Consider the following 288358-nt stretch of genomic DNA (forward strand, 5'->3'; position numbering starts at 1 on the left):
TATTTCGAGTGATGTCATTTGTCTTCCCAAGTAACCGTTACACTTGATGGAGCCCTGCTTTCCTGGAGGTGGCTGAGCACCTCCCTGCTGATGGGAAGGAGTGAATTAATTCCTTGTTTTGCTTTGCTTGTGTGTGTGCCTTTTGCTTTACCTATTGAACTGTCTGTTTCTCAACCCATGAGTTTTCTCACTTTTACCCTTCTAATTCTCTCCTCCGTCCCACTAGGGTCAGGGTGGGGGATGAGCAAGAGGCTGTGTGGGACTTAGCTGCCGGCTGGAGCTAAACTACAACACAGGCATTAGAAATTTGGCCATTATCTCCTAGAGAACACTTTGTCAGGCTCATGTGTGATTTATGACAATGTGTTTTATGGGTTCAGGGGAATAGTTAGAAGGGATATTTTTTGTCATGCCTAAGACTCTACGAAGCTTATGGAAAATGTATTTACATATTAACTACTTAATTTAAATGTTGGATCTGTACTTCAGGGGAGGAAGATAGGCAGAGTTCAGTGAGATAAAGGTATGTAAAACCTATAAAGTCCTTATTTTAAACACAACAGATTTAGCTTTCAGTCTGCACAGTACTTTCTGAAAAGACCTGGAAGACAAATGAGCTTTGATCTGTGCTTCAATATAGAACTCTGGCCTAGGGTGCAATCTAATATGCTTGCAATGCAACCAGCTTTGATGTCCTGGCCAGCATTGCCCACTCTTCCTTTCTGGTGCAATTTGGGCTACTCAGCCACAAGCGAACTAAGTTGGTAGGCTAGTCTGGAGGAAGCTGCACTATTGCTCATGCTGTACTTACCTGGGATTAAAAAATGGCTCCAGCCTTCCTCTCTTCTAGCTTGGTATTTTTCATGGGCACTAGACTAATTTACAAGATAGTTAGATATATAAGCAAGCTTGTTGAAAATATATTCTTTTCCTGGAATAAATCTATATTCCATTGACACTGCAACCTGAGGTAATATAGTATATATCAGCATTTTTAATGTATCCTAGTCTGCTCATAACACCATTGCTGCCTGAGCGTACATACTATCACTTTTTAATGCCCTAGTGACTGAAACCAAAGAAAATGCCATATAAGCCTTTTCCAAAATTATATTTGGGAAAAAACCAATGCCATTTACAATTTAATAGAAATGTAACTATTTAATATATCGGTACATTCTGCTCTGCTCCAGTCCTTCTGCCTGAATATAATATCCCAAGCATATATCAGTTCTTTTCTTATGCTAAGCACATACAACTAAATCAGATTCCTGACTTTTCTTCTCCACTTTACGGCTTGAAATGAGATCCAGATATTATTAAACTCTTCCATTTTGTTGTCTATCCTATAAAAATGTAACCTTTTCATACGATGCCATGGATTCAAGACCCATTCGAAATTCTGATCATTCCTATCAGTCCAATACCATGACAGATTTGTTTTCAGAATCCTCAGCCTTCTAGGTGTCACCTTTAACACTTATTTAAACACAGCTATAATTCCTGAAATATAGATGAGTGAAAAGGAGAATCTGACCTTGTTTTCTTCTGCTCCTGGCTCCTCTTCATATTAGTGGTTCAGTTCTTCGTGGACACTTTCCATGTATTCCCTTATTTGCTTATAGTGCTAAGGTGTTTAAAATGCTTCCTACCTATGTATTAAACTCTATTCATATCAAATGGCACCTTTTGTTCATGGTGTTAGAATCCTTATGCAATCTCTCTCTTTGAGAAATATTTGGAGAAACAATTTCTCCCCAAATTTTGAACCAGTTCACTAAATGGAAAAGAATCTCTGCAAAATGTAGATTTTGGTCTGAATATAACCAAGCAGACACTAGAGACCAGATTGTAAAAACCATTTTCAGATTGCCTAAAAAGTAGAAGCAAACTTTCAAATACACCCTCGGAATGGGATTCAGGATAATCACAGAATTGATGGAAGGATGCTTAAATCCACTTCTAGGAAATGATAGAGAAATGGAAATCCTGCTCCTTTCTTGGACTGTGGTGTCTAACCAAAGGCAGTAGTGAGGGATATGGACGAAACTGGGATTCAGTCAGAAATCTCTACTGCTTTGAGTGATGGGATAGGACAATACAAGCATGATGGCTGCAGCTTTTTAGGAGGGTCAGGACTTCAATCCTTGTGTGTCTGAGCCGTTCCCTGCCTCAGCAGCCAGGAATACAGGTACCTACAGAAACCCTGATGGTAAGGATGAGGGCACTCTGTTGCGATGGGGTAGTCCTGGATTCTGCTCCCTGATTTAAGTTTCTTAAGGCTTCTGTCTTTTAACAGTTTAGTGCAAACCATATCAATATGTGGGTAGTTGTGCCTTCTTCAAAGATCAGCTCTGTGCATGTTATTGCAGCAAATGGTAAGCATTTAGTAGAGTGGCAGAGAATAGGTCATGAAAGAGTGATTATTTTCCTGTGAGATAGAAACAGTTGTGTAGATAATGATTGGATACAGTGAAGATTTTCTTCACAACAGCAATTTATTTTGTCCCAAGAGGGGAATATGATTGATTAAGCACAATTAGTTCCATCTTAGCAATGTGCTTAGTTACCTGCTTAAATTTTAAACACAAGTTATATGTTATATCTTTTAGGAGTGGTTGAGATTAAGTGTACTCTATACTTATGAATTGGGTTTTTTTAAATCCTTACAAATTGGGTGTAACACAAAAACTACTGAGATCAGTAGAAATGTAGAAAAATAGGTCCAGGGAGTGAGGGCATGGAAATCATTCAAACAACCTGCAGGGCATTTGCAATAGCCCCCTTGCTGTTCCTATATTACTCCTTCATGAAGTGACCCATTTAAAAAGCAATTTTCCAATTTATAATCTAAATATGTTCAGAACCACTTTATACCCAATTCTTGTGTCAGCACTTGTCCTTTAGCTTGATTCCCCCTCCTTTGTTTTCTTCTTGATTTATTTATAGACAACCATCCTCCATAGCCTGCATTTGCTTGACTAAAACAAACCATGCTATTTTAGCTTTCCCTATTAAAAGATATGCTCCATTTATTACTCAGCCCAGAAGCAAATATTGCTCAATATTGACTCTTTGTGACCCCCACCAGAAAAATTCACAAACCATAGAGTAGATTTCAGATTCAGTGTAGCAGAGCACTACACTTTTCAGAATAGGTGGTATCTCAGAAATAAAGCGGTGCTGCAATAACAATGCACAACTGTTGGCTTTATTTAATAGCCAAGGACACCTTTCATGGATCTTTATTGCTGCAATCAGAAATTACATTCTTGTTTCCAAAATTAATTGTCATCCTCCTCCCCCTCCCCCTTTAATACATATTTCATTCTAGTTTTGAATTGCTTCTGGTTTCTAGCCAAGAGAATGGATTTTACAGTTCATGACTGAAAAAAGAATGACATTGAATTTAACCTTCTAAATGTAATCCTTTTAAGTCTTGGTGTCTTAAAATACAGCCATCTTGGTTTTAATGACACCTGTTTCCTCAGATTTATGGCTCAGATTTCACAAATACATGAAATACTTATTGTAGGTCTCAAATGACATGTGTTGAGGAACATTACAATAATGAATAAAGGCATTTTTGTAGTGTCACTAAACATATAATCAAGCTCTCAAGAGTCTACAGTTTTGTGCTGAAGTGCTACATTATGTTTTTTTCCTTTTGGCATTAACTCTATTAGATGGTCTGTACAACCTGATTATTTGTCCTTTGTGGAACATTCACTTTTACCAACTGTCAGAAGACATATCTTGCAAAGAGTGTTTATAGAGAGCGCCACATCTGCAGTATTAACTATACATTGAGAACAGCTATCTATCTGTTATAGATTTAGGGAAAGGGTAAGTTTCAGAAGACATTAGCAGGTTTAAGGCTAAAAATTAATGAGAGTTTTCATGCTTGATTCCCACAGTGTAAACTGTTTTCCAGAGATTACTGTGACCTTAATTGCTTTGAATCTTGTGAGAGATTCTTAAATATTCTTAAATAATAGCCAGCATACCATGCAAAATCTTGAAACAAAGATATAGCAAGTTTATGTGAGAGGATAGGAAGAAGACACATATAGGACTAACTCCCAACAGCTGTTGTGATCTTGGATGAGGAATTGCATGTCAACGGTAAAGAGGAGAGAAGTGAATATAGGAAAAGCTGGACAAGGCATAAAGATAAGAACGTGGCATGTGCCAGGATCCAAAAATGTCTTCCTTCAGCTCTGCTTTTATCAGTTACAGGTCTAACTCTCTACCTAGTTTTGACTATTGTCTCTGGAGCTGTGATTTGGTTCTGGGTTTAAATGATGCAGATTGGATGCCATACAATGACCACCATATGAAGAATGTTTCTTGTCTGCCAAAGAACTGATTTTCCAGGTTTTTGATTCTTTCTTTTTATTGTTAAAATCCAGTTGCATTCCCTTCTTTTAGTTTAAATTGTTTGTATTGAATATCATATGTCTAGTCTATTGTAATTTAATTGTTCCATTTAACTGTTACTGTTGTTACTGTTTGTGTTTCTATGATTTTATAAGTTTTAGCTGTGTTAGTTCTCCAGTCTTGACTCTTTGATTTTATTAGTCATGTTAAACTGTTTTTTAAGTCACATAAGGGTTTATAATAAATATTTAAAATCATGTAATACAGCTAAGTGAAAAAAGTGTGTAACATAATTGTACACACAGACAACTGTGTACATATATTTCTGATATAATATAAGCCCTTGGCAAAGTTGTTTCTCCTTAGTGTATAGTATTTTTTGCTATACCAAGAAGCAGCGTTCTTCTAAGAAGCACTAAATAAATAGGCTTGTACTTGTGTATCAAACTTAGGTTTGCTTTTAAAGCTCTGGAAATGGCCAGTAAATTACAGTAGTTTCTGAAATAAGTCTACTTTTGTTATTTTGAGTTTAATATTCCTCAAAAATCTACATGGAGTATGTTGTAACATAAAAAAAATAGCATTATGTGTGTAGAGACCTCAGTAAGTAATAATTAGTTAAACTGAAAATGCTGCGATGAACTACATCTTCAGAAGAAAATGTTCTGGTCACATCACTGCGTTTTGTTTCACCTGATTCATTCACTCAGTGTAACAGTAAGAACTATGACATTGTGTATGAAACACAGAATCTATTTTTTCTGAAAATAGATTATTTATATCAATGCCAGATAATATCTTAAATTGCTATAGTAAAGACATAATACATTTTGTTTATGCCAGTGCCAATTATGTGGCAACAGTCCAATGTGTTACATGAAAATCACAACTGCAAAAACCCCCAACATATAGACAAGCCAGCAACAAAAATTCATAAAAATTTTAAGTCAACTGAAAGTAAAAAGATTCTAAAAATTTAAAGGAAATAGAGAATTCTGGTGTAATCTGCTCCCTCCTTACTAACATTAGATCCTCTGATGCTAGAATTTCCTTCCTGTGGCCAAAACTGGACGAGTTGTTAGTGTGATATACCACAGTATTTCTTTCCAAGAATATTGAAAACCTAACTGCAGCATTTTTATTTCATTAAGGTACATATTTAATAATACAGCCATTGTGGTGGCAGGTATTACCATTAGTGACCTGCAAAAATATTCCTCTTCGAACAGGTAGGTTTCTCAATGCTTCTCATCAGTTTGATGTTCAAATAGAAGCTCTTGGGAAGTTTCAAGCTGTTATTCCTTCATGAATAGGAAACTGGAATGAAGGGGCTAAAAAAATCATCCAAACAGACCACAGTTTTTCCTCCATGTCAGCTTTAAGGCACTCACACAACTGCCACATTCGCATCCCATTGCCTTACCTTTGAGATAAGCCACAACCCCTGCTTCTAGTAGGAAAGTCTTTAAGAAGTGATGCAGTTTCAGTCTAGGTTTTTCTCCAGATTTTAGTACCAAACCGGAAGCAACAATTTTCACACTTCTGAACTAGGCACTGAAGTTTCACTAAGTTCCTTTCTGTGTTCCTTGTCTTAAAAGACTCTATTTAGAGCTGAAATACTTCTGGGACCCCTATAAGTCTCTGTGAATACCGTGAGCAACCCTTCATCTAGGGAAGCAAGGGCAAAACTGTAATGACTTTCTAGAAGAATAGTTCCATCAAATTAACAGCTGGCTGAGAGTCAAACTTCTATGGCTTGACCACAAGCTTTTTATGAACCTTAAAAATAAATGTCCCTTCTTTAAAAAAGGTTGCCAAGATACATGTCTATACCTTATCCAACACAGTGTAAAAGGCTGATCCAATAAAAAATAAAACATTAGTTGTCCTTCATTTGTAATCAGGTTATAATAATATTTCTAGTAGTTTATTTATATTTAAATATATTCAAGTATATTTAGTCATAGACATCTAGATGATAGCTGTATTTGAAATCCATAGATGTACTGGATTAGTCAAAATTGATTCATCTCAGTTCTTGAGTTTTGTAATATTGCTTAGAGTAACGAGGCCTGTTCATCCCTCACATTACAGCAGAAACCATCATATACCTGGAGCACATACAATATGCTAGAAATGCAGGATTTGTGTAAAGAACTTGTACAAAAGAGACCGTGAGAACAGAACCAGATATTTGTGTTATTTTAGCCACTGAAGTTTCTCAGAAGTCCTTATACATTTTCTCCCATTAGGGAACATTCTGCTACAAATGATGTCTTAATGTTTACGTGTTTCAGAATCATCATTCATTTTTAAAGTCTCATATACAGCTGATATCCAATAGCACAGGTCTTTCCCATTTTTACAGTTTGTAACATTAATTACTACTATTGTATAAACAACAGTGTGAACCATGACTCCCTGAGTGTAGCTTCAAAACACAACACATCAGTCTCTGTGGAAACAGGAAAAACTACGGTACCTGCTCTGTATCAATTAACTTAAATGAAAATAATTTATATACAATTTCTGATTTCTTCATTGCTTGAAAAGAATAAAGCTAGACTTATTTGGCACCTTTTCTTAATTTTCAGGCTGAGAGGACTATCAAAACTAACTTGAAATTCTGAAAGTTCTGTATTTAGGTGTCAGAAACATTTCCACAGAACTATAGGTTCAGCAACTCATGAAACTCAGTATAGCTAGTCACAATTAGCCTTTTCTAAATTTTTTAAATCAGAAGCAGTTGAAAGCTTTTTATTAAGGAGACAAGTTGGACCTTAATGAAATTGTACACTACTAATAGTTTTAAAGGAAAGTCTAAATGTAATGTAAGAAGAGATATAATCCATGGTCAGTTTTTAAAGTAATAGAAGCAATTGGCTTCTCTAACTTGAAAGAAATAGCATGTTCTGGGCTCAGTAATGCTAATCCTGGCAGTTGCTCCTGGCCATGTATCTCATATAATTTTGAAAAGTACAAAGACATGAAAAACTTCTTACATGAAACAGAACTCATGGATATTAAGATGACAGAGGGTGAAATGAAGAGTGTGGGCTTTGAAGAAAGCAAGGCAGTTTTCAAAGCAACTAACTTTTTATTCTTTTTCTAGAGTTACTCTGTCAAAGATACTTAGCTCAGCTGTCATTTCTTCTTTACTAAAGCCATATGTTTCACAACTTAAATCGGCAGATCCATCTGTGTTATTGGTGGTGAATAGCAGTGGTTAACTGCATACTCTGCATACAGATCATTCTGTTATACGCAGGCCCAATTTTGATTAAAAAAAAACAAAACAAAACCAAACTGCCAGCTCTAAGTCATAGACATTTTCAGGTTTCTGATCCAGGAACTGAGAAGAAGGAAATATATTTTTTTAACCTGCATAATTTGTTCAAAGCAATTATGTAAAAAGATATTTTTCATGCAATTTCTTTAACATTTCCAAACTCAGAATAAGTCTTTTCCAATATTTACAGTGGCTTTAGAAGAGCACACAGCTAGGATAGAAGATATTACTCTGTTCCCTCATGTAAAATAAACTTTTATCTATTGGACCAATTTAGTTTTAAATACTGCTAGGTAATAAAGTTTCAGTAACATCCACTGCCTCATATCACCATTGAATAAGTTATTTCAGCTGATAAAATACTTTATTTGATAAGATGTGGTACGTGGATTACATTTTGCAGAAGCCGAGCCTTTCTGCCTTGGGAAGTAGGGGGACAGAAATTGAAACCATATTGATACTAGTATGGTTCCAGTGAGGTATCATTTTCCAGAAAAAAAAAATGCTTCCTCTCCCTTTCAAACAGGCCTGGCAGTGCCATGAAATAGCCTCAGAGTTGCATGCTCCTTTTAAAAAAGTCATCCTTGCATAACTAGCAGCCCCACCAGTATCAGCATGTTTCTGTTTCTGGCATGATCCATAATATCACACTAGGCAGGGATTCTCATTCCAGCACTCCAACTAGCACATTGCTGATTTATTTTGAACAAAATAAATCCCACCTGTCTCTCATAACATTCTTCTGAAATGACAGCATTTGAAGAGCCAGAAGAGATTATATTTGAAAGCTGTCTGCTCAGCACTCCTTTAGAGGATGACTGATTTCACCTTCAGAGAGCAAGTGTAACCAGACCTTGCCTAGATAACAGGTAAGAGGAGGTGGGTTCAGAAAGGCAAAAATCTCTCTGCAGATCCATGATAAGGGTGGCTCAGGTCCCTGTGGCTGCTCTTCAAACTTCTGAGCTAAAACACCGTCTGTCAGTGACCTGTGGGATAAGTGGCAGGAATTAAAAGCTTTGAATCGATGCCTTCCTGGATTACGTGGCTGCTTCTTTTCTTTCCCACATCCTCCCAAGTCCAACCTAGGGCCAGTGCAGAAGATGGTTTTGTTTTCATGCAGACACAGAACTGCTGTACTGAGAGAGAAAAACTTTTCAGAGTTCTGACCCAGCTCAAGAGCATAAACCATACTCAGAGCTACCTATCTGTAACCATACTGAAAACCTACCTTCATTTTTAGGACGCTATATCTCACCTTCACCCTGAACTGAGAATAACATGTATCTTCTCCATACAAATAAAATTCAATGGAAGAGTTGCTTTTAGTCTCATAAAATTAGTCCCAGAAAACTAATCCTTGATTAGGACAACAGATTAAGGATGAAGGTAGACTGCAACACTTACACCTCAAAAAGTAGGCGTCAGTGAATAAACGCAAGAATTTCAGCTTTCTAGCAGCTTGTCAGCCATGCCCAAAGTTATTTTGAATGGAGACATTTCCACAGCAGCTGGCATAGGGATGAATCTTAGTATTGGAAGAATTGAGTGCTTTATCATAAAGTTGAATAGTAGTGCTGATGCGCACCAAAATAAAAAAAAAATAAATAACAAGCTTCTGCATAGAGTGCAGTTTTTCATCTGCTTCTGTATCAGTTATGTGGAGAGCTGACTTTTTCACAGTAATGCTGCAGATGTGGTTTTATCATCTTTCTTTAAGCAGAATTTAGGTGCAGCTTTTGGCTCTTTATGTTTGAAAAGGAAGATGCTTTAAGAAGAGTAATTTTTAATTTTGTTTTACACTATTAGCTTTTTTCTGATGAATAAAAGCATGGGTACTTTCATGTAGGATATATATTCCCTGTGCCTACCACCACCAGATTTACTATAATCAGCTTAGCCATGCGAAAGAGATAATGAGGAAGAGATGCAAGAAACCCTCTCTATGGTCTCCATGTCTAGGCTTGGGAGCTGTGTGTAGCCTCGTGCCCTGTCCTGGTGCCTGGTCCCAGCCCAGCTGTCCTGGCTCCACATCCTTGCCTGATGCCCAGTGATGGCCATGGATGACCCCACTTCCTGTCATCAGTTCACCCTGGCTGGATGCTGATGGCCAGGTCCTGCTGGGGGATATTGCCTGCACCTCAGCCTCACCCTTTGCCCCCATCTCACTGCCCTTGTGGGGGAGCCCACTCCTGTTCACCCTTGGCAGTCATCTCTCACCTCTTATTAATTATTTTAGCAAGGGTTGTTGGTAGAACTTAGAGACCATGAGTGTTCCCAACAGAGTGTTTCCCTGAAAGGAAGATTGGTCCGCCACCTTCTTAACCAGCACAGGTTTCAAGCCCACAACTCTCAAAGACAGTAGACAGGTGATAGGTACTTGGTTGGACACTAGGATGGAAGGACCTCTGCAGATTTCAAAAATGGGGTAGGAAGAAATAAAATGATAAATATTAAATATATTGTGGAAATCTTGGAAAAATGAAAGCAACCACTGCAACCAAAAGTAGTAGCTGCATAATGGACTTAAGTAAGAGAGTCCAGAAAATACTATCAGCAATATCTCTGAAATGTCCAATTTTAGACAATCAGCTCTGTTGGGCTAGAAGAAACTGATGGAAAGCTAAAACCAAGTGTTGGAAGAGATAATACACAAAAATAAGCCAGTGCCTTAAAAACAAACATTTTCCATGTTTGATTTCTTTTCAACTTTATATTATGTGAAATTCTGATTATATAAACTGATTCTTATCTTACTAGTATGGAGAATGACATGTGCCTGTGCACCAAAACAAAAAGTCGGTCTCACTACAAATAGCATAACTTACAGAAAAGGAAAATATTGGTTCATTTTAGTAATTTATAGATAAGCTGTGTTCCACATTTGTATATATACATATGTAAACTGTTTAAATATTCACTTGCTCTGCTCCTCAAGTGCATTGCAAACAGTCCACCACTCTGCTAGAAGATTAAAATACCTTGTCTCCTGAAATCATGACCAGAAAGATCCTGAAATTAAGAGTAGAACTAGATGGTCATCTCTGGCTCTTTACACATATGTAGGTCCAATACTCTCAGTCTGGAAATCCTACTCCAATTCTTTTCTTTTTTTCCCCAAAGAATTGGAGTAGGATTTCCAGACTGAGAGTATTGGTCATTAATAGTAGAGGATGGGGTTATAAAAAACATTGCAGACCTTTTTTTTTTCAATAACACTGTAAGAGTTGTGTCAAATGAAGCCTATTTGTTTTTCAAGCTGCATATGCATTCACTTTGTCCTAGTGGTAATTTTAGTTATGATTGAGGTGCTATAAAGAAGCTGATAACTTTTAAAATTTATAGCTGAAGAACTGGACCAAAGGTAAGTGTTCTCTCCCAACACAGGATTTGATAATAAGCTTGATCGTCAATTTTATTTTTCTTAAATGTGCTTAATTTTTCTCCTTTGCCAAGGGTTTTGAGCTATCTCTCTCTAACGATGAATGGGAATCCTTTCAAAAAGCAGTTAGGGTCAGACTGCATACTGACTGCATGTGTAGGAAAGTTTGAGAAGGATTCCTTCTTTCAAGTGTCTATTCCCACTACTACAGCACTATTGCTTGCATTGCCAAGGTTGCTAGCTATAGGGACTGTTCCTACGGTATGAGCTGAGAAAACCCTGACTCTCAAAGAACGCCCTTCTGAGAGATCAAAAACAATTGTGCTAGTGATGACTTTTTCTTCTGACATATCCAATTCACTGAGTTGCTGTCATGGTTTTAGCTGGGATAGACTTAATTTTTTTCACTGCAGCTGGCACAGTGCTGTGCTTTGGACTTAGTATGAAACAATGTTGATAACGCACCGAAGTTTTGGTTGTTGCTGGGTAGTGCTTGTACTAGTCAACGACTTTTCCAGCTCCCCGTGCTCTGCCGGGTGCACAAGAAGCTGGGAGGGGAGGGGGCACAGCCAAGAGAGCGGATTCAAACTGGCCAAAGGGATATTCCATATCATGCAACGTCATGCCCAGTATGTGAACTGGGAGGGCTGGCCGGGGGAGGGAGGCGGCAATCACGGCTCGGGGACGGGCAGCGTCGGTCAGCAGGTGGTGAGCTGTTGTATCGTTTGTGTTTCGGTTTTTTTCTTTTCCTTTTATTATATTATCATTATTGTCATTATTATAATAATCATAATTATTATAATTATTATTTTTATTGTAATTATTGAACAGTGCTTATCTCAACCCACAAGTTCTTTTGCTCTTCCAGTTCTCTGCCCCATCCCACAGGGGTGGGGGGAGTGAGCGAGCGGCTGTGTGGTGTTTAGTTGCCGACTGAGGCTGAACCACGACAGTTGCTTATAAAGTATTCCCAGTCATATCAAATTATAGTGTAAAAAAAATCCCTTAGATTAGTTTTCTTGACATTAATACAGGTTGCTTTAAAATAGTTTTTCTGCTGTTTCCATGAGCTCTTTGTTTATTAGAAACATTTCCTAAATCCTAACTAGGTAAATTTAGTTAATTCTAAGTATGACCAGCAAGCCCTACCAGCAGATGCAGAAACTCTCTACACTTAGATAGACCAAATGAAAAGTTACTTTTGTAATGTCAGGTTTTGTCTGTCAAGATGACTATATTCCTTCTTCTTCTGCTGTGTTATGTATGTCAAGGTTAATTTTTCTTTTCCAGCAAAGACCAAATGTTAATCCCATCAAAGAAATTAATGGACACATTTTTCAGAAGTCCTAATTAATTTGGCCTGATCAGTTTCTGGCAGTTGATACTTCTCAGTCTTGATTTTCCAAGGGGCTGGACACCTGTTTCAACTCTAGGTAATAACTGAAGTAGCAAAACCACAGAATATCTATAAACCAGCCCAAGACCTCAGCCTGGGCATTCACACAAATGAAGGCATTTAGTATTGGTAAGTAATCTGTTACAGGGCAGTTTTAATTCTACTGTAAGGTTGAATCTGGAACTCCAAATTTCCCTTTTCAACTCAGTAACCCTGCTCTGAGGCCATACCGAATACTGAGGAATGCCTTCTGTATTCAGGAGTGAAAGGAAGCTGAGTCAAGATTTCAGCCTTTCAGTTCAATATTTAGAGTATATCTCTATTCACTAAGCCAGGCAGCAGCATGACTTTCTAACAATTATGAAAGATAGTATGCCTACTGCAGTAATACACCTGCTCCAGATATGTCATGAATGATCTATCTCCACCATCTGAAATATCACTCCAGAGGCTCTCATGTCTTTAAAGTCATGTTCCTAAACCAAACTTTTCAGCATTGCATTGACTCCTTTTCTTGTTTTATTTCCTTTCCTTTCAACTTCTCATTTCCTTTCAGCTTGAATTAAGAAACTTACCCATAGCTTATCAAGGAACAAAACCAGGCATGCTGGAGATAACACTTTTTACAGTAACTTTTGAATTTGCTAGAAATTAGTTCTAGACAGGCCAGCTCATTTCTATCTTATCACATAGCATGATGAAGAAAAGTTTTAAAATGTGGCTGAGTGTGGACAACATTAAAATGTTTGACCAATGTGGAACAGGAAAAACTGATGTGAAAAGGCTATAACGAAGCACTAGATAATCTGTCCAAAATTAATTCAGTCCATTTTACTGACTAATATCTATGGTACAATAGACAAAAAACACAAAATGTCACTGTAGAGGTTTCTCACCAACCCATCTCTAAAGTGTTACCAGGTGTACTCAACACACTGTTCATCTGAAGGCACTTCTTCCTATGCATTGCACAGTGTGCAGCCAACCCCAGCCAAAGATATTTGCTTCCAGTATGTGACAAGCATACTCAGTGGGATGGATAAGCTATCTGAATGCTAATACAAAGTCACATATTTGGATTCTCACTGATGACTGCATGAACCAGTTTCCAAAGGAGGGTCTTCTGAAGCAAGTAACATGTTCAATGCATTGGTTAGTGTTATTCACTTAACACACAGTACCTTGTATTTGCATCCTAGGTGTTTTAAATCCATGGGAGTTTTGGTTAGGTTTTTTTAAGTAGTACAGTAGAGAACTTCCTGACACAGCTGGTGAGTGAGCCAACTAGAGAAGGTACCCCGCTGGACCTGTTGTTTGCAAACAGAGAAGGTCTTGTGGGTGAGGTGATGGCTGGAAGCCATCCTGGGCATAGTAGTCATGAAATGATAGAGTTTTCAATTCTCAGAGAAGTAAGGAAGGGGGGGTCAGCAAAACGGCTGCTTTGGACTTCTGGAGGGCAGACCTGTTTAGGAGGCCTGTTTAGGAGACTGATTGACAGAGTCCCCTGGGAGGAAGTCCTGAAGGGCAATGGGGCCCACGAAGGCTGGACATTCTTCAAGGAGGAAGTCTTAAAGGCGCAGGAGCAGGCTGCTCCCATGTGCTGAAAGACAAGCCAGCAGGGAAGACCAGCCTGGGTGAACAGAGAGCTTTGGCTGGAACTCAGAAGAAAAAGGAGTGTTTATGACCTTTGGAAGAAGGGGCACCAACTCAGGAAGACTACAAAGGTGTAGCGAGGTTATGCAGGGAGAAAATTAGGAGGGCCAAAGCCCAGCTAGATCTTAATCTCGCTACTGCCATAAAAGGCAATAAAAAATGCTTTGCTGAATAAATTAGCGGCAAAAGGAGGGCTAAGGACAATCTCCAGCCTTTATTGGATGTGGGAGGAAACATAGTGACAAAGGATGAGGAAAAGGCTGAGGTACTTAATGCTTTCTTTGCCTCAGCCTTTAACAGTAAAGACCAGTTGTTCTCTGGGTACCCAGCCCCCTGAGCTGGAAGTCAGGGATGGGGAGCAGAATGGAACGCCCATAATCCAAGGGGAAGTGGTTAGCGACCTGCTACACCACCTAGGCATGCACAAGTCTATGGGGCCAGATGAGATCCACCCGAGACTACTGAAGGAACTAGCAGAAGTGCTCACCCACCCATTTTCAATCCTTTATCACCAGTCCTGGCTAATCGGGGAGGTCCCAGTTGACTGGAGATCAGCAAATGTGATGTCCATGTAGAAGAAGGGCCGGAAGGAGGATCTGAGTAACTACAGAGCTGTCAGTCTGACCTCATTTCCAGGGAAGGTTATGGAACAGATCATCTTGAGTGCCACCATGAGGCACATACAGGACAACCAGGTGATCAGGTCAGGTCAGCATGGGTTTAGGGAAGGAAGGTCCTTCTTAACTAACCTGATCTCCTTCTATGACAAGGTGACCCACTTAGTAGGTGAGGGAAAGCCTGTGGATGTTGTCTACCTGGACTTTAGCAAAACCTTTGACACTGTTTCCCACAGCATCCTCCTAGAGAAGCTGGCTGCTTCTGGCTTGGACAGGCGTACTTTTTGGTGGCTAAAAAACTGGCTGGATGGCCAAGCCCAGAGACTTGTGGTGAACGGAGTTTAATCTAGTTGGTGGCTGGTCACAAGTGGTGTTCCCCAGGGCTCAGTGCTGGGGCTGGTTCTGTTTAATATCTTTATCCATGATCTGGATGAAAGGATCGAGTGCGCCTTCAGTAAATTTGCAGATGACACCACATTGTGTGGGAGTGTTGATTTGCTTGAGGGAAGGAAGGCTCTACAAAGGAATCTGGAGAGGCTGGATCAATGAGCCAAGGCCAACGGTATGAGATACAACAAGACAAAGTGTCGGGTCCTGCACTTGGGTCAAAACAACCCCATGCAATGCTGCAGCCTTGGGGATGAATGGTTGAAAAGCTGACTGGCAGAAAAGGACTCTGGGGGTCCGAGTGATTGGTTGAGAGGAAATGACCTCAAGCTGCATGAGGGGAGGTTTAGAAATATTTAAGAAATATTACTTCACTGAAAGGGTTGTCAGGGATTGGAGCAGGCTGCCCAGGGAAGTGGTTGAGTCACCATCCCTGGAGGTAAAAGATATTTGGATATGATGCTTAGGGTCATGGTTTAGTGGCGAACTGGCAGTACTACGTTTATGGTTGGACTCAATGGACTTAAAGGTCTTTTCCAAGCTATACAATTCTGTGTGTATTCTGCATGAACTTATAGGTAATGGCATTCCAAATATACATGTGCGTTACAGTTTGCTGTGTCAAACCAAATTTCACTGCCACTGAAAAGTCTGATGAGAGAATCTTTCAGTGATCCCCACTCTGAGAATCAGCTTGTTTGAAAACTTGTCATTTCTGACTTACTGTGTTAGTCTAGTTTAGCTGCTGTCAAATCAGCATTTCAGTATTTAAGCAATGTAGCTTTGTAAATTATCATGCTAAGTTTCTCATCTGTGCCTCATTCTATAATTTGAAAATCTCTTCTCCTGCCAAGTTTTTCTTAAGCACCAGGAATGTACTGTAATAACAAACATCAGAAATAATTATATAGATAGAGTTTGTCCTTTTGGGGGATTTATTTCCTTTACACCAGGTAAGTACTAAGTATAAAGTTATATTTGCTGGAAGAGCTGATGTGGAAATTTTGCCCAACTGGGAAAATCAATGGATTGTTTGGGCAATAAAGCAAAAGATATTGTATAAGAGGCTGATATCTAACACTGTAGGTGCTATACAATTGAATAATGCTTAGATGTGCTAGTACCCATCTAGAGATAGAGTTTTCACACATTTAAAATTATTTAATAGTATATATTATCATTTCTGATCCTATCAACCTCCATGTAGAACTAATGGAATTTTCAATTTGCAGTACTATAATTTTAGCATCTTAAAATACTAAAGTGGTAAAGCTTCAGCCCTGCTTCATATGTTATTGCTATTATATAAGCTAGATATATGGGAGTTTGGGAGAGGGAAGGTTGTCTTTGAAGCAGGAATAGCTACTTGCACAATTGCATCAGACAGCCCTGCCTCTGTAGGGAGAATTTACCTCTAGATTGCAATTACAGATAAGAAATTGTATGGAAAACTCACTCTAGCTTTACATTCAGCATGTTGCCTAGTTTCAATCCTTAAGTCTTCCTTGGTGTGACTAGTACATTTTGCATTTTTTTTTTTTGTCTTTTTGGCATACTCCCATGCCATGGTTATTTATAACTTTCTTTAAAATTGGACTGTACCACCTTGCTGTCCTATCCTCAAACCCAGTTCTTATTCCTCAGTTTAAAATGTCACAGTCTGGGTTTTTTAAAGAGTATTAGATAAATCTTCATGCTCATGAGGTATTTCAGGTGCTCTAAAATTTTGATTGTAAATCCCAATATCCTACAAAGGAACTGCAGGAAGATAGTTTGACATGGCATCCTTCAGCCATCCCAGCCTCTCTAGATGTTTTTGTTTGAAAGGATGGTGACCCTCTATTGATAGATTTATAGATATACTGATAGCTTTTATAGGGAGATTCCACATCATCCCAACTTTATGTCTTATGTTGTGATACTTTAGAAAAAAGCTTTAAGAATGAGTATAAAAGTCACCATGCTCTGATGAACTACAAGTTGATACCCATCCTCATCCAGCCCCCAGGCTCCAAACACACTTTGTGCTACAGCATAACAAAGTATGAATCTCCTGGATAAGAGCATGTATGCAGAGGGGTACTGGAGAAAAATGTGAACTCAGGATAGCTATACTACTAATAATGATCTAGATTAATCTTTGGATTAAAGGCAGAGTTAACTGAAGAATAAACATATCTGTAGTCTTAAACTGCTACTATTAACACTGCTAAAACATTTGTTTAATTTCTTCCATAGGTGAACATGCTTTGTCCAGTTAATCTCATCTCTGCTTGGTGTGTCAGAAATCTAATTTTTGAAATAAAATACTTAGAAATTGTTGTTCTGAATATTTTACAAAGCTGTTTATCCAAAATTCATGAATATGAAATTCTGCTGGCATTGGTTTGTGTTTAACAACAGTAGTTTAATATTATTTACAGAAACTGCATGGTGTCTTTTTCTCAAACGGAGAGCAGTTTAAATGTTTTTAAATATTGCCACAGTGTAATATATGTAGCAAAGTTTTATTTTTTAATCCAAAATAAGTAGAAACCCATATACAGGATTGCTATTTACCAGTAACTTTGAAGACATTGTATCGGTAAAAATAACAGATTATACTCTCCTTAATAAAACTACAGGAATTAATTTGGATTTAGACTTGAACTGACACAGACCAAAATAAAATTGCACTTCTTTCCATGGCAATTTTAATTCTACTCCACTTTTTTAAGGAAGCAGTCCATGACTTAAACAAATAAATTCCTAAATTAAGTGACCATTTGTGGTTTTAAAAAATATATTAATATAGCTATTTAAATCCTTAGACAAAAGGAACACTACAGGGTTGTATTTTCATGAACTCCCATTCCCGCATATGCATGCATGCCTGGCTGGTGAAATAGTCTCCAAAGTCTCTCTTAATACAAAGAAACAAGAAAGGAAAAAACCCCAAAATCCAACACACACACCCCTCCCAAAAAAAAACCCCTAACGTGACACAGAAAGATAAAGCAGAGAATCAATAATCAAAGAACCTTAGAAGCTGTTTGAAGTATCTACATTTCATAAAAAATATTTTTAAATTCCATATTATTTTAAACTTCCATAATGGAAGTGTCAATAACTCAACCTCTCCTGAAAAACTCACTGTGATGGCATTCAGCTCGGACCTTCCCATTTCAAATCTGAAGCCCAAACTGGGCAATGGAGAGAGGTTCCTTATACGGCAATTCAAATGTCAATAGAAGCTCCTTGGCACTGAGTATGTTTAAATACTGCTGATAATTCACATGCCATGTACTGCATTACTGGTCTTTAGGAAATGGAAGTGTCTTGAACTGGAGGGCAGTTTGTAATTTTTTTAGTTTCAGTTCATTGTATCAATTTCTGTATTGTAAATATAGGAAAAACATATGTTACCTCAAAATAATGAATTAGGTAATAATAGCAATATACTGCTTGAGAATGTTTTTCCAATAATATCGCTATCTTTGTCCCACCACTGAGTTAGATGGCTGTTTTTATAGATCTAGAACCTAATTAGGCTATTTTAGTAATGTTCCAGATTAGACAGGATCCAGTTCTAGAGCTCTAGCTGTATAGCTCATGACTGACAACTGAAGGCACTCGTGTTATTAAAGATTTGATTCAGATCACCATTTTTTCCATAAGCAAACTCAGAAGATGTTTTTCTTTATGTAGCTAAAACTTATTTTAGACCTCCTGATCTCAGGATAATTACTGTTTGTTTTACTTGTTTAAGTAAGGGGATTTTGGAGCTTATGAATTACTGTTGTTACAGTCTGAATGGTAAAAAACAATAGATCACCCTTGACAGTATTGCTTTGCAATGGTGTTCAAAATAGTGCAATAAATTAAAATGAAAGAAAAAGAAAATATAGTTGTTTGGCACTCGTTTACTTCATTATTCCTCAAAGGTGCTGTATTGATTCTTATTTGATTGCACGTAATCAAAGCTGAATTTCTGATGTTCTGGCACTTCTACAGATCAGATAAATAAAAAGAAAATCTGAAAAATGTCAGCAAAATTATAAGGTATTGGAAGGGGTAAAATATTGCAGATATGATCTTTTTAGCAGACATGAAAACAATGCCTAGACCTTTTTTCCTAACTCTATTTCCTTTAAGAAAGACTTCATGTTTGAAAACTAATTGTTTCCAGTATAGATTTACCTTTTCAAGGGATTTAGAAAACAAATGTAGACTTGTGTGACTTTTTCCATGAGTTTTGAAAATAGCCGTGTGTCAATGAAATTATTCAATATTACTGAATGTGATTGCTGCCAACCAAGAAGATGTATTAACAAAATCCTGTTCATTTGGAATACCAGAAAAATAAATGAAAAACTTATTGATCCATTTTGAATGAATCCAACGGAATTTATATTAAAACAGGGTAATTTTGTTGATGTATCTGTGTCACTAATAACTTTTCCGTGTTTTAAAAACTTATGCTACACAACTCTACAAGAGACCTTACTATCTCAAACATCATTTAAGCACCCACCCTCGACTATGAAGGGAGGAGGAGAAGCATTCTAATTATATATTTTAAAAATGCACACTCAGTCTCATTTTTCATTTTGTTCTCTGAGTAGACTTGCTCTTATTAACAATAACTTTTCTTTGATTTACATTCATATCAGGTGTGTTTCTTTAAAAAGTACAAATTCTGTGGGATTCCATCTGTTCTGTGATTTTCCTTGAGACTGTTCTTTCGAAGACTGGTTTCAGTTCCCAAGACTTTTGCTCGCCCCAAGAGAGTACATGTTTTAGCATATATGCAAATGGTTAGGCCAGGTGTTCTTATGACTAACTTCAGCAATAAAATCAGCAAAACCAATGTCATCAATCAACTATGTATATTTTATATTAGCCTTATTATAACATACAATTAACTTCTGAACAAAAGAACTGGGGGAAATTACCTCATAGCTGAAAACAATAATGTGACTATCCAGTATGACCAGAATGTGGCAAAACCATACCAAGCATGTGCTTGTAGGCAGGGGTCTGAAAGGTTCGAGCTGCCTTTTTCAGCTGGCTGCATTGTTATCACTGAGTTCACAACTGAGAAAACAGCCTCTGCTACCCAGCCTGACACTGAGAACTAGAGAAACCTGGATCTCAGGAAGGGTCTATTCTGCTCATAATAGGCTCAGGCTGCATAGTATGAACACAAAGCTTTTAGGTGACCTCTTTTTTCTCTTTTCATGTTAACTAAGTCTATTTCTTAATATTATGCCAGCCTGTCAGACCCCATGTTACTAATGATACACTGACTTTGGAGGAATTGTTGTACGGGAGCACATCCGGGATGAGTCCAGGCTACCCAGGCAGGAAAGGTTATGGACTCCATCAGCTCAGCAGCTCAGGATGAGCTGCCTGAACAATCTTTGCAACAAGTGGGCAGAGTCTGAGATGGGAGCGGGGTGATTATACAGTAGTGGATTGCTTTAAGACCTTACTAAATTCAGAAGTGACTGTTCTATTCCAGCACTTGGTTTTTATTTGCTGTTATAATGGAAGTTCAACAATAATGACACAATCTCAACTGTTTGTATAATACTGTCTGGGTGTTTATAAGAAGTATGTGTTAGACAGCTGGCATGAAACTAAGTATATATCAAACAAACCAACAGTTCATGCTGCAGTCCAAACCAGCGTCTGGGAACTGAAATGGGGCTAAACACATAAATGATTTTCATTGCTGTTGTATGAACACAAATGTTGGTAGATATTTTTCTGAGATGACCTGAAGTTAATTCCTTTATAAATGTTATTAAATTGAATAGCACACTGAAAATCCCCCCGCAATTTCTCATTGAGAAAATACACTATTTGACCAAATATGAAACTTTCCACTCTGCTTTCTGTCCCTGTGTTTTAATTAAATCAGAAGAAATCGTGGAATGGAATTCTTCTTGAAAGAAGGAATTAAAATATTTTTATTTGAAAGCAGCAGAGTCAAGCATTTTGAGATTTTCATTACCCCCATCCATTTTTTTCAGCCAAAATCTGCTCTCAAGTTTTATAAATGGTTTAAGCTGTTCTAAAGGGGCTTATTTGGGCAAGCTTTGGCTAGTTATGTCAGTAAGCTGTATATTGCACACATATTACATGAAGAAGAATGTCTGTAGTCCTCCTGCTGAATGAGAGAAAAGGAAGCTCAGACTTACCCTAATGTAGCCACTTTCAGACCTGAAAGTCAAGTGGCTATGTGTCCTTCAACTCCACCTGGCAATCGCACTGCAGGCACCTGTGGTCACAGAAATAACTGTGCCAACTCACAATATTTTCTTAGAACACTAATTCCTGCAGTCACTGGGCTCTCAGTTGAACCTTCAGCAAGAAGATAAATTTCCAGACATAATAATTGTAAGTAAGAGCTTGGAAATGTGACTCAAATGCAGCATAAAATTTCAGACACTAAAAGTGATTCCACAGTCCCAGGAGTATTATTCAGAAACACTTTGCTTTTGAGGGGAAACAATCCAGAATTTTCAATGTGTGAGTCCTGCAGTATTGCAGAAGGCAGTGCAGGCAAGGGTGGTTGAATGTTGCAAGAAATGTGGACCAGGAGGTGAAGGCAAAAAATCTGGAATGTTGTAGTGTCTTTTAGAAACAGGAGTGAAGGAGTCTTTATAGGCATTAGTATGATGTGCTCTGAGTTATTTGGATATTTTGAAGAGCTCCAGAGAAAGGTTTTCAGAAAAGCAGAAGAGTTTCTTTGTCATGGTGTTAGCAGGCATTGTAGACATAAACTCCATGAGAAACAATATACACCAAAAGTCAGATTTTAAGTGCAAATGTTGAGAAGTCATTGTTTGGGTATGTAGGTATGAGAGACCCATGTTTTTATATATGGGAGGTAAGCCAATGTATCTCCAGCCAAGCAGTGCATGTCTGTGTTGGCAAATGGAAGCTTACTGCTTTGGGATTTCTGGTTTTGTTATTTGTAGATTTTAATCTTTTTAACTGAGCCATAGCAACAGCTAAATGCAAAGTATTCTTCTGCATCTGATGGGAAGGGATGAAATGTGAAAGGAATGCTGCAGACAGTGGTTTTCAGCACGTTTTCTCTTACTTTTGTAATTAATCCCAAAATTATGCTAGCAGAAAATTCAAGTCCTCTGCTGTGTTCTGACAGAACTGAGGTCACCAGATACCATTCACCAAATACTAATGCATAATACAACATACGCAAAGACAAATTTGCCCTTTTCAATGAAAAGCTTTGATCTAAAATGTTTTAAGGACTTGTAAGATCCAGCCTGTAACACTTTTATTATTCTTCCACCTTATCTACACAAAACTTCCCATAGGCTTCAGGCAGAAAACTTGTCCTAGTGGAAAAGTTTATGTGAATTGCACCTGGGTTTGATTTTTAGCTTTTGTATAATATAATGATTCTCATTTGATACTTTTCATTAAAGTTCATAGCTGAAATCAATAAATGATATCAAACAAATTGTTTGTTTCTTTAAAACGTGTGCATGTTGAACAAATAAAAATGAAGTCTGGCAATTGAAAGCATTACCATTTTAATTAAAATAACTCTGTTAAGAGATTGAAAGGCTGAACCTCAAAATGTTAGCTGCTGTTTGCAAACTACCAATCTCCAAGCCAGTAAAGTAAGAATGGTAAGAATAAGAAATGAGAATAAAGTCATAATAGAAATCTACTCATACTACTATATAGTAATATCATGACATTTTTCAAATAGAAAGCTATTCCTAGCTCCTAAATGACTTTAAGTTCAGGGAGTTTCAAGCCACTTTAGAGGAGTTTGTTTTTATGTTTGGTTTTTTTTTTTTTTCCCTCCCTCTTTTTTTTCTTTTTAATAAACTGCTAGTGTGCAGTGACAACTTCTATATAAAAACAGCTTTTATGCTTACTGGAAACCTGAGACTGTGTTGAAGTCTTACACATTCCTCATCCCTATTATTCTGGCTTCAGAATATCCTGAGCTGAAACAGTCAAGGTCATGATCACGCATTTGATGACATGGAGCACTATAAGTTTCTTTCATCAGATGATGGTTTTGGGGCTTTGTTTTATTTCATAGGGTAGCTGTTGGGAAAAAGTATCTGAGCTTTACAGTTCACTTTACCAGTAATTCATAAGCTGTGTGACTTCTGTTCACTAAAAGTTTGCCCTCCATGTTGTGAGACCATAATTTCTGGATGCTTATTAGTTTTGATTGGGTCCTAGAACATAGCCTACATATAAAAGAATTCTTTCTTCTTTCACCCTTCAGCAGAATTAGGCAAAGGAGTTAGCAACAGAATTCAAACACCTGGGAGTTTTTCCATAACCTCTATTCCTCCTACTGTACAGTGTTTTGGTTCTACTGCAGTGGTGTCAAAACGTACAGTTTTTCATTTCAGGATTGCTGCATGAATGTGCTGTACATCATATGGATGGTGTCCCTTATAGGTCGAACTGTTTGATAGTGCAAAATTTTTGAAAGCTTCACAATTGTTTAGGAAAATGATTTCTATTAACTTTTGGTACAAAAACTGTGGAGCTTTAAATTGGTAAAGCATGGAAAAAATTACTTTATAATATTACTTTATAACAATAAAATAACTAGCAGTGATGGCAAGAGTGAAATCCAATTAGAGCCGCTTATCTTCCCTTACAGCTTCAACTGGGAACAGCTTTACATATCTTGAAATTAAAGAAAAAAGTACCAGACAGGAACTGTGTACCTAAGTCAGCCTGTTCTGCCTGGGGGTGGGGCGGTGCGGGAGGTGGGGGGTGGGTTGTGAACGAACTCATAGCTCTTATAACTGACTTATTGCAGTTATTGCAATTTGTTATTATTGCCGTTTTCTCTGACTGTAGTCAGATCTCAGTGGTTTTCTTGTATGGGTTGGCTTGTTTCTAAACATACAATGTTTTTTTGGTTTTGGTGTTGGTTTGGGGTTTTTAAAAAGAGTTTTTTTTCCTTCAGGATATAGAGTGCAGTACTGAAAGGACAATGTTGTGGGAAAGAGTTACTTCTGATCTAATGAATACAAAAGAGACATTTCTACCTCAGGAGGTGAATGTGTGGTCATTATCAATCACATAAAATATTTTAACTGCCCTCTGGAGTTGTGACTTCTGGGCTCTCATAAATCAGAGAGATACTGGTGGTCAAACAGACTTATTTATATTCCCCGAGTCAAAAGAACTGTTTTTCCACAATCATTTTCACCCTGCACTCATCATCTAGTTCTATTTTAAAATAACCCTAAAAGTTATTTTTCACTGCTGGCTGATTTCCAGCAAAGGAAAACTAGTACCTGACTTCTATGCAGTGAAAAATGAGAGCTTCCTAGTTTATCACTAACCTGATCTCCTATGAAATTCTACCATTTACCAATCAGCAGGACTTAGAAACCTAAATGCCTTTGAGTGTGGGTAAGCGTACACCTCTTGCATATGTGCACAAGTGCTAACACCGAGTGCACTCCAGGAGATCCAGAAATTTAAGGCTGCCCTGCTAGGAATAACCTCTTCTCCCACTCTTCAAAGGGCTCTTACATCTGAAAAATAGCTGAGCCCCTACTAGTGTTTTCTTTCTGTAATAACTTCTTGCTGAGCCTTAGCTTTTTTTGTTGTTGCTTTCTTCACATTTCAGTGAGATGCCAGGCTCTTGGGGAACTTGGAGATCAAATGAGTTTTATGTGCATAGTGCTAGGGCAAACAGAGAGTCAAACTACAGATGGCACAGGAATGAAAGTAAAAGAAAAAATCAATCCCAGTGCCACAAAGAGCCCAGTCCAGACAAATAATAAAAAAAGGAAATATCAGTCCACAAGGAAATAGTTTACCATGCCAGGGAAACTGAATGTGGTAAAACCATCTGATTCCGACTTGAACAGAACTGTCTTCAGCTCTGATCTCTTTACAGCTCCTAAAAATAAGGGTTAAGATAGTTCTTTCTCAGGTATCAAGAAAGACCTCAAAGAATGTTCATTTTGGTCTTTTTTTTTTACCCTTAAGGAGTAGCAGTATTGGCCAGAATTATGTCTTTTTCCTTTCTTGGGTATGATTTGTGGTGGTATGATAGTGAAAAGTACAAAATCCCAAACCAAATGTGTGCTAGGTTGGGAACGCAGGATTCTATTTTGTTTAAATTCTGCTAAAAAGCTGGCTAGTTTGTTTCATTACAAGTATTCATCAGGTTATAGAGTTGGTTAGGAAACCCAACAAACATGGTATCAGAAATTAAATTCTAGTATTCAGTTCAACAGATGGCTTCATCATTTACTGTGAAAGAAGACAGCTATTTAAAATGCACCGTGAATAAAGCCAGCTTCTAGGAGATGTAACAGAAGTTATGTATGCAAAAGAGAACAAAGCACATTAAAAAAACAAGCTGCTTTGTAACTGGGCTGAGCCAGCCATAATCTGCCTTTTCATCCAGTAACCCAGCCAATATTGCTGTTCAAAGAGGTGTGGTGGCTGACCTCTCCTCTTCAAGTGCAAATTGGTTTCTCCTGATTCATGAGGTGGAGACAACATAAAAAGCACAAACAGGATTGTAAGGACCGATGACACATAGCCCCTTGCATAACACTGATACCAGGTTATCACCAGGTGTGCAGGGTTTCTGAAAGGCAAAGAAACCAAGTGTTGGTGTGTACCTTGTAGTGACATAGACATACCGTAGCCTCACAAAAAGAACCGCTGCACATCAGACATCTATTGAGTCTCAGACCCTGGGGGTGCTACAGGCTGCTTGGTTGCTTGGTCACTCAATTACCATGTAGTCTGGAGCTTCTGCAAGAGTATTAGACATGTCTTCATCACAGTTAACAATAAGATAAGTAAAACCTAAGGCTATTTACCTGTGTGTGTATGTCCTGCACTAGACAGAAGTAAAATTCTAGGAAGGGAAGAACTGAAGGTGTTCCTTGAATGGTAGTAAAAAATCTGGAGTTTTTAATCTGGCCAGAAACTTTAGCCACCAGCTAACCATTTCTCTTGAGGTGTAAAATTTACCACTTTTAAGCATCCCAAGAAAAATACTTCACAAAATCTAAAGAGGAGGCTAGACAGGCAAACTGCATTTTGAACTGCAGCTAGTTACGCAACACCAAGTCACTTCTAACAATCAAGTAGATGCATTAGGTATTGACAAATTTATGTTTAGGTAGTGGATGGAACTCAGTGTTTAACCAATGGAGCTTAACCAATATGATCTCAGCAGAATCCTTCTTGTACTAAAATAAGCAGTTTTACAATTGGCTTCAGTAGTTGTACAAACCAACCCTTTCCCAGTGTACATAACAGCAGAACTGATAGTAAGAACCTGGATTATCTGAACTAGAGGAGAAATAATTTTTAGTTACTGCAGGATGTAATATTTTACGCTCAAGTTTAATGTGTTTTTTGAAGAAATCGTGACTTCTAACCCTGTCTACTTGCACAACAATTGTTGTCCCTTTTAACACATTGAATTTGTCAACTTTACAATTTAAAGAGATAGTGTTGCATAGTATATAACTATTTGCATCTATATAGATGCACATATTTTTATATTGTAATTATCTATATATATGCAACACAGCTGAAAAAACCCTCTACATCTTTTGAACCTTGCTTGTATGTTTTGAATCTTCATTCCTCAGCTGACAAGTGAAAAGACTATTATTATATGCAATCTTATGAAAAATATTCTCCTAAAACTTAAATGGAGACTCTCTGAGGAGCCAGACTAAATTTTATGAAGAATTTAGCTACAGGGCAAATGTTTCCTATTTTCAATTTTTACAAGTCATCTCTCTCCCAGGGTGCTCCCTAATACACTCATTTATAATCCAAATGATCTGTCCTACTGGATGGTTTTACCTAAACTGTGTTTCTCATACCTGTGTGGTCAGAGAGGCCAATCCCGTCAGCATTAAAGCTTGCCTAGAATTTTGAGTGACTCTTCTTAAGATCACTGCAGCATGTCAAAGGCTTAAAAGACTCTCCAGCTTCCCTGGGAGTTGGTGGTTATACAGGTAACTTCCCACCCTTCCCCCACCTCTCCAAAAATTGTACACTTGTAATGCTCTTTGGCTTCATATTTGGCCTTAGAATAATATAACTCTAGAATTATCTCAAAATTTATTGTTATTACACAATCTATATATCTTAAATAATTTCATAAATAGACAACATATCACAGGGTAAAAGAAATATGATATATTGAAGTGCATGGTCAGTTGTGTGAAGGCCTTCAAATCCATATCCAGAGACCATTATACATCTGCTAAAATTAAGTCAGATGAACCCGTTATCCCTCTCTGCTGTGCACTATTTCACCATTCCAAACATTGCATTCATTAAAAAAAAAAAATCTCTATGTTGACAAAACTTTCATTAAAGGGTGGGTTCTCTGCAAAACAGGTTCTTGGTTTGTGCTAAAAAGACGGCCACATCAGGAAACTGCTGTGTTTTATACTAATATATTAATAGAAATATAGTTTTCTGAGAAACATTAGAATTGCTGAGACAGTTTGTGGAGGTGGTAAGATTACCAGAAAGGACATCAGGAAATCAAAGCAACACTCTAATTTCACTAAATAATCCCTCTGTGACCTTTAGCAAGTTATTTAGGATACATTTTGCAAAAGCTTATGAGGAATTCACATGCCAAAATCCCACTAGTTTTAAGTGACAATTAGTGTGCTAAGTGTGCCGAAGTTGCTCACAGATGTGGGACATGGCCTCTGAAATTGCTTGGGGAAATGAGTCACCAGGGAATTAGGAAGCCACATTTTTTAAAGAACCTATTTGTAGCATAGCGTTGAATGATACTAACCTGTTTCACAAAGGTACAGGAAGAGCTTGACTGTTATAGTGATTAACAGATTAGAAAGACATACGAATATACATGCACAAAAGGCATGTTTTCTATGTGACCTAGACACATACTCTGCTTGGCTTCTCTAGATCAGGGTTAGAAAGCTCACCCTGCACAGCTGGAAATTCAGGAAAGTAATAGATCCCATCACTTCTGAGAATTATGGCAGGCCATTTAAGTTACTTGACAGAGTGCTGACTTCTTAGAAAATTAGGACTCTTAATGCTTTGTTTCAGGTGACCCAGAGGTATCATTGTGTTACCGAAAAAGGTGGTAAAATCAGAAACAACTCTTTAACACCAGTTTAGTATTAAAGAGCAGGCATTCTTTATTCACGGCGCCGGATGCATGGGGGATCGTTCCTCCTAACGTGCATGCCTTACACGCCTTTCCCATACAATTTATAGATCAAAAATTTACCTATTCATACATATTCATTATTGTCCTTTCTACTGATTGGTACAAACTCGCTCGTTCCATATGTAAATTACTGCGCAGGCTCAATTGTCCTCTTCCATTGTTCTCTTTTGAAGAGGTGGTGTTACTTGGGTCGGTGGTCCATGTGTCTGTGGTCGCGATCCCCCCCTGCCGGAATTACCTTTTACCTACTTGGCTCTTAATCTTGGCAGTTCTGGCCAGTTTCCTCAGTCCATTACACGAAACCACATTTTGTCATACTTTTCTGACAGAAACACATTGTCTGTTGTTTCGTTCACATTAATGATTACCTAGGGACTAAAATACAGATCAACGAACACACCGATTTGTATACACCATGTCCCCAGACTTAATGTCCAGCTGGACAGGGCTGTACAAGGAGTATAGCAACATCCATGGTTGGTTAATTCCATCGCTCTGGTTACAACTGAGGAAAGTGAACAGCCTTTGCTTAGTTTTGTTTTCTTCAGAGAGCTCATTGTCTGGAAAAAAGCTGATTCTATAATTCAGTTGATTATGCTGCTGATAATGAGGACAGGAAAGTGCTGAAGATTTCTGATGTAGGACTGTTCCTTGTGATTAGCTTTTAATACTCCAAACCCAAAAGCAGCTTTCTCAGAGTCTAAGAGAAATCATAGTGTTTAATCATCTGGGACTAGGAAGGAGAACACAGCCCTTGCTGGGTGACAGGAAAGGGTAGCACAGAAACATTCAGAGGCTGGTGATAAAGTAGGAGTTATTTCATCTTGTTTTTTGCTCCTCTGAAGGAGCACAGATAAGTTCACTGCTACAAGAAATAAGAAATGCCCTCAGGCACTGAAGATCTCAAGAGTGCATGTGTGTCTCTCTCTGCCTCTCTCTCACACTGCTGAACAGAGTAGTTCTTTAAAAATGGTGTTCCAGACAAATAACTGTACTCATCCCATAGAGCCAGGAGAGAAACGAAACTGCACTAATTTCCAGGATTAACTGCTGAGGAGGACTTTCACACACACTGGTCCAGCAGGTAGGTATCGGAAGACTGTATCTTGTGTTCCTAAAGGTAACAGCTGGCATTTCTGATTCACAGTCTGGACAAAAAAACCAGACAGAATACATAATTTTCCTTTCCCTCTTCTTCCTCTCCTCTCCAAAACCTCCACAAGTATATGCACAAATATAAGAGGCCAGCAATTTTTGGTATAAGCCAATAACCCAGAAAAGTAAGTCACCCTTTGGAAACATGTTTATTAGAGAAAACTTCTTTATTCTTTTGATGGTGACCCAGCAAATAGGACTAAACAGAGGCTAACGAGGAAATCAGAGGTAAGCTGAGGCTGTGCTCTTGGTGTTTATATTTTTGCTTTGACAATCTGTTCCTCTGTACGTTTGCCCTCCTTTCATGCTTCCTTCACCTTCCGCAGTCTGGATGGTGCTCCTGGCCATAGACCTTTGTGCCAGAGCTAAGGGCACTGTCTCCACATGGACCTGAGTGGGCTTACCAAGGCATGACCTCTGAGAAAGAGAAATACCTTTACTGAGGGCATCTGGCAAAGTTTGGGTGTGAGCCACACATCCAGCTGTTCAGCATTATTCCTCTGGCAGGGCTTTAGGGCTTCTCCTGAAGCTGATTTTTAGGTACCTAGGGAAAATTAGTCTCAGCACCTGATGTGCCTGGAATTTTCAAGCATCTCCAGGGTTAAAGAGAGGCTGATTTTGAGAAGTTTGACTGTGTTGTTGTATACAATCCTTTTGGATCTGATTTTGTATATGTAATTTATGTTTTGATAGGAACAAAGGTGCTATTTGAGGCTTTGAATTCACAAATTAACGTGCACCTCAAAAGACATACATCCATGTAAATTGAAACTAATGAAGAGGTTTCTTCAAAGCCTAGCAAAGCCAAGCTATGCGGCTTCAGAGATCTCTGCAATAAAGGCATTCTATAAAATTGAGTTAAATATATTAATGCAGTAGTGTGCTACTGTATTAAGTTAATGTACTGCAGCATGAAATGAACTTTATCCCTTTAGAAAAACAATTATTATTTAATGTAATACAATTTCCTATGTGTTAGTACTGCAGAAACAAGGAACCATAGTCAAAATAAAATTATCATCTCAGCAAGATAGCTTTACAGATTCCTCTTATTTACTTGCCTTGCCTTTTTTTTTTCAGCCTTGGACTTGCTGAATGTAAACAAACCGATATGAATTTCAGACATTTTCCTAAAATCATCTAAAAGCATAATGCACTGCCCAAAAAATACATAGATATGTGATTGTATTGAATGACATTTCTAATTGTTGCTTACTAAGAAAACTGAAAATCAGCTGCTTTATAGTGTTTCTAATTTGCATTAGAATTAATTTTAAGCCAATTTCCATTATTTCAAAGGTAACAGAACATGAGGGGTACTCCACCATTTATTTGGGGGTTAATTTATGAACCTCTGTGTCTCTAAAATAAATATTCACTTTACCTCATTTGCAAGCTGATTTGGTTTAATACAGAAACGTTACTGAGATCTACAGTTTCATTCATATACTGGTCTATAAATACATTTCTTTCTTGTACTCAGATAAATCTGATGCATAAAAGGAACGTGACTAGAAAGGAACAAATCATTATCTGTTGCTAGTGCTCTAACAGAAAAAAAAGTTTTCCATTTGTATGTTGTGGTTTAGTTTGTATCCAAGGTAATAAGCTATGTGATCTGTTATGACCATTGGCCAGACAAAATAAAAGATTTGTTTCCTCTGAGCTGGTACCAGCAGTTAGTTGCAAATGTCACAGAGAGATGAAATATTGAATAGTTTTCCCTCTTTGATTATTACCTTTTCTATTCGGCATATATCACCCATTAGAAGCAAGCTTAGCAGGCTGTAGTGCCTAACCAGGTTATTCTTGTGACTTTTTAAAACACTAACTGATGTAACAGATTTTGCAGTTTACTACACCATGCCACAAAATTTACTTTACAGATGCATGAATGTATATGATTAAAGGTTATGTTTTAGAAGACTAAAAAGCAACCAAACAATTAAAACTTTGCCTTCAAATGATGAAGTAAATGCAGTTAGAGGCCAAGATGAGCTAAGAGACAATAGTAGATTATTATCTTCACTGAATTTTAACTATCTGCCTTAACAATATTCTCTATTACCATCTCTCAGCCAACCTCTTTTCTACAGTAGCACAGTAAAACAGGAAAGTATTATGTCCTTTTTAGAGATGCAGAACTACAGGACATGCTTCTTAAGCACAGGCAGTTAGCAGAGGCATCTAAGTCAGGAGCCTAGATAAGTCAGGACAGTCAGGAGCCCAAGCAGTTTCTAAAGTCAGTGTATACCTTACTCACATAAAATCCAAGTTACTCCCTGACCATGTTTCTCTCACATCTCACTGCACTGCGTGTTTCCAAAGACAGAATCTTTGGGTTCTTTATTTTTGAAAGTGTTGATTAAATTATCTTCAGCACATGTTTCTGTGGTGGTTTTTTGTTTTGTTTTGTTTTTCTCATGTTCTTCTGTGATATAGATGATCAAGGAAAAGACAGTGACATAAAAGATATTTGTCTGCTGCTGTTACGAATGCTAAGCCTGATGGGTGGATATGTGTGATGTGGCTATCAGCCTGAGCGGCACAGAATTAAGCAAAAGGGGTCATCTAGAGAAAATTGCAGGAATTTTATGGAAGAAATGGGGCAGTCCATAAGAGGGCTGTGGGAGGGGACTCTTTCACTATGACAAGGGTAGTCTACTGAAAGGACACTGGTTCCTTTAACAGGGAAGCCTGGCCATTTAGAGCCCACTTAGCCTGCAGTCAACTGCACACATTCAATTATAAGACCTACTGCGAAAGAAACCGGTGATTATAAAAATCAGCAAGTGGCTCAGCTCTGACTGAGAGCTGCAGGGGGGAAGATAGGATCCTGCAACAGGCCTGAAGCAAGGGGATTAAAGAGAAGACAGTGGGGAGTATATGTTTCTTCAATTTCCTTACCTGTGGTAGGCAGGGGAGCTGTTTTGTTTTGATATTTGCCTAAGTTTCATGCTGGAGAATAAATTGTATCCTGAACAAGAACAGAGTTCCTCCTGCTCTAGGGAAGGCTAAGCAGGTCATCTTTAATGAAATCCTCCACTGACACTATGATTTAGCTGATAATATTACTTTAATGCTTCAAGTACTTCCAAGAATGGTAAGAAATGCTTTTTTGTGGTTGTTTTCCTCTTCTCTTTCTTTTTTTTTTTTTTTTTTACATATATCTTTTAGTCCTTGTAATATCTCTCTGGGTCACAACCCGCCCTGAAAACTATCATTTCATGCCACTTGTAGCATAATGGACCTGTCAGACTCTCCATATTACAAGTGCCATGGGTTCTAGAGTAGCATGAGGTTGCTTATTTGTGTATTGACATGTCCATTGTCCCCACAGGAGAGTGAGATTTTAACTTTCTCAGAGAGAGCCCTGGGAATCTTGAGCATTTGTATCATATAAAAAGCTTACCTTTTTGCCCCTTCCCTGCTCACTTTGAGTTGTACAGAAAGCATCTACTTCCTACAGGCTTTCAAGTATGTTGCTGCTCAATGATTTTAACATGTGCTTTTTCCAACAGGAAGAAACTGTCAAGGTCATTTCCCAAACTATTTTTATTTCCAAGGTATTACTCATCTTTATTTTATTGTTTTAATAAATTTATAAATTAGTTTAATTCTAGAGAACAACAAAACCTGCTGCTCAGGAAGCAATTAGCTCTTATTAGCATGAAGAACTGGGTGTTATTTTGCTTAGTGTACTGTGTTTTAGAATAAACAATAACAATGTGACATTCAAATTCCTTCAGCGTGTTGACAAAAACATATTTAGTCAACGGGGCTGCCAGTAAACAGCATTTTCTGAGAAGCAGGCTATCCTGCTTATCACTTCATATTTGCAAACCTGACAAATTAGCAGATATTTTGAAATACAGAACCAGATAGCAGATTAAAAAATATGATTTAGGAGTTTCCGGCCCTAGTCATCAGCTTTGGTCTTCAGAACACATCATCTTCTCTAGGAGTCCACATGTCCTCTTCCTTTCAGATAACCAAGTCACTGCATGTAAACTAGGTCCATCTGGTTTACCAAGCATTATCTGGGCAATATCAATTACTTTCTGCATTTGTCACTAATAGGATAGTAACTGAGGTACTACACTAATTTTGGAAAGAAAGACACTTCCATCATCTTAGTTAAGTCTTGAACAACTATGCTTTTAGCTAAGTCAAAAAAGTAAGGAATACTACTTTCTGGACAGAGAGAAACAATGGCAACATACAAATATACAAAATGATATTTTGAAGACAAAAAGCTGTCGCTCTTGTGACACAGTTTATTAAACATGAAAACTATAACATCAAAACATTAATCCTTCATTTTGCCAAGTAAAGAGGGGGAATCACTATATCATCTTCTAGCCAAACCTTTATAAACTTAGTTTTCACGCTTTACTTTTCTCATTCTCTCTAAATTTTGGGCATGATTCCTACAAACATCTATGCCTGTAAATACATTGTCTTCATGTTAAGAAGGACATGAATAGACTGAAAGGACTTGAGAAACTAGGATGATCAAGACATCTAATCTCCTATGTAAGAACAGTCATGAAACTTCCCTAAATTAACCCCTGTTTGTATTTTTAGGAGAAAAATAGTGCTTTATTTTATAATTGCTACTGATGGGTGATTGTTGGTTTTGTGCCTATGTTTTGTTCTGTGTCATTTAGTGGAGACTAACAATAGTTAGCAACTATTGAGAAAATCTGGAACTTTGAGGTATTCCAAGAGATGGCTCAACATTTGAAGGATTACTTTTAGGGACTATTTATTAATCTTCATATTAAAATACAGGAAACAGTATGGTGGGAAAAGGCAGGATAAAACCTTTAAAAATAAAGCCAGTGGAATTTTAGTGCTTGAAAATATGCTTTAGTTTTCAGTAGCAAAATTCACTCAAATTTCCCCACTGTGAAGATGCACTGAGTTTTATTTGGGATGCCTTTAGTCTGTTATCTATGTAATGGAAAAGCAATATTGGTTTCACTCTCACATAACCTAAAAGTGTTTTCTTTACTTTTACAAAATTCTCCTTCCTCTTAAATCAAGATCAGACCAATCATGTAAAGTCCAAACCCACTAGTTTCTCATAAAAGACCTAATGAAATGTTAACTACAGAGAAGGTCTGTTAAACAAATACTTAATTATCTTCTCTACATATGGGTACCTACCATTTGTCCTATCAGCTGGAATTTCCTTAGCTATCCATCCACAGGAAAAGCTTCTTTAAGATTTTTCAAGGTCATGGGTAAGCATTAAGTGCTGTTACAATTTATGTTTCGTCAGAGACCACTGAACAAGTGATGCTCAAACCAAAATTTTCTTATTTCTGCACAAATACTGATTTTTCTTCCACCTCTACTCTCAAATATGTAAAGAAAATGACAACCTGAAGTCACTAGGCATCAGATTTAGCATCAAGCCACAGCCATATGAAAGCGTAGCAGCTACCTAGCCCAGCGCTGGGCCAAAACTAAACGACATGGTATCTGGGATGGAAAATCTGCAAGGAAGTGAAGAAAGCCCCATATTGCTGACAGAGTTGTCAGTAGAGCAAGAAAATGCTCTACTGAGCCATAAAGAAAGAAGACTTCTGGCAACTCTGTATGTCAAAGTGTACTGAGGAGAACAGATGCAGATGTGGAGACCTGCTGGCAATGCTGACACACGGTGCCAGAGGCTTTCTTCCCTGTAAGAGGGAGTGCAGAAAGAGGTCAAATATTGTACTGTAACCATCAAAACCTTGCAGTGGGTGGTTTGAATCTGCTTCACAAAATAAGAATAAAAGAGGGTTCTGTGCCATTGTTGCACTGTCTTTTGAACACAGAACACTTGGTGGAAACAGTGAAATACTCTTCCCTGCAAAGCCCTGTGCAAAATCTCAACCTAATTTTGGAAGAGCCTGTGCAACTTCAGTAGCTGTAGGTTCCCTCAGATAAATATTTGCAGTATGTTTGCAGTCCTGTAATAATCCTGTTTGTATTAAAAGGTGAAACAGAAGATTTAGGAAGTGAAAATCATCTGGGAAATATAAGGAAATGTTTTGGAGAATCTGAATGACTGAGTAATGCAGATTTTGACCCATTTTGCTCATTTAACTAAATGTAACTCAATGTAATTTTAAGTTTATAGCAAACACGAAAAGGGGGAATTAAAAATACTAAAAGTAAACTATAAATAACTTCAAACCAGTTAATGATTAAATAACATAATTAGAAAAACAAAATAATAATGTCTTGTGAACCAGTTAGCAGCAACATTGCTGGCTTATTATTCTTAGCAAACCATAGCCAGTCACCACTTCATAATCCTGAACAGAAACTTGAAAGAAGTGAGTTTCAACGTAATTTCAAATTATATTAATTTTTTTAACAGTCTTCAGATTGTATAAATTAATCCATTTTATCTTACATTTTCAATGGACTAATTGTATGCAATTACTGCATCTCAGCAGTAAATCTGAGTAAAATACTCAGAACGGATATTTCACTAAGTGATGGTACCTCGGTCATTTGCAGTCCTGTAAATATGCTCTTAGGCATCTCAGTAATAGCTGGCTTTCATATGTTCTACAAATGCCCAGTATGCATTCATTTCAGAAAGGAGTTTAAATAAAAGCTGTTTCCTCCACAATGCTTCAAGGAAAGAAACCAGCCTTCTGTAGTTTTCATTGTGCTCAGACCCATCCATGATGAATGAAAATAGAGTGAAATGGGGTGATGAGGACCAACAATGGCTTCTGAAGTTTATAATTTTGCACTAATGGATGTTTTGGGGTAAAAGAAATGAAGTTTATGATTATATAGCATCTCCCCCTTTCCTTCAAGTGCGTTCCAATCCATGGCCTTAAAAGCCAATTCTGTGATGACTTTTAAACTAAAGAAAAATAGTTACTTCCCTTTCTAAGGGTTAATATTCTATTTTATTAACCTTTCTACATATCTTTTTGTAGTTTTAATATACAGGGAGAAAGAAATCAAATAGATAAGGCACAGCAATTGATAAAAGGTTATCAGTGGTCAGGAGAATGGATAGAAAGCAGAAGGTATTCCTACACATGAGAGCTGTAGCCAGTTAGCTGAAACTGATAGTGAAAGATTAATCTAGTAAGGAAATTAGTTTCTGGTCAGTAAAAAGTAGTTGAAATGCTATACATTAATGCCAGCAGTCTCAGTGGCAAAACTGAGGAATAAGAATTGTTGGTGCAGGACCTGAGAAATAATAATCTCCAGGTAACAAAAGCATATTAGAACGGTAGCTGTGACAGGAACACAGGTATGAAGAGATATGCATTGTTCAGGACAGACAGAAATAAAGACATAAGGTGATTGTATCTTAAGGATATGAAAAACTTCAGGAAATAAGAAGATATGAGATGCATAAAGCACAATCTTTTGGAGTCAAAATCATGTGGGGAAGCATGATAAAAGATTAATTACAGGAAGGATACTAAGGGGTTTTGGGTCAGATACAGATAAGGATAGAGATCTTAATGGTGTTTCTACAGGGGGAGATAATACCAACAGTTATACAGCTATGAGAATCTTCAGAGCAACTGGAGGTAGACAGACAAATAAATGAAGCAAATATTCATAAAATCAGTTAATCCTGATTAACTCCTTATTAGCTCCTGATTAAATCCTGATTACCATCTCGGTTAATCCTGACATGCTAGTTGAAAGATTTCTTCATCAAAAAATTAGAGAACAAAAGAGGAAATACTATTTTAAACTTAGTTTTGGAAAGTACTTTATATACAGCTGGTGTTAAAACTAACCAAAGTTGGAAAACTATAAATTAAATGCTAAATAAGTAAGAATAACTAAAGTACTTGATTTTGAAATGGCAGACTTAGAGAAAAAAAAAGTTGGAGAAGATCAAGCAAACTGCTGAGGGATAGAAGTGTGACAGAAATCAAGAATTTATGAAGGTACTATAAATACTCAGGATCTACATCTCAGAAAAAGACAGAGAAATCCTTGGAGAAAAAAGACTACACTTACCAACATGAACACCTTGAGATAGATATTCTAACTGTATATAGCATCTGAAAGGAGTGGGGGGAAAAGGAGGGATGATCAGCATAGAAAAGTATGTCAAACTAGAAGTCAAGTCATCTAGAGAAGTATTAAAACAAAGGAAGCTTGCTCTTGGGGACAGAAGATGAAGGTCACTAAACAATGACGATATGTGAGAGAAGAGCTAGTGCGTGGCTCCCAAACTGAATTAATACTTAGCTTCAGTGGTCAAGTTACAAAGACGCTATTGGCCATGAAAGCAAAACCAAAATAGGCATATGAATGAATATGGAGATGGAGTTTACTCTGTCTGAGTTGAGAAGACTGGATAATCCTAGCCCAGAAAAGTGAGTAGAAGATACTGTGGGTCTCTTAGCATATTCTGTTTTCTTTTTCTTCTTTTTTTTTCAATCTATTGTCTGATTCATGATTACACTAGACTATTTATTTGAGGGTAGTCACAGCCATAGAGAAGAGCAAAGGTAGGGAGGACCCATATTAACAAAGAGGGTAAAATGTTCTGGGGTTCTTCCATTGTGGATCCCTTCAGAAGGATTACAAAAGGCTTTAAAAAGGTTTGAAGAAGAGTAAAATGGAACCTGGACACAAATGAAAAACTGAATACAATGCAGCACAGTTCTAACAAATGAAGATCATGTCACACTAATTTAATAACTTACTTTGATTTTTCCATAAGTAAACTCATTTGACTTATAAGAAATAATTTATGATGGTGAAGAAAGAACAGAGAAATTGGAAGATGGATGAAGAACTCACAAAACCTATTAAACACAACAATGTAAGTTTATTGTCTAAAAGATTATTAGTGTAGTTTTCTATGAGATAAATTTGGGACTTAATGTTTTTAAGTATTTTCATTAAGAATCTTAGCAGAAAAATGACAGACTACGGATAAAATCAACTGATATTACAAAATCAGTAAATGCACTCAGCGTGAAGAAGGAAAGACCAATCTCAGGAAAAAAAAAAAGGCACCCTTGGGTGGACTAAAGAAAAGAAATAGGATATATTCACCTTTACAAAAGGCAAGTTCTGCACTTGGAGACAAAACATACTTCAACTTATATAAGAATTCACTCTTTGAAAGCAACTGAAGACTGAATTGATAGAGATATGTCCAGTAGACTTAGACAAAAATTCTATGAGTATATAGAACCTGAAAAGATTTCATGTCAAATAGTATGGTCACTTCCAGTCGCCTAAACTGTCAGAGATGCAAAGATTGGCTACTAGGGGAACAGAAAGCATACTAAAAAGAAGACAAGAAAAGCTGGGGCTTAGCCCAAATGTTGCAAGTAGACATAATTCTCTGTGAAAGGCATAAAATGCATTAGCTGGTGAACACTTGTCTTAACAAGAATGCCAAAAATTCATAGAAATTCTCAGATTGTGTCTTGAGGCTGAATCATAGTGCCTATCTCAATTCAAGCAAGACACTTGAGTCCTTTCCATGTTATTAATGGCTACTTTGCAGCTTTTTGCTGACTTCATTACAAAGCGATTATTTCCATGCTTAGTCTGGAGGAGATGGCCCAACTATTCATTTGGCATTGTTATCCGGAGATGAGCAGACCCTTACATACCTTTGAGAAAATGGCCCTAGCTGTATAGGTGAAGATTCATTCACAAGGTGTGTACTCTACCTTGTTCAAAACTTTGTTGGTATTTTCTACAAGCACAACATTGGCTTAAAACCTATGCATACACCAAATTTAAAATATGAATAATTAATGTTCATTATTATAAAGGCAGCTCATCTTGCTGATACACAGGAGATAAGGAAATGCATTCATATTTGAAGCTACACATGTCAGTCCTCACATAACCCTGAGGAAACATTTCTTCTGGGAGCACAAAGTATACATGGCTGTTGCATTCTTGCTGTCAAACCCACTGCTGCTTCCATTTAAGTGGAAAAGTTTTAGCAGTTACTTTGTGCTATGAAATTTACATTGGTTTTGCTACATAACCTTTTCCTAGCTGGCAACTGTCTGATTGCTGTATTTGAGGAGATAGTGGGACAGACTGACCTAATCAAATCATGTGTACAGCCAGAGTTCAAGATGGTTTGGGGTTTATTCATCAGAAGAAAGTTCAGCAAAACTTATTTCTACTCCCGTCAGTCGGATCTGCTCCCTTCCCAAATCAAAACGAAGTGTCTGGAAGGGGCTGCAAATGTGGAAGAATCATACTGGCAGAGAAGACACCCTTCATGTGAAGATTTCAAGCATTAACTATAACAGCCAGGATTTTACTTGTTTAATTTGGTAATATTTAGTATATGTTTTTGTGTTCTGTGTAAAAACAATAAATTAATTTGGAGAGTTTTTCTGCATTAATAGGTTAACAGAATGGGGAGCATTAGAAAGAGAGCCATAAACTATAAGTTGAGTAAGAAGTTATTTTATCCCAGCGTAATTGGAACTGCACAAGAAAGTGAGGTGGTAAAAATGCCATACTGGTTTTGGTCTCTGGTGTCCTGAACCTGTAAGTAGAGCTTTTGACAAATCAAACAAACTTTCCTCAATCAATCAAAAAAACATGGAATTAGATCTTCATGCAAACTACCACGACCTTTAATTCTCCTGAAACAGCAGGCATTATTCCCAAAGGTCAAGCAGATTAATGAAAGTGGAGACCTGGTTTCCAGGGCACCTCTGAAACTGCATGCTCTAAAATGTGTTTATGTAATGCTATCTAATTGAAAAATAATAGTAAGAAGCAGAGGATTAGTAGAAAATTCAAGTGAACCAGGGATGTTGCATCATGCTGTATGTTTCCACTTGAGCTTGTAATACCCAATACAGTGGTCCTCTATCCTGGTCTCTCATCTTCATTTCTAACCTGGGCCCTATTTATATCAGAGTTCAGGGAAAATACATTAATGAAAGAGTTAATAATGAGCATTTTGTTTTTCTTCACCACCTTCCAATGGTAATGTAAGAGATGCAGAGAATGGATTAAAAAAAAAAAAACCCAAGACACTGTTCCCAAGCTGTTGAGCTGATATAGTGAAACAACCCAGTAGGTGAATAGTCTCACTGTTTGCAGAAGGTAACTATAAACAGCAATTCAGTGTTTTTAAATACAGCAACAAATAAAGCAAGCTTCAAAACTTGACTGTATCTTCCATTTCTCATCATATGAGATAATATGAAACTACTATTAATTGCATCATTGTGAAAAGTATTCAACAGAAATTAAAGAATTTCCTGATCCCGTACATGAAGAGACGTTAACATGGAACCTATCACAGAATTATTGAGGCAAGGTGGTAGTAGCCAGGATTTCCATGTTATCACCCTGCCTGAAAGGCAGAAGTAATTGGGATGAAGCTGGAAATTGTCTGGCTCTTTCAAGTGCCTTGGGTTTTTTGTTTGAAATATTTTGTTTTAGAAATAAGTAACAGAAAGCCATGAGGACAGGGACTAAAATTCTTGCACTGGTGAGAACATTATTCATCTTCCTTGGCTGTTTGTTCAGCCCACTGGCATACAATCTTACATGGAAAGTGATAGCCATGCCTTACAGGAATGGATGATTACTAAAGGCTATATCTATTGGGTCTGTATTATTATATTGGAGGTAAAGGGAGTTTTGCAATTGACTCAGAATGAAGATTTGGCTCTGAGTGAGATTACTTACGAGTGGGATAAAGTAACTTTAGGTTTTAAAGCTATGTCAGAGATATAGTAAATACATCTTTTGTTATTAGAGGCTGAAACTCATCCATGTGTATCAAACCAGCACAAAGCTTTTATACTACTGTCTATAGTTTAGAGATGCCACTGTCAGAAAATATTATCTTATAATAATTTTAAAAGGTAGATACGTTGTTATAACCTTAATATCTTTGCTTCAGAGAGGGAAGAATCTTCCCGCCCAAAAGGAGTCTTACCAGGTTTAAAAAACAAGAAGCTAGTGGGGAGCTCTTACTCCTATCTGTTAGTATGTGAAAGAAAATGTGATTTATTTTTCTGAATATGCACTCTTATACACATAACCAACATGTATGTATATCTAGTTCAGTCACTGTTCATTTAATTGTGTTCCTTTTCATTACCCTTATTTAATCTATTGCATGTAGAAAGAAGGGTTAGGAGAGAGAAGACTTTCAGAAGCACAGACACTCCCCACAACATACAGTAGAAGAAAGCCTATAGGTGCTGGTGACTCATTCTTGCCCACGCTTCTGAAAACGTCCACCTTAGATTTCAAGCTCTTCAGAACAGAAACTTTTCTTTCCTCGTGTGTTCAGAAAACACTTGACATTATAAAAACGTCCATCGTATACAGTTATTCTGTGAATGTTGATTATTTCCTCCTGACTGGCCTGAAAAGTTCTTCAACTCCTTCCATTTGCACTTTGAGTATCTGTCATCTTACATCTATTCATCTATATCTGACGAAGTAAATGTGCTCTGCTCTTTTCACCTTTCCTTTAGCATCTTCTTGTAGTCTTTTATGTTCCTCTCTGTGCTCTCTTAGATATGTCAACATTAGTGATCACAGAAAAAAGGAAGGCTTCAGGATGATAGCTCCAAATCAGGAACTGGTTTGACAAAAAGTAACACAAGTTAACCTGCTCAGCCTGATACACTTGCCAGTGAGGCAAATGGCAGAAATTATCTTAAGAGACAGCTAGACACTTTTAGGGTGAGAAAAAATTGAAGGAGACAGTGACATATCGGAGGGTAAGGGGTAAGATAAGCTTGAGAAGGATAGACTCTTTGGGATAAGCTAGCTTTCCTTGTATAAATAATTCTTATGTTTCTATGATACCTCTTACTTCTGCAGCTGATATTTTTTACTGAGGTAAAATGTTTGTTAATAAAATCAAATTTCTTTTTTTTTAAAGCAGCACAGAATTGCTACAGGAGGTCAGGGCAGGTTAAATGTGACACATCTGAGATTTAATATTTGAAAAACTAGCTTTTCTAGCCAGAGATACTGCAGATTTAATGTGCTTGATAAATCACTGTCATTGTTACAATGGGACTGACAGAGCAGGTATAGCAATAGAAGCCCAAAAGAAACACAACATGTTGAAGACGAATGATATCAAATAATATCTTTAATAGAAAACAACTTGGACAGAAATGCCCTGAGCTGCTATGGTTCTATATCACAACATCTTTTAAAATGTTGCATTGTTTCAACAGTAATTTTGAAATTGATGTGCAGGTGTATTAATATACTCTAAGAATACAGAAATGTAAGTGTATCTGACATAACATATGTGGCATACATTATTGATTGTAACTTTGGGGTTTTTTTGCTCAAACCTACCCCAAAGTAAAGTATATGAAAATAAAATGGTAAAAGTTGGTTCAGTTCTAAGCCCCGTACACGTTGGGATATTTCCATTGTATCCTTCAAGTGTTAGGCAAAAGGTAGAACACAAACAAAATATAGCAAGAATATTATTATACAGACTACAGAATGAATTTTCTGAAGCAGTTTCTCAGTTAAGAAATGTGACAATATTTGTACATGGACAAAGTTTAGCTACTAAAAAAAAAAAAAAAAAAAGAGGCAGAATTTAGGGGAGGTATTTGCACCACTTTGAACAACTAACTGAAGTGTTTCTCATTTGAAAAATTAGATTCTAAAAATAAAACCCTATAAACTTTGTCCAGACATTGTCAATGATGTTTATAGTACAATATGAGAAGCCATTTTGAATCTTCAATTAACAGTTGTCTCTGTTTAGTTGGCGTTATACAGCACCTTAACACGCCATACACAAAAAAGCAAAGATGTATTCTCTGAAAAAGAAGTAAAAGTGTGTAGTTACAAGTTCTTCTTGGGAAGCATGGTCTGCATTTCATTGTTTTTTCTAATATACTCATTACATTTGTTTTGGAAAAAAGTTCATCAGTTTCATGCTCAGCAAATTTGCCTTGGGGTGTGGCTGGATGTATTATATAAGCCTGTCCACAATTATTTGGTTAGCTTTAGGAGCTAGAAATGGTTTAGGCGAGTGCATCACTGCTAATTCTGCCCCTGGACTACATTGACTTTATGCCAAATATAAATATTAGCAATAAATTTGATGGCAGAATTAATCATATTCATCTGCATTTACTAAAATATTTTTAAGTTAAATACAGTGTAACTTAGTGACTTTGTGAAAAATAGGGCTCTAAGTGAGTGTGGTGGGTTGACTCTGTCCATCAGTTAAGCACCCACCCAGCCACTCACTCGCTGCCCCAGCAGGATAGGGGAAAGAATTGGAAGAACAAAAGCAAGTAAAACCCATGGGTCAAGATAAAGACATTTTAATAAGTGAAGAAAAGACACAAATAAGGCAATCACTCACTCCTCCCACAAGCAGACTGATGCCCAGTCAGTCTCTGGGCAATGGCCACCTTGGGAAGACTGCCTCACCAGTTTTTATTACGAGCATGATGTTACGCGGCATGGAATAGCCCTTTGGTCAATTCAGGTCAGCTGTCCTGGCTGTGTTTCCTCCCAGACGCTTGTTCCCCCCCAGACTCATTGTGGGGGGCAGAGTGAAAACAGAGGAAGCCTTGATGCTGTGCAAGCACTGTTTAGCAATAGCTAAAACATTGGTGTGTTAACAACACCATTTTAGTCACAAATTGAAAAAACAGCACCATACAGTGCTATAATGAAAGTTAATTCCATTTCAGCCACACCAAGTCCAATATGGACTAAAACATAATTTTAATTTTCCCCTGCCAGGGAATTATCTGTTACGGGGTACGATCCTGCTGTCATCTGAATAACTGCAAGTAGACCCCAGACCACAGTAGAAGTAGAACTAGATATTCTGTTGTCTCTTGGAAGACCTAGGTAAAATATTCAGGTTGCACCTGATTAAATGCCTTGAAGTAAATTAAAATATCAAATTTAATTAAACTAGAATAGCAAAATTTACAGAAAGTGGCTGGTGCAGTCCTTATGCATCTCTGAAATCTAGGCTCAAGTCCAGGGGTTTGGGACTTGGAAAAAAATCCTTGCTGTACAGTTTTACAATTTTGTGAAGTTTCTGTAACAGCAAGAAAATGAAAGTTGTGGTCTTTTTCTTTCTTTAAATGATTCAGAGTGAAGTGAAAATTGCAGATCAACTTCCTCATTGGTGTAACTTCACTGGAGATAATTTGTTTTGCAAAATTATGTCCTTCCGTGGCATTCACCACCATGCCCCCATTTGCCCTAGATATATTAAATAGCGATATATCCTTTCACAGCCTAGATACCATTTCTAAACTTAAGGCAACACTGAAAAAAGTAAGTTAATAAAGAATATATATTCCATTCACAATGTCAGTCATAAACTCTGGAGGCAGAAAGAGTCGGGGTTTGTATCTAGTTGTCAATAATATGTAGCAGCTTAAAAAATTGATCATGTAATTTTGCTAAGAAACAGCTTTCTGAAAATGTTAGATTTATGACCAATGATAAACATATGAGCAATAAATCCTGCATCAGCTGCATAACTGCAGTAAGTAATGCCAAACTGGGAAACAATTTTACCTAATAGAAATGTGAACAAAAAATTTAACTGGGCCAAGGGATTCCTTATATCATTAAATATGCAGCAGAGCTTGTATGCAACAAACTTCTTCCCAAACTGATAATAAAATTGGATCCACAACAGAATTGCCTGCTCCAGTGCTAGGTACATATGTAATCAATCTGCTTGCATTGTCACAACGGATGCATTGGATTACTCACTTTCAATATTCATCACCAAAAATAAATCAGATTTAACCGAAGTTCATAGTTGGTTGTATTGACACTCATATATTGACATCAACACTGTCTGTCTCAAAATTCACAAAGCTGATATGCACAGGCAAATAGAAGTAATCATTTTCACACAGTCGTCTACCATATTTTATATTATTAAAATTTATATTAGAATTTGAACATCACACTCTTTGCAAGATGTTGTTATATTTTATGTATGCAGCTAGAATAATTGGCACTTTCAGTTGGCACTTGTCAGAAAGGCCATGCTCTTAGTAATAGCATTCTTCTCTTTTGGGAAAGGTTCAGATTTTTTTTCTTAGTTCAAGAAATATTTGTAGAATAGAAGATTAAAAGGAGCGTAAAGATCCTGAACCATCAGTATCATATAGCTTATAAAATTCATAGTACTATCATATTTTCCTTTTCTAGGATAACTTCCAGTTAGCAGGAACAGTGATCCCCTGCGAAACTTACTGGTCATCTTCATTATGTTATTCTTTGAACAGGTAAAGATCTTTTTTTAAGATTAGGACCTGCATTTACTCATATAGGTTGTAACCATTGGTAGAAACAGCCATACAACAGAAACACTGACAGCATTCTTTATAGCACGATAAGTAAAGAAATCAGACATTACTTGTGCATCAGAACATACTAGCTTTTTTAGTTTAAATGGGTATTGCATATTAGCAGTCACTATAAATACTGATGTGATCTGGATAAACATAAAATGAATCATACAATGCTACACATGGTTGCATATTTGCTCCAGACTTTATCTCAGAAAGTTTTCTCACTAGCACCTATATGCTGTACTCATGACCAAGATGAATTTCTCGAAAACAAAAAAAAGTAAATAAAGGCAGGGCTATAAATATGTGGCTTACTGGAAAATGAAGTGAGACAGATTGGTGATATATAGTGGAAAATAATATTTCTGGTGATGCATTCTTCTTTTTTGTACTCCTAGGTTCATCCTGGAGAAAGGGCCTTTCTGGTGTGCTTGCAGGACCAGTACTAACTCTGATCCCTGGTGTGACTCCAGGTGCTAACATAACTCTCAGAGCTAACGTAGAGAATAGTCATGAACATTTCCATCTAGCGCATAGGCATTAATGTGAGGGTCTCTACTCACCTTCTTTTGACTCTCAACTACATTGCTTCTTCCTGATGCCATCTACCTATTCAGAAACTGGTATGTTATTTACTTTAAAGGCATTTTCCTACCCTCTCTTTTTTTCCTATGACAGAAAGCTGAGCTTTCCAAATCAGTTTGGTGATTTGACTGTCCCTGAAGGTGAAAGTCCTTCCTACTGCACATCTCCACCTCGTTTACTTCTCTCCAGCTGTCTCCCTCCACCTTGCCCCCTGTATAGAATCCAAATTACTAATTTAGAATGCAAATCATCAGAGCATTAGTATTTTTTACTTTTGCCACACAAAACCAACATTTTGTCATGACAGCTGTCTTTGGGCTGGAACGACATTAGAAATGAGGTTCGGAAGCTTTGACCTATAGACTATAGAACTGCCCAAACATTGGCACTGGTTTGGTTTGCTCTCCACTGGAAGCCCTTTTGATTCCTGAGATGCTGTTAAAATGATAGTCCATCATCTCCTGACTCTCTTCTGTCTTATGCCAGCACATATATGTTTCATATAAAAAAATTATGTTTCATCTTTGGTTTAACTTTGGAATGGTGTATACATCATAGTTTATAGCAAAGCATAAAATATTTCTGTTATATTTGACATTTTCTGTGTCTGTCTATACCCACACTCCAGCTATTCCTATTTACTCTTACGTAGCAGAAGCTACCTCAGACATTGAGAAGCAGAAGTCTAGATTGCTGAAATTCAAATGGAAGTCTTTATCAGAACTGTTGCCAACATTTTTACTAGACACAATTTCAAACTAAAAAAGCATTGAGCAGATTTTAAATGGTTGGATTACAGTTATTTTTAAACTCATAGTTTTTAACAAAGGAGGCAAATAAGCAAGCTGTTGCTTTCTTTAATTCCTTCTTCTGTGTCACCACTACAAAGCACCTTATATTGGTGAGAAAGGTATGTTTTTAAGGGACCCGAGCAAGTCAACCATCAGTAACCATGAAAATATTCAATGCTGAATAATATTTCTTAAACCATCCCTCCCCTCTTTTATTTTATCTACTTTTTGTTTATGTTCTTGTACTAATATGAAAGTTTATATAAACGTATTTCTGAGGAGGTAAAAATATATTAAAAAATTCTTACCTCTCCTACTCTTAGTAACTTAAATGTGAACTGTATTTCAGTGTGTGAGAGAAAACAAAGATCGACTGACCCCTGAAGGCATTTGGTAAGATAAGAAATAACCTTAAGGCAATATTGTGACTTCTGCAGCTATTGCTGTTTTGGAGATGTAGGGTAATGAAGTCTACTTCTTAAATTCTAACTGCCGGAGGCATTCTGCCCACAGAGGACAGAGCTTATGTTTCACATTTCTTGCCTTTCATGGATAATGTTGGAACTAAGAAATCTTTGACACATTAAAGGAAATTTCATACAAATCCCTGTAGCCTCACAATTCTAAACATTTTTAAATAGGAAAGAAATATTATCTTAATCACTTAAATGTTGAGCCATAAGGCTATTTCCAGACTTGTTACAGGAAGGAGGATTCACTGTCCTGAAATTCCACCATATAGACTGGGTAATGGGGGAAAGGGGGTGGACCCAGTAGTACCATGAGCTCTGCAGATATAAAACTGCCATTAAAAAAAAAGAAAGCCTGACCACATAGCAAATCTTTGAGAAAAATATTAAAAATTACTCTCTTAGTAGAGAAGTATTTCAAGGTTAGATCCCGAAGCACTTTCATACTGCTGCTGTGAGGCAGTTATGATCCTGGAACATGACCAAATCTAGCACTGAATACAGTGCACATGGAAATTAAAATAGCTGAGATAAAAATTTGGGTTATTCTTGTTGCATTTATCTCAAAGACAAAGAGTTAAATCATTTGCACTACAGAAGAAAATTGGGAATGAAATAAAAATTTGTAAATTTATAAAGTATAAAAGTTTGTTCTTATTCTGCTAGCAAAAGCATTTGAATACTTCAGCATTTTCAGATGAGCCCACAATCATGGGGGAATTAATGGATGAGAATTATTCCCAGGTTTAAAAACATGGAATAAAATCATGTCTGGAACACAACATTAACCATTACAAGCTCCCTAGACAAACTGCTTATGAATTTCTGAGACTATGCCATGTGTTGTTGAAAGTGAGGAGGCATTGCATGCCTTCTCTGCATCACCGTGAGCACAGTGGAGCTGCCACGTGTTTTCACAGAACGCGTAAAAGAGCATAGCTCTATCTACAGCGCTTATTAGTCACTTGCCGCTGGTTTCCTGCTTGAGAGTCACAACACTGTAGTTCCGGTGTAGCCTGCTAACTACATTTCTCTTTTACTCATTTTTCCAAGACTTAAAATAATCCCAAATGAGCTGAAGTGGGTCATTTCATTCCTAAATATTCACTGAAGCAGCAAATGTAATCTCATGGAATCCTGATTATCTGCTCAAGAGACTCCTAAAAAAAGTAGATGCTGTGCGTACTTGTTTAGGCTCAGACACAGAGACAAATGACATTTGCTTGCATCTCACTCATCAGGTTTTGATCTTTGGTTTTTATTGCCAGTGTATAGCTGTGACAATAAGAGGAATTATTTCTGCAGACATGGATAACCACTAGAACTAATATTGCAGTAGCATTAGATTCATATAACATCATAACTAAGGCATGAAGTTCTAATATTAGTTAGTTAAAACACAGTCTAATGAGTTTAATGTACAGCAAACATCCTTCCAGGGAAACCAAACAAATTTAAAGTCTTCAAAGAATACTGATGCCTGGTTCTTCTAGATGAGAATACCAACTATGCTGCACTCTAAATTACGAGGAATATTTGATTAGGCAATGATGATTTCAAATACTGAGTATTTGCCAGACAAGAGCAGTAGTCCAAATTTCATTCAAACTGTTGTCTGCTACCTAAGCTGAACAGCGAAAAGCCTAGGAAACTTAATAAGCTTAGTTTAAACTGAAATAGAATTGCAGCCTAATGAGCGAGAAGGGATGTTGTTCAATTAGTGTCCCATGAGAGACATAATCTAGAAATATGAGTTCTCTGTACTCTTTCCAAAGCTGCCTAAATTTGCATCATAGCTGTGTGCATATTTCTCCATATCTGTACATGGTGCTTGTGTGATGAGTTGCCAAACTGAAGCAAATTGACTCACATAACCCCAATATAGTTATTTCTCAACCCAGGAACACCACTAGGGATTAAAGGAGAGAAGCGTGTGCATGTGAAACTCCTGCATACCTTCAAGTGATGAGAGGCTGTTCAGCTACAGCAGTCTCCATTTCCCCAGTGTCTATCTGCCTCCCTGTCTAATGGGTCCCCTGGATTTAAACAGAGATTCCTGGTTGAGCATCCCTCAAACAAGTGGCAAGAGCAAGCCAAACTGATCGTATTCTAGTTTTGCTACCTCATCTATATTTTAGTTATGTTTTCCACCTGGAATTATTTTTTACAAGTATCTCAAGAGTTCCTTCCCTTCCCCATCCCCATCGTCATCTCTTCCCTTCCCTCCCCGTTGGTTTTCTGAATTTTGCACAGCATTAAAACATCTTTAAATCTCCAAAGGACACACCAAAAAAAATAATGCAATGCATTCTGTTGAAACCAGGACACATCATACTCATGTCTTAGTTCCTGCTATCAAAAAGAAAATCAAATCCATAATTGGATAAAGATTCTGACACTGTCAAAAATTTGACAGTTGGGGCACTGTTTTTTCTCTGTTTGGTAATGTGAAGTGCTGCTTTCTCTGCACAGTGGTAAATTTAAAATTATCTCATTTGCTGCAGTCTGTTTGAACTTTCATTTCACACCTTTCCTGTCAGTCAGAGAATGCAGACAGGGAAATAACTTCTTGGTGATTGGACACATGGAGCTTTAATCATCTGTCAGCTGCTGTAAATCAGCAGAAAGAACAGCCAAAGACTTAGTTCAAAAACTATAACCAAAGTGTCTGAAACCATTCAGGTTTCTCTGATGACTGGATTAAATAAAAAAAAAAAAAAAGAAAAAAGAAATATTAAAATTGAAATAAAAGTACAGTGGGCATCCAAAGATGTTAAATACCTAAGGGAGAAGTTATAATGAGCCTACACTTAAAAGAATATGTATAACCTAATGGTTAATTAGACTTTGGAGAACATAATGTGCTAGGAAATTTGGTTAAATGGAAAACATAATAAATTAATTTGTCTGCCTAGGGTTTTTGAATGTAGATACCATCAGCCTCATAAGCTGGTATTCTTGCACTGGATCACTGGATATCTTCTCTGAGGCCACCTGAGGCCGGCCATCTCCTTCTTCCTACCACCAGTCTAGCACCAGAATTAAGAAAAACAAGGTGACAGAGATTAAACTGAAATAGAGTTTGACTTAGGTGAAGCTTACTGTGTACTTGCTGCTGTTAACTCTGTAAATCTCTCTCTCTCTAATTTAAGAAGTGGTCAGAAGACTAGGTGAAGGAGTGGTGGCTCACCATGTCTCGCTGCTGACAGTTCCTGGCTCTCCCTGGGTTTTCTCATCTTGCTCATTCTGTCCTGGCTGCAATGCTCAGCCTGTGCTAATGAGAACACGGCAAGTCAGGGAGAGGTTTTTCTCTATGGCCCAGGTATAGACAGAAGTAGGTTATTTCATTTTGGCAGTTCTTTCCCCACTTCTCAAGGCCTTTTTTCTTCTCTTGCTTATGCAACATTTAGTTTTCTTTCAGGTTCTATAAATGTTTGCTCATATTATTGTTTACATCAGTTTTTGTGCTAAGTGTTTACTAAGTGAGATTTGTTGCCTCTTTTCAGCCTGTAAAACACCAGTTCTCATGGTTAAAGGAATTCAAATAGTCTTCCTAAAGGAGCTATAATTTCTAAAGTTTTCCATTCATGACAGAAAATTATTTTCAAGACAAAATGCAGTTTAATGAATACTGACAATGCAATTAAAACTTCTCCTATGATGGGTAAATCCCAAGGAATTTGATGAGAAACAAATAAAGGTAGTTATGAATCACAGCTCCTTTTTCTTTGCAGAACAGAAAGAATGAAAATTAAGAGGCAGAGATAGTAATGAGCAAAACATCCCACTACATCATCATCAGAGAAACTTATCTTCATTCTTCAAGTACATTCATATCTTTTTCCCCGTTGCTTTAATGGTCCTCCATGGATCAGTGGAATATTAGAATGGATTTCTGCTCTTGAGGCTCTGAAAGAAGTAGTAATAAGAAATAAGTCTGATAATATCAGTGATCGACAAACCTCAAAAAAATATGGAAGTATAGTTAAGATAAGGCTCAGTGCTCTCCTGTGTTGAAGATCCCAAGGCCCCTTACAAGTGATGCGTGCAGGCATTACTCTGTTTGTCAAACAAGCGCAAAGACCTTCGGGATACAGCAGTTGTTTAACAAGACAATGGGACGATGCTATGGGACGCAAAGTAAGGCAGACACAGTTAGATCAGTGGGAATATTTACGTGCTTAGAAAATAAACATCTGCAAAGTTGATTTTTACTTCTGGAAGTTCAAAATACTTCACTGTATTACCCTTTCCCTTCTCAAAAAGTGATTTGTAGTCTAACCAGTTTGTTATTTTTAAATGTCTAGAAAAGTGGAAGGGTGAGATATGTGGCAGAATGTAGATGAGGCTCATCATATCTGTGCTATTTCAGAGCAATCGAGGTAGCAAATTCAAAAAACCTGGAACTTCATTGCGAACACCTAGTCAGATATATTTTCAAATATTTCAAAATGGGCTCACACACCTCATGCACAGATTTCTGTGGTGCTCTCATGAAAACGGAGGGACATTATAGCAGTTTCCCCAGTAGCAGCATGCATTTTCACATTGCATGTCACCATGCCTGACTGTGTGAGACCACAATAGCAACAGGCAAAAATAAATGTGAAACAAAACGTGAAGGTCATGCTGGGGAGGGGGAGGGGGGAATTAATCAGTGATCTATGATGTTTCATTATGTTACATGGTAAACAACACTGATCGGGGCAAAGTAGAGAGGTTGCCGTGCAGTGATCAGATGCAGAAAAGACCAGAAAGCAAAGACTCCTGGTAATGGATCTCCAACACATCCATCTCTACCAAACATTGGTGCAGCTTTGTATTTTAGGGACATACTGGTAAGATAACAAATGCAGACACTATTGAACATACTATCAGCATAAACAGAGATTTTTAGAATCAGATTTTATGAACCTTTTAACTCTTCAGGTTTCCCTGTGAATTGATCAATATTTTTGTTCAAAAGCAATATACAGAACGGGAGAAGGAAGAATGTTCCCTACAGTAATATGCATTTTGCAGATGTATAGCTTAACTAACCAAAAAAGTTATCAACAAGCATTAAAGGAAACATTTTAAAACACATATAACCAAAATTTGTTTACAACTTACAGCAAATTGGCCTTGAAATATTTACACAATTGATAATCCTATTTCACAGTCAAATTTTGCAACTAGGAAAAATTCCCCAAAAGATTTATGTGTAATCGCAAATGGTGGATAATTTTATCAATTGCAGTACTCTTTTACAGCTTGTTAGACACAGCTTAGAAACAGCGCCACTGAATTCAGTAGAAGATTTGGTACCATTCTAACAGATATTCATTAGACTGTGGCAGTTAGTTATATTTAATATGAAGGTTTTTCAGTGTATTTTATTTTATTTTTGATTTCACTTCATTTCACTTCATTACATTTAGTTACATTTAATTTCCTTTCATTTTGCTTTATTATTCTATTCTATTCTATTCTATTCTATTCTATTCTATTCTATTCTATTCTATTCTATTCTATTCTTTCGGTTTTACTTTATTTTATTTTATTTTATTGATTCAACTGATTAATAGTTCCTGGCAGGCTCAGATTTTGGCATCTAAAAGTTCTCATTTTTCATGGTCATATCACATCTTACCAATTACATGGGCAAACCACAACTACGACTTGCATATTTCTCTAGGATAGACGTTTTGCTAATTTTCATTTGTTTTCTCAAAGTTCATAGAAAGAACTACATTTTTTAAATTCCTTTAGACAACTTCAGGGCCCACCCTCCTCCAGCCTACAGAATCAATGCAGTTTGTAGGATGCAATATGAGAAACATTGCAAGTTTTTCAGTATTATTTAATTAAGGTGAAATGCTTGGAGTTTAGTAAATAAGCACTTAAAGTAACTATATAGAAATTACTGTTCTTTCTTATTCACAGAAGAGCAAGGTCCCCTGTTCTGGGCAGTGGCACCTGGAGCTGCCTCCAGAGGCAGGAAAGCCTGCAGGGAGCTTGGGGAACACACGGACACTCCTCCAGCAGACCTCCAGGCAGAGGACGTGTAGGAGCTGTGTGCACAGCAGTGGTACGCCACATACCCTGAGAGGTGCTGTGCTCTCTCTTTCCCTTCACCCCTCCACATCTCAGCTGGGCCAAGAGCGGTGCCTGCTCTTTGATCACTGAGATGGGTCCCGATAATGGTGTCTACACCTGGGGGAGGACAGGAAGCATTGGTGGGAAAGGGGAGAGGGTACCAAACGGAATGGCTATCCAGATTTGTGCTAGATCCCTGCAGGGAAGCAGCAAGGGCTTTTGCAGGAGACAGGTGATGCCCACCTGGGTGGCCCTGCAGAGAGCAACGTAACAGCAGGATGTCACCTACTGATTCAGCCCCCTCAGCAACTGAGCTTCCATTATTTTTATTTGTATTTATCTTTTTTTAATGTTTATTCCCACAAACTTTTCTTTGTCCTTCTTTGCAATTAGAAGAGGATGCAAGCGCTTAACGTTTGGAGTTGTGAGGACAGTAGCATTCCTTAACATTGTTAGTATTTTTTCTTATTCTTTTTCTCTGTTACTGTAAAGGGAGAAGAAGGAAATGGATTCAGCCACAGTGTTGTTCAATAGTGTAACTACATCCCTCACCCTGGCAGCTAGCACCAGTAGAACATACTTCACGAACAGTTACTTTGATGGACTGTACCCCTGTGACATTGGACAAGAGCAGTAATGGCAGGCAGTAAGTCCATCAAATGGATTCACATTGAAAAAGCTGCGGACCTTGTCAGAGGGTGAGCTACGTGTGATGGTATGACCATTAATTCTGTCTTTTGTATTTTTTTTCCTTTTCATTAGCAAAGATTAGTCTTAATTAAACACTAGCTGTTAGATCAAAGGAAATTAGATCAAAGAAGGGAAAACCCCAATACATTAATGTAAAGTATTTGGCATAGTACTCTCCCAATAAGCCCATGAAAAGTGCTTTCAAACATTGTTAGCCAGAGCCTGAAAAATAGGAGCCTCCTGTTTATTTATAGCTAGAGTCCTGCAGATTACCTTTTTTTTTTTTTCTTTAAAGTCATATAAACATCACTTTCTGGACTGTCTCAGATAAAGGTGTGCATTTATTGACAATCAACCTGGAAATGGTGCCCAGCTTCAATAATAAACACGAAATAGTCTTGCCTTTGCTACAAATAAGCATCTCCAGTTTAGGAGGCAAGTGAATTTGAAGATGATTAAGTGGAAATCTGCTCAAAGTTTTAAGAAGGATTTGACAAAAGAAGCAATTTTCCTTTGAGCTTGTATTCAGCTTTGAATCTCACTAGAACAGAGCTTTCATTTCGCAGGCAGTCACTCACTGCACACCCGAGCTTTAAAATTTAATGAATGCACCCTTTGCAGGAGACTCTGGCAATAGCTGAGATATATGAGTAAGTGCAATGATGTCAATCAAAAAAAAGAAAAAGGAAATGCAAGTGATGTCTTTCATTGTTATAATCATATTGACAGTTTCAAAGCTTCTGTGTTTTGAGTTCCAGAACCGTCCCCTATTTTGAACAAAACAGAACCCTAAAAAAACACATATGAGCCAATAATACGTACCTATTCTGTTCCTAATTACGCTAATTATATTCTATTAGTTAATAAACATACTTTAGAGAAAGTGTTTCCAATTTAAAATAGTCAACACTATTTTTCACTTGGCTACTCTAAGAGGTAGCCACAACTCACATACGTAAAAATTTCACCTAGTGTTAAGGTAGCGATTAATATTTATGCATTGCACCAATCGGATTTACAAATGTGCCTTGGCAAGACTGGGGTTAACCTTATGAATAAGGCAGGGCTGAAGGAAACGGGCTCAGCTGCTGGGAATAAAAGAGCAGGAGGAGGCAGCTAAAACTTTTGCAGAGAGTAGGGAAGCTTCAGGGATGTGGAGGGTATTGATTTAACGAGCAACAGTGGTATGTGACTGGTGTCAGAGAGAGCTGTGTTAGGAGGCTGCCCTCTGTGCTGGAGAGGCTCTTCTGGAGGACAGAGGGTGTCCCAGGTACAGCCATGGGATTTCAGCCCATTGCTGGGGCTGTGCTGTCATGTTGCCTTGTGAAAATTATTCCTATGTGAGCATGCAGGTAAACCTTACCTGTAATTTAACTTTATCAAAGCACTCATTTAATGTCCTGTGGACTGTACTTTTTGTGTTGTGCCAGGAACAGATAGGAGGAAATATATGTTTCCTTTGCGAGAATTGCCATGTGTGACATGTGAAGCCATTTCAAGCGCTGTGCCTATCTGAGATGGGATTTTCTTGAATTGATCAGATAGCTGAAATTGAGCTCTTTCTGTCTTCTCCTTGAAGTTAGGGTGCCAGAGGCCTTGCAGTCTTTAAAGGTTGAGTTTTATTAAGGTACTCCAAAGAAGAATGCAGACCTGCTATGAAAAATGGAACAAAAATTATTTAACCTCAAGTTACCTTGCCCCTTGTAGAATGGGTGATTTTCTTTGTCCCAGGTCGCAGTAAACTATGCGGTCTCTCCTCTGCTCCTTGAACAAGATGGTCTCTACCACGCCTGAGTTTTAGGTGTGGAGCTGCTTCTTAAGAGTGCCTTAAACATAAGTCTGTGCTGTAGACACCCCTCTTTCTTAGTCTCTCCCCAGCCTGCTCCCTGACCTGTGCCAGCAGAAGAGGTGCAGCACCCTCGGGCGGCATGCCATGTCCTTCTCTCCTGGGGTTGTGTCCGAGTGGGAGCGAAGTTGCCTTTTCGTCTGTGCTCACCTTGAACAAAACTGTAGCGGTATTTAGTAAGGTGAGTGAACAACCTATACCTTCCATCACAATATCCATGACAACTATGTGCAGGTAACACAGGGGGAAAACAGTATATGGGTGCATTTGTGCTTTTTTCTTTGCATTTTGACCAATTGAATTTATTTATCCACATTCCAGTTAACTTTATCATCTCCTTGAGCTCACATCTGGTTGGAAATAATGGAAACTGATAACTTGCATTTATAACTGGAAATGTTCCATGTTTTTCTGTTCATGTTGCCTGTTCGCTTTTGCATTTTTAGTCCGGGCTTACTGTGTTGAAAGTAATAACTGAAATAACAGGTATAGAAGCCATAACTTGTAAATACAAAGTTGCTTTTTAGTATGAGATTTTTTTAAGCTTGATTTAATCTCTTTATCAGAAATACTATGAACTCTTGTTATTGCCATGCCATTTTTTATTAAGGTGATTCTGATAGTTAGTGCAAATGTGTGCCCACTGGAAGCAGGAGTTAAGAACTCAGCCCAGCAGTCTACTAAACTGAGCAAATTGGTAACCAATCAATTATTCCTAAGTAGGAAGACAACTAATTTACATGAGAAAAGATTAATCTAAAATGTAATTGTTGCTTTTATAAGCCAGGATTATTCATTATTAGGTATCTCATAAAGGTGTAATCCTAATTACAAAGAAGGCTACATGTCAGAGCCACAAGCCAAATTAATCCTATATCCTCTCGTTCTAAAATATGCATTCTGAGGATGTGACTAATGGTGTAGCGTTGTCTTTTTTGTGAACAATAATCAGATTTACTTTTAAATTAGTGTTTTCTTGAAGCTAAATAGGATAAATATAATACATGTTTTGGATAACTTAGAGCAATAAGCTGCCAAAGGGATGAGATATTATAGGATCTGAATAATATTTTCTGGATAATTCTTGCTGAATCCTGTTATGTTGGATGGGACCAAAAGAAGCTAACTCTGTACTAAGAAAAGTATAGTAATTCAAGAAAAAAAAATTAGTAACATTAAGAGATAGTTACTCTTCTTTAATGTTTAACTCTACTTAAAGAAGAAACACAATAAATGTCAATAAATTTCCAGTGCTTTGGGTTGTACTGGATTTAACAGGGGAATCCTGTGGCTCCTATTTATGTACAAATTATGGATATGAGGTGAAGAGATTTATCCTGAAGATTTAGTATTGCTTTTTTAAAAATAAAACTAATCAGAAAACAGTAATACTGTATGCGTGAACATTACCTTTCTTTTCAAGGTGCTTAAGAAGCATTATTTCTACATAGAAGCTGACAAATTGCTCTCCAATTCCCGAAGTTACTCAGCAACTGATAAGTGATTAATGTTTCCTGATTTGTGCCTTATGTACACACATCTAAATACCTTCTTTGATGGTTCTGAGTATGCATCTACTCCTCTTAAGCCCACAAAATGGTTGTACTTAAACGTGCTTTAATGTGTACCTTTACAGGATTATGGCTTAGAACGTCTCTACCTCTTTGCATACTTTTTGGCATCTAGCTCTATAGTAGATGTGTTATTTGATGCTGAACTGAAAGGCCACAACAACCAACAAGCTATTACCTGATGAAAAATACTATCTATAAAAAGAATGATGCATGTTTATTGTTGGGTTTTGATATGATTGCAATAAAATTCCCATCAAAGCTGAAAAATAAGACTCTGTACTGCTGTTCCTTAGGTGTTTTCTAGGATTTTATTGATGAGAGCAACCACTTACACAGTTTGTGTAAGAAGTATGACCCAGTATCCGGTATCAGCTGTTGTAACCCATGTGATAAAATACCTCATTTTTAATATTTACATTTAATCCAGATGAGACGTGATGGTGGCATACGTAGCAAACAATATGCTGGTAGCAATATAGAAAGGTAACTACATTTTCTGCTTTGGTGAGCTGAATTAATTGTCTTAGAAAGTTTGTTGTCTTTTCCACTAGAGACCACTGGATACTCTTTGTTTTATGGCTATCTGGAAATAGAGATACCTTCCCCTGGTGGAGGTAATAACACTGAAGAGAGTTGTTTTGTTAACATCAAATCACCTGCAGCATCCTCTCTGCACAGAGTATGGGCTGAATGAACTCTTTTTCAGCCGTTTTCTATAATCAGCATTACGCAAAAACTTTATTTTGTGGTCTGTCTTCTAAAAATACTGCAGTTGAGTTCATTGTGCAGGCTGTAGCACTAAGCACTCAATACCAGCAGTTCCTTACAACGAATGTGGCCTTCTGCTTTCAGTTACGTTATTTAGGAGCAGAATTTGCAGTTACTTACCTGAATACCATATACTGTTGACTGCAGCTAATACATAGGTTTAAATAAAGGATTGTTAGTGCAGAACATATCTGAATGCAATTAATATTTATGGGGAGAATGAGGCCTAATTCCATTATTTCTTCACAATACAAGCATTGGTTTAGGAAGTATGGAAAGTGTGAAAACCAGGAAAGCTTGCGTGAATATACTTGTTAGCAAACTGCAGCTAGCACATAATAACTGAGAGCCTGGGATGCATCAAGAGTATATTTTGTAGCTGTAATTTATCTGTAAATCCACTCACATAATACTATGAATCTGTATATTGAGCAGTACTTTTAGGCTTCTGACGTTCATGGGAGTACTGCTGCTTGCTTTACCCCATCTGCAAATAGTGCTGAAAGCTGGTCTGTATCAAGGCACTCTATTATACATCTTCATTTATCTCTATTATCTTGCCCAGTTTTTTGTCTTTATTAATGCATGACACACTAGAGCACCCTTCAGTGCTGATTTATATGAGTGTCACAAAAATTGCAACCTGCAAAAAGGAAATTCCCTCCCTCAACAGGATGATAAATATCTACTTAAGCCTGTAATGACATTAAATGTTAATGTTTTCCTGAAATGAATCAGACAGAAGAGGTGTTTGAAGGAAGAGTAACCCAGAAAGCATGACCAATTGAAACCAGAGTCTCTTAATGCATTTCTTCAGGTATCCCTCAGTGTGAATGACACTTGAAAGTACTAAGCCACTTCAGAAAGAAAAGTGATGATACTTGCGCATTAATAGCAGTAGAGAGCCTCTTAAAGGAACAGTAAATTTTGAGGGTTTTTAAATATGCCTAAGATGGGGCAAGAAAGGAAACTGAAAGAAAGACCACGAAATGAGGGTTTTAAGCAGAAGACAGTTATAATATGGGATACTGGACACCTTGGCTTATTGTGTACTGGTTGTATATTATGGCCTTCCTATATTATGCTCTGGTGCTGAAGAGTTTCTAGTGATCAAAATGTTCTTCCAGTATTTCATGCAAATTAATTTCATAATAGAGATCCCAGAGGCATTCAAATGTCCTTGAATATGTAGGGGAAGAGGTGTAGGTTATTTGGGATTGCTTTGTAGAAGCAATTTCTGGTGAGGATTTACAAGAAAAATAAATCTCAGTGTTACAACCCAGGAGCTACTGAAATAAAGTATCAGCTGGTTGGCTTGTTGATGGCAATGAATATATCCCTGAAGAGCAGGAGTTGTAGTATCACTGGGGTGGTTTTTTATGAACACTAGGATGTGAACAACCATGTCTTGTCTGTTAGAGGACACTGATTTCAGATTTCTCCTAGCAGGAGTCTGTGTGGGGACAGAGGTCTTGGGACCTTATGACACTTGGATAATTAAGCGCGTAGCCACTCAAGAGTAATTTTCCTGAACCCTTAAGAATTGCCTCACTTGGCAACAGTTTAAAATATGAAAAATCCTGTATCTAAAGCTGCTGTGGCTAGATTTTTTCAGTGCTGTCTGTCTGCCTTAATTATAAATGATAGTGGCTTTGTTTACTCCTGTGACGCCCTGGCATGAATGCTTTCACTGTTTTTATTGTGAACTAAAAAGTAGTCTTAGGATTTGCTGTGATGTGTGTGCCTGTGGCCCACACACTACTTTTGTGGAACCAGTCTGGGGAAGAAGCTATACGCCCAGCAGGAAATCTTGTCTTCCTGTGAGGAAATTCCCCTGAGACAGCTCTTACGTGAGAACTGGGCACTGCTGGGCTAAGGCTTTTGACAGATGTGATTACCATAAGGGATGTAGGATGAAGTTGTACCATTATTGTCATCAATTTTGTAACTTGTGGCATTTTAAATGCTCATTACAACTCTCAGAACTTATAAAAATTCCTAAATAACTGAGCTGCGAGGCTAAGTTTGACATCAACCTTCAATAGCTTCAGGATAGGGGCAGCATTATAAAGCCAATGAACTGTGACTATATCCAGCTCTCACTGAACAAGAAGTGCTGGAGAAATGCTTACATTGCTCTTTCTACATGTTCTCTGTATTCAAGTATTCGTTGCATGATAATGTTAATTGAAGTTCTTAGATTCAAGTAACTGCAGTGTTTAATGAAAAATACTGTTTGCAAACAATTAATTTTTGCAAAGCTGTATCCATTGTTCTGTTGTGCTTTCAGCCTGTTCTCCAGAAACAAATGGGCTGATAACCACGGGAAGACCTCCCTGGACTGATGTGATGCCATACAGCAGAGGCTGATTGTTCCCTCTTACGGTTTTATCATATGTAATCTGTGAAAAGGAAAAGACTATTCTGCTTCAAAGGGCAGGGGCATTGGGCCAGCCAAGCTTTCTTCTGAGAGACGATCACCTTAGGAGGAGACCAGCAGGGAAGCTGGCAAAGGTGAGAGGCTGCTTGGGTCAGGCAGCCATGGGAAATGCCATGTGTGAGGGCAGGGAGCTTTGGCCTAGGGCTGGATGCCTCTGGGGTTAACAAAATTCTCTGAGAAAAGTCACAGCCCAATCCATTCGAGTCTGTGGCTCTGGCTTAAAAGTGATGAGTCAGAGATGCAAGAGGAGAGACTGGAGAAAACAGGGCATCTGAACAGCAATTAGCTGTTGAGGATTTTAAGTGCCATTGTAGTAGGGCCATCAACCTGCCATGACCATATCCAAGAGGGAGGTAGGGGAAAGAATTGGTTAAGCACAGCTGAGGAGAGTGAGTAATTATAGAAAAGGAGGGGTTAAAGGCTGTTCTGCACTGGTACAATTATTCCTAGCTCCAAACACCTTGACTGGGGAGGACTTCATATTGACACAGATGGATGGCCAAATCCAACCTCAGTACCGAGGTGATTTATTACTTGCCATCAGATGCGCTGGTGGTAGATAGCCCTCTCGAGGGCAAAAAGTGGCTACAGGCTTCCTCTGGTACTGACAAGACCTTCCACTAGCTTTGACCAACAAAAATATTTTCAGGTAAGAAGTAAGCAGTTCTGTTTACCTTCTTTCTGCAAAATGACTCCATTACTAGTGAAAATATTACTATTACAAAACAAACTAAACCTGAATAGGACTCTAACAGCTCTTCTTTAAACACAGTGTAAAGCTTGCTGTTCTCTATTCTTAAACTCAGAGGATGAAACTCCTGCACCAAGTGCTACCAGAGGGGAAACAAATACTTATGGAAGTGTGTGTGCTACAGCCTAGATAAACTCATATTTTCCACTGTTTTTGCCTGAAGTGCTCCTCAGTAATGACTTACCTTGAGGCTTTTTTTGCCTCTCTAGAGTAAGACTCCTAAAGCAAAAATCCAACTATTCGAAGATAAAACAAAGCTTTCCAACTTGGAAACTTCTGAGGCTTCTTCACTACTGTTTATACTTGTGAAGCGATTTTACAATGCAAGGCAGAAAGGCTAAATACCAACCCAACGAATATTCCCTATTTAATTCAAGTAGTTTTAGAGGGACAAACACACAGCCTAGTGTTATGGAAGTTACTAATCTCAAATAAATGTACAGACCTGTGTTAATGCACAATACAAACCTGCCTTGAAAACATGGAAAGATGCTTTTTTTTCAGCATCATACACTTACTGTGATACACAAAGAAGTTTGGATTTGCTGATTCATGTTAGTTATATCTTGCATAATAGTATAGCAAACTGGGGTTGAATGGAGGACATGTAGTTTAAATTTTTAGTATAGGTACGTCAAATTAAAAACCATTCTGTGAAGGTTTGTTTCCCTGCAAATACTGGTTTTATATGACAATGTCGGAGAAAGCAAAAGGCTTGAGTTGTTTGACCTAACCTTTCCTTATGAATGGCGTTGGGTTTGATTTGCCACGTGGCAAACAACAAGCTCTGAACTTGCGTAGCTCTTAGTGTAGCGTGTATCCATACTTCAGAGGAGAACATACAATGTTCCTGTTCATACATGGACTCTGCACAGGTGAATGTCTACTCTTGGGTTTGAGAGGTTCTAACAAGAAGTCGTCAGAGCTCCAAAGTTTTTTCATTAAGAACTCTTAATGAGGCATTCTTGTGTATGTGTGCATGTGTCTGGGATAGACAGATATCGGGGTGAAATTCCCTTAGGATAGAAAATACAGGGAGGTAAAAAAAACCCCTGAAGCCTCAACAACTGTATAAAATCTTCAACTCATATTAGAGCATGCAAGAATACCTCTATATTACATTTTCATCGCAGGCAAAAACTATAGACTATTTTTCTCTTGAATATAGTTATTCAGCACTACCAATCATAAAGAGCAAAATCATACTCAGTTGTTCATGTATTACAATGGATTGGAAGAATAACTACCAGAGTTTCTAACTTGGTCTGAAAACATCTTAAATCTTTTACAGATGAGGTCCTGAGTTTGTGTATGACTCTGCCAGACCAGACACCTGTGTCCATGTGGAGGTTTGTTCTAGGTTCTTAACAAGACACTGAGCCTTGTTAATATTTCTTACACAACTGTGGAGAGAGTTTTTATTTGGCTGTTCTGAAGAGTATCTGGAGTTGAATTTGATTGGAAAGAGAGTGGTGGTGGTGTTCTCTTTGCAACTTCAGTTGCTGCTATAAATCTTTATGTTTCGATTCTCTAATGTGGATTTCTTTTTTTACAAGTTTGTAGGTGTCTACTGCTGCAAACACGAACTAGTAAAAAATGCTATCAAGCTTTAGTTCCAAAATCCTGCTCATTTAGAATCTGGGTACTTTTAAGAGCTACTGCTTGCTTATTTCCACCTTCAGATTTATACATAATTTAATTTTGATCTAAATGGTCCCTTTAATGACAACACATATGTTATTCCAGTTACATCAACATCTAGTTAAATTAACTAACAAAGTGCAATAAAACAAATGTGGAATGAAGTTTCCCCAAACATCAGTTGGGTCTGTGTAAGAAATTTTAAGGCCTGTGATACAGAAAAAAGACACAGGAAGAAGCTGCTGGTACACGAGAATGGAAGAAAATGGAGCTAATGCTTTTGAAAATGCTTGCTAAGGTCTATAGAAAAAATATCTAAATGTGGGGGTGGGGAGGAAGCATATGTGCCAGGTAGCATGCAGCAGAGCAAGCATAAGAAATGGAGGACTCTGCTGTGTATAGACTTGCAGTTCTTACTGCCTGTGCTACAGCTGTGTTGTTTCTTACTCCTTCAGTTTGTTCTTTAAATCAGATTCCAACCTGTCCCTATACTGCCGTGAATGCTACAGTTAGGGTGATAAATTCATAGTACTGGAAGTGATCACCTACGAAATATGACAGGAACTGAGTTATCAGCTCCTTATGAATGCAATGGGAAGTAAAGGCTCGAGCACTTCATAAAATGTTGTGCATTAGCATCAGAAGAGGATCCCAAGATTCTTGATGCATCACACATGATGAAAATGTCTTGAAGTTGCTAATGACACATTTCTGGATATATTTAAAAACATGGCTGTATGTGTTCTTGTCGCTCAGCCCTTGGGGTCTAAATACATTACTCTGTATGTTCCGCTGAACTTTGTACTTTTTTTTCCTATGGGGTTTGCCTGACCACATACCCTGGAATTAGGGTCTTTTGAGATGCTTCTTATGCAGGATGCAGACAAGGCAGAGTTACTGAATGCCTTCTTTCCTTCGGTCTTTGCTGCTAAGGCTGGCCCTCAGGCATCCCAGGCCCCAGAGGAGAGAGAGTAAGTAGTAAGTATATACTTCCTTTTACTTTGGTTTAAATCAGCTGCACATTGGTTCTAGTATTGTAGGGTTTGGTGAATGTTTTGTATTCAGCTTACGTAATATGTTTATAAACTTGCAAGCCACAACCATAGTCACTTGTCAGTTTTTTCTTTTCCAGGTGAAGAGTTCCATTCGTCTTCATAAGGAGGGATTCTATCTCCCTGATCCATTCTCAGTGGCTCTTCTGCACCTTGAACTGCCCTGTTGTTACAGAGAATTTGGCTTCTAATACAGAATTTAACATGCCCCAGACTGGTTGTAGGCATCTTGTTATTTAGACTTTTCCTTTTTTTGTTGTTTGTTGGGGGTTTTTTGTTTGTTTTATTAACTACCTTTATTTCTACATCACTCCAACTTATTAGTTCAGACTTCACTGTCCTCTCTTGCAAAAAGTATTAACCCTACTGTATTGTGGTTGCTGTTATAGAGTAGCTTTCCCATGAATACCTCTTATGCTAGTACCCATGAACTACTCAAGCTGCTACTTTCGATTTGGTTATTGTTTGAGATCTAGTTGTTCCAGGAGGCAGTCATGTATCACTGGAGTACTTTATACCTCATCACAAGCTGAAATACTTATTAGGATGTAGTCTTGAGATCTCTCACTATTACTACATGTCTGAAACTTGTAGTTTCTCTAGTCTCACTTCCTGATTGCTATTGTCATCTTGATCAGGGATCACTTGCACAGTTCCAATTCTTTTTTGGAATTATTTTTTTATTAGGTTAGTACAAACTCTCATGGAGACCTACTGCAATGCTGCTTCTTTTCCTGTAAGATGTCCATGCTCTTGCAGTTTATGTAATCTTTCACTTTGAATGTGATGTAACCTTTGTCACTTTGTCACACGCATAATCTGCTGTGTCTTTCTCAAGTCAGTAGCCTGGCAACAGTGTCCTTCCAATTACTTTTTTTTTCCCCATCGGGCCCCTGGATGCCTGCTGCATGAGGGCTATTGTTCAAAACCACACATCCTAATTCCTCCATCCATTTCTCAAGCTTCTAGCACTGACACAATGCTCTTGCACGTTCTGTCCCAGCTTTACCACACTGGCATACGCCAGTCAACTGCCATCGGGGCAGTCTGATTTACCTTCCCTGCACAATGTGATGGGCCTTCCTAGCTAACAGCTGATGCACCTCTGAAAAGGGTGCATCCCCCTTCACAGCCCATATCAGTCTGAACCTGGTGGTTTGAGTTTGTTTTCCCCCAGCTTCTAGTTTAAATGCTGACCTACAACCTTGAAGCATTTCCACACCGGCAGTCTTGCTCTGGTTTTGTGTAAGGTATAACCTGTCCTTCTTGTTTTTTCTTGTCCTAAAACATTTCCCAGTTCTTAGCACTCTGGTATTTTCTGGAGAAACAACAGCTAGAGCATTAAACGAAGTGAGTTTTGTAAAGTCTAGTCAATCTTATCCTCATAATTAGAGGCAATACTATATCATGAATGAAGAAATTCCAACTTGATTTCATTCCTCAAGTGCCAGTGACAGTGAACTTGTACTTGGAAAAGTACCAGTAGAGAGGAAAAGCAGCAGCAGGACTGAGGTAGAGTATCATGTGATTCTTCTTGTTTAACCTTGAGCCACAGAGAATACACTACATAGGCATATGCAAAGGTTTATGAGCAATTCATATAATATGAGATATGAGCAGCTACAAAAACGGCAGTTTTAAATGGCATTACCAATTCCTACATAAGCTTTTCACACAGCTGGCTGAACACAGAAAGCTGGCAACTGCTGCAACTCCTGTTTCAACAGACTCATCTGTATTGCTTTATAAACATCATTCAGGATAATACATTCTTTCTGCTGCTACTTAAGAACAAAAGCATGTTGTGGATTACAAAATATTGTTGCATCCCATCCTCCCATTTTCCTGCCACAGAGTCAGCTTAAAATGATCTGAGTTCTGACTGATCTAAGCCTCCTTGCTTTCAAGATTCCACAAACCTTTGAATTGCATCCTTTGACACAAACGAGAGATAAACTGGCAACATATGTACTCCGAATACTGCTGAGCCAGGAAAAGAAGAAATCCAGGATGAAAATATGTAGAATACAACTTTATATTAATGGCTCAACATGTCTGAGGTGATCAGAGACTCTCTCTCTCTCTATATATATATATCTCTCTATATTTACTGTTTCAAAGCAAAGTTATGGCAAAGTGCATGTAGTAATGAAATTATAGTTTCCACTACGGTAAGAGTAGTTGAAGAACCAAAGATATTTTGTTCAGCACATCTCAAATCCTTATAAAAAACTTCAGGAAAAAAATCTTGACAATACCCATTGGATTAATGTACTAATGTTAATGAGGAAGCCTTAAACAAAAGCCCATTATAATGAAATTTATTTAAATTCTTGAGCACGCTATATTCATAACTTTTTAGCACTTCCCAATGTGGTGGTAACTGTATGTTTCTATAAATTACACATTGCATAAAACTGCATTCATTTCTCTAGCAGCATACTATATAAATTATCACAAAAACAGATGAACCAACAAAAGATTCTTGAATACGTGTAACATTGGTGGGCAGATATCAGTAATAGCTTATCTTCATGGTAAGCAGCTCTAAATGAATCCCTCTTGAATTCATTTAATTAAGAAGCTGAAAGGAAAGAAAACATGATTAAATGCTGAAAAATGCATAAAAAACAGAGCACCATAATTATTTGAAAAGAATAAACAGACTTCAAACATTCATTTGAAAAGTCATTTGACATTTGTGTAATAATCTCTTAAGTTTTTATATCCCATTTAGTAATTACTAAGCAAGCATGAAAGTTATCAAATACAACTTGAGTGACGGAAACTTAAATTTGCCTATTTAAAAAAAACTAAAAAGCAAAATGCACTTCAAACATCTGTTCTCTTTAATCAAGTTCTGCATCTGCTCTTACTACTTAAAGAGAGAACTACCTCTCCCAGGATGTTTCAGATTTATTTAAAACATTCTTCTTTTACTGTTGAAGTGGTCTCAGCGTGGGGAGGGTATAGAGGACTTGGCAAGGCTCTGTAGGGATGCAGACTCTTAAACTCTTAATATTTTAATAAATGAAGAAGTTTCAGATGGCATTGCTGTTTCTTTGCCCCTGGAACAAAACTTTGGTTTTTTTTAAAAAAGTAGATATATATTGTGTATCATACCTTCCTAAGTACTTTATCAAAGAACAGTTATCTTGTAAATTGGGAAATGCGAACACAGGGACAAAGACTTGTGCATGACTATAGACTGATCTAACTGTACCAACACAAAAGCAATAAACTACTGAATGGAAGGGTTTCTTCACTGCCCCTAGCTTTGCATGGAAGATCTTTCATCTCCTTATAGATATGTAGTGTGCTCTAGCATACACATGTTGTAGTAATTTCATCAGTTTTCCATTCATGGCATAATTAATTAATCATTACAAAACATAAATATAAGCGCCACAAGCTTAAAAGACTGCACCAGCATAAAGATGTTCCCTGCTGCAAAAAGCTGACAAGCTCATTAGGCAAGACATACAAACCCAGGCAAAACAGATGACAACTGGCTGGGTGCTGGAGGGTGAAATGGTTATGGAAAAGGAAAAGCTAGCAAAAACCACTGCGCGAAGAGGTGAATTGTAGGGTGACGAGTGGAAAAGAGAATGCTGAGCACATGAGACTAAAAAGATAACCCAGGTCTAGGATAGCTGTGTAAGGTGATGTATAGGAAAGAAGAAACTAAGGGGAAGAGAGAGGAGGAATACTGGTAGTGAAAAAGTTTTGGGGGAAAAGTGGGAAGGGTTGACGATTACAATAATCAGGCAGGTAGTGTTGATAGGCTCAGGAGGAGTAAAAGACTCAGAGATATAACTAGGAAATACAAATATGGCAGTGTTGTTTTGGTTAAGTGTGTCACTACCATATATACAGTTCCTTACTTTCTGTCTGCAAGCAAACCGCATTTTTAGCAGCTAAGAGACATGATACAGAATATGGATAAGGTAAACAATGGAAGTTATATGGAATTTATAAAACAAGTTTAAGAGGCTAGATACATAGAGAAGGAATAAGCCTAAGGTGGAAAACAACAAGAAGCCAAAACACTATAAAAAATCATGAAGTAGAGAGTAGCCAAAAATAAGGGGGTGGGCAGGCTTTCTGAAAAATCTACAATAACAAATTGGATAACATCTGTGGGGATAGATCTGCAAAAAAGAAAAAAGAAACCATGTCCCCTTATGCAGAGCAGGGGAAAGCAGAACGGGGAAGGATGGCCAAACTGTGCCCTTCCAGACAATAACTGGCTGGAAATGAATAGAATAGGTAGGAGTAAATGGTAAACTACAAGACTCACAGGAAAGCCATAAAAGCAAAAAGAGGCATGCTTAAGGGTGGCAATCATAGAAGGAAGGTCCTACTCATAGAAGAGAATGCAAACTATTTGACACAGGAAGAAGCAAACCCTTCTTAAGAGATCTGCTATGGGGCCAGACACCTGGCATTTAGAGCTCCCATTCTTTAAAGGACTTGAAACCAGCACTAAACACAGACACGTCGCACAGAGGGGAATGTGGAGGTCTGTGGACCTTATGAATTCAATGGGCTGTTGGAGGAACAGAGACTGAGCTGGTTTGCCTTCTATTTCAATGGGCAGCTTCCTTCCGAAGAACACGGTGTCTAGCCATATTAAGAGAAGTAGTATAGAAAATGTTAAATGTAAGATGTTTTGTTTTGACAACTGTGTATTTTTTTTTCCTGTCTTTTAAAATAATCCTGACTTTTGCTGTTTTGAAGAAAGTAACCCATTTTGCTGAGCACTACAGACCTGAATGTGAATCTTGGTGTTTATCAGAAGTAGATTTACCAGTTCATAAACTTCAGGTGAATCAATTTAATTATGTATGAAATCAACATGGAACATCTGAACAGTTTTAGTAGTGCTCACGTTTATTAATAAATTTAATTTTATATGTCTGCAAATACTTTTTGTTGTACTTACTAATATTTTACCAGCATATTTCCAAGAAATAACTATTCCATTTTATTCACTTGCTCAATATTATACAGGATTACTTTACTGAAACTTATTTAATTACGAGGGTAGACATTTCTTATATGATGTATATAATGAATGCAAGGAGTTTTCAAGCTCTGGGGCCTCTTGCAATTTGTCTGTTCTTGTTGCATTGACTGTTTTTCTCTAAGCAATGAATGAATACTTCATGTCTGACTTAACATTTATGGTTCTTTGATGAAAATAAGGCATCTTTTATTTACCATGCTTTCTTGCAACTTAGTTCATTTTCTCTGCTAGTCAGTACAGAATATGTATTTTTCCATTCCGCCAACACATAGTTCTGAAGGCTGATTATTTTTTATGGTTTAACTCAGAACTCTTCACGTTAATCTTTTCAATAATAGCCAAATACAATGGCTATAAAGGGTAATTTGATAATGAAACACTCAACTGCAAGTACCAAAAAATTCTTTAAAAAGCTACTTAATGCAAGTTAATGAAAACTTATACGAAAACTTTGAATTTTCAGGTGTTCATATAATTTAAATTCAGATTAAAACAACAGCAAATGATAAAATGTAGGCTTGAAAGACAACTGGAAGTGTCAACAATAATGAAACTGTGCTAAAAGTTTCATCCAGAAAACAAAGCAGAAAAGACAACACAGGGCAGTTAATAAGTTTCAGCCAAAGCCAAAAAAAAAAAATTTGAGAAACTTTTTCTAGCATCAGTAAACTGTGGATAAGACTTTTGTCTGTCTGTCGTCTTGAAGAAACCAGTGTTACAAATATTTACATTCCTAATATTCCCAGTAATACACTACTGTACTAGTGTACTGATGTATTCTGTTTTGTTCTTATTGTCATTCCTCATTCTTTTTAATATTCTGTGTGCTTTTTGGACTGAAACTGCCTAAAATGAGGTTTCCAGAGAACCCTCCAAGCTCTTTTCCTGACTAGCGAAGCTAACCCAGAATTCATACTTTTGGCTTCTATTTAAGAACATTCTCTCTGTCATTCCCATGTGTATTAGCCAAGAGATAAAATTCTGTGTTGGTAAAATGAAATTTTATTGCTCAATCACTGAGTTTCTGATACTTAATATATCACTTATTCAATTTAAATATTAGGGTGAGAAGGCTTCCAAAAAGATTCTCTTGGATATATCAACACTCTTACCTTACCCAGAAATCATTATATAAAGGGGTAAATGTTCAACAGTGTAAAATAAAATTATTACACTATCTTTCAACAGTTAATGACAGCAATTAAAGTAAAAGTTTTAGCAAAATTAAAAATTTCATCTAGCTCCCATAAAAAAGGTGGATTAGTACAGGTATGAAAATGCCCTGCCATGGTAAAAATGGCTCTTGCGGAGAGATTTGTTACATGCTAGCTCATCCATCATGATTGTGTTCACTTGGTAAGTAACCTTCATGACGACCTCCACTTTGCATCACCTCTCCCATTCCAACGCTTTCTTGTATAAGGGTATTTTACCAGCATATTAATTAAACCATTTTTTCTCGCCTAGCCTTCAAGAAGAAAATTATGTGGAAGGAAGAATTAAAAACTTGGAAAATGTCTAAAGTGGATGAAAAAAAAGGTAAACAAAATGTTACTCTCCTTTCCTACATACGTGCCTTCTAAAGAGCACACTTATAGACCTGTAGTCTTATCTAGCACTCCTCTGGACACTTTTCTGTTTGTCACAGAAATTAACAATGACAATGGCAATATCAGGGTCAAAGAAATAACAGCATTCCCAGCACTTTTATTTATGCACATTAGAAAAGGAAATAACAGTCTTTCTCCAGTTTTTGACTCCTGCTTTGTGTTTTTCCACCTGTTTTAATTTATCTTCACTACATGGAGGTCACCAGAGAAAAGAGGATGCACAGCAGATTGTGTTACTGTTTCAGTTTTTATCAATGCAGATGCATGCTGCTTCACAGAGGACTTATTTGGTTGTTCAGTGTCAGAGAACAGAAATAATTTTGTATATTTGACTTTTTTTTTTAAAGTAGGACAGTGAAGTTGATGATTGAGATTGTACATGTAGCACTAAAATAATTTCAGTTTTCTTTAACTGTAGCTTTAGGCGTGCCAGCATAAACATTCTTTCTTTTTTCTGACAGATCATTAGTATGCATTGTTGTTAGTATTGTTAAAGGCAAAGCTTTACTAGCCTAAGGACAATTTATCACATAAAGACTGGTAGTTTCAAGGTGAAAACTACAACCAGTGAAACTAAAAAGACACACATATTTCACATCTTAAGATATATCTACACTGGGATCAAGTGACGGGACATGGAACACCCTGGAAGACCCTAAGTAATTCAGACAAAAAAATTAATATATATCAGCATATATGATTGACGTTAAAATGCAGGATATTAAATTAAAGGGGGAAACAACATATAACAGAGTTCATATACTTGGTCCTCCTTAAGTGTTTTGCATGTTCAATTCATTACAATTCATAAGAACTATGCACATAAATCAAGAGGCTTCTCTTAATAAACACTATGGCATTGTCATGATGACGACATGGTTTTGATCACTGAAGCGTCAAAGAATAAACAGTATGTTTATTTAAAATAATGCCACAGAAAATGGGGTCAGAGCTACCCACAAGACCAACAGAAAGCTGAAAGATTTAACACCTGGGATGGACCAGATAAGTAAATTACATCTGGGAAACTAGCAAATGAAATTTGATAACAGCAAAGCAAAAGGATCAGTTCTAATGATGGTTTCCAGTAATTCTGCATTGAGTCAAGATTTAAGATTGAATGATTAATTTATTCCCATGAAAACATGAAGAATCTAGGACAGCCCAAGTAAGCCTGTAAGATCTTGCTTAATTCTGCAGGACCAGTAACTTTATTAAAAAAACCCAAAGAGAACTGCATAACACTTAGCCAGCTATTAACGTACTTATGCATCCACAGGGTTCATTCTTTTATGAATTTACTTGATGGGTGTTACTGATTAGTAAGTTGTGATACTGAATCTACTTAGCTCCTTAAGACAGAATTTGGTCTATGGATCTAATAATTCCTTCACAGTAACAACATGATGCAGCACTACCTCATTTTAACAGGATTGTGTTGAATCATTCTTTTCAGCACTATCCTGGATTTCTTTTATTTCCTCCTTCACCAGCTTCAACATACTAACAGATGCAATTTTTTTCCACATGCATTGCATTATCAACTTCAATTTCTTGGACTTAAACTTTCAATAGAATTCAGAAGCTCTCCCTTCTTCCTTCCCCCTCTGTGGAATAATTGCTGCAGGTGACTTAGAAATTAAACCTATATTTTTAGAAAAGGTACAGCACGGAAGAAGCTGTCAGGGTGAAGTGCAGCTGCTCTGTGAGGAATCCATTCCACGGAAGTTCCCTAGTAATCACAGATGTCGGCAACGCCAGGAGAACTTGGGGTACTGACTCTAAGAGGAGTTGTCCAGGGGGTGGAGCGGCGTGGAAGCATCGCGGCCAGGCTCTGTGGCAAATGGGAACTCGAGGTACCATGGAGCTAGTACGCTGCGTATTTGCCACCCTGGGCCAACAGTCCGTCATGCTTTTGACAAAATGCTGTCCTTTTTGGTGAACTTTGCTCATTATAATATCATTATAATACCAAAACACACCTCCATCCCAAAAGTCACCCACCTCTAAGGTGTGACCACCCCTCACTGGGCACGCGCTTTGAATTTCTTCTAGCCTACACCTTTAAAAGCAGAGCAAGGAAATTCTACACCAGTCATAATAAAGGTATGTATGACTAGAGTCACTCAAGCTCCACCTGAAAGGTAAAAAATAGTATAAAATGTGTGAAGAGAAAGAGGGTGTTGGGGAAGATACCATCCCGTACCACTCTGACTTCTGGGACCAGTCAATGGGCTGAGCCTCTCTCCCCTCCCCATGGGACGTTTTTGGGTAAGATCAGAACATCTGGTTATACCAAGTGTTTCCCCAGGAAAACTTAGAAACCTCTCTATAGCTTCACTTTAAATCTCCAGTGCATTAGAGTTGCTTCACATTTGCTTAAAGCACTTGTAGCCTAGCAGTGTTACTAATTTTCTTAGTATTTGTGTCTTGTAACAAGCAATCTTATCACCGGTAATCCAAAGAATTTGTGTATCTGTTGCTTTAATAAATCATACTGTACATTAATCTGGCCGTGATCGTTCCCTTTGAATGCGACCAGCCGGGACAGCCGCCAAATTAGCTACTAACAACAAATACTCTGATGCGCGGTTACTTCTACAACCCTTAGAAAATAAACCGTTGACCAAGTCTTAGACTAAGACTGGACTTAGTCGCACCTAGACTCCTCTCGGAGAAGGAGTTTAGAAAGCATGGGGGTCCTGCCTGAACCTCATGACTCAATGGTAGGGTCTCCCCCTAGCCGCCACTCAGACTCCTACTATTAACGCAACACCCTCCTGCCGCTCCCCTGGCCCTTGGTTCTTGATGTCCTTTATTCTTTGCTTGTATACTAACAGAGGAGTATGAGGTCTACATAGGGCTCCAACTTCTGCTAAATATTCCAAAGAAAATATGTCTGTTATTTCATTAAACACAGGTTCAATTGGTGGAGGGCGGTGGGGGGTGGAATTCATCCCACCCCAAGTTTACAGCAAACAAATTAGCAGGAAAAGAGGGAAAACCCCTACATTAATTAGATTAAGATTCTTAAAACTTACAATACATTCGGATATGTAGTAGACACGAGCAATTTGTTCTGCAATAACATCAAGGGTATTATATGCCAAATGACAGAGCATAGTCATGTTCAGAAGGTACTGTTCAACCTCAGACATCCTAGGTATCATACAGCAGTCAAAAAACCCTAGTGCAAACTTCCACAAAAGCCATGCAAGGTCTGGAAATTGGCAGAGTCATATAAGCATGTTGTTAATAGGTGATAAGAACATTCCTAAGAGGAAAGGACTAAAAATGAAACTAGTACAACTGTCAGGTTTTCTTTAGTAGCTGCTAAATTGCATGGAAAGAAACACAACAACTGCTTTTTTTCATTTTAGTAAAGTTATGAGAAGATGCAAGTGAGCTCAGACCATGGGTTGACATTCTTTGTCAGTGCCTCTCAAGTGAGTTTACCAGCTGCAGAGCAAGCTTATAATACCCTTTTCTTTTAAGTTTAAGTCTTAATCACTTAATGGGAAGTAAGAATACCTCACACTCAGGAAAACTGGATCCTGTCTTCAACCCAGGTCAGTCAAGCTAGATGCTGAAAGGCTGTACAGACTATCAGAGATGGCAAACTACTAACTCCATACTGATGAAATCTTCCAATATTATACTGCTGGGCCCTTTTACAGACCTCCTCCCTTAGTAGGAAAGAATGAATAAAAAGCAGGAGCAGACCTCCTGTGCATACTGCAATGGGAAGAGTTTCCTTGTCTGGAGTATGATGTTATTGAATGCTAAAACTAGTATCAGGTGACTAATCAGGTGATAAATGTTAACAGAACTGTTAACATTAATAGATACAGTTCTTTTGTTCTCTACTTTCTTCAAAATACAACCTTCTGAATCTGTTGTACTAATGTTTCCCTTACATGTATATTTGCAGATGTTTTAGTTGGCATTTCATCGTGCCAGATCTTTCAGCAAAATGTTACTATATCTACATTGCAACACACATGTCATCCACTTACTCTTCCATCCATGGTAATAGTAATGTAGACTAATATTCTGTGAAGGATTAGTCTACTAGTTTATAGAAACCAATTTCTCTGGAAATAAGGAAAATCTTATCTTTTTAACCACATTGTGACCAACTAGAGGGGGGAAAACAGCACTCATGCGTACTATCTCTATTGTAAAGCTGAGCATAGCATGTTAAGGCTATGTCAGCTGTGTGTATATATATATTTTTTAATACATCTACAGGAAAAAAAGTTAAAAAGGAGCAAAGACTGAAGCAAAAGGAAGAACAGCATAGTTTCAAAGAAGATCAAAAGTCAGTGGAACAAAATTTCTGATCTTGGAGAATAAGAACAACAGGAAAAGGACTGTCCTTCATTAAAAATATTTAGCCATCCTAAAAAACAAATCTTTGGGAGAGAAAAATCAACAAGTCTCTGTTTTGTTCCACACACCTGATGACTTGGGCAATGTCACTGTATTGCTTTTACCTCAGTAGCCTGGTACATCTTTAGTATAGCACTGGAGACTTTGCTTAATTGCACCTTTCCCTTTCCTCTAGCTAGGCTTTTTAATGTATATCTGAAAATGGTATCAAGATCAAAAGGAAATGATATGGGCCATCTGTTCCTGGCAGGCTACTAAAAAAATATATAACAGATCAGTAAGATGTGAATCAGATGCCTAGACTATGTCTGTAGGTGACCTCCCAGCTGAAAGCATCTACCTACAAAAGGCAAGAACTGTATTTTCTTTACTATTTTTCCAATTTTTCTGCTTGTCAGACAAAATATAACTGATATTGATAGCTGTACATATAATTATGAGACACCATAACCCTTTTGTTCCTCTCTGGTGTGGCTGACAGAAGAAGAGGGTACCTTTAGTGATAAAACATAGCTTAGCATGTATATTGGTTTGGTTTTTTGTGCCTTGTCTTATGTACATCCTAGTTGTAAAGATACACAAAGAAATATATAGTAAAGGTTTATAAACTCAAGCACGTTTTCTTTTGCATTTTTCATTAGACATTGCGTATGCCCCATGTCTGTGCTCAAACCCATTTAAATGGTCTGCATTAATGGTCACGTTAACATTAGGTTTCCAGCTCTTTTTTGTTTGCTTCAATTAATTACCATTCTTCTTGCTTGTCCCAGCTCCCATAGACTTCAGTGGTAAAAATTAAAGACTGTTTACCTGAAAGCTATTCTTAAACTTATACAAAGCTATTAACATCTATAAGACAAGAATTTAATGAGACATTACCTGTATGGGTAGCCATGGTATTTGGAGCGGAATATCGACAACAGGAAGCTGAAGAAAAAGACCACTAGACCCAGGCCTACCAGGCATATGACTGGACAGAAAATAACTTTATTAGCACATAAAAGATTTAAAACTGGAATCTCTACAAAGGATATTATTTATGTCAATCATTTACACAGAATTTTGACACAGTTAAATACAAAAATGTTACTGCCTTGACTATTGATACCCACTATCTCCTGACAGGATTTCAAATACATATGGAAATAATATTTATGGTTATTAACAAAAAATAACTTGTCAGTGTGAATGTATTTTCAAGAAAAAAGTAGCAATTTGGAACTCAAATGTATGTGGATGCAAACACCTTCTGATAATGGATTTAATAACCCTGTAAATTATACATATCAAGCAATATAATTTCAGGTATTTGCTTGTTCTTTTTGGAAAACAAATTACATTTAGAAAAATATCCCTTGACTAATGGAATCATGTTCTCTCTAGTCAACCATCTAAGGCTGAAGTAACAGCAAAGGCAGTTTAGTAACTACCTTACCTAGTTCTTAGTGACTAAAACATTTCATTGTAATAAGTTTTAAGGCTGGTTGCTAAATAAATTTTTAATCTTAACTTGACAGCAATATAAGTCTTTGGGTTTTGAAGGTACCTAATGACATAGACCTTCTGAAAGCATCCAGACGCAAGTACTTTGAGCCTTTCCAGGCAAAGAATGAATTAGCAAAGTAAACGCTTAAATTAATCAATAAAATTTGGGCACCAGTTGGCACCTGTGTAGTAATAGCATAAACCCTTTTTGATCATGATAGCTTTCTCAATTGTATGTAAATGAAAAAAAACCCAACATGTTACAAGCTGGTGCACATAACTGAGATGAAGCTCATCTACATTAGATAATGTTTTGGTTCTAGTGAGCTACTTTGATTTTAAAAGCTTCTCTTCTTATACTATTCCTGCTTTAGCCAAACGTTTGCTATTTAATTGCAATATTCATGCCTCAGAAGTGTGCTGGCTTTGAGCGAAGGATGAGTAACCATGAAGCTGGGGAAACTGACAATGACACGTTTTTTCATTAAAACTTACCATGTGGAAACTGACACACGTCAATTGAAATACAAAATTTCTGCAGTTATTTTGAGAAAACCAGCCATGTACAATTTTTATAAACACACTTCATTATAAAGAAATCACCACTCACAAATATGATTTCAAAGCATGCATGAATAAACCATGAAGCATGAATGATGCAAGGCAGGTACATGGAAAGCATTCACATAATGGCCACAAGCAGAAGAGAGTCTGAATTCGTACCACAGCCCACTGTTATTTAGCTGTGGCCAGACCCAGATCTCAGTCATGATCTAAGGTCTTATTCTAATCAAACTCATGTCACTGTCTGTTCTGACATCAGTATTAAAGCTAGATACTGCAAAAGATTTTCAGAATTAAATGATGCATCTACAGCTAGTTGAAGGAGACCCTCAAATCACTATAGAGATCCCTAGCCAACATTCAACCAGCTATTATGAAGAATTATAGAATGCTTTTACAGAAAACAGTTGGCCAGCCCTATCCGCAGTCCTGTGTATTACACAGAAGAAGCTAAAAAACTGATCTAGAAAGAAGGGGGAAGCAGCGTAGGGAGTCTGGTATCTTTCAAAGGTCTTCAATGCCGTGTATGAGAAAAAGAATAAGTGGCAGTGGATATGAGAAACATATTATAAAAGGTACAAAGGCAGATGGGCATATTTGTTTCAACCTATGCTGTGCTCAGTAAAAGTTTGTTCAAAAAAACAGTTAGGAAGTTTAAATCTAGACAAAATATTTTCATATTGCAAGTTTATGTAATTCATTGCCAAAAAATCCTCCAAATATTCTGAATGTCAACATTCAGAAAAACATAAAACTTACACTTCAGGCTAAGAATCTTTAGACATTACAGATTAGGATATGTTCTGTACTACATCTACTGCTGGGCTTTCACCTTTCTCTGGAGAAATTATACTGGCAAAGCATACCAAGTAAAACAATTTTCATACTCCTTTGGACATTGCCATCTTAAGCACCTTAAATGTCTAAGTTCATTTTGAAAATAATATTTTGAAACTCCTGTTCTTTATTGTCCTGACCTTCAATATAGATCAAGAGCCAAAAAGCGTCCACATGATGCAGCACTATGTAGTGGAGATACTGTGTCAAGCTGTAGCTTGGCTGAGTATGCTTGAAACAGTTTTTACTGTTACAGGTTCCAGTGAATGCAGTTTTATGAATAGAATTTTTACACTCTTCTCCACCCCACAAAAGGTAGAAATTGGCTTAAAGTAGGGACCTTCAGAAAACTTAATCAGATATTCATTTGTAATTTATCAATGTCTTCTAATTGTCTAAAAATTGCCTTAGTTATACTAAATAACTTACTTCTCCGTTTTCCAACATCCCCTTTGGAAGTAGCAGCTTCATTCAGGAGTACCATTCCCATGGTGATAGCAGCATCTGTATAGCCATTGTCAAGGAAAACAGCAGATGTGTGGATACCTCTGAAAGCCACCAAGGTACATCTATGAACTAAAGCTTTCAAGATCATAAAATGAAAGAAAGTATTTATATATAAAACTGCACATCACAATCTGTACTGTACCAATACACTCACCTGTGGCAAAAGTGTGTAGTAAGATTTCCCTTCGTGCATTCCACATAAAAAAGGAGAGAAGGTTCAAAAAGCTTTGAAGGACAAGTCGTCAAGTAGGACACACAAATTTTGGACAGTTATGGAAATAGCTATTCCCCAATACCTTACAATATTCTGTATATTGGAAGTAAAGGATTTTTAAAAATGAAAACTAAAAGAACCAGAAATCATTCAGTGTCATTACAATAATTCACTGGTTATTTGATGCAAACTGAAGCAGTTGGACTGCTTTATCTTCCTCTGCTTTTAGACAAGATGTTAGCTCCCTCTTTAGTGTCATATTGTTTAATAGTTCAGCAGAGAAACATCTCAGAGGCAAAGTCCTCAGCCACTTTCAGTGTTTTATTGTCTCTTTATAACTGTTACAAATGTGAACAAGTACATAATGATAAAACAATTTAACTAATTTAGCTAGATCTTCAACCATTCACTTAATTGTTTATTGGAAACTGTCTAAACAAAAAGGAATGGTTACTACTGTGCATAACATCTGTTCTGAAGAGGCGGCATGCCTGAATGCCATACTGAAGCACGAGTGCATCATGGGAGCTATATCTCATAATTTCAGGAAATAAGAACTTTACCAGAGCTAACCAATTCTTGAGTAAGGTTGGATTTATAAACATTACTTACCCCAGGGCTAGGTAGCACGATGACTACAAACTTTAAGAATGATATGATGCTTCTATATATGCATGTGATATACATTACAGATAATGCACAGGAAATACTTCAAACATGCTACATCCATAAACAATACCTGCATCCTACAACATTATACTTACACTAATCCTATCAAGTCATATTAATATTTTTCATGTTAGAAATGTTATTAGACCAAAATGCTCAAAGACATCTGAAATTTCAGTTATACAATTTCAGTTAAGCTGAGCCTGAGTGAAAGGATTTAGAAGTGTCAATGCTAACACCATCACACTTCATTAGAGATTAGCAGCCTGGGTCAGGTTTAAGACTTCCAAATTCCATATACATAGGATGAGAACAGTCTACTGAAGAATAACAGAATTAACAAAAGCAAACACTGATGGTGAAAGGAGGCAGATGCCCGTCTCACCCAATAGGCAACATCAAGGAAATTTAAGTTTAACACTCCCTGTTCGATACAGACATCTATCTATAGTCCTAAATTAGACACTAGTCTAACGTCTAAGGTCTAGACTGGACTTCTAATAAAGAAACACACTAGTAGCCCAATTTACTTTCTCACAGATGTGCATAGTGTCACTTTTATGAATAAATGGTTATAGTCAAGTTTTCCAGAAGCTTATTACTAGATTTGACTAAACAATACAAAAAATTTTCACAAAATGATGGGGGAAAAACCCAACCACAAAATCCACAAGACTATGCAAATTGGAAGGGAAGGCAAAAATTACTTTCTAAAAATTTTGCCTGTTAAGATTTAGATTCATGAGCATAAGAGACTGGAAATCTCCAGAGCTACAAAGAATTGAAAAAACTGTCACGAGAATCATTCACTTCTCTGCTTTCTAAAGTTACAAAAGCATAAAAATGAATTAATTGAGGGAGTGCAATAAGGGCTGAGAAGAAAAGAATTCCACATATATTTCTAGCCTATTAAGAAAAGCCCCTAATGTAGCATTATCTACAACAACTTTATTTTACCAATCCCTCGCTTAGATTCATAGTAGTGTTTTTGTTCTTAGTTTAACTGAGTGATGGGAAAAAAACAGCCCCAAGATGTGAAAGTAAGTCACCAGAGCCTCTCAGCGCAGTGCTGCTTTTTGCAGCGTTTTTGGACTGCTTTTTAATCGGATTTTATTTGGTTGATTATCTCATGCGATATTGCGCATAATGTGGTCCTTTGCCATTTCCCTTACCTGGTTGCTTCTGAGAAAAAAAAACAACCAACCAACCACACACTACAAAGCCATTTGTCAGACAACCATTCTGTAAACGAGTTCTTATTTTCTTACCAGACCATAAGTTTTAATTAACTTTTCTTACCATCAGGAAGAACAGTCTCACAAAAGTAACTCTTTGCTCTGCAACTAAGAACTTTAGATCCATAACCAGCTGAACTGTGCCGATTCTTTTTCCTCTCTTTTGGAGTCTCACACCATTACTCCTAAAGCTTCCCTCACATTGTCACTATTTGTTCTTCAGTTGTTGCTTTCTTACTTTGGTCATCATTGTTGAGGTTACAGCCTCACTGGTTGCCTTTTAGCTTCAACGACATCAGCTTTGTAACGTCACACTCCAACACTGAGCATGTCACTTGCCTCAGCCCTGTGATGCTGAAGTCAAAATTCAGTCTTACTGAGTTGCAATTTCAATGCTATCATTAGCTTTTTACCACAAATACTTAGCTTATTTTTCGCTCATTTCTAACATTGTATGTTATGTCTTTACATTATTTTGATATTCTACAAAAGAAAGCAACAGTCCTAGCTCTGAAAATAATCACAGATAAATTCAGGTTGGAAAAGACCTCTAGGATCATTATCCATCTAGGATCGTTAGCCCAACACCACCATGTCTCCTAAACCATGCCCTGAAGTGCCATGTCTATACGTTTTTTGAACACCTTCAGGTATGGTGGCTCCACCACTTCTCTGAGGAGCCCATTCCAATGCCAATTCCAATCTTTTACAGTATCGTATTTCTCTAGCAGTTCGGAATGTAAAATTTTGGCAAGTGGTTACTTGGACAGTTTTTCACCTGCAAAAAATGAGATGGCATCAAAAGATGTACTTATTTTCTAATTTCTCTTTATCTCCCTCACTGTGTATTACAAAACCATTCTGAAACGATGAGGGGAACGTGGCACTCAGACAAACCATGTTTAGCAAATGTTTTACATTCAGATGCTCATGTTTTCTGATAAGTGCATCCCTCTGTAGCATTTTTTTTCTCATGCTGTTCCTTTTCCCAGCTGATACATGCTTTTAGCAGAAACTGACAACATATAATATTTAGTTAGTGCTTTTGAAAAGGTTCTGAATGTTTTGATACCTGAAGAAGAGTTTTAAAGTAGGACAAAAACCACAATGATCATCAAAATTCTTAAGATTATTCAAAAAATTATCAGCAGTAACAAAGCATAATTTCTAGCTCTGCAAAAATCAAGATGCCTGATCGGAAGTATTTAAAAAACCCACAACACCAAACCCAAACCAAAAGAAAAAAGATTGGATCAATAAACTCCAGAATGATAGATACGCTACAAAGTGAAAGTGATTACTAGTAAATTCCGGGGACTTTTTATTAGCATAACTTAACAGAAAATTTAATCACTGCTAATTCCAGCCAGAACACCCAAAAGGAAGAAAACCCTATAGTTCATAAGTTTATCAATGTGATATGTAATTTATATCTTTACTTCAAAAATTTAGTCCTAATTAGTAGTGAGTGGGGAATAAAAGAAGAGAAAATAGGTTGACTAACGCTTGGTTACTTTTGTGAAAAAAGTTTGGTGGTGTCATTCATATTCTGCTGGATTTCTGCCAAGAGTACAAAATCTGGCATAGCTTTATGAACATAAAGAAACAACAAGCTTTAGTCGCAGATCATGCAATTGCTTTACATGAGCAAGAAAAACTGGGGAACAGAATATTCATCCACTCAAGCCTGTGCTCAGTATACTGTTAAGTAAAATGGGACATATTATCACAAAAACTTAAAAAACTTCTGTTTCACTTTATCATACATGGAACAAAAAAAAGCACATACATTTTTTCTGAAGGACTAGTATGATCAACAGGAAAATCTATGGTGTTTTGTTTTCTCTTTTTTCTTTTTTTTAAATTTTGTTTGGCTGGGGGGTGATGATTAGAACATGAGAAATTCTTTGCTGTTCCCTTATGAGAGGTGCATACTTTGCTGACAGACATATTTTTCTTAACTTTTTCCTACTAATACTTAAACCTCTAAAATACCTGCTATAATTTCAGAAATACTGGTCACATTACAGGTTCTTTACCTGAACCATTTCAGGTTGGATTTAACTTTCAAGTTATATTTGAAAAATCTGAGCATAACATGCATTCCAGTCATCCTAGTTAGAAAATACTCTTCAGTTACGTGCAGTTCTTGAAAACAAGGTATTAACCACTTTTCCTAACTTGAGGATCTGATTTTTTTTATCATAGGTTGAAGAAACTAACCAAGACAAAAAATATGGTTCTGCAACAAAACAGGTCTCATGGTTTCTTTCAAGACATTGTTGCATCAGTTTAGGGAACAATGACCAATGACTCTAATGTTCCACTTATGTTATTCAATGTGCAATCAATTCTCAATTAGACCATAACTATACCAGTGGATGATTGAAAAGGCCTCAAGGGCTGAGGAAGGAGGCACATTTAAGACACCAATCACTGTATTTCTCATATCATTAAAGAAGGATGACTCCTAATTCAGAAGTTGAACAAGTGGAGCACAATCTGAAAATTATTTATTTGAATAGGAATTTAATTTAAGCATGAATTGTACACAATCAAGATGTACTTCAGTATTTTTTAATGGCCTGAAATCCAGTTGTAGTGATACTCACAATAACCCTGAACATTCTTTCAGCTTAAAACCTTATGGCTTCAGGTACGCCAAATGGCCTTTCAATAATTTTAGGAATTATTACATGAGTCTTGGCACTGGAGTTCCTCTCAACTCCTTGAAATATGCAAGTCACAAGAGCGAAGTAGCTGGAAGTTTGCACTTCAACCATTTACATGCCAAGCAAACTACACCACTTTCCTTTTTTATGCTTTTTCATCATTTTAACGGAGCAGAGAACCAATTTGATACTAATACAGAATCTCCTACAGTGAAAAAGTTTATTAGTCATTTGATTAGTTTCAGGTTCAATTTATGAGACTGTCTTTCTAATCCACAGAGAATCTGATGGAACTGTCCCTCTTGTGATGCTCTTAGACACTTGAGAATGGAAAAACCTTAAAAAAGCTTCAGAGGAGAAAGATTCTGGAACGCATTTTAATTGAACTGCAACAACACAGCTTAAAGATACCTAAGTTTGTGCTAAATCACTAACCAAACATTCAGGGTTTTTCGGCCTGATATACATCCTAGTTATTCATATTGGTGTCAACTTTTCGTATCACCTAAAACTAACTCTGGGGAGATGATCTTTACATTCATTATTTATACCTTTTTAGTTATGTAAATTACATCTGATGGAGTTTCAGGGTTAGTCCTGTCCATCTTGCAAATTCTTATAGTGTGGTTTGCCACTGCACAAAATAAATATTTTTTTCTAACCTGATTTACATTTTATAATTTGTCTCTATAAATTTTCTTGCCTAGAGACATACAAATCAACAGGTTGAGTAGCAGGTCAAGGGAGGTGATTCTCACCCTCTGCTCTGCCCTCATGAGACCCCACCCTGGAGTGCTGTGTTCAGTCTGGAGCCCCCAACATAAGGAGGACATGGACCTGCTGGAGCGAGTCGAAAGGAGGGCCACAAAAATGCCCAGATGAGATGGAGCAACTCTCCTGTGAAGACAGGCTGATGGAGGTGGGGTTTTTCAACTTGGGGAAGAGAAGACTGCGGGGAGACCTTATGGCAGCCTTCCAGTAGCTGAAGGGGGCCTACAAGAAAGCTGGAGAGGGACTTTAGTGTAGTGGTATGACAAGGGCTAATGGCTTTAAAATGAAAGATGGTAGATTTAGATTAGATATAGAGACGAAATTCTTCACCGCGAGGGTGGTGAGGCACTGGAGCAGGTTGCCCAGAGAAGTTTCGGATGCCCCATCCCTGGAAGTGTTCAAGGCCAGGTTGGATGGGGCTTTGAGCAACCTTGTCTAATGGAAGGTGTCCCTGCTCGTGGCCGGGGTGCTGGAATTAGATGATCTTTAAGGTGCCTTCCAACCCAAACCATTCTGTGATTCTGTGATTCTATGATTGTAAACCACAGAAGTATACGCATCTCCAAGAACATGTAGATGGAGAAGAGTAGTTTAGTTTCCTTACTGTTAAGCATACCAGTGATTGAATTTTTCTTAAAAACTTCATTTCTTAAATTTTAAACACACATACATTGCCTAAAACAAACTATATTTGAGCTATTTAGAAGTATTTATGACATTGTATACTTTTCTGTTATTGTTCTAACACTTATTCCAAACATCCACCTTAGTTTCAAGCACTTCATTTTGAACGCTAGACTTGTTTTAATATATTTAAACTAGACTTGTTTTAATATATTGTCTCATCTCTTTGTTAGTACACACTTGATCCTTCAGCACGCACACACAGCATCTGTCATACTTTCTCTAAGCACCTATAAAACTTTTTAAGAATATCACACTGTGGTGGGTTCAACCTGGCTGGACACCAGGTGCCCACCAAAGCTGCTCTATCACTCCCCTCCTCAGCCGAACTGGAGAGAAGTAGTACAACAAAAGCCTTGTGGGTTGAGATAAGGGCAGGGAGATCACTCACCAGTTACCATCACAGCCAAAACAGACTCGACTTGGGGAAATTAAATTACTCCCAATCAAATCAGAGTCAGATAATGAGAAATAAAATCAAACCTTAAAATGCCTTCCCCCCACCCCTCCTTTCTTCCCAGGCTTAACTTTACTCCCCATTTTCTCTGCCTCCTGTTCCCAAGTGGTGCAAGGGGACAGGGAATGGGGGTTGCAGTCAGTTCATCACACATTGTTTCTGCTGCTCCTTCCTCCTCAGGGGGAGGGCTCCTCACACTCCTCCCCTGCTCCAGCGTGGGGTCCCTCCCACAGGAGACAGTCCTCCAAGAACTTCTCCAACATGAGTATTTCACATGGGCTGCAGTTCTCCACAAACTGCTCCACCGTGGGTCCCTTCCACTGGGTGCAGTCCTTCAGGAACAGACTGCTCCACCATGGGTCTCACAGGCCCACAGGTCCTGCCAGGAGCCTGCTCCAGTGCGGCTTCCCGCAGGGTCACAGCCTCCTTCAGGCACATCCACCTGCTCTGGTGTGGGGTTCTCCACGGGCTGCAGGTGGATGGACGGATATCTGCTGCACCATGGACCTCCATGGGCTGCAGGGGGACAGCCTGCCTCACCATGGTCTTCACCACGGGCTGCAGGGGAATCTCTGCTCCAGTGCCTGGAGCACCTCCTCCCCCTCCTTCTTCACTGACCTTGGTGTCTGCACAGTTTTCTCACATTCTCTCTCTCTTCTCTCTCCTGGCTGTGATTGCACCATTGCCCCCCTGCTGATGCCTAAAGTAACTCTTAAAAATGCTGTTGTCTTCAGCTTGCAGTCAGTGATCGCCTCTTGGTCTGTGGACTAGTAGTAAGATATTTGCAAAAGACAAATAAAAATGGGGCAATTGCCAGAGCAGCCGACAGCTAAATTTGCTTTGCAGGGGTCAGCACTGCCACTGGAAAATTTTACAAGCCAGCAATGGAAAATGGTTGAAAATCATTGAACCACAGAGTTGGTATTTTCATACAAAGGAAACACGTCATATTTGACGTTAATTCACCAAATGCAGTATCATTCAATTAGCTGATGAAAGAGAATTATGTTGTATGCTGCATTGACAAATGCTAAGCTGTAAATTTAAGGTATCTGTGTTTCTTTCTAACATGTAGGAGACTTTAGTATGTTTCTTAAAAGGTCATATTATGATTTATTTTAAGGTCAAGCAGTAGAAGAATGAGGTAATGTAAGGAAATGTCTTGATTTTTCTAGCTATCATCTCCTTATGCTTCATTACCGTTAGGAGGAGTCAGGCAGCCTCTGGAAGAGCCAGAAGAGCCTACAAGGTTTACAGACAGTATTAGTGGATAACGCAAGTAAAGAATAGAAAAGACACAGTAAGTTTTGCTACTTTGGATGTTGACTTCCATAGTTAAGATACATGCTTAAATATGCTATAATTTTGTGCCTTTAGTTCTCTTTTTCCACTGTGGTGTTCTTCCTTTTTTCTTATCCTTAAGATCAAGCATACAAAAACCTTATCTCACTGCTTTAGTTGTCATCATCATTCACTTTTACATAATCTCTGGGGAACACAATTTGATTCCATTATGTACGGCTGATAGTCTTACTACTGAGAGCTAAATGACTATTGTTCTACTGACTTTGACTCAAAATTTCAGGTTCTTATGCTCAATGACTTTGCACAAGCCCTACTGACACACTGAAAGACATCTTCCATTTAAATTCATTCTGTGGTTAAGTCTCCTTACACCAGAGACACTTAATACACTTCATTTAAATTCACTCTGTAGGACAGGAAATGTCTTTCATAATAGGTGTAATTTTAATGCTACAGAAAAGATTTGTCTTTTTCTTTGTAACCAATCAAATTTCTTTTTCCTTCTCAATCAACATCTCATATCCACCTACACAGCTGTCACATTAAACTCTGCCTTGGGAATTTAAATTAACAAACCTCAAAGACATTTCCATTTTTACTTAGGTGCATGCGTTTTATCAGCATCAAGGTTAACTAAGTTTAATAGTAATAACAAGAAAATTATCTGGTTAATAGTAACTGTTATTTCCTATAATAGATTTATCCTATATAGATGTATTTCCTGTACAACAAATAATTTGCTTAATAACTGAAACTTTTAAGAATGACAATATTTACTGTAACTTTTAAATTTACTCTGTATAATAAAGATTCACTGTTACTGCAAACGGAAAAAAATATGACACGTCACATTCAAATCAGTTTTATTTCTCCAGGGAATGAAATAAAAACTTGATGACAATGGACGTTCATCAGAAGTACTGATTAGTGTCTACCAAAGGGCGAAATGAAAGAACTGAAGAAAGCTTTCAATTTTAACGCAGCCTATCCAACCTTACTATTCTTTATCCTTCTCGCTGTATCTTCACATCCAGAGCCATATTTACAGCTCAACACTTCATACTCCGATGGCTGTTTGGTTTACAACAGTCAACATACTCTATTCAACTACAGTTACGTACAACAGTAATACTGATTGTGCAGTCTACTTCACGTTGATCCTCTTAGAAGATAACAGCTCTTAATTCCAGTTATATCTCTTCTGCCTCTATGTCTTCTTAATAACTCTATCCTCCCTAACTCTAGCAACAGTCCTTCAATATCCTTGTCTTTAGTGCCTCTTCCTTGTCTCTCCAAGGATGTCAAACTCTCCTGCACTTTTTTTTTTCTTTTGAAAATAATACCTGATTAATTCTGCTGACTCTTATTAACTATGACCCCATTTCTGTCAGGAAAGGGTTGCAAGAATAGACACCAGCAGCCTGGAACATCTTCTACATGAGGAAAGACAAGAATTTTTCAACTTGGAAGGGACAAAAAAGAAATCTATATGGCAAATTCTATGAAGGCCCAAAGAGAATGAAAAAGGGAGAGAAAAAAAAAAGAAAAAAGAGGAGAAAGGACTATTTCCCATGACGTATTAAAGTCACACAATGCAGTTAACATGCAAATTTCAAGGCTAAAAAAACATCCTAAAGGAGTAACTTCTGCACACTACATGAAGTTAACACTGAAAATTCATTGCTATAGAATCTTGTGCCATAATTAATTCAAAAAATTATTACAAATAAATAAGAACGCATTCACCGGTAGCTACAAGCTTTCCTACCCTGTATGCTTGATCTGGCTCAAAAATCCTGAAATCATTGATTATGGCTGGGTGCTGTTTTGCACAATCCTTCTCTTAACTTCTTAACGGTCATTGCTACACTTATACACATGGATGCAAACTGTGATGATAACTTGAGAAGATGCTAAACTTTGTTAAATCATAAGTTGTTTAGATATATAGTCTTTTTATGTGGCAGAATTAGATTTCTAGCCAACAAATAGATTGTCTTACCAGGATTACTTCTGTGAACAAAGTTATTTGCCTTTGTAAATTATGTAGCCCTAGGGCCCTCAGAGATAATCAAACTCTTTAGAAGCAAAAACCTTGCATTACAGGCTGCACAACGTATAGCATGTTGATAGCTCCACATAAGTCACTTCTTTCATATCCATTTAACAATAAAAGATTTCTGTTTAAATAAAATCTATTCCATGCTCTTATTTTAAATAATTTTTTGTTTGTGCAGTCTGCCATATTTGTTCTACAGCAGTTATACATCAATTTCTGTGATGACTTTTTGATAACTCTTCTACTTCACAGAAAAGTCCCAATATTAATATAATTCTACATAATTCCCCAAATTAGTATATGTGTAAATTACAGCCGATTGCTTGAAGCAGTGATCATCAGGCTGATATGAGGCTAAATACCATTATATATTACATAAAATTTCCTTCTCCACTGCAAATGATCACAAGGTTCCGTTGCTCCTGGGAAGGATATCAATTTTGGTCAATTTCAAAGACGACTGAAAGCAGATATTTAAAAGACCAGCATATTTTTAAGGATGATTAAATGCAACCTCAAATTAAATTTATACCTGTTACTTAGTATTACTTTTTCTCTGGAAATAAATATTAAAGCATTCTCTCTGTGAAAAAAAAAAACAACCAAAACCCAAACCAAAAACCCAAACCAAAAATCCCCACCAAAAAACCTGCCAATCTATGGCTAGGAATGAGCTGTAAAGTAGCATGAATAAAAGCAAACCTTGCCTTTTTGTTTTCTTCCCAGACAATAAAAAAGCTAAAATATAATGGATCTCATTATTCTAGCCCATAGAATGTTATGTTCATTTTTGAAAGAAAACATCAGTGAAAACTCCACTAATTCTACAAGGCTGGCAAAAAATCCAAAGGGAAGCCAAAACCTTACGACAGACAAGATTGTTATGCACAACAGCATGAGCCACGAATTGCAGCTTGGGAGGTTCAGAGCGGATGTTAGGAACAAATTCGCTTCTGTAACTGCCCAGAGAGATTATGCAATCCCTGTCCTTGCAGTTTTTAAACACTTCCACTAGACAAAGACATGGAAGAGAGCAGTGTTGGAGATAATCCTGCTTTAAGAGGAACACTGGAGTATGTGATCTTCAGAGGTCCCTTTCAACCAACATCTATGATTTCCATGATAATTTATTGAAGTTAACTTCCCAAGACAAGAGAAAGGGGAGCCAAACAGCAACAAAACTGAGCAACAGTCATGTTGTCAGCACAGCATAAACCCCTCAGTTTCAGAGTAGTAATAGTCTGAAAGTCACAGAAGTGTACAAAAGAACAAGCACCATCATATCCAACATGTTCTTTCACTGTTCTCTGCTAGGTGCTCACCCACAATCACTTTTACTAGGTCAGGCAGTTTTGGATGTCAGCTCTATGTATTTGCTCAGTACCCGAGATAACAGCCTGTTCCTGAGTGCGATCTGAGTGACTGAGCAGGTATCAGTGGGTGTACCGCAAAGCTTATTAACTCTGGATCAGCTTGGGCATGGGCAACCAGGTACTTTGTACTGCATTCCTACTAGTGGGAAAATTGCTTTGGGACACCAAGCCAACTGTGTGAATTTGGTTATGTTACAGTTTAGATAGATTAGATCTCTGTTTTGGCAGGGTGAAGCTAAACTGTCTTGGACTAAAATGTTCCTTGAACAAGTACAACGGCAGAGATGCCATGCTGTGCTGAAGTTTGACTGGAGTTGCCTCTGTACTCAGCCAGCTTGGTGTCTCCAAATGCTCTGGACCACACAATCATTTCACCTCAAACAGTGCAGTCTAGAACTAGCTCAGGCAAGTGAGTCTGAAAGATCAAAAAATGTGAGAGAGAAAACTGTGCAGACACCAAGGTCAGTGAAGAAGGAGGGGGAGGAGGTGCTCCAGGCACTGGAGCAGAGATTCTCCTGCAGCCCGTGGTGAAGACCATGGTGAGGCAGGCTGTCCCCCTGCAGCCCATGGAGGTCCATGGTGCAGCAGATATCCGTCCATCCACCTGCAGCCCGTGGAGAACCCCACACCAGAGCAGGTGGATGTGCCTGAAGGAGGCTGTGACCCTGCGGGAAGCCGCACTGGAGCAGGCTCCTGGCAGGACCTGTGGGCCTGTGAGACCCATGGTGGAGCAGTCTGTTCCTGAAGGACTGCACCCAGTGGAAGGGACCCACGGTGGAGCAGTTTGTGGAGAACTGCAGCCCATGTGAAATACTCATGTTGGAGAAGTTCTTGGAGGACTGTCTCCTGTGGGAGGGACCCCACGCTGGAGCAGGGGAGGAGTGTGAGGAGCCCTCCCCCTGAGGAGGAAGGAGCAGCAGAAACAATGTGTGATGAACTGACTGCAACCCCCATTCCCTGTCCCCTTGCACCACTTGGGAACAGGAGGCAGAGAAAATGGGGAGTAAAGTTAAGCCTGGGAAGAAAGGAGGGGTGGGGGGAAGGCATTTTAAGGTTTGATTTTATTTCTCATTATCTGACTCTGATTTGATTGGGAGTAATTTAATTTCCCCAAGTCGAGTCTGTTTTGGCTGTGATGGTAACTGGTGAGTGATCTCCCTGCCCTTATCTCAACCCACAAGGCTTTTGTTGTACTTCTCTCCAGTTCGGCTGAGGAGGGGAGTGATAGAGCAGCTTTGGTGGGCACCTGGTGTCCAGCCAGGTTGAACCCATCACACTCCGTTTTAAAAGCATACTCAAATTTTCATTCACTATCCTGCAGCCGAGTAACCAGCAAGATCTATGTTGAAATATGGTGATTTTTTCCCCCTCAATTTCTAAAAGGAAACTTCACCCACATCATAAGATACTGTGGAATCGGTAAGACGGACCCATCAGCCACCTCTAAGGAGCCTCAGAATGAATCAGAATGCAGTTTGGGACTTTGGAAGTGAAATAATGCCTCGTTGTTTTGAGGAACTTGCTTAGTGTGAGTTTTTAAATTCTTCAGAAAGTGTTAAATCTAACCTATTGCAGCTAGTCTGATCTGCTGCTAAATGAAGTACCAGTATTTTGGCTGTTAGAAAACATATCATAGAAATAAAGTTGAGTACAAAAATAATCTAAATGCCCTTTTTTTAAAAAGAATTGTTTTGCACATGCTGTATTTTTACAGTTACTTCCATTGTGTTATTACTAAGGTGTAATAACCATCTCTTAGGACTAAAACTACTTGTTTAAAATATTATGAAAATTTTGAGCATACATTTAGTATGTAATCAATGACTTTGTATAGATTTTACTGAATTTAATTTTGCTTTATAATATAATTTAATATCTCACATCTTCACAAGTCCTTCTTATCCATGTCCTAATTATTGTACCTACTGCTCTGGCAAAAACACTAGATCTGTATATGAAATCATCTAGTACACTAGGTAGAATAACAATCTACAGGCAAGTACAGAAATGTAATGGAAATTCATGTTTTCTCATCACAGGTATTAAAAATTCACTTTACTGAGAAACACAACATTGTATTTCAACACCTAGCAAGAAGCGACAACCTTGTCCTTGTTCTTAGTACTACGATGTGAAAAGAAGCAACCAAATGAAGCATGTATGTTACCAGCATAGTAATGTTTTGTTTTAAAATTCAATGCATCTTTTAAACTTTAAAGGATAAAGTGAATGTACTACTGTTTATCAATCTGGTATACTTTTTTTTTTTTTAATTCCCACATTTTCTATGAACATTTCCTGAATAAACAAATAATGAAGAAGCAATGAAGCAGCTAATAATTACTACCAACACTGAAAGGATAACGAAATATTAATTCTTTCATGCATAACTGTTAAAATCTGTCAAGAATACATGTCACTTGTGAAATCTGTGTGTGACTAAACACTCAGCTCAACAATACTGAGCCACGTAATGAAACCTTAGAGAATTCTTTTTGCAAGTGGCAATGAACAACCACACTGAAAGGATTCTTTCAGCCAGCTGCTTTAATGTAGTTAGCCAACTTCGCAGTTTAAAGACAGTCTCTGCCAACAAAAAGATATCGCTTTCATGCCTGAGTCAGACAAACAAAATATGTAATGAACAAAAGTTTTGTTTATTTTTAATCTCAGCTGGTTTTGGGTTTACTTCTCCATTCTCGAGCAGCCAACAGGATTTGTTTTAGATAACAGATTTGTCTAAATTGTGGCAGTTTGGGAAAAGCAAAAACATTAACAAATAAATTGTGGCTATACAAAAGAAAGCATAAAGATAACACTAATACAATGCATACTATCTATTATACAAGAAAATTCATCTGAAACACAATAACTGTCTCTGTCTACTTTTAAAAAAATGTAGTAGCAATTAATTTGATAATCACTGAATTTTGTCTTGGCAGTTTTCAGGTAAAGCTATTTATCTTTAACTCTCTCTTCCCAAGAAAAGGAGCCCGAATTTAGCAATAATGAACAAATAAATGTGCTTCCAAAACTTTATCAAATACAATCTGATTTTGACACAACATTAATTAGGGTATGATATAAAACTTGGAGAACCGACAGAATCACAGAATGGTTCAGATTGGAAGGGACCTCTTGAGATCATCTAATCTAACCCCTCTGCTCAAGCAACCTGCTAGAGCAGGTTGCCCAGAACTGTGTCCAGTCAGGTTTTGAGTATCTTCACAGATGGAGGCTCCAGAACCCCTCTGGGAAACCTGTTCCAGAGTCTGACCACCCTCACAGTAAGAATCATCATCTTGTCTTCAGACCGAATTTCCTGGTTTTCTATTTGGGCCCACTGCCTCTTGTCCTGTTAGAGGACACTACTAAGAAAGTCTGTCTCCTTTATTTCCTCCTATCAGGTATCTATACACATTGATAAGAACTCCTTGAGAGCCTTCTCTTCTCCAGGTTAAACAGTCCCAGCTCGCTCAGCCTTTCCTCCTAGGAGAGAGGTTTCACAGGTAGCAAAATTGTTGCCGGGCAAATGAATGTAATGAAGCACAAAGATGTAATTCTGGTTTTCTGTTTGGATAGTAAATGGCAAAGATGAAGGTAGACAGGAAAGCCAGAGGAAGGGCAGGATCTAAGCTAACATAACCTCAGGGAGAGAATGAGAGAGTAGCTAGGACCATCAAACTCTGAGATCTGGCTGTTACTTTAAACTGGGAAATGTTATTTTCTTCCTCTTGTTCTCCTTAGAGGAAGGTATTTGTGATAGAATGACTGTATTTTAATAGTGGTTAATGGTGACTAGAGTTTTCGCTCAATGAACAAAGCTGATCAGAAGCAGGATTTAAAGAAACCAGATAGTATGAGACTTTCTTACAGATTTTTAAGACATATTCACAAAAAAAAATTAACTTGCTCTGACTCAGTATGAATGAAAGAGGAAAAGTAGGTCTCAGTCTTTCTGTGAGGAGACTATGTCAGAACAAATGGGATTGGGTTATTTCTTTCAAGAAGTAGTAATAAACTATTTAGATTAGGTGGGGAAAAAGTCCCCAAAACCAAAGACTACTGGAGGACAAATCATCTTCATACATTATTAGTAAATTTCAGTATGCTTTCCTCGTCAGTTAAAAGAAATGAAATAATTTTTAACATCAAATTTTTAGATTTTATAATAAAGAGTGAAAAGGAGAAGAAAATTAGTTTGTGCTACTGAAAAGGTAACACTGAAAGGAAAAAAATTAAGATTAGTAACCAGGCATAAGACTAACAAAAGAGGTTACAAGCTACATACTAGTGAAAAGCAATGCCAGCTTTTCTTGGCAGTAAATAGCAACAACATTGAATATTTATTTAAACATATTGTAACTAGGCAAAATACAATACCTGCTCAGAAGTTCAATGATATTCACACTGTCAGAGCAATTTTATTTAGCAGCACACTATGCCTCAGCTTGCTTTTTTCTGTTCATCACCAGTTTGAAGGATACTCAGCAGAAGAATAATATGTGATTCTGCAACAAACTGAGCCTGACTGCTTCCATGTATGTAACTCTGAAAAATAAAAATGAAAAACAATCCTCTTTAAAACAAAGAAATCCATTGAAAATGGCACAACTGGATACATGAGAATCAAAATAAAACCTGTTTTGCAGAAAATTACAGACAGCAACAGCTGCAAGTTAACAGCACAGTTCATGTATGTATGTTTAGTAAAAAGGAGTGTTAAAAATAACATATTTAGGCAAAGGACATATATACAGTGAATGTAATGCTTCATACGCAAGTGCATTATGCTGGACTCTTTTTCACACTGCTGCTAGTGTGGAAAAAAGAACATGTATTTATTTGTTCAGGAGATTCAATTTTTTAGAACGGAGGTGATGAAATCAAGGACATGCCTCAGCACGATTTTTACAAAACTGAAAACTGAACCTTGCCTTTAAATCTTAGTCTACTTTAGTCGTACTCAGATTGAGTAAAGTTTCTTCATACAAACTCTACTCCAGATTTCTCCAGGAAGGTACGATTGTGTCCATAAAAAAATCTTAATTCATAAAATGTCTTGTTTATATGGAATCACAGATGTTAATAGTAAATGTAAACATAACACAGTCTACTTTTTCCCCCCCAAATAGTTATTGTTAATGGACTGATTCTGTACATTTATTATTAAGAACATATACCATATTATTCAGAAGTTGTTAGTCTTTATTGTTAACTAGCTATGATAGCAAAAAAGGAAACAAAAATTTGAAGGACTGCAAACATGCACAAAATGAGGAATATTCTCTCTTCCTCTACTACATCAGTTACAAACATCAAGTATAGCTTACCATACTATTCTATGTGAAATTAAATATATCCATGTGGTAAAAGTATTTTATGTATTCTTCTTAGGCATAGATACAATTTTCACCCCAATTAAATAGAAAGAAAAATGCTCACTCCTATTAAGATTTTAAAAAAACCTTTTTGCCCTCCTTATGGATTCAGGGTTTTGTTGCTTGTTTATTCTTTAACTCATATGCTTTGCTTTAGTTCATTTTACTCTGAATAACTGCCTGAATACTATCCTTGTCAAGATTCACATTTGAAATACTCTGATGCTTCAACATACAAAAGAATGCCTTCATCCACACTGGTTAAATTCTGGTTGATGCACTGTCAAAACATGCAGTTCATAAGATATGATAAGTTTTTACTCAGGAGATGGTTATCTACTGTTTTCAAAATTCAATTATATTATGTTCATTTAAATAACCAATTCAAAGCTAAACCAAGCAAGAACTTCATATATCTAAAGATTCCATCTCTCAAAGACATCTTTTTTCTTTAACAAGACAAAAACCACTGATTTTATAAGAATATCTCATTGCAGTATGATACGACAATGAGTCAATTTGTGTTTCTTAATTTGTTGCAGGGCCCCTCATAAATCTCACTAAGGATATATATATATATATGCACACACACACACATATATACACACACACATACATATATATATACAAAACAAAGGAATGAAATAGGAACATTTCACACTAACAAAATTTAATTACGAAGTTAAAATGCTTAATAGATTGTGTACTCTGAGTTGTGACCACGGTCCTGCAAATAGTGACCCTCTGTCATTATTTCTCATGCAGCTAAACCAATATATAGATACATAGGCACACATATAAACTTGCAGGATCTGGATTCAAGTGTGCCTAACAAATGTTAAAATCTATTTCTTCTTACAGTCATAGCACCAAGTTATAGTCTAAAGCTTACAATGATTACAATATATACTGTATTTGTGAATACGATGTGAACTGAAATTAAAAAAACAGGCCTTTCATCAGAAAAGTGTAACAGGGTCTAGTAGCACTATTTAATTATTAAATACCTATATGCATTTATACGTAATCCCTACTATTTCCCTACACACACACTAAATTATATAAAAATGCACATTGGGAACTAAAGGAATACCCTCTGTGTTGAAGAGACAACATTATTATCACCTATTAATAAAACTGGTTGTCACATGACTCCTAAGACTATAAATGCCTTCTGTATTTGTAAAACATTTAGATGAGAGACATAATTCTTATCAATACACTTTATACTTTGTTACAGTAAATCATTATTCTCTTTATGGTAGCCATTTAATTCACCATAACACCACTGAAGGAACAGAATCCAAAACATGTACATAAACACAGGCGTATGCAGAGACTATATAGAGAAATCATTCCTTTCCGCAAAATAGTTTACTGATATTAAATTGCTTAGCTTTCATCCTAATATGGAGGAAGAATCTCACCTCCAAAAAAAGTAAATTTTATGCTACTGCTTCTGATGACATAAATGTGTCCCACACTGGGGAGGATTCACATTTTAGGTGCTAGTCATCATCACCCAGCAATGCAACTTCCTTTAAAAATATCACCAAAGTTTGTGTGACATCTGGTTTCACTTGAGAATATCAAATAATACAAATAATTTTGTTAATGAAACAGGATACTTTCCTAACTATCTAGCTGTCAAACCTGTACATTAATGATGATTTTAAAAATGCCAGCAAATATGCTCTCAACTCTGAAAATTTCAAGCATGATTTTTCATTAGTTATTCATACTTGAATTATTGACTGAAAAATTCTCTCAATCTGAGGATGATTAGAGTTTGCAACAGGTAAACCCAGTTTACAACGCTGTACATGTAGACTACTTACAATGCAAAGTTGAAACAACACAAGGAAAAGACTAAAAGCTATAAAAACTAGTTAGACTGTTAATGCTTTTTAAATCATATTCCAATTAAAAAAACCTAAGTCTTGTCTGCCTGAGAAGGCAAGTTTTTATAAGTTACAGCGGCGGTATGGTGATTTGATCTGATCTACTAGCAGGGTTGGTATCACAATGATATAACATGGATATGGCTACTGGATAGACATTCTCAGTCAGAAATCTTTGCCTGTCCCTTCATTAAATTCCCAAAGTTTTATTGTATGATGTAAAATATATATATTCATCTCAGGATTTTTTTTATTTGAGGCTTTTCCAGGAGCTGTTTGAGAAGCTTTCAAGATAGGAAATGCATCACCAGACCAGTCTCTCAAAAAATTAAGTCCTTAAGAGGACAAAATTATGAAAAAAAAGACATTCTCATTACCACTATTAATTAGGTGACAGATAAAAGTCTGGCTACCACCTGAAGCTCAGTAGAAAGGAAAAACCATGGCCTAGATGCAGTTTATTTGAAAATGCTGAAATTTGAACCATACAAAACAACAAACTGAAACCTGAAACAAACAAAACCTGCCTAGAAGACCTAAATCAGAGCCTGTAATTTGAAAACTAGCTGATGAATATGAATTTCTGGCTAAACACCTCATAGGCATTATTGTTGTAGATATATTTCTTTAAATGTGAGTTGTGCTAAAGCCATAGCCTTGCTTGCAAGGAAGTAGAAGTTCTTTGATTTAGTTCTGCAAACATTACCTGTATATTAAAAAACTAGTATGAGACAATCTTTCACTACTGCTCTCTCCCCAGAGATGGGACAGAAATGGAAAAAAGCAAAGTGAGTAGCCACCTTAAATGAAAAAACTAAGCTTCATCTTTATTTGAGAGGACAAGAGATTTCAGGTGAACTTACTGAGACAGTACACTAGTTGAAAGCCAGTTAGTTAAAATATTTTTAAAAGGCAGATGTTTACTGTCCAGTATTGTCTTTAAAAAAAATAATTTTGACTGTTAACTTCTTTGTTTTATCACAAATGTCCTTAGGTAGATTATTCTTTAAAGTTACCTAGTAATAAATCTAAACATTTGTGATCAATAGGCTCCTTAAACTGCTTCCGCAAGACATTGCTCCCCAAACGCTCAAAATGGCAGCAGGGTGTATTCCCTTCATAGCTGTGGGACAGAGTGATGGTAGTGAAGAAGCGAAGAAAGTGAGAGACTGTTCCAGTGATGAAGCATAACCGAAATAATTTGCATTTGACAATATAATGTGAATCACCTGAGTTTACAACAGTACCTCACCCCATTCCTAAGGAGGAATGGATCATAACCACTTCACGAAGGAATTATAGGGTGTTTATTTTCCCACAGCGAGCTTTCAGACCTGTGTTCTAAACAACAGATAATAATCAGAGTAGAGGTTTTCAGAAGACAGAGACCAGTACTTAACGCATAAATGATGGTAAACAGCTTTTCTTGAAGAGAGAATAGTGAGAACTGTGTGGCATTTGTCCTTGTGTCTTTCCCTACAGGCATATGACGACACTGTGAGGCCACTTGAAGCATAGATTATATATGTATGGATGCATATTTACGCAAATGTACCCACACACACCAGTTCTGTACACTGCAATGACCATTGACTCATCAAATTTTGAAATTCATCTGTAGCTCATACTTACCTAAAACAGAATACATTTAAAGACAATATTCTTTTAAGGAATTGTGACAAATCAGGTTTTCAACAGTTCACCAACAGTTTTCTCCATACTTTTTTTGTGGTTCCATAGCAGCTTTTAATTGGGTAAAGTTCCTGAAATTATATCCATATAACCAAAATAAAGGATCTGGTCACACGTGAGGTTTCTTTATTTTCATACTTATTCCTTCCCTCTATAAGAAGATTGCTGAACAACCTACATACAAAGCGTGTATTCTCATGAAATTTTGAGGATACAAACTATTAAGGGACCGAGAAGTAAGATCTCTGGTTTTACTATCTTTTCTACTTTTTGACAGTGAATCCATTTAATATTTGGGAAATTCTGTGAAGTCTATCTGGCTGCAAATGCTCTAGGCAAATGCTTTAAATAAATTCATGAATAAACTCAGTATTTCCCCTTCATTTTAGAGGCATCAAGAGGGAGTACCACGTAAGATGCAAAGCTAAAGTCTGTCAGAAGAAATGCAACCATGGTTTGAGCAAAAGAGCTGTACAGCCACACAATTACCGCAGCCACACAATGGACGCAACAGCAAATGCCACGCTGGTAGGACTAATAGGGGAACCAAAGCATGAATGATGACACTTTGAACAACGGGTCTTTTCCAACTTTAATATTCTCCTATCTCAGGTCTGATTCCACAGAAGGAATTGAATTGATAACTGAAATAATCACGTCCCCAAATCAGGCCATTTACTTTGGCAGTGACAAACAATTGTTCAACACATGCAAATTTCTACAAAGCTGTTTTAAATATTTATCTACTATTCATAAACTCATTAAATATTTAGTGTTATTGAACTGAAGATGACACAGATATATATAATCCCTCACTAGGATAGTCAAGAATAACAACAATGCAATATATTTTTAAATTTCCCTAAATACAGCATATGCTTGTTATTTCCCTTCAAGAGCAATAGTTGTAATGGTTCAGTAAAACACTTGAGTTAAGTGTAATCTGTGCTCTTTCCTTCTTTTCTGTTAATGAAATGTAAATAAAACAGAAACAAAGTAATTGGAAATAAGGCCTCTGTGAGTTTTATGTTAAATCTTAAGGCAATACAATTAACTTGCGGAGTACCCAAAATCAAAACTGAAACATAATTTCAAGTGCTTCAGTACTCTTTCCTAAAATCAACATCATGATGTTTCTTTTTTATGAGTACGTGAATGATGGATGCTGGGGTGGAGGGATCTGATTAAACTGAGTTGAGTTTAGCAATAACATACCATACAAAGCTACTTCATGAAGTATTATCATTTTAACTTATTTTAACTTATGCTGAGTTTACATGACATGACATGACATAACACACATCTAATAAAGTATATTGAAAACCAAAAGCAGGCAGTTTTGACAATAATTATCCTTCTTAACGATAAGCTGAATATGGATTGGATGTTGAAGAAACCTCCAGTTGGAGACTACCCCCTGGAGGACATAACAGGACAAATTCAAGCTAATATATGTGGAAAGGGGTGAAGCAACACACTAGTTAACTGCCCTCAAAGAGAGGAAGAGTTACGAATTCCACACCAATAGGATAAATGCTATTAATTTGTCTTCCTTTACTACATTAACATTCAGGGTAAAATTCATCAGAGAGGGGAACATTATGGAAGGACGTAGATTACTTAATTATGATTAAGCCTTCAGAATGGCCTATTTCAATTAAAGGCCATCAATTTTGCCAAGAACATATATTAGCTACAAGAATTTGTTCTTTTAACTTAGAGGGGAGAAAAGAAACCCACAACATTCTTTATCACATCAGAGTTTTATATGTTTTCAAATTAATGTCCAGGAGTAGCATGACTTTCAACAGTATTTAACTGTTTAAAAAGCAGAAGTTCTAAAACATTCTCTCACAATACTGTTTATACAGCTTACCATTGCAAGTGTGATTTCAGGAAAGGGTTAACATCTTATGGAGAACAAATAGTTCATTCAGTAAAGCAAACACTTTGAGACCAAACACCAAGGTATTAATTTAACATTTTATTGTGTGTTTTCATGACCCTATGCATATTCCTCCAGACAAGTTTTTTACGTGTTAACTATATAACACTTACAAAGCAGCACCCTGCCCAGCAAGACTAACAATAAAATTTTATGCAGCCCAAAAACCCCTAGCTTTCAGACTTTTGACTTTTTTACACTTGTTTAAATATTATGTTTTCTAAAGAGCAGAATAGTTTCAAGCAGCTTCACTTGAAGCAGTGCTCTCCAAATATGCTTATTTGAGTACTACATAGTAGTATCTGTTCAGTTCATACAGGCAGATCAGAGTTTTAACTTGTTTAAGAACCCAACAGGGGACTTCATATGAAGTTATTAGCCTAGGCAGGTATGTGAAAATCTGAAAATAGAAACGTAATGTAATTCCCTGTTTTCTTTCCACCATAGAAGATACTATTATCTGCTGGGGATAGTACATGACAGTAGCCTATTTTCCCCACAGCAGCGAGCCCTCAAAAGCCCTTATCATGACCACTGATGTGAAAAACATGAGATGATGTTGTTTTGGGCCTATGTTGTTCACATGTGTGAGAATGGTTACCAGCTTAGAACATCTGTTAGCCATACAGACATGACTTGCCAAAATAATTTTAAATCTTTTTTTTAGATGGGGGGTTGTAATGTGGGTATGAGTTTATTTTAAAGAACTTAACACCGAAACCAAGTAATTTATGTATACTTTATATATGATAATATAGGAGGTAACATCTAAAAAACTAAAATACAAAGTGTCTTGACTCCAGTTCATGTACTAAACAGCTCAGAAACCTCTGACTATTCTAATCACATATTAATTTCCAACAGTTAGGATAATGTGCAAATGTTCAACAGGGCAATTTATTTTATTGTAGATATTCTTTTATTGTAGATACCCAGTTATATTAAACACAAAATAAATCTAAACTCACTTACTACTAACAGAAATCCTGAATTAATGAATTTGTGTTTCTGGCAAAATTAAGACCGTATATGACTAGAGTAAGAAACATACAGCCAGCTACTTGAGCCAGTAGTGTTTTCAGGGATCTTCATTTTATTTAACAATGAAACAGAAACATTTTATTTTAGCACTAACCCGCTTGAAATAAACATTTTCTTTCAGACAGTTATTAGCTCTGTGAACATCTCCAACCCAAATATAAGCCAACAGATTGCCACTCTGGTAAAAAATTAATTTATTATACTCCTAGCAAACAATCGCCCTAAGCAATGTCTCTACATGAGATCCAGTCCAGCTCAGTTACAGGCCAATAAAACCAAGACTAAGAAAAAAGCTAAGGTGCACACACTAGCACACATAAAATGGTGCGGAATAGACAGAATTACTAGAGGTGGTGACTATGCACTTTTAGTGATTTTGTTCAGCTTACACTCAAGCACTTCACTGTAAAAAGTAGTAATCTAGAAAAACCTACTTTGGAACCCACAAATAAAACTCCATGTATTTACATTTGTCTCAGCATCCGTGGTGTAAGTTAGTTCAGGGGTTCAGACTCCCACTTACTAAACATGACCATAAAACGTATCAGCACTTTTGACAGGAGAGTTCAATAGCTATGGATAAATTTTACCCTATTAAAAAAATATTTAATGTTGAATATTTTTAAAATTTATAGAATACAGATACAATCTCATACAGACTCTGCGATTCACTGATATTAATTCAGTGAATATGAGTTACATCTTCCATGAGCTCACTGCTGTGTTCACAGTTGCCCCAAACCAAAACAGACTCCAGAGACAGCAGCCAGTTTTCACAGGACTGGCTGGCTGAAACAGGCTGTGCTGGCTGCCTTCCACAAAGTCCATCTGGCACCGAGCACAGAATACGATCTGGGTTCCCAGCCCTAGAGCAAAAGTGGAGAAATGTTGCCTGCTTTTCAGACTAGCTGGCTGGAAAGGGTATGTGGTGTAATTTAAAATAGTATACAAATCCTAGTTTATGCTGCTGCTTTGGTTGTCCCTAGGCAGTTTTTACAGCTATACTGCATTATTCAGGGTGTCTAGAAGTGCTATCAAAGGAATCAGTAGAGGTGATCTCATAAATCCAGCAACTGCGAACACTCTGCTCAGCTATACAGAGGCTTTGATACAACTGGCTGAATAAGGATTTATTCCTCCCACATTTATTAATTTCTAAATAATAAGATGACAGAAGATACAACAATCCTTCAAAGAATCATTACTTTGTGGGTTTCAGAAAAAAACCCAGAATTTAACCTCTCATTGGGAATAAACCATTGCTGCCCTTAGAGCACTGAATTCCCAAATTGATCAATAGATTGGCATGCAACAAATGTCCTCCCTCATTACAACACACAGTACCCATGTGAGAAAACTAACAGAGATGAAGGTACATTTTCCAGGGTCTGTGAAACAGCATTCTGGTAGTTCAGAGAAGGTTTGATGACATAGCTTAAGCTACCTGCCTAAGAAAAGGGAATTTTTGCAGCTGTGATGCTTTGATTAACAACATGACAACTTTTTAATCAACTTAAAGAGGGAAAAAAAAATCTCAGAGAAAACTGACATTCCTACACATTTCATTACAGCCAGACAACAAACCTGTGGTTCTAATGAAAGAAAAACAGTAATTAAAGGTCAACTGTTAATGCTTGTTTTGGTGTAGGGACAGCTTGCTTAACACATGGAAGCCAAACTATGATACTTTTTCTAATTAAGAAACATAAGAGATTTTGAGATGTTTTACATGAACAGCATCATCCTAAAAACACAAGCACATTGTTAATACAAACTATTTTCTGAACTCTAAAATATCCCTGCACTTTTTGCCCTCGTTCTGACGCTAAGCACAATACAAGATACATCTCATTGGTCATTCAGCTTGTTTCTTTTTTAAAAAAATGATAGTCAAAGGTAAAATACTCACCTAGATGCTGGCATATACCTATAATTACTTTTGATATAGGGATTAGGCAGTACTGATGACACAAGTCCAGACAATCAGATAAGACCATGATTAAGTAACTTTACTTTTCCCCTCCACAAGTTGTAGGGTGGGAACTCTCCTTCCCCACCCCATCTCCTGAATCCTTTTGTCCAAGACAGTGTGGAAGTGTGCTGACAAAGACTGGTCAAGGTGTAACACAGTAAAGACAGCTACCTTAGAGTAGACTCAAAGAAAGTTTTACTTATAGATTATAGAGATGGAAGGGCTGAAATAGCCATCCAGCTGAGCTCATTTTGTTGCTGTTATTTATATTATGGTTTAGAATATAAGGCTAGTGAAGTATCATATGATTGCAGATATGCAGAAAATATCTATACCTTTAAGTTTCCCATTTTTTTCCCTGCGTCTGTAGTAACATTTTCTTTTGACAAAGAAATTACAGTCATTTTGCATATAGCCTTCACCATAATAACCTATACCTTTGGGTAGTACTTATGAACTCAGATGTTTTTAATTTCTTAGCCAGGACCTACGATATTTTCTCCTTTGACATTCCAAAGTGTTCTTTTGATTGGTTTCCAAGCTGTGAGAGAAAAAAGGTAGTTTGACAGAAGAGAAGAAAGAGAAGCTTCACTATGACACTAACTCCAAAATAGATTTTGCTGAATTCAAACAGTTGTGAAAAACACAAACAAAAAAGTTTACTTTGTAGTAGAAGCAAGGAGAAGTGCAAATCCCGAATTACCCCAAAGCCACAATCCACTTAACAAAAATAGGAGAATGTGAGAATAATCCTGCATTTGATGTAGTTACCTTCTCCAAGCAAATTGGATGCTGCCCCTAATTCTATCTCACAGAGTTCAGAGATATATTTCAACTACAGGTTTTGCAGATGACTGCTAACTGCAAGTTCCATAGTAGGTTAAGTAATTTTTTGCATTTACAATAGCAGAGAAACTTATCAAATATAAGGAAATATTTGTATCTTTGGAATGCTGCTTTTCCACTGCTAATTAACCAGGAAGGTGAGACATACTAGGCAGGCGTGACCAGGGGTGCAGAACTGAGCATGAAAAATCAGTCTCTGTGATTGAGTTGTTAGATACATGTCAAAGACCACTGTAGTCTTTCTTACCAAAATAATTTTTAGTACCATCCTGTGCACCTTTATAAGCCTTAAAGGTTTAGAAAGAGCCATCTGAGTGAACATTATAAACTAACAGATTAATGAATTAAAAAGTTTATTTCTTGATTACAACTGCAGGTCTCTGATCCTCTTTCAAATTACACTTTTCAGTAAACACTAGATTATTCTTAAGGCAGTGGCTGACAGCTAATTGACAAAACACAAACACAAGGGAATGGAGCCACAGCTGCCATTAAGGGACAAGTCATATTTGTAGTAATGTATCTGCTTTCAACTATTTGTATTTCAGGATTTATTTTTTACAGTAACAAAAAGATTATATGACACTTGTGTGAAAATATAACTGTTTCTAATGCTCTGAAATTTTATCAACACAGTTTTATAACCGATTTTTTTACTACATATCATACAGCACATACAGTCACATACATACATGCATGTCCTAGGATTTTATATCCTCTGGGTTTTTATCATTATGTGACAGTGAACCAGCATAAAACCCTAAAAATGAATATTCTTTATTAAAAACCATTTTATGTACCAAACTATGCAAGTACATAAAGTGTCCACATTTAACTCTGTAAAAAGGAGGAAGTATATTTTCAATACAGCAAGAGTTTTATTATTCTGTTCAGATTTAGGTGTAACTTACCATCTGATGTTGTTATAATAAGATATCATTTCAATGATCTAAAGCTCTAAATACTGACATTTTAAGTTCACTACGTACTGTTGCTGCACAGCATTGCATATTAACAATACTCTTGGGATAAAGAGAACATCTCATCAAATTTTTAAGAAAACAGAATTCAGGCTGGCACGCATTACTTGAGGGAAACTTGTTTACACTCCTCCTTTGTCTTCTTTCCAAAACCTTTTTTTATTTAATCTCTCTTTTCTTCTCCTTGTTCCTCTGCAAGCTAATCTAATAACTTCCATTATGATGGAAAAGTCAAATCTACACCCGATTTTTTTCAATGGAAAAGAGGTATAGGACATTATCTTCTTCCCAGTAGTTTTTAATCTTCATATCAATATTCTAGAAGAAGCCTATATTTTTCAGAATTGCACAGCTGAGTTATTAAAAAATTGTTCTGTGTTGCCCAGAGCAAATTTTTGCACTGTATATTAGGTCAAGTTAGCCCGTTGGAAGAAGTACTGCTGACATGACACAGAAACTGAGCAAAATGAAGCCTTTAGCAGGACAAATTAAGAACAAAGGAATCACTCCACGTTTAGAATATAAAATTTGGAAGTAGATACACTTGACAAATAAGAATTTATTTCACAATAATAAACGCTTTGAATCCATGATTTATGAAGGCAGCTATGGGAGTCACTAATTTAAATTCATTGTTTAAGGCACTGGCAGTTGCTTCCTAATTATTCGAATATAAGAGTAAGAACTTTTTTTTCAATTGATGTGCTATGCCATTAAACATCTTGTACTTGAGCAACTATCACGTTTGTGATGATGTATTTTATACAGTTCTGTTTAGGATGGCAGGCATTAACTTAATATACCATAAAAGCCAGTAGCCAAAAAATTTATGTTATGACACAAAACCTCAGACCTATTTGCTGGTGCTGTCCTTAGCAAGTATTCCAGCCTACAATGAATACAAATCAAATACTGCTGTAAGGCAAGTTGCATTTCAAGTCCCTTCTGTCAGCTGTCTCTGAAAAAACCCACTCAAATAGTCAAGAACCAAAAAGTTACAGGATGGCAAAAACCAACACAAGTCTTACAGGCATTCATAAGAACTATTATATTCAGGCTTAAATAGAAACATTTAAAATGCTAACTTTACTAAAGAAGTCACAAAAATTAAGACTTAGAAGCGAAAAAAATCAATAGAACATTAAATGCCCATGGGACAAAGAAGCCTGGGAATTATCTGAGTACAAATGAAAAATTCTCTTAAGATGTAACAAGTGCTTGTTCATGTGAGACTTTCCCACTTGTACTACAGTATGCAAGGAAGTTAAAACAATATCACAAGTACTGCATTGTGTAATTGCAGTACGTTTTCAGCTCAGAAAGGAAGAGAATAAGCTAGGTCATATTCTAGAAATATCAGAAGTCAGAGTTGTTCAAAGCTCAATTATTGTGCCTAAATTAATAAAATAATAAAGTTGTCCTTTCACGACACGTTTAGTGTTTTGAAATAAAAATCCCAATAAACAGGCCACTGTGGACAAATAAGCTTTTAGGTCAAAGGCAAAGGCCATATAATGAATTTCATCAACAAAGTGGACTGACATTCAAAGCAGGTATCTGAAAGAACAGACACAATACCTCATGATAAATTATTTTCCTTTCTTTCTGGTAAGGAACAGAATAAATAACTTTCCTTTAGTAGATCACAGCTTTGCAGAAATTAGGGCAGTTTGCAAATAAGAACAATTAATTTGGGCAATGTTGCTGAAAAACAAAAACCTTACATGGTTTAGTTTTTAGAATAGTGTATTAATTTACCCAGAGAAAGGCACAATACTGACGTCAACACCTAATTTCATTTAATAGCACTCTCATGTTCAATGTGAAAGCACTATGATGCCTCAAAGAGGTAGGTAAGAACATACTAAGAAGAAAAGGGGAAAAGAAAGACCAATATCTTGTGTGAGAAGGGCACTGTGAATAGGCAAAAAAGACAAGGCTAAATAAAAAAGAAAAAACCAGATATTAAATTGCTCACATGAATTTCTGAAAAGCTGGTATACCGTGAAGGAGATGACAGCAAAGTGAGTACAGTGAGACATTTAAGATTTTGAGGGCTTTTATGGGTTAAATTGCAAATTACCACTTGGAGGGGGGCAGGGGGAGAGAGAGAAAGAGAGAGTTTAGAATGGAAATAACTCTGTAAGAAACCATACAAAGAAGAATCACACAACATGATACTGGTTAAGCAGGTTAAAGAATATCATAGTGAAATATAAACATAAGTGAAACATAAAATACATACAAAACTTTCCTCCCAATTAAAGCAAGAACAGAAATGTTCCAGGTCTGAAAAACGTTTCTATGGATGTCCTCAGGCCGAATAGCAGTGAAAAGATGCTTTCAGTCTGTGCAGCCTAGATATCTGGAGAAAACTGACACGCCTCCCAAGACCAGCCATAAGTGAAAAGAATTTACAAATTATGGAACGTTCTTTTGATGCTTTGTATTTAGTGCTTTATGTTGAAGGTCGTTTTGAAAAGAATTTACAGAACAATAAAACCAGAAATAATTAAACAGTAAGGACGAAAAAAAATGAAGAGGTCAAAAGACATTGTAGCAAGCCTCAGGACCATAAGCTCCCCCCCAGAAAAACATTATACAAGAATTAAAACATTCTTTGTACCTCACTGGGGGCATTTCATTTGGTGACACTTAGCAATTGTCAACATGAGTTCCTATGTACTATACTGAACCAGAATTACATCGAATAGTCTGCTGCAAAGTTGCCAACAAAAGTTGCAGATATGAAATAATCAAAGTGATATTCTGTCTAAGAAGGTGCAAAACAAAGTTAGCACTATTATTTTACCTGTGGAATGCTGTAACATAGGTGGAAAAGGAAAGCCTGGGAGGCTTTCAGAGACAATTTTCTCAGCAATGGTAAGTATGCGTATAGCGTATGGGTTACTGCATGGTATGAGGAACTGCAAGAACAGGTCAATAGTTTTCACGCACAAGGAAGAAAAATTTTACATGCTAAGACAAAAAGAACCACCAAGGCAAAAAAAGAGTAAGAGTTGAAGGCTCTAGATGAAAGGGAAAAACTGAACAAGTTAAGGACTGCATGTTGTCAAGTAAGTTAACATAAAAGAATTGTTCAAAATAAAATTAATGCACAAGAATAGCCTGACAAACTGACCAAAGATCTGGAAGCACTGTCAGACAGATCTGCATTCAAGTAGATTGTTAAAAATGTTCTAGTTATGAATGACTGTGTCATTTTCATGGGGATTAAGTATTTACAAATTTAGCATTCAGATACTTAAATGCATTACAGTACCAGATGACTGAATCCTTTGAGAACATTCAAGGAACTTCATCAACTTTGAGATCACTAAATATTATTTTCCTCTCTTCCTGGCATCTAGAAAGATCCAAACTTCTAGACTTTTAAAATATCTACATTACAGTTGAACTACTATAGTTTTTCTATTAAAAGTGTATTTTTCTCAAACGTTTGTTCCAAGCCAAAAACTTCTGTTTTCTATTGTGGTGCCCATAGCATCTAACTGAAAATTGATATCAACTAAAAACATCTAATAATGGAACACCTATTGCAGATATGGTGAACATAAGACACGGTTCCCTAGCAAAGAAAGGGATATCTGGGCTTACAAAGTTACTGTAAAGTAAGGGTGCAAAACACAGCCTTCACATTCATGATGGCAAAGATTGTTTACTTACCTATAGCGTTCCTTTAGTCCCATTGTACATAAACTTGAACATTGTGTGTAAATACATAGCATTTAAAAAATATTTTTCATTGATACTTTTGTCACAACAGAGTTTCAAGACAGCATGTCAAATTTAAGACTTTTACAACACATACAGTATTTTCTGAACACTTTCAGAGTACTTGCAGCCTACTGAAACTAAGCAAAAACTCTAAATTCATAATTTAGGTGTGTGCCGGAGTGAAAATTACTCACTAGCTGAGCCTGAACCAGGGGCTGACAGGCAGAACCCTGCCTCAAACCTGCTGTACTTCTCTGAATTAATTCACTAATTTACTTCTGACTGAGACAAATTCTAGTGTGGTCTTTCTTGTCTTCTCTAAATTAATTACAACAAAACTCTAGTCAATTCCAAGAAGCCTCAGTGATTTTGTCAGTTTTCAAAATTCATCTACACAGGCAGGTTTCCCTTTAATTTAACAACGTGAACATGTAATCTGAAGATTGTTTCTCCACACATCCTACCACTTCAGTACAAAGGGTTGTTCCCAGTGTTGGAGGAGCCATTTGTTGGCTTTGTAATGAATTTTGCCCCCTTTCACATCTCTGGACTTTCAAGATTCCTTTCAGTTCTTATAGACTAATTAGGCAATTCAACACAACAGGTGTTTTCTCAAAGTATCTTTTACTGAAAAAACCAAATTAATCACACATCTCTCTCTTTAGTTTATACATAGTATGAAACTCTAGTTACAAAACCTCACAGCAACTTTGATCTAAGCAGATTTCCAGTCCCATGATATTTGTAAAAAGCACAGAGGTTTCTTCTCTATACCTAAAATCATTTGGGTGAAATGCTGATTCAAAAGAAGTCAATTTTGCCATTGATTTCAACAGAGCCAATACTTCATTCTGATGGTTTACTGGTGATAGGATTTCAGAACATCAATATTTAGAAAGATATATAGTATACAATAAACCACATAATTGCAGAGAACAAACTATGAAGTAAACCCATTTACTCTGTATTAAAGAATTTCAATCTAACGTAATTATTTCTACATAACATTTAGCTGCAGAAGACTAAACTGGCTGCCACAAGAAAAAAAGCAAGCTTTCAACAGAAAAGAAAGAGTTTTGCAAAGAACCTCAGGCAAAAGATTCAGCAGGTAGACTGTCATCCGCATGGTTCTGGAGATTAGAGATGTCTCTCTCCCAAGTTCCTTCTAAACCGACCTGGAGAGTGAATTATTTAGTGAACCAAAATATGGCTAACAGTAAGTGCTTGAATGAGAAAAAACATCTGGGGGACACTTCATTACATCCTCACAGTAATGCTCCTCATCCAGCCTAGTATCCCCTATTTAGCATTTGAAGTTTCTCTGGAGTGAGCTCTTCTCTCTACCCCTTATCAGAATACATTTTTATATTTTTTTTCCCCGTCATGAGGCGACGACTCCTTGCTTACACCAAAAGGCAACTAATAGATGAAGCACTGAATCACAGAATCCCAGGCTGGAAGGGACCTCAGGGACCATCTAGTCCAACCTTTCTAGGAAGAGCACAGTCTAAACAAGACGGCCCAGCACCCTGTCCAGACGACTCTTGAAGGTGTCCAACATGGCTGAGTCAACCACTTCCCTGGGGAGATTATTCGAATGGGTGACTGTCCTCACTGTGAAAAATTTCCCTCTGGTGTCCAATCGGGATCTCCCCAAGAGCAACTTGTGTCCGTTCCCCCTTGTCATCTCCATGCGACACCGTGTAAAAAGGGAGTCTCCATCTTCTTTGTAACTACCCCTTAAGTACTGGTACATGGTGATGAGATCCCCCCTGAGCCTCCTTTTCTCAAGGCTGAACAAACCCCGTTTGTTTGACACTGACTTTTATTGCAAAGTGTATCTCAGGAAGGAACTGTGTTGGCTAGAATCTACTGTATTTAATGTATGTACATGCTCACTCTTCTCAAAGATTATGAAGGGAAGAAGATCTGATCACACATCAAGACGAGAACAGTCATGGTCCTCCAAATACTACCTCTACTACCTCTCAACTTCTAGTAGGAGGTAAGTTTCTCCCAATTCAATCTAAGCATCTTTTACATGCCCTAAAACCTCTTCAAGTAATAGGGAATGCAGCATCTGCCTTGAGTAAGTACTCCAAAATGTAAGTAATTAATTTTTAACTGCTGCATTCATGGTAGGAGTCTGAGGGGCGGCTAGGGAGAGACACCCTACTGTTGAGTCATAAGGTTCAGACAGGACCCCCTTGCTTTCTAAACTCCTTCTCCGCAAGGAGTCTTGGTGTGGCTAAGTCCAGTCTTAGTCTCAGACTTCGTCAACGGTTTATTTTCTAAGGGTTGTAGAAGTAACCGCTCATCAGAGTATTTGTTGTTAGTAACGCATTTGACAGATGCCCAGGATGGTCGCGTTCAATGAGAACTATCATGGCCAAATTAACAAATAGTACAATTTATTAAAGCAACAGATACACAGGTTCTTTGGATTACCGGTGATAAGATTGCTGGTTACAAGACACACATAAATACCAAAGATATGAGTACACTGCTGGGCTACAAGTATACTAAACAAATATGAAGTGACTCCAATATGAAGCAAAGCAACTCTAATATGTTAGGGATTTAAAGTGACTCTATAGAGGTTTCCAATGTTACCCAAAGACGTCCCATAGAGGCGGAAGAGGCTCCCATCAACCGGTCCCAGAAGTCAGAGTGGTATGCGATGGTATCTTCCCTAACACCCTTTTTCTCTTCACACATTTTATACTATTTTTTTACCTTTCAGGTGGAGCTTGAGTGACTCTAGTCATACATACCTTTATTATGACTGGTGTAGAATTTCCTCACTTTACTTTTAAAAGCATAGATTAGAAAAATTCAAAGCACATGCCCAGTGAGGGGTGGTCACACCTTAGAGGTGGGTGACTTTTGGGATGGAGGTGTGTTTTGGTATTATAACATTATTATAATGAGCAAAGCTCACCAAAAGGACAGCATTTTGTCAAAAGTATGACAGACTGTTGGCTCAAAGTAGCAAATATGCAGCGTACCAGCTCCATGGTACCTCGAGTTCCCATTTGCCACAGAGCCTGGCCGCGATGCCTCCACACCGCTCCACCCCCTGGACAACTCCTCTTAGAGTCAGTACTCCAAGTTCTCCTGGCATTGCCAACATCTGTGGTTACTAGGGAACTTCCATGGAATGGATTCCTCACAGAGCAGCTGCACTTCACCCTGACAGCTTCTTCCGTGCTGTACCTTTTCTAAAAACTTAGGTTTAATTTCTAAGTCACCTCCAGCAATTACTCCACACCAACACTCAGAAGTACATTTTTATCTCTTTGCTTAAGCAGTTTAAAACCCCCTACTAGTGAACATCTTTTCTGTTTTTAAGTAACTGTCTCCAGTGATCCACATTCTCTCAAAAACTAATCTAAACAGCTGGCATGCATTGCAACAGCATGTTTTAGCAGGACTATGTATAGCTCCCTACCAGTCCACATGTCATTTTCCCTTCCTCTTTAAATCTAGCTAACTACAAAGGATATGAATTAGTAGATACACCATGTGAATGATGAGGGCATTCTGGTGTGACACAAAGACAGCTCTAGCACGACAACACAGAAGAGACTTCAATCTTGCAAGGTAACATTAGAAACACTGGTTTATCTTTAATGATCAACTGTTGAAAATCTTTACTCTTGTGATAATACTTCCAGTATCTTCACATCTCTTGAAGTACACACACTTGAATTATTTGCACTCAAATTTTAATTCTATCATTTTATTAAATGTTGTGGACAAAGGAAGAATAACTTTGCACTTGATAGTTATCTTTTCACATACTCGGAGACAAACACTATTAATGACACTACAGTTCAATGTTTATGTTGAGGTTATGATCTAGAATGGTCCCTTTAAATCCCTCCCTGAGACACTGCCTCCCAACGTATACTCCTGATTTTTAGGCAGACTACCTTGAAACTGCCACCTTGAAGGCATTTTAATAACCACAAATTTACACAGTAGCTTTTTGAAAGCTGTAAACTTCTTATATGTGCAATAACCTGCAGTAAAGAGTTCCACAGCTGTGTAACATGTAGAAAAATTTTGAGAATGCCATCTTCAAATTGAATTTGAATAAACTTAAAATTATTCCCTTCATGCATCTTTCCATGTCAGTCATTGTTTAATGTACCTCACTCAAATCGGCCTGTTATCATTCCTTCTATAGATGCATTTCCATACTTTAGCTCACCCTGTGTCATCCCCTGAGCTTTTTCCAGACTGTATTCAAGCTGTACATGAAACAAATTTATAGCACCGAAAGTGTTTTTCTCTACTAATAATTCTAAACATTGTTTGCTCTTTTGTCCACTGAGTATTTAGAGGTTGTTTTGATTATGCTATTCTAACCAAAAGACCTTACTTCTGAACAGAAATAGGCTGCTGAGAGCCAATCATTTTACAGGCATTTTACTTTTACAGAGAAAATGTATTATATGCTTTTTCATTCACATCACTTTACAGTTATTTCCAACAGAGCAATAAAATGGCAGATAACAGTTTTGAACAGTTTTTCTGCATAGAACTCCACCTATACTTCTTCACAGCTGGCCCTTCTCTTTATCCTTCCAAATAACTTAAGCCCAACAGCAAACTGTCAAGTTCTTGCTAAGGGAGGAACAGTAAATAGCAGAGGTCATCACATAAGCCCCTGTAAGACAGCACTGATTTCCTTTCACCTTGAAAAGTGATAATTTACATCTATCAGTTCCTTATTCATTCATGAGAAGAACTCATTAGACCTCATTCTGTAACTTTGTCAAACCAATTTGATGACAAAACTTCCATCACTTCAGGTGAACTGTCAGCAGTAGCTCTCTTATTCCTGTTGATGCCTTCAAGGAACTTGAGTAGATACATGAGGCAAGACTTCCTTCTATTGCCATGCTGCTCTCCCCAGCATGACGTATTTAATGATGTATCTGTTAGTTTGCCCAATACAGAAATCATGCTTACTAGTTTTCAGTTCTCAATATCTCAAGAGCCTTGATGAAAAATCTGCTCAGTTGTATCCACACCAGGGGTTCCAGAAGCACAGTTTCCCCCCCACTCACGTACATCTCCCCCACTGTGCTCTCACTGTATATGTTTATGTTTATGTAGCCATGAAGCTCCCTGCTCCCTAACAATCCACTAACGCACACAGCAGTAAAGGCATCCCACATGCCCAATGTGCGAGTCCTTACTTATTGCATCCTACACTAACGGTCTACTTTTGCTCGGCATCTGAGGGAGAGGTGCCAGGGAGTGTCGCACTGCCAGTGGGATCACTTCCAGCAGTGAGAAAGCTAGTTGCTACTGCTGCTCTAATCTCCCTCCAAGGTCCTCCCCCACTGGTACGAACTCTCATTCTTCCTTTACACTTATTTTCAAACTGATTCTCTTCTCTTATTTCAAAAGCGTCTTTGTAATTCCCTGGTTCCTGTTTAATTCATCTGATAGTTGTGACTCTCTTTAAGAAAGCATTAGGGCAAATACCGTCTTGCTAAGTTTTGGTACTCCATTCACAAACAATATGCACAGACATATTGCTACCTTAACAGCGGTTATCTAGAGCATTTTGTTCCGTGTGGGGCTTGCAAGCTACCCGACACCTTCTTTAAAAACTGACAACGCATTAATCACATGCTAATTAACTACCTCTCTGATTTTATTTGAAACTCTTTTAATGATATAGAACATCAGTGTCTAGATTACTAGGAAACACTGGCCTCCCGAAGTCTTCCTTATTGATCTCTCCCTGATAAAAACCTTTTTAGTAAGCAAGTTTTTAACCCAGTAAATGTTTGTCCTGTCCATTCCATACAATGTAACTGAAAGTATAATGCAATACTTGACTTCTTGCAATAAGTTTTACCTGGACTCACTACTTCTCTTGGCAACATACAGCTGTGGTATCTTAAATCTCCTCTTCCTTTGTGTCTCCCTTTCAAAAGCTCGCATTGTCCATCGCCTTTCAGTGTAAATTAAACAATATTCCACTCTTAGCTTGAAAGTAAATTCAATATAAATGAAGTACTCGCTATATCTCTGATGCATTTCATATGTTCTTCAAACTGTTTCCAAAGACAACATGGTATGTTTAAGAATTAAAGATTTTATTTATATTTTATTAAGGAAAACTTATATTCTATGAACAGTAATTGCTAGCACAAAGGCTTTTTAGTGAACACAGGACAGGCTCAGGAGTGATCTTCCCCTCCTACACAACTTCCCTTTGGCTTTTACTAGTTTTCAAGGAGGCCCAGGCCCATCAAAAACAAGAAGTGATTGTATACAGCCCACTTCCTAAGAAAATAAGCTGACTGGAATTTGTGACCATTTTTTGCCATAGATCTTTGTTAAAGATCTGAAAAAGGCACATCATTGTTTCACCCAAAAGTAACTCATACTGTGCTGCCTACGGCTATGAGAGCATTCCTTGTGTTGTTTCCACATTAAAAAAAAAACAGCAAAAACCCAATCCCACAGAAAAAGCCCAGCCCTGAAACTAAGCTGAGAGAACCCAGAACTTTTAGACTCACATCAGCTTTCCAGAACAGGAGGAAAGAAAACCACTCGTAAGCCAAAAAGCTTTAGACCTTACAGCTCTCAGGTGTAACTTGCATTCTTTATTTAAAAAATTTACTTCAGTAATGTTATTTATTTTCTTTCAATAATATGTTCACATATGTGGTAAACAGTTGCATATATCCGAAGGTTGACTGTTTTCATATTTTCAAAATACCTAGAAGTTCAGAATCAGCATTAAGCAGTAGGTTGGAGTGTGTAGAGTGTGTAAAAAGAACCAAAGGAAAACTAAATACACTGATACAAAGTTATTCTGGACAAGAATTATAGTAATGAAGAAGTAATATGTCAGCATCATATCGATTATGATAAAGAATGACTAAAGGACTGATATAAAGGCACACTGAATCCCCCTCAAAATTTTACCATTTAGGATGAAAAACTAATGGATAGAGAGCCAACAATGGACACAACACCACAAAAATATTGTAAAGCTTATCCTTATGTAAGGCTACATAAATATACACGCACACATACACTTTTGCACATGCATGTAAAAGTTTTTAGAGGTTTGCACCATTAATCATTCTAAGAAGTGCCTCACCTGAGCTATCAGGTGGATTGTTTTCACCCTCACATGCACTCCCTCCACTCAGTTATATATTTCTTGGGCTACGGATAAAGAACACACAATCAAAATATGTGTTAAAAGCTAGTAGAAAAGTATCTTTAAAATCCACAAACAACTCTGGAATAAAAAAAATTATAAATATCTAGTAATCATAAGACATAAATACTTTATAACAAGTTTTCAGCTAACTTCAGGTTTAACTCTATTGTCATAGTCACAGATTAATGATCAAAAATAAATTCCTATTCTTTTGGCCTCCTCTGTGCCATCTTCAGATAATCCTTGAATAGAAGTGACGGCTTTTGTACAACATCACTGATTTATTGTCAGTATTGATAGAAGCTTTTTCTTTTTATGTTAAACGTAAAAGTGTTGCACATGAGATCCAAAGCTCTCTAATATTTAACATGACAATCTATAACCAAGAATGAAGAAGGCTATTTTTTCCCCCACGTTGAATGACATATGACTTATTTTGCAATGTTTACTGTAAAATACTTGCCATTGCCATTCTTTATGGCAAACTCCACATCCCACTTTCAGAAAACAGTAATTAGAATCACTGAAAAAGAATGATGCTATGCTTCTGGAGGGAGATCATTCCAGATATTTCAGTCAGTCTCATCGTAAGAGTAATTTAAGATTTGTGACAGTTTCCTTGATTTTTATTTACTATGTTCTTCAAAAAAGATAAGATGGTTAAGAAAAAGCTACGAACAACTTCAGATACAGATGCCAGTTGTTTAGCTATCTTAAAGACAATAATTTTACTTTTTAAAGTTAGTCTGTGATATCATAAGTAAAAATACTATCAGTAAACCTGTGTTTTTCTTGGCGTGTTTGGATAAGTTCCTTTACACCTCTATGTAACTGGAACTTTCAAGACAGTCTTTAGCATATACTTGGAAAAAAAAATTACCTCTACAGCAGAAAAGCTGAATTGAACCACCCCTATCTGAATTACTCTCTGGTAGATGACAGTCTTTGGATGCTTTCTCAAAGAAGATCGTACATTATCTTATCCAAGTTAAGCAATAGGAAGAGAAGTTGGATAATAAGTGAAATATTTTTTACCAGTCCTGCTTCTACACTTTCATTTGTTTCAATTGTTTCTTTACTTCCTTATGTTTTGGATCTTTTTATAACTACAAAGCTACTAGGATTCAACCTACTAAGGTATGCAGAGAAATAGGAAAGTATCTATTTGAAAATACCAGTTTAGGTATTGGATTCTAACTTCTTTTCTATTTTTATCTTTTTAGTTCAATGAATTACTCCATCAGCAACAGGAAAATTGAGAAAGAATGCACTTAACTACTGCTTCAACCATTTTTGCTTTCCTGAAGACAGGTAGATTGGCAGAAGAGACAAGGCAACTAAGAACAACAAAACGGAAAAGTGACAGATGAGAGTCCTCATTCTGCAAGATGAGTACTATAGCCTGACCTTTCACATATTATAAAATATATATTATCAGCTATGTAGCTTGCTAAAATCAGTAATACTCTGACACAGAAATTTTGCACTGGCAGAGGTCTTAGCACAACATCCAAAGATGGTCTAAAGGCTATCATATGAATTCATTTGGAGTCTTATTGGCAAAAACAATGCGTTTGTTATCAGCCTCTTGAGTGATGCTAGGGAAATACAGCCAACTTTATAAGATATGGGATCTTGTTAATGCCAAATGAAGATCTATATTCACTAATAATTAGTTCCAATAATCACAAAATACAGACTATTTTTGGGGATACTAACAAAAAAGGTCCAGCTTTCAGCAGAGCCACAATTTTGCCTATGTAGAAATCTCCAGATGCTTCGCATATTTAATGATTATTGGATTTTAATTGTAATTATGACGTATTAGATATTAAGGGCTATTTTCATACGTCTGAAATATTTGAGATTGCTGGTGAAACCCAAAGCCCTGGCACACTTGTCAATCTTTACTTGCTGAACTGTACATTAGAAGATCAGGAATAAGAATTTCACTCAAGTAAAACACGAATATTACTTCAGACTATCTGAATGCAGTAATGATTCATAAGACTACCTAAATCTGGTAGTGGAGGTAACACATAATTCTTGTGGAAATGATCTTGAATTAATTGAGTTATTATGATATTGCTAACTATGACCTACAAGTCAATACAAATTAAAAGGAATCCTTTATACCTCAATACAGTCCACTAGCAATGGTTAAGCCCTTGATTAATTTAAGTGTAAATATTAAAAAATTTCAAGTGGGACACACGTAAAACTTTAGTGCAATTGGATTATCATGCAAAATTTGCACAATACTTTTGAATGCATTATTTTGCGCATTAACTAGCCCACAAAAAAATTTACAATATTTAAGAAAAAAGTAACAAGCCTATGAACAGCAATTCAAATCAATTCACACAGTCAGCAGTTAAAACACAGGACTTGAATGCCTTATCAAAAAAAGCATAAAAATTCCTACTATGGTGATCATAAATAGCTTGTAATGGTATTTGTATATTATGCAGTCTGCTAGCTTTTATTCTGTCTGTTTACATTCCAGTGCTAAAGTCTGAAGTTCCAACTGACTGATAATTCAACACACATCCCAGAAAGAAATGCATATTTAATGATAATTTCTGGAAAAGGTTAGAAATGTGTTTAAGAACTACTTTTTTCCAGAAAATGCTCAAAAATCTCTGAAAGAGACCAGAGTGGAATTTCATACTGTATCAGGACTGACAGAAACATTCAGAATTTAGTTTAGAAGTCTGACATATTTATCAGTATACTAATATCTAAACTGTATTAAAAACTGCATTTCAGTACTTGCAATGAGAAATTGGCTACACTATAAAAACACTGATAATAATGTTATCTCTTCTGTTCCAGCGAATATAACCTCAAAGAGGAAGCCTCCTTTATTGACAATTCAAAGCCTTCTTGAGTATTCACATTATGACTCTGACACTTGCATGACTGATAAGAGACAAAGTCAGAAAAAAGTTTGAAGGTTACTCTTTTGTCTCCCTTGAAACTGGTATTTTTAATACTGTCTAGCAACACTTTTCTGGCAAACTCTGTTGAGAAATGTACTATTTTTGGGTAGATATTAAAATGCAACTTCTGTACGTTTGAAAGTGTTCTACTCTCTTTTAGCTTGCTAAATTAAAATAAAATAGGAATAATAGAACTGACCTTTAAAATGAAAAGAGGAAGCATTGCAATTAGGACATGTATCTATATACACTAAGGTATTTGTTAGTTCTGTTAAAAGACTGAGGTTTTTTTCAACTGTTTATGTCTAGGATCTAAATATCAACTTGAATATGTAATTTTACTAAAATTCCAAAGAGTATATTATAAAAATATTAAAGGACTGAATGTTGTGTTTGAAAGCTGTAAGAGGATATAAAAATATTTCTATGGTATAACCTGTTAAATGCAGAAAAATTATATCCATAGCATATTAAGAAAGGAAATTATCCTCACAGTATATTAAAAATAAATGTTACAGAAAGACAGGGTTGACCCACTGTAATACTTAAAATATGACAGAAAAGTTTGTTATGTACAAAGGACACAATATATTTTAACATCCTTATTACCACACATTAATAGCATTTAGTTAAGTTTCTCAGTTGAGAAAATCTTGATTTGATAATTAAACAAAAAATTATATCAACCTCATCCCTACAAGACCTGAAGTCAAGACGTAAAAATGAAGAAATCATTAAAGTTTTTGTGAATTTGAGTTACCTATTAATTACATACAGACCCCTCTTATAAGACATTATTTAGAATCTCCTCTCAACACCAGAACTGTTTCACAAATTTGGAGTGAAAAAAGCAGTTTACGCTTTGATAGTAATTTTCTAAACATTCATTCAGGGCATTTTGTTTGTCGATAGAAAATTACAAGACTAAAGAGGAAAGATCTTCAACTTAAGTAGACTCTTTAGAAACTATATTTTCTCATCTAACATACAGTGCAGCAAAGCCTTAAAGTATAAAAGCAAAGCAGTCAGCAAAGCATTTAAGTCAAGATTCTGAGGAGCCTACTGAGGTTCAGTTTTTTCAAGAAATGAAGAAAAGACCACCACAGAGCTAGCTTCTAAGATAAAAGCAGACATGACCCAAAGCTCTATCTAGCTTTCATTCATATATACATATATTAGCAGGAAATAGATACACATTCGACAATCCACTACCAGAATATACATGGTAAGATATAAGACACCTTCTAGCAACATGGGTATCAGGTGCAAACCTGCAATTGAAATATCTTCATGGAAGCAGAGCCTCTTGCTCAACATCACCCTTCATATCAGAACAAATTTCAGAATATGACTGGAAGAATACCACCATTACTGATGCAAAGATGCTTATGTTGAGCTGCTGAGGACACAAAGGCTATGCTTATGTTAGCAAGTGGTGCATATTAATTCTCCAAACCTAATATCCAGACTATACCTATCTCAAATGGTTCTACTTCACACTAGTTCCTCTTTGGTCCAATGGACTGAAGAAACCAGTAGCAGCTGCGAATGTACTGGCTGAATTGCTGGAGTCCACATTCTGTCTTCATTTCATCTAAAAGGATCATAGTCTGTGGGCCCTGTGTAGTGTGAACCAAAGCATAGAAAGTGGGAATGAAGGTGGCATGGGCTTCAGAAGAGCACCCTTTATCTGAACTAAGCACTGGTGCAGGTGAACTCACAGATAAATGGAAATTAAAGATAAGCTGAGCTTCAACAGAACTTTTAAGGCTTTGGAGGAAGAGGAGAAGGTCAAGAGATAACTGAGACCCCACTCATGGAGAAGGCTATTACAAAGTTGAAGAACTGAAAAGCATTCAGAAAAAGAACTACTCTAATTTTAGAGAAATTAGACTGATTTTCTAAATAGAACTGGAACAGATACTACTAAAAGCAGACCTCAATGATCAGTATGTGACACCTGGCAGATTCTATCATCAGTTACCCGCTGATTAAACAAGAAGCAATGAATTTTAAAGCATATTTTTCATAGGAAAAAGGGCACTATAAAGACACAGGAACTGTAAAATAATTTCAGATAAAATGACCCGAGCTGATTCACTAAATGAAACTGAAAGATGAATAGTAACACGGTTAAAATTTTCAATTTAAGATTTTTATGTTTCAAAAGAGTCCAACTGAAATGAAAATTGAATTGAATGAGTCAGACACTAACAGTTTAAGTTTCTTAAGCTATCTTGAATCTGTATCATATAAATCTTAAAAAAAAAAATCAATAAATTAGTGACCTTTCAGGGAAGGATTCCAGACGTAACTGATTAATAATCCCAAATGGAATAAAATAAACCAACAGATCTTAGAAAGAATGGAAAGAGACTGACTAGCAAATACATTTGTTTTAAAAGGTCAAGAAGTTCAGCGATAAATGGAAGTTGTCAGGAGGTAAGCTGAGGTAGCCCTGCAACTGAAATGAAAACAGTTCATATTTCAGCCATTAAAACAGAGAACAAGCAAAGTAGTTAATACGCAGTAAAGGGTGGTAATGACCCAATTTCTGAACTCTGTTTTCAGCAATGCTTATGATGAATAAAAGGGTTACAAGGGTCCACAGCTGACACATTACATCTATACCACATAAGAAGTTGAAGGAAAACCCAAAAAGCAGAATTCCAAAACTAGCGCATAAATCTTAAAGTCTAGTAGCAATTTTATTTTTTAATGTAGGTATTCCAGCCAAATCTATCTGAGCATGTTAGTGTAAATCCAGAGAACAGCATACATAGAAACTAAGCACATTCTGGAAGGCAGGGTTCAATAACAAGAAATGTTTCTGAATAAATTTTGAAATAAAGAACAATTAAACATATGAAGGAACATGAAAAATGAGACGAAATACAGCACACTTATTCCAAAGAGGCAGATACCAGATTCATCAGGCACAATCTCTTTCTTAAGGCAATTAATCCTCTTGACAAAGAAAATGTGCTATTATTTATCTGGACTTTGGCAATTTATTCTGTTACACGCAAAGCTGGAGAAAAATGGGTTTGGAACAAACACTATAAGCAGGTTGAATAATTGGCTCAATGGGAGACAGAATAGGCTGTTTAAAAACACATAAAGGAACTCTAGATCTTGGGACTAATTTATTAAGTTTCAGGTTGACGACTTGAGTGCAAAAATAGGTACTAATGAATTCAGCTGATGCCAGAAAGAAATCAAGGAAAAAACCAGCACATTACATGGGAAGAAAGGAAGGTTATGGGCTTCAAAAGACAGAAGGATTTCCACAAATTCCATTCTCATTAACTGAAAAGAACTCAGCTAGAAAAAAGTATCCACCGTATAAGTATGAGCTGAATATGATTCATTAATGTGATCTGCTTAATAAAAAATTAAGTCAAAATCAAGATACAAAGTGTTGCACCTGTAATCCATCCAACAATTAAAAGAATTTTAATTCAAATACAAAAGGTGGTACAACAGCACTGTAAAACAAGTGTGCAAGCAAAATCTAAACTAAAGTCAAAGATATTTATAAGATACACTTGCTCATGACCGGACAATATACAAGGGCCCTCCCACTACCGTATACCCATGCACTATGAATTAAGCATTAAAGTTACTTGCTGGATCAGAGCTATATGAAATGGTGTAGATAGTCAAATGCAGACAAACAAAAAAAACCACCCCCAAACCTAAACACCCCCAAAATATCAACCAAAAAAAAACTAACCCAAAAATTAAGGGGCAAAGGAGAAGGAAAAACCTCAAACAAGCATTGGTTTCGACTGAACTTGTTAACTTGGTAGAATAACCCAACTTTACAGTATTCTTTAACTCTCAAAAGGAATAAGTTCCATGGAAAAGAGGCTAATTTTAAAGACAGCAGCAGACATATACTCATCACCTATACCAGTAAAATCCAAGATTCTGCTGGAATTGGTTTCTGGTTTTATTTCCAATTGTCTTTTTCAGATTGCTGTTGTGTGTTCACTATTTTCAGTTGTGCTATTTTCAGGATTCATTCTACGCCATGCTACATCTGCTATCTATTTTGGAAGGTATGTTCTTCAATTTATACAGAAAATAATCCTCTGAGTAACAGTGGTTTGAATGTCTCTAATCTGCTTCCTCTACATTTTTTTCCTCCACTTAAAGATAATTGTTTGGAGGGGTTTCAATTGTTTGTTCTTCAGTAAATGAAGCTTTCCAGTATTTTAGTAGGGTTAGGGAAAGAGGAAATTAAACAAACAGGAAAAAAGGCAAGAAGAAATACAAATTAAAGTCTATGTATTGCTTTTACTTTTGCAATTACTTAAGGTTTGCAAAATATTTGCGGGCCTGAATTTAATACAGTGTTTAAGGGGTGAAAGGCATACCGTGGAAAGACCACAGTAGCAAACACACTATGGTCCCTCTGGGAGCACTAACTGAAGTGGCATATTCACATCATGTCCTTGTGGTTCTGTATTTTCCAGAGTTAATTAATAATAATGCAAGTGGTCAATTATTGGGATATTAAATGACTACCAGCATGAATTTAATTCAATTTGGTTCTTAAATCAATTCTTAAAATCCATTTTTAAACTGTGCAGCTGACCCAACACTTGCATTATTTCCATTTACTGTAGCATACTTATAGTTAAATACACATTCAAAAGGTGAAGTAGCTAACATTGACAACTCTCCAACTCTTTACAGTACCACACAAAAGGGCTGTAAGTACTACTATGTCCAAATATTTCTCCACATTTCCAGAGCTCAATTTAAAATTTTTGTTTTTACACACAAAGCATTTTAATGGCAGTACCCTTACTTGTGTTCTAAAGATAATCCGTGCCTTTTTTTCTTTTCCCCTATTTCCAGCATTAATAATATCTTAAATAACAGCACTGGACAAGATTAGATGGTGTTTATTCATTCATTATACCATTCACTGAAGTATTCTCTGTTTATAGTCAAATAAGACAATAATTCAAAAAACCTATTTTTAGTTTAGTTCTATGACTCTGGTATTTAGCCAAAGAGGTGGCTATGGAACAACCCTTCTTTTACCTGACAGGGATTACTCAGTGATTAATATGAACTACAGAATTACGGATGTGCAAAAGGCATGTGAACATTTCTTTGTTTGGAATGGTTTTTAGAACAGTGTTTTAAAAAAAAAATCATAGACCAAATTCTTCTTTCATTCCATTGACCCATATTAGAAGCGTGAAGGGTTGCTAAATGCAGACAACTTCTGTATTTTAAATTATAATGCTATTTCCTCTTCATGTAGAGCATTCTGCTGTGCTAAGTGACCTCAGGACCTATGAACATTAAGGAAGTTATTTCATATTTTTATTTATTGCTTAAAACCTAAATTTGCAAGACCCTGAGTAAAGAATTCTCTTTAATTTGCACTGCACCTAAAGTTAAAGCACTCCAGCCTTGAACAACTTTCATAGAAATATTAATGATAGACTTTTATAGGGACCAGTGAGAAATGCCCCGTTTTCAGTACAGACATGCACAAAAGAACTACAGTCTATTTCTAATAAACGTGCAAGTTTAATTCTGTAAGTACTGAATAATGAGAAAATGTGATGTATAGTAAATCTGCTCCTCAACCCACTTCTGAGCACCCTATTAGCTTGATGCAAGATGCCTTTAAAACATTTAAAGAACAGATCAATCTCAGTTGTGTTACACAGAAGTAAACCCTCCTAAGACAGGCTGTAGACCAACTTTTCTAACCAACACATGTGCCAGGTCTGCAATGGCTTTTTAAGTGGCAGACAGAAGTGTGCTTGTCTAAAGGGAAGTGCAAAATGAAAAATAATTCCTTGTTCTAAAGCTTGTGTAAAGCCCACTCCTTTTGTGAACTTGTTGCTCAACAATGCGGTCATAAAGTGTTTGAATCCTACCCTGATTGCTGGTCAGAAGTTAAATTCTGTCCTCCTCATCCTTCAAGGAAAATGGCTGGAGGAGTTGGAAAACAGCAATTTCCTTTCAAACGTTTTTGGTGACTTTTTGATAAATATAGCTTACCACTCTCACAGCCACAGCAAGACAGTTGACTTAATGTATGCTTCTCCATATAAGCATTGGTAATGTAACTGCCATGTAAGCTATGCTTGTGAGCAAAATCTAACTGAACTAATATAAAAATAGTTGAAGAAATTGAACTTTTCACCAGGGTCCTAGATTATATGACTAGAGTTTGCATATTAGAGTACATTCCAGAGACTATACTCTAGACTGAATATGTCCTTTGGATATAACACAACAGCAGATAGCTTTAATATTACTAACACGTTGTATGGCACTTTTGACAACATACGCATTATAGATTCAGTGAGTATATTCTTCTAACAATTTTGACATAGCTTTTATATTTCCAAGATATACTGCAATGAGGTATATTGAGAAGTTTAAAGTTTATACAGAAATCGCAATTATTTAATAATTACAACCACTGTAATAAACAGAAGTGCAATACCAACCAATGAATATTAGATAAATAAGCTATATAAGTTAATTGGAGAAATGCAAAAAATCAGGAAACGAGGTCCGTCATTTATTTAAATATTATCATTCTTCTAAAGCTAGACCAAATTTGATTTCTGGTATTGAAGCATTACTGTGCAGAAAGAAAAATTAATACATACATGTTCCCTGGATACTATTTTCAAAGGTGCTTTGACTAGGTCTATTGTTAGAAAAATCAGTGGTAATTTTACCATTGACTTGGGGAAAAAAAAACCCGACAAACAAAAAACCCTGTTTCACCCAGTAGTCAGCCCTTACCTTTCCTTGCCTTTACCAAAGCACCTACTCTCACAATCTGCTCATATGCATAACCTTCCCAAGTACTGCTTTATTCTATTTTAATTTTAGTATAGGAATAGGCTATGCCTATCTGAGCATGCTACCTGAAGCCAAAACTGGCTCCTCAGCTACCTGGGTTCAGACTCTGATGAAGTATATAAGTATGCTGCTATGTAGCAGGGGAAACAAACCCCAGGAATAGAACACCTGTAAGTCTCAAAATTAAAGGTACAAAGAACAGGCATGGTGGCATCATTAACCTTGTGAACGTTCATGACACTTCAAAAGAATATGTAAGGAAAATACTGAAAAAAAGTCTGCGTGCCTGTCCCTCACTATATTATCTACGAGATCTGGGTGTCAAATAAATAAATCATTTATTATGAATGAGTCAAAGAAGAGAAAAACAAAACCCATAGATATCCTGACATTTAATCACAGAACAGTAGGGGTTGGAAGGGACCTCTGGAGATGATCTCGTCCAACCCCACCTGCTTGAGCAGGCACACCTAGAGCAGGGGGCACAGGAATGCGTCCGGGTGGGTACTGAATGTCTCCAGGGAAGGAGACTCCACAGCCTCCCTGGGCAGCCTGTTCCACTGCTCTGGCACCCTCACAGGAAAGAAGTTTTTTCTCATGTCGAGGTGGAACTTCCTGTGTTCCACCTTGTGCCCATTGCCCCTTGCCCTGTTGTTGGCCACCACGGAAAAGAGTCCAGTCCCGTCCTCTTGACACCCACCCTTTAGATATTTATAAGCATTGATAAGATCCCCCCCTCAGTCTTCTCCAGGCTGAACAAACCCAAGTCTCTCAGCCTTCCCTCATAAGAGAGATGCTCCAGTCCCTTGATCATCTTCGTAGCTCTCCGCTGGACTTGCTCAAGCAGTTCCCTGACCTTGTTATAAACTGGGAGGCCAAAAACTGGACACAGTACTCCAGCTGTGGTCTCACTTGGGCAGAGGAGAGGGGGAGGATAACCTCTCTCGACCTGCTGGCCACATTCCTTTTAATGCAGCCCAGGATACCCTTGGCCTTCTTGGCCACAAGGGCACATTGCTGGCTCAGGGTCAGCTTGTTGTCCACCAGCACTCCCAGGTCCCTGTCAACAGAGCTGCTTTCCAGTAGGTCAACCCCCAACCTGTACTGGTGCAATGTCCAGGAACCCTTGAGAAATGTTTGATACCTAAAAGGTGGGATGTATAGTACAACCTTACTGTTATTAGAGGCTCAGAAGAACAATCTGCATGTACAATGAAACTTCTTAGTTTACCTTTTCATTTAGTCCTTATGTCTTCTTCTATTGTTTCTTCCTTCAGGAACAGTCAGTAAACATGAAAGGCTAGCCAAAGAAAGGATTTAATGTTTGCACCAGAGCTAGCCAAAAAAAAAAGTCAGAATATTTTTTGTTTCCACGAAAACATACAAAAAGCATTTTATATTTATCAAAATATTGAGTAGCAGGTAACTGTTGCCTTGCACATTAAAAAAAAAGTATCAGAAGTCCCTTATGTTGAATAAAAAATAACCACAATAAAAGAAGGATAACCAGGATAAAAAGGTATCTCCCTGAATGAAGATTATGGGTGAATTAGTCCATGAAGGACTGTCTGAAGTATGCTGCTTCATTTACAATGACACTCAAATGCATGTTCCTTCTCTTGACATTGTTCACAGGCATAAGAGAATTCCAATCTGTTACACTGAAAGGACAGCAATCAGTGCTTACAAGGAAAACTATAGGGAGAGGCAAGAGCTCTCCAATAGAAAAAAGGACCAGGTCTACAACTCTAGAAGGCTCTGCAGGATAGGAAATATTTTGATACTTACTTAGTAATTCACAAGACAATTCCCAAATGCTGAAATTCTACTTCAGCAAAAGGAACATCTGCACTCCTTTACTATAGATTACCCTTCTGTAGAGGAAAGATTCACAAAATAATCAATTTAAAGTAGTGAAAGACTGTGTTGTACAATAGGGGAAATATGGCAGAGTTCTTTCCTCTCTTCTCCTTTTCCCACTCTCTCAAAATTGTTGGAAGCTTGTAAGATTTTAGAAGAAAACAGACATGCTTAAGTTGTTTAATAACTACAGGAAGAATGTCTACACTGTTCTATTCAGAGAACAGAATCTATGCAGAGAAAAATCTCTATGACTACTTAATGTTTTCTCATTTCCAGTGTGGATACTATAGTGATATCATAATAGGGTGAGTGCAACTTAAGCAAAGGTATGCTGTCAGGAGCTGCTGGACTAAGTCAGTGTTAAATTCCAATTAAGAACTCAGCTGACTATCCGATTTTACTGAAGAGACTGATAAAATTTACCTTGACTATTCCTCAGGGAAACAAACAAAAAAAGAAAAATAAATTAAAAGGTAAAATTAAAAGGATGATGTGGATGGTCAAACACTAGAACAGTTTGGGGAATCTCTAACCATGGAGACATTAAAAATTTGCTTAGACAAAGTCCTGAGCAACCTGACCAGCTTTGAGAAAGCAGCTGGACTAGACAATCTTCAGAGGTACCTTGCAATCACAATTATTTTACTAGAGAAGGCTCGTTCCTTTTAACATATACAAAACTAGTAAAGTCCGGGAAACAGAACAGCTAGATTCCTACCTAGTACTCAAGCTGGATTTAAGAAAATGGCTCTTGTTCTAGTAGTAGCAGAACAACATGAACAGGTTTTCCCTTGTGTTATTGTTTTCCTGTCTTAAAAAAAGTATATTTTTTCTGTATTGCATTACCATTCTATCTTTGGATACTTCAAAACTTCACATATTTGAGGTCTCTCTGATTTCTGACATAAAAAGATCTGTTCCGTACAAGACATTTCCTTCAAATGAAATCAAATTGCTTCTAGAAGCCCATCTACACTTAGCAAAAGGCGGGGGGGGGGGGGGGGGGGGGGGGAGGGGGGAGGGGAGGAGGAGTGTTTGTTACTTGAAAGTGATATCAGTCAATTAAAATTGCATTTCTGTTGTTAGAAGCAGTAATTAAAATCTAGTGGTTTTTTTTATTTAATTGGATTTTATCATGACAGTCTACTTGCTGCCTGATTACTTGTCTAAAATCCAGTTTTACTTGATGGGAACATGTCCCATCTTTACTCAGCCAAAACTACTGTACTTGCAATACAATGGTACTTTCTGAACTTCTACAGCATGCATGCTTCAAGAATTCACCATTTTAAGAATTTAGAGGTTCTAATGCCTCATCTGAGCAACCCTTCTGTCATGAGCACTTTCCTACCTCCAATTCTTCCCACTATAACAAAGGGTACAAAATATTGTGTAAGGTTTCCCTTTTCTAATATGAAGGAGAAACGTGTTATACAGAAAGTTATTGAAATACCAGCTATGATCACCCTTACAATCTCAAAAATTAGGGCAGATGTCTTATATAGGTTAATTGTTTTCCCAACACCAGTCTAGGTATGATGTTGCCCATTTTTTAATGTGCTGGTCTGTTAACAGAATTAAGACTGGTTTATGCTTGTTCTACATCTTATACTGCCAGTTGTTACGTTTTTTTACTAAATCAAGATAGAGGTTTAATTTAAAGGCTTGAGAAACCCTTTACTAGTTGCAGCTTCTGAGCAGACTCCCTGCTTTGATGACCACAGGAAAGCCGTTTCATTATATACCCTCATAACAAACTACTCATTTGTATCAAGCATATTAACATAAATAATTGTCTATTCCAATAAAATATTAAGAATTATTTTCAATAGCACTGTGGTTGTGATTATTGTTGATAGATGCACCAAAATATTGCTGTGGTGCAACCGATGCCAATCTGGATATAACCCCCCTATATCAACTTTTTCTTATTCAAAAGCAAGACAAATACATAAACAATATATCACACAGCAAAGTGACTTTTTTATATATTGAAACTGTTACCAAGGAATCCGGCCACTTTCAGAAGAGTCAGGTATCACAAATAAAATCTTGGTGAACTGTACTTCAAACATGCTTCCAGATAGATTGAAGGCAAAAGGACAACGCATTTACTGTGAATTACTGAGCTTGAAAGGGAGAGTCATTCTTAAAACTGTTCCAAGAAAGTTCCATTTATTTTAAGTAGACTTATATGAAAGTCATGTCAGAAAACACAGAAGAATATACTTTAATAAATTACATTTGTCCTGCTTAGCAGCAGTGGACTAATGTGAATTAAGGAACTTGATAATCTAAGCATAAAATTTTCACACAGAGTATCTTAGTTTTGCATTGACAAATGCAAAAATTAATAATAGCAGTCAAACATTTTTCATTTAACTTCAGATTAAAAAAAAAAGGCTGCTAATTCCTGGATAGACATAAATGCTTTCTTAGCCATTGCTGCTATTTGATTAAAAACTGATTAAAATCTAATGAGAATTTTTTGCTATTAGGTCAATTAAACAGCACAGAACTACCTCTGCAGGAGGCTCAAAAATATGTAATTGCTTCCTCCAGCTCTCTACTTGTCTCACCACCAGCTCTATACAGATCAAGCTCTGAATAAAAATCAGAACTCCCAAGACTACTTACATACAGATGTCAATGGGATGTTTAGTTTTCACTCTCAACTCTGGTAAAATAGATACAGATTTTAGGGTCACACAGTCAGTAAGGGCCTAATCCTAACAAAATTATTAGGCAAAAGGTGCAGAACTCAAAAAAATATAACAGAGAGAATGTGTCAAAATAGAAGACTAGCTCCAGTTTCATCAACCTAAACCAGAATTTAAATAACCAACACCAGTACTGTGTGATTCAGCTTTCTAAATAAAAATTGATACTGCTTTCATGTGGACCCAAAATCTGAAATTAGCTGATGGCAATGGCGAATAAAGGAAGTAATTGCAACAACCTCAGTAAGAGAGCACAACAGCTTCACAGAACAGACTGACACCAAATTACAAAAATATGGTTTAAAAGCTTCATTCAAAGAAAACAAACATAGAATTAAAGTCATTTAGGTAATGAAGCAAAGAATCATAAATGCAGTGCACAAGCCAAAAATTTTAAGAACTGGTGATGTTACTTTTACATGATACTGGTACTAGCAGGTAGTGTTGTTTAAGCAAAGCAAACAAATGTCTTTTCATCTTTTGAAAAAATAGGAATTTAAGGAAGAGAAATGAAGTGTCAGCTAAAATTATGACAAGAACACAGAAAATAATAGGCGATATCTGAGGCAAGGAACAGCTTATGAAGACAGAATATTGTCACTTTCAAAGTCTGGTGGCGTACCACAACTAGTACAGGAGTTAGTGGTTCAGTTCTATGAAAGACGACAAGAATTAGTAAATTTGAACCTAAAAATAAAACTATTCTATGCCTCCTCTTAAAAATAGAATTTTACACTGTAAGATTATTAACAAAGTTTCAGAGTATTACATGCAAGTAATCCTTGTACAAAATTAGCATAGAAATCCAGAATTGGTACTAAATCCTAGACACTGGAAGAAAGTGATGAGTTAAACTTCATCCAGATGTAAAGACAGCAGTTCTAACTCAATGCAGAACAGTGTTACAATGAATTATCACAGTCAAATAAATCTCACAGAAGTGTTAGATAAGCATTTTTATAACTTCAAATTCACAAGAACATAAGTAAATGCTAGAAAAATAAAACAGGAAGACATTCAATAATGTTATTTGGAAAAAAGTGCAGTGTAAAATAGATAAAGGTTTACAGAATACTTAAGGTTATTACACTGATAAAAATAGAGCTGTAAGTTACAACTACAGTGGTCAATGATACCTTAAATAAATCAGGCACTTGGTGAACCTTCATCTGTACTTTAATTCTTAGATCTGACTGGTTTTACTTACTGACACAGACCTAACTCCACAGAGGTCAGAGTACTGACAAACATGAACAAAGCGAGACAACTGAATCAGAGGCACAGAATAACTTACCTGAAGTCATATACTGCAACAAAACCAGAGAACAAAGTATGTATGTTGACTAATACAATAGGTTAGTAACTAGAACTTAAAGTCACCTCTACAGTCATTTTCACGATTTAGTTCTGTATGTTAACACTCCCAAACTAGTAGTTTTTCAGACACTCAGATAGGATGAGTTAACACTCTGAAAACTGAGACTGCATGGCATAAATTCAGGAACAATCAAAAGGATATTTTCAAGTGATTTAATATAGTCTAAACTTCAGAGACAGGTCTTTAAGAAGGGCGATGTGTATAAAACTGGATATGGTAAAAATTAATTTGTCACGAACGGTGCTTTTTCTATGCAGTGTTTCTCCTTTCTGTCACTCTGTAGGACAGCATCATAAATTTACTATTGCAAGGCAGTAATGAAAACCTAAATTTTTATAAACACAGTGTTCTACAGAGATTATTTATTACATTATCAGTTCTGCATAACAAAGTTGACAGAATTATGTAACTTTATGACATCAACATGCTGCTACATTCCTGATACAAAGCAAACTGGTAATCAAATTCAAATAATCTTTTTTTTGCTACTCCAATTAAGATGTGACACAAAGGGACCTTCAAATGTTTTTTTTCTGTAAGACATATGCCAGTCTCCTTTAACCAGTGATGGTCAAAAGGCTTCTAGAAATGAAAAAGCTTCCTGACCACTAAGTTCACTGCAAGTTTCATACACTCCATCCCAACAACTTGCTTAAAAAGTGGTAAACCACAAAGTGTTAGAAACTAGCCAAGGTCCTCTTTAACCTTCCTAGTAGGCCAAGAGTGTTTTTCCTTCTGAACCCTGATGGTGAGCAGGAAGAAGCAAGTAAGAGAATTCCTTCAAAGACAGCAGTAGCAGGATATAACAGTAATTTTGGCAGTAATCAACTGGTGGTAACTTCTTAGTAAAGCTGATAAAGAATTTACATTGAAGGAGTAAAGAGATATAGGAAAAAGCATTCTGTAAAGTTCAGTGGAAGAGTTACAGCCATGATGGAAAGAAATCACATGAAAAATATAAAACATATTAAATATTTGCCATCTCCTCCTCTAACCAAAACGCTCAAGAAAGAGGAAGATAAGAGGTTACAAACCACAAAGCTATGTGTAAATGGAACCTGAAAAGAAGAAAAAACCCGAAACTTTTCACCTTGTGAAGAAGCACATTTCTTCAAAAAGACACAATATCCATTTATCTTTGGACAGCCAGAGATTGTGTGGTATGGAACATTTTGTAACACGTTCACTACAGCTGGGAGCCTGATAGAGACAGTTTTGAAAAACATGGCCACTCATTTCATCGTTGCTCAAATCAAAGATGGTAGAACTTCCTAAACATCTGAAATTCCAAACCAGACTCTGTTTGCAACTGGAGACTTAAGACTCCGGCACGCTGTCATACAGTGCTATGGAACTGCAACTATTTGCTGTTGTAGACTCACTGTAGGGAGTGGCTTTACATAATAAAATTAAAGAAACAACTCACCACTTGTCCATTCTGAGGATTTTTATGTGCATACGGGGGTCCACGGATGTGATTCCACATCTGACCAGATGTCATAGCGAACACAACACACTAGAAAAAAATTTTAAAAATATACTCATTTATTTACCCAAAAGAATTGAATAGAAAAATCTTGCTGCTGGTGATGTGTGCTTTAGAAACATAATTGTTTACCTAACCAGATACAGTATCTACCTCTATTTGATGTTTACAATAGGGTTTTCAGATGTGTTGCTCTCAAAAAATTCTTAATGCCTACTGTTAGAAAATGAGTTAGCTCAAGACAGAGATTTTCAAAATCTCACTTGAAATAATCCTGTCTTTATGTGCACTTGGAATTGTCACATTTACACATCTATATACAAAAAGCACTCACAGCAGTAGAAAGCATTCATTTCAAACACTCTGCAAACTAATGTTTGAGATCTATATAAGCTTTCATGAAGTTATTTCTGCCACTGATGTAATGTAAATATTAGCTTAACTGTTTGCTTTCAGGTGTACAAAATTATATATAAAAACATAAGAAAAAAGCCAATCATCAAAAAATGTCTGTACCATTTTATGAAATTCTCATTGTGTGTCCTGTACAACTGTGATTGATTCTAGCTATGACAAATAACAATGGCTGAGTTGGTAGAAAAGTGAAATTCCCTATGGAGAGAAGCATGGAGTTAAGTTAGGAATGTATCAAAACCAAAAATGGACATTAATTCTTGCAGAAGGTCATACTGCAGAATCTACAAAAACAAACATCATAGTCATAGTAAGAGTCACTATGAGTATCTTAAAGATTAATATATAGTATCTTCTCATTACCAAATGAGAAAAACAGAAATGAGAAACTTGGACCATCCAAATATGTCCTCTGATTTCAGTACAGATAATCCTTACAAAAACTCCAAGATAATTTAAGTACAGTTTTTACATATATGCTCATTTTTACTGTGCATGTTTAGTAACACATCTGTGAAACAAATGTAAGCTAGTGTAGTTCTGTATCCCCATGAATGCAGCATTGCCACCTCTACCAATGTGTTTTTAACAAACTTGGGAAGGCCTGAAACCCACAGATTTCTACTGTTTGTAAAATACACACCATTATTTTTAAAACAGATGCAAGCATCTATGAGACATGATACATCACACTGATACACAATACCTGCCATTCCAAACCTAATAGTTTCCATAGGATCCCATGCTTTCGGATTCAAAATTTCCAAAATACCTAGTTCACTCACCATTACTGTGAGCTGGTGTTTCACAGGGTAAAACTCTGCCAAATTTATTCCTACAAATGAGCAACTTGTAACGTGATCAATGACTTCATAGTTACCTTATGGGTTTATATTGTATGTATTTCAAGGGAACAATTCATATGCAGAGAAATGGTCCCTTTCCGACGTTTTCTTGGATCTTGTCAAAGTACAAAGGATGAAAAGTGTAGAACAGGAGAAGATTCAAGCTGAAGCACTTTTCTCTGGGCACTTCGATTTTCAACTCCACTCATCCAGAGCAGAGTCTGTACTTCTGCAGTTCTACAGAGATGATTTCACCCCTTACCAAGGACACTCCTTTCATCCACCTGGCCCCTTCCTTCTCCTTGTCAGACTCCAAGAACAACTTTAACTGCTGCATATCACCTGAACTATCAGGGGAGTTTAGGGTTCAGCTATTTCAAGAGCTTCCAGATTTAGTTTGCTTATTTTCCAAATATTAGATAGCTTGTTATCCAAATAATAACAGCAAACAGAGTAGATCTACATTATTGAGTGGTATAGTACAGAGAAGGAAGGCACAGTGACTTGCTACAACACACATCATGGTTCCAGGACCAAATATCCACAGGATGTCTTCAATGGCAATGAAGAAGTTCGCCTCTATTATCAGTCCCAGGTGAATACACTGTACGTGTAGACATGACTGCTCAAGGACCTGGTTAACAAGTGGTGCTTTTTCTTGATGCTTCACAGTGCATAGCTTCACCTTCAGTTTCGCTAAGAGGAAAACTGCTTTGAGGTCACCCGTGGTGCACTTTTGTGTATACCACAAGGCTTCTAAGAACAAACATAAGGTAAATAAGCACCAAGAGTCCCACCAAAACATTGAATTGCTAGCAAGACACAATTTTACAAGTACCTGGGCAGAATTTCTTGACTGTTCTTGGCCTTGCAAACTTATACATCACTATCTCAAAGGCATAAGTTTTGTTTAACACTATCTGCCAGTTCGTTAAACAAAAAAACTACATACTTAAAGCCTTCTGGTATATATTTTGAAGTGAAGCAAATACTATAAAAAGGAGATCATTAGATTTCTCCCTGCAAGTTTAGATCCCAGAACATGACAAATACTTTGTGACATAAGAAAAATAATGAAATTCTATATTCATTTATTAATATAGTTAAATTCAAGCATGGTTTCAAAAAAGAGGAGACACAGGGAGCCTGTTCTGTACTTAATTTCTACACTGTTCTCCATATGTAATTGTTTTTAAAAAATGTAATCCTTTCTATCCAGTTAACTTTGCTTTTGTACTCAAAGGCTACAGAGCTGCAAGACCTGTACTCAATTTTTAAATAACAATCCATCACTTCTTAGAATCTTCAATACGAGATACAGAATTCAAGGATAGGAGTACAGCACAGAAGCAAAAAGAATGGGTTTCTGTGTCTTTAAAAGGTACTGTGTATCTCAACCTCTAAGTAATGGAAGGAAAGAAAATTAATAACCTGCATTTATTGCTGTTCTTTTGAGATGCCTATCTACACACATAGAGGTGCCTGACTTTTTCTAGCTGTATCTTTGAATAAAACACATTACTACTTTATCCTTATTCCCAGAAGGGGGTAAAGAAGCCACTAGTAGCCATGATACCCTTGAAGCTATTTTGGAGCAATAACTGATGATGAATATACTGTATGGTATAGGTACTGTGGAGTGTATCAGCACAGAACACATTTCTCATAACCGTTAACTGTTACAACAGCAGTAAACACATGCTTTGAATCCTCATTCAAGTGACTTTGACACATTTTGCCCAATAGAGTAAAATCCTAGGCAGCTGCCTTCGAATCTGAGCACAGACTTTACCTTCCCAGATTCCACAGGCACAGAGGCAAATCTGAAACGTGCACATAAAATGTAGCTTAAAATTACATGCAGAAAACCACAGTGGCAGCCTGGTAAAGAAAATGCTTTTAAAAGCCCCCTAGTAGCCCACATTCTAGCCAACTGAACAAATAAACTCTCAGCACCAGAACTGCTGTCTAAAATGTAGCAATTTCTTATCTAAAATGTTAGAAATTTGCCCAGTTTATACCATCTGACCTTTTATTCTCTCTGCTTAAGAAATGAAGAGTCTTGACAAGAATGTGAATTGCTTCTTGTTATCGGTATGAAAGTACAGGACTCTGCAAATATCTAAGGACTGTAGCCCTTCCTCATCTTTGTGCTAGCATGTCAGAGGGAAAAATATCCATAGATGAATAGTAGGATTTGAATTGAAGTCTAAAATAATCTAGGGCATACATTTCAGATGTGATCGCAAAAGACATCTTTTGGGATATTATGTACTGTGACTCAATCATCATGGTCTGCCATTCTAAAAGTCTTCTGGGTAACATTGCAAGTAAAAATGCCTAAGGCATACAAGATAATACCAAGGTCTGCAGTACTTTAACAAGGGGATGAAACCGCTAATAGCATTGCTGTTGCGCAATCTAATGTGGAGGACTATACTGATTCGAGAGTCTTGTGTGAACTGGCATTAGAATCAATGTGTGAGATGAAAGCCCTGGTCTTGCTTCTGAAAGTCTATCAAGACCATTAGATGGATCACTAAAAAATACATTCCTAAATATCCTCCTAAAACAGTGCTGGAAATGTCACCTACGAGACAAATTTTTGGTATCAATGGAAATATCAAACAAAAATTCGGTCAACATTTCTAGGATCCTGTGTTCTCCTGCTAGTAAAGAACAGCAGAGGCACTTTATTTTGGGAATTTTTTTTCCAAATTTTTAGGAACAGAACATTCAATCAGGCAGAGAGGCACTATCCATTTTTCATTTAAACAAAAAGTTGCCAACATTTGGGAGCATAAGAGCTCTTCAAAATAAACTAAGAAGCTCTGAAAAAGAAGAAATGGAAACAAGAGACTTGTCTGTTTGCAAAGGTAGTTTTTAGTTACTGAATTGCAGGGTATCTATGAAAGAGTTTCTGTTGAAATTAAAAATGTCATTTTTAATATGGTTAATCAATGCTAGCTACCTAGCAGTACAGCACCTCCCCCAAAACAATCAAAACCCAAAACTATAGCTTCTACAAAAAAAGCTCCTGTGCTTTCTCAGTTCTGCAACATCTGTAAAAACTGCCAATAAGAAACAAAGTAATTGCCAGTAGTCCTGCCGAAAATATGGGCTTGCTGCAACTTTTATGCATTTTGCCAGGCTTTCCCTGTTTAATTTGGTTTTTTGAAGTTCAAAAAGGAAAAAATATTAATGAAGAAAATAATTCTTTAAAAATAAGTATCTATTAGTTATTTACACACTTCATAAAAGCATTTAGTAGGCATGACTTGCTCCCCTTAAGTAGGCAGAATCTTCTCCACTTTCCTTTTAATAAGCTGTATGAAAAAGAAGCTCTAAGTTCTACTGGTACAAAAAAGCACCACGTAAGAGAGTCATAACTACACAAATAGCTTAGAATGAATATATTAATGACTGTCCATTTTCCTCTATAGATCATGACATACTCTAGTGATTTTGCAGAACTAAGGTCATCTGTGCAAAAGCCTGCGATCAGGAGTCCCTGCTGATTCCACTATAAAGAACTTAACATGAACACATATGACCATGTAGATCTGAATAAAACCAAAAGGACTTCTGGTAACTGCATGATCTTTGGTAAACACCATTTTGCAATATGGGGCTTCAACAACATTGTGAGGGCAAAAGAAGAGTAATGATTAAAAAAGGGAAGCATCAGCTCAACACTGATTAACTGCTGTTCACTACCAGCTAGAAGACCTTTTTCTAAAACATCCTCTAAGGACTATTCATTTTTAAAGTAAACAGAATTTTTCAGTATTAGAACAACAATAAATGGCATTAATGCCATTTTAATTCCTTTTAAGTCTGTTATTGCTTGTCAATACAATCAGCAGGATGATAATTTCTGAATGGCATTAATACAAGTTGTTTAAATGTTCGATCACATTTGGACATTGACCCTGTCCACAGGGGTTCAGCTGAATGTGATTATAAATCTACACTGTAATTTATAATTATATTCAGTCATAAAACATCAAGCTGCTGCTAAGGAGAACAACAGAGACGCTCAATGTGACCCATCAATGTGCCAGAAAGCCAACCGTATCCTGGGGCTGCATCAAAAGAAGTGTGACCAGCAGGTCAAGGGAGGTGATTCTCACCCTCTGCTCTGCCCTCATGAGACCCCACCCTGGAGTGCTGTGTTCAGTCTGGAGCCCCCAACATAAGGAGGACATGGACCTGCTGGAGTGAGTCGAGAGGAGGGCCACAAAAATGCCCAGATGAGATGGAGCAACTCTCCTGTGAAGACAGGCTGATGGAGGTGGGGTTTTTCAACCTGAGGAAGAGAAGACTGCAGGGAGACCTTATGGCAGCCTTCCAGTAGCTGAAGGGGGCCTACAAGAAGGCTAGAGAGGGACTTTTTATAAGAGCATGCACTGGTATGACAAGGGCTAATGGCTTTAAAATGAAAGACGGTAGATTAAGATCAGATATATGGAAGAAATTCTCTGCAAGGGTGGTGAGGCACTGGAGCAGGTTGCCCAGAGAAGCTGTGGATGCCCCGTCCCTGGAAGTGTTCAAGGCCAGGTTGGATGGGGCTTTGAGCAACCTTGTCTAATGGAAGGTGTCCCTGCTCGTGGCTAGGGTGCCGGAACTAGATGATCTTTAAGGTCCCTTCCAACCCAAACCATTCTGTAATTCTATTAAATATTTAAAGGAAGAACTGATGTGTTAATTTTCTTAATTAGGAAGTTAATTATGTCTTCAACTATTTATTGAATGCAGATTATACTAGAACGATTGTGATTTGAAGAACTGATTTTTAACCTCCGCAAAACAAAACAATTCCCCAGAATATTCAAACATTAAACTCCTGATCTGAAACCCTGAGGTATGAAATTGGAATAAAATTGCTGTCTCCAGAGATACAGTGCATGGCTAAACAAAGGAAATAACCCTGATTACATATCTTTATTTGATTTTTGAGACAAACATCTATTTTGATGTGCTAATTATTGTTTTACTTAGGTGATCTCTAAAGATATTTAATTAGGAGTCCAAAATAAAATTAGACTGATACATATCCAATTTGAGCTTTCTGGTGGTAATGTATCTTTAAAAAGTATTATAAATGAAAAATATTAGTAATCTATATATATAAAAATATATGTAATTAAATATGCCGACTTACTTTGGAAGACAACTGTCAAAACTCTGTTCTAGAGCTCAGGATACCCCAAATGACATCCTGGAACAAAGTAGACATTCTGCCCCTGGCTCTCTAGATCAAAAGGAAACATCATTCTACCTGAAATCTAGTCCTGTAGGTGGTTTGTTTGAAATCTTGTTCTTTATTCCTTCCTCAAGGTACAGGGTAGATTACATGGCATACATTCTTTGTTAAAGCAGTTTGTTACACTAGTAGGAAATGCTATGACAGCACAAGGAAAAAAACAGCATTATCAGCAGCCATTATTGACGAATAACACCAAACACCAAGGAACGCTGAACAAAAAGCTGGCTTTAAGGCCCTGTTAATCATTTAGAGATAAAAATGAATTAGAGCCCAACAGGTACTAGGTAACTTCATCCTTGAACTGATTTAATCAAACCTGCCAACGGGCTCATCAGCTGAAAGTGCACAGAAGAACGTATCTCCTCATATTGTTGAATCAGAGCAGATCAGCAAACCATGAATATGATGTGGCTTTGAAAAGGTGAAACCAAGTATAGGATATATCAGTAGCCTACGTCTAGAAAAGCTAAAATACACAGGATCATAGAATAACCCAGGTTGGAAGGGACCTCAAAAGACCATCTGGTCCAAGCTTTTGTGGGAAAGGGAGCCTAGATGAGAAACAAAATATGCATGCTGCTACACAAGTAGTCATAATTCCACCTACAATCCCAGCCATGTGCTTTCAAGAAAGGTTAATTCGTATTGACTCAAATTGAGAAAAAGGCTTTAAACTTATGAAGTGAGCGAATAACCGTTTAAATAGAAAAAAGAAGCTGCTTGACTTATGTTGTACAAAATACATGGACAATTTTTTAAGAAGTACTGTTCTCAATTAATATATTGCTAATATGGAAGAAAGGAGCTCTATTAAGCTGTAAAACGTTGGCTTGGACTCTATAACCCCAGACGCTATTCCAGTGTTGATAACCATGCTCCTGACTCCATGTCCCTGAAAATTAAACCTTAGATACTGCTTCTCAGATTTCTCCTCTTCTGTCAGACAATGATGGCAGAGTAACAAGTACTTATTGATCCACCTTATCCATCATATACCATCCTTGCATTTCATTTTCTAAAACTGAGACAGCTGACTATGCAGCACAGTCCACATTCTTCAGTCTACTCAGTTATTTGTAAACCATGACAAATAGACACACTACAATACACTATTAAGCATGTTAAACCTTAATTTAGTATTTATGGCCTTGAGGGTTTGGTTGACTAATGTTTCAAATGGATTATTGGCTAGTTTTAGAATTTCCTCAGAATTAACCGTAGAAGATTGTCCTATTCTCATTTAGCATAACAGTGGAATGTTAAGGTCAGTCCTACTGAAACCAGTTTTGGAAAGAATGCCACCTTTTTCTTTGGTTCTTAGGTTTTGATAGTTTTCTTACAAATATATAAATGCCTTTATTACTTTTCTTAATCTTTCATTACTCTAAAGCAATAGTCTGACATTGATATCCACACTAAAGAAATCATAACGTTACTGCTTTTACAAAAAAGGGCAAATTGAACAACAGCAGTGAACATTAGTAACACTTTTTATTAGAAACATTTTCTTGTTAAAGTTAAAACAAAAATCTGCAGCTATCAGAATTTGTTAATTTTCAGTGAATCACTCATAGTAACTGATAGTCACTGCTTATGAGAATTAGCTCCAAAATCTACATTATTAATCTTTGTCTGATAGTACCGTTCTGAACAATGTATTAATGCAATAGTTTTTAATTTGCTGTGCAAGTAATGAAGACACATATGCTAAAAAAACTAATAAAAAGCCTATTAGTAAGGAAAATCTGCATACCAGAGCTGCCATGGCCCAGCCAGTTTTGTTGTAGATGAACTCCAAGTTATTTCTTCGCAGGTATAACAAGCCACCAACAAGAGATACCAGGAGAGCCAGTGCAATTGTACCTGAATAATTAGGAGGCCTGAACACTCTAATCTGGAAAAGATAAATGCAAATATAGATTGCAAACAGATGCTTTTAATATGCACATACTATGAAAAAAGTTAAGCATCATTTTGAACCGTTCAACTCCAAAACTATTTCTTCAGCAGATTTGCAGGTTGTGTCCAAATTAGGAGCAGCTAGCTTTTGATCTGTTTTGTGTATAGTTTTGCAAAGCACATTTTACTTATTTACAACTATTTATCACAATATCACTGCTTGTTTTCATCCCGAATAAGACCACAAAAAATTTAACGAAGCAAGAATGGAATATAATCTGCAAACAGGAGAAGTTACCGCAAGTACCGAGACTATACTTCTTGAGGAATGTTTGTGTTCTAGAACCTACACCTGAGGAAAAAAAAGTATTAAGGAAAGACTGAATTTGTCATCAGCCTGTCTCAGACTACAAAGATACATTTGGCTTCAACTTTTAAAGTTGTCTAAATACTTACATGAACATCTGTTCTGTCAGCTATCCATTTAGCTAGCTGCTCAGCTGCAAATCCGATTCTCTGCAGGTCAAATGTGTCAGCTCTCTTGGGTTTACCTTTTGGAGGAAAATGCATGAAAGTCGGAGCAGAGTTCATATTCAGCTACAAAACCAGGGAAAAACAGCAGAAACAAAATTACTAACTCTACCCTCAAAAAGGTTTACCTTTTATGTATAAGGCAACACAAGTCTAACTAGCACGAAAAAATATTATTTGACTCTATACGTTACTCTTTTTTAAACATCTTCATGTATAGTCCTGCAAAAGGAGTGCTCAGAGTATTCCTTCCCATAGATTCTTTGGGATGTTTAATTATTTAGAGTAATTCACCCAGGAACTTTTCTGAGTAAGAGTATCGTATGCTTTAAAGCTCTCACACACTCTCAGAACTTCCCTGTAATTAGTAGAACAGGCACCCCACACCCATCCAGTCTATTAAAGTATATTAGGTTATAATTCTAGGGGAGGGAAAAAGTGTTCAAATAGCTTGACATTGTTTCTCTTGCCTAGCTCTCACCAATCCAAAGTAAAACTAAACTATTCCTCTAGCCTTCCACTGGCTCCAAGACAGACTATCCACTAGTGACTAGTCTTTTTTTTGAATCCAGAAAGACTGAGGTAACTAGCTTAGACTACATAACTTGCACCAGAAATTACATGACTCTCAATCCCTGTGCTGATGTCACTGGAACTATTCACAGTATATCAAAAACTCAAAAGCGATGAACAAATATATCTACATTTACATTTGCCACTTTAAATTTTGACATCAACTTTGTGAGGTGGTATAGGATAATGTAATTTTACTACATAATTCCTCCATATTCATTCCATCTCTGAATTAGCACAATACAACACTTGAAAAAATGAAAATTAACAAACAAAATCAGGGGGAGTATTTAAAGGTGATGCAATATAGAGATCTTTAAATAACAAATGCAGAGTACACATGCTTGTTTCACTCCTGCAAAATGAGTTTTATCACATTACCAAAACATAATATTTAATCAAGTACAGAACTGGATTTATCAATAGAAATTATCAGCAATGAAAATATTTTCCATCTAAGCAAAAAGTGGCCCTCTTTAAGGAATTTATTTGGAAATAAAAAATATTCTGAGAAAGATTAAGGCAAATTTGTCAAATAGTTTAATGAAGTATTTTATAAGATAGAGAAACATTCTGAGATACAGAAACCTTCTGACACTGCGTAGGGTTTGGGGCAGTTGGTCTGCAACTGCTTTGTCATTACCCTATAAACAGAGTAAAAGCTGGAAAAAAATCAAATACATTACTTTTGGGGATTTTTTGCTATAGCGTCAGTATTACATTACTTGTGTGCACACACAAACACAAGGTCAGAACTACATTTCCCCCAAATCTGCCTTAAAATAGTCATTAGTATCACTTATTCTTAACACTGTATTTCTAAAAGACAGTCAAAAACTTATATATTTTACTAACTTCACCTAATTTTTACATGACTTGAAATGCATACCACCTGAAATAAACTGAATCTGTGCCCTTTTACACAAGAAATAAGTTGGACTGGACTATTCTAATATGTATTGATTGGCTAAAGGCAAGATCAAACAACATATTTTGTATTATTGTAACCATGTAGGATAACGTAAGATGATTTAAAAGCTTATTTGAACTAAAATTTTTAAAGCAAAATCTTAAGCCATTAACAGCCATTCTTTACAGAATACATTCTAAGATTTCAATTGGAAGCAAAAATATTTACTAGACACAGTAATTAAACTTTTTAAACTATTAAGTGTTTTAAAAATTAATATTAAACTTTTCTGCTGACAATTTTTTAATCACACACTTCACCAAAAGGTGGTTAAAAATAGAGAACTTCAAAACTTGTAAATTCTCTTAATCTGCAATTTTAGCCTCAATCAACAGTTAAATATCAGAGAAAAGCATGTCAGTATTTAGTATTACTTTTCAAGGGACATGTTTTGCTTTAACTACTTAATTTAAGAGGGGAACTTAGACTGTTCTCCAACAATCGATTTTTCACTCTTCATAGCCAATATATGAAATGTAAACCAGTCTCTTCTCTTTTCCCTGAAGAACTTCCAGACTAATACAAATATTAGTGGAGTTGAATATTATATGACACAAAAGCAATTATAAGGCTCTCTTAGTTAAGAGCTTTTTTCCCCCTAAAGATAAAACAACAGAAATCTTTAAATGCAAATGTTAGTTGCATTGCGCTGAATTCTAAAAAATGACATTAACAATGGGTTGAAAAATATTTGCATACACATAATGGAATCTATAAACAAACATTATAACTAGACTTAGAAAAAACTAGAAGTGGCTACTGGTATAACCCGTCTTCCCTAATGTCAGACACTGCAGTTCCTCGTGTTTTTAACCAGGAAGAATTTGTACACAAAACACAGGTAGACACCTACAAGAATAATTTGTTTTGTAACATTTGGCAAATCAACACGTGGTTCTAAAAATTAAGAATATTTTACAGTATCCAACATTTACCTGTTGAAAAACATCTGCCCCTTCATCATAATCCACTATCGTGAAAAATAGTTTGTTTGAAAAAGCAGACGAATAACGCCATGAATTAGCCAGCACTTGATATTCTTCATTAGCTTGCCTGTTAAGGAAAAGAAACAAACGTACGTCTATGTGGCATTTGCTGGCAAAAAAAGATTCTATAACCAGCTGCAGCAGTTAGATGTATTACACTTGCAGTATCGTTCTCAACACCCATACTATCAGTTAAAAAAGTTTCAGCTAGTTATGCAACTCTCTGCTACAAACTTGCCATCTCCAAAATTAGAAATGTGTTAAGTCAACCGATACTAGAGACATCCCAAGTGATGTTAACCAAAAGTAACATTTTCCATATTTAAGTCTCAGAAAGCAGGAGTGGCCTGAGTGGCAAGCATCATTCAATTCTGCTAACAGATCCATGCTTATAAAGCCTGAGTACAACATCAGGGTTTACTTGCTGAAGACAGCTGCACCTAAGGAATTCTGAAACTAGTGGGGAAAAAAAAACCCAAAAACCCGCAGAAATGTGAGAGTAGTAATCTTCCTAAAATAGCAAAGCCATTGAAAGAGCCATAGAAACAGCTAAGCACTGGGGAAACAATACTAACTAAATTAACAGTAGGCTTGTAAGCAGCATAAAACACTCGAAGAGTATTTCTATAGAAGTTGTTTTATAAGTGATAAAGGACAATTTTGCACAACATATAGGGTTAAATAATCTTTTCTAACATCACTAGAAAGTCATATTGCTACTACGCAAATTTTTTAGAAAGTCTCCTCTTGGCTTTACTCATGGGTCTATATTCTGGTGAGGGTTTTTTAGTTGTTTGGGTTTTGTTTGTTCATTCATTCATTTTAAAAGAAAAAAAAAAAAAACAACCAAACCCCAAAACAAACAACTTTGCCCTGTGCGCACTGTGAGGAAAGGAGAAAATTAATTCCAGGAGGAGCATTCTGGGATCCTTACCAGCAGAGAGATTCTCTAAACACAGTCACAGAACCACAGAGGTTCCTCCACAGGACAAATCCATATCAATTAATAATTCAGAAATAAAAAGAACCTGAAAGGACCCTTGTAGTACTTCAGGCTTTACACAGGCTCCTTTCCATATTACTAGTTAATCATATCTGCTGTAGAGTCCAAATCAAGGTTCTACCACTTGGCAACTTATCTTGGCATGTGGTAAGATGCAGTAGCATAAAGAACGTATTCTACAGCTTTCCTCAAAACAGTGTTTCTATAAAACCAGCTCCATGTGTTTGATAGTGCAGCACTCTGTTCATTTAAAAGCTGTAGATGCAAAAATCTGTTTGTTGCAAGAGAAACTCTGCACTAAGTACACATAATACGTATTGTACTTTCAGAGAGCAAAGGCGGAAGAGGATGACATGACCACAGATGTCATAAGACCCTCTCCATTTCCTCATAACTGAGATCAGCCTTAGGCATGAAATATATTACATACAACTCCAACAGAGTCTTATTGTATCAAGGAATATATTGTACACAAAAAGTGTACCATAAAAAAGTTAAAATGAAATTTTATGATCACTTAGCCCTCAAAGAATAAATCTTATGAAGCACAACAGAAGTCAACTTTCACCCTTATTACCTGATTGAGTAAAATTTGCTACTTATCACACTTACTCAATGGGAGAAATTTACAATTATTTTGAAAAGTGATTTAGTCATTAGATTGGTTATTTCTAGAAAAAGATACAAACATTAAGCAGACTAACATATTCACTGTCATCCTGAAGAGGGCAGTCAGACAACATCAGAGGGATACTGTAAAACCTTAAGTAATATCTGTAGGGCACTGTTCTGTTAAACCTGCTATATTAAAGCTGGACCATTTTTATTATAAGAACAAGATAAAAATCACTTCATCTTGATGCCATCATTCTTCTTAGTCTACCTTTCACTTGTCATGAAACAGAATTTCTGGGAAATTCAGATACTCCAGATATATGGAAATTCAGATAGTCCACTTCTACAGAAATTCAGATAGTCGAGTTATACCTCCACTATTTGAGAGACCCAGTTATACCTCCATTATTTCATCTCCATGTATTTTGCATCTTTGAACTACTTTAAACAAATATAATAGGTAGAAAGTATACTTCAGAAAGTATCATTTTGCAAAAGGTTGTCTTAGATTTTCTATAACAGATTCAAAGCACAATTTCATCCTCACAGCAAAACGTTCTGTAACACATCCTTATAGCAGCTCGAGGAGTGTGGAGAAGTGAGAGTGGGACAAGGAGGGGCAGAAACACAAAGGTACAGGATTACTACATACAGAACTGAAGAACATCCTACAGTCCGCTATATGATTTCCAATGGATACAATGCTGATACAATCACATTAATATCTTCTTATAGCATTGGCTACTCCTTTTCAGACACAACAATAGTAAAAAGCATAAGCACTTGGCTGAAAAAAAATTCAGCTTCCAATTAACATCAGGCAATATCAGCTCTGTCACTTCTTAACTACCTATCTCTATCACTAGTTAATATCAATTCTATCAGTTTGTTTCTATGAAGTAACGTTAATTATATGAATTATCATCATCATATGAAATACTATAAAGCCATAGGGCAGAACTACACTTGGTATGAACTCACCAGAACAACAACATCAGCACTGCTCTTGTTAGTTCGACAGGATTTTGACAGATGGAGAAGATTTAAATGTTATTGCTGCTACAGTCACCTCTTAATAATCTCATCATAACAGCAACACAGGGACTAGCAACAGTAATATTAACCAGCTACTAGAAAATACTAGCCAGATCAAAAGGGAATGCTACTATTAGATTTGCCTAGAAAATTCAACAGACTGAAAAAGTAAGCTGCTAAGCCAAGGCTCTAGAAAAATTTCTTCCATTACACAGGAGGTGCTCATGAAATATTAAAAGTTTTATTTAAAAAGATTAATTATGTGGGTGTCTATGGCAGATAATCAGATTTCTATAGCTTAAGCTGTATTAAATTAGATTAATTTTATTCTATTAGTCCAACATTGTAATAATGAAAATGGAATATTAGGAAAAGAATAAAAGAGAATGAAATTATTTGTAAAAAAAGCAGTAAAGCATTGTTTTTTTGGCACACTACGGACTGAACAAAATACTTACAAATGTACAATTGGCAAAGCATGCACTACCAGGTCACCTACCCGTTCTTATCCATCTGTTTAAAGTAAGCATGATCAGTGCTGCAATTTACCTCCAAAACAACTTTTGTTTTTTATTTGGAATGGTTTTCTAAAAATGAAGAGAAGGGGTTAAGTGTATATTTTGACTACTTCTCACTATCAAGAAGATAAATTCAGAATGCTTATGTGCTTTTATTTTTGTTCAGGTTAACTCATAACATCACAACAAAAAGCACTGAAGAATCTACAAGTGGGTCCAGAAAACTCTCCACACACAACAAAATGAAGAGAGTACGGACACTAGTTGAAGTCTACACTGTTTATGCAATATAGATATCTATAATAGAGGAAAGCAAGCTGAAATCCATGCTATTCTGTTTTCAGCATCCCATGATATTTCCCGTATTCTGCAGATGAAAGGAAGCTCTGAGGATCATATTTTGTAGAAGTTTCAAAGTGGAGAACAAAAAAAAAAATTGTGACCGCAGGAAGAATAAAAAGTCTCTTATGATCCAAGTATAAAATTACTGCCCTGTTAAACAGGACTCATCAATACTTCTATAAAGATCCTGAAGTGCACTGGAAAAGCAATTGCACAACTTTCAACAGCTCCTTCCACATTTCCCGTTTCTTTTTGAACAAAAGTTCAAAAGATTATTCCCTCTCAGTACAGTTAAGAGACCTGTCAATGATTTTCTCACTACCTGCTCTTGATCGACCAGCAAAAAACTGAAAGGCTCGTTTCTTCTTTCTGATGACACCTCCTTGACTGTCAGAATTCTTTTTGCTCTTGACCTGCTCTTTGTTGGCTACTTGAAAACAGTTTCCTTAGATATCTTCTTAAACAGGGAAACCAACAGAATTCCTCTCTCTTCTAGATTAAAAACCTCCTCTTGGAGGTCTCATTGATAGGGTATATGTTAATAAAATTATGTGGAATCTCTTCTCTCATGTATTTCGCCATTTTCTTCTGCACGTTGTGAGTCAACAGCAGAAAGCAGCTACACTCAGAGCCCTTTATGAAACACGTACTACATTAAGCTCAAAACTTAAAAACACACAAACTATATATGAATTATAACTTACCTTTTACATAATCCTGTAAGAAATACAGAAGGAATAGCTTAAGCAGTTGACTGAGTTATTCTGCAGCAGGTTTTCTGCAGCAACTACAAGCTTGTTCCAATAGATGCCATTAATAATTTCTGACAGAATTCAGCCTTGTCACTCAAATGGAACAAAATAATTCTTTAGAAAACTTGTGCCACACCTGCAAAATTCACCCATCTCCTTCACATCCTACATATATATTTTATGTATGTAAGTATATTTACACACACGTATCTATAGACACACAACTTACAGCTAATGGGATTAATCCATGCTTCTTTCAATATAATAAAACTTCTGACACTTAAAAATGCAATAGTCTGGTTAACATGGGGGTGAAGAAAATTACTGGCTACACAAACTCCTCTGCATTACCAGCCATTACTAGCAGCTTCTCCATAAATACCGGCTTTGCAAAATTGTGTTTTCCAAGAATCTGGAAGCAGTTTTGTTACTTTCTCAGTAAAATACTGTTAAACATCATCCAGGCCTGGAACAGCAAAATTCTCAGTTTGTGCAGTTTACAAGTTTGTCTCCACAAGTGGTCACCTGCCATTACTACAGTCTTCCTCTGTTGCATTTCCCCATTTTTCTCCAGATCATTTATGATGCAAACTCTAGGCTTTAATCCTGAGTTGCAATGATTCCAACAGGCTGTTACATCTTTGAAAGAAATGTTTGGGAATTCACCAGCATAAACAAGCATAGTAAAAGTAGGCAAACCAAAATCCATTTGTTTCACTTAGCTGGAAATTCACAGAGAGATGTATGTGTCTAATTTACATGTTTTAATCATTATCACATAACAAACTAGTGGCACAGGTCAAGGTAGAGACCTTACCCACTGAAACTCAGTATCTTTAGCCTCTGACACTGCTCTGATCTTTGAGAAGCACTATTGTTAATGCAGCTGTTGGGGAAAAAAACTCAAGTGATCAGTTTCATTTCCCTGACCCAGATATCCCTTTCTAAATGAAAATACCCCAGCAATTATTTTGAAAAATGAACCAGACAAGAATGTGAACTGTTTGACAACAAATGAGACATCTCAGTTATGCACCTGTATGCAAAGCAGAGGTGGTTGTTTCTGCCAGTGAGATGAGAGAGGTAGAGCTTAGAAAGTAAAATAAAAGACCTCATATAATTTGCTTATGGAGTGCTTAGATGGTACAGCAACAAACAAAAACCAACAAGTTAATGATAACAATGAAAGATGCAGAGGAACAGTCAGCACAGCGATGGTTTCAGCAGACTAGAGCTAAAGCTCGTGTGCAGCTGAAAAATCAAAGCACTAATAATCTAATGGAGTAGAGGAAGGTTGGTGAAGTCTGGTTGGTAAAATGGTGCTGATCCCTTTGGGAAAACGTAGTGATAATAAAACGGGGGAAACAGATTGCGAGAGGTAAGACGACAAAGAGCATAGAAGCCAGAACAGAATTTTCACCCCAAAATGCATTCAAGTCAGGCTAGTAGTTACTGTTTGCCTGGATGCAATGCAAAGCACAGGCTGAGAAACAGTCTCTATCTCTGTGAAGATGCTGTTGTCAGAGTGACCATTCTTTTATTCTCCTTACATACATAAAGAATTTTTTTCAGTAGTGTGACTGATGTGGGTAACAGAGAGAAACTATCTAGTTGAGTGAATACCTAAGCACAGAGGATAAAGGGAAGCTAGTCTTATATCCTGAGGAGTCACTGTTTAGAGTTAAGTTTATTTCTGACTGTTCATCCAAACCAAAAAAATCCAAACTGATTCATCATCACAGTACAAAGCACCCTTTAGTATCTGCTTCCAATGTGCCATTGCAGACCATATACACCAAGAATAGTAATTACACTTTAAGTCAATTACGACTAACCACATTTCATTTCCTGGGACCAAAACTGTTTAATCAAACATGTTTCCAAACGTGCATGGAAAAAAATCCCACATCTTCAACTGCTAGAAACACATCCCACACCCGTCAATGGCTTCACATTCGAGAGCACACAGCATATCTAATCTGTTATGGTTAATTCATCTCTCAATACCAGCTATGTCATATTGAACCTAAACAATTGTGTCAACAGGGAAACTGATATTTATGCCACCACTACACAGTTGTGAAGGCATCAGATGGCTTTCAACGGTTTTTTAGACCAGAAAACTCGAACTTGCTTGCCACAAAGCTAGATGGAAATGCTTTAGGATAAAGACAATTTCCTCGAAAGACACTCTAGAGAAATGACTAGAGGCACTACTAACACGTACACAGAGCTGCTGGTTTACAGAAGCCTTCATGTGTTAGGACTTAATTGATTCTGATACCCTATGGATATATTTTCTAGTCCACAGTTTGTGAAAATATTTCATTAAATGAAGACAGAACCAGTGTCTGTCTCAGAGACAGGAAATGGGTAGTTGTCTTTTAGAAACACCCATAAATCAACCAGATTTATTCTGGGCACAGAATAAATTCCAATCAGTAATGCAGACATATGATTTCCAACTTTTAGAAGTATAAATTCAAAAGGGTTAGTGTCAAAACTTAGAAGCAAATCAAGCAAAATTAGGGGAAAGCATTAAATACAACAGTATGATGTACATCAGGAACAAACACACCTAGAATTGGATGAATAGGTAAGTTTCAAAAAACTGGCAAACAAAACATTAAAAAAATTTCTAATTGCTCCTTCTCAGGTTGATACATACAATTATGTATTCATGTCCTGCAATGATAAAGAAACCCTCCTCATGCCATTGGGAAAAAAAGATATTATGTTAAGTAACTTGCTAGAGAATACCTACAAAACACACAATATGCTCTGGTTTTACTGAAAAAAGATCAGCTTCTTTGACTGAAAGCATATTTTTTGCATCCAAAAGTTTCATCCAAGTATCTGGAGTCCCAGGGACTTTTCTGTATGTGGCATTTTAAAAATAAGATGGTATTATTTCCATATACTTCAAAAATCAACTGTCAAGCAATTTACATGATCGATGTTACAACGTCCTCCTTGCTGTGCACAGAAAAGCCTAGGATTTACTGAGACAAATTTGGTCAGCTTTCCACATGTAGGTCCATGCTATATGGATAGGTAAGACTTTTTTTTTTGATGTTTACATATCATGCCTTCAAGCACTTTAAGACTTGACTAAGACCACCTCACCCAAGTTTGATCCAAACTTTGGAACTTCTCTGGTGTTAAAAAGGATGGGTGTCTGTGGGGCAGGGAATCCTTCCTGCATCCCTTCTAGACAACGTCTGAACTACAGTACTTCTCAGCAATGGGCAGGCAAAATAGTCCTTAGTCTGGTAGAGAACCTGACTTTGCATTCCCTTTGAAGAGGGCCAAAAGCGACACTAACTGTCTCAATGCAAGAAACTACCTCTCCATCTTTGGTGGCCCAGTCATTCAAACATCTGCCAGGAAAGGGGCTCATTTTAACAACAAACATTCTAAATATAACCAAATACAAAATCAGATACACAAAGAATGTATTTTTAACAAGACAGGACCCACATGATCTCTTCTGGCCTCAGATGTGCAAATCTACGAAGGCCTGCTCTAACGATGATCAGCTTTCACTGCTCTTCTCCAGAAGAGGACCGCATTTCCTACCATTTCTCCCCATCCTGTAATTTAACTTTTTTTGTATAATGCTGTGTTTTTCACGCGTAGCATTTGATGTAGCAGTATGCAATTGCAGCACACAAACATCTTTTTTTCCCTTTTGAAAATACTGCGTCCCTGTTCTTTATAAACCGGACATTTAAAAGGGATAAAATACTGAAATGTCAAATCTAGCCACCAAAGGGAAAAGACAATAATAGATAATCCTGTGCTGCTTAAACTAACCAGGCTCAATTTTTAGGGGAAACAAGAGTACTAGTTCTTGTGACAAAGTTATTCAAAGTCAAAGATTTCTTTGGAAAAAAGAGATTGCTTTTTTGTATTTTAAATATGACATTGATTTTTTTTGTATGCAATTGTTCTGAAAATATTTTGATGAGTAACAGTTAAATCTTGGACAAAAGCATCCTTACAAAACATTACAGATTAAGTTAAAAATCTATTTTTCCCTTAGGCAAAGTGGTTAGTGAATAGCTAACAATCAAGTAATGCATGCATTTCAGTTTTGTATATCCTTTCAGTACTCCTGTCCATTAATTAGCCATTGATTTGAAAACATCGATTTTCCTGATAATGGTTTTATGTGCAGTACGATCAACCTCATTAAATTCCTCTTATTTCACATGAAAAAGTGGATCACAACTTCATATTTATTTAAACAAACCCAGCCAAGAGCAGCGTGTTGATTTTTTCCTTCATTTTATGCTTAGAGATTTTCAGTTGCTTCTATACATAAACAGCTAGCCTGGCATATTACAGGATGAAGTTTATAAGCTCTTTTTCAGTAAACAATATGAACTTGCAAGCAAAACTAACTTCCTTAATAATGGCAATATTTATGTTGTTTTCACATGCCCTACAAAAAAGCTGTACATAACACAGGAAAAAAACTTGCTATGGCCATTATAATGATGAATGCACTGACCCTTATAAAGCTGAACTTAGTGCATCTCCTGTAGCTTTACCTACTGGGTAGGAGAAAAAAGAATGACTTAAAATAATATGGTAAATTTTCAACTCCTATTTTACCTCCGAAAGCAACACAAGGAAGAAATAACAGCAACCAAGTGCTGGAAGTTTTAAAGAAAAAATTCCTTTGACTTAAGAACATTGGAAAGCTTTTGTCCCTACTCCTTCACAGTTCGGATGTGGAGAGTGAACTCACAGGAATGCAATTTATATACTCTCCCTCAAAACAGACGAACTTACTTCAATGACAAAAATTAATCTATTAAAAAAAATCTAATAAAACCAGTATGACTACAGGTACACAAGTTAAAGTTTCTATTGTAACGTCGCATTTCAACGCCTAAGAAATCTAACAAGCTGCTGCATTTACCAACTTTGTGTATTGTTTAAAGTGCACCTATATAAAATCAACAAATAATATTTCTTCACGTACAGCTTATGTGTTTCATAGTTCTATGGAGTATTTTGCCATATTTAAATACAGTTTAGAACTCCCTGCACAATAACCCATTTATTATTAAACAATAATTTCTAATGCATATTTTGGCTGAAGAAGGTTTTATGAGCTCAGTTTCTGATTTAGTAAGGTAATTAAGTGCATGACTACCTTTCAGTCCCTTGGCCCTATTTCCATGCCTATCATTAGTCATTTTTGGATTAACTTATTGAACTAGGAACTTGCAGAGAAAGATCTTTAACTTAGAAGAATACCAGAGCCACTCTAATATGCATTCTAAAAGGAGCCAAGAGAACATGTGATAGTGCAGTGCCAGACAGTATTTCACAATAAGCATGTCCTTGTAGAAAAAGGTGCTTGATGTAAGAACTGTCCAAAGCTGTGAAGTCACAGGTTAACTCACATCTGCATCAGAACTTTGGACATCTCTTCACTGAAGGAATCAGTGAAATGTCATATTAGTAAATGGTAATGAATCACTTCTGTCATAAAACATCTTTGGAAAGATCATGGTCGACTGATAATGAAGCAAAGCAAATTTAAAGAGAACATCTTGGTCAGTTGTATACATTTTATTCAACTGGAATTTAATAAAACCCAAAACTAGGAAGACTTCTAAAATTTGACATATAGATTAAAAGGCAGTTTAAAACATGCTGTAACAAACACGAGGCTTTTAAGCAGTAAGCACCTATCCCATGCAAAGAACAATCTTACTCAGCACATTGATTAAAATGTTCACTTGAAAACTGTGGTGAGGAAGATGAAAAAGATCACTAAGGAATAAATTACCTGCAAACAGAGCACTGCCTCTGAGGCTGGAGAGCAGTGAACATCACTATCACCGAGTAGTTACGAGGTGGAGCCTTCACAAATCTTCGGAATTTATCTCCGTTCATGCGGATGACTGAGCGCCTTGAGCTCCACTCCATCAGCTGTTCCACCTTCTCAGCCAAGAGGTTCTGTAATTGAAGACAAGGATGAGGAATGTTTAAGCTTAAGCTTCAAGTACTTCATACCTATATTCTGCCTTTGCATTCTCAGAGCTCCTATGGACTTAAGCAGGAGATTGGGAGCACCTCTATAAAGCTTACAGCACAATTGAGTCTTCTATGTAGACAAGCAGATTTTAAGTATATTAAAAAAAAAAGTCAATGTGGCCTTAAGCACAAAGGACACATAAAATGAAATCAAACATGTTGCTACCAAAGGCAAAGGACTAGAGTAATGCTGACTGTCAAAATACAAGATACAAGTACAGCAATCCTCTAACTTCCATTAAAAATTGGAAGTTTTAGAAAATGCAGCATTATGTTATACTGATTCTATTTAGTAAAAAATCACAGCAGGATATTGTCAGTCACTCATATTCAATGAAAGAAAAAATGTAGCTACAAAAAGCGAAACAGTTATTACATTCAGAATTTCCTTACCAATATTATCACATTGAATTTAAATTAATATGTGTTTCATATTTTGCTACAGACATGAGCATACTCTTATAAACCCATCTAGGCACATTCAGTTATGAGATCAATGTTTTCAGTTGCCTTCAAGACTGAGATCCCCAAAATATTTTGGCTGAATTCTAAGTGTATAAAAAAAAATTGGCACCTGTGTGGCTTTCCTTTTGCGTGAATCACATGAATTATTTAAAAGCAGGCTATGAGACATATTAGAAGATAAATATATCATCAAGTTGAATATATTCATCTAACTATTCCTATCAAAATCTATTTAGGTTTTTTTAATCAAGTAAGCCTTTTTAGTCTCTAAGTTACCTGCTTTCAGTGAGGCTACACTGACTGTGCTCTAGGTGGACTGCTACACCTACAGCGTATCAAGATCCATGCAACAATCCATCTTGGTTTAAGTCTCCAATTCCCTGCTCAAGAACACTGTGGAAGCTGCTTATATCATAGAAGGGCTAAAAAAAGAGTGGAGAACACTGGAATAATACAACTTACACAGAAGCTCAGTGCTGAGAGAGGCTGGGAAGGACAAAGTGGGACAGACAAACAGAGACAGAAAGTAAAGTAGGAGCAACAACAAAACGGAAACAAAATTCAGGAAACTGGAAGGTAAGAGACCTCTGATAAAATATGCATGAGTTAGTGAAAGGGTATGCAGACTGATGAGGGTCTGCTGTGGAAGGGAAGAAAAAACTAGCTTGACAAAACACAGTAAAATGGGGATGCTCTGAGAAAAGAGAACTTGAAGGCAGGCAAGACAAGGATAAAACTCAAACACTGTGCAGGAACAACTAAGCTTTGCCACCTGGCTTTTCTAGGAATTTCTAAAAAAACAGAATGAAATCGGAAAAATTAGCTTATCCAGTAACATTTTGACAAATCAGTAAGGCTATAAATAAGAGTAGAGAGAGGTATATGAGGGTAAGGAAAGAGTGAACTACAAGGATAAAGGAAAATTACATTTTGCCTGTCAGATCTTCTATCTTAAAAATTAGCAGATGATGTCCCTTGGAGCTCCTTATAAGACACAGCTGGTCATCAGAAGTTTTGAGTCAAAAGCAGCTTTTATCAGCATAAATCACAAACAGTTTTGAGATAGTCACATTTATCTGACCCTATAAACCCTTTAGAAAAAATTCCTTTATGTTTTCATTCCTGTGAGAATTTAACTGAGTTTTGTAATCACAAATGTGGAGGAGAGATTACAATTCTGTTTATCAGGAAAATACTGGTGATTCAATTAATATTTCTTCTGCTAAAAGACATATATTATGGTTTTGTTAGTTTTCCTTCAAAAAGATATTATGTAATTTCTTTTGTTTAAAAAGAATCATAAAGTAGATAACGCAAAAATGAAGCCTACTCATTTGTAAGATTTCCTTGGATTAGCAGTGCCTGGGTTAAATCTGTGCATTTCAAAAGCTTCACTAGTTTTGCATGAGGCGCTACATTTCCTTTGTAAAATAACAGTGTTGAAGAGTGACGACAGAGAACATTTAGAAACAAAAGGCAGAATTTTCCCTATTACCCAAAAGGAATAATAATAAAATCAATAATCTATTAATACCCAGGAAAGCACTGTTAGAAAAGACAATGATCTATCTCAAATTATTCTTCCCACGAAGGTACTGAAACTAAACATGTCTTCCAGTATTTTTCTTTTACCAGCTACAACCCAACTATACAAACCATACATCAAATTGTCACCAAAGTGACTCCTCATTAGGATTCTAGACATGTGCAAAAATTGTATTAACTCACCTCTTTCTACCCCCTGGGGAAACTTTTCTGCCAAAGAAAAACTGGAAATTGGAGAGGATGGCTAAATCAGACCCAATAGACAAAACACATCTAGTGATGACTGAGACATGAACAATTGTTACTTGTGTCCAGAAAATGAGACACTATCTCGCTTTTGCTCTAGACTGCTAATTTTCTGCTCTTTTCCACAGTCTATACAGGGAAAGACCCTAGATTTGTTTACTCCCATTTATTTACAGAATTCTTCTAAGCATTTACTAGCTTTATGCTCATAACTCAAAGGGACTGTTTTAGTTGAAATACTAAAAAAAAAACCCACCACCAACAACAAAAGAATACCACACAAACCCAAAACCAAACCACAAGCATAGATCTGAGAAGGGAAATTCTTCCTTTACGAAAAAAATTGCAGTTTTCTTGGTACAAATAACTACAGAAGGGTCAACAGATAACAGTCTACTAATAAAAGCATATAGAACATTTAAAAATCAATGGGTGAAAAGGCAGCCATGTATAATTAACTTATTTTCATTACCTGATGCCCCAAGCAGAATAAAAGAACATGTATGATCTAGGTGTGGAAACAATATGAATGCTAATATCTCTAAAACAAACATATTACTTGCTGTTTCTACACAATTTTGTAACAAGTGAAAATACATGGCACAACAGTATTTCTTCTAAACTAAATAAGCTTTAAAAATGTAACAGAAAATCCAGAATCCAGGAACTTTCTGATGCAACAAGGAAAGCAGTTCTTTATTTAGGACAGGAATTTCTACATTTAAAAAGTCACCTATGAAAATTATTTCTGTTGCTGGAATAGGGGCAGAGTCATTGCTATTTTGGCCTCAATCTTGTTAAGCGGATGAGCAGTCCCCACTGAAACAAACTGCTTGGGACAGCAATTCTAAGTAATTCTGCTTTTGTCCCTAAAGCCAGCAAAAGATTTTTTTCATTTGCAGTTCTCCATATCATTGAATCAAGAACAAAAGAATAAAGTTCGTCTATTACAGATCGCAGTTTCCAGTGATGGGATGAAACAACTATGCCACCTGTCAAAAATGTAGGCAAACTGTGACAAGTTACGAAACAGAAGATGCTGGCAGGCCCAGCTTCTGGCATCTGCACCTGAAGCAATTCCCTGGTAGGGACTGCTTCCCAGTGATCCCCCATATCTCCTCTCTCTGCTTCTGAACCCAATACAGCTTGGCATCTACAAGCCTTCCCTTTCATATTCTGCGACTAGCAGATTAGCTACTCAAAACACAGATTTATTTATTCACTCTCCCAAGACACAGTGCCTACAAGACAAAGCATAAACAACAACCACCCTGTATAGACACATTTTGCCTCACTTGACTTAATCTTCCTTGGCCAGATTTTCTGAATGTCTTTTGGCCCAAATAAAACCATATCTCTCAGGGGGTGGGGGGTGGGGGTGGGGAACAAAACACAAAAGAAAACAAAAAACCCACCCAGATTTTCCTAAACCCTGCTTGCTGTCTGTGCAATGAATGCCACTGACATTTTCAAGACCTCTTACTTTTAAAACAAACAAACAAAACATTTAAGATTTAAATACTTGTTGATTCAGATTTGTTGATCTGGGAAATATACATCATAGCAAAATAGCTGGAGTATGGCAAAGGGAAGCTTGTCCTCGGTTCTCACAGAAGTTTTATCATATTGTCTTTATCACATAAACATATTTCCAATGGGTTTATATTACTGAAAATGTATTTTGAATTAATTTTCTTCTTCAGACTTCCTTTCATTTACTTTGCCCTCAGTCAGAACAACATCACACTTAAGGCATAAAGGGCTATTTAAAAAAGCAAAGAACAAAGTCCCAGCGATACTACTCAATGCTTCAGCGTCCAAACTATCCTCCTTTCATTTGAAACACAGTAGCTCTGCCAATTTGCTTCTTTCAGGTTTCAGATAAGGCTTCATCTCTTCCTGTTGTAAGACGGTACCTCCTGAATACTACTAGACATGTGAACGTGGAAGACCTCAGCTCTAGAAAGGTGGGGTCAAGATCTATATGACACAATATCAGTACCAGAAAAAGTCCTCAAAAAAATTAAGCAGGGACTCAATCTACTGTCAGCCACTAGTAAGGCTGAGGCATTGGTTGTTACCAAGCCATACCCCTTTCCTGATAAAAAAGTCTAGTTCAGTCTAGTAGCTCAAATTGCACCACTTTTGTAGTGCAAGAAATAAAGCAAGGAGTTTCTAATTAATGATTTGATACTATAGTATCAAATCCAATATCTCCAGTGCTACTGGAGATAAAGTAACTACAGATTTTGTCAAGTATTTCTTAAATTATGACGCTGCAAATAAAAAAAAACATTTAGGTGGCTTGACTTCTATGTATCCTTTAGGTGTATCTTATCAAAACCAGCTAATGTAGACTGAATGATCACCCTTCACGAAGACTCTGTTTTGTTCACTTACATGCATCAAATCCCCAAGAAATGTTAGTTTTGTAGGTAATTATTTCAGGCAACATGCACTGTAAAAATCCAAGGCTGCACTGATAACGTATGTAAAGTATCTCATAAGTCACTCAAGCTTAAATTCCTATTTGTTTTAACAGCCTTCTGTTTTAGTCTTATTTACACTAAGAATAACAGTATAGAGAAGCTAACTGTACTAATAAATGCATTTCAGCAGTATGTTGTAAGAATAGTTAACTCCTCTGAAAATGTGTTTGATAAACATTCACAGATATGTAATTACTGACTCCATTACATTAATGGCAGAAAGATAATGAAATTAACATTCAAAGTGTTGTTACAGTCTATTTAAATTTACAGTCATTCATTCTTCTGTTGTCCCTTGTTCACCCGATGCCTGCATATAAATGCAATTTACACTAGCAATACATCAGCATCCTTGAATATATCAAAAATAGTTTTATCATTCGTAAACCTTGACAAACAATACTTGCATATATTCAGGTAACTTTATGTCCTTGTATCTTTCCCTACACACTGAGAAGGGAGAGGATAGATGACTCCCACACAAGCCTTCTAAACAAGACCTCACATGGCCCATAGACTTGAAGTGGCTAGAGAGAAGTGATTTCTTTGATCTGTCTAGATCTTCACTCTTCTCTCCAACACTTCCCAGGTTATTCTAGAACCTGGCAAAAAAATTAAAACCTATTTCACTCTGATAAAAGTTTATTCCTCTTCAAAGTAAGACATGCAGCTTTAACCAAAATATTTATTCCCTATTTTAAACTTGTCTATAATAAGCCTTTGATTCTTTGACATCAAAATGTTAAATTTACAAATTTTGTTAAGTGTAATTTCATGATTCACAACACAAAAAACGCTAGTTCTAACTGAGAACTCCAGGATCAACTATCTAGAGATTCCCGTGAGCAACATACTTTTCTGCAGCAGAAATTAGCAAGGCTTACATCAAATTCTGGAGGGACTGGAAGCACAGTACAATCTGTTCTTTAAATCATAAGGTCATAAACTAATTCTTCTATTGAGAATGGCTGTGTCAGTACTGCAAATGCTTCCTTCGCTGTCCTACTCTCCTCTGCAGCCTTCCACAATGTTTCAAAGGTTGTTTTTTAATTTAAAAAAAAAAAAAGAGCATGAGTTATTGCAAATATTACTAACCACTAGCATATGCGAAATCTGTTACGATAGTTTTCTCCCTTTCAAACCTATTTATTTATTTACCAAAAAAACATTGCCTGAATATAACTGAGAAGCCATGTAAGCTGGCACAGAGTTGATATTATGCACCATTGACTTAGTCATTTAGCTGTGACTGAGGATTTGTTTCTTGGAACCAGACACTGATTTTGATCTTTATGCAAAATAGCCTACATTTTGTGGTAATAAGCCTAAAAATGTATTTTTAAGGCCGAGCAGATAAATGAACAGAGAACTAAAATTACTGAGGTTTTTTTATTTTAGCCCATAAGTTGCTTATTAGCAATTTAAGAAGAATCTGGTTGATTTCCTATTATACAGAGCTGTCATTTCCTGATCAATATACAAGGAAGTAGTAAAATTCGTATTTTTTTCCACTGTAGAAAACGCAGGATAGAAAGTAACCTGCATAATGGTTTACAGGGATGTATTTTGTGCAGTTGATTTAAAAAAGATCCTTAATTTCCATGGAGTACAATCCAAAATTCACAATTTATTTCAAAATATAGGAAACATCCTTTTTTGTAATTAATACTTTCCCAAGTTTTCATAATCTCTCTCAAATTTTATTTTTAATGAAGTATGTGTGAAATTCACCTAATTTAAATAAAGTTTGTAAAGTCAACAATATGAATTAAGAGTAGGACTCTAGTACTGTAAACAAGCACACAGTTTACTTCAGGAAAGAGAATCCCTACTGTACTGCATTAAATAAACACAACTTAAACATTTAAGAGTTTATATAAATAAGCCTAGGTAAGATGCCTTACACAACTATAGGCTTTTTCCCTGCTGTTTTATTTTACGATTTTTTACAAGTATGGAATTAAAAACATTATGAGAAATATCAAAGGGATGAATTATGAACTAGAGAAAAGATACTACAACAAAAGCATCAGCTAAACCTCAAAATACATTTTTTGCTTAGGTCACCTCTACACTGAAAGGATATTAGTCTCTGGAGAACAAAATATAGGACAACCAGGATGACTCCAAGAGTACTTGTTATACAGAAATGCTAAAGAAGTTCCATTTATTCTCAGTGGAAAACACTTCAGGGTGACCTAGCAAAAGTATTGTAAAAGTTCCTTTTTTACGAGATGGGAAAAAATCCTTACCAAAATATTAAAATGATGCAAAAAAACTTAAAAACTAACATCATTCTGCACAGGTATTTCAATTCAATAATAAGACAGTCAACCTCTGAATTCTAAATAACTCTATTTTTTCAGTATTCAGTACCTTCAGATTCCTGGGAACTGGATATGGCCATACCTTTCAGAGTGCTAAGTTCAGGATTTTTAAGCACATCAAGTTAATTCTATGTACAATTATTATTTCACAAATAAAACCTCTTTCTAAATTGAGGGAAACATTTCACAGCTATAGATTATCAAGGCATGTGTGGCATTAACATACTCATTCAGCCCGCCATTTTAAAATATTTCTGAGTTTTAGGTAAGACTAAAACTTAGCTACGACAGCCTTTTAAACTAATTGTTATTTATATTACCACTATGAGTTTCAGAAATTCTTCCTCACATCCCTCAAAATTTTTTAAATTAAGTTCAGCTTGCTGCAATACTTCTCTCACAGCATACAGCAGCCTGGCTGAATTCACAGTGGAGAATTATGAACTACCTACTGAGAGCCATTCAAGAACTATTATATACTTTGTGTACCTCTCCCTTGCTACAGAAAATATCGACTTCTTGGACACATTAACATTGTGCTTATTTTTAAAAAGAAAGTAACTTTTGATCTCATTCTTTTCTCTTCACTTCTTTAGTGTGTGCTGATATCAGCAGGCAGCCTTATTTAAACAATCTAGACCATTTGAAGAAATGGCATTTCTCTACTAAAAGCAAAGGCTCAACAGTACAGAAAGACACAAGCCATTTCTCCTTCTTTCCCCCAAATGTCATTTTTCTGTTGTTTCCTAAGGCTAGAGTCCAAAGTGTCTTTGAAAACATGAAAGTGAGACTTCTTTTTGAATTATATTCCTGTTTGACTACTCTCAAGCATTATTTGTGAAGATAAGTTGAATATTTCTCCAAACCATGCTACGTAGCCAACTGCTCCCTGTCAACTTTACTGCAAATTATTTTGTTCAGCTGAATCTCTTTAAAATACGAGATCTATTAAAAAAAAAGCTTTACAGAGCAAGCTGTAAGAACTTGGTAATTCAGCATCAGGTTGCTCATATAGTAGTATAGTTTTGTACTTATCGGAGCAAGTAGCTTGTGTACTTTATATAGAACGAGGAGATGCTGCCCAGGGAGAAATGTGAATAACATATAGTATGATCTTTTAAAAACAAAACAAAACCCAAACAAACAAAAAAAACTCTTCAGAATAATTATTTATCCTGTAATACTTTCCATATCCATAAAAGAAAGACTGGAAGAAAATAAAAAAGTCAGCGTTAACTTGAATGTGCTCTCTCTTTGGGATACAATACAGGCAACCAGAATACCAACTTCAAGTTGAACGTGAAGAGTTTGCATTTTTTATCTAACTTTGGTTGTAGGTTCAGTTGACAACTCTAGACCAGTTTCACAGAATTCATGGAACAGTTGAGGGTGGAAAGCACTTCTGGAGGCCATCTAGTCCAACACCTCTGCTCGAGCAGGGCCAGTTAGAGCTGGTGGCCCAGGACCACATGCAGACAGCTTTTTAGTATTTCCAAGGATGGAGGCTCCACAACCTCTCTGGGCAACCTTTGCCAGTGCTTGGTCATTCGCACAGTGAAAAAGTGATTCCTGATGGTCAGGCGCAACCTCTTGTCTTTCAGTCTGTGCCCATTGTCTCTGGCCCCGTCACTGGTCACCACTGAAAAGAATCTGGCTCTGTCTTCTTTACACTTTACCCTTCAGGTGTTTATATACATTGGTAATATCCCTCCTGAGCCTTCTCTTCTCTAGGATAGACAGTCCCAGCTCTTTCAGCCCTTCCTCAAAACATTTTTAATTTCAGAACATTAGATGGAAAGCATGATATTTAAAGGATGTGCATGACAAGACATCACTTTACTGAACAGTAATTCCTCCCTATTTTTTATTCTTTGTGAGTGTAAAGGAAGTTCTACTCTATAGAGCACATAGCATCTGGAAGAAAGGGGACCTGAACAAGCATAGACACCAAGAAAATTACCCTTTTGTTCAAAGTATATTTGCTCCCTGTTTCATGATAAAGTAATTCCACGGTCTATACTACTGGAAAGACCCTTCCTTTCCTAGCAATATGTACACAGTACCATTGAATTAGTGTACTGCCACTCCTCCTTCCCCGCCACCTGCACGTTCGTCTGAATATTTGTGGAACAGCAAGATTTTACATTGAAAGTTGATATAGCAATGGTGAGGGTAACACTAGACAGAGGTAAATTGCTTTAGAAATTTGAGGTTTCTTTGCCTTTGTTGGAATGCTGGCAACAAAAAATCACAATTTGAAAGGGAGCTAAAAGCCAAAAGAGCAAAACAGTTCAGGTTATTACTGGATTTTCTCTCTGAAAATTTAAAGAACTTAAATGACATCCAGATCTTTTCATACTCTGTAAAGAGGCATTCTAGAGAGACATTTTACAAAGCCATTGATAGCTGAGCTCTCTTCATTGTGGAATCACCACAGAGACTAATCCCTCAAAGCCCTGAAGTACAGTACTACCACTGAAGAATTACCCAGCAATCAGGCCAGACAATCAAACTGTGGGCAATGTTGTAAAAGAACTGTCTTCCTCTTCTTCAATTCTCTAAATTATTTCAAAGACCAGGTTAGAATTCAGATGCTGTATTTTCAGTCACTGAAAGTACAGAATAGATGACTAAACTGCGACAATGAAAACAAGTTTTATTTTAAGAAGAAGCTTATGAACTGCTAGCTATGGAAAAGGCATCAAGACTTTACAGTGAATTATATTATAAAGGAAGGCTGGGAAGGGGCAGGAGCATGTTCCCTTAAAAGAAAGAATGCTAGGAACAAATTAATTCAACAACCATTAAAAATTTAAAATGCCTAGTAAATAAAATACAAATCAGAGATGCTTTGGTTCCATAAATGAGTGAAAAGACACTGGAATGAAAAGAATAAAAGGGCAGAAATTAAATTGTTATAAGGTCACTTAAGCACTCTTTGGTAATCAGAAATATAACCTCTTTAACAGGGAAACAATGAGAACTCGATCAAACATACTGAAATTATTTTGACAGAATCCCCTTAAGAATAATGAATGGGGTTTTTTTTTTCCTTTAAATTGCTCCATCAAGGAATGCAACAGTACTTTACCTTACTTTGTTACTATATAACAGACCGTTAAAATGAGGGTATACAACATAAAAGAATTTTAGAGGAGGCTAAGTGACCTTTAACTAAAACAACAAATCAGCAGAGTTCTTATAAGTTGCCCCAGACAAGCATAGAAAGGCCAGTTAAGTTGATCTAGAGCCACATAAAGCACCGAGTTGAAAAACATTCTGGATATGAGAACTCTGCCTACTTCATCTCCCAAAATGTAAAAAAAAAAAAAACACAAAAAAACACCACCAAAAAAACACACACACCCCCCAAAAAAACCCCAAACCACCCAAACCAAAAAACCTCTAAAAAACACAACAAACACACCACAGATGTCATGGATTTACATTTTTGGTATTATCGCAAGAATTCTCAAATACCTATTCCTTACTGGCAGCTTTACTATTAATAAGAAAGGTTACTGCTGATTCGCGCAATGGGAAACTAAAAAACAGAATAAAAATCTCACCTGCTTCCTCACAGCAACTGAATAGTAAGCGAATTAAAAGACTAATGGCAGAGGAAAGATGTGGTGGTGATAAACAATGAACACTTTCTATCTTGTGACAAGCCAATTAGATGCTTTCTGAAATATCTATGCACAAACTAGTCTATGTACAAATTAAGAATTTCAAAGAATATAATCAAAAGTTGCAGGCAAAATAGTTATCAAACTTTAGAGAGAAAAAGTTTTTATTATTACCAAAGACACAGAAACATAACTACCTACCACAGATAGGAGTTGCATTTCACCCTTAAAGTTCCAGATGTTCATGTTTTACCCACGAACACAAGTACCTATAGGATTAAGCCTCCAATGTGCAAACATGGTAGAAAAGAAATAAATATTACATAAATATCATTACTATTCTCAATACACAAAAATGATAGCTCTTACATCTGCTAAGCCTGGAGTTATAAAGGTTAAAAATAACTGCAGATTTTCCACAAAAAAACTAGATTATTTTTTGCTAAAGAGGAAAAAGCCAATTTCGAGACCTAAACAAGTCAAGAAATACTAAGCTTCAATTTTGTAACAGACCCCAGTACAGAACGTTGATTATTCTGCATCTACAGTTAAGGAAAATAGAATACTTGTGCTTTTGAAGCGTAGGGTGTTTAAAGATAGAGAAGAAAGGAAAAGAAAATAATTATTTGGCAGTTTGTTTTTTGTGGTTTATTTTAAGGAGTTTGCTGATATAGAACAATGAAAAATAGAAAAGGAAAAAGGAAGCATGACTATAAAATTTGATGTTTCACACACCTATTCTAGAGATTTGCTTTCAAAGCAATTAGAAGGATAATTTTGCAAAGCACTTTCCCTAATTTTTTTTCAGCTGAAGAAGAGACATCACTCTTTCTGATTACCTAAATGCACTCAGATATATCCTGAAGTCCTCTGTAGATCCCAAGTCCATTGCAGTAAGGACATAAGAGAGGCTGTACCAGCTCAGGCCAAAAGTCAGCCACATCCAGTAGTGGACTCCTACAAAACATTGTAGGAACTGAGCAAATGTATTATATATCCTAGTATATATTCTCCCAGCCCTCATAATTTGCATCTCAGGTACATCCTGATGTAGAAAACACTATCTCTGTATTTAAACTAACTCCACAAAGGATAAACACTGAAAAATTACTAAGTCAAAGGCTGCATTATCTTTAAAGAACACATCCATTTGTATGTGAATAAAATGTATGCAGCATCTTGCCTTGGTTCACAGATAGCTGAAAATATACACTACAGCTAATTCAACTTATTATCTTACATTTAAATACCCTGGTTTTGAAATCTGCTTTCTTTAAGGTCAATATTAGTCCACTAGTTAACCACACCACCTTCTAGTACCCTATTTTCAACTCCCAGCAACTCACCCAGAAAAATCAGTGTGGGTGAAAAAATGCACCTCAGGAACCTTATTTTATAGCCTGAAGACTCTGCAGAAACAGTTTCCCTACAAAAAGTTTACCTTTATGAGCAAGATGATCTTCAGTACTGCACTTTTTCCCATGCAATCCTAAGACAGTCATTTCCCTAGTTCCCCCTCAAATGCTTCACCTTTTGCCATGATAATGAACTAGCAAGGTTAGCTACCCAACAGATCCGGAGAGAAAGTGAGAGCAAATTATTTTAGTTAAAAGACAGAATACATTGCCGTTATTATTTTTTACAATACCACAACGGTCTAAGCTGGAACAGTCGTACCTCCCTATTGGAAGAAAAACCCATGAGAACTGAAGCCGTAACTGACGAAAAAGCACAGAACAGTTCTGATTTATTCATTTGTAAATTTAACATTACAAAGTTATTTACAAAGATGACCTAGGATGCAAGTTAACTAACTGGTCAAATATCAAGTCAGAAAAAAATCTTTGACAATGTATCGGAAGTAGCACCCTCTTACCCCCTCTACCACTCCCTAAAGTAGAGTAAGTTAACAACAATTGCTATTGAGAGGATGATTACAGAGGCCTAAAAACAATTATGAGATCTAATAAATAAACACAAAGCCCAATCTGTTTAGCGACAAAATTGGCTAATATTCATTGAACATGCAAGAACAAACACTAAGTCACGCATTTTGTATGTGTACTTTCCTAAATAAAATTCTGAACTTCCACAATTAAAGTTTTTCACCCCTCTATATTTAGAGGATGACAATTATGGAAAAAACTCTCATTCTGCCAAGTCTAGAGATGAAACATGAAGTAATAGGAATTGCATTCAGATTTAAGAAATTCACTGCGGACATTTCAACTCCTCCCCACACATTTTCAGTGAAATAATACATCAGTGACCACAGGGAAGAGAAAGCATCACTAGAAATTAGATACAATTACTGTCCTAATCCCTACAGACAAAGACAGAGAATATACTTTATCTCCATTTGACAGAAACCTATCCTTTCACAAGAACACCATATGATTTGCTATAAACTTTTAGCTCTGAATCACATTTAAGAGTAAGCACATGAGGCACTACTTTACAGTTTACTTTCCTGGTACATAAGTACTTATCTCTCACTCCGATAATGTAGTTCTACTGGATTGAATTTACTCTGAAAAAAATACGCTTCTAATAGCGAAAAATTTATAAAATGTATAAAACTACGAAATGCATATAAGGCACAATAAATATAAAAATATATTAAAAATAATGTAATTAAATATTCAGCACTACATGTACACACGGAGTTACGTATGCAGGACTGAAACTGAATATTAACCATAAAAACTGGTTGCTTTATACACACAATTGAAACAGCATTCTGACTTGACTGAAATCGTCTGATTGCCTAACTGACTTTGCTAGTTTGGCTCACTGGGTTTGGCCAAATATTCAATAATTTAATGTTTTGTGGTACAAGGTAGGAAGAGACACTTAATACTTTTCTGAAAAATACTGCTTTGACAAAAACTATGCAAAGATATGGTTCAAAAGACACAGAAATGCCAGTATTTAAAGATCCCATAAAACAGAACAGGCAGGGTTTGTGGGCCAGATGGCTTTTTACCAGCTCTTTGTAAAAGGGGGTGAGAAGTAATCTGTAGTGTGACTAAGTCACTTGGCATAAACACAGTCCTGTCTTCAGGATAAGTTACCAGAATCTGTAACACTAAAATAAAACTTCATATTTATACAAAACCAAATACCCTGTTTGAGGCATACAGCAGTTTCCATTTAAAAAACACAATTAACGCTACCTATAAATGGTATTTAAACAGACTGGCAGGGAGAAGTAACAAGATGCAAATAAAGCAGAGTTCAGACAATTAAAACTGCAAATTTCAATGAACACAAGAAGTTTCAGGAAAGGGTATATTTTAAAAACATTAATGGCAAACAGCTATGTATTAGAGGCACACCAATGCTTTCACAGAGGCTGCAGGTTTTACAGGGGAGTTGTGCTGGAGAGAATTCAGTTCCCAAATCAACAGCAGAAACCACTTAGAGCACGCTCCATTACCTGCTGATCTTTCCTCACAGTCCATACTACCTTTAACAGCTCCTTTTCCTCCCTTCCCCTTTTCCATCACTTTATGACATTAAAGTAGCCCCTCTTCCCATGGAAGTGAATGAGAAGAAAGGACTACTGACTTACAGCAGATTGGGCCACCAGAACTGTAAGTGGAGCACAAAGAACAGAAAAGACTTCAAAAGCCATGGAATTTCTTCTTCGAGGAGGAAATCCGGAAGACCTCCGGAAGATATTCTAAAAGTAACACAGGATCAAAAACAACAGGTAGGAAAGCAGACAAAGAAAATGGTTGAGAGGGTACAAGCATAAAGGATGCAAGCTTCTGCCATACCCACAGCATGTGGTTGAAGAGTATACTCTACTGCATGCTATAAAGCTTGAAGAAGCAAGATATAACATTCAAGGCCTTAAACAAAAGCCTGTAAAAGAACCCATGGCAGCTGTATTAAACCCACAACTGAACACACCATTGACAGAACAGTGTATTTCTTCTTCTCCAACATTACATTGATACAGACTTTATAGACTAAATTATGTTGTCCAGGGTACAAGCATAACATTGTTGGTTTCATTTATGCCCTTAATTAATTTTGTGCAATGAATTTTTATTTCAGTGTTGTTATTTATATAATCAAAGCACTAAGAAATCCTAGTCAAGGAGCAGAATTTAATTGTGCAAGGTACTGGAGAAGCACATAGAGACAGTTCTTGGACCCAAGAGTTTGGAAGTTATGAATCAAGGAAGACAAAGCAGATCTCATTTGTTTATTTATGTATGTCTGAACACAGAATACAAGAGACCAATGAAGACCACGGGTTAACATTGTCCACAGTTGCCTTGACACATTTATTGTCCAACCAGTGTCAAGGTTTTAGAATCTTGACAGCAAAACAGACTTAAAGAGGGATTTAAAAGAACAAGAGTCTTTGCAATGCTTTGTGAGGTGGAGGTGCTGTTTCAAAACGAAAATATTAGTAAATTTCATCCAGAGATACTGTTTTTTAAGATTTAAATAAATGCACAACAAAGACAGACATTGCAGGATAATATAGAGTAGGAAGTTGGTAAAAAAGAATTTGCTTATTCACAGAAAGAGTAAAGTAAAATATCTTCTGTAATTTTTGTTTCCTATCCATAGTTGCACAAGTGAATGGTGTGTCATTCGTCACAAATATTGAAGGACCAGGGCTAGAATGCAAACAGAAGACAGATGTGGTAAGTAAAATCCTGTCATTTTTGTAAGTTTTCAAAGCAGCCATTGCTTTAATATTCATTAACTGCAGAGACCCTTTATTTTATCCCTGAAGCCCTAATTATTGTGAACCCACACTGTCATCTACATTTTTTTGCAAGACTGCGTCCTCTCCCTTTTTAGAAAACTTAATTAAATCTTTAATAAGCCAGTATAAATGTAAAGGATGTGGAACACAAAATATCACCTTATGCATATTTATTAAATTTCTGCAAACCCTCAAGCATTTCTCCCCAAATTAATGGTATGGAAAAAATTTATTTCAGTTTACCTGCCAATTTCTTTTCTTATAATAATTCCATCTGTTAGTTCTCATGATGAGTACCTTACTACTATGTACTGTCTGGATATAGTCTCTAGAATTTGGTATCATCCCTACAGCCAAAACCACAGCTGATCACTTCCTCAGGTAATTGATTAAAATAATGCTGTTCTAATCACTGGCTGAAATTAAGCGTGAAATCTACCCACCTTCAGCAAGTGGACAGCCTTGTTTTCATATTCCTGCTCGAACACTAGCATACAAAGTAGCCTAAGATCACTGGGGAAGTTAGCAATGACTTTCAAGTGGTGTTACCACCACAGAGATATGAGATCTTGTGTTGAAATTGGTGATAGTGTAAGAGCAATTTCTAAAACTACTTAATCCAATACATTTACTTCAGCAGTTCATCAGACCTCTTTTGACAAGCAAAGATGGTAAGATAGTATGACAGATCACTGAACTGAATACTGATAGCTGCATATATGCAAGTAATCTTGCTGTAACAGCAAATGTTACTTTCATATAATACTAGTATATTCAAGTCATCCCAGGGACAGAAGCAGAGGGAAGAGCAGAGAGGACAAAACAATGTTGAAATGTACTAAAGAAGTGAAAAACTGCACTGGTTTTGGAGAAATTACATGAACTTTAAAAAAATAAATCTGAATTCCAACTCTGAGGCTTGTGACGAAAGCCCTATAAATGAACTGATTGATTAGATATCAACACACCGTTCATTTCCTCAGGTTGTGGAAAATTCAACAGCTATGAAAGCATGACTTGCATTATTCATCTGGTGTGACTTTGAGATCTACAAATGGCATTTAGAATGTCAGCACTTAATTTCAGTGCTGAGTACTCTGGTAAAAACATTCAGCTAGTAGTCTAACAAACTGTATCCAACCACCTTTCAAATACCCAATACCCAATGATTAACAATACACCAGTATATCTAGTTTGTCACTCTGCAATGCAGTTATGCTTTGTTGATACAAGTATGTCATTTACAGAAAGACAACACAGCATACAAAATAAACTGCAAAACAAAAAGCAGTTACAGAAATTGTGTTGGTTACAGGTAACTTAAGCCTGTTGGTTGGTTAAGCCAAAAAGCATTAAAAACGCTAAATCTAAACAACAAAAAAATACAAAATAAATTGAAGCCCCAAGTAAATTAACTAGAAGTTAATGAAGTATCTTACAATATAAAATTTGCCCTAATCTCTTACCTCATTTTGCCTAAGCTTCAGATTTCATCTGTCAAGCCAAATACAAAATTTTCTGATAGACGAGACACCTCTCTTAACAGACCTTTCTTCATGTAAGCAGTTTTAGATTGCAGTCAAGGACATCCTTGATGTTTGGTTTTAGCCAAGGACTGAAGTCAAGCCTTTCCCTTCGAGGCAGATTACAAATATTTGTTCTAATTCTTTCCTAAATACTTCATTATTTGTCAAACATATTCTTCAGCAATGATATCAGAACTGGCTGTAATACCCTATCAATGGTCTCATCCATGCTAGTACTATGTGCATAGGCAATAATGCAATCAGGTAATAATGTCCTCCATTTTTTTTATTCAGAAATCATACTCACCCTCTCCACAACAACTTAGAATTGGTATCCACTTTCAAATGGCCGCCATTAGCTCCTCTCTCCCCTGCCCATTGCCACAGTATTCCAGCACCATCTTGTAAAAGTGACCTTCATGCTTCATTCCCAGTCACACAGAGCAATTGGGCAGGTGAGTTCAACATACAGAACTACTGCCCCTTTAGTTTCTAATCATAAGAAATAACCTATATCATGTATAAAACCCACTCGTCTCTCTCCAAATGACTGATGGAAGATGATCAATATATTAGACTGAAAAGAGACTTCTAGAATCATCTCATTCAAAACAGTCAGGTGAAATTAGCATTTCTTCTTAGCTACTTCAAGATATAACAGCTTGGGGAGCCTACCTCTAACCGCAGCACCATCCCTTCTATCAAGATATAATGTAGATTCAATTACAATGCTTTCCAAAAATCCTATGTTCTTCATACTTAATGCTTCTACAATGTTAACCACAAGTGCCATGAACTTTTCAGGTTGGACCTTCTCATTTGTACTATTCTTGGCGTTTCATCTGATCTGTTGTCATGGTGGAGATTTTATACATGGAATGGTATTTTGTGTTCTAATCCTCAGATAGTCATCATCTTGCCTTTGGTGGTGTAAGACCTATGCCATACATTTATTTCTATAAGCTTTCATCTTTAATAAAAATACAATATAGAGAGCTACTTCCTCAAAATAATAGCAGTTCATTTTTCTTACTAAGGAAAGTTCTGAGTTAAATTATGATTTGGGAACCAGCACAAGGCCCTCCCATTCAAAATATAAAACTAGTGGTATTATTAGTGTAAACTACTGTTATACAATCATGGTTTTAGTTCAATTTTTCAAGAAAAACTGCTAATGTACTTCAAAAGCAGTCAGATTTTATACTGGGTTGGTTTACCATCACAAGATCATTCCACATTCAAAGGATTACCTTTGAAAGTACTATCTCATGCCCTCACACAGGCCACCATAAATGCTAAAATGAACTGTCACTATGTCTTTAAAAGCTGGAAATTTTGGCATGCAATAAATACAGGCAAAACAAATATCATCTTGCTGCTTGTTCAAGGGAGTGTGGGTTTTTTTAATATAAAGCTCCAGAACAGGTGGCAGGTGATTACCTCGCAAGTGACAACTATCATCTTTACCAATTGACCATATTAAGCTTAATTCCCTCCGTCATATATTTAAATCACTCCTATCAGGTACTTTGTTACAGGTCATTCATGGTTACCTATTAAAGTATGCAGTTGTGCACTTAACTTTTGGACAAAAAAAAAAAACACAAAATAGTGCCGTTTCTCAAAAAAATGGTTTTTTCTTTCAAATTTGGTCCAGGCAAGTTGAGGAATTTTCTCATTTATTTACATTTTGGGCCTTTCAGAACTACTGCAGAAAACCAGGAATCCCAGGTGTGCTCACTGAGCATAAACAGATCCAATGCACTGTTCATATATCCATCACATATATGTTCAGTATGGAATTTTAATAACTGTACTGTGTTCCTGAATCTAGAAAGTACCCTTTTACGCAGTTGTAAAAATGCGAAATGAAAAATGGCCTCTTCTCAGTTTACAAGCAAATGAAAAGTCCATGTAAAATTAAGAGCTGTATTGCAGATAATCTGTTCAGGGAATGCAGTCATCAGGATTTTCATCATTAGAGCACATCTCCTAATTAGGTTTAAATCAACTGTTCATGTACTAATATACTGATGGATGCAAACTGCCATGTTCTACACAGACATACACTTCACAGGACTACATATTATCAAATATTATATCCTGTCTCCTTAAATTCTTATTATGTGACTATTTTTCCCCCATAGCCACAGTAATCCAGGACTATCTTATAAAAGTCTTTAAAAAGATGCATGTGAGCCGTGCAAGCAGAAATGGTCAATTCAGAAACAAGAAAAACACACAAATTTAGTATTATAGTTTTTAAAGTGTTAGATTTCATACATAGTTCAAGAATCTGTATTATCCAACTAGTCAAAATATATTTTTTCAAAAGTCTCATACTTGCTACAGCAACTCTTGAACTCTGAGAACTAAAACTGCAGATGATACAAAAAAACTCAGGAATAGCTGATAGAGCAGATGATTGTGCTGCCCGTGAGAACGTCGATGGGCTGGAGAAATGGGCTGACAGAAATCTAAAGTTCAACAATGGGAAATGCACACTTTAAGTCTGTGGAAGAAAACCTCCTTGGCACCACCAGGAGGGGAAAAAAAAAAAAAATAAGAAGGATCTGGAGGCCCTGGTGGACAACAAATTGAATGCTGAGCCAGCAATAAGCCCTTGTGGCAAAGCAGCACCCTGTCCTGCAGTAGGAAAATCACCACAAGCAGGCTGAGGGAGGGCAGTACGACGCCTTCAAAAACAGTCGATACATCAGTATTTAATATATCAGAACACATCATGCTTTTCAAATGCACAAAACATTTTTATTCAGTTTTTCTACTTAAAACTTTTTGTGGTAAGTAATGACTTTCATTTAAGTTGTGAGAAGAATTAATTTTAGTCATATTAGTCACAATGTTTAAAAAGAAGACCTATATTATCCCTGTTACTTATAAAACAAAATCCTCCTCTTTGCATAAAGTACCCATTATTGAGAAAGAGTATAAGCAGTTCAATCTTTAAAAGCCAAGATTATCCTATTTATTATGTAATTGCAGTAAAAAAATGTGGTAGGAAGGGATCTCCAGAGATCATCCTGTTCAACCTCCTCCTCAAATCATGGCTAACTTTATACAGGGTTGCTGAGGGCCTTGTCCAGTAGAGTTCTGAAACTCTCCAAGGACAGAGATCCTGCAACCTCTCTGGGCATCTTCTTCATTATGAATACTTTTTTTTTTCCCCCTTTGGTAGCCAGTGAAATTTTCCTTCTCATTACATCTCATGGCCCTCATTGCTTGTCCTTTCACTCTAACAAACTACTAGATTGCAGGTAACATGTCCAGACCTCATGTTTCTTCAGAAAAAGTTAAGGAAAAAAAAAAGAATGGACAGCTCTGATCTTTCAGCAATTCAGAAACTGCATGACTTGCAGAAGGACAGTTAGTCACAGGAAGGAAGAATCCCTGCTCAGTGCATGTACAGTGTAAAACTTACACCATCTGAAAAATTGGCTGTCTGACATGCCAGATCAGCTCACTGTATGTCAGTATATTGTACAGAAAGAACCAAACATACTCTTATCATAACAGTAAAATGCCGTCCAGTTTTGAAATTTTCAGTCTGTTTCAAGACAAGAGTAGTGCCCAGTTCAAAGGCTAAACAACCACAAATTTACTCTAAGCTCAATCTTACTTATGTACTCTCAGTCCCACAACAGCTGTGTTCACAGTCTAACATCATCATCAATAAAAGGTCCAAATATCAACCCAATTACCCTGAAAGAAACATGCTCTTCAGCAAGAGAATGGGCTCTTTCACATCCTAAATAGAGAGGCCAATATTTTGGTGGAGTCTTGGTACAGCATATAGTAGAAAAAATGAAAACCTTACTCTTAAGAATGCTGACCCTTTATGAAGAATATATTTTCTATTAAGAATATAGTTCCATGCAACACTGATTAAGATGTGAAAGCAAGTATTCTCAAGATGTGAACAAATACCCTTGACAGAGGCGGCAAAGTTATCACTGCAATCAAATTTGTGCATGGTAGAACACAGGTTTGAGTCCAGACTGATTTGGCAGTTTCACTTTATTCAGTACTCAAGGCTAAGAGAGAGAAAGAAAAAATACATATATATATATATGTTTCCTGCCACAACAGGTTCTTGTAAAAGAACAAATTCGTTTCGGAGCAAGGTAGGTCTAAGGTATTTTGAACAGTAACTCTACCCAGTAAATTCAGGGGGATGTCCGATGGACTATCCTATCCTAGATGGTAGGAGAAAAGCAATCGCCGCCTTTGACACCAAAATACTTGGCAAAGACAGAGAGTAGTAAAATGACAAAGCATGAGCCATAAGAGTTACCTGAGCTCCTCAGCCAAGCTTGTAAGATTTGAATTCAGTTTCTTTGTGTTAGCATCTGAGAGGATGCTGAACGAACATAATAACTAAACAAACTATTTCATGCATGATTTCACCAATCTCTGGATTAAGAGGAACACATTCTTGCGAAACAGAAGGCACACAACAGCAGAATTTACATCTGATAAGATACTCTCAGTTTGGGGCCAGGTGATTCCTCTACAGATACAGTTGTAACTACAGATCTAGATTCCTTAACAGCCTCATTCTGTAAAGCAGAGAAAGAGAGTGCAAAATCTAGGATTGCTGAATTAATCATGATGAAGCATTTCTCACAGAGAGATCAATTAGTGGAAAACATTAGACTAAAGAAAATCAGAGCTGAAAACAGCTGAATGGTGGGAGATTATGGGTTGGTGAGGCGTAATGTTTCCCCTCCCTAGGCATCCATTTGCAGATGTTTGAGATAAAAATATTGGGAATAGTTAAACTCAGCCTGAATGAGTTAAGCCATTCTTACCCATCTTATATTGAGATCATAGCTAATTTATGTTACATTATAAAATATTCAAAACACAAGGTAGTTTTTCACCACTCCTCAGGAGTGGAAAAGAATGAAATAAAAGATTTATTCTGATTATCACAATATGGCACACAGTTTGCTGTTCTGGAAAGAGATATCATCTGAACCATTTCCACTCAACAGAACACAGCAGCAGGACAAAAATCATTTCCATGAGGGGTCCTGTCAATAGATGGATAATACAAGAGGTGACGATTAGAGCTTAATGAATGAGAATCACCCCTTTTGTAGATTAGTGCAGACAGTGATCATGATGAGATCAGAACCCATTACTAGCCTTGTGCATATCAGGGAATTGCAATAAGGACTGAAGAGGGAAAAATAAAAGCGTCTAACAGAGATCAGGTTCATTTTGATAGCATTTCAAACCATGTCATCCCAGTTATTTATCTTCTCCAAGCATTGCAAAGAAAAAAAGAGTTTATACAGCTAATTCTTGCAGCCTATTTTGAATTTTCAGGGAAGAAATACAAACACAAGACCTATAAGTCACAATGAATACTTTCAAGCCAAAAACGAGGAACCTAATAAATCTCAAAGACAAAAGGATATAGGTCACAGAGAAAGAGAATTGTGCTGAATCTCTGGGAGCTTGTTCACTTTGTGTCATGATTACAAAAGCCAGGTCCAACAGAATTAATAAAACATCTCAAGTAGCTGTAAAGCTAGAAGTCCTTTAGTATCTTACAGGTAGAAATAGCAACAGTGCTACTTGAAGAATTTATCCGTGTTCTTACTCTGCAGTGTTTGGAAGCACCAGGAGAGCACATGAAACTTAAGTACATTCTAACAATCAGATTAGTATTACTACAAATTTTCACAGAGAAAACCTGAATCACACCAGATAGCAACTGGAAAGCAGATTCTGAGTACTTGTTTCTGCACTACAAGCCGCAAGCTAGCTTTCTAAGACGATGACTTGATCAACCCAGAAATAAACGGAGGTTTTGATTTTAGGGGAAGTTGACCCCTTAAAAGCCCATACATAAATCTAAAAAAAAAAAAACCCTTGAATTTCTGTCTGCAGTTGCAAAGGGTATGGACTTTGAAGAAAGGCTGATGTGAGGCAAAAGCAAATAACCGGAGTAAGAACCAATGCAACGTTCAGTGTCAACTCAGCAATGGGGAGGAACTCAAGTAGTGCAGACATCTGCTGACTGAAATCAGAGGATGAAGAACGGCATAACGTGAGCTACTCTTTCTTGAATACTGTAAACTGAGCCCCTGTGGGTCCTGACTGACAGGATATATTTGCATACGTACCAGCACTAATGTGCACACGGTCTCAGATTTTAAACATATCATACAAATCAGACGGTGAGAGAAGAGTATCAAATAATGAAATCAAATGCTTTCCAAATTAGTGTCCAGATACCATAACGATTATAGACGTGCCTTCCTCCCCCAGCCCAAACAAATCCAGAGGGATGATAGTGAGATTCTGGGGGAAAGAAGAAAAAATTCAAACAATACAGGTGTCTTCAGATACATCAAAATCTGGCTCATCCTACCTTGTTAATTCATTCAGTTCTCTCCTTAAAGGACAGCAAAATGTGACAATCCATCTTAGAAAAACAGATATAAAACAGATCATGGAAATGGCTTTTAAAACCTGTCTGTCCATACCAAGAAAAGCAGAATATTTAAAAGAAAAAAGGAAAAAATCGTCACATCGTCAACCTGCTGTCCACCAGCACCCCCAGGTCCTTCTCAAAAGAGCTGCTTTCTAGTAGTTCAGCTCCCAGCCTGTACTGGTGCATGGGGTTGTTCCTCCCCAGGTGCAGGACCTTGCACTTGCTTTTGTTGAATTTCATCAGGTTTCCCTTGGCCCCACTCTCCAGCCTGTCCAGGTCTCACTGGATGGCAGCACAGCCTTGCGGTGTATCAGCCACCCCTCCCAGCTTGGTATCATCAGCAAACATGCTGAGGTTACACTCTATCCCATCATCCAGGTCATTGATGAATATGTTGAACAGGACTGGACCCAGCACAGACCCCTGGGGAACACCGCTGGTGACAGGCCTCCATCCGGACTCTGCCCCATTGATCACAACCATCTGAGTTCTGTTGTTGAGCCAGTTCTCTGTCCACCTCACTGTCCACTCATCCAACCCACACTTAGCCTGCCTGTGAGGAGGCTATGGGAGACAGTGTCGAATGCCTTACAGAAGTCGAGTTAGACAACATCCACTGCTCTCCCTTTGTCAACCCAGCCAGTCATGCCATCATAGAAGGCTATCAGGTTGGTCAAGCATGATCTTCCCTTGATGAATCCATGATAACCACCTTGTCCCTCTACATGCCTGGAGATGACCTCCAGAATGAACTGCTCCATCACCTTTCTGGGGATGGAGGTGAGGCTGACTGGCCTATAGTTCCCCAGGTCCTCCTTCTTGCACTTTTTGGAGATGGGAGTGACATCCTCAGGCACCTCTCCTGTCCTCCATGACCTTTCAAAGACGATGGAGAGTGGCTCAGCGAGAAATAATATAGGAAGTGAATGGAGGCAGCCTGAAATTTGATTTTGAACAGACCTAGAGAACAGTTTTTGGAAAAAAATACATGAGTAACTTTCCCCAGGGTAGCCACAAGCATTCCAGGAAGGAGTTTGCTCTCTAAATTGAGCAGGCATCAAGTGTCCATCAAAATATGTGAATATTCCATTTCTAAAGAAAACAAAAAAGCTAAGATAATAACAAAAACTAAAATAAAGAGCGACTAAATGGTAGGAAGCAGTCCAGAGACAAAAAACAGCATTTGGGATATAGGAAAGAAATAAGTAGACTTTTTGATTAAGCAGAGTATTAATAGAATCACAGGAAGGAAAAACAAAAAACTTTCTGTGATGACTTGAGACTGCAGCCGGTGACTTAATATTTTATAGAAATTCACAGGGTTTGGAAGACAAGCTACACCTTGAACAACAAAACTGAAAACGGGGAAAAAAGACAATGGAAAGCTGTACTAGAAGAGTTGAAAGTTATTTCTAGAAATGTCAAAAATCTGCAAAATCCCTACCAGAGGAAAATATGAGGTTATAAGAGACTGACCTACTATTATGCTTTTTCTTTACTTACAGGTTTTATACACAAATATCAAAGGACAACGTGGATAGTAAACTGCTCCCCAAGAGAATTACACAGGAAGTGATCACAAGAACAAAAGGAAGATACCCAATAAAACCAGTCCAAATAATTAAGAGATAAACACTTTTCTGATCTGAAGTCTTTTAAAGTCAATACAACAAGCAACAGATATAGAACAACTGCATTCCCTGCCATAAATTTAGGAAACAATTTATTCTGAGTACATAGGGGAATTTCAATGAGAAATGATAGGTCAGGATGCCTACTAGATACATGAAGAAAAGTATCTGCTGAGATGGCAAGTTTATTACAAGATATAAATATTATCTAGATGATGAAGTAACCTGAACTTGGAAATGCCATTCTGTACCACAGAAACATATCTAAGATGCACTTAATATGTACCTCCAGTTCCACTTAAGTTACTTTAGCTACCACAGAAGTAGCTGACTGATCGGATTATTCCTTAATTTGTTTTTAAGAATAAGCATCCAATAATTGAGACTATACAAGAATGTGTAGCAGATAAGAGAAAATCAGACAAAAAACCCCAAACGATCCCACACCCATTTTATTCAGGCTTTCTTGGGAACGCTCACTAGAAAGTGTTGCTTTTTGCCGTCTGTTTGTATGGTGCCATTAAAACTAGAGCACACCTTCTCTCCCTATCAAACACGTAGCATTACGTGGGTAACTGTTAGGCTACCTCTCTCTGGAAGATACTCAGACATATTACTGAGCAATGTTCTCAGCGGACTTTCTATATAGTAATTAAAAAAATAGGAGGTGTCTTAGAAAACTACTCACCCTTTATGAAATATTAACCCAAGAGAAAATGGTTAAGAAACAAACATTTATACAGTTTCAACAGGAGAAAGGTATTGCTAGAAAGACTAAAGCAAGGAAAGGACAAGGATATACCCTGAATGCAGAAGAAGCCAACCTGAAATATGAGGGAGACGGTAATTGGTTTATTTCCATTTAATAACTAACTTATGAAAGATTTTTTTGTGTGTGCGAAAAATGCTAAGTATAATGTAGCTGACTACACCTAAGATGGCAGACATTCTGGAGGACACTAAGTTGAGGAGGCCATAAGGAGCATGTCTTTTAATTTAGACAGCTGTTCTCAGAAATCCAGAATTGAAACACAGGATTAATTTGCCTTGAAAAAAGGGTTCTTTACATAAACCGGTAATAGCATGCTAGTTTTGTCATCTGTTATTGAATGAACATTATAATACATTGTTTCAGGTAGGTATATATCTACTGCACATACCTAAAATATATATTGTCATACACTCAAAAATTGCTACCACTTTGTACTACACAATTGGTAAGTTCTTGAAATAATTTAACCTCATCTTGCCTTTTACAAGTATTTGTTATGTGATACTTCTCATGTGGCAATACATGCATTTCAGCCATACGAAGACATCTGACCACAGTATGGTAGTTACAGGAACTGCAAGAAAGGCTAACAGAGATAGAACAAATCCACATGGTTCACTGGCCCTAACAGGTCAGATTCAGCCTGCAAAACTCAGGATGTCTAACTGTATCACCAAGAAACCATTTCAGCAGACAGTAACCTTAATGTAAAAGTGATGCTGTTTTTCCCTGAGAAACTCCTAAAAATATAAAGGCAGCCTACATAGCTGTATGATACCTTAGATCTGTTCGCACTGCCTATTTCAACAATTTTACTGGTTTCTAGATACTTGCCATCACCAAAATGAACACAGCATTGGAGGCAATGATCTGGACCGACCCATTTAGGTTTTGATGTACGACTTTAGAGAATTAATTAACTAGCTCTTTGGCAGATATTTTACAGGTTGTCCTGTTAACAGCACAAGACCTAGAGCTCTATGTATTGTCATTAGTTTTAAAATACATATCACTTTCCAGCAAAAATGGTTTGATTACAACTTTATGAAGAATTGAACTTCAGACTGATCTGCTAATGTAATTAAGGGCCCCACAAATTTTAAAGAATTAGAAGCCTTCACCTAAATTATCAAATTGTACAATTTTAACAAATTGTGTATTTTAAGTTTTGCACTGCAATTTTATAGTCCTCCTACTGCTGTAGCAACAATTTGCACATCTTCCCATCAGTCTGTAAGTGTGCAAGACTGAAGACTTTAATCCATTTTTCATGGTTAACTATACACAGTCCATGCGCTCAAACAGCTGAATCTGAAAGAAAACTCCCTGATCTTGGTGCATATGTGTCCTGGTTTCAGCTGGGGTAGAGTTAAATTTCTTCGTAGTAGCTAGTATGGGGCTGTGTTTTGGATTTTTGCTGGAAACAGCGGTGATAATGCGGAGATGTTTTAGTTGTTGCTAAGTAGCGCTTACACTGGTCAAGGACTTTTTCAGCTCCCCGGGCTCTGCCGGGCGCACAAGAAGCTGGGAGGGGACACAGCTGGGACAGCTGAGCCCAACTGACCAATGGGATATTCCATACCATATGACGTCACGCTCAATATATAAAGCTGGGGAAGAAAGAGGAAGCGGGGGACATTCGGAGCGATGGCATTTGTCTTCCCAAGTAACCATTACATGTGATGGAGCCCTGTTTTCCTGGAGGTGGCTGAGCACCTGCCTGCCCATGGGAAGGAGTGAATGAATGCCTTGGTTTGCTTTGCTTCCGCGCGCAGCTTTTGCTTTACCTGTTAAACTGTCTTTATCTCAACCCATGAGTTGCCTCACTTTTACTCTTCTGATTCTCTCCCCCGTCCCACCGGGGGGGAGTGAGCGAGCATCTGCGTGGTGCTTGGTTGCTGACTGGGGCTAAACCATGACAATACGCTACCTAAAGGGTCTTGTAAAGTGATGGCCATATTTTTATGGGGAAAAAAAAAAAATAAGAGGAATTATTTCCACTGCAGTCAAGTGTAAGCTGGCTGCCTGCCCCTTAGCAAGGACAGCTGCAAGACACACACAGTTGCTCAGCATGAGGAGTTACCAAGGGAAAAAGGCAAATCAACAATGAGGAATGCACAGTGGTAAATTAAATATGCATTTCAAAAGTAGCCAAAAATCCAACCACAAAGATATTGGAAAAGCAGAGGAAAAGGCACCAACAGCAACCCTTGACCTGAGACAACAGTAAAATGCATCATAGCATAAACTGAACATTGAGAGATTTGGAGAATTTTTCACATTATTTCAGAATCAGTTTGCTGAAATTCTCAGCCAACTCAATACAGCTATGAATACTAAAACATTCACAAAAAGAAATTTGAAACAGCCTAGCATATACCTTCTAACAATATAAACTCAAAGGTGCACATTTGTTTAAGAGCGGATGCACTGAGAATCCATCTGAGAATTTTTTTTTTTAATAATATTAACTTATGGCTATACACCCTCCAACCATAGTTTTTAGGACAGAACTGCAGTAGGTACATTCCCAAAAATATGCATCAGTGAACTGCAGAAACTTTTTCTAAGTCATCTGTAACACAGTTTACAGGTCAGAATGACTTTTTGGTATTGCTTATGGCTGTTTATATGACTATCTTTTGAATTCTGGAAGCACACTATATACACCAGTTATTTGTACTGACACAAGACCTGACATCTATCCCGAACTAGAAAATAATGGAAACAAGGAATAATATAGACAATATAAAATTGGAAGAGAGCATACACACCTTTCTGCTCATCTTATTTATACTCATAAGAATTTGTAAAAACAGAACATCCTCTTGTGAACATAAAGACAAAAACCTACTGTTATTCATTGAAATAAAAATTCAGTACTGCAGTGTAGCAATATTTCTAACTGAGGAAGAAATACATAAAAAACTACACCTGCAGGGGAATTAAAGAGAAAAGTTGTTCCCAGCATTACATCAAACTTCTGAAGAATGCTGACACACCCTTATTATAATATTTGTATTCTAGAATACAAATTAAAATAATACCAGCATTAATTTTTAAGAAATTAATTACAGTAAAAGTGAACTCATATAATTAGAAAATATGATGCCACTGAGCAAGTAGAGATAAATTTGACTGTTACTATATCCTCACTGTCTGAAATACCACTAATGGATATCTCTATATCATCAGCTGCTGATGTAAAAGTCTGCCTCATACTAGGACAAGCGTGGTATACTTTCTATCAATACCAGTATGTAAAGAAGGGGAAAATGTATCATATGTTGACAATGGACATTTATGCATACAGGACAGCTGCCACTTTGGCCATAGCACAAATTCACAATTAAAAGCTCAACCCCTACAGCTTTTTGCTAATCGGACAGTTCTAATCTTTAAATCTGTTGTATACTCTGTATCCATAAATTGTATCAAGAACATCAACCAATGAACTGCCCCAAAAAATCATGTGATGAAAACAAAAAACCCTATTCTTTTATCTTGCACCAACTGAATTCCACACCATCAAATCATAATTCTAACTTCATAACTGCCAAGTCTTGAATGTCTTGACCTTAGTATGAATGCCCTGGATCAAAAGCCACCCTCAATATGTTAGATGTTATTGAACAACAAAAGTAGCAACTAGCCACTTCTAGATAGCCCAGCCTCCAGAGCAAATGAAACATTTCTCTTAACTTACTTCCTGCCTGTCCCCCCGCTTCTCCTCCCCCCGTTGCTATTGAAAAGAGAATATTGATAGTCAGGAAGCCTAGATTCTATTCCTAGCTCTGAGAAATAATAATGGTTAGAAAGGAGGTAGCAAATTAGTTTGGTCACTTTGAAAGGCAGGATGATATAGAAGGTAAGATTTGGACAATCAATTTTCAGTCCCATATCAGCATTTTTTTTTTTAATTGGGAAAATATACTGCTTCCTACTTGCCAAGCATCATTTCAATTTTCTTGTTCACATCTCTGGCAGTAGCGCTCTAGACAAGACGTACAGTTGGTAGAAATACAAGATTATATACTATGTAGCCCAAAAAGATTCCAACAAGGGACTCAAACTACATGTATACACATATACATGTATAAAAGAGCGGGGTATGGCTACAATTAGGTAGAAATATAAGAATAATTATCCTTGCACCAACACATTTTGAAGACCTTACGAAAGATTCTGATATTGCCAAAATTTACATTCTGCACATTATTTTTTCCACTTCAAACGGATATGCAGGAAAGAAAAATTAACATTTGTTAAAACTGAACTCCAACAAACCCATGACTGAGATGTAAGCAAGATCTGACTCAATTTAATTTAATCATTCTATAACTTCGGATTTAAATGCATTAAACTTACCCATACAAAAGATGATCTCAGAAGGCAGGTGGGGAAAAGTGTGTAATTATAACATTGTGTTGGCTTAATGAACATACACAGTGAAGAGTTGGAAGTGGAATGAAGGAAAAATGCTCAGGATCAGATGGCCTCCTCTAGTATTTGCTTACAGTGATCCCATACCCAACAAAGATCAGCAAGGGTAAATGAGAGAAATTCACTTCAAAAAACTGTTGCCAAAAACAGGCCTTTCTGAAAAGGGCTGCAACCCTTTTACTGAGCTCTTATTTCTCTTCCCTTTTTTATGAATGTTATCTACATTAATTTAACCCAGGTCCTTGTTTCAGTAATTTGAAGCCTATAATCTTCATGAAGAGAGATGGAAAGAGGACAGAATAGTTGTCATCCATCCTGCAGAACTGCAGAATATTACTGAAGAAATCTACACTAAGAGCAGGTCCTTGGCATTCTGGAAACTGGTTTTAGAGAAGTTCAGAATTTCCTTCAGTTTAGTAGTTCACACGCACTTTTCTTCACAACCCAAGTGGTATACAGAAGCAATGACAGAAACCACTTATTCTTTGGACTGCTGTTTAAGTACTTCAAAGCAACTGTTATTGCAGTATCTATGTAACATTACACATTCATTCATAAAGCGGCCAATCATCTGGATGTATTCTTATTCCTACATTTTTTAAAAGGTAATTTTTAACATGATACAACAGGAAAGTCATTGATAAATGTGTCAAAAATTATAAGGGAAAAAATCCAAAATACCCCAGACCTTCAAGGTTTTCTTTTCAAACATGTTACTGAAAAAAAAATCACAGATAATGCTTCAAAAGACAAAAGGGGAAGTTGGGTTTGTTTGACCATGTGCACCCCTGTATACTTTTATTGCACAATTTCCTTTGCTTTCATGAAATTTCCTAACACAATACAATTTCATAAATCCTTTTGATTATAGATTTAACAGTGCTTTTGCAGATTGACAAAACCTATCATGAGCACTTACAGCACTTTTTTTCAAAACTAAATTAACAAAATTTGACACTTATTGCATGCTACTAAGAAAGGCATTTAAATATCAAACTCAGTAACATTAGCAAGTTGAACTGGACCGAAATCATTAACATTAATGAGCTGAACTGGCAAAGAGGTGGGCTGTTGTGTTGGTTTTTTTTTTTTAACTGAAGGCTTCTAAAGCTTCTGAATTTAGAGATGAATTAGATAGTACAGAACACATACCAAAAAAACCCCTCTTACTTTTCAAAAAAAAATTTAAAAGAATTTGTGCTGCCATACCTCAAAACCAAAAGCCGCTATTTGCGTAACACATCCTTTTCTTAGATGTGAAGAGGAAAAAGCAACAACATAGGGAAGGACCAATCTTTCCATTTTATAAAACGGACAAGTAACAGAAGGAGATTCGGCAAAGTTACACAAGAAACCAGTTACACATTTAACAATTAAATTCAAATACCTCATGTCTCCAGATGATGCTTTAATATTAGGGTCAGTCTTAGCAATGACCCTCTCTCAAGTGGAGGAGGTAAGATAGCAAATTTCCTTTTTCTACAACGATGTTAGAAACTAGTGCCTTGTTTCATTACTTCACTTGAAATTAGTGAAAGCTCACTTTGGTTTCAAGGTCAAATTGTTGTCAGGATGAAGAAATTAATTGTGAGGTTTGGTTTTGGTTCTTCCCCCCCCCCAAATCAGAAAACCTGCCTCTCTGAACAGATGTGCATTAAGGACATGAACAATACTTATCAAAAACAATCACAAATATCTACAGCACTTTACATGGATAACAGTAGTAACATGATCTAGTCAATTTAATGGACAGTCAACCATGGAACAAGCAAGGAAAGGTTCCAAAGCCCAGCATCGTTCTGCATGACTTGCCATAAAAAAAATTCCAAGTAATAGATATCCTACTTAATATAAAGGAAAATTCACAATTTACTCCATTGCTAGAAATGACAAATTGTAATACAGAAGGGTTCCGATGACACAATGACCTAACTGCAGAAGTTTGGATGCAAGTTCAGACTGTTAATTTTTCCTTCTCTCCTTTTATCACACGCAAACCAATCCTCCTCCTCTTTTTCTTTCAGTAAAACATTTCAGTAGAAAGATTCCACAAGCAACTGAAGAAATTAGAAACACTAGGCAATGAAGAAAGTTTCGAAAGCATCAAAATTTAGTGTAAGCTCCACTTTTAAAAATTAGACAATTTGTATATTGTACCTATTATCCCTGTGTTAATGTATGTTTCAGAGTAATACTTTTTTTCAAACTTCCTTTGATTATGACTAATGTTCTTGTGAGAAGAGTCTTCATTTATCCTCACATTATTTCACAATCATTTTATTACTAGCAGTTGTTCATACATTCTTTCCCACCTCTGACATTTATTCTGCATAGTTTTATTCTATTATGCAATCTTTTTATTGGTCACTTTTTTGGCAGAGTTTTCTAGCAACACCTATTTCTCAAGAAAAAAAGAAACCACAAAAATATGACAGAATCATTAGATTTAGTGACTAGTACCTCAACACTTTCAAACATCAAAACTTTTTACAAAGCTTCTTCCCTTTTACCTCTGTCAACCAGCCAGATGAAGTTCTTGCATACTTGCAATTACCAGTACGTTAAGGGACAGAAGTATTACACAATTCCTTGAGCAGGAGTGCCTTTCATCAGGATAGGACCTTCTTTGGCAAGTCATTCATTAGAAGACAAAGGACATAGCATGGTGCTAAATTAATGAACGGATTCTGTGGTTCAACAGGAGGTAGACAATCTCTAGTGACAGATAAAGCCCTTAATCCTTTTAAAAAAATTACTTTGTAGTTTCAGATCTATTTCCGAGTAGTTTAAGGAAAGACTATTCATAGATACCAGCACATAATTTTGATCTAAATAAAAAAAGGCAATTATTAGGACTAAAGCAGTAGTTCATTGTTGAATGATAAATTAAAACTATACAAGATGTCAAGAAGCTTTAATGTAAAACCTAATCATTTAAATATGTTAGAAACAGCTGTTTCAACATGCATGCTCAGCATTAATTTCTGTGGTGAGTATTAAAAATCCAGGTACTTTATAATGGATTACTCAACAATCCACACTGAGGAGACAGAGTGGAATTTATATCTACATTAGAAAAGGCAAAACTTTATGTGAGTGTTTACCAAACTAACATTGCGTTCTCATAAAAAAAACAGACATAACATGAAGTTTAAATTTTGACCTTCTGAAATTAATTCCAAAATTAACCTGAAATCAAATTTCTAAAGCTTTATGCATTTTTAATTCTTAGAAAAAGTGACTATAGGTCTTATGATGAAAACCCACCAAACGTGTGTCCCAGCTCATTTTTAAAGCATACCCTTAATTCTTCATAGACTAAAGAATCACTGTAAAGATTTGAGTAAAAATGTGTTTCCTCCTGAACATTTTTACTATCAAAACAGTTGATTAAATTCAGGAAAAGTTCCATTTTCACTTCTTGGGAGAAGTACAGACTTCAAATTACTTTGGAAAAACAAAGCTGCTGTATCAGCTAATGAATTTTCTCTCTCACAGCCAAGCGAGCATGAGTTCTGCATGAGAGCACAATGCATTCATTGCTCAAAAAACTGATGTTGGTATAACTGAACAGCTTCAGCTAGATTTTTTAATCACTTAAGATACGTGCCAATAAACTAACACAACCATAATTATATCACTTGAACACAGTGGGACAAGAAAAATGCAGTTAAAGGTGAAAGTTCTACTTTCTATGAAACATGTCATCTGAATATGCAATATATACTTGGACTTACAAACTCACCAACATAGCTCACTTGAGGCTCTTGTAAAATGAACATGGTTAAGGCATCAGCATATTTGTCGTAAATTTATGCAGGGGCTGAGGTTGGAAATATCATTCAGTTCTTACCTAAGCGGAACCGTCTCCATTACTACAGCCATTGATGGTACGAAAGGTTGCTAAACCTCCAATAACAGCTAAAAGCCTAGAGTGGGATGACTTCCAGCCTCAGTGTTTTCTGGTGTAGCCCACTTACTAATATGGTTTCTACAGTATAAAATATTTTGCACTAAAATAAACTTGTCAGCTTTAGTGCCTCTCCCCCCATCTAGCATTCCATTAAAACCAAGTCAAATATGATGATATTTGACCACCTACAAACTATAACCTTGTGCTATGCTCTCTTTTGCTTGGTATCTGTAGATGTAACATGGTACTTAGTTTAACTGAAGCAGTTAACTGAGGAATTTGGATCTACAGCAAATGGAAACTGAGACTAGAGCTAGAAATTCCAGATTTCAACAGGCTTCTGCCTGCCTGCCACTGGGTAGTTAGAGCTCAGATTTTGTGTAATCTCCCCCTCCTCCACATCCTTGTAATATACAAACAGCCTAGAACAGCAAAATAAAAATGTTCATTTGAGCACCTTTATGTTCCCAGCAAGGTTCCCATTACTTCTAAATGTTCAGGGGCTGGCACTCTGAGCACTGGACATAGTGCATTCCACATGTACTTTCCTCAGCCACCTCCACTGACAAAGGCAGTTCCAACTGAGCTGAGAGCAGCTTAAATAGAGAAAGTGAGTGCACAGAGGTTATCCTGACTCTCACTGCTTAAAAGTAACCTTGATTTCTTTCACTGCCCTCCATGTGGTACCCAACTTAAAAGTTTGGCAGGCAGCGCTCACGTCCAGATGGTGGACAAGTAAATCTACTTGAACAGATTGTATTGCAATGTTTTACACTAAACAGTTATTGGATTAAACATATAAATAGTTGTAGGAACCCGGGACTTCCCTCTTCCAAATGATCATCATTCAGCTAGAAAATTATCTTCCCTCTTGTCAGTCCTCTGTGGCCCAGTGAATCCTGCAACCTTCTCTGAAGCTCTGTGCCTGTGCAAGAGGACAGGTTGACTAGATCAATATAAGCGAGTAGTGCAATGAGAACAAATATGTCTGCAGAACAAAATAGCTGGTGCTGAAACCTTAATATCCACACACTGCAGGATTTTGCTTCAAACTAATTCTAAAATGGTTCCAAGGACTGAATGTGGATTAGCAGTTGGAGTGCATTACCTGCATTTCTGGAGTACATGCTTCAGTTTAGTGTCAGTAATAGAATCCAGTTGACACACTTGAGAGACCATTTGAGAGTACACACAATGCATTTGCAGGGGGAAAACAACTGATTCACTTTATAACAGGAGCCTGCTTTTTGAATTAAAACAATAATCCAGACCACCTTAAGAAGATCCAAGCACTCATAGCAGCAGACACCCAAGTCTTTAGGGTATTTTATGTGAAGCAGGATATAATTTCCCAGAAATCAAATTAATATCAACTGCTTCCACTATTTCATTTTCCCAGGCATGCTCTAACCACATCACTACTGGATAAAAGGTTGAGATGTCACATTTCATTGACAAATTAAATCCTATTGTGAATGTTACAAGTTCATAGTGAACAATGACCTAAGTATGCCTAGTTTCTGTGCACAGACTGCGCTCAAATACAAGATACCAAAGCGTATGAGGACTGTCCTCTGTATGTACAAAAGCAGAACTTCAGGTGCCTGTTACTTTTAACGAACTTGAATAATCTTAGCAGCCTCCAGAACCAATATGCAGTTATACAATCGCATTTTAGATGAAAATTTTACTCCAAAAGCTACGTTATCCATGAGGTCTGGTTAAAGCACTTCGATTATTTACAGGATCTAAGTTTAGTTATAGGAAGACAAGAACTCATAGCTGTCAACACAAAGGTAAGTGCCATTTCATACAGACCAGGGCAAACCAGCATGTGTACATATGCATGTGCGTACATATCTATATTTTTTAAAAAACCCTATCTGTATTGACTGATTTATCCACCTTAGAGGAAACAAATAAAAAAAATGAGAAAGCCTATCACGCATTTTAAGTGGAAAATGATTAGCAATGCCCCAAACAAAAGAAGCACAAAGGAAATGAAAAACAATTATATCTGAACCCCATCTAGCAAATATTAATAATCTTTTACCTTAGTTTCTAAACAAACTGCCCACTAAAGAAGTTAGCACACTGCTATCAATAAACAGAGATTTGAAGAAAGCTTATAAATACAGACAAGAGCTTCTATCCACACCTAGCTTAGAAGAGAAAGTGCCTCACAACAGAAGGAAAATATTTACACAGTAACTTCAGTTCTGTCTTAATATCCACCATTCATGTCATTTTCTGAACAGTTTCTGCCTCACCCACTCAAAGCACTGTCACATTGTCAATAACTGAATCCATCTGCTGTGGACAAATAAAAGGCATAACAGTCCTACATCTTTAATTTGGATTAAGCTTCCTAGGACTGACATCCTTCTTGAAATTCCAATGAAACTCCTGCCATTCACTTCCCACTTCAGCTGGACGCTTTGGTAGAAATCAGGCAGAGAAGTGAAAGATGAAAAAGCTTCCATTGCATTAAATCTGAGCCATCATATGGTTACTAAGGGTACCAACTATGACTAAAATATTTAGAAGTGTGATGCAAAAAATAATACAGAATTCAAAACACAACACTATCAGTTTCTATCCTCTAACTGATTTCTAAAAGATTTAAGGACCCTTACTTCTGAATACATTTGATCATTGAACTTGGCTTCTCTCAAATCTTAACAGGTAAATATGATAAACATTTTTACTATTATTAAGGCAAGGTCAAGTCATGTTTCCTTAAAGGAAAAGAATACCATTAGAATTATTTCCTGAATGGAACTCCCAAATATCACCATCTGAATTTTGTGAGAGCAATTACGGCTTAACTGTGATAAAAGGACACATCTAAATAGCATGACCAAAATACCCCTGCTGGATCAAACCAATATTTGTTTGGATGATCAAAACTTGCCTTTTTACAAATGCACACATCTTATTGTGTGCTTTTTAATACAACTACATGCAATTTTTGTGGTGTCGTATTTCACAGGCATTTTGCCTGAAATTCAGATCAGCTGCTCATAGAAAAGAAAGAGTTGATCAGATTCAACTACCTGATCAGGCCACTCATTGAGCAAGTCACACTTCAGCATGAGACAAGTTGGAAGAATCTAGGACTTGCTGAGAGAACATACAGGAAGAATCTGGTTACTAATGAAGTTTTACATGCCATTAACAGCAATTCCATTTAAGGCATATGCCTGGTAGCTGATATGAAGAAACCTTACCAACTTCAGTCATCCATCGCCATAAAGACCGATCCACTTTGAACTGATTTTTGCAATACTCAACTATTAGATTCATAGACAGCCTGAAAGTCTTCTTACAGTGTAACAGCAACAGAAATGGTTGAAGAAAATCTAAACTATTTTTTGGAAGTGAGGTCAGAAAGGTACAAGCGTAAGAACAAACAAAAAGTTTCACTTCATGCAACCTATGATGAGATGCCCTACTCCTTCCATTACTAAGTTGCTCTATGATTACCTCCCCTACTTGTAGCTTGAATTCCTTTCTTTGGACACAGACCTAACCATATGCTGATACAGCTAATCTATTCCTTCACTGTATGTAGCCCTGCAACTTTTCGGGTATCTAGAAAAATGTACATTACCTCAGTCAGTCAAAACAGTTTTCCACTTGTATTCAAGTACCTTCTTTATTTTGTTAGATACCTTGAAAAAAAAAAAAATAAAAGAGTAGAGAAAGGAGCTGTACTTCAAAGCATCCTGTCTGCTCAGTTTTATCATCCCTTACACTAATCTCCCTTGCAGAATCTGCGTCTCTAGTTGTCTTTCATAGAAAGATGAAGATTCACATTAAAATACTTTAATAGGATTAACAATAAAAATTACTTTAAGTTTCATATTTTTAGTATATCAGTACCCCAGTGAATTTAGTAATTATGGATTAAATGCAATTTAGATTTCGTTCTAGTTTACTACTAAAAGTAGAGGAGGGTCATATGGAGTTGCTGATAATTAAGAGAAGGAAAAAGAACAAAATGTTTTAAGTAATAAATTTGAACCACTGAAGCAAACAGAGGCAAAGCAGTTACAGTTACCAAGAAAAGTTTAAGCAGCACCAGCCAAAAAAATACCTCTTACACTTTATTATTAAAATAACCATATTCTTCACCATAGTGAAGAAAAAATAGTGCAATATATATATATAAAACAATTTGTTATTCTAAACAAACAAGACTTGGAGGACAGTGAAATTTTGAGCTAAATGCTTAACTTGAGATTCAGAATGTATCTTTGTCACTGACAAGATCTAAGAAACAAGACACATGAAAAAGCCTGAATGTGTAGTTAGTAGAACCTCATAATATGCAGCATTAAGGAAATTAGCTAATTAGCCCAAAAACTGTCAATTCTTTTCGTGAGTCATGAAACACAGCCTAACTTTCAAAGGACTTCATAAAACAAGCAAACTTACAAAAATATTTAGTAGAAGTTATAAAATGAAACCCAGAATGAACCATATATTTGAAGTAGGTTCTTTTACTATATTACTTTTGCTCTACAAGCTCAAAAATCTCCATTGAAGAGACATTTACATGAACACATACAGATGAAAATCTAGAAACGTTAAACTCAAACGTAAATATGCAAGATTCAGGATTAGTCCCTGTCTTAGATGGCCTGTGTAAGACAACTGGATAGGGAAAGTAACTGAACATGCTAATATTGTAACAGTAGAGCAGACAGCAATAGCAAAATGAAATTATTAAAAAGCCAAACTATTTTCTGCTCTGCTTTTAGTTTTTATCTTTCTAGTAGCAGATGCTGTAGCCTGTAACCTTGAGCAGCTCTGTGAGCTCAAAATGTCATTCCACAAAGCAACTGCACAACTGTAATTACCACTTATATTATAAACTTGATATACAGATTTTTTTTATGCAACATAGCCAAACTCCACACTAAGCTTAACGACCAGTATGTCTGAAATACAAATATAGGTTGCTTTCGATTCAGAAGAAAAGAATAAGACAAAGTAATGGAATGGCATAATTAGGCTAAGGACTGCAACTGTTTAGGAGGAAGATGAAGAACTTGGGGTACTCCAAAAAGTTATTATCAGATACAATCATCAGAAGAAAATAAAATCTTAAGAGTGAATCTTATTAGGTGGGAGAACAGTCTCCCCAGAGAAATAACAACTGTCCTGCCACCGCTTCAGCAATCACAAAGAGTGTTGTCAGGAAGAAGTCTGCACTGGCAAGGGTGCAAATCTTTTCCATCTCAAACTTCTGGGATTATTTTCTGTCACCAAAATATTCCCTTTTTTAATTCTGTCATAAGAGAAGCAATCCATTCAATGCAAGTATCGATTTGCTTATCTTTCTTAGAACATACAGGGCTTGTGATAACAGCATATAAAAATATGAGTTTATCTGAAATGCAGCTTTGAGGATCACTATAAAATATCCTTCCATTCATTTCATGGCAATCCCTCATTATTGGAGTTTCTTACGAAAACCAGAATGTTTATTACAATTTATTTACACACCAAACATTAAAGAAGATATTATTAAATATAATATCATAGCATTGTGCCTGCTTTCAGATTTATTAGAGCAAGACAAAGAGGCCTAAAACAAATACCAGGTCAAGTTCCTTTTTAGGTTCTGATAATTAGCTTTGCCAATAAAATGTGCCCTTCAAAACACTTTCAAAAATGAAGAGAATAAATCTGAAGATCCAAAACAATAACAAAAAAACCCCAATGCTTTCCCACTCTAATTGTACTGACTGATTTTTCCAGAGCACTTAGAACTCAAGCAGATACAATCTGTATCTTCCATGTGGTTGCACAGGATGTGCTGTATAAATGGTTATAGAACAGCACAGGGGAAAAGATCAATTATGCCACTGATCTGTCTTATGACAGCAAGGATGCCAAATGGAGGCATCTGGGACAGAAAAGTTTCAGTAATCCAATTACAAAATGCTATCTGGCTGCTGTAAGCATCCTTTATTTCACTTATTATATGCAATCACTGAAGACATCAAGTGTTTTTTATATATAATTGTTAAAATAAGAACAGCTAGTTAATTTTGTCAAGTTTCTCCAAAGCTTTAGTTAATTAGGAATAGAAAAGGAAAGGGCACAGAGGCTTTTGCCGCTTGTAAAAGTCAGCAGAAAACAAAGAACTCTTGCAAACACTCTTCCCCATTCTTTTTAGGACAGAGTGGAAAAACACATTTAGAATTGCGTTTGAAGAATTTTACATTTTCAGGCATGACTTATCACCGTTATCTCACGTCAAAGCCGGGACAGTTATTTTAAAGTTTTAAGTACTGATTGAAAAAAACTCTTCTCTCTCTCTACTGCAACAATGGATAAAATGGCAAATTACAAAAATGGATATAGACCATCCACTTAAAATACATCTTTAAAATTGCTTGAAGCCGAATCGGTACTCAGGACTGAGTTTCCCTGCAAAAATTCAACCTTTGCCACATCTCAATTTTTAATAAAGTTTTAAAGAGGAGTCTGTACTTGGTAACTGCCAAACATTTCCCTTGCATGCTTTTTCAAAAGCAAAAATGTGCAGCACTCCAGAGTCTGGATGGAGATCAAACCCAAAATTTTATTATTAGAAAACCAAAAAGGCTTTATATAAAAGTTTAATATTAAACAAAATTTCAAGAGATAAAGAAAGTTTCAATTAAAGTTTCAATTATCACTATTTTGTTGAAGTAGTATCAGAGATCCTGAGAGATCAAGAATCTGTCTCTTATACTACACGCGCCAATGAAACTATGCTGAACACTCCTCATTCATCATACATTATTTTTTCTTTTTCTCCACTCATTCTACCACGTTTCTCATAATTTCTTTCTTTAAATTAATATGCAAGCATAACATTGGATCAGAAGGAAAGAATGCTACAGATCACTGAAAACAGCATCAGGAGACAGGAAGAAACTAAGTAGTGCCATTTCCATTTTAGAGCAGAGACCAAGGGCAGCAGGCTTTGCTGCACATTTTGGGGGCCCTAGCTCTGCGTGGGTGGGAATTGTTACATTTAAGGTAAAACACCACCACGAATTAGACTAGGAAAGAAATTTTAAAGCAGAAGGTACCACCCTGGTTGCAAGTGAGGGAACACGGTAATAATCACCTTGAATAAACAAGATGATCTCAATATGTAAACCCAAAGGAAAAGCAGAACATTTCGTGCAGAAACAAAAGGATCCTGCTAATTTATCCCAGTTAACGTGACAAAACAGAGGAAAGTGTGTTCAGGACTGAAGATTCTCTCAGGAAAATTATCATATTTAATACTCAAAACCATAAAACAAAAATACACAGTTGCTTCTATTTATAAGAAATAAAAAAACCCCTCCAAATCCTGGAAAAAAATGCAAATGCTACCTTTAGTCCCTGCCTAAATGGAGAAGACTATACATCAAAGAATAATCTGTTCTTTATGGTCAAAAACGTAAGGCTCAAAAATTTAAAGACTGAACATACAGAAATTTAGGTCAGATCTTTGGGGAAAAAATACTAATAAGACACAGTAATAGGTTACCTAAGGAAGCTGTAGTCTTCTCACCACCACTAAAGGATTCTAAGGTCACATCAAACAGACATCTTTCAGGAACAATAAAAACATAGCTGAGCTTTGGGATAAAGGATCAATTAGATTGTCCTTCCAATCCTATCTTCTACAATTTCTCATAACTGCTCTAACTTCTACACCCAGGTCGGGAAAGGGTGAGAGACAAAGGGAGGAAAAGATAAGGAATAGTGATAGGGATACTAGTCTTGAAATACTTCAAAAATAGTCAGGCAAACTAAGACATTAAGAAGCTGACATTACAGAAGAGTAGGATTACTACAATGTTCTTACACATCATCAACATCTTTTGAGTAGATTTAAGCTCAACAAGATACTTCCACTTGAACAAAGCTCAAACGCTGGTCTACACAGGCTTCCCTGCGTCAGATTTAGCAGCAATGACAAACTTACCTACAAAAAATAGCTACTCCAATCGTGTATCACTGGTTTAACTAAGCTTCTGAATCATCCACCTGAAAGCTCAAAAAATTAACTTTACTGTCTATAAGAAACTATTTTAATACTGCAAAACCAATGTTCTCCTATATGTTTCAGTCAAAACAAAAATCTTATTTATCTATGTGAATATACCAGAAATTGCCCATGCAAAGCAATTTATAATAAAAAGCCAAGCGGTATATTTCAAAGTGCAATATTCTCATTCTGATTCCTTTCAACTTTTAATAGTTTTACCTACTTAGAATTTGTGTAAGATATATAAAAAGTATCAAAGGGATTGGGAACATGTCTTACAGAAAATGCACGTACATTAATACATATATTACCTGTGGAAACATTCGATTATTATTTTCTCCTATTATGACTATAACTTCCAAGAGAAGTCCTCCTTTAGTTACTTGCTGCTATTTCCGTAAGACTTCATTTAAAGGTATTGCTCAGAACCTGAATTAAAATCATAAAAGCAGTCTTTTCAAATCTAGTTAGCTCTTAAGTGTGAGCCATGGGAGAAAGTTATGGTGTTGCTCTTAATCCTTCCAAATTATTACATTTTATCTGTGTATATTTTAAGACAGTCCAATGATTTCTATTTATCTCCTCAGTGGTGAAGGCTGCAGAGGGTGTCCACAATATAGACAAGTGAACAGCAGCATTAAAGAGAAGCAACAGAAATGTTTGTATATTTACACGTTCATGCTGTCATTTTAGAAATAGTTTCCATGACACCAGATGACTAATTGTCATGGTTTAGCCCCAGGCAACAACTAAACACCACACAGCTGCTCACTCACTCCCCCCACCCGTGGGATGGGGAGAGAATTGGGAGAGCAAAAGCAGGATGACTCGTGGGTTGAGATAAGAACAGTTTAATAATTACAATATGATTATGATAATCATTATTATGATATGATGAAAATGAAAAAATCAACAGCAATACAACTGCTCACTACTGATGCTGCCAGTCCCTGAGCTGCGATCGCTGCCTCCCCCCTGGCCAGCATCTCCCAGTTCACACACTGGGCATGACGTTACATGATACGGAATATCCCTTTGGCCAGTTTGAATCCACTCTCTTGGCTGTGCCCCCCTTGCCGCTTCTGGTGCACCCGGCAGAGCATGAGAGGCTGGAAAAGTCCTTGACTAGTACAAGCACTGCCCAGTAACAACTAAAACTTCGGTGTGTTATCAACATTGTTTTCACACTAAGTCCAAAGCACAGCACTGTGCCAGCTGCAGTGAAGAAAATCAGCTCTATCCCAGCTAAAACCATGACACTAATTATCAACTAATTCAAACCTGTTCTCTAGTAGTTCTTTAAAGTTTTACAATTTTAATCAAATTTAAGATGGACTCAGTACTTTTCAGTAATTTGCACAGGAGAAAGTTTCTTTAGTTATAATTAAGAATATTTTAGTGTATAGGATAATGTATTTTAGTAATTAAAGAAATTACATATTTTCCATTCTAAATACAGCTATAACATAGTATTTCACAATCAACGCAGAAAGTTACACCAATGTTCTCTAGTTTCCCCACTCATCCTTCTTTGCTAGCAGCAAGTCCTTCAGAAACATCTAAAACCTTAACTTGGTCCTCTCCTTTCTGCAAAGTCATTATTTCCATCTTCCAGGCTCATAAAACTGATCCAGACACCTCTAATAATTCAGACTTTATGCATACTTTTCTATGTAGTCAATGCTTTAAAAAAAAAAAACAAAACACCAAAAACCCCAAAACCAAAACACATTGACTTCACAAAAGATACTTTCCTTCCTTATGCTCCAATTCCAACATCTCAAGTTCTTCTCATTTCCAAGCATTTAATTTTCAAGTACTTTTCAAGTACTCAAGGTTTTCAAAAGAGTTGATTGGGAAAAAAGTTTCCTTTCTCTAGTCCTTAACCTCTCTTTCCATACAACCACCCCAACACGCACAAAGCGAGTAGGAAGGAAGAAACTGAGACATGACTTCTTTTTATCTCATGAGATCTATATTTCAACCTTACTACATTACTCTTACAGTGTTCACTTTGAAACAACTCACTGTATGTTCAACCATTTTCCCAGCTTCCATAAAAGCTATGACAATCTTACCAGTCTCTGTATAGAAGAACAGGTTCACTTTACACATTTAACCTCCATCATCTTTGCCTCTTACCACTGTGCTCTGGACAGTATTGTGAACAGGAACCTCCCACAGCACAACATCCTGTGTTCTTTCAATACATATTGTCCTCCTCAGAACAGTTTTAAAATGTGATTTCCAAACTGCTTACTGTAAGAAAGCTCAAGTTTCATCTTTTGCATACAGATGTTTTTCCCCCTTATATATTGGGCAAACTATGACAGTTTTCAGCATGAGGTTTGTAGGACATGAAAAGGAGCCAGACTTTAGCTGTAATACATACCACACACACACAATACAAAGCAATATTCATAATATATGCACAGCGTATAAAACCCTGAAAACCACTAAGGTACACGTCACTTTAAATGCAAGAATAAAGGGCAGCAAGCACTTACAACATTGCACTAGTTTCTGTAAAGATGTAGTTGCACATACGGGATGTCTACATAAAACCAGCGAGCGCTTTGTCTGTATGAGCAGTATTTAGTCAGTTGCATTAACAGAAAAATATTAAAGAGGAATGAAGAATGGAAGTAAAAGACTGAGAAATATTAGTTAATCAACTAAATGAGTTAAAAAGGAAAAAACTGAATAACAAGCTTTACAGAGGAGAAAAACCAGCTTGAACTGTAGTATCAAATGGCTAGGCAAAATATATCCATTTCAATCCTGTTATGTACCACCTCTGCGTAGAATTAGGAAACTTTATAGAAAGTAATTGTAGATGTCCATTTTAATTTGCCATTATTTACTTGCTAGGAAAGGATCCCATTTAAAAAGAAATAAAGATTATTTCAGCTATCTTAGTAGCACAGCTGGCACTCCACATGAAAGTGTCAACAAAAGTTGCAATGCCAGCACATCACAGCAAGAGAGAATCAAGACTGTCAAACATTAAACACATTTTATTAAAAAAAAACTAATAAGCTAAAATTTTCCAAAGTTGTTAATTGTAGCAGCAGAAGAGAAAGACATTACTGCCTAGTCTTTCCAGAAAGAGGGAAGAGGAGAATCCCTGGTGTGAAGGAGTTCATTTTTTTCAAAATGATACCCACAGGATTTATCTCAATGATCAGATTATTATCTAACTCGGTAAGACCACAAAGTCAGACTACTATTTAGATACTTAAATAAGGATTTTACATACTAACTTTAGCCTTTTAGAATCACAGAATACCCTGAGTTGGAAGGGACCCACAAGGATCATCAACTCCTGAATCCACACAGGGCAACCCAAAAGTTAAGCCATATACTTAAGAGCATTGTCCAAACACTTCTTTAATACCTACAAGCTTGGGGTCATGACCAAGCTTGTTCCAGCGGGGGAGCTTGTTCCAGTGCTTGACAAACCTCTCAGTGAAGAGCTTTTCCTTAACAACCAGTCTGAACCTCCTGTGACGCATCTTTAAGCCATTCCCCTGAGTCCTGCCACCAGAAGAAAGGCATCAGCACTTCTCTCTCCACTCCCCCTCATTTTATTTCTTTGGATTATAAGCCTTAGTGACCCACATCATTCTTTAAAGAAAATCAAAACAATTTTCGACCACCATTCTCTTTGTCTGAGCAGACAGTTCAAAGAGAGATGATCTGGCAGCAAAATTGTTCTTTCCCTCTTCTCCACCACCACAAAGCACAAGACCTAACAACAGAAAGCAGATGTAGAAAAGCGACAAAATTAACAAAAATAAAATTGTACAGTTTGGTAAAAAGTTATTGCCTCCCTTAAATAAAGTTATAGAGAAACTGTAACAAGACTCTACTGGCTGGCCTAGCACGGGGTATATGAGAACCTGGCCTGGAATAGAGGGCAGGCTAGGAAGAGAGAAGTGCAGTAAGCTCTAGTAACATTGAAACCTGAAAAAGGTAAATATTTACACTACACGTTTTTGCACATTTCCCTATTTAAATACAAAAGTTGCTGAAGATGACTGCCGCTACTGAAACCGAATCAAAACTGCTCCTTCCTCCGCGCCTCTCTCACCCAGAAGACACCTTGACGGCAGCATCAGCACCGACACCAGCACACGGGCACTCCTGCTGCCAGCGCTTCAGTCTTATTTAACAACTCCGGGCGTTTCTTTTCGTTGCCGCCACAAACACGGGGTTCAACTACGCCCCCCGGCCGGCTGCCCGCAGGTCGGCGCTCCTCGCCCTCGGCTGAGGCACCCCAGGCCCGCCGCGGAGGCCAGCCCAACTCAGGACGGCGGGGGCTTAAAGGCCCTGGACAGCGGGCGGCACCCGGCTGGGCTGGGACACCAGGCTGGGGACGGCGCAGCCGGCGCTGCGCCCTGCCGCCGCCAAGGCGCCGGCTCCCGCTGCGCCGCCGGCCATCTTCCGCGGGGCGGGGTGAGCGGCGCCCTCCGCCCCTCAGGTGCCCCCGCAGGGCCGGGGAGGGATGGAGAGGAGAGGGGCGGAGGGGCAGGAGGAGGGCGGCCCGCCGCCGCGGCGGGAGGAGCGCGGGGGAAGCAGGGCGAGGAGCGCCGGGCGGAGTGGGGGGAGACGAGGACGCCGCCGGTGCCCGCGGGCGCTCAGAAGGGGGAGGCAGCACGGCAGGGCAGCCCCAGCCCCTCAGCCGGGAGCGATGGCGAAAGAAGCGAACGTTTCTACCTCCTTCTTTTTTTGTCCTCCCCCGAGCTGGCCGCAGAGGAGGAGGAGGAGCAGGAGAAGGAGGAGGAGGCAGCTCCCGACCGGCAGGTGCAGGTGCAGCAGCCGCCGCGGTGCCCCAATCGCCAGCGCCATCTTCGCCCGGCCGCCGGCCTCCGCCGCCAGCACCTGCGGCACCGCCGCCCACCTCCTCCCCGCCGATTGGGCTCGGGCTCTGGCCAATCGCGCCGCCCCGGGGCGCGGCGGCTCTCGGGAAATGTAGTTCTTCTCCCCCCGCCTCGCCGCGTGCCCGCTGAGGCGGTTCGACGCCATTTCGCGGGGCGGCGGCGCGGCTCGCCCGGGGGCCCTCGCTGAGGGAGGCCTCGGAGTCTTGATGCCAGCTTTATCAGGGTTAGTATGTCGCACCGTGGCTGCGGCCCCAGAAGTAGTGCTGGTCCCCGGTGAGGTGGTGGGTATTTCAGCCCACCAGGCATTGGGGTGAGCAGCTCTACCTGCTGCTCCAAATTCCCTTCCGCAGCTACCTGAAGCACACGGTACAATCGTGAATCAGGGCTGCGGAAGGAAAAAAAAACAACCGAAGACCCTTCTTTTCTACACATTTGCAGGCATACGCTTTTCAGATTTCACTATTTGCACAGAAGGACTTTGCAGAAAATAATATTAATGTAATACACTAATGCAATTAATTTGAATTTAATTCCCAGAGCATTAACTATGCAGCTTTAATTTGATATTCCCGTTCATAGTACAGTCTTCAAATCAGCGATCGCATATTTTTCCCCATGAAAGTACCCGCTGCAGGGATAGGTAATGTTAAATTAATGAGCATATACTTAATTCTTTTTTTCCTAGAATTTCAAGTACTCACCTTACACTACATTAGTTATTTACACACATCTGTGCTGAAGGCTCTGAAGACAGAACTATTCGTTTCTTCAGAGATTTTGCTATATCACTCAAAAATTTTATTAATTTTATAATCGTAACACCATAATAATATAAAAAGCTGAGGCACTGAGAGAATATTCAAAAGTATCTGGGGTTTTTTTCTCACAGAATTTTTAGATAGTATTTTGATGATAGTGCCGGATGCTAATTTGATGATACTGCTGACATCTTAGTACTGAGCATTTAAAACATTACATAGACCGTTTGTGTTCCCTTCAGTTATATTTGCAACGTGCCTTTCAGAAGTTACTTAAATGCATAGGAATTGTAGATCATATTCAAATAAGCTACGAGACACTTAAGATTGATCTAAGTGTCTAAGGTCAAGAGAGTTCAGACCATCTGTTACTCACATCCATCAGATTCTGATTGTCATTGGACAACAATAATGAAAAGTGGTATGCAATCTGGGCCCTGCCTCTCAAGTATGTAGGAAAGTTGGCCCAACAGCTCTTACTCTAGACTTTGAGTTCAGACACCAGGGCTGCCATAAGTCTTCAAAAAAGGTGATGTTCATATGCCAACCTTTTTTTAAGAGAAATCACAGATCCTGTCACTCCAGATCTAAGTTCCCCAAAATTTATGCCATTCAGTAAATAGCTGCTCTCCATTTGAAAACAGGGAAGGAATGAGTTCAAAAGAAAGACTGAAAATAGAAGGAAATGGAAGAGAAGACAGAACACAAGAAGGGGGTCACATGGATAAGTGAATATAGGAAGATCAGAGTTGAGAAGCTTTGGTTTTTCCATATGTGTTGCAGTGTTTGGAGGTCCAGTGTCTTCTGGAGCATATAGACCTATCCACCCCAGTATGAGCTGGGTAAGAAAGGGACGGAGAAGTCACTGTACCTCATATTTTCTGTCTTTTTTTGTGAACTAAGGAGAGATGGATCCTATTTCAGTTATGGAACCCCTTGTGCTACCATTAATCTCTGAGTCTCCATTAACCTCAGATAGGTGGGGTGTTTTTTCAGATAAGAATATGGCTTTTAATTGAACAGGACTTTTTATTACCTTGAAAACCCCTACCTGTTTTAAAACATCCACTTACAAATATTCTAACGCCCGCTTTCTAGGGTGTGACTAAAAAGGAACAGCAGGAACAACTTACCAGGAAGCAAGACAGAGCCATACGCTTGAGAAACCTGCACTTCCAAGATAGTCTCTCTTATATTATTTGTATTAGTACAGGTGCTTCAACATGACTGTGACAAAAAGTGTCTCAGGATTCCCACTATCAGTACTCCTATACTATGCTAGCCACTTCTAAGTAATTTCTGTAATTAACCATATAATAAGCTAAGTGACCTAGTGACCATAGTGTGAACATAGTATTGCAGGCCACCCATGGTGTCTGTCTCCCTGCTCCCCCCAAAAAATGAGGACAAGGTTAGTAAGGGATTAGAAAAAAGAACAAAATAAAATAGCCATTGTTGTAGTGGATTACAGAGGTTTCTAACACAGACCTCTGCTCATAGAGACAGTATATGACTATTGATCAGAACTGTCTATTTTTAAAACAGACCTTTTTTCCTTCTCTTCCTATAGGAGCTAAGAATTCAATAGAAAATTAAACTGGATCAAGAGAGGCATATCTTAATTGGTGTGCTAAAAAAATAGCATTTCTTTAAAAAATCTCAGGTCACATCCTAAATCCAGAAGGTGATTTCATTGGAACCTTGTTTGGAAACTTGTTGGTCTCCTGAGCCTAATAAACCGTGGACCTTTCAAGTTTTCACTGTATCAAAAGAGCATTAAAACTACTGAGAATGTGAAAACCACTGGGAACTCTTCATTCCCTGAAAAGACTAAAGAATTTCTTTGACACAATGCAATGCTAACTGTCAAAGTCCTTGTATTTATTTTAAATCAAAAATCTCAATTTTCAGGCACCTGAAATACTGACCCCAAGCAGGAAACAGCAATATGGACAGCTTTACTTCTTTTCTACTCAGTTTTGTAACCAGAGTGGCATATAAATTAGGACTTTCATATGCCTGACTTTTTTCCTAGCTCCCTGGATAAAGAAGACTTTACACAGTTGATGCAATAACTGGGATATACTGTACGACAAGTGACACAGTGAACCTGCAACTGTAAAGTATTTTCCTACATATTTTGTACTCTGAGGCTGTCTGGAGTCTATGCTGATAGAACTAGCCTCATAGATACTATATACAGGCATAGCTGCTTTATCATGACATCTAGGAATATCAGCCTGGTAAGGAAGGCCTAAAGTGAAAGGAAAACATCCCTTCTTTCCTCAAGGAATGACAGAGGAAGGAGTATAAGCCTGGAAAGGAAGTGCAATGCTGGAGAAGGGGAGGTTAATGGAGAGGATTACATGAAATCTGATTGATTTACATTTGTCATGTTACTGTTACTGAGAGTTAGCTCTGTTGAGTTAGTTCTGTCATGAAATTACAAAGAGAGTTTGTATTTGTAAAAGTGTGCATATATCTGGCCCATATAACTGTGTAAATGTGCCTGGCATGAATGTCCTGACCTTAGAAAATAGAACATTTTTTGGTATTGGGATACAAATGCAGGACAGTGGGACAACAAGGGCAGTACATTTTGGGTAGAAGTCTTCTTAAGGTTCAACTGAGAAAAGAAGTGACTTATGCATTTCTTGTGAACTTAAACTTTCCTGCAAGATGTGTTAAACAAGAGTGTTTAAAAGCCTCCTGTGAGCTGGAAGACTATGCTCTTTCTCCTTATTACATGAGCCCTCCTAAGGGGTGATACAATAACCAGTGAGCAGAGCTGTGTGAGTCAGCTAGGGTGGTTATCAGAGTGAAAAAAAAGCAGTGTGAGGCACAGGTAGTACAGACAGGATGAGTGCAGGAGCAGGCCATGGAGTGAGGGTGCCTAAAATAACAGGTAGGGGGGCAAGCAGCTACCCTATGGGTGGCTCTGGAAACAAGGAATGCAGTGAAGCTTGGCTAAAGAGTGAAATGAGGAACAGCCGACATGAACATGACAAACCAACCAACGAGATTAGCTCAAAACAGACCTTGCAATCCAGAAACACTTAAAAAACTTTGAAAAGTGAGTGAAGATTATCGCATGAGGGGAAAAGAGTAGCCTAACAGTTCCCTAGAAGAAAAAAACGTGAACTGTTTAAAAGCATTTTAGTAACACTTTAAGAATTAGTTATTCTTATCTTGCATACCTACTTTGTTAGCTTTTTTTATTCTTGTAATAAGAATATTCTTTGTGTGCTACTTAATTTGTATTCATGAGTGAGGAAAATCAGCTCTCACAGAACCGGGAAGTTTAATATAATTATCCACAGTTTTATAGGTGGAATTCAAACCAGCATTTTTTTCATTTTAAGTAATCCGCTTAAATTTAAAACTGACCTTTTTTACAGCCAATCACATCCTGACAGAAGAGTTACATGAGTTAGGCAGCCATATCCAGCTGTGTATATATAAAAAAGTTACTGCTCTGGTTGTCAGTTATCGTCTGCTACTTCTTTGAATTACCATTAATTTTATTTAGGGTAATTTTGTTGGATTTTTTTTTTTTTAAAAAAATTTCTACAAACCCCCAACATTTTCCACAGAAGTACAGCATTACATCCTCTAAAACTACATACCCATTCAGCAGTGTGGTTTTGGTTTTTATCGAGCCCATCACTGGAACATATAGTTATGATAGCAGCCTGGCCCAATGAGAGAAATATCACATGAGGCTTATGTTCTACAGCTTCACGAAAAAATGGAATTGTATTTGTTAAGTCCAATTTAGTATTGGATTGACCTGAAAAGAAGTAGTTTGGTCATTTTATTTAGCTATGGCGAAACACCGTAGCTCCAGGAATGCTTACGTGTTTCTTTAAAACTAATGATGCTAAAATATTTTGATGTTTCTTAACTAAAATTTCAAGGATATGAGGAAGGTAAATTTTGTTGTGATTTGGTATCAAAATAAACAATGTGTCAGAACTTTCTGCAAGAAATTCGGAGTTCTGTTCTAATTCCTATATCTGAAATCTGTAGAGGTAATAGGCTTGGCAAGTGATCTATATTAGTATGTATAATCCTGTTTTTTAGGGGATGGGTGTGGTGTGTAGGTTATGATACAGACAGAGTGTCAGAGGCAGTGGCAAGGGCTACTTCAGAGAGAAAAAGATTACAAACTTCTGGACAAACACATTTTCTTAAGGACAATCTTTTACTACTTTTATATGGTCATTTAACAGTCACAGGTCAGAAGTTGCAAACTTTAATGTTGAAGGGTGGATTTACTCCTACAATCAAATGCAATGATAGCTTCTGGCGTTCAGCCGTCAGCCTTCAGAGAGCTCTTTTTCATTCATGCACTATTGATCCCTCTCTAACCAATGAGCCGCATCACATCCAAGTCAGGTCTGAAGGGTGGTGCACTGAGTTATGTTTTTTCTCCTATTACAGATCAAGCGTGCAAAACAAAACTTAAGAGTTGCTGGGAGATGCTGCCTCCCAGAAAGGTGAGTTGCCATTAATCAATTGCTGTCATTAATAGGACTATTACCTCTCACAGATGTAATTTACAAGATACTGAGGCTCTTGGGTTTGGGCATCGCACAGATCCTAATGCATGCCATTAGAAAAAAACTGCTTATGGCGTATGGCTGGTAGTAGTGCAGCAGTTGCTGTTCCCTGTTCTGGACTTTGTGTACTCTGAGTAAAGAAGATAAAACTACCTAGCTACCTGTCAGCCATCCAAGCTTACCAGTTAAGAAAGTGAACCATTACATTCCTCCTTTTTTTTATTTTCCCTAAGTAAAAGAAAATGCTTTCTTAAATTGAAAGCCCACTAAGAATTTTTTCATAATCTTTCTTCCTGAACAAGGCACTGATCCTTTCCTTGGGAATACAGCTATAGTACTTGCAACAAAGCATGCTGTGTTCACTGTTGCACATAACTTTTATTAGCATGCTTTATACCCCTTTATATACCCCTTTATATAAAAGGTAAGTGCTATGAAACCAGATTGACTACAAAACCTCATACCATCTTCACTTTGGTATTTTTCATTACATTTAATTTTACTAAACTTCGTACTTATGTGTACAATTCAAGTGATGTAAATATTTCCATCATTGTCCTACTTCACTGACTTCAACTAACATTCCAAGAAATACTATACAAAATATTACTAGATGGAATTGAACAACAAAATAATTTACATTTATACCAACACATCATACATTTAAATTTCTTTTTGTTTGCAAACTTTCCTTTTGCTTTGTTCATAAATTAATTTCATATTATTATGATGAATGCATTGTATGTTATCTTGGATAAACAGACTTACATACAGAATAGAATAATCCATATATTCAGGAAAACTATAACAACAATCTAAGCATTACCAGGAATTCTCTTAGTACGTATTGTATTTAAAGGTATAAATATATATGGCAATGTATATAACTGTATATCACCAATGGGCGTCATTATGTTTGAGAGCAGTACCAAAGCTCACATAGCATTGCTGATTTGTCTAATTTTGCATCCATATTGATAAAATACAGCAGTTACAGTTAGGAGTCCTGACCCTTGTTAACAGCTCTAAGGCTATTACAGTACAGCTGTAGGGTAGGCAGATGGGGGTATAAGCAACAAGGATGAAATGTAGATGTAGACTTCCTGGGATTGTTCACTGTCAGGCACTAAGAAACACTGTGCAAGTATCTCTTGGGACTCCAAAAGAAACATTTTTTAAAGAAATGGAGGAAGCTGTAAAAGATGTGACAGGCAGGTAAATAACACGTAGTGCTGGTAAGTAAGTACACGCAATAAAAATTTGTGAGCAGGCAGAGTTTTTATCTTTCCGGAAAGTACAATGAAGCGTGCTTCTCTCTTTCCCTGTGCATATGCATACTTGAAGACTAAATTAGGAAAATAATTTATTATTACGAATAAATGTATAATTGTATCTTTGTCTTCATAGTTCTATTTTCAATGGATTTGGATTTGGATTACTTTCTTAACCTGTTACAAACCTTGTTTTGGTTTGGTTGTTTAACAGGGATTTGGCTAATGTTATTCTAAAACTTACTTTATCTGTAAGAATTGGTGTATCATCTATAATGTCATAGAAATATTTTTAACCTTGAAGAAAAGTTACAGACGTACATCAACAATATTGGATTGTGAAAAACTTGAGTGAGGAAAGTGAAAACCAAAACGTTTAGAAAAAATGTTTCAGTTTCCCAATGAACAGCAAAATCATTTGCAAATAATGAATACAGTTTTTAACTACTCTATAATAACTGCAAATTCATACAATTTTCCAATTAATTTAAAATTTACATTTTATTTTGTCTTGAAGAAGTTTGTATATTTAATAGCTGAAATAGGTTAGAATGATGGTGAAGCTATATACTTGATTTGTGAATCAACTGTCCAGTTCTTGCTCATGAACACATGGGCTAAAAAGCTTTTTGAAATTTTCCATTGTTGGCAAACAGTAGCAAAATAAAACTTTAAAACTGCCAATGGTCACCTTTAATTCTTAAAAGAGTGTCACCATAACCCATTCCCCTCTCAACAGCTATGCTATTTTGTATGAAAACTCAAAGTTTGGCATTTGATTATAAAAGAGAGTGTGAAATTGCTCATGCATTTTAATACCTCACTCCAGAACCAAGACTGAAATAAATGTTTGATATGAATCATAGAATATCCTGAGTTGGAAGGGACCCATGAGGATCATTGAGTCCAACTCCTGACTCTATGCAGGGCAACCTAAAAGTTAAACCATGTATCTAAGAGTGTTGTCCAAATGCTTCTTGAACACCAACAGGCATGAATGAATGTCAAAGTGATCTGTGCTGGGGATATGGGGTGGGTTCATGTCACCTAATTCTGCTTGAATTAAGTTTTCTAAACTAATCAAAGATACTAGCTATGTAGATAAATTTGGGGGGGGATCAGATGTATCACTCTTTGAGAGCGCTTATTTTCATTGACAGCTTAGGCAGCTTATTTCAGAGTAGACATCAAACTGTTGGTTGGTAGAAGTTGGGACAAATGAACACCATTCATGGAAATATAATATGTAAATTTAACACTTTGGGTTAATGGATGGCAAGTGGTTTGCATTTTGAAGTACAGTCACTACAATTACTTCCCTGAGAACCCTGAAACTCCCATTTCCTCATGGTTGCCTAGAATAGGAGCTTTCTCCCACCACACAAAGTCTGGCTTTTGATTTCTGGAGATAAACAGTAAATACATAGTTGGTATAGGACCTATGAGGGTTATATTGAGGGACAGAGTGCACAGAAATTATGAAAATTTATAGTCTTGAGAAATTATAGTCCCAGTTTCAAACATTGTCTTGATAACTGTCATGGTGGATGCTAAGTTTGGGAGATGGTGCAGCACGCCAAGACCAAGACCACAGGTCATTTTCTACTATGTCTTGAGGATCATCAAAATTAGGGACATGTGAAAAACTTACTAGTTTTAGGTAAGAATATTGCATTAGCAAATGAAAAGAAATGAGTGTGAAAAAATCCCAAATCAAGCAGCACAGGTGGTTATTTCAGTAAAAATCTCTTTTACATGTCTCCCTGTGGAAAGGTTGAAATAAAAATAATACCTTTGAGGATGCTAGTTATTTCTGCTCTAAGAAAGTTAAGACAAACATACGTCATTTCCACATCAATAATGAGTCTTTTTATTGCACTGAATAAAGTTTAATGCGTTCCAATAATAATTGTAATAGAGTATTGAAATGCTGTTTTACTTGAAGATACTAAATATTTCTGTTAAACACAAATTCAGATTGTGTACTTTTCATGGAAAAACAAATTAATGTTTGGTTAGGGAAAACAATATAATTTAAGGACTACTGAATATTGTTTAGTTTATTGCGTATAGTCAAAACAATTTTTAATTGGTAAAGGTGGCAAGAATTTCAAATTAAACTAAAAATAACTGTTTAGTCTCTTTAAAGAAGCCATTACAGAGTTAGTCAGCTGCAATAGCAACAGTTCAGTTATAAATAATCTCTTAAGGAATTACATTAAGAGAGAGTTAACATGATAGCACAAAAAATTTTAATTGCCCCTTTTTAGTACTTACCAGTCTCAGACATTTTTTTGTGAGTATAAAAGGTCCAGTTTCACTAGGGAGTGTGCGATTAATAAAAATATGGTAAAGGGCCCTATACTCAGTTTGTGAGGGATGGCTAGACCATGGACAGAGAGGCAATGTATGAACCTCTTTAGGATCCTAGAAAAAAAAAGTTCTTCTAAGAGGAAGCAGGATTCCACTCTGTAAGAAACTCCTCTGTACTGTTTATTGTTTTAACCAAAACAGTAAGTTTAGTTAAAACAATAAATTCCAGCTTTCAACAGCTCTCCCTATGACCTAGAAAAATCAAATGGTTCTAGCAAGACAAAAAAACCATGGTACCTTAGAGTAGAGTGTATCTCTCTGGCATAACAAAAATAGATGTGCATATTGAAGCTTTTTGCATGTGGTGTTTTCAGAGGAAAAGGATTTTGTAAGTTTAACTGTCTTAAATATTTTACTTAATAAAGTAAGCAACAACATAAATATGTAAATTATGATATTTATCAAGCATATGAGGATAATTTTAAACATCTGATATTAAGTGAAGGTAATGGAAACATTTTAACAACCTATAATAGTCAGAGTAAAATATTATAATTTTCTTAATGACTCCTTTTGCATCCCTATGGATATTTATTCCTCATAGAAAGCAATTCTAACTTAATGTGGATAGAAAATGAAACTGAAATTCCTGAGCTTCTATTATTACTTCTAATACTATGATCCTGAAAGATCACATTTTTCAAAGTAGTGGTATGTTTCCTACTTTGTTTTCAATATGGAAGAGATTTTTACTGATACCTATTTATTTCCTAAAAATCTCATCAATTCCACTGGATACAGGCTGTAATCACCCTCTTGAAGTCTTCAGGAGAGATTCTCCAAATGGGAAGACTGGTAAATGATACTGTTGGGATGGCAGCTTGGTTTATAGGCTATGAATGTCTCCCAGTAGCACTTCATTTTTATCATTCTGAAATCATTTCAGCATTCTTTGAATGCTACAAGCTACTTAATACTCATACTAAGAAAAACAGTTTTTCCCCACTGAACAAGTCTTTCAAGCTATTACAAGGCAGTCTTCTCCCCTAAATATAAATGAATTTTTAACATTTCATTTACATGTATTTCAAAGCTTACCTATATGGCTGTATTAGAAGGAAGAGAGGGAATATGGTATCAGAAGCCTTGTGAGCAGTGAGAAGAATCTCCATTCTGCTTCCTGTGCTAGTCTGTGAAGACGTGGGACTGATGGACAACTTTTTCACTGCATCCTTCCATTTCCCTAATACAGGTTGGGATGATATCTTAAAGAATAAAAATGAGAGTATACACAAGAACTACCAACCTGCATCTTGTGAACTTCATGAGATTAATCAGTACTGTTCTCCCTAACATGAGGACTAGCATGCCTCCATAAGCTGTGTATATTGAGAGCTTCAGGAACCGCTATTGCCAGTCATACATCATCTCTCCCGCAGTTAGCTGGTAAAGACAACCCCTCACCTCACCCTTTCCCCATCCAGCTTTAATATGCACTCTGAACTCATAGAAAATTGTAAACCATCCATCTCAAGCAGCTTATCCTACATAATGATTCAGCTGTTGTGTGTGGTGGTGTAACCCAATACCTGATGCTGTTATGATAAGACCACTGCCAAAGCAGAGCTCAAATGCTTGCATGATTAAGTCAAGTCTGCCAGATGTGACAATTAATAGGTTCTTAGTTTTGTGGGCTTTGTTACAGCTACTGCCACTGATAGAATCGTCTTCATAATGTTGGAGGAAATTCTTGTCCTTTTGAAGCTTCATTCTGTGTCTTTTTCCATTTTTTAAAAAATATAATTTACATTAATTTATTAACTGTGGATACCACATTCTAACAACAGTAAATGAAAGCCAAAACATAAGAACAAAATTAGAGAACAGTTACAGGACAGAAAAACAGCAATTACATGTGACCTAGGGGTTATGTTCATAACTCATATAATATGACTACTCATTGCCATGCAGTAGCCACGTGGTGGTTCTCTAAAACAATTCTTCCATGCATAAGCAAAGAGATACAAAATCGAATTAGGAAGGTACTACTGCTTTTCAATAGCAACTAATGAGACTAAAACTGGAACACTGTATCTAGATATAGTACCTACATTTCATGAAATACTGTTAAAACCAGAATAATGTATGAAGGCTAATTATTAATGAGATTAATGTGAGCTCTAGCTTATTTTACAATAAAGGCTGAGGAAGTTCAAACTATTTAATTCCGAAGAAAAGTATAGCATTACATGATTACCTTCCACAGGTATATGTGTAGAGAAAAGACCTCTGACAATAGGCCTTTAACATATATGAAAAAGTCATTAACAAGAATCAGTGATTAGAAACTTAAGTTAGATTCATTCAAACAAAGTAAGGTGTGAAATGTCTACAATATTAATAGTGTGCTGTTTGATAGGGTTCTTTAGATTTTCTCTTGTCACTTGAAATCAAGACTGAATGCCATTCAAGACTTGCCGTGATTTGGGTGTGATCACCAATCCTACAAAATCAATATGCTTAGGTTCTTGAGATATTTGTTCATGATCATGCTGGTTTTGGCTGGGATAGAGTTAATTTTCTTCATAGTAACTACTATGGGGCTATGTTTTGCATTTGTGCTGAAAACAGTGTTGAGAACACTGGCATGTTTTTATTACTGCTGAGCAGGGCTTACACAGTGTCAAGGCCATTTCTATTCCTCGCACCACCCCACCAGTGAGTGGGCTGGGGGTGCACAAGAAGCTGTGAGGGGACACAGCTGAGACAGCTGACCCCAACTGACCCAAGGGATATCCCACACCATATAGTGTCATGTTCAGCATATAAAGCTGGGGGAAGAAGAAGGAAGGGAGGACATTTGAAGTGAAGGTGTTTGTCTTCCCAAGTCACTATTACACATGATGGAGCCCTGCTTTCCTGGAGATGGATGAACAGCTGCCTGCCCATGGGACGTAGTGAATGAATTCCTTGTTTTGCTTTGCTTGAATGTGCAGCTTTTGCTTTACCTATTGAACTGTCTTTATCTCAACCCACAAATTTTCTCACTTTTGCTCTTCCGATTCTCTCCCCAATCCCACTGGGCAGTGAGAGAGCAGCTATGTGAGGCTTAGTTGCTGGCTGGGGTTAAACCACAAGAATGAAAGAAATTAGTGCAGAAAAAAGTAATGTGTTCCAGACTTACCATTTACACTATGGTGTTTGTTTAACTGATATGAATAGGTAAAATTACTTGAATGAAACAATTATGTCTGGGAACATACGCCTGATACCAAAATAATTGTATTATTTATTTCTGCCTGTATATAAATTAGTATATGATTAGCATAGATATTTAACATCTAAACAGAATATAAAAAGAAAATGCTAACTGTGCAGAAAAGGTGTGTTGGAATTAAAACAAAAAACCCCATTATACCATAAATGTTTGTAGACATCAAATCAGCTTTTACATCTAAAGTTTTAGAACTGGACTGGAATTACTAAAATATAATCAGTATTCTCACAATCTAGTGTTCTCCATCATTCTTTAAAAATTTAATTAAATGGTAGGCAATGAATCTTATGTCAGCAGATGAGTGTATCACCATACACTGTGAAACAAATTAATCAGCAAAATGCAACAGTGCAGAATAGTGTTGCAATACCATATAAGCAAGGACTTAGACTTAATTTTTAAACAAACAACTAACTGTTCTTTTCTTGACTGAACTTAAGGTAACTGTCGTGTCACGTGTGGTTATCATTATCATGCCAAATGAAAAAAGATTACACTCTTTACTAAGCACTTTAATGGGAATCTTAGATTGAATCATCTCTCCCAATTAGAGGGTATTCAAAAAATATGAAATGCGAGTGCTCTTCAGCTCTGTATTAATATGATGGCTTAGTCACAATAAAGGGTTATATAAGCATGAAAAGGATAGAACCTCTTGAAAAATGAATCCCAGCAGTCTAATTAATCTAATCACCACAAATTATATTCTCCCTCAGTAATATATTTTCTAGTACACATAGAAACACAAAAAGTGTAATTTATAGGTAATCCAATAAACTAATCTGCTCTCTGTGTTACTGTATTGTTACTCCCTCAAGTATCATGAGGTGTGTTAATATTTATGGACATTTTTGGTCTTTTTTTTTAAAAAAAAAACCCACCACTTATCAGAGCCAAGTCAACATTGTACGGTAAGAACATATCTACACTGCAGGTGTAAAGCATCTGAGTGTTACTTTTGTGTGCATTGGATCTAAGCACAGTGATGCAAGTGGCATGAGGACACCTGTGCTAATTTGGCTTTAGAGCCGTGACCTGTGTGTGCCACAGGGTCTCAGTGCAGTGCTGGCCTGGAGAAGCCTCCACAACAGTCTGTCATTTCAGAGGACTTTGAAAAACCATTCGGGTGTGTGTCCATTCTGCAGTTAATACAACAAAGTAAAAAAAAAAAACCACAAAACAAAACCATAACATGATCATACTAAATTGATAAATTACATTTAGAACTTGTGACAGTGAGGGCAGAAGTGAATATTCGTGTGAATGTCTTTGTTGTAGTGGTATGGAAGGGGGCATTTCTTCCTTTTAGATAAGTATAATGGAAGAAAGGTTTGTTCAGGCTGTTGCATTTCTTAGAGAACACAGTGGTTTTGCCAGTACCACTTACCATTTAATTTATGAAGAGTCACAATTTTTGGGTATTATAAGGCATGACCTCTGCCTCCACTGTTGTTTCTGCCCTAGCCTAACTAATTGCAGCTTCTAGTTTATATCTGACAGGCCAGCACATACAACTGTGAACCGCTGGCAAAAATGAACATTCAGGAATTGTGATTAGCCATAAAGATACATATTAATGAGATAAATAACCAAGCAAATCCTGGGGGAAACAAAAGAAGGAAACATAATAAAAAGAAAAAAAACTCATGGCAATCTGGCAACACTACCCATTATGTTATCATTTCATTATAGAATGGGCATCAAAGGGAATGCTGACTAGCTTTTCAGTGTAGTAGTCTGCCTAGTGCTCGAACATAATAAACTTCATGTTAGGTCATGACCTAAGTTGTTATTTATTTTCTTCAAGTGGCCTGCCAAATATTTCAACAACAACCTCACTTTTCTGTTGCCGTGCAAGCAGACTTTAGCTAATAGTTTCTCTTGAGAGGTACTTCTCCCTAAATAGTTCTCTGTGATACCAGCTTCCAGTTGGCCTTCGGAGCCTTGAGAAGCTGTGAAGGAATATCTGACCTTGTGCTGGGCACATGAGGATAGACCAGTCTCGCCATTTAGACCTGTCTCTTCCTAGGGAATGAAATTTCTGTGACATGACAGCTCCCCTGAGATCACTTACATTATCTGGAATGCTCTCATGTAAAAGCAAAGTAAGTTTACTATAGTGAAAAGACAAGCTAGTGAAATCAAATATTATATTTAGAAACAGATACAGGAAAGTAAAACGGGACATACATGATTGGTTTGATTTCTGGTTTCCTCCATTCAGTTAGCAGACTCTGATGCCAGACTAACTCCCAAGAAAATTCTGCCGGCCTGTCAGAGCTGGGTTACAATCCCATAGACATGGATGTCATATGCACCCAAGTTTGCCTTCTCAAAGGGATTGATGATTGGGTTGTTGCTGTAATCAGTAAGATTTCTACTGCATGTAAAATCATTTAAGGGCTTATGGTAACTTCTAGTTCTGGTGACCAATCCAGCCTCTTCATCTTTATGTCCTGTGCCATGGTGTTCTGCCTGACATGGATTCATATTTATTGCATGAAGATACATTTGAATGTAAGTTCCAGCTAAGTGGAGTTCACTCAGACTTAATACATTTGTTTACAGTCAGATGTGTCAAAGGAACGTAAATATACCCTTTTTTTTTGGCAGCCAGTTGGCAAAAGTAATATCTTCTCTGACTGCATTTATTTAAATGCATGTTTTTATAATATGTAGCTTAGAATCATTCATTACATAAATACACAAATGAGAAGAGTGATTGTTTAATACTTTTGTTAGAAATTAAATGTGACTAAGCTACAATTCTGTATTAAAAATTGGTAAATCCACAATATAGGTAAAACTGAGAACTATGGAGTAAGGGAGATTTCTTATATTTGGTTACAACAGCTTTACAACAGTTTGGTTCTCTGCCCATTTTGGAGTCTGTGCTAAACTAGAAATGAAAAGTACAGCACTGAAGGGGTGCTTAAAAAGGGCAGAATGGAGCTTAAAAAGTTTCAACAGAACAGCTACCAGAATGATCAAACATATTAAACAACTTCAGTACAGAGAGCTAGGCTTCTTCACCTGCAGGAGAGAGGAAAAGGCAAGCAGGCAATGACCATCTCTTCTCATATTTAACTGAAATTACAGTCTGGCAATCTCAAAGAAACTGGAAATACCATTTGTAGTCCACTTTTATACTCTTCCCTGGTCATCTATCACTGCTCACTGTTCAAGATCAGGTATCAGGCTACATACTCTGAGTATGGCCATTGTTATGTTCTATGGACCCATGCTAAGTAGGTCGTGATTAAAATGTGTGTAATTTATGTTGTGGAGTAGATGACTTAGAGGTATGTTGCCAGAATTCTCAGAAATTAAATAGACATTTGGAAAAATCGATTTTATCTGGCTTTTAAGATTGATATAGACTTTGCAGTGTTCCTAATACAACAGAACTACTATTGTCACAGTCACTGGGGAAGGAGGGGTAGGAGATGGAACTCCTGGACATCTTTGGGTACTCCTGGTCTAGCTACACAAGGTAGAGCTGCTTTTGTTTGTGTCTTTTTGCGAACCAAATACTCAGAGTGGGTGACTGCAGTGGTCGCATCCCTTTTTCTAGGTGCACGAATGGCTACAGTGCCATGAAGGCAGTGGATCTGTGCCTCCCAAGGATCCCAGGAAAAGGAAGCTTCTCACAAGTCCAGTCCTACTTACCTTATAGTTTTTTGTCTAGAACTGAAAAAGTCAGATGGAGGAAGGCCCATAATTTTGCTGCAATCCTTTCACAAGCACTAAAGCAAACTTCTCAAAAATGTTATACTAGAATTAGGGCTGAGAGTTAAGTTTAAAATTCATAAACATATGGTTTGTCTGCTCCCAGATGAAAAGATAAATCAGAAAAAAATCCTAGTTGGCTTGAAAGTCATTTAAACATCAGCTTATATAAAATGTCTTCAATCTGTGTTAAGTTCTATGGGGAGGATCCTTCAGCTAATTATTTAAAAAATAAGTGTCCATACAAATGTAAGTACTCAGAGCAAAGAGATTCAGCTCTGGATTAGGGAATGCAAATCAGCTCCAGGAATACAAGCAGCAAAGCTAACAAGAGATTAGCTTAGAAGCTACAAAGCTAACAGAGGATTAACTTTCAGAAGAGCTTACCAGTGTATCATTATGAACAAAAAATATAAAATAAAAAAGGAGATGAGAACAAAAATAACCATGAAGGAAAATATACAGCGTAAAACTACTAAACTATAGCTGCAGTGAATATATAGCGTTGTATTTCTATGCACAGGCCTGGACATACAGTTCACACCAAACCTGCCTTACATCCTACCAGGCGCAAGCTGGTAAAGCAACGTGCTTTAAATTAATTTCAAAGTCTCACCCACATTATTCAGCAGTTCAGCTTCAAGCATGCTTCCATCCAGAGTTAGATGGAGTGCTACCATAAATAGGTAAAATGGGTTTGCCATTGAAATCGTAATGACAGTTGGGCACAGACCTTGGCTGATGCTGCTTATGTTCCCAATACACACACATACATATATGTGAGAGTACAAACCTGAATGACCTGTCAGTCAAAAGAAGGGTGTAACTTTTCATCATACAGTTGAGAGGCAGTAAGGACAAGGAGTTAGAAAATTTGTACAAATAACAGATCATACAAATTAAATGTTAAAACAGTGATGTCCTAAGGAACACTGGAAATTACATCAGTGCAATTAAAAGTTGTCCTGAAATGTGGAGACTGGCACCCAGAGTCTATTTTGTCTGCAGAACAATAGAACTGCATTGGTTGTTATTTCACATATAACTTTTACATTTTATTTTTATATGTTTGTCATATAGTTATATCTTTCTCAAAAAAAAAAAAAATCCAAGCTCACTTTGCTGAACTGTACCATCTATCTGCATGGGAAGTTTGATAAGACTGAGAAAGCTGAATTCAGTTCAGAGAGGGCCTCTCCCTAAATCATTAACAAGGTTTTTCTTCTAAGCTGAATGCTCCAGCCCAAGGTTCTGCTTCAATGGGAAGGAGCATTGGATTTTCTTTACCTCTGCTCTGTAGAGTGAGTAGCAGATACCTTCCGGATAAGAAGCTCGAACAGATTATTCTTATGATTATCAGACATACCCACCCTAACTCTCATACTCTCACCTGCACTGGTTTTCTTTCAAAATATTGGTTTGACCTAATTTTAAAGTTTTAGCTGTCAGTTATTGCATACTGGTTTCCCTTCCACAAGGATTAGGAAAGTTGTAACACATAAGGGGTCTGAAAGATAATAGTAGTGAATTTCAGGTCCTTTCCCAACAGGCAACAAAACTTCAGTCCCTTATAAAGTTAAACGCTGGAAGAAAAAACCTCAGTACACTGGCAAATGAATTAGGAAACCTTCCCTTGGTAAAGCTGGGAGTATACATAAAGCATAATAAATAAATTGTGAAAGCCACAGTTTGTTACAGTCCACCACTATCATAGTGGATACACATGAAACATCATATATATTAACTTCTGTCCATCTAAAACAACTGTTTTGTCTTTAACTGTATATGGAGTTAACACACTTACTTGATGTTCATTTGGCTCCTAATGAAAGGTACTTAAGTTTTTAAACATTTTAAATTTTAAAATGTCAAGGGATTGCAGAGATTGTTGAGTACCATGCTTTACCATGTTCACTGAACTTCAGGTACACAGTTCTGATGATCTGGACTAAACTCACGCAGAAATATTTGCTCTTCACAAATATTTTGATGAATCATATCTGTCACAGATGAATTAGCAGCATCCTGAAAGGATACTTAAGTAAACCTGTCTACCTAATCCTCCAGGGACAGCACCTTCCAAAGACCTTTAAACTGCTACAAAGGGCAAATCCTTTACCATCTCTGTTTAGTAGGCTGTTACATTGCCTTTGGACAGGTGTAAATTAAAATTATGCACACAATTTACTTGGGATGCTAGAATAATTACGTTTTCCAAGTTAATTATGCTGACATAATATCTGTGACAGGCATATTGCACATTATTCCACTTTTGGGCCAGTCAGTCTCAAACCATTCATTCTTGGAGCCCCATCATTATTATGCCGGCATTAAACTGAAGAGGGTATTTGCAATGGTGTCACACCTGAATGGTGCAGGTTAAGGAGGACATGGCACTATTTGCCAATCTATCTTCCCTGCATTGGTAGAGATAACTAACCTTCAAGACAAGTATGCCTGCATATTTTACTCAGATTTCTGTGCTTATTATTACTAAAACACATCATAATATCTGCAAATTTTGAACAGCAGCACTACCTTTAAAATTTTAAAATCATTTCTTTAACTCAAAAGAAATTATGTAGAATTTCCTGTAGAACCTGTAGAAGTAGTTGTCCTGTCCTTATGGCAGTTCTGTAGGATGTAAGCATCTTAATCTTGGAGGCTTTACTGACAGTCTCCTAAGAGTCTGGGAAAATGATTTCAGGCTGATGGCAGTTAAGCCTGCAATACTGAGATCACCTGTTTCTATTTAACTGCAATATAACTGCTACAGTTATAACCCTCTACCACAACAGTCACAGAATATGGTATCAGGTAATAAGAAAACATCAGTTACTTAAGAGAAACCTGAAGACTTGGCTTTTCAATTCCCTTAACATATGGTAAGTGAAGAATTCAGAGTCTGTTTTCAGAGTTTGAAGTCTCCTATATGCTGCTGGATGGTCTTGGCTTAAATAAAGCTGTGGGTGCTTTGCACGCTCTGCTCTGTTGAGTGTTCAAATTCATCTTCCTCCCACCTTTTTACCTTCCCCCATGTCCCTTCTGAAAGGCAGAGTTCTGGAAAATCCTTCCACCTACCCAGTATTTGTACTGTTCTCACTTTTCTTCTTTCATTCTTAAAAAGACAATAAGCCCTTGCTTGTGGTGGGTTGCCTTGCAAAGATTGTATGTATAGCTCCTGCCTGAACCTTGGGATTTGGCTGGGTACTTTGGACTGATTATCAGGCAAGAAGGAGGGCACCTAGGGTCTTACTACTTTTGACAAGTTACTTTGACATATTGCTTACTAAGTCTAAGTGACTTACTGCAATACGCACATCTGGATGGCCAGATTTGGAAACAGCCTTTAAGAGTGTTGATCTTGTGCTTGCTGGTTTTTGGAACAAGGCAAAGTATTGACCTTACAGCCTTTACAGGATTTGAATGTTGTAATTTTTTTCTTTATATAGAAAGTAATATTCTTTTAGTCTTAAGTTAGTTTAAAGTAAGAATTATGACCATTAATAACTCAAATTTGCCTAACAAATTTGATTTCCTTCTATGACAAGGTCACGTACCTAGTTGACCAAGGGAAGCCAGTCAACGTGAGATTCTTGGATTTCAGTAAATCTTTTGATACTGTCTCTCACAGTCTCCTCCTGGATAAAATGTCCAGCACAGAGCTGGATACACACATAATGCAGTGGGTGAGCAACTGGCTGATGGGTCGGGCTTGAAGGGTCATAGTAAATGGGGTTACAATCAGCTGGCAGCCGGTCACTGGTGGGGTTCCACAGGCATCCATCTTGGGGCCGGTGCTCTTTAATCTCTTTGTTAATGACTTGGATGCAGGACTTGAAAGAATACTAATTAAGTTTGCCAGTGACAAAACTGGGAGGAGCTGCTGACACTCTCAAGGGCAGAGAGGCCCTGCAGAGGGATCTGGATAGACTGGAGACCTGGGCAATCAACCATATGGAGTTTAACAAGGGTAAGTGCTGGGTTTTGTGCCTGGGGCACGGCAGCTGTGGATGTACAGACAGACTGGGGAACGAGAGGCTGGAGAGCAGCTCTGCAGAGAGGGGCCTGCGGGTTTGGGTCAATGTCAAGTTGAACATGAGCCAACAGAGTGCCCTGGCATCCAAGAGGGCCAACCGTGCCCTGGGGGGCATCAAGCCCTGCATTGCAGCTGGCCGAGGGAGGTGATTGTCCTGCTCTGCTCCACGCTGGTGCGGCCTCACCTCGAGTGCTGTGTGCAGTTTGGGCACCACAGTACATTAAGGGCACAAAGCTACTAGAGAGTGTCCAGAGGAGGACCATGAAGTCGGTGAAGGGTTTGGAGGGAAAGCCATATGAGGAGTGGCTGAATTCCCTTGGTTTGTTCAGCCTGGAGAAGAGGAGACTGATGGGAGACCTCATCGTGGTCTGCAGCTTCCTCACAAGGGGAGGAGGAGGGGCAGGCGCTGATCTCTTCTCTCTGGTGACCAGTGACAGGACCCGAGGGAACGGCAGGGAGATGTGCCAGGGGAGGCTTAGGTTGGGTGTTAGGAACAGGTTCTTCCCCCAGCAGGTGGTGGAGCACTGGAACAGGCCCCCTGGGGAGGCAGTCATGGCTCCAAGCCTGATGCTGTTCAAGAAGCATTTTGACAACGCTCTGAGATGTGTAAATTTGGGCTTATCCTACACAGGGACAGGGGTTGAACTTGATGATCCTTGTGGGTCCTTTCCAACTCAGGGTATTCTATGATTCTATGAAAATTATATGCAAGAACAGAAGAATATGTGTGTGTGTTTTCCTGTCTAGCAGCAACTCAGACAATACTTGTATTTGCACGAAGTCAGCAATTTCAGATGTTAAAAATGCTGTGTATAAAAAAACCCTACAGGATCTCAGTTGACTAGCCACACATAATGAACTTAGGAATTACTTTTACTGTGCTTGTTATTTTTCATTCTTAGAGGTGATTAAAGTTAGGCAATTATATGTTGGGTTTTTTTTTTACCGTAAATGACAATGTATTTTAAGTCATTTTTGTTACATTGTAATCTCTATGTGATACTGACTAAATTACTTGCAACAAATGTAGCAGGATTTCCTAACCCATAGACCTCTGAGATCAGGCTTGGAGTTATTGTAAAACTTCTGCTCTGGAAGGTTTTTCCCTCACTTACTTTTGTTTAGTTTTCAACTCCTGATTGATATGTCTAGATTTGCTCTCTTGTTGTTGACTACTTGTTTTCAGAGAGCAAAGTCCACTAAGCTGGTTTAGGAAATTATAAGGGATCAAGAAAATAGCAAACTTCTATGGCCTCTGCAAATACATTCCTGATCTTTTGGTTAGGTTGCTAATAATGGGTAATGTGATGACCACAACTGCTTGAGCGGACTTTTTCATTCCAGCAGAATGATTATAATCTATTTTGATTTTTCCCAGTTACTTTTTCTTTCTTCTGTGATAGGTGTTATATATCAGCTGATGACTACCATCACTCCCCAGTAAGGTCAGTGAACTGTGGGGACGCTCTGCCCGCTCCTTTCTTAAAGGAGGTTGGTTAGTAAAACTTGCAGTGAGTCCAAATTGCTATTCTGGCTTTCTGTAATACACTGAAGTGCAAATAGAGTGACACACGATGCCACCTAGTGTAACTACTACCAACAACTGCACAACACTTAGATTAACTCCATGTCCATTACCAACATGCAAAAGACATCTTCAGGGTTTTTTAATTATATGGGATATGATATATCCACAGGGGTTATATTCAGCTTTTTATGAGATTACAGTTTTGGTGAATAAAGGCAACTGTAAATCTAACAAACTTGGTCTTTTGACAGGTTTTTATATATAGATACACAAAACAACATGATTCTTAACAAATTCACATTAAGTAGCTTCAATAAAGTAGATCTAGAGCAGCTACTTGTCATTTATCAGAATATCTGTTAATAAAGAATCCGCAAATCAGGATGCTTCTAGTGGGGGTCTGCAGAGAGCAGCTGAATGCTACTATTAAACATTTCATTACCGTTTGAGTAAAAAAAAAAAAAGTCCTTAGACACACTGCTGACAAAACCTGGAACCTGGTAATAACAACAAAACAGTCTTGTTGAATGACTTAGATCACATAACAGGCTGAAGATATTCAATAAAATAATGTTTTATACATCTATAAAGAAGAATTGAGGTCCTTGGCCACAGACAGGGGAATCCTGAAAAGGATTTACAGGAGAAGACCAGTTCACAGTAACCTTAGTGTAATCTGATCCTTGGCTGTAAACGAAGAAGTGGGGACTTGATCTCTCAGGGTGATGTTGCTGACTGCAGTGTTGGAATACTACATATTCTACTGCTGTTCACATTTGACAAATTGGAGAAGGCAGAGAAAAGAAGCAAAAATCACTGAGTGCTGAGAAAATGCCTTAGAGGAAGAGACTTAATCTGTTTAGCATGTCAAAAAGAAGATTGAAAGGTGACTTGACACAATGCATAAGTATTTCCTTGAGAAGCAAATACTTGGCATCAAAGGTCTTTCTACCTTCAGCAAAGAAGGGCTTTAATAAACCATAATAACTAGAATCCAGACACAGTCAAGGTAGAAAGAGGATGTGCCTTTTTAAAAGGAAGGATGTTTGTGAACTGATTGAAACTGAGGGAAAGAGATGGAGTCTGTTGATCTTTGGTACAAGACCAAATGTCTTTTTTATAAAATAAGCTGTTGGCATCAACTGGCTGAAATGCGATGGCAGATATCATTCATAAGGTCAGAGTAGATGATCTAGTACTCCCCTCTGGCCTCAAACACAAACAAAAAATACCTTCCCCCAAACCTGATGAATATTAAGTATTAGAACTACAAAGCTAAATGACATCTGAATTCACTAGTGTGTTTCAGGGTAGGTGCTAATAATTAGTTTCATTAGTAGATGCTAATCATATGCATCTACTTCTTTGAGTGTTGAACTCTACAATCAGAAGTCTGAGTAGAATATTATGGCAAACAAAACTACTTAATTAATGTAATAAAATCAACTCAAACAATGGTATATAAATTGAGTTAGAGTCTTGACTGTGGAGAGGACAAATTCTGAGTGGCAACAGCACAGTGCAGTAAAATGTAGTTCTGCTTCTGTATCAACTAGAGCAAGTCACTTGTATCCGTCATTAAGTTATCAAGCAGATAACCAGTAGATGAGTTTTCACCACATATATTATGTTGTCTAGCAGTATGATTGTTCCTACTCCTTATGCAGATCCCATCTGCTACAACACAATATTTTTTTCAGCAGAACAATCTAGTGTGTGTAAGGGGCCAAGTCCTTTCAAAAGGAACTTCATGCAGCTATTCAAGAGCCCAGGAGTACTTAACAGATCGTGAGTGACTATACTGCAATGCACACACATCTTCTGCACCAGGAGGCTGGCATCAGCATTGCCTGTCTCCCATCTCTCCCACCACATAGCAGCATGCCAAACTAATCAGTGGTAGTCAGTGAAAACTATCCAAAACTTCAGATCAAAGGCTAGAAATTAATTTCAGTCATTCTTCTTCCTTAGATAAATTAACTCTGTGCTGTTCTTTTGCCTCTGGTTGTCAGTTTGGTATTAAAACATAATAAATGAATCAATTACTTGGGTGATTTAGCCATATAAACTAGAAGAAAATCAACATTCTTAACTAAACCCTTTTTTAAGTAGAAAATAAACCCTTAACTGAGTATCTTGCCTTATACTACCCTATAGTATTATACTAGAAAAGACTCTCTGGAAAAGTTTGCCAACCATAAGAAAAAAGAGGAGGATTTAATTTCAGTTGTGATTCATGCAAAATGACCTTCACCCCATTTACATATTTTCTTAAAGATTGAAAGTTAATTCTATGAATGGACAAACACAGAACATTTTGCAGAGAAAAGAATGAATGCAACAAATTAACAAAAGTCAAAATTCATATGGTGATATTTTTCTCTCTGGCCAAATCTAAAAACACAGGTAGTAATAAGTCCTGATGCCTAGAAAAGGCTGTTTCGTTTATAGATTTGTCTGATTTAAAGTTGAAGCTTCCAGGCACATAATACTAGCTTGCCAGTGGTTATAATAGATTTTAAACCTGTGAAATCAACAGGAACTTTTTTTGGCAGCTATTTATTGTGACATCAGAGTAATCCTGAATGAAGAATAAAATGGGTAACAGTCTAGTTTAAGAACAAGTCCTGTACAGAAAAAGAAAATGAAAACATTTGCAGCATTAATGTCTCCGAAACAAAACATGAATGCAAGATATCAGTGTTTCTCATTATGATTGTATTTTACATAACGTCTGGACAGGAATTAAGTTTCTTTTAATGACTTTTGAAACATTTAATTGAAATATTTGTTATGTCTGACTTTAAAGTACAAGCAGGCAGTTTCTAGAGAAATTAATTAAAAGTCCATACAATAAAATATTGTCCCTATGTCTGTATAGTGAGGTCCAGAACATTTCAATTTCAGAAGCAAGTGCAAGACTTCATGGACAGATTTTGATGAGCAATTCTATGACCAGAATTAAAGGGTTCATAATCAATATCTAAACTGCATGTTAATGACTAAGGTTAAAGACTTCACAGTTCAGAAACTGGTGCAGAGGAATGAGCCCTTGGGAATAAGTTGAGATATTGCTTAGTTTGTTTCTAGAGGTAATTACTATTAACTTAGGGCTTTTCTCAGTAATGCCTCAAGGGCAAATGAGTAAATCAAGTGTGTTTTGATAATTTGCATATAAGGTACCTTCTTAATTGTATTTAGCCATAAAGCCAAGGCACTTGAATGCTGCTTGGGTAATTGATCTCCAAAGTGCGTCACCTATGTTCTTTCTTCTACATATTTCAAGTTGACATAGATGGCTTAGAAGAAGCATTTGTCTTCTCCCACTTCCCTTTTGGGGCAGTCTCACACTCCTAGAAATGTAGTGAAGAGGAAATCTCTGTGCTCCACCAAGTCCAAAGGCTAAAATTATGCAATGTCCTTATGTAAGACTCACAGGCTCTGGATGAAGAGAAAAAAGTTGATTCCCCTCTCTCTCTGCATACATCTGCATAATTTCTGGGCACAGTATGGCCCCTTGTGAGGTAATATACATCTGTTTTGCAAGAAAACCATCCTTCCTGGCTTAGCAGCATCTTTGAAGGTACTTGCCAGTGGCAAAAGGAGTTGTAGCTCTTAAAGAACGATCACAATGATCATTTCAATTACCAGTGAGCGTGCTGGGGCCCGAGCAAGATTGATCTCATCTTTTCTGAGGTGTGAAGCCTTCACTGTAAAGTTGTATAACCCCTATTTCTACATTAACAAAGATACTGCTGACTCAGGTCTGTACAACATCTTTGCCTGTGAAAGAGAGCGCACAGACTGTCATGGTTCAGTCATTGGCCTATTATAAGAGTCAAAAGGGGAGTCACTTGTGCCTTATTTCCTCCTCTAAAACCAGTGGACTGACCTTTTTGAAAGCACATTCCAAAGAGCATATGTGAAATGCAGCTGAATCAAGAAAAAAAATCTCACTTCCATGAACTATCTCCAAAGATATCTAAAAGATGCAGCTTTTGCTTTAGAGCAGTTTAATGCTGTTTCACTGCCCAAACTTTAGTACTATATTGAATTTTCCCTGTATGGAGGTGTAGTAGAAATAACAGTTTACATTACAAGGTAATTCTAGCCTAATAAATGTAATAGTCTGTATGTAATTAAGTAAATCTTTGTATAACTCCTTTTATGGTTACTATGGAAGATACTGTAATTGGCTTATGATAAAAAGGAAAATATCCATCTTCCTTACAAAGAATAGTGATAAAGTAGTGTTTTTAATGGTTTACTGTTCATACAGCTACTTCACTAATTTTCTAAAATAACCCTTACTAAAGAGAAAAGAAAAAGGCTTGTTTAGCTTATGTCTCCCAACATGACAATGGCAACTCTTTTAAGATTTATCTGAAGTTAATTTCAACTAGTTTAGGTTGTGAGTTTATAGCTCCTCTAGCTAAACCATTGCTAATTCCTAGCTTGTATAGACTGAATGTATACTGAAGGCAGACACATGTCACAACATGAATTAAAGAACTCATCTGAGCAATGGATACCTAGAGTACTAAGGCCACAGGGTATGAGTTCATGTCTAGGTGAAGTGTAGTTTACTAATCTGTAGCATTAAAAAACCAAACCAAAGCCAACCATTGCATCCAGAGATGCACTTGAGTGCATCTACACTTGAGTGTCTCTATTCTCTTGCACTTCTGTTTTGGAGATAGCGTAGACAGGCATGTCTGCTTTCACCTGTTGGCTCATACACCCAAGGCAGGGAAACTTTAAAAGCTAGGTAATCTTGTGAGCAACTAATGCTCATTATGAGTGCCAACATGTGGAAGAATATCAAGTAGCAAGTGCTGTAAATCACAGCCCTAAATGCAGCGTGCTAATACCTGCTGGCAGACAAGTTCCCATAAATCTTTTAATATAACTGCTAGGGTGAAGATGTGTTGAACCTCCACGTTGCTTAAAATGTCTTTCCAGAAGACTTTGCACAGTCTACAGTTGTTAACGGCAAGACACAAAACCCCACAAATATCTCCACATTTGAGGTCAGGACATAGATGCCCACTGAGTAACATCTTTGATAACTCAAAGGAAGTCCTGAGTGTGGAAAGGTGGAAACCTCTTTCTTTACAAGTGTACATGATAGGTTGCCAGTCTGCTAAGGAATGTTTTCTGCTACACACTGTTGCCCAATAAACCTTTTATATTCTTGAAACAACATAAGAGCTTCCCTGTAGATTAGAAAGTTTCAGGGCCAAGTAGGTATTTATCTGCTTCACCTAACTTTTATGGCAAGTTTCAACTCTTTTCCAGTGACAAGCAATTCCTCCTAGAATTAAGCTCTGTCTCTTAGTTTCTGCATTTCTAGGTAAGTATTAAGAAAATCAGAGGTTCCTCTGCCCTCTAGGATTTTATTTTCTCACTCAGTCCTATGATAGAGTGGTGCTACCAAGAAAAGGTTTCTGTATATGGCATCTTCCTTCTGTCATACGCAGAAATACAAACTGTGACTGTTTCATGTCAACAACCCTAGTAACACCATTTCCCAGGTACCTAATCATACCAAATATACAATTTTGAACTGGGAATATAATACAACTTATTTTCTACTTTAAATGGATGACTATATTCTTAAAAATCAAATCTTTTTTTTTTTTTTTATAAAAACCATCCACAGGGCTGTTCCTATTCAATGCTGCTGTTGTCATGGTTTCACTAACTGATGTTATGGGTTAACTCCATTAGGCAGCTCAGCACCACACAGCTGCTTGCTCAGCACCCCCACAGTGGGATGGGAGAAAGAATTGGAAGGGTAAAAGTGAGAAAACTCATGGGTTGAGATAGAGACAGTTTAATAAGTAAAGCAAAAGCTGTGTGTATGAGAAAAGCAAAATAAGGAATTGACTCACTACTTTCCGTTGGCAGGCAGCTGTTTATCCATTTCAAGGAAACCAGCACTTCATCACACAGAACAGTTACTTGGGAAGACAAATGTCATAACTCCAAATGTCTCCCCTTCCTCCTCCTTCCCCCAGCTTTTACTGCTGAGCACAGTGTCATACAGTATGGGATATCCCTTTGGTCAGCTGGGTTCAGCTTCTTGTGCACCACCAGCCTACTTGTTGGCAGGGCAGGGCAATGTGAGAAGCAGAAAACGTCTTGATGCTGTGCAAGCACTGTTTAGTAATAGATAGAACATCCCTGTGTTATCAAAATTGTTTTGGTTATAATTCCAAAACATAGCACCATACCAACAGCTATGAAGAAAAATAACTCTATCCCAGCCAAAACCAGTACAATCTCCACGCCTTATTCCACACCACTTACGTCATGCTCAGGTCCCATACTATCCAATATGTTTTCATTAACCATCAGTCCCCTTCCCCTCCTTTGATTCATATAGGTATCATTCCCTTAGTCTATGGGCCAGTCCTGTAAAATGTCCACTCATTTCACTTAGTCCATGACTTGGGGTCTGTCTGTTATGGTAGTCACTCAGGACAGGAGAGGTGGTTTGTTGTATGGAGTTATTGGGCACCAAAGCCAGCTCTGGTCAGGTCACTGCTGCACTTACAGTGCTGCTTGTGAGGCTCCTCCTCCATTGGTTCAGGTGGTTCCTGCTATAGTACATAGCATCTGTTAGTCTGCTGCAAGATGTAGCACAGGCATACCTTGAACTTTTCTAAGAAATTTGTGTCAATGATCTGGCTTAAGTTTCCAAGCAAGTTTTAAAACTAGGCAAATGTCTGGGTCCCATGTGTAAAAATGCTGAAAATAGTTTCTTCCATTTCCACAAAACTGGAAACAGTAGCCCTGTAAAAAGCATTACAAGCAGACAATTAGTCACATAAAAACTTTGGACAAGTCTCAAATGCCCCCCACAACCCAGATAAGAAGCGAGCATATGCTGTGACTGCGAGTGAAATAAATATACTTTCTTTTTCTGTGAAGAAACATAAATGAAAAAACATAGAATGTCCTCATCACTAGTAGTGAGCATTTCTAACAATGCTTAAGCAGTTCATGTGGTTCCTCTGTACCAGGCATTATAGGAATTAAGAAAGAAGAATGAAAAAAAGCCATCAAATGTTGCATTACTATGTTTTCTTGAAAGCAGGGATTTTTTTTTTAATCTTTATTTCATAACACTATTTGAAATGCCAATGAGGTTGCTAAATTGTATCCCCACCACTCAAGGTTTGATGAGAGAGAATGGATTTGGGACTGCTAGTTGTCACTGTTAAGTATTTCATTACAGAAAAGCTCTGATCAGACATCTCTTTCCCTCTTCCGTTCTTCATTCTTCTCAAAATATTCATTTTCCTTGTAGAAAGTGAATAGTGGTCATTGTTACCGTGACCACATCTACATTTTTAAAAAGTAGAATGCTTATAAATCTTTTGCAACACCTTGTTAAAGGACAATTAAGCCTATTTTTATGATATGCATCAATATTATTTTCAGCTCTTAAATATGACCAGCAGAAAAACTCTGATTCACCAAATAATCCATTATATTAAACTAGAAATTTTGTTCACAGTATAATGATTTCTTAACTGGTCATGTATTCTATAATGGATTAATTAATCAATTAAATAATGACTGATTTCTTCTTAAAAATATCTTTACCTTTACCATTTCTGGACAAGATGACTCATAGTGCTAAACTTTAAGCCCAAAAACATGTCTTAAATTTGCTTTACTTTTGTTAATAAGTTGTTGGGTTTTTTTCCCCTGAAAAAATTACCTGCTAGAATAATAGTCATTTTTATCTACAGCTAACTCTGGAATTATCATTTACAGGGGAAAAATTATAGAGTTTATAAGTTGGTATTATTGTCTACATTAATCTTTCTTGGAATACATGCCAGTAATTTTCAAGGAAAGGCTGCCTTATTTCTGGCTGTGACTCTTCTGAGCAGGTCCTGTTTAGCAAGCGTGCAGTGAGCCTCTTACCTTCTGGAGGAGTCAGACCAGCTAGGCATGAACTGAAAACATATGGAGAACATATATCCCAGGCACCCTGAGCAAGTTGAATCATTTGTGTAATACATGCGCAGCCGGTGTGACATTGGTCCTACTGTAGATGCACTGCACTTTTGAACTGGTTATACTGCATGGACATGACCAGGTGTCTGCAAATTTCAGTGATCCAAGAATGTACTAGAAAACCCCATGTGTCAGTGCCTCACATTCCCTTGTTGTCTCAAACTGAAATTGAGAATTAAAGTGTCCAGTTCAAATAAAATACAAAGAAACCTGGTTTCCAGATTCCAGATCTAGTTCATTTTTCTAATGGCTGATTCTCACTCTACTAATGCAGCATCAGCCTAAAAAAGACATAAAACAAAATTAGATTGCTAGAAAAATGTAAAGTGTCCTTAGCACAAAAAAAAAAGACCACTCTTGGTGCCACCTACTTTGTGTGGGCAGGGCTGCTATAAACTTTATCATCTTTGGAGCCGCACAGCTTGAGAAAGTACTCTTTCTCTGTGCAGTTATAAACCCAAGATGGTTTCTGGGCATGATCTACAGCTTCTGTAGCTTATATTTAAGTGCTTACAACTTTCAGGAAAAAACAGAATTCAGCAACAGATCAGGATAAGCAGCACTGGGATTGAGGCAGAAATAACATATCCTGGATGTAAATAATGGGCTGAAAACTGCCTGAGATCTCAGCAAAAAAGCTGAATAGGGGGCAGATCTAGAGGAACTAAGCTGCTGGTAAAATAAATTTATATATCCTCCTTAGAACAGTCACAAAAGCCTTCAACTGTTGTTCTACCTTCAGAAGACAAAGCTTTTCTACATAGCAGGTCTTTGCTGCTTCATCTGCAAAGCCTTAAGCAAGAGCTGCAAGAACGTGGAGTAAAATACAAAGCTCATGGACATTTGAGCAGATCAATTTACGCAAATTAGACCTTGTAATCAGACAAATATCTACTGCATCACTTACTACAGTCTGGGTTCTTGGGTGCTCTATGTAAAACTAGGAAATGACACCACAAAACCACCTTACCCCAACTAATTTAAAATGAAAATTGCATACTATATCTGAAAAACTGTAAGAGAAATAAGATCTGCACTTGGTGTGAACTGAGAAGCAGTGGAGTTATACAAGGGAAAGCTATCAGTCTAAATCTGCTCAAACAAGTTAAAGCAATGTTTACAGCTAAATACCACACAACATGCAAAAACTGCACCTGTATCAGCAGAAGTTTAGATACAAGAGCTGCTGAGGCTTTCTCTGAGGGGGGGTTAATGCAGATGCATTACCATACCTGTCAGATGATTATATATAAACAATGAAAATTTCTTCTTGACTCTCTGGAAAAATCCCGTCTTGTAAATAACTTCTCTAACAGACAGAAGCCTCAGTTTGAAGATGCAGAGTTTGTGGAAACAGTACGGCTTAAGGAGTTCCTGCCTTGGCAAGCTTCACAGCTCACTGTCCTCTTTGTTCAGCTGTTTGCTGAATTCCCCTGTGGTCTAAGGGCAGCTTAAAACATGAGTATACACAGAGAAAAAGGGAGGGAAGAAAAGAGACGAGTATTTTTGTCCAGGTTGAACATAGCTATGCAATCATTTGGTTTGACACAGCTGACAACCTGGCAAGTTGCAAGAGCAATAACAAAAGCAGGCATGGTGAATGGTCAAAGGGTGACAGGAGCTCCTGAAATCAAAATTACCACCAAAGCCCTTCATTCAAAAATGAAATCATTACTTTCATATGGCAAGGCATGAATGACAAAATGAAAATCGAGTTTTACTGCTCAACAGAAAATCTTCCTACCATTTAAAGATAAGAGAATAAGGAAACAAGGGAAGGATAAATAAAATTACATTAACAACATTTGATTTTAAAGTTAACTAAAAAAACCCCAACAACTTCATCTTATAATTCAAAATCATCCATGCTCCAATTACAAGGCAATTAAATGTTAACAAAGCAAGTGCTTTATTTACCTGAATGTATAATTAATCTATTATAGAATCTACATATCTTTTTATAAATATATGGATTCTGTAGGCACATTCAGAATTCACCGTGAGATCTTCCACAGTTATGTTAGAGAAAATTAAAAGAATCTGTTGACATTTTTATGCTTCAGAACATGTGAAACCACTAACTGGGGGAATCGAAACTTCTAAAAGTAGGTTACTGCATTGTTCTTGCATTTTTCTGACTTACACTGATTATTGTCAGGCAGAATATATTGGATTAGAGCGATCAATGTTCTCATCTACGACATATCTGTGATTTCCACTGAACAGAAACAGACGTGCCTGGTTTTGTGCTTTGGGTGCAACATTGCTAATAACTAATGGTGATTCTCCTAGTCTAAGTGGTAAAAGACTGAGCATCATAGCAGTAGGCATAAAAGCGTATCTTCAGTGTCACACAACCCTTGGTATGCTGTGGTATGCAATTCAAGAATGTTTTGGTTGTCTTCAGGGGCTGAAGTTGGGGCTGAGTTCAGCTCCAGCTGAAGCTGGTGTGAGTCTTTTCAATGAATTAAGCATGGGCTTAACCCTGCTCTAAACCAACTCAGGATTTTGTATATGGCATCCTGTATGACTTATTTTTATTGTAACACATATGGATCTACTTATCTCTAAAGTACATCTAAAGGGACTATTTCAAAGTGCATGAAAATCTGTGCAAGTCAGACTGTTGCTCATTTAGGATCACAATTAAGTAGAGGAAAAAAGATACTGTAATTGTCGAAGCTGAATTCAGCATAATGACATTTTGCTATGGTTTTCCTAAGAACACTGCTATGATTTCTACACCAATGTTATGGGCTACTTGTGAAGGAAACCTAGCAACCCTGAGCTACTACTTTACAGAAGTGTTTTTAAAATCTAACATAAGACAAAAAGGGCCAGGCAATAAATAGCCATCATTGGTAAGGAGTGAGTTTTTTGGAAAGTACTAAAACTAAATGAGGGACATAAATCAAGTATGAAATAAAACAAATCAAGTGTATGAACAAAAATCAGAATTTGGAGGAAAATATACTGAACAAGAAAGGGGACAAACAAACTAAAACGTTCTAAATCAACAAGTAATAAAGTCTGAATTTCAGTGCAAGATAAATTGAATGTACTTCAGACAATATCACTTGGTCAAAGACTCAAGCAAATTGTGTGTGATCTTTAATGGATTGCAGTGTAGACACTGAGCTCGTCTGCCAGATGAAGGGCCTCATGCAACTCAAAAGAAATCTTACCGGCTCAGGGATTGTCTAACAAATGTTTCAGCTGGTAGTTGGCAGTGATGTGTAGTTAGATGCCAGCATACGTACATAAAAACTCATGTGTGTGCAAAGATATGCAGGTATGTCATGACAGCAAATTAATTGCATTTTTCATCTCTGCTACTGAAATTTCCTGTAAGTCGAACAAAGATAAGCAAAGAAACCCCAACATTTTCTATGCAGACAGCTTACAGGCAGAAAAGATTTGCTTTTTAAGTAATCTGAGATTTGAAACTTAAATAACTAAAATACTTTGAGAGAGATTTTATTGGATTTCTTTAAGTTCCACACACACACACACACACGTGCAGTGAACTAGAATTTCCGAACTGCTGAGTATGTCATTTTCTTTAATAAAATTAGCTGGAGGGTCTTTAAAACTTTATGGCTTGTACTTCTGCAGCATAAGAAATCAAAACCATGAGGTATCCCCAGTCCTTAGCAGGAGTTCCCAGAGGAAGGAATTAGTTTTTGCTGAACCACAACAGTGCTTAGGTTGTGGGGAGAAAGACGCAGGGAGCATCAAACTAAGGTTTGTTTCTGAAAATGCTAAGACTCATTTGATGTTTCATACTTTGAAGAGAAGCTTAGCTTTGCTGAAGACTGAAGCTGCAATGAAGGATGACAACTTGTTCAGAGGTGCTTTGAACAGAACTTTAGCACTAATTACAGCAAAGGCCAGACAGAGACCCAGTCGCTAACGTTTCTGCTAGAAAGGCACAGCAGGAACTAAGGAGGAACTAGTTTTGAAATAAAACTGATTGCTAGAGCAAATAATTTAGTCATATGGTTATGTAGTTTCTGTTCTTTTTGTTAGGATTTTGGCTTTGCTTTTACTGTACTGGTGGCTTGAATGCCTTTCAATATTTCTGCAATAATTTCAAGTAATATATCCTGAAAATTATTGGAAAGGACAAACGAACAAAGTCTGTAACTTGAGTTTTAATACATATAAACTTTACATTCAATTTAGATTAATCTTTCCTTTTCCAGTTTCTGTTGATTTTTGCTTTGAATGTTTGATTAGTCAGTATAATTTTGCAAGAAAAATTTTGCCTAGGATATAAGAATGAAGGCTGCCAAAATGAAGGTGACAAAGGAGAACTCCCTTGCATAATTCATTTGGACATTTGAAACTCTGAAATGTCATGGAGAAATTAAGAATTGCATAGGAAAAGGACTGGAAAAATTAGAATTATTTTCTCCAGTCATTAGGAATTAGAAGGGGCCTCCACAGTCTAGTCCTGAGATATCACAACTCTTATAGCATGCAATACTTTTCTTAGACTGACTGCACTACCTGTAACAGAAGTTTTCTTAACTCCCTATATTCTCCTTATCCTCCTTATAGTATACTCCTTATACTATACTGAATGAATGGTAGCCTCATTCATTCAGACCACCATTCCTGCAGTACTTAAACCTTCTAATTTCTAGATTAATTTTGTGGTGAGCTGTTTATGCCCCATGTTCCCCACTAGCTTTGTCATTTAGTTCAGACAGTTCTTCCTCCCAATATATATCCCTGCCCCTGACTGATTTATGGAGAGAAATCTTATCCCCTCAGATGTTATTTCATTGAACTGAGTAGACTTCTAGTTCTCCCCATTACTACTGGAAACTCCCATTCCAATGCTCAGGTAGCCAGTTCCTCCTCTCTCCTTCCCTCTTTCAGCACAGCCATATGCCAGCAGTAATTCAGGCCCCCTCTAGTACATCAAGCTCACTGATGTACCACTCAACGATTTCTACACCACAGTTATTTCTCCCTAACAAGACAGCGATCAAAGCAGGAAATATTAATGTGTAAGAGATACTGTGCGTGTTGCACCACTGACTTTCATCCATTCTTTGTGCACATTCAGTACAATACCTCCTCTGTTTTCTGCCCTGAGACCATTTTCCTTCTTAGTGACACCTGCAAGTTTCATCAGGAATCTTCTGACTTTCTTGTGAAGATTATTTAAAAAAAGTCAAACTGTTCATTGACAACTTTGTTTTAGCTATGTGCGTAGAAAGTCATGTGGTACATGCTGACCTACTGAAAATCCTTGCTACCAAATCAGGCATTTATTTATTCATGGTTTTTTTCACTGAATTTCCTAGTAAGAGTTTATTGGTTCCTCAAAATATCAGTGCATTAAACTCTTAGAGAATGATTTCAACTTGAATTGGCGATGGAAATTTCTCCATCCTCATTTCTAATAGTCTGGCCTTCCAATTCATTCACCATCTTCCCTTGTTAGGAAAAACTGAGATGAGGGTTTCATTTTGTCTTTTAGACTGTATTAATATAATCCAAAGTGCTAATGACCACTCTTTCCTTATTCTGCTTCTATTGGGGTAGCTTGTTTTTTGTATGTAGTGTTTAATGTTTACTATTGGTTTTGATATTTTAAGGTCAAACTCAGACACACTTTAGGCTAATTTATTTTATCCCTACAGTTCTTGATCTCTAACACTCAGCTTTTTTTTTTTTTAAATCAAGCTTTTTGACCACTTTTTCTAAATTTACCATTTAATTCTAATATGCCCTGTGAAGGGATTTTGAATCTATTTAAATTTCTGAATACATTTTTACCTTGCTTAGAAATCAGATTCCTTTGATTTTGAAAAATCCTGAACTACTACTAAATTCAAGCCCTTAAGCTCTTAGGTCAGATAGATACTTTTACTAATCAGTTCTCTTCATTGATCAAATCTGAGCTTCTGAAATTCAAAAATTTATCACAGAACCCTATAAATCTTCTATTTAACAGAAATAATTTTATGATTGTTAACACTTTCCCCCATTCCTCTCTCACCCCTGTGACCACCCTTTTGATCACATTTTCATGTCTTACTGAAATTACTTGTGGCGCCACTTTTTGTTAGTGAATAGCCAGTGAAAAACTTTGTCAGCTACGAGATTCGAGAATATACAGACATGTAATTACGTTGTCAGGTCTATCATTAGGAAATTAAGGTCTTCAATACTGACATAATCTTCTGTACTTATTCTCCTGTTTTATTTCTGCATCATTTTTTTCTATCTAAATCTGATCCAGGGACTCTAGTACAGTACTATCCCAATAAAATCTTGTTTATTAACCTTCCCCAAAATGAATTTTGTCTTGAAGCAGATTTTAGTTTATTCCTGGCTATCTCTTCCTTTTTCTTTGTATCTGATACAGAACCACATGCAGTGGTATTCATCATCTTTACTTTTATATCTGTCTTTCCTTAACAATTTGTGCCTGTCAGTAGCTGTGCTCTCCCATGGCTGCCATATTAATAACTGCTTTCAGGTTCTACGCTAGTAATTCCGGTGGCACTATTTGATGTCTGGGGTCCTGAACTGAGCGCAAGCCTTTCAACTACTGCTTGCTGTTTGGTTGTCCCATCCAAGCCTTTTACTATTTACATTACTTGCAGTTCTAACCTGTAACTATACTATTTTAGGTACTGCCATACCCTGATTTATCAGTGCTTCTCTGTGTTTTATGCGTAGATCTACATAAACGCTTCTCAATATTCTTCCTTTTTTAAAGTTTTTCTTGCCAGTTCAGACCAACCTCAACCCAAACAATGTTATTTCCCTAGGCTGCGAAGTAAGCAATGCCTTCTCTATTCATACTTCCAAATGCTCAAGCTTTCTTCAACCTCCCTTGAAGATTTATTAATGTTTGAGCCATTTGCTCATCTTCCTTGTTGTGTTTCTCTCCCACATGTCAAAAATATAATAATTCCTGCAAATATACTTAGCTTTACAGTGTATTATCTTCCTGTTTCTTTTAATGTTCTTTTGTTGTGAGAGAGGATCTCACTATATAATTTATATCTCCATTTTCTTCTTTATTCGGTATACTTCTTAAATGCCCTCGTATTCACCTCTTGTCTAAAGTAACTCATCTTATGAAATAAATTTTAAAAGAAAATTTAAAATCTGTACATTTATTAGTCACAGGATGAAAGCAAACCTGATGAAAGCATCTAACAGGCATTTCTAACAGCTGTTATGACTGGTAGAGACATATGAATTGTTCACTACATCCTTAATCTTTCTTTTTTTTTTCCTCCAGCTTTGTCTAGCTTGATTACTAATTTGTGGTAACTAATGTCATCCTAAAATAGGTCATTCCTGAACAGATCAAATATTTCAATCACACATAGGAGTGACACAGATTTCTCATCTGCAGGTTTATAGACTGCAACTACCTAATTTTCTCTTTTGGCTTGCTACTACAAAAACAACAAAAAAACCTCCCCAAAAACCCTAAAAACAACAACATGAATTTTCTCTCTCATACTCTAAGACTTGCAAGATATCAAGAAAATACGTATATAAAACACAGAAACCAATGGTTAAGCAGTAATTCATCAACACAGTATATCAAGCAAAGAGCCTCAGTCTTTACATTTCATTAGAGTCATCAGAGGGAGCCCTGTAACTGGGGTCAACATAGGGTACAGAGCTAAGTAGCGTTCAACGGACAAACTTCTCTCCTGACTTTTTCACAAATTGAGTTATCATAAAGAAATTATAATGAGGAGCTATCCTAGCACCAAAGAGGTTATATCTAAGTCACAGAACCATTACTGAAGATGAGGCCAGATACAATCTTTAATGGGGTATAAAAGTCTTGTTTGGTGAAACTACTCAGATTCATATAATCTAAGAATTTGTCCCTGAAATTGCAAACTTATCCTACCTAAACTCTGCTTCTATTTTGATTGCCACCCTCTGCATCATGTCTTTTGACCAGGCATTTTTTGTTTAAAAGGACAGAGTCAGCATATTTTCTTGCCATCCTTACTCGAAATTGGAAGGTACAGACACTTGATTAAAGCCCAAGTATTCAGCTGTTCCATTCATTAAGTAACTGACATGTTACTTCACCAATTAAAGCAAAGCCAAAGACAGATTTTTATTAAAAACAAAAAATAAAAATCAGGCGATGCCTCTAAATTTTAGCAGGGGAACAAGATTTTAAAGATTCTTGGAAAAATAAAAATGTTTGCTCAATGAAACAGTTGCAAGTGATGCCTGTTAAGCCCAGGACCTGTTTTAGGGAGCTTAAATTTCAACACGGAGCCTGAGGTAACTCAGTGTCCCTGGATGGGATATAGCTACCCAGCAAGCTGAGCAGGAAGCCACTGAGCTGATAGGAAATACCGGGTACAATAACTGTTCTTCAGGTTCCCTCAGGCTGCTTATTTTAAAGCATTAAAGTGACCCTCTATCCATCACCCAAAATAATCTCCTAAAAGAGATTACCTTACCCTTCCGCCCTGCCACAGATTTGACCAAGGTGTTGTTTTTTCTTTTCACCTCCTTTCCCCAATGCCTGTATCACTGGAAAGGCTTCTCCTCCCACTCCTAGCAGTCCCTGGGAAGCAAAAGACTAAGTTTCTGCTTTCATCTGTTGCAGGGACCAAAGCCACTTTCCCAGGAGTACTCTAGATGCCAGATAAAAGGCTCTTTCAGGATACAGAAAGGAAAAAACATGTTGGCTTTCAAGTCCTCACCACCTTTTCTGAGTTCTCTTTCAGCTGGGGACAATGTGCTGTTTTTTGCACCCATTAGGAGCTGTCAGTGTCTGTGATCTTTTGTCTCCAGCCTTAAGTCAGGGAGTCGCTAAGCATCTTTGCTGATGGTATGCTGATGAGTATGATGCTTGTACTCACTGGCTTCTTTCTCCTTATCTCGGTGTCTAATAGCTCTAACTTGTTCCTCATTTTCCTGCCATCATCTTTTATTGGCTTCAACCTGTTGTTTGGTTCAATCTGCGTCTCGCTTTCTTCTGGGTGTCTCCTTTGCTGTTTGTTTTAGGCTGTCCAGTTTTTCTGGGTGTATTGGAAGCTGCAGGTAGATGTATGGTAATATTTATGACCTTCTGACAAAGATGCTGTTAATCCATGGCAGTTTTATTCTTCTACTCTTCCTTCACTGCTTCCACACCCAGACTTTCCCATTCAGATCTCAGCCATTTGACCTTTTTCTGCCTTCTTTTCTCGTGTAGAAGGAACAGGCATTTGAGATTTTTTTATTATGCTATTAAAAAAGCTAATTATTTAAAACACTACTAGTTAAATTTTTAAAAAAAGTTTTAGCTTATTTAATAGTTTTTTGGAATATATCAACACATCGAATATTTATGCTAAATATTTAGTTTAGAAAACTTGATTCCCTGCCTAGTCCTGGGAATAGAACTCCTTTGCATCCCTCAGGGGCTAAAGGATGGATCTGATATCCTTCAGGTTTTTAGTGGCATTCAGATATTATTTGGGGGTTTTCCTAGCTTTTTTCCTGTGTCTGTGCAGAGTCCAATCTAGAGTATGGAAATTTAACAAAATCAGCTGTAAGTATAAACCACAAAACTAATATTAGATGGTTTGGGGCAATCTTTGCTTATTCTTTCTGTGTGTATCCTCCACCTTTTTTCTGCCTCATTCTTTCAGGCTCAAAATCTATACTAATTTCCCTCTAACTCCTGACTTATATTATCAAAGTGTTACTCATTTAGAAATAAGAGAGGTTCCAAGACTGCAAAACTCATTTCAGCATGAACATCAGACAGGATACTTTTCTTATTTTTGCATGTCTCTGAACTTACCCCAGATCCAATCAATACGACCAACTACTATGAGAAAAGAACAGCAGCAATAGCAAAAAACAAGGGGGAAAGACAGTGAGAGATATCCTTACATACTTTTTTTGTTCTTCTTGTTAAGAAGATCGAGCTCCTTTACCAGATTCAACTCTTTGAATAGACAGGTTCCTATGTTAACTATATATTGCATTTTTATCAAATAGGCTTTAAAGATTATTATTCTGTATATATTGATAGTTTTCTCTGCATATGCTATATGAACTTCAAAAGTTATAATATTTATGTCTATAAGAATAATGCAACCCTGCAGAAATAATATAAACTGGAGGCATGCTTATCACTTTAAGAAAGTTTCAAAAGTGATCTTGGGTGATTTCAGATTTGGTTCACTGGCTCTCAAGTGTCCATAATGTCACCATCTCTACCCACACAGCATTCCATGATAAGTGGTTTATCTAAGAGCAAGTTTTGTTTTGAACTTGACCTTTTTTGAAGCTGAGGAATTTCAAGTTTGCTTAAAGGCTTTGATTCCACATTCAGCCATTCAGTTCAGCTCTTTATAAATGACTACCTATCATGTTAATACTGCAGTTACAGACATCTTGGCACATACCATCCATTGGTGCTGTAATTCAGATTTAGGTGTGTTTTTTCCTTCCACGAGGAAATGTTTAAAGTGATTTAATACATTTCTTAAACGAGAATAACTGTTTCAGTACAATACCAAGAATTGTGGTTATGGACCCGATCCTGAAAACACTCACACAAATACTGCTTTACATGGCTAACTAACTAAGGTGAATCTTTTCCCTTAAGAGCTCATGGGATGGGATCCTATGGTGATTTTCAAGGTTGACTACATGTTAATACTTGCAGGATGTTAGGTATCTTCAACATACGCTGTTCTTGTGAGAATCAGGTGTTACTAAAATGCAACTGGAGATGCTAAGTAAACAAAGAAAACATTTTTGGATTGATATCTCTACCAGACTATTTCCCACTGACTCTGGACAGGCATTTGTATAAACAGGTAGAACTGTTATATTTCTATTTCAGTAACTGAAATGCTTCCAGGAAGCATCAGGCATATTGAGATTGCTTTGCAGAGATGGTCTGCTCATGCACAGTAATTGGAAACTTTTGGGACATGTCAGACTTATTGTGCATACAATCATAAAAAGATAAACCTAGAAAGAACCTGGGGAGATCATCTAGCCTGGTATATTCACTAAAGAAGGATCTATCTCCTGACAGATGCTTGTTTTAACTTCTCATTAAGTATTTCCTGTGATGAAGATTCCAGTCTCCCTCAGCCACCCATTTCAGTGCTTTGCAGTTCTTACACATAAGATAACGTAGCCAGTGTCCAACTGGAAACCTTCTGCTGCCATTTAAGGCCATTCATTTTCATCCTGTGTACCTCAGACATGGAGAACAGTTCATCCTCTCCCCTCTGTGGTCACCTTTAAATGCCAGAAAATGGTTTAACCCCTTCTCAGTTTTGCAGGTACATATCACCACAGCTTATCAGTAGTGCAGTCAGCTGCAGGGTTTCAGACTGTCAGTCTCAACGGCACAGGTACAGTGCATCAGTGTTTCATTCCACTCTTTTGAACGTTGCTGGGTCTGCTATAACCTGGCCCAGCTACTCTCCTGCAATTCCAAAGTCAGCGTGAAAGCTCTCAAGAGCATTCCCTGTATGGTGTATGTGCCCTTGGACTGAGCACACGCGATGAACGAGTGCAGGATTTCCTGAATACACAGAAGCTACTTGAGGACAGAGCTGAAATATGCCTGGCAATCCCAAACACAGACTTCAAGGTCATCCAAAGCAATCCTGCATTAGAAGAACCCCTTGGGAGAGTCCAGATGTGTTGCAGTTCTGTCAGTGAGGTAGGCTAACACTGGCTTTTTAAAGTTCTAGTGCTTTAAACATGCAGACAAATCTACAGAAGACAACAGTAAACTTTCTGGTGGTAGTCAGCTGACCCATTTGCAGTCCTCCACTATCAGCACCAAGCCAAAGTTAGCAAGAGAAAATGTCTCTCTGTAAATTACGCTGTAGAGAAATGACAGCTTAAAAATACAGTCTTAAAAGTAGTAATTTGCAGCCTTACCAGTAACAGTTAATTAATGCACTCGCTAAGGACCTATATTCAGCCTCTGGAAATTCTGGGATTAGCATCTATATGGGTTTTATCTCTTTGATCTCAAGAGTGAAACTCCTTTGCTCCCCTGTGCTTCTTGCCCAGTAAGCTGAAATTTAAATGAAACTTCTTTCTGTAGTGAGACAGAGGAATGAAACTCATTAAATTATGTCCATGTGCTAACAAATGCTGTGGTATATATGAGTAATGTGGATTCTTGCGACTCCATTGCCATTTCCCAGTATTTCAAGGGAAAAGAGAGTAGGAGTTTTTACTTTAGGAGAGAGGCATAGGCAATTAACAAATGCCATTTCAGTTTGGGATCAATGTATTACGGGGGGCATTCATAACTAAATGGAGGACAATTGTTTAAAATAATTAAAAAAAAACTAAGAGGAAGTTTCTTTTCAGTCTTGTTAGGATTTTTTTTTTCAGAATAGTCATATTTATGTGGGAAACTTTTGAAAGAAAATGATTTTTCATTTCAGCAGGGAAAGAATATTTGGAATTACTAGAATCTGGAGCATATGGAAATGAAGCTTCCCAAGCAGACAGATGAAAATGGCACATTCAGAGATCAGCAGAAATCTATAGGGGATGGATAGCTGCCAGGCTCTTGGGAATGTTTCAAAACTATCACTGGAGCCCCAGAAAAGCCTGTCAGCATTTGCTGAAAGTATGGTACATGAAAGAAATAAAATATTATGAAACAGAAAGCATCCTAAACAACTTATTTCATTAAAGTAAAATTTCTCCACCTAAGGTTCACTGTTCTCCTATATTAAGGATTTCTTTCTCAAACAGTTACTGAGGTTCTTGTTTTATGAGACCGAAATAAAATAGCAGAAATATGATGTCTTCTGCAATCAATGAGCTATATCACCACTAACGTGTATCTAGCACTAATATTATGCAATGAGATATAAACCAGTTACCTAAGGTTCCTGGCTAAATACCACACAAGTCAGTGAAGGAAGATCTATATATAGAAATCCATTTGACACCTAGTAAAGGTATGCTGGGAGGAAAAAAATCACTTTGAAATTGCAAGTGAGACATGGGAGTTTCTTGGCTAATGCCTGTCCTCTTCCTCATTTATCCACCCCCTTACTGTTCTTCTCCTAACATTCTCTCCTCCAGTCCTTCCCTATACTGCTCTTAATGCCTTTGGTGTTACAAGGTTGTTAATAGCCATTTTATACAAATCTCCATCTTGGGACTCATTTTGGCATAACATTTTGCATTTACTTAATTCTTTCCCAGTCCCCCCAAATTAAAAACAATAAAATTTATCAAATACAACTCATCTATTATTCAGTGTGGTATGATGTGAGATAATCTGTCTGTCTTCATCTGTATTCAGGTGAGTTCAGGTCAGACTTTGTTCCTCACTGAACAAAGTCTTAATTTATTTCTATCTATCCAGTAGACATAAAGATAATGAGTGTCATCTCCAGGTTTTATTTGGTACTAGGGTAGATTTGGGTACACCAGGGTATTTAGTAAAGTTGGAGGATGTGGTTGTCAGCAGCTGGTTTGTGTCACAGCTTGGCCAAGTTTTATGATCAGAGGGAGTTTGACTCAGGTAGGAGAGTCCTGCAGCTACGAGTTCAGTGGCAGTATAGTACAGGCATCATCCCCGCCTTTTGCTGGGGAGATGACCATCATTTTATCACACATAATGACAACAGTGTCTTCTGACTGAACTGGAGAAGGTCCTAGCCATATAGGTCCACTTGAAGTGTCTGAAAGAAGTGATATCATGGCACAGTTCTTTCTCAACAAAAAGGAGAAATACTCTGAAAATAGAAGGGCAGAAAGCCAAAGACTGGGATACCCCACTTCACATCACTTCAAGCACCAAGCGCAGTACTGGAATCCTTCAGAATGGTGATGGACTCTAATTCCATCTATTATCTGCCGCTTCCCAAAACAGGCAGCAATGATATCCCTTTCAGTCTATTGAGTGGCTCCAGCTGAGAGGAGGAAGAGGGAAAAGGGAGCCAAGACTCTGGGAACAGCAAGGAATTGAGCCCCTACAAAGGAGTCTGGTGAGGAAAATGGTGCTTGGCGCTGGAAGAGAGTCTGATAATTGTTCCTGCACAGCAAAGAGACTTTCAAGAATTGAATTGATGTTCATGGATTTTATAGCACAATAGTCCTATGTGGTTCTTCCTCCAAAGAGGTGGAAGTCCTTGAAGGAAAGAACTGTAGAATTTTTCTCCCTCTTTTGCTGATCTACATTACGAAAAAAGCCCTCAAAAATTTAACTCCTTTTCACTATCTAAACACTACTGCCTCTCACCTAGTTCTTGGCACAGCACAAAATATATTTCTATATCCTCCCTTGGTATTCAGGAGGAGCAAGAATGCAGACTTTCCCTTCACGGACTGTGTTTTTAAACATAAACATCTTTTTTTTTAAAATCCAAAGAGACCTGTTTCTAGTGAGAACAGAATTATGAACACAGACCCAAATCCTATCCTCTGTAAAGTCATTCACATCAGTAGAATTTGCATGCATGGTGGAAAAGATAATTATGCCCACAGTTTTCTTATGTCTGTCCAGCACATGTGTCATCACCCTAAGGTAGAGACTAGCAGGATACAATAGAGATCAAATACTAAATTTCCAGAACACTTCATGAAAAGTTGGATGTTCAAACAATATTATTGGGATAGACTTTCAGCACATAATTTCTCAGCATCTTTGGAGTTCTTATTCTTCTTTATATTCTTTTAAGCATAACTGTGGACTGAGTATTGCCACCAGGGCTGTTAAGACTGAATTCTGTACTACACCAAAATATCTGTTCTCTAGACCCATACTAAACTTCTTTTGTGGTCTCCATCACTAAGACTCGATCTTATTTATTTGCTGCTGATAACTTTTAGAAGTCCTAAATATCTGTAGGAAAGAAACTGTAGTAAGTTATTTAACTGAAAGCAAAACCCTGAATTTGTTTGATTTGTCAGATTTGGAGCAGGAAATCAAATATGAGTGCAAATACACCTATAACTACAGAGGAGCAATTCAGGGCTGGCTCTGCTAAAACAAATATAACAATTTTCCTTGAGGTCTCCAAAACTGAGAAATTAATCATCAGAAGTTTATCCAGTTTGCCAGATTAAGTTATAGAAGAAACAATCAAAAGGCTTTTTAAAGTCCATTGTTTGACAAATTCCATAAAGCATCGATAAATTCTCAGAACATGAGAATTTTCTTTTGAATCAGGAAAAGTATTTAGCATCCATATCTACAGAAAAAAAATGCTTACAGTTCTTCAGTACCCAGCAACTCACTTCAGACTTTTGTAGTGTCTTAGTTTCCTCTCTTGTTAAACACAGGCTGCAAAGAGAAAGTTGTCTGAGCGTTAAGGTCAGTGTGGAAAAAGAATTTTAAACCCTGTGTCTTACATTTTAGCTTGATTCTTAAGGATTATTAGGAGGAAAAGAATAGGAGGTGGGACAGGGATTATCTGTGTAACTAATGCAAGCAAATAAATGTGTACTAAGATGTGTCTCTTGATCTGCATCTCATTTCAGTCAAATTGAACAACTTTGTGCTGCGTAACAATGACTGCTGGATAAAAGCACATTGCAGTGCTTTACACTTTGTCTGCTCTTCCTGCCCTCATTGATAAGTGCTGCTTTACTAGACTATTAAAACTATTAGAAACTCCTGCAAAAGGTGCAGGACAGTCTCAGCAAAATATATTCAGTTACAAGTAAACTTTTGGCAAAATCTTATGCTGAAAAACATGGCTAATAGTGTAAAAATCATTAAAATTTTTATATATACCTTCAGTCCAGTGAATAATCACAGAAAAATGGTTCAATAAGCTAAGGCCTTCAGTAACAGATACTTGAGTTCAAGTCTTCCGGCTGAAAGCTCTGCTCCCTATGACGTTTCACTTAAATATCTTTGACATGAAAATAATCTTTGATCATTTCAGAGTCAAGCAGCTTATATTTGTACAAGTTATCTATACTTCATTTTTACCAGACAAAATAGATCAAGTGTATCATCACTGACCATATCGATCAGCTCAATGAGTTATTTCTGTGGAGTATCACCATACAGCAGGATTCTTCAAATGCAGAGTAGGATCATGCCTTTGTTTCAGGTTTCCCTTTGCATCTGTCACTCATCAGGTTGTAGCACCTTTAGCTACGGATGTATCTCAGCAGTTCCTTAAACCCAATTTAAAGCCTGGAAGGACTGCAGGCTCCCAGAGCTAGGTGTAAACAAGTCTTTTATGCTAGAATTTTCTGAAAGCCTCTAGTCTTCTGAAGGCTGGGATTCTTTCATCTGCTCTTGGGCTCTACTCTCTCATTTTGCTCTTGAAGTATTAGGGAATACCCCAAAACTCTTCTTATTTTTTACGTTTCCAAAATCCCCAATTCTATGACATTATTCCTGAAACTAAATTCTTCTGTTTCTTTATTTTGTGTGTCCATCTTCCACCAGTCCTAAGGATTTTCCTACAGAACTTTAGCCTTACAAGTTTATTATTTTCCTTTACAAGCCTTAATTCCTAGCAAAACCTTCACCTATGCCCCTTTCACTTTTGCACTTTTCTTTTGGGGTGGCTATTATTTCTTAGAGTTATTTCCTAGGGTTATCAGTAAGTCTTTCTGTATAGAACAGTAAGTGAAAACTCAACAAAAAAAAAGGAAGTCAAGTTCTTACAGTGCCACCCTATAATAACATAACAAAAAAAAATGCCTGTTTGAGAGATTAGAAAATATTAGTAAGGGGAGGAAAAATGAGAAAGATCTATAGAAAATACAAAGCTCAAAGGATGTTAAGACAAGCATTGGTGTGATGCAAAAGAATCATATGTAAGCGAGAACTTTTGGTGATTTAGTAAATATGTTCCTCTTAAAGCACAGAAATTATTAGTTCTTGTGTCTAAGTAATATTAGAAGGTTAGGTATCCTATTAATTAGGCACTTAGAATTCAAAGTATGGGTAAATATTCAGTGATTTTTTGAAAATAAAAGAAAGAACATTAGCTATTACTAGTCCCACCTATCAAATCCTATTCACTTTTTTATTAGGAGGAGGGATTTTGCTAAAATAGTAGAAAACATCCTAAACATTTTATGAAGCATCTGACAGAAATCAGTAATTAACTTTTTCCTGTTGTACACTCTTTGAATCATATAGAATGGGTCAAACAGGTTGTGGGGGGAGGGGAAAAATCTCTAATCTATACATTTTCAGACTGTTTTCAGTATTCAGTTACTCTTTGATTATGCTAATCATGTTTTAATCATGAGAAAAATCTCCAAAAGAGATGGAGTTGCTTTATAGGATGACTTCTGTAGAATTCGGAGGTAGGCTTGGAAAGTGTTGTTTTTTTAAAAAAGTGATGTTAAAGATTAGTGGAATATGTAATAACAAAACCGCTTTTACAACACTAGTCAGAGCTTCCCCTCCCCCATCTTCTAGAGTTTCCAGTCCGGTGCTTTTTCAGTCATGTAGTATGATTCAGTGTTGATCACCGGACTAGTGATTGTAAGTGATTAATATTTTTTCCTCCCACTTCTTCTAGTTCAGGGGACAATGTGCTAGCTAGTGCTTTTCATAATAAATATTGCAGAGCTAAAGATAAATGTCTGCCACAAATATTTCAACTTTAAAAGAAACTTCAGAGTTGTCTTTGATGCAGTTTTGCACAGTAGAAGCCTTTTGGCTGAAATATGCTGGGTTAAGGTTGCTTCATCATGAAACACACTGCTACCAGGTTTTGGGGAAAACCACCATACTAAATTCTTGAGGGGATGCATGGCTCAGAAGGATGCAAGTGGGTATTGATACCTTCATATGTCAGTGCTACACATGAAGTGAATGACGTGGAGAAACATGCACAGTGGCTCTAAAAGCCAACCGCCCAGCCTGTTGATAAGAAAATTACTCCAGTCCCTGCATTTGTAAACCTAATACTGACTTCACAGAAATATATACACATTTAGAAAAAAAATCAATTACTAATTCATTTCCTGAGCAGAGACACAAAGAATAAACAGCATCTGTGTTTTCTTGTGAATAGTGTGAAGTTAGAAGCTAAATTTATTAGTATTTATATTAATGGAGGCATAGAGAATCTGAAAGGCTATACATCAACTGCCTCTCAAGGTATGTGTGCACAAGTTCGGGCTCAAGTTTGCCAGTCTGGCTGAGTGCCAATGTGAATGTTAGTTTACAAACTTCAATGTGCCTTTACAAATTTATACTCCACCACTATTAGTCTGACATGGACACCTCAGCTTACTTGTCTATATCACACACAGAGATCTTGTCTGTATGCCTATTTGGGCTCCTTAATAGCCACACTACACTTTCAGTGCAAGCTCCTTGCCTGCTTTGACTGCTGATGTGAGAAACATGACCAGAAAGCTGAGCTCAGCATCATTTGGACACTCCAGGCTGCAACAGTGTTCAGAAGAGAGAAACAAGAAAGACTTTAGTTCCTGATCTGCAAATGAGAGACATGTCCTAGCCAAAAAGCATAGAAGTCAGAACATCAAGGGTACTAATGGCTTTTATAGTCCAAATACTAGTCAGCTGGACCAAAAGTGATTATTTGCAGCTGAACTTTCCCTCAGCCTAAACCCTAGTATACAAGGTTCTCCTAGTATGGGAAGGATGGATTCAGTGCACTGAAGTATGGGGATTTCTGCAAGATATATATATAAGTACATGCCCCATAAACACATTTGAAGGGGACTATCAGAAAACCCAATAAATAAAACCCAGAATCCTCCTTCCTTGGTGCAAATATAGGCTGCAGGGGCCACTTTGCTATTGAGAATTGACTAACACATTCATTGCCTTTGTCAGAAAGGCATAAGTACTGCAATGGAATTTTGTAAGTCAGACAGCTGAATATGGTTATTCTTTCAGCCTGCATTCATTTTTCAGTTAACCCTTTTGACATAATCACTTTTATCTTTTTTCAGAAAGGCTAATTAGTAGTAGTAGTATCATACCAGTCACCCTAAATACTTGTCTCATGAAAACATGAAGATTTTGTCAGACTAGTGGATGCAGTGTAGCTCATTTTCTATACTTGCTCCAGGCTAATAGCTTCTTGATGGAAAAAACTTAATTTTAAAGAATATCCTCTGACCCACTCAATAGTTTTGAGTTTTATCACATTCCTAATATTGTGATAACCTGAACCTTTCTGGTAAGCAACCAGTACTTACATTGACACCAGTACTACTTAATAAAATCAACAGATGGTGAACTTGTAATTTTAGCCAATATATGTATTTAACTGAGAAACACCTATCAGAGAAGAGATTAGTTTATAGGCATCATTAATACAAGCTTTATATTGGTTGAAAGCCATGCATCTAGAAAACCTTAGGGCTTTTTTATTAAAGGAAAATTTAGAGAAATAGAGCACGATAGTGCATAATCTCCCATGTGCATATACAGCAATATGCAAGCAAACAGTGGGTGGCCTACTGAAGAGTAACAGAGACACAGATGAATGAAAAGAAATGTCAGCAGCTGTAGTGCTGTGGTTTCAGCTGGGTGAGTATAGGCTAATACTGCAATGGCTTGCTCAGCTTGCTTTCTGCAGTTTTAATGATGACTGATCCCTACAGTTGCTTAACCAGAAGCAAAATTCAGCTGAACCATTACACAAGAATGTTTGCAGAGACTACACACAGCTTGTTCAGATTTCTGCTTCCCTTTGATTTTCATTGGACTCAATGATCCTTGCAGGTCCCTTCCAACTCAGGACATTCTGTACCTGTTTACTGGTAGTATAAGCAGCTGATTACATGACCTTTTTAAGACTTTAATAAACTCACTCTTAGATGACAACTCTAACAGACACAAGATGGTTCATGGATCCAAGCATTTTTTCCACTTAGAAAAAGAGGACTTTCAGAAATAGAAACATTTGACAGTTAGCTAAACAGAGTTTCCAGCCAGTATAACAGGGAAGGAAATAGCATCTAAACTTTACTGAGTACTTATTGCTTTTGTGGTGGGTTGACCCTGATTGGATACCAGATGCCCACCAAAGCCACTCTATCACTCCCTCTCCTGGGGCAGCTGGTCAGGGGAGAGAAAACATAACAAGAGGCTCATGAGTCAAGATAAGGACAGGGAGAGATCACTCATAGTTTACTGTCACAGGAAAAATGGACTTGACTTGGGGAGATTAATTTAATTTATTGCCAATCAAATCAGAGTCAAATAATGAGAAATAAAACCACATCTTAAAAACACCTTCTCCCCACCCCTCCCTTCTTCACGGGCTTACCTTTATTCCAGAATTTTCTGCCTCCTCCCTACCAGCAGTGCAGGGATATGGAGAATGGGGGTTCAGTTCAGTAGACATTGTTTCTGCCGCTCCTTCCTCCTCAGGGGAAGGACTCCTCACAATCTTACCCTGTTCCAGCGGGGGGTCCCTCCCACAGGACACAGTTCTCCGCAAACTTCTCCAGTGTGAGTCCTTCCCATGGGCTGCAGTTCTTCACAAACTGCTCCAGCGTGGGTCCCCTCCACAGGGTCACAAGTGCTGCCAGCAAACCTGCTCCAGCATGGGCTCCTCTCTCCACAGGCCCACAGGTCCTGCCAGGAGCCTGCTCCAGTGCGGCTTCCCACAGGGTCACAGCCTCCTTCAGGCACATCCACCTGCTCTGGTGTGGGGTCCTCCACGGGCTGCAGGTGGATGGATATCTGCTGCACCATTAACCCCCATGGGCTGCAGGGGGACAGCCTGCCTCACCGTGGTCTTCACCACGGGCTGCAGGGGAATCTCTGCTCTGGCACCTGGAGCACCTCCTCCCCCTCCTTCCTCACTGACCTTGGTGTCTGCAGGGCTGTTTCTCTCACATATTCTCACTCCTCTCTCTGGCTACAGTTGTTGTTGTGCAGCAGCTTCTTCCCCCTTCTTAACTATGTTATCCCTGAGGCGCTACCACCGTTGCTGATGGGCTCGGCCCTGGCCAGCATTGGGTCTGTCTTGGAGCCGGCTGGCACTGGCTCTGTCGGACATGGGGGAAGCTTCTAGCAGCCTCTCACAGAAACCACCCCCTACCAAAACCTTGCCATGCAGTCGTTATCATAAACCACAAGTCAAATGTTACAATTAAAAGCCTACTGATGGTAAAGAGTGTGGTCAACCTCCAATGCTTAAAGTATTTCCAGGCATTGCAGAAAAAAATTTACAGAAGAAAACAATTATGTCAAACATTCAGAATCTTCTGATAGTAACAGAAAGTCTGTCTCCTTTGGGATATGGATTATCATGCTAATATCAAGATTTTCAAGGTTTTAAGTACAAATGCAGATATTAGCATTACAGCTGCAAAAGGCATAGCCTGAAGTGCCCCTAAATATTTAGGTATGTAAAGATGACAAAAGCTAACAGATAAATCCTTTATCTCTTATGTCTATACATACTCCTTAGAGGCCTATGTAGTTAAGTAGATGCATATATGTACGTATAAAACTTAAGCATTGTGAATGGACTTTCGTGGTAGATTCTTTGACTAGTTATAGTAAGAATATTTTGCCATATCATTGTGTTGGATAATTAAGTGAAAAGAACAGAGGTAACTGAAATCCCACTTCTTAGATGCTAGTGTTTATCATTTTCCATCTTGCAGTATATCTTATATACGCTAAATACCTCACTTGTTGGCACTTACATTACTTGAGTCTTGGCATTCAAAAAAGCTTCTACTTTCATACAAAGTTGTGTGAAAGCTAGAGCTTTAGCACTTTCCTAGTCATTTTGCAACTCGGTGGGCTCTCCACTGATTCAGTAGGCTCAGTAAAGACTGCTGTTTATACACATCTGAAACACTTATCAGGAAGGTGGTAGGGAACATCCAGAGTTGAGTCACTCCTCAACAGAGAACATGCCAGGAGCTGAGGATGACAGCCAGGTAAGCTCACTAGCAAGCAAGAGTCCTTAGGCAAAGCAAGTCCCATAGCAGTAATTGGGGTTAACCACAGCTCAGGGACTGCTGGAAAAAACCTCTAGCAACAAGGCAGGTCTGAGGTCAAGCCAGGAAGTCAAATCAGCAAACCAAGGTGAGATGAAGCAAGGATTAGCAATGTGGAAGTCTAAGTATATACATACCTAGAAGGCAGCAAATAGGAAAGAAAAGTGAGGGCAAGAGTTTAAATGCAGCTCCCAAGCCAATGAGAAGAGGGCATGTGGGTGGAGGCTCCCACAGCTCTTTTGCATACCTTAGCTGTTGCCACAGGTGTGTGGTGCAGGGCTGTAGGGTTGCTGGCATGTCAGAGATGAACTTTACTACAGATGCTTCAGTTCACTGTGGTGAAGAGCAGAGGTAGTAGTGTCTGTCAGTGCACTCAGAAGGCTTTTCAGGGAGGGCTGCAAGCTGAATGCACTTCTCTTTCTATGCACTTTTCCATGGTTGTGATGAGTGTGATTGACTCTGTAAGATCATTTATTTGTGACGACTTGTCTGAATATATTTCTCTCTAAGTCACTCCTATGTAGTATCTTTGAGCTTGCAGTTCAACTTCCAAATATCAATATTATCATTATTTTTTTATATTCTGCAAGTTTGTCTTCTGTTCTATTATTCTGTTATTGTCTGTAATTGGCTGTTTCTGCATGGCATTTGTATCAATAAGTACAAATGTTTCTGTAAGATAAAATTGATTTCCAGGAAATGGAAGAGTTCTGTTTACTCAACACTCCCAAACTTACACCTTCAAAAATCTTGTTCTCTTAAAAATAATAACATATGGAAATCCTTTTTTATTGCATTTTAAACACTTGGGGTTTAGATTTACAAGGCCTCTGCAGTGAGATCTTTACAACCATCAATAGAAGTCAATAGAATGTGTTTTGTTTTTTTTTAAGCGTATGCTAAAAGTGTTATAAAATCATTGAAATCCACAGTGCAGTGCTCTATGAAAAGATACAGCAACCGCATCAAAGCTTCCCTGCAGTGCTGTCATGAGAGTTTCATATAAAAAACATTAATAAGTTAACAAATATTTTCTCTAGGTAACTTTGAAGTGAAATATTCCAGCAAAGTGTGATAGCAAAGGATTAGCCATATACTGCAGGAGCCATTTTTCCTTTTTAGGCCTGATTCAGCAGATACGTGTCCCTTCATTTCCAGTTATCCAGCATCTTCATGAAATCTCACCTTGGTCATGAAAACAGTATCTTAGATTTACAATATAGTTTCTTATTTAATGGCAGCACAGCAGTCTTTTCATTCTTTTCTATCTGAGTCTCTGAAATATACTCTTTAGGCATATTCCAGAGGGGCCGCAAAATATATTCAGGCTACTATTTGCCATTTCTTAGAAAAAGCAAATTTTATTCCATTCTAATCTAACAAGCCAATTTTGAAGTGATGATGTAATAGTTCAGAAAATGTAGTTTTTGAGATGTGAGCTGGGCTCATGACAAGTATATTATTTAACTTAAGCTGGAATACAATGACCATGAGACAATAGAGCTATCTTTATTTCCTGAGTTGTATAATAGTCTTGACTTCTGCCAGTGTAACAGCAGCCATGATAGAACTTTTTTATGATCACTGTTTCTGTATCATATTTGCTGAGGTTCTAGGTATGAAATAAAAATCCTCCCAGCTGCAGCCCTGCATGCTCAGCCTGAGATCTCAGACATGATATAGCCTTTCAGGCTGTCATATATTTACTGGCAAAAAGAAGCATCTACAAGGCCAAAGTCTCTCTTTGCACACACTATTCTCTCCATTAGGTTTCACAGGTGTAATTGAAGGCAGAATTTGACACCGTTAATGGAATTTAGTGAACACTTCTGTTGAAGATATATAAGATGGAAAACCCTCCCTAGCACATTATTCAGCTATTTGTCTCAGCCCTGTGGCTGTTTTGGCTCTCTAGTGTTACCAGGTGTAAAGTGTAATAACAGTTTATTTTTTCCCTTGAAGCAATCTGATGGAAATCTGAAAACCCTTCAAGAGTAAGTCTTGGAAGAAGATGTCATTGTTACACAAGTGCTTTACCAGTTAAATGGATGGAAAACCATGTAACTGAGACTATTCAAAGTGTCCAAATTCTATGAACTACAATGTCCAGGTTTACACAGCACTAGCAGCAGACAAGAATTATACAATAATGTTGGAATGTATAACAGTATATAGTACATGGCAAGCAAACTAGTATTTTGCTATTTAAAGCTTGTCCCCATGGATATACATGGAATTCAAATTATGACTGACGATTAACTTATAGCTAGGTATCTATTTCCCCTCTTCGTCCCTGTGAAGATATTCCAGCTATAGGAAAGGAGTGAGTAATTTTGAATTTGCTTAACCTCTTTTCTGATGTGTTGCCTGCTAACATTACAGTAACAGAGGTAACTATTATGGTGTCTCATCAGACAAGAACCAGGAAACGTACAAGTGTAGGGGAACAGACAGGGATCGGCGACCGGAAGATCACGGGATGTGACGGAAAGATAGACTCCTCCCCATAGGAGTGGCAGGAACAGGAAGCGCAAGAGCTATATAAGCGTGTGACGCAGCTAAATAAACAGACATTTTGTATCCATCATATTGATGTCTGTGCATCGCTGTCCCCAGGGTGGGTAGAGCCCTGTGTCCCGGAGATATGCGGCCCAAGATAAGTTCTCCCGTAGAAGCGTACAGCTACATACAAGAAACATGTATATGAGGAAAATCAGATGCCTACAGGCTGGGACACAGACAGATCAAAAGTCAGTTCTGGCACGTCTCATTTCTAGTACCTGCATCCCTAAATGGATTTAGTAGAAAGGTTTAGACTTTGTTATACTCACCCGAAGCCTCCTGGAGTCACTACCAGTCCATCAGCAGTTCCCCAGGCTGAAACAGCACAGTCCCTCGATGTGAGCAGCAGTCCCTGGCACGTGTGCACTACGTTAGCTGACTGCCAGCCCCGGGGTACCTAAGGCCACGAGTACTAGCATCTGTTCTGACATCCCTTTAGTTTTTACCATTCTGCCCCCACATCGGTGTCTGTGTGCCTCAGTTTTGGATGTTCACCCTCCTCTTACACTCAATTATCTCCTTAGTGTTCACAATTTAGGCTTTTTTCTTCTTTTTTTGCCCATGACACTGTTTCTGCGTGGTGCAGACTAAACAAAACATTTCAAAAGCAGATAATGATTGAACACCACGATCAGTAAAGTTTTCAAAATTTGGAAGATTTTACAGGGTTTTCACCCTTTATGTTACTCTCTGGAAAACAACCTGCATGGATTGCAGATCCACCTTCAGGAATCCTGAGAGAAACAAGGGACTACAAGTCAGAACATTATACAGGACATACTAGGACAGAAGAAAGTACAAAACATTTTCAATCCTTTCACTGGAAGACACCCTACAGTCAGCAGCAGTACTCAGCAATTCTTTAATAGAATTGTTATTGATACAGAAATAGGCAATCAAGTATTGTTGGTTTCCCTTGGAGAGAATGAGTTATTGGTCTAAACACTTTTGAAGTTATGGACACATAGGGAAATTTAGCAAAAAAATTTGCTAGTGAGAAAATGGCAAAGGGCTCAGATTTATCATGTTACTATCCTGAAACAGCAGCAGACATAGAAGGCACATTACAAGCAGCTTGTTTCAGAAGCAGCTGGAACCTCAGAAGTCTGATGAAAGGACCAGAAATACCATTTGGGATTACTCAGCTCTTGGGCAGCATGGAGAAGTTAGATAGCTAATTAAAAACTGTTGGATGTGATTACTTCTATAGCAGAAACACCTGAACCTGGAAGAGTTTTACAAATGACTCAGATCTGGAACAGTTATGGAATACAGTGAAAGGCAAATTATGGAAGATGCTACAGTTAGTCATTACAGCATTACACAGAGAATGCTGCAGCCTAATTACATTAGTTCAGGAACCTTACCAGCATATCTGATTTCTGTATCGATTTTTCGAAGCTAAATGTAATATCTGGTTCAGATATACATCCAATACCTCAGATTAATGACATACTACTGGGCTTGGGTGATGGCCAATATGTAACTAAACGTTACTTACCAAGTGATATTTGCAGATGCTTTTGGATTCCCAGATTCCAGAAGTCAACTGTCTTTTCATACTCTACAAGGCATGCTAGTTTTAGCAGTACATTTAATTTATATTAACCTCCAGCAGCATTTCCAAGACTGATGGAGAAAATAATTTAGCTTAGCCAGAGATGCACACCTTGATGTAGTGATGTCACTTGCTTATCTAGACGTAGGTGGGACACCTACAGAAGGTGAAGATGGCCCTGGAACCTTTCAGGATGCTCACATTTCTCTGCTAACCTGGCTAAATGACAAAATGGGTGTGCTGGGATGAAATATAAGGATTAATTTTAAAAGGGGAAAGAGTAAGACAGCATACTGGGTTTGGCTGGGAAGGAGTAAATTTTCCTTACAGCATCCCCTATGGTGCTGTGTTTTTGATTTTTGGCTAAAAGAGTATTGATAACACACCACTGTTGCTGAACACTAGCTGTAAGGTGTTTGCACAACCTCATAGCTTTCTCGGTTCCCACTCTGCCCCCCCATAGCAAGTAGGCTGGGGGTTGGTGAGGATTTTGAAAGGAACACAGATTGACCAAAGGAATATATAACACCATGTTCAACAAAAACAAAACAAAAAGTGGGGAAAGGGAATTTTGGGGGAGGTAGCCATTACTCGGAGGCTGGATGGGCATCAGTCTGCTTGTGGGAGATGGTGAGTGAATGCCTTTGTATCACTTGTTTTGTGTATTTTTTTCTGCCTTTTTCCTTCACTTATTAAACTGTCTTTAGCCTGACCCATCAGTTTCTCATTTTTGCACTTGCTGTTTTTTCTCCTGTCCTGTTGCAGGGGAGAGAGTGAGCAAGTAGCTGTGTGGTACATAGCCACAGGCCAGGGTCAACCCATCACTGATGAAGAAAGGGCTTCTGCGGAATGCCCCATCCTTACCAGTAAGCAAAAGGTACTTCTGTTGGCTTTATCTGAATATTGACAAGTTACAGATGGCTTTTTACCTTAGTAGGTTATAGAACAATGCATTCTCTGTGTGAGTGCAATAGATGAGACAACATGCATCTTTTGCAATACCTCTTTTTGTATGTGAAGACTTTCATTCAAGCCTCAGAATTAAAGGTGTTCAGATCTTTCCCTGATCTTATTTCTCTCTCTTCCATGAAAGAACAATTAGATGGTGATGGAAAATAACTGTCTGTTTACCCAGAGGACAATTAAGATCTTAAATACCACCTGCTTCAAGTCTGTTCTTTTAAGTGACTGATGTTTCACCATTAAAATATTTGCAGTTTATACATGAAAGAAATCCTTTACTGACATACAGGTAAGACCCTAGCATAGAGGCATTGATTCAGTTCACACTATTATGTTATTGGGACCACATATATAATTTAGACTTTTTCTTAATGTACAGTATTCAGTAAAAGAACCTATGCAGGACAACTTGTTTTACAGATTATATAAGAGAGAAGAAATGCAACCTTTCCTTCTGCCTCATGGTCCTCGATCATGTCATCATCCTATCATGTCATGTCTCTGCAGTCCCAAGCCAACAACCCATGTCTGCCCCAGCCTATGACTTCCTGCCTGAGTATTTTTAAGGTGAAACTTTTGGAATAACTGAATGTTTCAGTCAAGAAAAAAAAAAAACCCAAAACCAAAAACAAACACCCAAAACATCCTGTGGCTGCAGATAAGTTCCTAGATGCGAATATTACTTTTATACAGTAGTCATGGCAGAAAAGGTAGAAACAATCCAGTGCAGATCAGAACGAATAACAATATGTGACGTAGCACAGCAGCGTGTGGATTTTACCAGGTCAGGGCCAGATGCAGTGCTGATGTGTGAGTCCACAGTGACAGGGAAGATCAGTTCATGCATTCTTTTAAACAAAGCAACAGTTGTATAACTGCATTAATGCAGGGCCAAGCCATAGCTATGCTAGCATTGCTTTCATAAGTCCAAAATAAGGTTGCATTTGATTCTAGTGTCTCTGAGGTCACATAGATTCTTGCACGTATCTCTGCCAGACTTGCAATGGATGTTGAGTCTCCATCAAACTTTTGAACATAGTCAGTTTGTTCAGGGTTGATTCAGCTCTATGCTGCACTTAAGAAATCCCTTTCTTTTTCTATCTGCAGTTTCATTAACAGTGACTGCTGCTGTTTTCACATACATAAATGCATGCATTTTTTTTTTAGAATAGCTCAAATCTAAACAGGCAACAAAAATATGCATATTGAGTTCTCTTATGGGCAATCTCTTGGGACCACATATAAATTGCACTGAGTTGGAGTATACAATGGAAAGACTCTGTACACAGCAGACTAGAAAATAGGATGCAGGGAGGCAGTTTTTAAAGTTGGCCTCAGCTCCTCCATTACATTTTCTGCTTTCTTTGAAAGCAGTCCTATTTAATATAGATTAGCAACATACATGAGTGGTGACCTCAGAACAGCCACTGCACTTGAAATCAACTTCCTCATTTATGGGACTATATAGTCCCACATATATATATGTGACCCAACAAATACCTTTTTTCTTCGCTTATGTCTATAAACCCTGGGGTAGACTATGTTCCCTGTCACTGCTTTCATTATGTGACCAATGTTTAGATATTAAAGTAGGTAGGATTGATTGTCTTACAAGTGGCCATGAGAGGTTAAATGAGTTCAAGCAGTTTGATGGCATTTAGTTCCTGAATGACAAAAAGGCAGGTAAGAGAGTGAATGGAGCTTTCCCTACCAGAGAGAAAACAGAGAGGCAATGATTGACCCAAATCTGGGTCTGTCTCAAACTTCTAGGAAGAAAACACCATCATTCACTCCTATTACTCTATCGACAAGTTACTTAGAGAAATAACATATGCATTTATTCCAACTTCCTTGAAAAATAACTGCAACTTTGGTATTGACTCCGGTATGACCAAGACCAAGCCATTATTACAATATTAACATTACAGTTTCACAGGAATTTTCTGTAAAGATAAATAACATTCTTTTAAGTTGGGGTTCTGCTGAGATGCCCCTTTTGTTTTCCCTGCCCCAACTTTTTCCACTCCTCCTTCTTTTTCATAAATTCTTTTCACTCTATCATAGTTATTAAATACCCACACTCAGTCATGATCTGTGTGTCCTTGAGCACACTATCTCGGTCCTTTTTTTTCATTAAAATGCACATTTGTTTAATCCCAAATTACAGGGAGAATCCCACCATAGTGAAGAATATTCTACAAAGGTGCTAATGCTTGATTACAAGGGTGTTTTCACAGGACTGAGGCAGTTTTCCAAAGTTAAGAGAAATTAAGACACTTTGAATGGTCTTTGGTCAGATGTTTAATGGGTGCACATATGGTAGGAATAATAGATTACATTCAATGTGACTGTGAGAAGTAAATAAACTCGAAGCAATTTCACATAATTTCATTCCTGAAAGAAACTTTGACCTTGATACTCCTTGTTATGTATTTAAATAAAAATAAATGAAGATGTTTTGTGCTGACCTGATTAGCAGGTTCTAGAATAGCAATACAGCTCTACATTGAATCAAGGTGTTCCATAAACCTTTAATTTCCTTGAAAAAAACAGTAATTTATTTCATGGTTATCTCCTTTTTGCTGAACAAGTGGTTGCATTTTCTTGGTGGCAAAGTAAACCAGCTGGAGATTTAATGTAAGGAGTAACTCAGCACTGCAAAATACTGTGTATGCAAAGAGATATGCAGTTTAATTCAGAGGTCAAAAGGCATGTTGCTTCTAAATGATATTGGAGAAATAGCTTGGAATGATGCCCCTTTCTTAATTCTGAGCAGTAAAGAACAGACAAATTAAAGTGTCAGTATACTGAATTGAAAACTGTTTTATGGTAAGATACTTGAGCCAGCAATGAACTTTCCAAATACCACATGTGATAGTAGATTTACAGTTCTTGATGGGAAGACTAGTGCTAATTATCATCATTCAACTTATTAGTGAGGCAGTGCTGGAATTCAGTGCTCACTTTTACATCACACTGGTGTTTAAAAACTAAAAAATCCTAAATTGGGGTAAATATGGCACCCAATTCAGACAGCAAAAGCTATTTCTGTTGGTAAGAATTGTGTTTATTTGTTACAGGCACTGATATTTGCAGTTTTACTTAGTAAAACGCTGTGAATAACTTAATATCAGCTTATATAACTGACAGAAAAAATATTCTATTTGAGACTGAAGGAAATAGATAACTATGAATTAAAAAAGAATAGCTTTCTCCATAGCACAAGATGATGATGAAACAAATAATGGTATTTCGTTAATCCTGCTGCAAGCCCATAAATTCTGGAGATATGTATGCTGAGCAGATTCCTTTGTTTAGCTGCGAGTTCAATAAGCTCTTTACTTAATAACAGTTGATTTGGAACACAAGTATATTTGGAGCATAAATTCCAAGACTGATGGCTCAGTCAATATTTTCATTGGCTAAAAAAATTACCAGCTGATTCATAACCTTATCTTCTACTTCTCAGGGTAAACTTCTCGTTCTCAGAAGTGTGCCTGAATATTCAGATAGTGGGATAAAAATACTGTTGTCAGATGACGAGTTTTTGTATTGCTAAGCTTTCTTAAGTGCTATATTGTACTAAACGGAAGCAGTTGAAGCTCCCACACTCTTTCACCACTACAAACACTCTCCTAGAGACCATCTTTATCAATTCAAATCCAAATAAGGAAAGATAAAATTTGGTGCATTTTTTCTCTGCAAATATGGGTGTTCCTTTAGGACTTCTTTGTTTCAGTTCTCTCAGCAGCTTAAAGGCATCTAAAAGATCTTTTAAATTAGCTTTAAAAATTTTGAGTCCTACTGGTATATATCTTGAAACTCTATTTACTTTAAAGAGCTAAGAATTTCCTCTCACACTGGATCCACTTGGACTCATAGACTTTAGCATTAATACTTCAACACTTCTACACAAAAATGGCTCCACTTCAAAGCCCAGGTTTTAGGAATTCCCACTTCATCCCATTTCATTCAGTATATTTTAAAATATTTTCCCCTAGATAACCTAGTGTTTTAAAGCAAAAAGTCTCCATTTCAGTCTCACAGCTTGCAGTACTAATGAGTGTACATGCAACCACATCAATACACAGAGGCAATCTGATGCACTTTTCTGTATCTGGATTCAGAGGGCAAAAATGTGGGTGACAAGAGGAGCGGCTATACAAACAGCTATAACAGAAGGTGAAAACCAGAAAGTAAGAAAAGGTAAAAATGTAATCTCTGGTGTCCCAATAATAGCCTGTCAATTCTATTTTCTGTAGGATAGTGTCAGCTTTCTAATAGATACATTTACCACCCTCTTAGCAAAGCACTATTCATTACATCCCAGTCCCACAATTGTTGTGAATTGTCTAGGAAAAAAAATGTGTCTATAAATTAATGTACCATGTGCTTACACTATTTAGGATTAGCTAAAATCAGGAGGAATGTTTGGCATTTATTTAAGGAAAAACATCTCCTCTGCAAGCTGGGATTCTTGTAGGGATATTCTGATATCTGAACCTCCATGCATCACTTCTCTTATTTTTCTCCTATTTTTGCATATGGGATTAGACATGTTTTTCCACTGGATAGAGTTTGCAAATCAGAGTTATTTATTAGTCCTAAATCTATTTAATAGAGGTGTGCTAAGTTACAAATTCAAATTTATCCTTTCCAAGGCAGAGGGATGTTTGGGTCTGGAGAGCTTGGAAGAAGATCTGGCTATTTGCTCCATTACAGGTAGATATATAAAAAATCAACCTGAAGTTATACAAATCAAGACTAGAAATAAGACACATACTTTAACAGTTAAAATAACTAAACTCTGAAATATTTTATCTATAGAAGATGTGTACCCTCAGCTCCATGAAGACAACTAGCTATTTTTCTAGTCAAGACAACTAGCTATTTTTCTAAACTCTAAGTGTTAGCTTATCCAGAGGATGTCTTTGAGATAACAAATGACTTCCTGAAATTCTATGGTCTTCCCTAACTCAGAATGGATGTTCTTAATGACCTCCTCTAGCTATAAAATCTATGGTTGAATTTGGAAAACTACATTTCTCTAGAAAATACATTGATTTCTTCTATTTGATGTGGAACTGATCTTCATAAAAGCATGATGGTCCTCACCTGAGACTTCTAGTTGAGTATTTTTTATGTGCTTTGGAGGACCATGACCAAGACAGAAATAGCTAGAGGGCCGTCTATCTTCTGTTGTGACTGTATCCTTAGAGGCTTTTTGCTCTCGCATGACACCAGCTGACAGGCAGCTCCTATTCTTTCTTTCCTCCCACATGTGAATATTTCTGTTGGCAGATCAGCCCATTTGCTGACAGCATAAGAGAGAATAGCGTGCATACAAGACCAGTAAAGTGAACATAAATAATTTCTGCTGATGACAATGTTTGAACTGACTCTACCACAATTTGGAGTTACCAAAATTCCTTTGCTACTACTCTCTGGAAACAGCTTGCAATTGCTGACTTTAATAGCAATCCTAGCACCTGCAATTAGGTCAGCTATTTGCAGAGTGCCCCCGGGGGAACTCTGGCCAGCCAGGTGTTCCAGTGCCGATATATCACTGCTAACCACTCTCAAAAAAAAAAAAAAAAAAAAAAAAAAAAAGGTGTATCTGTGCTATATGTTGCTGTATCATTTTTCCTCTACCTTTGTCATCTATTTTACATTTTATCACAATAGTTTTCTGCCTAGCTGGATCCTAATGTAGCCTTTGGTTCAATCCCTCAGCTGATCTATATGCGTGGGAAAGGCAGAAACAAGCATGCTGTCAAAGGCAAAAAGTATCTTAACAGTGTTCATATGCAGTAACCAGCAGATATGCTCCAGTGTTAGGGATGTAAATGTCACCCCAAATCTGCAGGGCACCCATTAGATTTCTTCAGTATATAGATTAATATAAAATACTTTTGTAAAATTATGGTGTTCTTGTGAGGAAATAGCCATTGGTGGTAAATAATTTACTAAAGTGTATTTTCTATTAATTAATATTCTTTTTCATTGGGTGCCTGTTGTCTACTTAAATATACTTTAATGTAGTTTTTTCTTTTCTTAAGGACAATGTTGGCACAGATAGCAAGTGACTACCATTCTCTGACATTTAAATAAAGTGACACAGTCTTCTAGGACTCTGTTTCAAATCTATGCTTAGCAAAATAGACATCATTTTAGGACGTCCTTATTCTCCATTTTCAAAGGCATGGATTTTGATCTTTCTCAAACTCCTAAGGTCTTATTATGAACCCATTAGATGCATACCTTTGTTTCTAAATGTATGTAGCTAGATGATTTTCTGGTTAAAAAATATAAAACTTTTAAATGATACAATAAAGCGTTTCTCCAGTACTAATCACTTTATGCCTTACTTCATAATATCTGTTATTTTAAATTTTTTACTTATTTTTCCCCATTTTATCCTTTTCTTTTCTCTCTATAATGAAAAATAGTCTGCTCTGTCAGCTTGGTTTGGTCAGATTAGTGTCTTGTATGATGAGTTATACATTTTCCAACAATGTCATGATAGAACTGAGATGAAAAGTTAGGACTCAGGTTAATGCTAATACAATTCAGGAATCTTCAGAGCTGGGTTTTAGTCAGGCTTTCCTCTGCTGTGATCAGAATATTTTGTGTTTTTTTTTTAAAAAAAAGATGGCCTTATTGGGACATTCCTGAAAAGCAACAAGAATATTGGTTGGGTTCCCATTATCAGAATATAGTAGATTTGACAGAAGATCATAGAAAGGAACAAATGCAAATAATCAAAAAACAAATCTACAATCATCTTTTGGGGCTTAAAAAAAAATCCCTTTACATTCTCTTTCATTTTCTCATTTTGTATCTTCTTTCAGGGAAAACAGCTTGGAAAGATTCAGGTGGAAGCATTAGCAAGCAAATGAAAGTGTGGATGAGCAACGATAAAACTAGTTACCTCCTCTACTCATCACCTTCTAACTAAAATAAAAACTGCTTTGGGCAAGAGAGGTACACCATTAAGCAGGCTAAAAGATGTGAAAAGAAATATCTATTAAATTTCTAAGTAGGTTTTCTACTGACTAGGACTAAAGGCCATTTTACTCACTCACAGACTAACATGCAATCAATATTAATTATCAAAGAAAGGATGAATAACATTCTTGTGATAAGATCAGCCCAGGGTAATGAACTGAAGCAATAGAAGTGTTCATTCAATATAGTGAAGTCATACATGACATCAGAATTTAAAAAAGAAAAATCATTATTACCAGAAAGCTAGAGACATTTGACTCGATTTCACTTTCATCTTTTTGTTTGTCTGCGAAGTTAGGTATAGCATATTCATAGTTATGTCAGAGAATAAGTAATAATGGGACTCTGACTGAAGTTTTTTCAATAAGATTATATTCAGATAGGAGAAGTCTGGTTCAGTTTTTAGTGCTAATTCCTTATAAAGCAGCAAGAGTCTCAGTGTTTTACAATGTGGCATTATCAGTTGTTTAATCAATATGCTTTGCCAGAGTATGCTGTCATAAACGGTATTAAAATAAAATGAAACATCCTTCACTATGCATTGTTAAGCTCTATAGTCTGATCATTTTCATCAGTTGTTATGCATTGCATAGCAATAATGATAATCCATTTTACTAGGTAACGAAATAGATTTGGTGGGAGGTGGAAAAAAGGAAATGGAAGAATTTCATCACTCAAATTATTTTCCTTCATTTAATATTAAACAAGTGCTGATTAAACAGTTAACAAATGTAAGGCAATTGAAAATTTATCTCTTCTGAGCTTGATCCCTCCTATTGATAGTACTCTCCTTTTTGTAGAATAGTAGACTTCAGGAGACAATACTGTCACACAAAAGTGATGAGAATGTGGTGGAGATATATCAATGTTTATATTGCTCTGGACTACGAAGTTGTGGAATGAATTGAGTTGTCTTTGGGCCCTTCACTACAAGAGACACATAGAGGTGCTGGAGTGTGTGCGGAGCAACAAAGCTGGTGAAGGGTCTGGAGAGCAGGTCTTGTGAGGAGAGGTTGAGGGAACTGGGGTTGTTTAGCCTGGAGAAGAGGAGGCTGAGGGGAGACCTTATCGCTCTCTAGAACTGCCTGAAAGGAGGTTGTAGCGAGGTGGGTGTTGGTCTCTTCTCCCAGGTAACAAGTGATAGGATGAGAGGAAATGGCCTCAAGTTGCACCAAGTTTAGACTCGATATTAAGAAATATTACTTCACTGAAAGGGTTGTCAAACATTGGAACAGGCTGCCCAGGGAAGTGGTTGAGTCACCATCCCTGGAGGTATTTAAAAGACTTTTGGATGTGGTGCTTAGGGTCATGGTTTAGTGGTGAACTCCCAGTGTTAGGTTTAGGGTTGGACTTGATTATCTTAAAGCTCTTTTCCAAACTATGTGATTCTGTGTATTGTATTCTGTGTCTTTGTGCATAGAATATGCCCCCTCAGCACAAATATGGCCTGGTTGGGTAGCATGCAGTAGTGAGTCAAGAGGTCTGGACTGTTAACACATCCCACAAAAACTACCCAATGCAGCTGCCAGAAATATCTTCCTAGACTGAGAATACTTTCTCTCAGACTCTAAATTCTTCAGAACATTCAGCCACACCACTGTAAATCAGATTTTTACATCAGTACTTTTATAGATTAATTCCATATTGCAGTTGCAGCAAAACTGACACAGTGCCACAATTCTGAAACCTGTAGGTGGGATGAAACATGCGAGTTACTGAATATGAGTGCTAGTAAATGGTTTATAATCTGGCCAAACAGGAATACTCCTGGAATAAGTTTCTATTAATGTGGTGGTTTGACTCTGGCTAGACACCAGGTGCCCACCAAAGCCACCCTATCACTCCATCTCCTCAGCTGGACTGGGGAGAGAAAATAGTGAAAGGCTCGTGGGTTGTGATAAGGACAGGGAGAGATCACTCAGCAATTACTATCACAGGAAAAACAGACTTGACTTGGGTAAATTAGCTTAATTTATTACCAATCAAATTGGATTAGAGTAATAAGAAATAAAACCAAGTCTTAAAACACCTTCCTCCCACCTCTCCCTTCTTTCTGGGCTTAACTTCACTCCTGATTTTCCTCTACTTCTTCCCCACCAGCAGTGCAGGAGGACAGAGAATGGGGGTTTCGGTCAGTTCAGTAGACATTGTTTCTGCCGCCCCTTCCTCCTCAGGGGAAGGACTCCTCACAATCTTACCCTGTTCCAGCGGGGGGTCCCTCCCACAGGACACAGTTCTCTGCAAACTTCTCCAGTGTGAGTCCTTCCCATGGGCTGCAGTTCTTCACAAACTGCTCCAGCGTGGGTCCCCTCCACAGGGTCACAAGTGCTGCCAGCAAACCTGCTCCAGCATGGGCTCCTCTCTCCACAGGCCCACAGGTCCTGCCAGGAGCCTGCTCCAGTGCGGCTTCCTACAGGGTCACAGCCTCCTTCAGGCACATCCACCTGCTCTGGTGTGGGGTCCTCCACGGGCTGCAGGTGGATGGATATCTGCTGCACCATTAACCCCCATGGGCTGCAGGGGGACAGCCTGCCTCACCGTGGTCTTCACCACGGGCTGCAGGGGAATCTCTGCTCTGGCACCTGGAGCACCTCCTCCCCCTCCTTCCTCACTGACCTTGGTGTCTGCAGGGCTGTTTCTCTCACATATTCTCACTCCTCTCTCTGGCTACAGTTGTTGTTGTGCAGCAGCTTCTTCCCCCTTCTTAACTATGTTATCCCTGAGGCGCTACCACCGTTGCTGATGGGCTCGGCCCTGGCCAGCATTGGGTCTGTCTTGGAGCCGGCTGGCACTGGCTCTGTCGGACGTGGGGGAAGCTTCTAGCAGCTTCTCTCAGAAGCCACCCCTGTAGCCCCTCACCGCCACAAAAACCTTGCCACGCACACCCAGTACAACTAAATCACAATGTAATGATCTGAATCCTCCTTTTTCAGAAGCCACTATTTTAAAAGCTACCATGTGCTGTACAATGTTAGAGTTGATATCACAGTTTTCCACTGCTCCAGAAAACAACTACTTGCTCGATTTATAGAATGTCTTGAAAGCATCAGATGAATCAAAGGAAATAATTATACTGAAGTATTTTCAAGCAATGCACCATCTCCTCAATAGCAATTTTTATTAATATCCTTTTTGGAAATATTGTTCCAATTTCATTTTCAGATACTTATAACTGTATTTTATATTTTTCTTTATTTAATGAAAACAAACAAAAAAAAGTGACTAGTATTTCTTAGTAGAAAATATTCTGTATGCAATTTTCATCTCTATTCCAGGGTATTCTTCAATAGCTTTTAAGGGAAGCTTCCAGTCAGGCTATATTTATAGTTCTAGTTCGTGTCTTGCACAGTCGGTCTTGACTGGTAAAATTGTGGATTCCTGTACCTATCTAGTTTATCAGACTAAGGGATGTTGACCCCCCAAGCTATAAATGTAATAGTGCGGGATTGACTATTCTTCTGGATCTCAGATTCATAAGACAGTATCTAGCTTGTATTCTTACTTTGACAGAGCCTCTTCTCTCATTTCTGTCAGTCTTCAGAGACTTATTCAGCACTGGATTTTTATTCTGTAGATACTATAGAGAGATATATGGTTCCTTTAGGATCAAGCACTGCAAGTTATTCCACTCGCATTAAAGTCTTCAGAGACCAATGCTGCTTAGTATGCAGAAAGACCAGACCCTTCAGCTCCCCAAGTAAGTATTTATAACAGAGTTGGTCAGAAATTGGAATACTTCCATGGAAACATCTCAGTCTTGGCAAAACTACAACTTTTGATGGCAAACTGGTCAATATTTTTCTCTAGTTCTAATGTGTAGCTTCCATCAAAAACCAGTATCATTATTCCTTTCAGGAAGAATGTATATTTAACAGGGACTTTGGTTAAGGGTTTAGTACCCCTTTTTTCAAAAAAATGTTCTCATTGTTATGCTTGCAATTACTCTTACCTATTTATTTTTGTGATGATGATAATATTATTGATTAAAAGAATGTTCTTAAACTTTCTTTCTCTCTCCAAAAATTATGCCTCATGACAGGGTGTTGTCAGTAGAGGGGAAAAAACAGTCGGTTTTCTGTTTTATATATTCTTTTAATATTCTATTGCTGGAGGAATATATCCTACCAGGAAATTTCTTCTACCAGGACTATTGCAAACTTTTTGTTGAATAGACACTAGAAAACAAGGACCAATAATACAGTCCAGATATTCTGAGGAGTGGTGCCTGCTGCAGTTCTTCACTAAACCAGATGGAAATTATGTGACTTCAGATTTTACCTTAGTCTAATAAAAATAAAGATTAGTCTGCGACCTAATATTGGCTTCAGTATTAGGAATTACATTATTTAGGCTGAAGAGTTTAGAGACCTCAGCATGAAAGCTTTAAAGGCACAGAGATTTTCTGGAAACTATGATGTCTCAAATAAAGGAGAAAAAAACTCACTAAAAAAGACTCCAGGACTATTTTACTGAAAAGTGTATTAGGAATAGCAGCAATGATACAAAATAAAAAGTGTGGATTGTCAAAGAAAGCTTAAGAAGAGCTTAAGAAGAAACTCCAAAAAACAATTTGATCTTGAAAATAATAAATACAACATTAATATAAAATGCAACTGTTTAAACAATAAGAGAATAAGAAATGTGTTCACTATGAAGTTAGGAAGGTTAAATTTTAAAGGCAAACTAAGTTTTGCTGAAAAGCTAAATAAATATTTTATCTCAACTTTTCATAAGGAATATGCTACTAGGAAGGACAGAGAAACCCTGATGGCTAAAAGTAACTGAATTGTTTATAGTTGGGTGGAAGGAAATCCCAGAATTTAGTGCACTCCATTCTGAGTGTGGGAGGGCAAAAAAAAAAGTCCATCTTCAAATTCTGACAGAACTGATGAACATTGTCATAATTTAAAGGTATATAAGCTAATGGAAAAAGTAATAAAATACAACATGTGTTCACCACCAGTGAATAATGATGGACAAGTGCATTGTCTTTTTGAAGAAATAACTGATTACATATTTAATCTATGTGAAGTCATGTACATATTTGCATTGGAAATTACTGGCTAACTTCAGAAGTGCAGGACTGTAAACTGCAACTGCGGACGGGATACGGAAGGAGAACTTTAGGCGTAAATATAAGATGTATGAAAAGAGGAAATATCAGGCTACAGGGAAATGTTTTGTGGAGTTATAAAAGCATTGGTTCTGGGACAGATCTTACTTAATAACATTAGTTGTTTTGGCATCAAACAAAGAAATGTAGTTATGAAATTTGCTGATGACTAAGTTGGCAGACATCATCAATACACTGGAGAATTGGAGTATTCTATAGGAAAAACTGGAGCTTAGTTGTCGAAATAGGATGGCATTTATTATTTCAAAGTCAAAGTTATTGCAACATAGCAGATAATAATTTTGTTATTGGCCTCTACCAGTGAGTGCCTGTCACCTGGAAACAACAGGGTTGGAAAAAAAAAAAACCATTGTCCTGCCAGTGTGAAATCAGTTTAAAGATCTTCCAAGTTTTACAGGTCTTTCTTATGGGATGACTCATAGGTATCAAAATAATACACCATGTAGATGATGTAGAGACTATAAGCATTAAGATAATTCTATTAGATATTACAAAATATTACTGTTATTATACAAGAAGCTGCTGAAGCTCCATCTGGAATATCATATATAAATCTGGTCACCTATGTTCAAGAACAATGAATTTATACCAGAACAGCTGCTGAGAAGGACCACTGAAATGCTGAAGGGAGAACTAAGCTTGTTCAGCCTAGCAAAAAATAGAGGTCATAAGGGCATTGCACTGTTCTCAGTAAATACATAGGAAATACAAATACTGGGAAGGAAAAGTCATATATAACATCATAAAACATTTTTTGAACTAAGAAATATATTTTAACAAGAGAAAAGTAACTTTGAAAAAGGCTTCTAACCATGAGATTGACAAAATCCCAGGAGCAGCTATGCAGGAGGCCACTTCCTATTCATAAACAAATTCGGAACTGTAATAGCTGCCATTCAGGCATGCTATCCAGACTATTGCACAGCAGAGAGTGAAAGCACCATGACAGACTCTCTGACAGCTGCATTCATTGGCTGTGCCCAGTGTATTCTGCTGAGGAGAAAAAAGTATTGCGCCCTTACTTACTGAAGTCAATATATTTGACTAAGTCCTGAGTCAAAACTGAGACATATTTCAGTAGTTCACTCTTTTCCAAAGTAGCAAAGCTGTAATAGTTACGAATATCATTGACGGAAAATTTTATTCACTCACCCTTAAGCTGTACAGTTCATACAGCGTTCATTCCAATAGTCTTGTAATTCTACCCTTATAAATAGTATTCATTATACCTCCCTGGGTTTCATACAAGGAGTGCCTGATAAACACATGAACAATATGATTTAATTACAGAGACATAAAAGATGTTAAGGGTGATAAATGTATTTTATGACCATTAAAATGAAGCCAGATAACATTAATATAATTTCTGGTTTTGCAGACCTCGGTGAATGTCTTGAGTTTCAGAAAAAACCCTCTGTTTCGATGGAAACTGATTCTTATTCCACATTCAGAGGGGATTGCATTGCTGGAGCTGTGAGTGATATATCAGTTTTACAGTCATCACACAAGGTGCTCAGATAAACTTTCTCCAGGTCCTGTCATACAAAATTGTATTAGAATAGACAGAAATTACTCATTTAATGACAGACTAAAATTCAATAGTGTAATGCCAGAATGTATTATAAGTACTAGCAGTGTTGGAAACCAAAAGGAATTTAAAATATAAAATGCTAGCTGCAGGTGATACTAGCAACTATACACAATATTGTATATAGCGATATTGAATTTGACACATTCTTTCTTACACACAGTTACTTACAATTTCATCATTGATAGAAATTGTTACAGAAATAATCTGCCAAACGTTAGAATTCAAAAGATCATCAGGTTGGATGACTGGAACTTTAAAATAAAGGTCATATTGATGTTTTCTTATGTTCCAGGAGATTATGTATTTATTTTACTTCCTTTTATTTTTTTTTCTTTCGAAAACACACTGCATTCATTTTTTAACAGACATTGGAGACCCAGTAGAGAGGCCCAAATAGTGCGTGAATTTACATTTTTTAACATAAATCTTGGGCTGGCTCTATTGTAACTGGCTTAGTTACTCTGGATTTGTATCAAAAAAGACAATGCGGTGCAGAAATCTTTCCATTTTAGATGGTAATGCTAATGTTGTTATCCCAATGATTAAGTAATATATAAACATAACTTCTCATCTATTTTTGACTGTTTACTCCTTCTATTTTACTAGCTTTATTTCCATTTCAGAGATATCAATGGCCAAAGTTTTAAATTACATTTTGTACTTAGCAATTATTTTTATTTTCTACAGTAAGACCACTTGTTGTAATTGATCTGACCGATTTAGTCCAGTGATCATATGTCACATCATATGCAAGGGTAATTTAACACTTGAAAGTTGTGGGCTCCCCATCTGCTGAGATTTAGAAAATGTATCTTTGTAATGGTATCTTTCTGCAGATGTAAAAATTGTAACTATGTGATAATTTTTAGCTATGAATGTTAGAGTAGAAATAGCAGGTATGTTCCACAAGTAACAAACAATACAAATTTGTCTTTTTTTTTCAAATCCTTTTTCATGCCCAAGGCAAAGGAGTTGGTCCAGTACTGAAAGGCGATTAACTACTGCGAGAACTATTGCTTAGCTGTTATTGCCTAGTCAGATGACAAAGACCAGAAGAGAAAGGTCATGGTGAGGATTCCTAGTGTGGCCAGGGATTTTATAATCTGTAAATAATTTTCTTTTCCCTTCTTTACTGGAAGCCATATCGAGGCCATCAGCAATCAAATGAATGTAACAATTTATACTGCTTAGAAGAGGAAATATCTGAATGTCTTACATAACACACAATCACTGCTGGTATCCAACTTTATTTTGACCACTGCACATATGGAATTTTGGTTGTCGTGGGAGTTATTTCATTTGCTAAATAAAAATTGCTCTTCTCTTTTGCATATATTATGCCTCAGTCAATCCAGGTTTTCTTTGGTTTTGCTGTGCAAGTCTTTCTGCAGACAGAAACCCATGTGTTGATCACTCACTTTTATTATCTCATTTTTGTTATGGCATAAGCATATTACCTTTTCTCTCTGTGGGTAAGCACTTCACTCATGAGCTTTCTGAAGCTGCGCTGCAACAGCTTAATTCTGCTTATAACCTACTTCTAGGCTTTAAAATTTACTTGTAAATTGATTTTCACTCTGTCAGCTGAAGATCTTTCCCTGATACCTTCTTCTTCTAAGTCATGGCAAGCATGCTTTTGTCTCATGCTAGCCACTGTTCTTGTCAATATCTACCATCTCTATAGGAAAATTTCACTTACCTTATCATTGGGATCTGGATATATGTCAGTCATACTTAGGTTTTAATTATAAAGAGCAAGGCATTCTACCATCTCTGCAAAATGAAAAGATATTCAGCTTGAATAAATATCAAAATATCCTCAGATCTGGAATATCACTTCACACAAATAAATATTTGAATGTTTGGTTATATACTAAATATAATAATCACTGAGGACAATGTGAAAAATATTATTTTTACTCTATACTCAATCCTGTGTAAGTGTACATGCTAATGAAACTAATTACTAATGGAAAAATTATTCTTATTTCTGAGGGAGTTACAGAGAAGTGTATGTTTTGTCTATATTCACTCTAACTTTATAATACCTAATATATGCTGTAACTACCCAAACGCTATACGTGTGGTATTAGAGAAAGGGGATTTCTACATTACCTCTGGATAAATAAGCTTTGATTCATTCAGATCCACTGAGGCTTTTTCACCCTTCCAGGCATGATTGAAGTTTCCTCTCCAGTGCCAAGACTAGGCAGCTCTTTCTTGCCCCCCTCCCTGCCCCCCTGGAACTTATTTCTCTTTCCTTTTGCTGTATAACAAATTGAAATGGCAAAGAATTTCATCTATGCAAAAGGCATTCTTTAGCATCTGCGTCTTCCTTTCTCACTACATGACCTTCTTCCCTGATGTCTATGGAAATTGTTTCCTGCCAAAGAGTAAAAGGGACACTTTTACTATTAGCGCCATACTATGACTTCAGCTGTGAACCTGTCTGCACACAGTAGGTAGAAAGACTTGGTCAAACACTGCTCTTGCTTACACTGCAAATATGCTGGAGTCACAACTGAGAAAAAAAAGTCTAATTAGGTTGATCTGTTCTCTTCTACTATGCTCAGGGTGATGATGAAGTTAGTCCCCTTCATAGATTCTCTGGAAACTCTTGAAAGCCTGTTCATGCTCAGCTTGAACAAATATTTCCTGGAGCTTGATAAACAGGGTTAGTACTTGTTGGATATGACCAAAATAACCAAGTATCTAGCTGAGGGTAATGAATAGGAAGAAGAAGAATACCACTGTGGATGAAACCTAAAAGCTTGAGGGAAATCTTTATAACCGAAGTTTAAAAAAATACCTTTTGATCCCAAATGGGGCAGAATAGTGAAGAAAATCACAAGGAAATGCAAGAAATAAATTCACACAGAACAGCAGCAGCTCAAAATGGAAGTTAATGAGGTAACAGACCTTTCAAACAGATCTTTCAAACTCTCAGGATATTAAAACTGGAATAAATACAATACATGACCACAATAGGTTTGGACATCTATTTAGATGTGTAGTAGTAGTAGTCTCCCCAGTTTCCTTATTTTGAAGTTGTCAGGGCAGCTTCATCTCCAGGTGAGTTGGAATACTATGACTTATCAGCTGTTTGTTGGGGTGGATTTTATCCCCCACCGTTAGCTGTCCTTGACATTCGTGCATACCTTTCCTGTTGGTATGTTATTTTCTTCTCACCTTCTCTACAACATTTTGCTGTTGATGACAGAAAAATGTACATGCTTTGAATATATATGAATGTATGGTACCTGGCACAACGGCCATCTAACTGGGACACTTGGGTACTAGTAGTATAAAAATAGACAAGGAAATAGAATTACCCACAGATGATGTAATCCCTAAAGTGTAGATCCATCAAAATGCAGAATTTTAACTGCAAGACCTCTCTTAGCTGTAAGTGAAATGTTAGCTTTCGAAATGGAGAAGTCATTTATAGGCAGGAGTTTTACTTTTATGAACTTTTTAAAGTACAGAACTAAACACAGAGCACAGGTTCAGATCAGAATTTTTCCTGGGGTACAGTAGGTATATACGGATAGGCATATAGCATAAAATTCTGGGTTTAGTCTGGCTTTACTGGATTTACTTACTGCAGTTATTCCAAAGCATATAACAAGTCCTACTCATATTTTTAATAACTAGTTTCAGTCAGTCCCTAATGTCGTTAGTACAGCTCATTAATATCAGCTTTTTCCTGCACCTTCTTCCGCTTTCAAAATTAATTAAGCTAGTGGTACATTAACTGGATCGAAGAGGCCATAGCTTTATTTATGCAGAAAACAATAATAACATAAATCAAGAGGAGTAATCCTTATGTTTTAGAATTGACCTTATGAAGGGGTACTTTGCCAAATGACAACAGCCTTTGTTCAAATGTAAAAAAACATACCAAGGGAAAGGAACACATCCACTCCTCTCTCAAACGTCATGGAAATGTTGCTCATTTCTTACTGCCCCTGCCCCATCAAGAACCCTCTTTGGTACCCATCTACCATTAGCAGTCAGATTTTCCTTTTACTGTATGACTTTTTCATCCACCAAAATTCTAAAAGTCTTTATTTTAATATAAAAATACGTAATATAATTATGATAACTGATGTGGTATTTCCCTTCTGTGTCTGATAATATTTTTAAAGGAAGATTAGCCTTCTGAATTATATACTCCTATATAAATATATATATATTTATACATGAACACTACCACAGAATTAGCTTAAAGCAGCTACAGAAGGTGGATACACTAGATATTTGCAGATAGACATGGAAAAGGACTGGGTTTTTCTGCAGCTGTTAAAACAGGTGGCAGCATGTATCAGGGAGAAATGTGTGCAAAGACTGACATTTTACTGGATTTTGATTCAAATATTGGTAATTAAAAGGTGATACACCTTCCCCTGCGGGTCAGCCACTACCACATCCACAGCTGCAGGTAACATTTTGGCACTGCAGGCTGGGAGCAGGAAACCCCAGCGTGATGCCTAGATGTTATGCTGAGGATGCCTCCTTTGGCACACGACCAGAGAAGGCTTTCCATCGCACGCTGTATGGTGCTGCACAGCTCTGGCTCCTTGCTCATCCCGCGCAGCTACAGGGTTATGAGCCTCCCTGCTGAGGCAGCATCTCCTGGGAGGGAAGGATTGGGGGGGTGTCAGGGGTTCCCTGCAGTCTCAGCACAGAGGGTGTTGGGACGCCCCTGAACTTTTGCCATCCTTCCTCATGAGGCCAAGGACCAGGATACAATTACCCATTTCCTAGGGTCATTGTTGACTTTTCAGACTTATTTCCACATGCAACCTGCATCTACTCTCCCCCATTATTCCTCAGGAGGAACAAGCTTTCTGGTTTGTAATTAAAACACTTTGGTGCTGTGTTAGACAGATGCTAACCAACCCCTGGGGACTGACTTTGCTCCCAGGTTCTGAATACACTGCTGTTTAAAGAAATAAATCAAGACTCTTCTTCCCACAAGCTTACATGTCTTTGTAGGTATGTGAGATCTGATTGTGTTGAGTCTGACTGATTGTGATCTGTCTTTTGTGATTTTGTTTAGATGAGAAGTTAGACTACTCTTTTCTTCTTTCCCACTACAGAGCCCTCTCTTTCTCTCCCCCTTGGCCCCATGTCACCTGCCCAGTGTACAAGCACCCGGATTTCTGATTGGGACCGGGCTCCTGCTCAGTTTCTCCACTTCTGAAAGTACTGGTGATACCCACAGAATACACTGGGCAAAAATACCAGGCAGATGTGACATTTTGGACTCTTCATTAGCAGACAGTACTTTGGGAAAGCTATTGTCATGGTTACCAAGCTAAGACACACCTTTCAGGACCCCTTCTTTGCAGGGTCTCACTGAGTGCAGCTGCTGAGGTGTGTGACCTTCAGCAGAGTACGCTACAGTAATATCGCTCAGACCAAGGCCCGAGTTGCCTTTGGGTACCAGTTTGAATTAATATATGAGGATTAAGGTTTCCGTTCGGGCTTCCTTCTGGGAGCCTGTAGCAAAAAGTTGACTGGAGCAACTAATAGAGCTTTTTCCAAGATTTCCAGTATTTTTAAGCTCAGAGTCCTGGTTTTACTCTAGCAAAAATTGAAACAGTGTTAAAAACACCTTTTAAAACAGAAAATCTTGTGAGGAGTTAAGTGAGACAGAATGAAAGGCATCACAAAGATGCTCCTTGAAGGGCAGCCCCCTTTCTTGCAGGCTTTCCCTCAGCCTGGCAGCCCCTCAGGGACTTCCTTTGCTGTGGCAACACAATCCATGCATGGCTCCACACCATATTGTCTGCTTCCTGGACATCACATTTTTTCCCCCATCGGGTCCTGGAGTTGCCTTTGTGTTGCCCTTTACACCTCTCATGGCTTTCCCAGTTTCTGCGATGCCCAGTGTCCCCTGTGAGACCCATCCTCATTCTTCCCTTCCTGGCACACTCAGCTAGCACCCAGTACATGCCAGGGCAGGGAACAGGACAAGTGAATAAGCAAACCCCCTTTCATTGCAGAGACTTACACCTGATCCAAGCATTCCTTACTTAAAGGAATCTGGCATAGCAAAACACAGCAAACAAGAAAAGCAAATGACATTTATAATGGTCCTAAAAAAGGGAAAAAATTGATTTGAGCTTATACGTAGAGATGTTTATGTACATATATATGCAGGTATAAATATATCTTGCACACACACAAAGCTAGATATATTTATATACACAAAAATTCAGAAATGAGAAGCAAAAGATAATAACTGAAGATGGGATGAAGTATTTTTGTGATATGAAACACAATAATTTTATTTCCATTTTGAAAATAGTTACTGAAATAAAATTTAAAAGGAGCCTGATTAAATACCATTTACAGAACTGCAGGATATATATGGTGCTGCTGGTGACAACCCTTCTCTTGCATACTCTAGACCCTGTGATCTGTACATCCTCCCGATACCTACCCCCCATGGTGCCTGACCCAAATTCAGAGTTGTCCTCTGACTCGCTGGATTTTGTCTACCTCCAGAGTGTGCTAAGTACCATGTAATAAAATACTCTGGGGTAAGCTAGTTTCAGTTTCACCCAGTGATGCTTTTCTACTTAAATATTAAATGGCTGAGAAAGACAGCAGCACAATATCTTAATTGTGAGGCATATTGTTGTGGTTTAGCGGCAGCTCAGCCCCACACAGCCGCTCGCTCACTCCCCACCGGTAGATGGGGGAGAGAATCAGAAGGGTAACGCTCGTGGGTTGGGATAAGAACAGTTTAATCATTAAAATTAAAAGAAACAACAGTAGAAATGCAATGTAAAGGAGAACAACGAGAGGCGCAAAGCCCCGGGGGAGGGGGGGGAAGGGAGGGGAGGGGAGAGGGGGAACGAACCGCCGAAACAAACCGCACGCGCCGCAGCCGCCCGCCGACCCAACGCCGCACCGCCTCCGCGCTGCCGCTGCCACTGCCCCCCCCCCTCAATATATTGGCCATGGTGTCACATGGTATGGAATGAACCTGCCATTGGCTAGTCGGGGTCAGCCGCCCCCACCATGGCCCTGCCCCTCCCAGCCCCCCCTCCCACGCCACGCGGCAGAGCGCGGGAAGCTGGAAAGGTAGCCGACCCCCACAGTGAGGAGAATTAACCCCTTCTCAGCCAAAACCAGCACACATATTTAATTTAAAATCTTGTCCTGAATAAGGTTTTCATGTCTCAGATCAAATCACCAGGCTGGAAGATATCCAAAAGGCAGCATTCACGCAGTATCTGCAGTTAATACAGGCCACTAGGCTCAGAAGGCAAAGTCTGTCAAACCTGGGAGAACGACTGAAACACCCTTAAAGCCATCAGCTTCTAGAGCCAGTCTTCTTGATACATATCCAATACTTACAGGGTCACAGTCATGGGGAGATACTGAGTGTAACCCACCTCAAAATACATCATAGTATTGTGGGAAGGAGTCCTTGTTACAATATCGAATTAATCCCTTTCAAGCAGGGGACAAAATTGATTTTGTGCCTCCATCAACTGAGATGAATGCCCTAACCACTAGGTGGGAAGAGAAAGAAACAGAATCTGTATCACTTTCTTCCAAGTTTTATTAATCTACTCTTTCTTACTTTCTTGCAGAAGAAACTATTGAGTAATTTTAGGTCAACTGGACTATTTTTACAGAATTATTTTATCAAGAAGGAAAACATTTCCTGTACTACACCAGGGCTCCTACACAGAATATAGGTGGTTAGCCTACTTAAGTAGTATGAAATACAATTACTTATGTCAGCTGCTTACCCTGTCTTTCAGTTTTCTTAACACAATCTTCATAAACTCTTTTTAAGTATTCAGGCAGCCTACAGCAATACACAGTTAGAACACAGTAGATCATATAAGATTCACAAAGTTAACAGTCTCCCAGATAATCTAACTCAGCCATAACAAATGGTGCTCTTCATTAAGAAGTAATCCATAAACCTAAAGGTTATGTATTAATGCACTAAATGGTTTTGTATAGACTTTATATTACAATGAAACCTTCGCATTTCTTGCTGTCTAATGTTAAGTAATAATGAAATGAGAACACAACACCATTTTAAATCTTCTAATTTGAAGTTATGCTTTACCTGTAATTGAACTTTTAGCAAACTTCTCAAAAGTTTAACATTCGCTATGACTTACGTTTCCAAGTAACTTCTGGCACTCACAATCACACATATTTAATGACTCCCACTCACCACTTAAGATCAGCCCATTATGAATGATAATTCCTCATCGAGACATACCGGGTATGAGACAGACATCTGAGGACTAATATTTATGAACAGACAAAGCTTCATTTAAATGAATGGAACTACAATATTTACAGCAGGTAAACATCTGACCTTCATATTTCAAATTCTTCAAGTTATTTGTGTTCTAAGAAAAATGAGCTTTTAAAAATACATCCTCTTTTTAAAATAGATGCTGTTTTGTCTGCATACAAATTCTTATTGTAAAACATGTTTTGCTAACTAAAAAAGAGCTGAACCAAATTCAGTCAGTCAGCCAGAATTTTTCAGCATAACCTAAGCATAAGATATTTGAGCCCAAAAGAAGTCTGGAATGTTATAATAGTGGACAGGGAGCTGTAAGGCTGCAACTCAGTTGTCACTAACAAAAGCTTTTACTGTGGAGAAAACAACGATAATATTAAATTTCATTTACAAAGTACCATTCTCAGAGTCCCAGGGAATTTTGCATCCCAAGCAAGTAAAAGCAACACAGAAAATAGATCTCTCAAAATCTGCTTTAAAAAGCCAAATCCACGACCAGCTTTCCAAATATAAATGAGAATTCAATCTCATTGTGAAAACACACACTAAAATCTCACACACACAGAGTCTTTAAATTATATTTAGGACAAAATCATGAATGAGGATATTCTGACCTAAAAATTATACCAATAGGAAAAAGAAGAAAAGAAAAATTTAAGAACTAGGGCTCAATATTGCCAGAGGCCTCATAAATAAGGAAAGATACTTTAAAATCAATAACATATTCAAAAGAATAAGGAAATCACTAATGTATTTTTATATTTTAATGCATTTTTATTATACATATAATTCTGAAGGAAAATCTTTAACTCAGCAAAACAATATACCAGACTATATGTATATGTTTAGCAGTGTGATAGCTAATATCCCACACAATGAAATAGAAAAAGAAATGTTTGACTTGTGATCCCAAAGATGTGGTGCTCTGGTCCTTGAGGGCAACCATATTAAGAAAAAAATGCATTCTTTTCTATAATGGGAACAGAACATGGACTTCTTGTGCTGCACTTATATTCAGATTTATACACTGAAAGGATTAAATTTCTTCCCTGTTATGGGGAAGAGACAAGACCAGTACACTGCAGAGAAGGACAAATAATCAGCTCTGACTCTTGTGAATGCTATACTGGCACTCCATAGGGAAGTCCTCACGGAAACACTAAAATCCTCTTCAGGGTTCTCAAAAGTGAAAGGAGGAGGCAGGGGGTGTATGGAATGGCTCTGTGCTGGCAGTCAATCAGTTTCCATGTGCTTTTGCCCAGTGGCAACAAGAAGGTTCTGGCTGGGAGCGGGTCTCCCGTGTCCTTTCTCCCTTATGGACTACAGTATGTCCCTGGTGTAAAGTGTCACAACAGATGAGACATGGGGTCTTAAGCAGGACGCAAAAAGTTGTGCTATGGTCACGTCCTAATAATTACCCTGATTGTATGCCACAATCTGGAATTTTAGTGGTGCTTGTAGTAAACAGCCATCATCACAAGTATTTTACATAATGTTATCACTTTGTCTGGGTTATATTATCTGGACAAATCCATATTTGGTTTCTAAGTGACAAGTTCGATCACAAAATTACTATTTATTCATCATTGACCAAAAATTTATTAACACTGATACACTGTAGATAAAAAGCTCCAATACTCTGTTTATTTGATCTGTATGAAAAATAAGGAATAAACAAATATCTTTTCAAGCATGTAACTGAGTACTGAAATCATGGGACATACTTTATTTTCAAACCAAAAATAATTTTGGCCAGATGATGACCCTTTCAATCGTGCTCTTTTATTGCCTGCACTTTCCAAATCCAGGCTGGCCCAAAGTGATATATGTGTCACTACAATTTTTGAATGGGACATATTTGTCTTTGGATGCATGAGAAAGAATAACAAAGATCCTTTCCCAAAAAAAAGTATTGAATTTAGCTAACAGTGTTTACTGATATGTATTTTTATTATCTTTCTTTAAGAGAATCTATATTACATGGGTAAACAAGGGAGCAGAGAATATATCATGCCACCAAAGCGAACACACACCAGTGGAAGAGTGTGTTACCTACTATGGCACTTTAGATTAATTATATTTGTTCATAAAGATAGATCATTATACTAGAAAGATCTTAAGACTGAACTGGAAATTGACATTTTCAAATATGACAATGAAGTAGATTATGTTAATGAAGCAGATATATATATGTTATAATTACAAAAATCAAATAAGCAAAAAGCCTCCAGCCCCAGTCAGTGTCCAAAAAAAAAAGGGTATTATTCTTCTGGGTATGCAATCAATTACCAACGATAATTACAAAGGGAGAGAAGCTTCATCATTAATGAAACAAGGGAAAGAAATAGAATACTAAAACCAAATGCCAAGGGTAAGGTCAACATAAATTCGCAGAAGTGCATTATACATTAAAGTATGTCATGTCTGTACTGCTTCAGAGCAGGCTACAGCAGTTTGTCTGTAATAAACAGGGCAAAGTTTCAGCCACGTATTAGTCCAGGCTCCCAAACCTTCAGTGTAGTGCCAACATTCAGTTACCAGTTTATTCTGCTACAATCTTTTCTTTACTTCTTCCCACTTCTTTATCGTTCAGAAATATATACAGAGCTCAACTGTCATTGATCAAAAACCTGTATATGCATCTTTCCTTTTGCTTCATTTAAAGCTTCTGTAGACAGTCCCAGCAGTTTTTGTCAATATGCTAACTGAAATCACATTTTTCTACAGTCGTCCTCTACTTCTGGATGAGAAATAGTTCTGCTTGCTTAGTGCTGAAAATGATTGTTTATGACATTTGAAGCATAAGGTTTGCTGTGCTCTTATAGCTGAGCTCAGGCAGAAAAGTCCTTAGAGTGTGGGTGGTTAACAGAAAGGCTGCAGAGTGGCATCAACTGGGTGATGAATATAAAAGTACCTTGCCCTTTGAGACTGCACTTCAGTAAAGCACAGTGAGAAAGGGTCTATCAGTTTTCTTTGACTGAGATCCTGCCTGACAAATAGAAAGCCACATGCTCTAAGGAGTTGAGCCTCCCCAGGTGTTGCCACCTAGTCTCCATGATGAAGCACAAGGGATTCGTCCTGATGTTACAGCCGCTCATCTGTCACTCTTTGTCCAGGCATCTTTAGTTAGATGCAAAGAGACTCTGCAAGTGGGGTATACACAATTTTAAAGTATAAAGGAGTTTTAGAGAGCAGTTCAGCCCAGCTTCGTCATGCTCGCCTCCCCTGATAAAACACACTAAGACCGTACAGCACAGCATACAGGTGTCAGAAAGGTGGCCTCCTGGGGAGAAGGGTTAGCCTTTGTAGATACATGAGACTGGTCCTGGATGTTGCCGAGCTGCTGTGTCCCACTAATTGATGGTACTGACAACTTGATCCAATGACCCTCAGCAAAACTAATGAGCTTCCCTATTTTCCTTTTGGGTTTTATACCATTTATTTACTGTTGGTTTTGCTCCTGATTTATTAATGATCCTGCATCAGCAATCCTACTTATGTAACTTTTACCTTTTTCTGTCTCTACAGATCGCCTCGTGGTTCTTTCTCTGCAGTCTGAGTCAAGGTAACACAGCTAAATCACGTCAGGGCTGGACCCTGGGTGCTTTGTACCCACACAACTAAACCCCTGGGAGTGGGGGAGTTCATGGCAGGGATTTCAGGGAAAGAGTTTCATCAGAGAGCCTTAAGAAGATCTGCAGGCACAGAGCTGGCATGGAAGCTGCAAGGTTTGTAAACTTTAGCAACAGTGACCTATATTCTTCACTGGTAGGTACTTGTACTTTAGTACATATTTGTTTATGTATATACAGGCATTTTTTTTTATTAATGAGCCCCACAATAGCTCTGTTTCTCACACACATATAGAAAAGGACCAGTTTCAGCAACTGAGATCATGAGTGTAGCTAGAACAGATTGCACAGCATCTGCACTCTTAAAGTTATTTCTTGTTGTTAAATAATTGTTATCCTAAAATCTGCCATAGTCTTCTATGAAATATGACAAGTTTGTGTACCTTCATGACTCAAAAACATTTTTCTTAGTGTTCCAGGAGCACAGTGTAGTTAAAGCCAAGCTGATTATCCAATTAATAATGGAAAAGCAATCATTAATTTTTTCAAAACCTTGTGTATGAGAATAAGTTAAAAAATAGTGCATATATTTTTTAAAAAAATGAATAAAACCTTCTTAGTTTATGAAAAAAGTCAATTAGGTTGCTTTTCATAGCAATGTTTCACAAATTGTGCCTAAAGACAGTAAGAAATACTTGTCTCCAAAGATAAAGTTGGAAATGGCCAAAGTAGCAAAACCTCCTATTGTACTGTGTTAATGGTAATTTTCATTTTCTGAAACAACACAGCAGTTTTTCATTTCTACATCTGTGTCTTCATCTGAATAATAGGCACAATGTCCACTGACCTTTTTAGGTAGTTCTCTGCCTGCAGTTGTGGAGTGGAGATTGCATTATACTGTACTTTGTTTCACAGGGAGGTCAAGGTTGGCTGCCAATGTGCAAATTCTAAAACATATTACAAGCATCTATTTTAAGACATGAGCTATACCGTTTTATATAAGATTAAGCTTTCTGAAACACTACAACAGAGCTCATGAGGTGAATTACAGGTGGTTTTATGTCAGTAATGGCACCACTCCATGAACTGCTGAACTCATGTACAAAGTGTTCTCCGCATGCCTCATTGGTAGAGACCATTTGATTGCAAATGTGCTCTCTGGTATTAATCAGGAGGTTGTTAATCTTAATATCTTCGTGTGTTGTCACTAGGCATTTCCATTATGTAAGCAATATGATAAGGAACTTTTTACATAGATACGCCAATAAATGTGCATTAGTCATCTCCACATGCATTGAAAGACTGCCATAAATAGAGCTTGGGAAAACTCATCTGGCAACATCACAGAAATCATAATAGGTTTGTACATAGCCTCCAATGTTTTGCTATGTAGTGTTAAGATAAAATTTGCACTAGGTATCTTGCTTTCTGTTGTCCTCAGGTGTTACAGCAGAATAGGGAAGAGTGTATTAGTAGCTCCAGGTTTTCCATGTAATAATATATCCTAGGCTGAAGATTTACTACAGCTTGCTCTATTTTTCTTTTCTTTTACCAGTGACTTCATTGAATGGCAGATTCTGATTTGTACCAGCTGGAAGGAGACAACAGGTATATCACAGAAATAAAGACACAAGGGCTAGGATTTGGTTTATATATTAAATAAAATGTAAATATTTTGGGTATGGTATGAAAGAGGTAAATTATTTACTTGTAAAGAATAAGGTTAGAAGAAAAAGAATATAAAATGGTCCTGGCAGAGAAACACAGAGCACAATAGTAAAAGGAACTTCCTACATTATCTTGCTATCACCATAACACATAATGTTATTCTTGTGTTTATTAAGGTCTACCTCAAAGTTTGTTAAGTGACTCATCTCCATTCCACTGCTACTTAAACCTGTTTTGAAAAGTCATTGCACTGAAAGTAGGAAGCTTTTCCCCCCCAATAATTTCCAACCACGTTTATTTTTTGCAACACCTCCATCTACTTTTTCTTGTTTTGAATTTGCTTCTTTGAATTTTAAAGGCTTTTTCCCCATAGCTTGTGTGTACTCCTTGGGACATTCAGTTTTCACCTCCAAACTTTCATTTTGCTAGTTTAAACCAGCCTATCTGTTTACTCTTACAGACCACCAGTTCTCTGGTTCTCCTATTACCCATCTCTGTACAAAAATCAGCTGGAATTCCTTCTTGCACATTAATATCTTGGAACTTACAGAGAAGTTTAGACAACAGATGTTATTAAACAATTATATTAATACTTCCCCCTCACTACTAAAACCAGATATTTCTCCTGGTGGCTGCTTTCAGGATCTGTCTTCCACTGGCCACTGGCCATTTTGGCTCACTGGCTGTTACCGGCACTGCAGAAACTCCTTCTTCGGTGACCACAACTGACTGCTTAGAAGCTATTTATTTCTAACGTCAGCCCAGAATCACAGAATCGCAGGTTGGAAGGGATCTAAGGGATCACCTAGTCCAACCTTTCTAGGAAGAGCACAGTCTAGACAAGGTGGCCCAGCACCCTGTCCAGACAACTCTTGAAAGTGTCCAACGTGGCCAAGTCAACCACTTCCGTGGGGAGATTATTCCAATGGTGACTATCCTCACTGTGAAAAATTTCTCTCTGGTGTCCAATCAGAATCTTCCCAAGAGCAACTTGTGTCCATTCCCCCTTGTCCTCTCCATGTGACTCCTTGCAAAAAGGGAGTCTCCATCTTCTTTGTAGCTTCCCCTTAAGTACTGGTACATAGTGATGAGATCCCCTCGAAGCCTCCTTTTCTCAAGGCTGAACAAACCCAGCTCTCCCAGCCTACCCTCGTATGGCAGGCTTCCCAGTCCTTTGATCATCTTGGTGGCCCTTCTCTGGACCCCTTTCCAGCCTGTCCACATCTTCTTTGTATAGTGGGGACCAGAACAGTACTCCAGGCGTGGCCTGACAAGCGCTGAGTAGAGCGGGGTAATGACTTCTTTATCTCTGCTGGTGATGCCCTTTGTGATGCAACCCA

General features: G+C 37.3%; 1 protein-coding gene and 1 non-coding gene across 2 annotated transcripts; both read right to left on the bottom strand.

Moving 5' to 3' along the window:
• Positions 1-28039: 28039 nt before the first annotated feature.
• On the bottom strand, positions 28040-28110 carry LOC142056993 (small nucleolar RNA SNORD36). Its single transcript, XR_012660505.1, has one exon. It is a non-coding gene; the product is annotated as a small nucleolar RNA SNORD36 (small nucleolar RNA).
• A 38684-nt stretch (positions 28111-66794) lies between these two features.
• TUSC3 (tumor suppressor candidate 3) lies at positions 66795-203233 on the bottom strand. The gene is made up of 10 exons (XM_075091409.1): positions 203056-203233; positions 155858-156027; positions 145733-145850; positions 143180-143320; positions 142578-142718; positions 134237-134326; positions 94840-94903; positions 78836-78910; positions 76400-76490; positions 66795-67073 (listed from the first exon to the last, which is right to left on the bottom strand). Exons 1-10 carry the CDS (start codon positions 203185-203187, stop codon positions 67058-67060), a joined length of 1038 nt encoding a protein of 345 aa, XP_074947510.1. The 5' UTR covers positions 203188-203233; the 3' UTR covers positions 66795-67057.
• Between the last annotated feature and the right edge of the window lie 85125 nt (positions 203234-288358).

Source organism: Phalacrocorax aristotelis, chromosome 4 (genome assembly GCF_949628215.1).
Source record: "Phalacrocorax aristotelis chromosome 4, bGulAri2.1, whole genome shotgun sequence".
Classification (NCBI taxonomy): Eukaryota; Metazoa; Chordata; class Aves; order Suliformes; family Phalacrocoracidae; genus Phalacrocorax; species Phalacrocorax aristotelis.

Excerpts from the sequence above, each read along its gene's own strand:
- TUSC3 (XM_075091409.1), bottom strand. The coding sequence starts at position 203,187 with ATGGCGCTGGCGATTGGGGCACCGCGGCGGCTGCTGCACCTGCACCTG. Across the intron at positions 142,719-143,179 it reads CTGACAGAACAGATGTTCAT|ATTAGAGTGTTCAGGCCTCC; the intron begins GTAAGTATTTAG and ends TATCTTTTCCAG. Across the intron at positions 94,904-134,236 it reads ATCCTCAGAATGGACAAGTG|AGTTACATACATGGAAGCAG; the intron begins GTGAGTTGTTTC and ends TTTATTTTTCAG.